Genomic DNA, 288,358 nt, shown 5'->3' with positions numbered 1-288,358 from the left:
CTCTACCCAGCAGGGTATCAAAGCAGATGCTGAGACTTGTAGCCAAAATTCAGGCAAAGTGCAGGGAATCTTATGAAAGAAGGGGGAGACAGAAAGACCTGGGAAGGTCTGGAGCTCCACAAGGAGAGCAACAGAACCAAAAATCTGGGCATAAGGATCTTTTCTGAGATTGATACTCCAACCAAGGACCATGCATGGAGACAACCCAGAACCCCTGCATAGAGGTAGCCCGTAGCAGCTCAGTCTCCAAGTGAGTTTACTAGTAAGGGGAACAGGGACTGTCTCTGACATGAACTCAGTGGCTGGCTCTTTGATCACCTCCCCCTGAGGGGGAGCAGCCTTACTAGCCCCCCTCAAAAGACTATAAAATACAGTCCTGATGAGACCTGATAAGCTAGGGTCAGATGGAAGGGGAGAAGGTCCTCCACTATCAGTGGACTGGGGAAGAGGCATGGGAGGAGATGAGGGAGGGAAGGCGGGCAGGATTGGGAGGTGATGAGGGAGGGAACTATAGCTGGGATCCAAAGTGGATAAATTGTAATAAATAAAAAATTGTATTAAAAATAAAGTTTAACAATTAGATTTAAATCAGTTTAGAGCACTTTTAGGTATGCCTTGGAATGAAAACAGGACACACCTGTGGAACTGAACACAGACTGCATTATGAAAGCTCTCTAGAAAGAAGCAACTTTCCTAGTCAGTTTGAGACTGATTTCCTTATGTCTTGCAACAAAAATATTTGTGTATAGTCTTGTTCCAGAGCTTTTGTAGCTGTTATTTTCTTTTCCTGGGAAGTTCCCCCTTCTGTTTTAGGCAGAGTTTTCTAAAGGAACAGAGCTGATAGAATATGTAAATATAGGTCTAGGAAGAGATACAGATATGCAGACATAGATAGATATATAGAATAGATGTGGAAATGTGTCTATATATCCAAACACATGGCATTTATGAGACTGGCTTGCAGGATGCAGCCTGGGTCATCCAGCAATGGCTGTCTCTCACCGTGAGGCTGAGAATCTGGCTGTTGTTGACTCTACAAGGTGGGATGATGACTCAGCAGTCCCAGTCTGGCACTGCAGTCCTAGGGGATTCCTGGAGAGGGCTGGTTGGTCTTCAGTCTACGTTTTACTTGTGAAGAAGTTGGTTCTAATACCAGTGAAGGAATGCCACAGAAGCAGGAGAGATGAACTTGCCTGTGAGAATGAGCACAAGAACAAAGCACTTCCCTTCTTCCATGTCTCTTTATCTCGGCTGCCAGCAAAGAGTGCTCCTTGTCGTTAGCATGAGTCTTCCTCCTTGAAGTAACCTGATCAAGAAAACCCCTCATGGGAATGCCCAGAGCTTGCATTTTATTTGATTCCAGATGTAGTCAAGCTGACAACCAAGATTAGCTGTGCCATGATGGTTTAGTAGTTCTGTAAAGGGTCATGTGTTGAACTGGAATCCTCATTGTAAGAGTCTAGGAGTGGGAACTTTATTGTGTTTCGAGGTGGGATCTATAGAAGGTCATTAAGGTGAAGCTCCCATTGGATCCTGGTAACTTCCTAGGATAGACCAAAAAACGGTCCATGAGCACAGACACATGGTAGGTAGAATAATTTTAGAAAATTAAAAGTAAAGACTATGACAAGGAGGAGAGTGGGAGAGAGATTCACATACAGAGGTTACTGGAGGACACTGTCTCTGGATTTATAATGTGGTCAGAATGTGAAATGTCCTTATAGGCAGCTCATGTGTTTGAGCATTTGGTTTCCAGCTGGTGATGTATTTTGGAACCTTTAAGAGGCGGAGCCTGGTGGAGGAAGTGGGTCATGGGGGACATGGCTTTGAGACTTTAGAACCTGGTGCCACTTCCTGTTCATTTTCTCTGCCTCCTCGCTGCTGATGCACTGTGACCAACTGGCCGGTCTTCTGTGCCACGATGAAATAGCGATCTTCAAACTGTAAGCCAGAATAAGCCTTATTCTCTGTGCGCTGCTTTTGTCAAGGGCTTTTATCCCAGCAACAGAAAAGTAATGACAGGCTGCTCATGGAAATTCACCAAGCAGAGTCTTAGGCTGGCAAGTCCTGGCCAGTTCCTTCTGTAAAGGGAAGGAACAGGAAGCTAGAGTAGGGTAATTGTGTCTATAGATAAGAACAGGACCTTTGTCTCATAATTGCTAATGAGACTGTAAGGTGTGGTGTATCAAGGGACGAGTTCAAAAATAACTAGACAAGACGTTGAGTAGCCTGAGGGTTGATAGAAGTCCAGAAGGACCATTGCTGGGCACTTCGCATGCTAGTGACGAGGAGTTCTTTTTATCTTATCAGGGATAGTCAAACGTGGTTATCTGCTACACTGGGCAAACTTGTCAAAAAAATTGGCCGATGAGAGAGTGTGCTTTAAAAGGTTCAACTTGGCCAGGTATGGTGGCACATGCTTCTAGTCCAACCACTCAGTAGGCTGAGGCAGGATGATGTCAGCCTTGAGGCTAGCATGGGCTGTAGAGCAAAACCCTGTCCCCCAAACAAGTGAAAATCTTCAGTTTGCAGCAGCTTTTGCAAAACTGTAGCTAGGTAGGCAAATTCCAAATTGAATGAGGTAGATAAAACATCGTGTGACAGTGCTACCTCTACCCAAAAATAGATTTGATATTCCTTTGAGAGCACTGAAATGTGTAGATTGGTCATATGCTTGCACAAAGGTGTTCCTCGTTTTGTCCTATTTAAAAACTTTTTGATAGTTTCATATCTGAGAACTGTATTTACATTATTTCTACCCACCCCTGTATGATCCCACCAAATTCCTGACTCCTTCCTGACACACACACATACACACACACACATCCTTACTGAGTCCATTTAGTGTTCCTCATATATATATGTGTTTGGGGCTGACCAGTTGGGACTGGATATCCTATCAGGGGCTTGTCCCTCTCTCAGCAGCTGTTCACTGCCTAGACTTCTTACAGCGGGGAGGCCTTGTGACATTTCCCCCATCCCCACTGGCATGTCAAACTTGTGTCATTCTGCTGGTCTTGTTTAGGTGGCCCTATTGTTGATATTTCACAGGGGCAGCTTCCCTTTCACAGAGGCAAATGAGTCCCTCATTGTAGAGGCTCCTGGCTTTTCTGAGGGGTAAGAGTGCTGATTGCTTTTCTCCCATGGCAACTTGCATAACACTTTCAGATACCGTGAAAGCTAATCGTCAAGGAAGAGGCTTCCAGATCTCTTTGAGCCTGATCCCTCCAAGGACTATGTCCAAAGCGTGTGCCATCTTTAGCAGTAGGGTCTCTTACAAGTTCTAGAAGGAAACCAAGGGCAAAGGCAATAACCTGCTTCTGGGATTCTTGTGGGAGACTCAAAGGGAGGTTAGCCATGTCTGGCACTGGGATTTTTATTAGATAGTCTGTAACTCTTTGGAACAGCATCACCTCATGTTTTGTAACTTAATTTTAATTATATACACATACATACATATATATGCAGTTTTAAAAACATAAAATAATGTTTCCTTAGGGCTTTTTCAAACATCCCTAGAGTTACTTATCCACCATCCCTCCCTTTCCCTCTGCAGTTTCCTCTCTCTCTCTCTCCCCCCCCTCCATTTTCCCCTTTCCCCTCTTCATAGCATCTGTGTCCTATCCCCCTCTCTAGAGTTCACTCTCCCCCTGCCCATGGCCTCTTCCTACCTACCTGGGGAGGTTTTGCACTTACTCCAGGTTATAGATTCACATCTAAGGTTCAGAACTGGGGACCACAAATAAGAGAGAACTTGCAGCATTTATCCTTCTGGGTTTGACTCTGCTCACTCAGTATATTTTCTGCTTTCGCTGTTTATCTGCAGATTTCATGGTTTCATTGCTTTGCGTTTTTAGAGCTGAGTAGAGTTCCACTGCCTGTATGTACCACACTTTCCTTATTCACCCATCAGCCGATGGAGATTTAGGCTGTTTCTGTTCCCTAGCTATCGTAACTAGAGAAGCCATGAACGTGGCTGAACAAGTCTCTGAGGTGGAGTGGCTTGTTGAGTCCTTTGGGCACATATGCTAAGGAGGGGCAAAACTGAGTCATATTGTAGATTGATTTTTAGCCTTTTGAGGATTCTCCATGCTGGTTCCCAGAGTGGCTGCACCAGTTTGAAGTCCTGACTGATGGCTCCCATTCCCCAACATTTTCTCCAGCATTTGATGTTTTTGATCTTTCCCGTTCTGGCAGGGGTAAGATGAAATCCCAAAACAATTTTGAATTACAATTTCCTAACTGTTAAGGGTGCTGAATACTTTTAAAGATATTTTGTGACTATTTTTACTTCTTTATTGATTCATAGCTCATTTCTTGATTGGATTATTTGTTTTCTTGATTCTTCATTTTTTGAAGAATCAATAAATGGACAAGATATGTTGTATTTATATGTTTGTGTGTGTGTGAAATGACAACAGTCAAAGAAAAAGAAGTCATTTGTTTGGGAAGGATTAAAGGTGGAGAGGTTTAGGAGGAACTAGAAGGAGGAAAGGGAGCTGGGGGAGTGATGTAATTTTTTATTAACTAAAGCTTTAAATAGAAAGAAAATTCTCCATAGTGTTGCCTATTGGCTAATATGATAAAAGTGTGTTATTTTTAAGAATTTGTTATTTTTTATTTTTTTAATTTAATTTTATTTGATTAATTACACTTTATTCACTTTGTATCTCCCCATAAGCCCCTCCCTCCTCCCCTCCCTCCCCCTTCTTCACCCATGCTCCTCCCCAAGTCCACTGATAAGGGAGGTCCTCCTCTCCTTCCTTCTGATCTTAGTCTATCAGATCTCATCAGGAGTGGCTGCATTGTCATCTTCTGTGGACTGGTAAGGCTGCTCCCCCCTCAGGGAGAGGTGATCAAAGAGCAGGCCAATCAGATTATGTCAGAGGCAGTCCCTCTTTCCATTACTATGGAACCCACTTGGACACTAAACTGCTATGGGCTACATCTGTGCAGGGGTTCTAGGTTATCTCCATGCCTGGTACTTGGTTGGAGTATGAGTCTCTGGGAAGTTCCCTGTGTTCAAATTTTCTGGTTCTGTTGCTCTCCTTGTGGGGTTCCTGTCCTCTCCAGATCTTACTATTTCCTACTTCTTACATAAGATTCCATGCACTCTGCCCAACAGTTGGCCATAAGTCTCAGCATCTGCTTTGATAGTCTGCAGGGCAAAGCCTTTCAGAGGCCCTCTATGGGAAGCTCCTAACTTGTTTCCTGTTTTCTTCTTCTTCTTCTGTCCATCTTCTTTGCCTTTCAGGATGGGGATTGAGCATTTTAGTCAGGGTCCTCTCTCTTGATTAGTTTCTTTAGATGTACAGATTTTAGTAGGCTTATCCTATGTTATATGAGTGAGTATATACCGTGTGTGTCTTTCTGCTTCTGGGACAGCTCACTCAGGATGATCCTTTCCAGGTCCCACCATTTACCTGCAAATTTCATGATTTCCTTATTTTTCATTGCAGAGTAATACTCCATTGTATAGATGTACCACAGTTTCTGCATCCATTCTTCAGTTGAGGGGCATCTGGGTTGTTTCCAGCTTCTGGCTATTACAAATAAAGCTGCTACAAACATGGTTGAACAAATGTCCTTTTTGTGTACTTGCGCCTCTTTTGGGTATATGCCTAAGAGTGGTATGGCTGGATCTTGAGGAAGCGCTATTCCTAGTTGTCTGAGAAAGCGCCAGATTGATTTCCAGAGTGGTTGTACCAGTTTACATTCTCACCAGCAGTGGAGAAGGGTTCCCCTTTCTCCACAACCTCTCCAGCATGTGTTGTCCCTTGAGGTTTTCATCTTGGCCATTCTGATGGGTGTAAGGTGAAATCTCAGGGTTGTTTTGATTTGCATTTCCCTAATGGCTAATGAGGTTGAGCATTTCTTTAAGTGCTTCTCTGCCATTCGATATTCCTCTACAGAGAGTTCTCTGTTTAGCTCTGTTCCCCATTTTTTAAGTGGATTACTTGGTTTGCTGTTTTTCAGCTTCTTTAGTTCTTTATATATACTGGATATTAACCCTCTGTCAGATAAAGGGTTGGTGAAGATTCTTTCCCAATCTGTAGGCAGTCGCTTTGTTTTGATGACGGTGTCCTTTGCTCTACAGAAGCTTTTCAGTTTCATGAGGTCCCATTTATTGATTGTTGCTCTTAGAGCCTGTGCTGTTGGTGTTCTGTTCAGGAAGTTGTCTCCTGTGCCAATGAGTTCTATGGTTTTCCCTACTTTTTCTTCTAACTGATTTAATGTGTCTGGTTTTATGTGAGGTCTTTGATCCACTTGGACTTTAGTTTTGTGCAGGGTGATAAGTATGGATCTATTTTCATTTTTCTACATGTAGACATCCAGTTGGACCAGCACCATTTGTTGAAGATGCTATCTTTTTTCCATTGTATGGTTTTGGCATCTTTGTCAAAGATCAGGTGTCCATAAGTGTGTGGGTTTATTTCTGGGTCTTCTGTTCAGTTCCATTGATACACCATTGTTGGTATAATGTTTTTTTTTAATGTATGCACCTTACCCTTGTTTATTCAAATACTGATTTCTCCCCAACCCCACCCCCAAATCTCTGGTTTCAATCCGGATATTGCATTGTGATACTCATTCTAAGTATCCTGTCTCAACTCTTGTGTAAACAGGACAAAATAAAGCAACTAGATACAATGTTGTGAATGAGAGCAGGCAGAGGACAGGAAAGAGGGGAAGAGCTAGAGAGCAGGAAAGGTGTAGGAGGAGAAGGAGGAGAAGGGGTGAGAGGAGAGCTAGGAGAGCAGAGCTGGAGGAGAGATCTTGGAGGACGTGCATGAATCAGAACAAAGATTTCACAAAAAGCAAATATAATGTGGGAAATCTAAATGTTAAGAAACTGAGGGCTTGGAGGTTTAGGAGGGAGTAAGTATTGCCCAGCATTGTGTTCTAGGTTAACTAAAAACTCAGTCTCTGTGTGGTGATTTGGTTATACAGCTGCTGAGGATTAACAGCAGCATTACCAGAAGATAAACCAATAGTAAATATTAATAACCACTTAAAAAACACCTTTCTGTTTCTAGGCCAGTACCGTGCAGTTTTTATTACTGTTGCAATATAGTACAGCTTAAGCTCAGGGATGGAGATACCTCCAGAAGATCTTTTATTGTAGAGGATTATTTTAGCAATTCTGGGTTTCTTGTTATTCCATACGAAGTTGAGAATTTTTCTTTCAAGGTCTGTAAAGAACTGTGTTGGTAATTTGATGGGAATTGCATTGAATCTTTAGATTGCTTTTGGTAAGATGGCCAGTTTTACTAGGTTAATCCTGCTAAGCCCTGACCATGGGAGATCTTTCCATCTTCTGATATCTTCTTCTAATTCTTTCTTCAGAGACTGGAAATTTTTTTCATACAAGTCTTTGACTTGCTTGGTTACAGTTACACCAAGGTACTTTAGGTCATTTGTGGCTATTGTGAAGGGTGTTGTTTCCCTAATTTCTTTCTCAGCCCTTTTGTCTTCTGTATACAGGAAGGCTACTGATTTTTTTTTAGTTAATTTTGTATCCGGCCACTTTGCTGAAGGTGTTTATCAGCTGTAGGTGTTCCCTGGTAGAGTTTTTGGAGTCACTCACGTATACTATAATATCATCTGCAAATAGTGATAATTTGACTTCTTCCTTTCCAATTTGTATTCCCTTGATCTCCTTAAACTGTCTTATTGCTCTAGCAAGGACTTCCAGCACTATGTTGAAGAGATATGGAGAGAGTGGGCAGCCTTGCCGTGTTCCTGATTTCAGTGGGATTGCTTTAAGTTTCTCTCTGTTCAGTTTGATGTTGGCTATATTCTTGCTGTATATCGCCTTTACTATGTTTAGATATGTGCCTTGTATCCCTGATCTCTCCAAGACTTTACACATGAATGGATGTTGGATTTTGTCAAATGCTTTTTCAGCATCTAGGAAGATTATCATGTGGTTTTTTTTTTCTTTCAGTTTGTTAATATGGTGGATCACATTGATGGATTTCTGTATATTGAACCACCCCTGCATACCTGGGATGAAGCCTACTTGGTCATAGTGGATGGTATCTTTGATGTGTTCTTGGATTTGGTTTGCAGTATTTTGTTGAGTATTTTTGCATTAATGTTCATAAGGGAGATTGGCCTGAAATTCTCTTTCTTTGTTGGGTCTTTGTGAGGGTTAGGTACCAAGATGATTGTGGCTTCATAGAATGAGTTTGGTAATGTTCCTTCTGTTTCTATTTTGTGGAATAGTTTGAAGAGAATTGGAGTTAGCTCTTCTTTGAAGGTCTGGTAGAATTCTGCACTGAAGCCATCTGGTCCTGGGCTTTTTTTTGGATGGGACCTCTTCTATTTTCTTGGGGGATATAGGACTATTTAATTAATTTACCTGGTCCTTATTCAGCTTTGATAAGTCTAATTGATCAAGAAAATTGTCCATTTCCTTTAGATTTTCAAATTTTGTGGCATATAGACTTTTGAGGTAAGTCCTATTGATTGTTTGGATTTCCTCAGTGTCTGTAGTTATGTCCCCCTTTTTATTTCTGATTTTGTTGATTTGGATGGTGTCTTGAAGAGTTTAAGTTAGCGAGAATATAACTGCATTTTCAAGTAAAGATTTTGACTGGGAACTGAATTCAGGTACCAGGAAATATCACAGAATGTACACCTGGCAGAAAACAAAGTTAACTCTCCTAGCAACAGCCTCCAGGAAATATAACAGAATAAATGCTTCATAGAAAATAGAGACAAACTCCCTGGCAATAATCAATGGGAATCGATTGAGAATCGGGTGGGAAAATTCTCCCCAATGTTTCAATGTGGTTTAGAAAAATAGCCATTGTGATTATATGCCTTAGCCATTGTGATTGTGTGCCTCAGAAAAGGTGTCCCTGCCCTGCTAAACTTCACCCAATTCTGTAACGCCAAGGCTTGTGCCCCCCTGCTTCCTGCCATGGAAACCCCCTGCTCACAGACTTTCCCTTTAAAAATCCTGTTCACTCAGAGCTCAAGGTCCCACTTCCCTACTGCTGTGTCACTGAGACTTGGGTCCTAAGTTTGATCACTCTCATAATAAAGCTCTCTTGCAATTGCATCAAGTCATCTCCTTAAGGTGACTTGGTGGTCTCTGAGGGTCCCGTGAACCTGGCATAACAGTCTCTCTGCCTTTTAGTTAGTTTGGCTAAGGGTTTGTCTATCTTGTTGATTTTCTCAAAGAACTAGCTCTTGGTTTCATTGATTCTTTGAATTGTTTTATTTGTTTCTAATTGATTGATTTCAGCCCTGAGTTTGATTATTTCCAGCCATCTACTCCTTTTTGGTGTGTCTGCTTCTTCTTTTTCTCGGGTTTTTAAGTGGGCCATTAAGTTGCTTGAATGAGCTGTCTCGAATTTCTTCTTGAAGGCACTTAGTGCTATGAACTTTCCTCTTAGCACTGCTTTCATTGTGTCCCACAAGTTTGGGTATGTTGTGTCTTCATTTTCATTGAGTTCTAGGAAGACTTTAATTTCATTCTTTATTCCCTGACCCAGCTGTCATTTAGTAGCAAGTTGTTCAGTGTCCATGTGTGTGTAGGCTTTTTGCTATTTCTGTGTTATTGAGGTCCAGCTTTATTCCATGGTAACCAGACAGGATACAAGGGATTATTTCAATCTTCTTGTATCTGTTGAGGCTCACTTTGTGACCAACTATATGGTCTATTTTGGAGAAGGTTCCATGAGGTGCTAAGAAGAAGGTAAATTCTTTTGTGTTTGGGTGTAAGGTTCTGTAAATGTTTGTTAGGTCCATTTGATTCATGACCTCTGTCAAAGATGTTGTTTCTTTGTTTAATTTCTGGTTTGTTGACCTGTCCTTTGTTGAGAGTGGGGTGTTGAAGTCTCCCACTATTAATGTGTGGGGATCTTTGTGTGGTTTAAGTTTTATCAATGTTTCTTTTACAAGTGTGGGTGCCCTTGTACTGGGGCATAGATGTTCAGGATTGTGATGTCTTCCTGGTGGAATTTTCCCTTGATGAGTATGAAGTGTCCTTTCCCATCTCTTTTTATTAATTTTGGTTGAAAGTCTATTTTATCAGATATTAGAATGGCTATTCCTGCTTGTTTCTTGGGTCCATTTGCTTGGAAAGTCGTCCAACCCTCTACCCTCAGGTAATGTCTTTGTCCAACCCTTTACCCTCAGGTAATGTCTATCTTTGTGACTTAGGTGTATTTCTTGTATGCAACAGATTGCTGGGTTTTGTTTACGCATCCATTCTGTTAATCTGTGTATTTTTATTGGATAATTGAGTCCATTGATGTTGAGAGAGATTAATGACCAGTGGCTGTTAGATCCTTTGAGATTGATGTTGGCTTGGTCATAAGGTTGTATGCTTGGTTGCTTTTTGTTTTACTGTAGTGAGGTTAATTATTTTCTGTGTTTTCTTGAAAGTAGCTAGTTTTCTTAGGTTGTATTTTCCCTTCCAGTGTCTTCTGTAACACTGGATTTGTGTGTAGGTATCGTTGAAATTTGTTTTTGTCATTGAATATCTTCTTTTCTCTGTCTATGAGGACTGAGAGTTTTGCAGGGTATAGTAGCCTGGGCTGAATTTGTGTTCTCTTAGGGTCTGCATGATATCCGTCCAGGCCCTTCTGGCTTTCATAGTCTCTGTTGAAAAGTCAGGTGTGATTCTAATGGGTTTGCCATTATATGTTACTTGGCCTTTTTTCCTTGCAGCTTTTAGTATTTTTTCTTTGTTCTGTATATTTACTGTTTTGATTGTTATGTGGCAGGAGGATTTTCTTTTCTGGTCTAATTTATTGGGTATTCTGTAGATCTCTTGTATTCTTATTGGCCTCTCCTTTAATTTGGGGAAATTATCTTCAATGATTTTGTTGAAAATATTTTCTGGGCCTTGGAGCAGGGAATCTTCTTTTTCCTCTATTCCTATTATTCTTAGGTTTTGTCTTTTTATGTTGTCTTGAATTTCTTGGATGGTCTGTGTCAGGAATTTTTTAGATTTAAGATTTTCTTTGACAGATACATCTATTTCTTCCATTGTATCTTACACACCTGAGATTCTTTCTTCCATCTCTTGTAGTCTATTGGTTATGTTAACCTCTGTAGTTCCTGTTTTCTCCCCAAGTTCTTTCTCTCCACAATTTCCTCCATTGGTGTTTTCTTTAATTTTTCCAATTTCATCTTCAGATCTTGAGCGGTTTTGTTGATTTCCTTCATCTGTCTGACTGTATTTTCCTGTTTTTCCTTCAATTCCTTCAGCTGTTTGTTTGAACAATCCTCTGTTTCTTTTATTTCTTTCAGTGATTTAAGGATTTCCTCTCTAAAGGCCACAAACTGTTTGGCTGCAACTTCTTGTATTTCTTCACAGATGGCCATAATCTGTTTGTTTTTATCTTCCTCTATTTCTTTACGGATAGCCATAATCTGTTTGAGTTTATCTTCCTCTCGGTCTTTATGCATTTTATTTGTTTCCTCTGTTATCCTCTTCATGAGCATAGATGTTAGGTCATCTTCTTGAATTTCAATTATGCTGGGGTGTCCAGGGCTACTTGCCCCTGGAAAACTGGGTTCTGGAGATGCCATATTGCTCTGTCTTTTGTTGGTTGAGCTTTTATGCTGGCCTCTACCCATTGGGCTATCTTAGGTGTTTGGAGTTAGTTTCTGGTGTTTCCTGGGATCCTGTGGTGGAGAGAATTCACTTGGCAGGAAGATGGTTTTTCCTGAAGGAAGCCTTCTCAGCTTTTTGGTATAGTCACTTGATGGTCGGAGTTTTTCAGGAGTTGCTGCTGCTCACCTCAGGGATAGAGACCTGAGTGGTAACTGTGGTCCTTGTTAGTCGAGAGGGCTCTCTTCTCACCCAGAGAAGTCCTGGAGACAGCTGCCCTGCTTCTGGGTTTCTTGCTATAAATTTAGTGATCTGCTGCTGTAACCTGTGTGTCCCACGGTTTGGTCAGTTTTGTTAGGGATAACTGGTTGCCGCTTGGAGCAGTATCTGGGGGTTGATCTCAGGGATTCTGGGCTTCTGTAGGTCTGAGGTTGGGGCTCTGTGCTCCAGTACCCAAGCGGTAATCTGTGGCAGGTGGGTACCACTCTCCTGGTAGCAGCAGGCTATTTGGTGCATAGCAGGTCCCTGGGTTGGGCTGGTCAGCAAGACCTTTTCCAGGGATATGCTGGGTGGCCTAAGTCCATCCCCTTTTCTTCGTTGCCTGTGAGGATTTCTCCCGACAGTGACTCCCAGTCTCTGTTGCCCTGCGGCACACAGCTCTGTCTGTGCTGGAGAGCTGGGCAAGCAGCAACTGTCTGTACTCCCGGCTGGAGCCCAGTTCAGTGATGGCTGCTCGTACCTGCCGGTCTGTGAGACTTTTTCCAGGGAAAGACCCAAGTCAGTCCCGTTTCCTTCCTTCCCTGTGGGGTTTTCTTGCCACTGGGACTCCCAGTCTCTGGTGGTTTTTGTGCCCACCGATCAGCCTGGGAAGGTGATCAGGACACGCAGGCATGTGGCTCTGGTCTGGAGACCTAGTGCCTGCATGACCCGGGATCTCTTCTGGGTTCTGGCTGGGTGACCTGAGCATGGACCCGACTGATTCCCACGGCCTTGGGGGTTTCCTCTCACCTGAAAAATACGATCGCTGTTGTTTTAGGGCCCAGAGTTCAGTCTCTTGGTTGCTGTACAAAAAATGTTGTCCTGCTCCTCAGTGTTTTTCTGGCGCTGCCATCTTGTCCTCTGTTTTTTATTTTTTTAAATTAAAATTACACACACACACACACCCTCTTCTCCTAACCATACACTTACTTCTTTTGGCTCCCTCTTGAAACCATGTTTTTTTTTTATCTTAATGGTTATTGTTGTATTATCAGATGTGTGTGTGTACATGTACGTACCTAAACATAAAAATGCAACCGTTCTAGTCCATTTGGTGTTACTTATTTGCACAGGATTTGAGGGTCTACTACTTGGTATTGGATAACCAATTGGGGGCTCATCTCAGGGAATACTATTTCTCGTGTTCTCAGTGTTCCTTAGTTATCCAAGGTTTTTTATCTAGCAGTAAGACCCTGTGAGAGTCCCTCCTTTCAGGCCAGCATATATACTGGTGTTGTCATTGGCCGGGCCTTGTTTAGGTAGCCAGATCGTTGAGGTATCATGAGTGAAGCTTCCCTCTCATTTTTAGGAGACAGTCTTACAGCAGACTTTCTGGTCCTTTGTATCTTAAAATCTCTTGACCTCGTCTTCCAAGATATTCCCTGAGCTTTAAGGGCATGAGTTATGTTTTAGATGTATCAGTTGTGCCTGGGCACCCAAGATCGGTTTGCTTGGCTGTTGTTCTCTGTAATGGTCTCTGGTGAAGGAATTTTATCAATTGAGGCTCATTCTGCCCACATGACTCTAGCTTGTATTAAGTTGACAAAAACTAACCAGTGAGTTAGGACCATTAATATTAAAGTTGTTATTGAAAGTGTATTTTCATTGCTGTCATTTTGCTGTTTACGGTGCTAATCCTATTTTTTTATTTCAGTTATTATAAAAGTTTACTTTCTTCAGTTGCTTGGCTATGCTTATTTTCAGTTCAAAGAATTGCTCCTCTGTTGGTCTGGTTTACTGGAAAAGAATTCTTTTATCGTGTTTATACTTTGAAAAGTTTTTCTTTGTCCTTCAGCTATGAGAGACAGTTATGCTGGATACAGTAGTTTAAAATGGTGTCTTACTTAGGCTCTCTATTATTGCGATGAAGCATCATGACTAAAAAGCACGTTGGGAAGAAAAGGGTTTATTTGGTTTACACTTTCCCATTGTATTCCACCAATGAAGGAAGTCAGGACAGGAACCCAAACAAGACAGGAACTAGGAGGCAGAAGTTGATGCAAAAGCCATGCATGGGTGCTGCTCACCAGCTTGCTCCACATAGCTTGCTTGGCATGCTTTTTTACAGAACTACCATCCCAGGGATGGCACGACCCAAAATAGGCTCGTCCTGTCCATCACTAATTAAGAAAATGTCTTACAGCCTGATTTTATGCAGGCAATTTATCAGTTGAGGTTCTCTCTTCCCAGATGCCGATAGATTGTGTCAGGTTGACATAAAACTAGTTGGCACAGCTGTTGGCCTTCGATTCTTCTTCTTCTGTGCCTATAATTAGAAGATTTTGGTCTTTTCATGAATTTCCAAAGTTCCTGCATGTTCCTTTCATGTAGTTTTAGAGAGTTTACACATTCTTTCCTTGAGTGGTCTAGTTTCTCTACTTTATCTAATATTCTAATATCCAATATAAGAATAGTCCTAATATTCTCTCTTCTCTTTGATACATTCTATTGGTAAGGCTCTGATTTAATTTAGCTGAGCAGCCATGTTTCATTGTACATATGATTCCAACAATCTGAAGTTGAACTGATAGTGCCAGTTAACCAGCCTAGCTGGTTAAACTGAGAAAAACAAGATCTAACATAAATTCCTAGAATTTACTTGCATTTCTCTTAAAAATCCCAACCTACTAAGTTAATTTTCTAGATACAAGATAAAGAAGGGGGGGCACAAATATTGGCTGAGCTCCTTGAGAAATCACATATGTTTGAGAATTTTGTAACTTCCTGCTTGAATGGAGTGGATGCTAGGGAGGAGTTAGATGTGTGGTTTGAACGATAGCAGATTCTTTGGGAACTTCAAATAGTCACTGTCCAAAAGGTTGTGGTGGAGTCTCAGAACTCATGTTTAAAGAAGTATCAGATACTTATTTGTGCCTAGGACAGCCTCTTGATGGTCACCCACATGGCCACTAGGATGCTGGGTTAGGAATCCATGAAGACTCCTGACCACTCTTTTCTCTTGGGAAATCAGTTCTCAGTTCATAAGCAGATTTTAATTCCTCTTACAGAGAGACATGGAATTCTGATATGTGAAATCCCATTGCAAGAAACCACCTGAGAAGAAGCCGGACCCTGAACATATTGAAGGTAAAAGGAGCCCAGATGACCATTAGCAAAGCCAGTGCCTGACAGACACCCAAACCCTTAAGAGGATGCATGTGGTTGACCCAGCAATTCTTATTTCCGGAATTTACTCTGGGGAAATTTTTTAAATGTTGGAAATATTTATTAAAATCATTACAAGAATATTGAACATTGAATTCATCTTTATGTATGAAGAAGAATGACAATGGCTTAAATGTTATACATTTGGGGAGTAATTAAACAATTATGTATGAACAGATTTTTAAAAATGGAAGAGCTGGGGAGCAAGATGGATGGCTCAGTGAGTAAAAGTACATATCTTACGAGCCTAATGGCTTGTGTTGATCCCTGCATTCCACTAGAGAGGGAAGATGAAGGAATTGAAACGACCTCTAAAAGTCCTCTGACCTCCAAAGAGCTCTGTGGCGTGTGTGCACTTGCCCCACACACACATGTACACTCACACTTCCCATACACTCACACACATTCACATTCACACACACATACTCATACATGAAGTGTTGCCAAGGAAAGGAGAATTCGTTTTAAGGATTCTGAGTCTTGTAACAACAACAACAAATTAAAAGGACTCAGAAGAAAACTTGAGGACTATTTATTAGTGTCTGATCAAAAACAACAAGACAGACAAACTGTAAATCTTGGTAACTGCCCCGGAGGGAAGAGATGGGGGGAAAAGGCCACACCTTCGGAGATGGATCCAAGAAAACAGGCAGGTTTGACAATCAAGGTCAGTAGCCATCTGGACAGAGAGTGTGTAGGGAGTCTGCAGAGTAAGGGAGTTCAGAGTGTCAAGAAAAGCATGCTTAGAGTTTGGACCAGTATGTGAAAAAGAGATAGAAAGCAGAGGAAAAGTTAATACTTTTAATTTAAAATTCAGAAAAGTGGAGAGGCTTAGCTGTGGAAGCCACTACATAGGGGTGAGGGCTTCTGAGAAGTGTATCTTCTTTCTGAGGAGAAAAGTATTCCTCCCATTTCTTACTTTGTCTTCTGGTGACTCTAGTGTGGACTCCCAGCCAGGTGATTCATAGGCCTAGCCAGATTTACTCTTAAAGGAAAAAACAGTAATAAGCGACATTGCAATCTTTGAAACAGTGAAGAATGTCACGTCTCTAACTGGGGCCAGAAGTAGAACTCAGATTTCATTCCTTTATCCAAGAGGAAACAGCTTTGTGATGGGAAGTGGTGTCCAAATCCAGCCATAAGGGAGGGCTCCATTAGTTCCATCAAAGGCTGCTAGTCTCTATTTGGCTACCTAGCATTGGCATCTCAAGTGTTAAGACCATGGAATCGCTTCACATTTGGTGTTAAGTCAGTCTGGCTCCTTCTGGCTTTCAGTCTAGGAAACTACTTATTTTCCAGTTACCTGACCTCAGACTGCCTGAGTAGCTTGTATCCTCTAGTCTCACGAGAAGTATGGTGGAAAAACAGACATGGTGATGCAAGCCTGTTAGCTCAGCACTCCAGATGGAGAAAGAGGAAGATAGCCATACATTTGATGCTAACCTGGTCTTTATATTGTGTTCCAGATTAGTCTGGGATATACAGTGAGCCCCTGTCTCAAAACAAATGGAAACAAAACCAGCAGGGTAGTGGTGGCACATGCCTATAATCTTAGCACTCAAGAAGCAGAGGCAGGCAGATCTCTGTAAGTTTAAGGCCAGCCTGGTCTACAGAGTGAGTTGCAGGATGGTGAAGACTATACTGTGAAACTCTGTCTCAAACAAAACAACAACAAAAAGTAAACAAAAAACAGTGCTGGCTGAGACTGCTGCTCAGTGGTGGGTACCTGATTAGCATACCCAAGGCCTTGAGCTCATTCCTTCAACCACACATAGCCAAAATTCAGTACATTGCAAATATTTGTAAATTTTACAGTGTAAAATAATTCATCTATTCTATTGCAGTCATTCAATAATTATGAGTCAGAAGAATAGGGAACTGGGTGAAGAAAGAGGTTCCAGAAATTAACAGGAAAGGTTTAAGGCTGGAAGCCCTTCCCCACCTGGGCTTCATTAGCAAAGGGAGCATGTTCACGAAGAGCTAGCTTTGTAAGATCATCAGTGCAGTAAGGTTCTATGCAAATTTCATATCAGATGTCATGCTGAGCCACTTTCATCCTCTCTTGGCGCCAGGTCATAATCCAGGTCTGGTTTGATTCTGAGCTCATCAGTATCTCTCCTTTAATAAGTTCTCTCTGCCCTGTCACTATCCATGTGCTCTCTACAACCCACTGTAAAGAGTTCTAATAACCTATAAACCCCAGCAGCTGCCTCCCAGACTCAAATCCATGCCTGAAACAGGGAGCATCTGGAGATCACATGAAGCACTAAGCCTGGAGAGTGAACATGATAAAAACAATGTGTTTGGAGGCTAGAGAGATGGCCTTGCAGTTGAATGGATTTACCCTTGCAATGGAGCCAATTTTGGCTCACGACCCCGAAGCCAAGCCACTCACAACTACCAGTAACTGCAGTTTATGGGGGCCCAACATCTTTTCTGAAATATATACACACATACTTATAAATACAATCTTCAAGAATATTTAACTGAATGATATTATCAGATTGTCACTCTCAAGCTACATAATTGTGCATATTTTTTCTTTAACATACGTGGTAAACATATGTCATTGTCTTTATACTTCATACTTGGAGCTGGGCATGGTGACACATATCTCAGCATCCAAGAGGCTGAGCATTCCAAGTTCTTGGCCTCCTATACAAGGATTCAGAGATAAAGGGTCCCATGGATTTGCACAAGAACAAAATAACCTTAGCTGGAAGGAAACAGTGGCACAGACTTTTACCTTCAAGATCGATAGTTGACCACGTGAGTGAGTGTTTAGGGAGTCTCATCATTGCTTGGGGATTTCTTTTACGGGGCTCAGGAGATGGAAAGGCTGGTTGCTAAGTAAGGGCCCTCTGTTTTGACTGGCGGGTTTGAATTATCCAAGTCCTTGGTCATTGCGTATGTCACATGTATGTCATAGAATGTTTGTGATTTTAAGTATATATGTGCTTAAGATAGAAAATAGAGGATTCTCCTTAAACATTCACTTAAAGACACAGTTTTGCCTGCCTGCATCTGCACCCAAATCCAGGTCAGTTTGATCAGCCTTTCCAGTCCTCCTATCCCAATACATTGGGAATGTACTTGACTAGAGACTGACTAAAGTTGATTATTGCTAGGGACAAAGAAATATATACTGTTGTCCAGAGATGAGGCTACAGGCCTCATCTCTGAAGGAGGGGTGTGCAAAGAGTGTGTACAGGTGAAGGACTTAGAACACCAAGCACATTATTACAAAACCAAATAGGGTCCCAGACCAAATGCTCTACTATGCTTGTCGGCTTCACCCTTAAGTGCAAGATTCTGTCTAAGAAAAACAAGCAAACAGTCAAGCTAAAGGACACTTTCAAGGCTCCATGAGTGGAGCCAGATCTCTGTGTCTGGTTCACTGCCAGTCCTCAAAGCCCAGCCCATTGCTTGACACACAGTCAGGTGCTTAGCAAATATTTGTTGATTGAGTGAATGAATATTGATGTTTCATAGTTTCTCAAGCAACTTCTGTCTTTCACAAGTGGAGGTCAGATGGCAACATACAAAAGTTGCTGGTCTTCTACCTACCATGTGGGTCCTGGGGAACAAACTGAAATCATTGGGCTTGTGGCAAGCCTCTTTACCCACTGAGCCATCTTCCTGGCTCAGAGACACAACCCTTTATAATAAAGATATTGCAGACACCAAAATCATCCACATTCCTGTCTCATTTAGAAAATGGCATCCCAGGGAGAAGCCTGTGAGGAGAGAATTTACGAGTTTGATGATGATTTGGCCTCTGAGTTCTCTGCTCTTCTCGGTGTGGACGCACTTCGGATGTTAAAGAGACAGCATGAAGAAGACCACAAAGAACGAATGAAGATGAAGAAAGGTTTTAACTCGCAGATGCGCAGTGAGGCCAGAAGATTAAAGACTTTTGTGACCTATGAGTCATTCAAATCATGGACACCTCAGGACATGGCAGCTGCTGGGTTTTACCATACAGGGGTTAAACTTGGGGTGCAGTGCTTTTGCTGTAGCTTAATCCTCTTTAGCACTAGACTCAAGAACCTTCCTATAGAAATCCACAAGAAATTACGCCCAGAATGTGAGTTCCTGTTGGGCAAAGATGTCGGTAACATTGGCAAGTATGACATAAAGGTGAAGAGTCCAGAGAAGACGCTGAGAGGCCGCAAAGCACAGTACCAAGAAGAGGAGGCCAGGCTGGAGTCCTTTGAGAAGTGGCCGTTTTATGCCCATGGGACCTCGCCACGTGTACTCTCTGCAGCCGGCTTTGTCTTTACAGGTAACTAACTGGGTCCCATTTTGTGAAGTGTTTCTGTAAAAGTTTAGTTTCCAAACTAATCAATAGGGAGGACTCTGGCTAAAATGTTCAATCCTTATCCCGAAAGGCAAAGAGGATGGAACATCAGAAGAAGAAGAAAACAGGAAACAACCCAGGAACCTGCCACAGAGGCTCTGCCCTGTAGACTATCAAAGCAGACGCTGAGACTTATGGCCAACTATTGGGCAGAGTGTGTGGAATCTTATAAAAGAAGTGGGAAATAGATCTGGAGAGGACAGGAACTCCACAAGGAGAGCAACAGAACCAAAAAATTTGAACACAGGGGTCTTTCCTGAGACTCATACTCCAACCAAGTACCAGGCATGGAGATAACTTAGAACCCCTGCAGAGATGTAGCCCATGGCAGTTCAGTGACCAAGTGGGTTCCATAGTAATGGGAAGAGGGACTGCCTCTGACATAATCTGATTGGCCTGTCTTTTGATCTCATCCCCCTGAGGGGGGAGCAGCCTTACCAGGCCAGAGAAGATGACAATGCAGCCACTCCTGATGAGATCTGATAGACTAAGATCAGAAGGAAGGAGAGGAGGGCCTCCCCTATGAGTGGACTTGGGGAGGGGCATGCTTAGAGAAGGGGGAGGGAAGGTGAGATTGGGAGGGGAAGAGGGAGGGATTTATGGGGAGATACAAAGTGAATAAAGTATAATGAATAAAAATTTAAAGAAATGATGTATTTGTGGGGTAGGTGGGATGTGAGTGCCCCGGCCCAGTGGTTACATGTGGTTGAGAACTGCCTGAGGTGGGTGCTGGGAACCAAACTCCAGTCTCCTGCATGAGCCCTCTTAACCACTGAACCATCTCTCCAACCTTTCTTTTCTTTTCCTCCTTCTCTTCCTCCTTTTCACTCTTTCTCATCTATTCTTGTTCTTGTTCTTCTTGGACTTGGTCTTCTTGTTGTTCTCCTTTTTCTTCTTGCTCTTATGCCTGTTGTTCTTCTTGTTTTCTTTATCTTCTTGTTCTTTTTGTTATTCTTATTTTTCTCTTCTTCCTCCTTTTTTTCTCCTTGTTCTCCTCCTTCTTAGTCTCCTCCTCCTTTTTCTCCTTCTGTTTCCTTTTCTTCTCTTCATCTGCATTCCTCTTGTTCTTCTTGTTGTTCTTCTTCCTCTTCCTTTATCCTCCTTCTCTTCTTCCTCCTCCTTCTCTTACTACTTCTTGTTAATCATTCCTTATTTGTTAATTGTTATATTAAAGATCTAGTTCATTAAACTTTAATAATTTTACTTCCGCTATAATTTACTATAGTGTAGCTGTTATTAACTTGCCAAATATGTATAAAATAAAAGGTTTTCTGTAAATGTGGACACATTTCTGTAAATGTGGGCCTAGAAATATATTAACTGAAGGTTGAGGTGTAGCTCATTACTTGAGGCCTAACTTAGGATGTGAAAGGCCATTGGTTTAGTCCCAGCACTGGAAAACAGAATAAGAAGACTCCAGAAACACTAGCTCCATTCATTAAGGACCTGAAAATGGATTATGAGATAGCTTAAATCCACTTTCTTCTCATTTCACAAATATTACTATTTATATGTTTTCTTGATTAATTTAATTTCTATAGTTTTGGAAGGGTTTTGTTTTTACTTATTTAACTCCCATCCATGAGGCAAACTATCCTCAAGAAGACTACACTTCGAAATGCCTCGGTCACACACCTGGCAGGTGCTAGGACAGATGTGAATGACAATTACAACAGGATCTGTATGTGCTGAGTACCTGCTTATGCTATACATGGATTGAGCACTAATTCTAATTCACTCAGTTTGCCCTTTCCCCCTGTTTGAAAGTTGAGGTCACTAAGGCTCAAAGAATTAGAGAACTGTGCCTCTATTTCCATAGACATGACATGGCAAAGCTAACTCTTAGACCTTCCGACAGCATTATTCCAGGGAGTTCTAGCTTTTGCCTACTTCTCCATCACTTTGGTCCTGAAAGCTAAAGAGCAGCCTCTATGTGTAAGAAACTAGCATGTTGAGGGCTGTGTCTATGGAGGACGGCCATGGCTGGGAAATGTAGGTCCAGACTCAGAAGGGAGTCATTTAGGGGAGTGGGATGTGGCCAGGGATTCAGCCAGAGGACATGGAAGAGCAAGCATGCTGGGGTCTGTGTTGCTCTGGTTCAGTACGATCAGCTCCAAGACACACCTGGTGCCATGGCTTCCCTGCATCTGTAGGTGAAAGGGACACTGTGCAGTGCTTCTCCTGCGGTGGATGCCTGGGAAACTGGGAAGAAGGAGACGATCCCTGGAAGGAGCATGCGAAGTGGTTCCCCAAGTAAGTTTCAAATGCTTCTTTCTTAAAGATTTCAGCTTTTATTTCTGTTTCTGTTGCTTGATATTTAGCAAAATAAAACTGGAGATAAAAGAGCAACCTTGTTGGGGTACCACATGAGTTCTGATCTTTCTCCTGTCCAATATGGGGTCACCCTAGAAATTTTCAAGCAAGGAAATCTGGTCACATAGCGAAAAGCTTGAATCACATCAACTTAAATGGCCCTTTTCTCTTTTGTGTTATTTTTTCTTTTTATCTTTTTGTTTTCATATTTCCTGTGTAGTATGTTGGTGCATGTAGACTGTGTTAATATGTGTGGTGTGTTGGTGTGTAGTGTACATATGTGCCCTTGTGCATTTCTGTAGAGGTCACATGTTAACCTAGCCCACCTTCTCATCATTCTCCACCTTATCTTTTGAGACAAACCACATGGGATCCATCTGTCCCCATTCCTCTGGGGTTAAGATTAGTGACATGGTGGCCTGGTCCCTGCTTTTATATGGGCAACACAGATTCTAATTCAGGGCCTCATGTGTAAGCTAAGGTTACTTCACCTGCTGAGACAACTCCCCAAACCCAATTGTTTACTTTAGTTTTAATATTTGGGACATTGGGGATGTGCATTAGTGCAGGCACCCTCGAGGACAGATGTGCCAGACTTCCTTAGAGCTGCAGTTACAGGTGGCTGCCCAAAATGGGTGCCGGGTGCTGAACCCAGGTCTTCTGCAAGTACATTGAGCGCATGCTCTCCAGCCCTCTCAATGTTGTTTTATTGTCCCAACACTACAATATGTCATGTCGAGCAGTTTCATGATTTACCTTAACTACCAAATGAGTCAATCTGCACAGGAATGGAAACGACGTATTGATGGAAAAGACGAGAACAGTCTTTAAAATATTACAAGTGGTTTCCCATTCAGAGAAATATGCACCAAATGAAAATTCTCGATGGATATGGTGGCACACACCTGTAATCTCATAACTGTGGTTCTCCTCCTGCCTGGGGGGGGCTGCCTCCCAGCAGCTGACAAAGTCAGGAGGAGCAGGAGACAAGAAGCCTGTCTGGAATGGCCAGCAAGAACCATATAGGGATCACATACCCTGGGAACAGCTGATGGGTAGTTCAATTTCCAGAGAACAAAGAATATGCCCCTGGGAAGTGGATGGGGCTTAGGAAAGAAGTGTACTTTAATTATTTGTGATGTGTTTAGTGGTATAATTTTGGTATCTGATGTTTTGTTTCCACTACATACAGATTTATTCCTCTAACTAGTTTTCAAATTTTCATTATGAAAATCTCAAAGAAATCAGAGAAGTGTATAAACAGAGCACCTGTCAGCAGCTGGCCTGATCGTATTTCATCTACCTCTTTCCTGCCATCCCCATGGAATGGTAATGATCGGGTTATGTCAAAGCAAAATCCAGCTAACACATGGTTTCATTTCTTATTCCTTTAGCATATAACTTTAAACAGTGATTTAAAAAAAGAGCCACAGAATTGTTATGTCTCCTACAAAGATGTACAATAAAGTGGAATAACATTAAATATCTTAGCTAGTATTCAAACGCCCCGCTCCCTTCATCGTTAGTGAATTTTTACATTGATTTAGAGTATGTCTGTGTGTGTCCCACTCTCTGCTTACTATGACTCGACCTCTTTGATTTACCGCATATGTGTTTCAAGAAAAGAGAAGCGGGGTGTAGCAGTGCGTGCCTATAGCGCAGGCTACTGTTGAGGCTGAGGTGGGAGCATGGCCTGAGGTCAGAGTTTGGTGGGCATCACCGCCGCAACACAGGGAGACCCTGCCTTGAAATAAAAGTTAAAATAATACGAAGGTTTGTCCCGCTCTGCTTTCTGTTGCTTTGATAAACACGGGTTTACTTGGCTTACATGTCCAGATTACAACCCACACTGAGGGGTGTCAGAGCAGGAACATAAGCAGGAACAGACAGAAACTATGAAGGGACACCGCCTGTGGCCTTGCCCCCAGGCTCATATCCAGCTTCCTTTCTTAGGCCTCCCAGGACCACTTGCCTGGAGTGGCTCCACCCACAGCAGACTGGACCCTCCAACATCAATCATTAATCAAGAAAAGGCCCCACAGACTTGTAGACAAGCCAGTGTGATGGAGGTGTTTTCTCAACTGAGGGTCCCTCTTCCCAGGTGACTCTAGCTTATATGTCAGGTTGATGAAAGCAGCACAAGGTTTGAAGTCTAAACAATGGCATTTTGTCATTAATGCGATTTACATGTTTCTAACACAATGTTAATTCTCATGAGTAAGACTTCAGGAAAAAACGGACAGTTTTATTGAAGCATCAAATTCAACAACTTGATGGGTTTTTAGCAAATACTTCTTGTGATATAGATGGTCTTCATCACAATATTGGGAGTATTTTAAACCATATTTTTAATTGTAGATGTGAATTTATTCAAAGCGAGAAATCGTCAGAAGAAATTGCCCAGTATATTCAAAGCTATGAGGGATTTGTTCATGTAACGGTAATTTACAATGTCAATTCTTTCCAAGATGTGATACGTCAGGGTGATGTTTTGTTGTTGTTGTTGTTGTTTGTCTTGTTTTGTTCTCCCAAATATTCTGTGTTTTTCTTCTTTTCTCTTGTCATTGTCCTGCCTCTTCTCTGCAGAGAGGAAACAAAACTCTTGTCTTGTGAAGCTGGAACCAATTAGACAGTTTCCAGGCTGGCTTTGGGTTGCTTCCGCTGCCTCCTTCATCTTCCCTCTGAGTGAGGCCACTCACTACTCTAGCTACCTTCTGCCGCCTCCATCTGGATGTCTGACTCAATCTTCTGACCTAGTACATGGCAGAGGCTGGGCACTCAAAGCTGGCTCCTGAACCTGGTTATTTACACCCTTAAACTAGTAAGGACATCCTAGTGGCCAGCGGTGGGAACCCACCTCAAACTGAAGCCAAAGGAGACTGTATTGTCTGACTGACTGAGAGGCAGCATCTGCAGAGGGCATGGGCTGACAGTTGGGGTGCAGTTTTCTCAGAGGAAGCGCTGCATGATTGGAGAGCGTGGCTCCCTTCCGGTGTCTCAGTTCCTCATGAGTCAAAAGACACCTCTGTGTGTAACTGCAGTTCTGTGGGTGAGCAGGGTGTGTGGTAAGAGTGACCCTGAGAAGCTTCCATTTCACTGATGCTTGGCACTGCATCAAAGTTTACAAGATCAATAGAACTCAAACCAAAATTAAAGGGCTGCTTTGCTCAAATTCTGCTGCTCGAATGAAAATTCACTTCAGTTTGGGAAGACCTTAAGTTGCAGGCCACAGAGAGATGTATATCTTGTAAGTCAGCCAATCAGGCAGTAACCTGAATTTCTTTCCCCAGGGAGAACATTTTGTGAATTCCTGGGTCAGAAGAGAATTACCTATGGTATCAGGTAAAACCTCAGGCACATTCCAATGGCTTTGCTTGTTTCTTTTTTTATGTTCTCATTATCTCTCTCTCATACTCACGCTCGAATGTGTGTGTGTGTGTGTGTGTGTGTGTGTGTGTTGTGTGTGCCATGTGTATACAAGTGCTTTTGGAAGATAAACAAGGGCATCAGATCCCTTGGAGACAGAGTAACAGGCATTTGTGAGCTGCCTGATTGTGGGTCTTAGGAGTTGAACTCAGAACTCTTGGAACAGCAGTAAGGGCTCTTAACCACTGAGCCATCTCTCCAGCCCTCATCACCTTTCTTTAAAAATTATTTTCATAAGTGGTTTCTGTAATAGAGAATGACTTTGGTTGTTTTGCTTTCTTAAATGGCCCTGTGTGCTGTTAGAAGTTAAGGAGTACCCACATTAGAATGGGGTGAGAGGCCTGAGTGTATCGCTCACGTGCCTAGCATGAACAAGTCCTTAGGTTCCATCCCAACACCCACAGGAAAACAAAACCTGAGTGTTAGGAATCTCGCTGAGTTGGGGAGCATCTATATAGCAACTAGGATAGGCCCTGAGTTCAGCCCCAGCAGAGGTCAGGTACGTGGGGACAAGGGATAGTGGACAGGATGAAAACAATCATAATACAGTAAGAATTCGATGGTCACTTGAGGCTGCTCATCCTTGGAATCCTGCTCTTGGAAGGTGGAAGGAGACACTTCTGCCCAGGTAGGACTATGATAACAGGTTAGAGGCCAGTATGGGCTGCACGAGGTTAGCGCCAAGTGTAGAGCTCCGTGCCTGTGATCCCAGCACTAGGAAAGCTGAGGCAGAAATATGATGAGTTTAAGGATAGCTTAGCTTAGCCTATATGGCAAAGCATTGTGTCTCACCCCCCAAATAAGCAGGAGGTGAAGGAATGTCTCAGATGTTAAGAGTGTTTGTTGTTCTTGCCGAGGACTCAGGTTCAGTTCAAAGTGGTAGCAGTTTACAACAATCTGCAACCCCCTCTCACAGGAATCTGACTTCCTCTCTGGCTACCAGAAAGGTCTCCAGGCACACATGTGGTAGACATACAAACATGTAGGCAAAACACCCACACATACATGTAGTGAGGATTTTGGTTTCTTTAAAAACACAGACAGTTATGGGAATATGTTTTTGTTTTAATCGCAGATGTGAGATCTGGGGCTGCTTTAGATTGTCCCCAGAAGCTGACTCTGATTTGCCTCCTACTCTGGCTTGGGTGTGATTTGGCCAACTGCAGGTGGTTTCTGCAAGTGTAAGACTTTTGGAGTTCTGGGGATTCTTGAGTGGGTATAGAAATGCTAAAGCTGCCCGCGGGGCTGTGGCTGCTGCTCCTCCTGCTGTGGTAGAGGCGCTGGCTGCTGCAGCTGCTGCTGGTAGTCGCTGGCTGGTGCTGTTGGGGTTGGTTGCTCTTTGTCATGCGGTTGTGTGCAGAGATGAGTGGAAGAAATTGAATATTACTCCTAGGAAATCGACGCCCCTAACCAACAGGAAGTAGTCAGACAGTATTGAAGCCCCCTTTCCCTTCTAAACTTCTTTCTCTTTTACCTAGTGTTGGGGGTTTGGAAAGGTGGAAGAAGGGGGCAGAACGGTGGTAGATAAAAGAACCCAATAAAGTACTCAAATGTCTGACTACACATACATACATACTTACACGCACGCACACGGCATCCTTCTGACTGAAAACACCATTTTCCAATAAGTTGTTAAAATAGCAAACACTATGGGGAAAAGGAGAAGCAGTGTTCTCTAGGTCTTGGGAACGCAGAGCTGTGTCTTTGGCCACATAAGCAAGAGTCTACAAAAAGGGTGATATTGTGGACATAGGAAATGGGTTGCTCAGAAGAAGAATGCTACCTTAGCAAAATGAAGAGTCTACAGCACTGCCCAGCGCACTCTTGTGATTGTTAAATGATCAGGTTAAAAGAGAAACAGGGAAGGTTGTCCTCAGACTTCCACAGATGTGAGTCCGTATATGCAAACGGACTTGCACACACATGAAACACCCCGAATTGTAAGTCTTGAGACAGCTTCCTGATGTAGTGAAAGAAAATGATGAGATAAAGAAGGAAACTAAGGAAAGTCTGAAGTGCCAACCTGCTCTTCAGAGTACACAAGCAGAAAGCACACTGGTGAGCACTGAGGAAAACAGTATAACCTATTCTCTATGATCTCAGGGCTTAACCAAGTCAAAAGTAAAATAAAAAATGTTTCTAGACTCTAAAATTTTTTCTTAATTAAATTAAAGCATAGTATTCTCTGTGCCAATGAAATACTTAAAGCAAAAGGAAAAAAAAAAATCCTAATCCTAGGATGAAATGTGAACACGGGCAGGCTTTCATCTTGAGAAACTTGTCAGACCAAGGTAATGGGAATTTAATTTTCACGTGCTCACAGCATGGAGAAGACATGTACCAGTGTCCAGAGACCAGGGGGAGGTAAAAAGTGTAATGGAGACCCCCCCCCACATGTGGTCATCTCAAAGAGCAAGCTGTCATAATGAATGTTTTTAAGGGAGCCACAGGAGAAATGACCTTTCTCAAATCTTCACACTGACTCTGGAAATAGGAATCTCCTCTCAATATTCTTCTATCCTGATGCTAGATGACCAGGGGACAGTCTTAAGTTACACTTTAACACAGTGACCATGCACAGAAAGAATAGAATGAATGGAATACCCCAGCCTTTGCCACTCGGCTCCAGCAGTTCTAACATGGTCTTTCTTGTACCTCTTATTTCTTCCTGCTCTTCTAACCACCCTCACTTATTCTGACATAAGGACAGATCATAAGATCATTCCACTTATACACACAACTCACTTGGACTTTGTTATCAAAGCCTGCTCTTCTCACCCACATCTTTTCCCAAGCTTACTGCAATGACAGCGTCTTTGCTAATGAAGACATGAGGAAGGAGACTTTTAAGGACTGGCCCCATGAGTCACCTGTGGCTGTTGAAGCTCTCGTCAAAGCAGGCCTTTTCTACACAGGTCAGTCGGGGTTTTCCCCTTTATTTTTACGTTTCTGTGTGTGAGTGTTGCCTGCAAGTAAGCACGGGTGCCACATGTCTGCCTGGTGCCCTCAGAGGCTAGCCAGGGTGTTGGATCCTGGAACTGGAGGTATAGTTGCCATGAGCCAGCATCTGGTGCTGGAAACAAACCTGACTCCTTTGCAAGAACAGCCAGTGCTCTTTATGCTGAGCATCTCTTTCGCACCTGAAATAGTCAGTATTTTGTGTCTGACAAGTAGTCTAATCCCGGACTTGCACTTTTCTTTATTTTCATTTGTCATAGATCTCTTGGGGCCTCATAAGACCTTCAGCTTTCCATAGTTCCCTCGGTGCTCAGCCTCTGAGCTTGGGGATCCTGAGGTCACTTGATCTGACAGGCTATTCCACTGGCACAAAACTCTACCCGGTCTTAACGCATCGTCTTCTCTTGCCAGCCTTGCCTGAGTGTCATGGATGAAGTGCTCCTATTTCTAGGGGAGGAGAGCTGGCAATAATGTGAGCAGAGACAGGGATTCTTCATAACCTGCCTTGCATAGAGGCTCCTAAGTTTGCTCTTCCATCCTGCCCCAGCTACAAGTATATTCTTCCGATTTACTCCGTAAGCAATTGCTTGTTGGTTGCCTATGTCTGTGAATGTTCCGTAAGTCATCATTGTCCAGGACAGACAGAAATCTCTGCTCTCACGGAGCTCCTACTCCAGATCCTGATGGCAAATCTTTCAGGATGATGGCTTGGGAGAGGTTTCATCAAAGCACACGGTGCACAGGAACCTTCAGCGCCTGTTGCTGACTGTTGCTGACCACCCCACGGAAGGACCAAGAGTCCTGTGTGAACTCTTGCCTCCTGTGCGTGGTATTCCCACATAATCCAACTGGAGGAGCAAGTAGGATTTCACTAGTGAAATCTGGAGTGGAATTCTTGTGAGTTGACAGGTGTACGTGCTGTTGCGCTGACCCCATCTCCTTTTCCTAGGCAAAAAGGACCTTGTCCGGTGTTTTTCCTGTGGAGGATGTATGGAGAAGTGGGAGGAAGGTGACGACCCATTAGCAGACCACACCAAATTTTTCCCAAAGTGAGCAGTGAATTCTCTTGACTTTGAACTCACTTCATCTGTTATTCCCTCACTGTCCAGGTTTGTTATCTGTGGGTAGTGTCTGCTCACTCTCTGGTTCCCACTGTGGAGGATGCATCCATGTATCTTCATTTCTTTCCTCACATGAGAGTCTCTCTGTCTAGCTAGACATCATAGTTAAATCTTAATTTAGGTTGGGTCAATATGCACACAGATTTCTCTATGTAGCTCATGCTACCTTAGAAATGCTATGCAGTCTGTGTTTAGCTCCTCAGGTGTGTTTGGTGTGCAGCCAATGCATACCTTAAAGTGTTCTAGATTTATTTAAGTATAATTATTAAACTTTAAAATGTAAAGTTTTAAATAACCATCTGGTCTTGAAATAGAATGGAAATAACATCCCAAGTCCTTAAAATATTCTTTAAAAATGTGTTGTTAGTGTATATTAATTATATAAAATAATGTCATTTTAATATATGTACATTTATGACCTTTACACACAAAAATATATATATTACAGTGTACGACAATCATGTCACCACCATCCTTCCATTTACCTTATCTTATCTCCCTCTGTCTCCACTTAATCCTCTTCCTTCTAAAATCATGTTTTAGAGCAGCCCAGGGCTACATAGCAAAACTTTTATTCAACTTAAATAAATAAATAAATACATACATAGAATATTTCCATTTAATTTTGAAGTTAGAAGACTAGTGACAGCAGTGGTTACTTTTTTTTCTTTTTCTCTTACTTTTTAAAGTATTTGACTTTATTTTTTTATTGTTATTTTTATTTTATTTTATTTTTTTAGTATTTGACTTTATGTCCATGGGTGTTTTGTCTGCATGTATATCTGTGTACTACTTGCATGCCTGATACCCACAGAGGTCAGAGAGAGGGCATCAAATATCCTAGAACTGAGTTACAGGAGGCTGTGAACTGCCTGATGTGGGTGTTGGGAAGCAAACCTGAGTCCTCTGCAGGAGTAGTGACTCTTCTCCCACGGAGACATTTTCAGGTTATGCAGAAAATTGTGGAGAATGCGGGGGCTGTCTTCTCAGTCCCTGGGGTGGTAAGTAGTGAGGCAATCTAGTTATATTTAAAACTTGTTTTATAATGTGTCGATGAAGTTTTGTTTTGTTATAATTACAAACTAGCATATGTAATGCGTATCTAATGTAATTACTTATCTGGTTGAAAGGACAACAACAATAAAGCCTAGTTGCTGAGCGCTAAAGTCAAGAAGTCAAGGTCTCCCAATGCCTTAGAGGCCACTGCGCCACTCCCTTGTCCTGGTTGATGCTGTCCTCCTCATGCAGGGGCAAACACAGTCCTGATTTTCAGTTCACTGTCCTTTTACCAAACACACGCACACACACATCTACATGAACCTTCAGCTTTGCCTGCTCTTCTTTGGTTGTCTTTTGTTTCTTTTTGTCTTAGCTCTATATTTGCTGCATGTGTGTCTGTATGTCTGTTGGAGAGAGAGAGACAGACAGACAGACATAAAAGGAGAGGAATAGAAGGAGAGTGAGAGAGAAAGATTGAATCCAGAGTGTCATGATTGCTAACTACACACTAAACCAGTGACAAACTCCAGAAACTCTTCATTTACCCATATTTCCCCCTTAGATGAACCAAAAAGCGAGAAGCACATTGCTACTGAGCTATAGCTCCAACCCTTATATTGTTTGACACAATATTCTATTATGTCTACAGAGAGAGTCCTAGCACAGTCATGGCTACACAGAGAACCTCTGTTTTGTTTTGTTTTTGTTTTTGTTTTTGTTTTTTTTTTTTTAAAAAAAAAAGGAAATTTAAGAAAAGATTTAACTGTGTAGCAGATCTCGATTTTCAGTATAGCTCAGATTTCCCCTGAACTCCCATGTTCTTGCCTCCATCTCATGAATACCAGAAGAGCAGGCATGTGCTATCATAACACCTCGCTTAGCGACTCTTTGTGTTGGGGAAGGGCAGCTGGAGAGAGGTCTTTGTGGCACAGTGTCAGATAACCCGGGATGGCCTCCAACTCAGTGTTTAGGAAGGATGGCCTTAAACTCATCCACCTGCCTCCACATCCCAAGTGCTGGATGACAGGCATGCTCCACCACACCCCAGATCTTGTTTAGATAGACAATGACAAGATATAAAATGATCACTGGTAATCACAACCATATCCTTTCATCCAAGTGTCTCTCTAGGACACCCCAGGGCTCTTAGTTGCTAATGGGAGTCTGGAATAAACATAAATTCAGACCTTAACAAGAACAGAATTCCGGAGACTTACAACAAGGTCAAAGTGTAGACAGTGAGTGAGGGTGTGCTCATTCCTGAGGGAACACTTCCTCCTCCCAAACTCAGGGGCCTTTGCAGAAGAGGGGCCCAAGAGGTCGGAAAAGCCAGAGGCTGTAGAGGACTTTGTCTTGGGTTTGTCTTGTTTTGTGCACAGCAGGGTCCTTCCCTCAGGAACTCACAGTTGCTGTGGTTGCCTGTCCATACAAGCCTGTGCCAAATCCAGCCAAGCCAAGCCCCACCTGTGGGAGGGGAGCTGTTGACACTTGTTTCTGCTGGAGTCAATCTTCTTCAGCCCGTGGGCCTTGAGGTTTCCTGACCTCTGCTAGATGGCCCTGTGTCCACTCACCCATGAGCAGCACTAATTGAATTCAGTTAAAAGAGGATACGAAGCTGGGAGGGGACCTGACTTGAGGAGGAGTCTGGGGAAACTGAAGAAAGGCAGTGGGGTTGATATAATCCACATACATTGTACACACATCTGTGATTTCCAAAGAATAAAATACTTTTTAAAAAAGAACAGGCTTCCAAACCGTGGCTCAGAAAGCTCTGCACTTTGATCAGCGATTATGGATGAACGAGAGCAACACAGGGAAAACCTCAGCTGAGTAAACAAATGACCAAACTGAGTAAGAGGGAAAAAATGGCCGAGGTGGTGCCAGGTGCCAGTCAGGCTCCTGGTTCTGAGATGAAGTTGGCTTGGTCTTGTGTGGTCTTATTCAGGTAACCACAGATGAGGTTTCATGAATGTGATGGTCAATAATGCTCAGCAGGCAGCATTTCACAGCACTTCAAACCCTCTTTCCCAGATGTCCCCAGACCCTCTGTGTGAGGTTGATATAGACGCCTCATTCAGAGCTGAGAACTCGATCATCAATTATTCTCTGCACTGCAGTGAGAAGCTTATCTAGCCAAGGTTCAAAGCAGCATCATTCTTTGCATAAGAACATAAATATTTAGAAGGCAATTTGACAGATGTCCATTAAGCCAGATAGCATTACTAGACCCTGCCCTGCTAAGACCTTTATAGACTTTCTGGGCCATGGGCTTCTGACCAGGTTTAGTTTAGGTTTTTGTTTTCTTTAGTTTAGGTTTACTTTCTTTAGTTTAGTTTCTTTAGTTTAGGTTTTGTTTTCTTTCATTTTGTCCCACTGTGTTGCCCTTTCTGTTCTGACCTTGCTATTGTAGATAAGCGCCCTTGACCCAGAGATCCACCTGTCTTTGATACCCAAGTGCTGAGATTTACAGGCCTGCACCACCTCACCCAGCTTGACCAGGTTTAGAGAATCTGTGAAGCAGCCTCGGGTCCAGTTCAAAAGCAGTCGGTTATCCCCAAAGATTCAGGCCAGTCTTCACCATTGGCCTCATCTTCGTTGGCATGATGGTGATGTTGTAGACTGCAAAGCCTCTTCCAGTACTGTGACAGGGAGACAGCAGGGAGGAAATTCTGAGTCAGTTCCAGCTTGATTCCTCTCTATCCTGAAAGCAACATGCTCTGTGTATTCAGAAATAGGTCTGTAGTTCTGTCCAACTTATTTTGTGAGACAGGTCTCTCACTAAACCTGGAGCTCGCCAGTGAGACTTACTGGCTGGTTAGTGAGCCCCAACGGGCTTCCTGTCTCTCCTTCTCTGGCACTAAGATTACACTGTCCCTATTGCCTCGCTGTTACACAGATGCTGCAGATCTGAGCCCAGTCTCCATGTTTGCCCAGCAAGCATTTGCCAACTGTTCCATCTCCAAGCCCTGGATATTGTACCTTAAAATTTTATTTGTGTGATATCTATGTTTTTATACTTAATGTGAATTTCATGTAGTTGGCACACTTGGATCTTGTGGGTTTGTTTCTGACAGTTTGACAAGAGTTGATATGGTTAAAAATTATTGTTAACCAAATTCTTAATTGTACAATTTGTTTAGTATTTTTTAATGTCCTTTGTTGTTCTTTTTCCATGACTCTATAGAGTTTTCTCATATTTTAATCTGTGAATTTTTATTTATTTTTACCTTGTTCACTTAGGTAATGTGTGTTTGTGTGTGCACTGTGTTCTACATAGGGCCAAAGGGAGACAGGGAGTCTCCTCTCCTTTATGTCACCCTCTTGTTCCCTTGAAGCAGGGTCTCTCTCTGAACCTGTTAGCATCCAGCGAGCCCTAGTTATCCTCTTGCCTCTGCACCCACAGTGCTGTGTCACTATTTTCTATTCTTTAAGATTATTTCAGCTGGTTTCACGGACAGGCACTAACTCTGTTCTCACCCCAACACATTCCCCGAATATCCTCACCATTACTTTACAGACCACATGCATTTTTACTAGAACCCATAGACTGAAGGTTATTCAGGATGCAAGACTGACAGAGTCACTGAAAATCTTCACTTTCTGCTTCATGCTTAATGTTAGACTAGGTTGCCTAGCAACCTCTGATGTCATCACCTGCCTCTGCCAGGTGCAAGCCAGGCATGCTCCAGATATAAAGGACCTGCCCACCACTGTGCGCTCTCTCTCTCTCTCTCTGACTTTCTTTTTTATTTATATTTTTATAAATTACAGTTTATTCACTTTGTATCCCCGCTGTAGCCCCCTCCCTCTTCCTCTCCCTTTCCTACCTCCCTCATCTCCTCCCATGCCCCTCCCCAAGTCCACTGACTTTCTTGCTTTTTCTCCCTCCCTCTGTTTCTTTCTGGGGCACCCCTCATCCCTTCTTTCTTAACCCTCCCCCTTCCACGACCGACTTCCTTCCTTATACCAAACATGCTGGGGCGGATTTGTTATTATAACATTATTGCTGTGAAACTCGATGGGCTCTTCGGGTAGTGTCTGGGCACATGGGAACGCCTCCCACCTGTCGCGCCACCCGCAACAGATCTGCGCTCCAGATATAAAGGACTAGGGAGCGCCAGTGGGTCTTGAACTAGACACTCACTCGTTACATAAGTGGCTGGTGTGGGTTGACAGAACCATCTCTGCGAAAGAAACCTCTAAGCTAAAGTCCTCACACCTGGTCCTGATCTTCATGTTTTTTAAAAAGCAAATACAAGTCCTTATCTCATGGAACTATTTTATGACTTTTACTTTCTCTGCATAGTTGCGTATTTCTTCAAAACCTGAAGTCCTCTGCAGAAGTGATTCCAGCCCCTGACAGCCACCATGCACTTCCGGAATCCAGGGTAATGAGCCCCGCCCCTTCTCTGACTCAGCAACACGTGATCATGGGATTGAAGGACAACTGTCAATTGTAAATGTATCATAACTAGATAGAGTCCACGAGAATCTAAGAAGCACTATCAAGTGCCACGTTAGACAGGAACTTCACAGTGAACGAGGGAGACACAATATCTAGCTTCATGAAATGTACAGCCAGCCCTTCTCCTATAAGAAGTCTATTGATGAAATTTCAGACTTATTCCTGATAACATCCAGACTAAGCGGTCTATGGCCTACTGAGGACAGTAGGCATGACTTGTTACTTCTGAGATGTGCAAGGCAAGTTTCATTTCGTTTCATTGGAGTTTTGTTTGGAACAGAGTCTCACTGTGTAGCTTAGGCTGACTTTGAACTTGCCGCGTTCAAATCCCAGACTGGCTGGGAATTTATGATCCTCCTGCTTCACTTTTCCAAACGCAGAGATTACAAGTCTGTGTTTTGTGATTTGATGTGTGTTCTTTACTGCAATTGAGGAGATAAAAACAAAGCTCCTCTCATGCTAGGCAAGGAATCTATAACCCAGGTACATCCCTGGCTAGCAGGCAAAAGGCCAGTAAAATCATGAAGTCAGAAGTCATGAAGTCTGTTTCTCTGAGATACAATCTAATATCAGTTCACTTGTGAAACAAGCAGCCTAGATTGTCATTTTGTTGCAATGGTAAGTATGCTGGTTCACACCCCACAGAAGAAAGAACAAAGCTGGGTGCCGCGGCTCACACCTGGAAAAGAGTACTCTGGAAGCTGAGGCAGGAGAATTGTCAGGAGTTCAACATTAGCCTGGACAATAGTATAAGACACCGCCTCAAAATCAAAACCAAAACCAAACGAAAAACACCAACAAAACAATGGCGAATGTTAGGGTTCAGGAGTAGCCCACACTGACCAGACTCAGATGAAAGAAGCATACTGAATGCCAGACAAAAACTGACCGGCCAGCGCCACCTCTGGCCTCAGGAGCCAGGCAGTGATGCTGAGCCATTTTCAAAGTGAGTGTTCAAAGGGAAAAACCACAACCAAGCAGGAAAAATCATTTTTTCAGGTATAGTGTGTTGATTCAACTGAGAAAAAGTAATTTTTGTTTCATGTTCATTGTATCTAGGTCGCTAGAAAAAGTACTTTAAGCTGATTGGCTGGAATTTAGGGTGGGGGAGTTCTTGGGGGCTTTCCAGCTTTCTGGGAGTAAGGAACATAGCAGGATGTTTCGATCTTACCTCTAACAGAACTTACATTTATCTTTAACTCAAGCAGAACATGCATTTATCATCTATTGTTTTATTCTAAACAGCAATTATTGAACTATTGGAGTGGACCCTGGTCTCAGGCACGTAGGCCTGAGAACTTGAACTCAATTTTACCTTATGATCAAAACGGATACTTGGAAGTAAAATGGCTTCTGATATGCTAAAGGAGACAGCAATTGTTAACAGAAGAGCTACAGTTATGCTAAGAACTACAGTAGGTCTCAACGGAGGAGCTATAGCTATGTAAAAAGTTTAAGCCGATTACAATAGAGAAAAATAAAGGAAAACAAAACAGCAGAGCAATTTTGGGTTCCCTTGATAAATCTCTTGTATTTGGAATTTTTATTTCAAATAATTAATTAGATCCTGACTGCAGTTTTTCATTCCTCCTCTTCTCCCAGCCCTTCCCCCACACCCCTATCCACTCCTCCTCTTTTCTTCTTCAGAAAATGGGAGGCCTCCTGTGGATATCAACCGCCTTGGCATATCAAGTTGTAGTAGGCACATTTTCTTCTGTTGAGGCTAGACAAGGCAGCCCAAATAGGGGAAAGGGGTCCAAAGGCAGGCAACATAGTGAGAGACATCCCTTACTCCTGCTGTTAGGGATCCGACATGAAGACTAAGCTACACAACTGTTACGTACATGCAGTGGACCTAGATCAGCCCCATGCATGCTGCCTGGTTGGCGGTTCAGTCTCTGTGAGCCCCCGTGGTACTAGTTTAGTTGATTCTGTAGGTTTCCTTGGGGTGTCTTTGACCCCTCTGGCTCCTACAATCCTCCCTCCCCTTCTTCTGCAAGGTTCCCCAGGCTTCACCCAGTGTTTAGCTGTGGGTCTTACATCTGTTTCCATCAGTTGCTAGGTGAAGCCTCTTTGATGACAGTTATACTAGGCTCCTGTCTGCAAGTATAACAGAATATTATTAATCATGACAGTGGTAGGCTCCCTCTCATGGAATGGGTCTTAAGCTGGACCAGTCATTGTTGAGCACTCCCTCAATTTCTACTCCATTTTTACCCCTTGTAAGTTGGACAAATTGTAGGTCGAAGATTTTGTGGCTGGGTTGGTGTCCCAATCTCTCCATTGGATGTCTTGCCTGGTTACAGGAGATGGCTCGTTCAGGCTCCATGTTCCCCATTGCTAGGAGTCTTAGCTAGGTCACCCTCATAGATTCTTGGGAGGTTCTATTGCCTTAGGTTTCTAGCTTGTCCCAGAGAAACCCCCTATTTCAGTTGACTCTCCCAGTACTCCCTCCAACCTCCCCACACCTGATCCCTCCTGTCCCCATCCCTACCTCTGCCCTGACCCAGTCTCCTCCCACCATCCACCCACAATGCCTATTCTATTTCTCCTTCTCGGTGAGATTAACACAACCTCACTTGAGCCCTCCTTGTTACTTGGCTCCTTTGGGTCTGTGGATTGTATCAGGATTATCCTTTACATTGCAGCTAATATCCATTTATAACTGAGAACATACCATGTTTATCATTCTGGGTTATCTTACCAGGGTGGTCTTTTCTAGTTCCATCCATTTGCCTGCAAATGTCATTCTGTCATTGTTTTTAATAATACTCCATCAGGCAAATATCCCACATTTTCTTTAGCCATTCTTCCATTAAAGGGCGTCTAGGTTGTTTCCAGTTGGCTATTATGAATAAAGAGGCAATGAACATGCTTGAGAAAGTGTCCTTGTGGTAGGATGAATCATCCTTTGGGTATATGTTCAGGTGTGGTATAGCTGAGTCTTGAGGTAGATCTATTCCCAGTTTTCTGAGAAACTGCTAAATTGATTTTCAAAGTGATTGTGTAAGTTTGCATTCCCACCAGCAGTGGAGAAATGTTTCCCTTGCTCCACGTCCTCACCAGCATGAACTGTGGCTTGAGTTTTTGATCTTACCCATTCTCAAGGGTGTAAGATGAAATCTCAGAGTCGTTCTTATTTATATTTCCCTGACGGCTAAGGATGTTGAACATTTAAGTGCTTCCCAGCCGTTAGAGATTCCTCTATCAAGATTTCTCTGTTTAGATCCATACTCCATATTTTAATTGTGTTATTTGGTTTGTTGATGTTTAGTTTCTTGACTTGTTTATAAATTTTGGATGTCAGCCCCTTTGTCAGATGTGGGGCTGACATTGGAAGTGCACAGGATGTAACTCGGATATCATATGGTTCCCTAATAGACACAAAAACGTCTTCAGCTCTGAATAAAACTAGGTATAGTAAGATGATTGGAGTTCAAGAAAAGGAAAAAAAAATGGTATCAGAGCCAAGGGTGTGTGTAGGCTCATGCCTATAATACCAGCAGTTGGGAAATGGAGAAAGGCAGACAAATACTTCAACGTTACCCTTGGCTACATAGGGAATTCCAGACCAGCTACACTACCTGACACTGTCTCAAATAAAAAAAAAAAAAAGTGTGTGTTTAATAATCTGTCTGCATCCGTCCCTGTGTATGGTATTAAACATGTAGTTACTAATGACTAAGCAGGAAGGAATGCTAGATGAACTTTGCAGGACTCTTCTTGTCCTAGACATTACAGTTCTGATAACTCACAAAGTCCTCACCCATACAGAAGATGTGTGTAAAATGCATGAACCATCTAGGAACACGACTACTGCACACATGTGCAATTTATTCTTTCATACCTGGACTATGCCTTCCTTTTATCAGAATTGAGCAGGCTGGGTTTAGAAGATGTTTAGAAGATCCTCAGTAATAATACAATGCCCACTCTTAAATCAAGACCCAGTTATGATTTAATAAAGGATTTCTCTTTCAAAGGAAATCACAAGTAAAAGCAATCACGAGGACCCAGTTCATCCCACCGAGGCCGGTAAGAACTTGAAAGCACATGGGATTCTGTGTATTTGTACATTGCACAGGAAAGCATATTTCTAATTGTCTGAGGAGCTCCTAGAGGAGAGCACTGAGGTGAAGGGAGCTGTGGGTGAGAGAGCGCTCCTGGGGCATCTTGAGAGTGAATGCAGGACTACCGACAGCAGTCCTCATGCCAGATCCAAAGCAGCCAGTGTTAAAGGCATCCTGCAGCAGGCTGCTCTCCTGAGGTCCTAAAGGGAAATTAGGGTGCCAGGATATCCAAGTCCCTTTCAAATGAGAGGATTAGACATAGTACCCTACACTGATGCTATGGAAAGATCTGAGAGGGTCTTAGGGTTTGGAGGGGGTCATGGGAAGTGGAGGAGAGTCCTAATCCACTCTTAGCAGACAAGCAAAGCAATCAGAGAGATGTGAAGGTACACCTTCCTCTGCCTCCCTTCTCTCCACAGGCTTGGCTCCGAGGGAAGCCCAGTGGTTTCAGGAGGCAAAGAGTCTGAGTAAGCAGCTGCGAGACGCCTACACCAAAGCCACTTTCCGCCACATGAATTTACCAGAGGTGTGCTCCAGCCAAGGCACTGACCACTTGCTTGGCTGTGATGTGTCCATCGTTTCAAAGCACATCAGCAGGCCAGTGCAAGAGGCCCTGACAATCCCTGAGGTCTTCGCCAATCTCAGCTCGGTCATGTGTGTGGAGGGGGAAGCTGGCAGTGGGAAGACAACCTTTCTGAAGAAAATAGCTTTTCTCTGGGCATCAGGGTGCTGTCCCCTGTTGAACAGGTTCCAGCTGGTCTTCTACCTCTCCCTTAGTTCCACCAGACCAGACCAGGGTCTGGCCAGCATCATCTGTGCCCAACTCCTAGAGGCAGGAGGCTGCATTAGTGAAGCGTGCCTGAGCAGCAGCATCCAGCAGTTAAAACACCAGGCGCTGTTCCTGTTGGATGACTATAATGGGGTGGACTCGCTCCCCCAAGCCCTAGAGACACTGATTACAAAAAACTACTTGTCACGAACCTGCTTATTGATCGCTGTCCATACAAACAGGGCCAGGTCCATCCGTCCATACCTGGATACAATTCTAGAGATCAAAGAGTTTCCTTTCTATAATACCGTCTCTGTATTACGGAAGTTCTTTTCACATAATATAATCCGTGTACAAAGGTTTTTCAATTACTTTGGAAAGAATGAACATCTGAGAGGAATTAACAAAACTCCTCTCTTCGTAGCAGCAGTCTGTACTGACTGGTTTCAAAATCCCTCTGACCAGCCCTTTCATGATGTGGCCATTTTCAAGTCCTATATGAAATACCTGTCCTTAAAGTACAAAGCTGCAGCTGAGGCCCTCAAGGCCACTGTGTCCTCATGTGGACAGCTGGCCTTGAGGGGGCGTTTTTCTTCATGCTTTGAGTTCAACAATGATGACCTCACAGAGGCCGGAGTAGATGAAGATGAAGACCTGACCACCTGCTTGATGAGCAAATTCACCGCCCAGAGACTGAGACCAGTCTACCGGTTTTTAAGTCCTCTCTTCCAAGAATTTCTTGCTGCCATGAGGCTGACTGAACTCCTGGGTTCAGACAGACAGGAAGACCAAGACCTGGGAATTCATTATTTGAGACAAATTAACTCGCCCTTGAAGGCTCTGACCACCTACAACAACTTTTTGAAGTATGTCTCCAGCCACCCTTCATCAAAGGCAGGGCCAGAAGTTGTGTCTCATTTGCTTCAGTTGGTGGATGAGAAAGAGTCGCTGGAGAACATGTCTGACGATGAGGATTACATGAAGCTACACCCGGAAGCTTCACTGTGGTTGGACTCTGTTAGGGGATTGTGGCAGTTATCTCCTAAACTTTTCTCTTCATTAATTTCAGAGTATTTAGTGAGCATTGCTTTAAACTTTGCTTATGAAAGCAACACAGTTTCTGCATGTTCTCCATTTATTTTACGATTTCTTCAGGGGAGAACACTGACTTTAAAAGTATTGAATTTACAGTACTTTGGGGAACACCCAGAAAGCCTGTTATTACTGAAGAGTATTGAGGTCTCAATAAATGGAAAAAAGTGGGTACAGCAAATATATTTGTCATTAATAGAAAAAAGTTTGGAAACATTACAGCCACCAACTGTAGATCAGGACTATGCATCTGCCTTTCAACCCGTGAATGAATGCAAGAAAGATTTGGCTGAAAAAGAAGAGATCGTGAGGAACTATGCGGATATCCGACACCAGGCCCCACCAAATATCAGTACTGGCTATTGGAAACTGTCACCCAAGCCACACAAGATCCCTAGGTTGGAAGTTGCGGTGGCCAACATGGGCCCAGCAGACCAAGCACTGCTCCGGGTCTTAATGGAAGTCTTCTCAGCTTCACAGAATATTGAGCTCTGCTTGTCCAACAGCAGTGGCTTTCTTGAAAGCATCCACCCGGCTCTGGAGCTGCATAAGACCTCTGTCACCAAGTGCTCCGTGTGCAGGCTGGAGCTCAGCACAGCAGAACAGGAGCTGCTTCTCACCCTGCCTGCCCTGCAGTCTCTTGAGGTCTCAGGGACAGACCAGTTACCAGGTATCCCTGAGTGTGCTTTCACAGGCAGACTGGTAAACTCTGTTTTCTTGTAGGCGTAAGGTTATTGTGTAATTCAAGTTCTGATTTCTGTACTCCCCGCATCTGGTTGCAGCCTTTGTTCTGAGCATCTCCCGCCTCAGTATTGTGTAAACATGCTCCCCAGTTGTTGCGATGGGCTAATAAAGTAGCTTACAGCACAGAGCTGACAAGTTATCACTCTACTATTACTCCTCTCCGCTTGTCTGGCTTCCTCCCCATCTAAATCCCCAAGATACTTGCACTTGTGGCATTCTCTGCTCCAGCTGCTCTCTCCTCGTGCCTCAGGATGAAGAATTCAGATGGAAATCTATAGAGGCTCAAGATTTTAAAAGGCTTAAGGAGGAAAAACAAGTTGTGGCTTACACTCACCATACGTTGAACAAATACTTAATAACTGGGCCACATGGAATTGCGTAACTCCAAAAGATTGGAGAGATTTGATGATAGCCATTCTAGAGCCTAGCTCTTAATTGCAATGGCTGGCATGGTGGAAAGATGAGGCTTCACTTATGCATTAATGAAATAGGACTAGAGGAATTGATATTGTCAAAGATCAGTTACTACATGAAGGCCCATATTCTGAATTAAGAGTACATATTAATTACCCTTAATGACGCTGTCCTAAAACAATGCTGTGCAATAGCCTTATATTCTTGGACAAGGTTGAACAACAGGGACAAACTGAATCAATTACAAGGGTAACCTAACATTCAAATAAATTTTTTACTAATTTTTCCAGTGAGTAACTAAAGCTCTGAATAGAACAATATCAGGTCTAAATGCTAGAAAAATTCTACATGGATCTCTAGCTTTTGAGAATGTTATTGCTGAATTCAAAGGGGCTATTAGACCGTTGAGGGCAAGATCTGAATCTCTTCGTGAATGGATCAAAGCTACTGGAGACATAGAAACAAATGTTCATGATTCAGTTATAGTTGGATAAATAGATACAGGAGATATCAAAGTACAAAATGCTCATTGCTGTGGCTGTGAAAAATCAAATAATTCTCTAATGGACTGTGAGAAAACAGTTCCTAAGGATAAATTCTGTTATAATAGCAACAATTCAGGTAAAAGTTTTCCTATGAAATGTAGAAGATGTGTAAGGAATGGTTATATGGCTCATGAATGCAGATTATCCAAGGCAATTCCTTAATTTCAGAAAACTGACTAAGGGACTTCACTCAAGGTCTGACAGAAAAAACAACATGAACCACTTGTTTCCTGCCCACCAAAAAAGAATTATTCTAAAAAAAAAAAATAGAAAATTCAAGGCCTGATAGGACAAACAGGGCTACTAAAAACTTAGATAAACCATTTAAAGGAGATAAAGATGTTCCTAAGGGATAAAAAACAAGAGGCACTAAAGGCGAAAATACAGATATTTTGGCAAACACTATAAATGATAAAAGGCCAAAATTAGAATTACAGTTAGATATCATTGAGGTGGAAGGATTAGTGTCTCCTGGAGCATATGTAACAATAATTTTCCAAGACTCCTGGTATCCAATTTGGCCACTTAAAAATGTATCCACACAGCTCCTGGGAATTGTGTCACTGTCTCAGGTAAAACAAAGCCTAAAATGTCTTAAATGTGTAGGGCCAGAAATCCCAACAGGAAAATTAAGGCCATGTATGACTGATGCAGCCATGAATTTACGGGGGAGGGATTTGTTGCAACAATAAGAAGCATGGAATGCCATTCCTCCAGCTGCAGGGACAAGCCATAAAATCAGGGATGTTCCTGACAAAGGTAGTAAAACTGTCGAAGTTGTCCATAAACAGAACACAGCACAAGCTGATTCTCCACGGTCATGGAGGAGTCCCTGCTGACACAACAGCAATGGCCTTCCTGCTAAGGCTGACTAACCAACCTATTCGAATTGAACAGTGGCCTATGAAAAAAGAGAAATTACAAGCAGCTTATAGACAAGAGCTGAGTGGAGGAGAGAATACGGCTGGACTTCCTGCCCCCGGGGGGGGGGGAGAGTTAGAGGAGGAAGTAGGGAATTTCCAGCCATGGGTAGAGGTCCAAGAGACATGAAGAGAGAGCAGCTGGAGCAGAGAATACCATAAAGTGCAAGTATGTCAAGGATTTACGCAGGGAAGAAGCCAGACTAGCCTAGAGGGTTAAGAATAGAGTAATAACTGCTCAGTATTGTTGTGTAATTTGCGTTATTGACATACTAGGGGACAACTGGGGAGCAGTGTTTACCCAACATGGAAACAGGAGATTCTCAGAACAAGGGTTGCAACCAGATATGGGAGGGTGTACAGAAATCAGCATTCAAATTACATAACTTTATGCCTACATTTTCTCATCCTTAGTTTTAGATGAATGAAACTTCTCAGTTTCATTTCTTCATAAATGTTCCTTTATAGGAGAAATTTAAACGCTTTCACAGTTTGGGGCAGTGCATAGATCAATGGAAGGTCCTGAATGACAGAATGGGTTTCACATAATTCAAGAATAGCTTCAGTGTTTCATTGCTTGAGAGGTTTGTAAGGGCACTTGAACTGCTTGTTATTAGTCAATGTTGGACTGTATGTGCAATGTTGCTGAAGAGATATCTGCATTCTGGGTGCGAGAAGGAGGAGGGGGGTTAGCTTCTCCAGAAAAGGAATTAAAAAGTAGGAACAATACAGTCCTACTTCTGTTTCTGTTGCTGTAATAAAAGATTCTGACCAGAAGTGACTTGGGGGAGGAAAGGGTTCATCACATCTTATACCTCCTGGCTAGCACAGTTCACCCCTAAAGGATGTCGCAGAGGGAACACAAGCAGGAACCTGGAGGCAGGAACAGGAGAGACCAGGGAGGACTCTGGTTTCCTTTCCATGGCTGCTTACATATCTGCCTTCTTCTTCAACTCCTGACCACTTACCCAGAGCAGCACCACCATCCCCCCTGAGTTGGCCTCTTGCTCATCAATCATTAATTTAGGGAATTTTTTCCAAATTTAGGATCCTCTTCCCTAATAACTTTAGCTTGTTTCAAGTTGACAGAAACCAACTAAGAAAAATATCTCCTATTAGTTGTGTTTAACGTTAGGTAATATTTGGTTATTTTCAGTACAGGCTTCATCTGACTTTCATTAAATTTGTTTATAGTTACTTAGAAGTTTTGATAGTCCTGTAAATGTTCGGTTTTTTTAAAAATTTCATAATTATAACTAGTCTAGTTCTTGTCTTTAGCTGTGTGTTACATGCTTAGGAATGCTTTTCTTGTCTATATCTGAATGTTTGTTTGTTTGTTTGTTTGTTTGTTTGTTTTTTAGTGTGTGTGTGTGTGTGTGTGTGTGTGTGTGTGTGTGTGTTTGCAGATGTGTGCATGGGCACAGAACTGTGTCAGAGCATGCGTATAGGGGGGCAGGGACAACCTCAGGAATGCCATTTTTCCCTTCCATCCACCGTGTGGCTCTTAGGGATCAAAATGAGGTTGGCAGGCTTGGTACAAGTCCTTTTTCTCACTGAGCCATATCCCTGTGCCATACACCCCTCTTGTTTAGGAATTTCCTGTTCATATGGCATTTGAGACAGAGGCTCAGTGTTTTGAGACAGGTTCCTTCTATTGCCTAGGCTTCCCTGGGACTTACCATACAACACAGGCTAGCCTTAGAGCTATGGTAACCCCCTTTTTTCAGTCTCCCAGCCACTGAGGTCACATCTGTGAGCCACCACACTTTCTTCGTGTTTAACCTGCTGAGGAAATTCCCCACTGTGTTTCATGGTGGCTTCTTCATTATACTTTTCCACCTACAAGTTGCAAATCTCATTTAGTCTCATTTTCCCTTTGATTTGCTTCATCGTAAATATATTCTAGTAAGTCAGCAGTCTGTCCTATGGCTAGGATTCACATTCTCCCAGTGACTGAATGAGACTGAGCATATTCTCAACTGCTCATAATATTTTTGAGAAACATATATTCAAATTCTATGTAATTTCAAAGATTTGATGAGGCATGGTGGATTGTACTTTTAATCTTGACACTTGTGGGAGGATTGCCATGGATCTAAGGCCAGCCTGACTGACCTGGGCAATAGAGTGAGATCCTTTCTCAAATGAAACAAAATTGGTCTGCTGTAGGAGTTCTTTGTGCATTGTAGATATTAAACCCTTATGTTACAGGGAAGGCATCTCACTGGCAGAGCATTTGCCTACAAGGCCCTGGGTTCCATCCACAGCATGACAAAAATAAATCTATCAAAACCTTCATCAGACAACACTGTTTGAAAAACTTTTTCTCCCATTTTGTAGATTGTCACTTCACCTCTTTATTCTGATGCATGAATAATTGCTAATTTTGATAAGGTTTGATTTATACTTTTTATTTTTTGCTACTGCCTTTTATAGCATATTTAAGGATCCATGGTGAAGCCCACGGCTGTGAAAATTACCTGTTTTCTTCTAAGAGTTCTAGTGTTAGTTGTTATAGTTGTCATTAATTCACTTTGAGTTAGCTTTCATGAATTGGAAGTTAGAGTCCAACTACACCCTTTTCGCATGTGCAAAGTCAGACGTTCCCATGCTGTTGGTTGGAGAGAAGCTTTATTTATTTCATAAGTTTAGAGATCAGTACGGGGCTTTCCCTGTAGTTTATGATCAGCAGATACTGTAGCTGACAATATCTTCATGGCTGTGCTTCCTACACAGATGTTAGGAAGTCTGAGAAATTTCATCCTGAAAGCATGAAAATGGCTAAAGATGACAGCACAGCTTACAACCTCCACTGGGGACCTTGAGTGATGGGAACTATGTGCTGCTTTCCAGATCGACTCTTTGCAAACTTGGACAAGTTCCCGGGCCTGAAAGAACTGTCTGTGAGACTCCATGGCAAAGCAGATGTGCTTTCAGTCCTTCCTGGAGAGTTCCCAAACCCCCACCACATGGAGAAGTTATCCATCCAAACGTCCACAGAGTCTGACCTCTCCAGACTAGGTAAGGATGGTGCTTGGATCTCCAGCTCGTGTCTCAGCTGGAAAAGCTACTTGGCTAGTAATTGTTAGAACCATCATTAGTTAAACCTTCCCTGGGCTTGACAGCGTGAACTGTTCCCACATGGGAAGGTGTGGGAACAGCATCTTCCTCCTTTAGAGGGCAGAGATTTATTTGTTCCCGACTCTTTAACATGTGGGGACTGTTCTCAGCCCTTCACAACCGCTGACCCAGTCTTCACAGCCCCTGTGTGAGAGAAGGTATGATGATTATTGCTGATTGTCAGCTGGGAAATGAGGTCAGTGATGGCTCAGGGCTAAGGAAATGTGTCTCCAAACAGAAGGTTTGACTGCATAGCCTGAGCTTTACACTCCTAACACTTACTCTCCTGTTGGTAGGACCCTGCTGTTTGAGGTTGCAGTCTTCCTAGTCCAGATAGCCATTCTGAGTTTGGCACTAGATGAAGGACTTCCTCTTCCCAGCAGGGCCTCCTAGTCTCTGCCTGACCTCATCTGGAAAGTATCTTTAGGCATAGATGCCTCTAACCATATCTGATATATGGCTGTTGGCATAGTTGCCTGCTAGCTCTCCCCTCCCTGTGCCTATATGATAATTAGGTACTGTGTTCTCGTTCTTATGATAGGAGCATCCTGTTTAATGCAAATCAAGAATCCTTGAAGTGCCAATTATTTACACGTATCCTGAGAGCCCTCACCCACTCCCCAAGGAGTATAAAATTGTTCTCTTGAATTAAAATTGAACTGTCTCCCTGAAGTAGTTCCCAGAGGGCATTTTCCATCATACTAGCGGGCTTCAAAGGCCGGCATCTCACCTTTTCCTCCTCCTGCTTTCATTGGCTTGTGGCCAACAGTTCCCCAGGGAGGAGAACCACTGCTGGCGCCTAACATGGGGCGTAACCCCAGCAACAGAGTTCATATGTCGCTGGAAAACTTTCATTCAGTTCCTTATAAAAAGCTATTCTTTCATATGACTGTGTCAATTAGACACAACATGAGCCCAACAAATGTAGTCTGAGCTCTAGATACTTGCCACTGAGTCACTACATTATGAATGTTGTGTCACTGCCTGTTTAATCACTGTGGCTAGAACTGATAGATTGAGGGTCCAATTCTGATAGAAACATTCAGCCTCTAATTTCTGAGAATCTTTCATATTTTACAGTTAAATTGATTCAGAACTCTCCAAATCTTCATGTCTTCCATCTGAAATGTAATTTCCTGTTGAATTGTGAGTCTCTCATGGCTGCGCTTGCTTCCTGCAAGAAACTCAGAGAGATTGAGTTTTCTGGACGATGCTTTGAAACCACGTCATTTGGTAAGACCTGGACAACGTTGACTTCAGATGCTCCTGAGCACAGTCTTTCAATACTCCAGGATTAAAATGCAATGGTGTCGTGGGAACTGTGACCACGCCTGATCTTCAGTGAGGCTTTCACAGCAGTGAAGTGCATCTGTCTACAATTTAAACCTTTCATTTTCAGAGCAGTGTCTTCCACTTAGTCATAGTAATTCTGAATAGCATATCACCTTTCATCACTTTTTAAATACTCCTTATCTCAACAGTACTGCTCTGAGTCATAGGTAATGTGTTTGACCCAACTAAATTTTATTTTTCCTTTCATAGTCAACATATTGCCAAATTTTGTTTCTCTGAAGACATTAGATCTTAATTGCCAAAAATTTCCAGATAAGAAAACATCAGAAAAGTTTGGTAAGTTTATAGAAGCATTTCTTGATTTATTATTTTCCCCCCCTCTTCCTCCTCCTGCAGGGAGCTCACAACAAAGCAAGGTGTGTACAATTGTCCCTTTACTTCCATGACAGTTAGGTCCAGGAGCTCCTGCTGCTGTAAACACTAGAACGTCCTCTACTCTATGATATAAAATGGTGCAGTGTTTTCCCATGACCCCACACACACTCATATCCTTTAAATAACCTCTCCATTGCTTACAGTGCCTAATGCCATGTAAAAAAAAAAAAAATGTTACATTCTGTTGTTCTTTTTTTAATTTTTATTTTATTTTTAATTACACTTTATTTACTTTGTATCCCGCCTCTAGTTCCCTCCCTCCTCCCCTCCCAATTCCTCCCTTCCTTCCCCTTCTCCAAGCATGCCCCTCCCCAAGTTCACTGGTAGGGGAGGGTTTCTTTTTCTTCCTTCTGATCCTAGTCTGTTAGGTCTCATCAGGACTGGTTGCATTGTCTTCCTCTGTGGCCTGGTAAGGCTGCTTCCCACTCAGGGGGAGGTGATCAAAGATCAGGCCAATCAGTTCATGTCAGAAGCAGTCCCTGTTCCCATTACTATGGAACCCACTTGGACACTGAACTGCCATGGGCTACGTCTGTGCAGGGGTTCTAGGTTATGTCCATGCATGGTACTTGAAAATCTGTGTTCAAATTTTATGGTTCTGATGCTCTCCTTGTGGAGTTCCTGTCCTCTCCAGATTTTACTCTTTTCCACTTCTTTCATAAGATTCCATGCACTCTGCCCGAAGTTTGGCCATAAGTTTCAGCAGTCTGCTTTGATAGTCTGCAGGGCAGAGCCTTTCAGAGTGTGTTGTTCTTAAAGTAAGGAAGAGGGGGAAATGTCTGGATATGTTTAGCACACACTTTTAAAAAAAAAATTTGAACCTGTGGTTTGTGGAATGTGCTGATACAGAGGGTCATGCACCAGCCATGTTGGTCCTTTGGAGGACACCATGGTGATACTCAGTCTCACCGCCAGGTACTATTGCTCTCATGCATCCTCATGCTTAAACTCATTAAATGCAATACTCTCAGACTCACTGACACCTTAGGATAGAAGCTGGTCATGGTGGCACTGTGCACCTCTATTGTTGGACACCCATTCTAGATGTGCTCTACCTGTTCTGTTTCAAAGGTTTCAGAATCTACACAAAAACTTCTATTTATGTTAAGAAAACTAATCTGTGATAAACCATATTGAACACAATGATAAGTATAGAGAGTTTATATACTTTTTTTTTTTTTTACTTAAAAAAATGTTAGAAGGCCAGGTGGTGGTGATGCATCCCTTTAATTCCACCACTTGGGAGGCAGAGGCACATGGATTTCTGAGTTAGAGGCCAACTATTCTACAGAGTGAGTTCCAGGATAGCCAGAGCTACATAGGAAAACCCTGTCTTGAAAAACAAACAAACAAAAGAAAGTTTAGAAAAATAATATGGTTTCACGGGCAACACTAATGGGGAAAATGGAGACAATGGTGATACGGGGTGCAGAGCTCTGTCTTCACAGTGCTTCCCAGACTTTTGTAGGAGAGGTGACCCCCCCCTTCCTTTTCCCTTCTGCAGAGGCAGCTGCTGCATGTGTTTGCTTTGGCCTTGAAGGTGCTGGTAAAGCAGCAGGGACAACATCAGGCACTCTGAAGGCTACTGTCATGTGCCTCAGGTTGACTATGTAAAACTCACACTGTGAGCATCAAGTTTCCCCACTGCTGGAAAAGAAAATTACAAAAAAAGCAGAATGCTGGTCAGTCTAAGGAAGCAACGCTTTGAATTCCTGTTCCTAGCTTGTTAATGAAGCCTTAAGGAAGTGGATTATATTTCCTTTTGTAAAGATGAGTGCGCACACAAACAGTCACAAAGTGAATTTCAGGATTTCCCTCACAGAGGTCAGCCAAAATTATAGCTTTTTCAGGAAAAAGGCCGGAGATGGCTCAGCAAATTAAAGGCCTGGCACCAGGGCTGATGACCTGAGTTGGATCTCTGGGGCCCATATGATGGAAAGGAAAAGAGCCTACTTCCAAAAGCTGTCCTCTAATCTCTAAACCCCTAAACCCGTACTATGCTACATGTATGCCAAAGTACATGCACATATGCACTCTCAAGTATGTACACACACACACACACACACACACACACACACACACACACACACGCACACTAAATACACATAGGTCCATGCTGGAGTGCAGTGCCAGCGGGTTCAGAACCTGAAGGAGGAAGTGTGGAGTCAGTGAATGAAGACTTGAATCAAGGGATGCAGTTCACACACTGAGACACTGAGACAGCTCAGGCCACCCTTACTTATACACCCATTTTTTAACAGCTGAAAGGTTTTACATTCATTTTCTCGTGCACAGTCTGTTTTAAGACCTTCCTATATGCAGCAATAACATGCACACTGTACTTTTCCCTTCCTTCTCCTCCGCAATCTCCACGGTTTCCTGCCAACCCATGAACTGTGTCAAGAAAGAGGAAACAGCTTCAGCAAGCAGTTATTATTTAACCCAACACACTGGTACTTAACCAAGTGACCATGGTTGGCAGCAATTGTGGTTGCAGTAGAAAGAGATGATAGATTACATACACAGGAAATTCTGATTTAATTATTGGCAACTGGCGTCTTCTCATACCCTAATCAGGATATTTAATTCCTTTAATACCCAGGGCTCTCTGCAAATTAGCAACCTGAATCAATTCCTCACCCTTGCTTGGCTTGCCTCTGAGTGTTCCTATTAAGTCTTGGAACTAGAGATCCATCAAGACCTTCCTAACTTTTTGGTAACCATGTAGCTATTGTTTGGAACAGGTCGGTGGGCAAATTGTTGTCAGAACCAAGTTTCTATGTGGAGAGAACATCCAGACAATAGCTGATGTACCTAGACCAGGCCCTCACATTGGCTCAACCACATCATCATTAACAAACTCCCACAATCCTCAGAGACAAACCAGAATTAATCACAGCCTGATCTGAGCCTTGCAAATGCAAGGCAAAAGTGAACCAAGCATTCCCTCGGGAAAGGCCAGGAGATTCTTCACTAATATCCCCACAGGTCCTTGTCATGTGGAGACCCAAGTCCTCAGGCCTTGTAATAAGGGGAGCCGCCAGCATCACACGCATCATTCCCAGAAGAGGCTTGGGCGCTGCCAAACGTAATTTAAGCTGCTTTTCAAATGTCAAAAAGAAAGAACCACAAATTGGAAATATGTGTGCAAACTCATGGTTTGTTATTCCATAAACACACAAGATCTATATACATATATAGACATCTGGGTCTCTACATACAGGTATCTCTCAGGACAGTCACAGAGACCAGAAAGCACTTTTCCAGTGTTCAGCTGCTCATTTCTTTTCTTTTTCTTTTTTTAATTTTGTATTAGTTTATTTACTTTACATCCCGAGGGTCGCCCTCCCTCCCCTCCTCCCAGTCCTCTCTTTCCCCTCCTTTCCCCTTCACCTTTTTTCCCCCCAGAAAAGGGGAGCCCCCTTCCCTCCTGTATTAACCTTCCCCAGCACATCAAGTCGCATCAGGTCTGCTCTTATCTTCATCCCCGGAGGCCAGGCAAGGCAGCCCTACCAGGGGGAAGTGATCCAAAAGCAGGCAATAGAGTCCATATTAAAAAGAGCACCCCCTCTATTCACCAGGTGACCCACGTGAAGACCAAGCTGCCCACTGGCTGCATGTGTGCAGGGCCCTAGGTCCACACCATGCTCCTTAGTTGATGTCTCAGTCTCTGAAAGCCCCCATGTGACTGGGTTAGTCGTCTCCGTTGGTCTCCCTATGAGGTTCCTGTTCCCTCCAGGTCCTTCCCTCTTTCCCCCAATATTTCCTCAATATTCCCAATATTCCCCAATATTTCCTAGAGTTCCGCCCCATGCTTGGCTGCAAGTCCCAGCATCTGTCTTGATCTGCTGTTGGCTGAATCCTTCCAGAGGACCGTCAAGTTAGGCTCCTAACTGAAAGCATAGCAGAGTATCATTATTAGTGTTCGGGCTAGCTTTCTACTGTGGGGTGTGCTCATTTCTTTTCTATTTTAAACAGTTTTGTTTTCTGGTCACAGAGCTAGGATAGTTTCTTGGGTAGATCTTAAGTAACCCATTTGAGAAAGAACACTTAGAACGTGGGAGTGGTTCTATGTGCACCTGATCACAGCTCCTGGGAGGATGAGACAGGAGATTATAAGTTCCAGGTCAGCCTGAGCTATAGGCTGAGACTTTGTCTTTTAAAAGCCAAAATAAATCATTTAACCCAACTAAATGAAGCTTACACCCTGTGCATACTAATGTAACTACCATAAGGGCATATTTTTTATACCCAGCTTTGCTGGTTTAAGCAGATATGACAAGAAACTTCCTGAGGTTTCATAGGTGGCCCAGTAGAGCTGCGGGCTACCCATCTTGCTGTGATTTTACAGAAACGATGGAGTGAAAAGAAGGCTCAGTTATTTGGCATGTTTGTGCCTGTGTACATGTATGCATGTTGGGGACACAGGTATGGAACCCAGGGTCTCAAGCATGCTAAGCAAGCACTGTGTCTTTGTGTCGACTGCCCAAATCTCTGGAGTTGCTTTCTAAGTACTCTTTCCTGAAAGAATCAGAGTCTGTGGATACATCGTTCATTCAAGAACCGGAACAGGAAAAGCCAAAGATGAATCTGGAATATTGGTTCATGCCAGGAAGTTTTCAAAATAGCTTCTATGGGTCCTCAGGAGTAGACTTAGTGATCATGTGATCTACAGAATATCCTGCTAAGTAAGAGTGAACTTGGGAAGGAAGGCTTTCACAGTAGTGTACCATGCTTTTAGTGTCTAGTGTGGGTCTCCTCGGTGTGAGATCACTGGGGTGATAGCAGGAGGAGGGCTGATAAAAAGGGGGTCGAATCAGAAGAGTGACCTGACGCCAGAGGAAGCTTGGCTGTGGGAGAGAAAGTGGAAATGAGGAGACAGCCAGGACTTGGGTGAAGAGACAGGTTGGGGAAGATGCAGAGAGCAGCAGGGGACAGCTGTGTGCTGACCCCTTCTCTTGCTCTTGGAGAAGACCATGATGTGTAGGACCTGTTAGCGGTGGGGCCTGAGTAGGGAACACCTGGGTCACAGCTGCTCATGGTGGAACAGCAACAGAGGATGGCTTTGTTGTGTCTTCCACAGCACTGGCTCTGGGTTCTCTCAGGAACCTGGAGGAACTGCTTCTTCCCACTGGGGACGGGATTCACCAAGTGGCCAGACTGATTGTCCAACAGTGTCTGCAGCTTCAGTGTCTCCGAGTTCTTGCCTTTCACCACACCTTGGATGACGACAGTGTGCTGGAAATTGGTGAGTGTAAAAGCCACTAACATCACTGGAGCTGCCTGCTGCAAGTGTGTACAAAAAGTGTGTGCAAACTGTCCAACCTACTTCCTCATTTCATCTGTCATGCTTCTGCTTCTCATGCCCTTTTGCAGATTTAGGTTCATCCTGGTCAGACTGGGAAGGTCATCAGCATCCTTTGGGAGCTATAGAAGCTATTCAGTCTGTGTTGGGGACTGAACCCAGTTCGTCACTCATGCGTGCTGGGCCACTGCACCACAGCCTAGTCGAGTCTTCTTTATGACACTTGGTGTTTCACAAACCTGGCAGTATACTCTATTTATTGCTTGAGTGATTACAATATGTATGGGAAGTCTGCACTATAGAGCCAGACAAGCTTCTCCAGTTTACAGTCTTGGGGATTTTGTTTTCTGAGTTCAGTTATACCAGAATTAGAACACAGACCAATGCCAGAAGCCCAGGCTCAATCCCCAAATAAAAAAAACGATTAATTGACCTCTGGCACCCTGTCTAACTTCTTTATAGCTCCAGTTTGTTTTTATATCTTCAAGCTAGGTGCACAGCACATATCAAGTTGTAAGATCTTTCTGGTAGACCAATGCTCTTTACCTGTGGTGGCACTTCATGTCTCCTGCTCACTTCTTGTGTACTAAACATAGGCATCCAGAATCATTTTTATGTCTTTTTCCTGCCCTTTAATCTATGTAACAAAATTTAAGGTGAGTCTCTTCCACAGTTAATTAATAGATGAACCTTTTAACCTATAGTTATAGATTAATAGACTTAAAAGTTAACCCCAGGAAAGAGATTACTTGGTAAAAGTGCTTGCCTGACATGTATGAAGCCCTGGCTTGGTCCCTAGCAAAAACATACAAACAGGCATAGTGGTTATAAGGGCACACATCTATGATCCCAGAACTCAAAAGGTGGAGACAAGAGGATCATCGTCATCCAGGTCATCATCCTTGGCCACATAGCAAACTAGAGGTCAGTATATGCTACAGAAAACCCTGTCTCAAGACAAACAAAAAAACTCACAATCACCAGAATAATACCTGATACAGGCCGGAGTTTGCAGAGAGGGCTCCGTCCGTAAAATGCATTCAGTCGATGCACGAAGCTCCTTTAGTGTGATACGCAGCAAGCAACCCAAAGAGGGGTGTGATGGAGCTGAGGACAGGAGAATCCGTGACACTTACTAGCCACACAATCCAGTGGAGTCTTCAGTCTCCAGGTTCAGTGAAAACTGGTCTCAGAAAGTAAGGTGTAGAGCAACTGAAAAGACATCCACCATTAACCTCTGGTCTCCACACACACCCCATATGTGCATAATACGACCCCCCCCCCACAGAGACATAGAAAATTTAAAAACCCAATCCATTAATCTTTTTATTTGCATTTAATATACTATGTTATATTATGTTACTATAGTTGAATTGTCATCTTTTTTTTTTTTAACAATGTCTGCTGATTAATAGTTCAATCTGGACTTTCTCTTTTTAGTCCTCAATGGACCTGAACTTGTGATCCTCCTGTCTCTGCCTCCTCAGAACTAAAATGACAGAGATGGTGTGTCAACCCTCTGTGTATTTTTATTTGATATTGGTTTCTTTATTTCTTTTATAGGATATGGGTGGTTTTTTCTCTGCTTTTTTGCTTCCTACATTTATTAGCTTATTAATTGCACGTATTTTCTTCAGGGTGGTTTGATAGTGTAAATGTAATTCTTATTTGTCCGATGTTATCATCTTGGAGGCTTACTGATGAATAAGCTTACCCTTTCTTGCTTTTTCTGAACTCTGGCTGGCTGGTTCAACTCAGCTGTTCTGGCTTAAACTCCTCTCCTAGATGACTGCTTTAGTCTATCTTCTCTCAGCTTCCCACTGAATTGCTGTACTTGGCCTCAAACTAACTCTGGCAATCTGTTCTAATCTTCTGGCTCCTTCTCATTCTCTGGCTTCAACTGCCTCTGTTGACCTGTACTGAACTGCATGAACTCAGGAACAAACTCAACTATACTACACTACTTCCCTTTACCAGGACCCTTTTCCTTCTGTCTGAAGGATTCTGTTGGTGTTTCTTCTACTCTGGGTTAGCTAGTCATGACTTTTCTCCCATTTTAATGATGAGGAAATGCCTTTTGCCTTCATATTTGAAAAATTTTTCTAGTGCATTCTATTTTGGAATTACTTTCACTTAGGTTTCTGGCCTCTGTACCGTTTCTTTTGTTTAGTGTCAGTTCTCATGTTATGATGTCCTTTAGGGTGAAGTGTCTTTTCCCCTACTCAGAAGCTTTTAAGATCTTTATTTTTCAGACAGAGTCTCACTATGTAGCCCAGGCTGGCCTGATCCTGCTTTGGCATCCAGTGCATCAGGAACTAGAGGCTTTGCTTTGTGGAAGTCAACATAAACTCCATTTTGTCTTCCCATCTGTTGAAGCTCTAACCCCAAAGTGACTGCATTTGGAAACAGGGGATTTGTTGTGGCCACCACACCAACTAACACAGCAGCTGTGGAGCACATGACTAGAACTGGTTACTCTCCTTGGGGTTTGTAGAACTGATGGGGAATGTAGCTTGGTAGCTTTTTGTCAGTTTTAGGGCATTTTGGTCAATACACTCTGCCCAGTTCTCCTTCACCAGTTGCTTCTGCATACAGCTGAAGAACTCGGCCTGATTTGGGGGTCAGAGAAGGTTTCTGGAAGTGAGATTACTGATAAGACTTTATAAAGATGGTGGACACACAGCTGGGAAATGAGACATTAGGGCATTTTGAATAATAAAATTACTTGTGTCCTAGAGCCGGGTCCATTTGAACAACTTTCAACAATAAGCACAAAAGTGGAGCAAGAGGCAGGAGTTAGCTCCTGAAAAAGAGAGCAGAGAGGACAGGAAAGGTACTCCTGGAGTGGGCATCATGGGTGCGTTGCAAACACTGGGTTTCATCTTGTCACTGCTCAGTACTGTTACTCTACAAACGATATTTAAAGTGGTGATTAAACCAGGTGTATTGGCATGTGCCTGAAATCCCAGCTCTCCGAAGGCATAAGGAAGGCAGATCACTCTCTGCAAATTGAAGACCAGCCTGGTCTGCTCTGTGAGTTCCAGGCCAGCCAGAGCCTCATAGTAAGAGCCTGTCTAAAAAATGAATAAATAGAATAGAATAAAATAAAGGTAATTTAGCCAGGCATGGTGGTAGTACAGCCTTAGAATTGCAGCACTCACAGGCTGAGGAGGAGAAATAAGACATCAGGTTGGGGCTGGAGAGATGACTCCGAGATTAAGAGTGATTGCTCTGTAACCATGAGAACCAGATTTAGGACTCTGGAGATTGCTGGCTTCTAGCCTAGTTGAGTAAATGCAAGGCTCAGGTATCGGGACAGGCCTCTGCCTCAAGGGAAATGATGTAATATGATAAAGACAACTGATGCCTTCTTCTGGCTTTCCCAGGCATCATACCCACCTATACAGTGTGTATATTACATGTACATACACATAAGACTTTGTCTTAAAAACAAAGAGGGAGGGTAGTAATTTATGATTGTCTCAAGAGTTTCATTTCTCTCCCCTTCAGAGGAAATCTGGGCAGCATTCACTTGGATGGCTTCTTTCTTTCTCTTTTGTTTTGTTTTGTTTTGTTTGTGTTTTCCAAGACAAGGTTTCTCTGTGTAGCCTTGGCTCTCCTGGATTCGCTTTGTAGACCAGGCTGGTCTCGAACTCACAGTGATCTGCCTGCCCCTGCCTTCCAGAGCATGGGGAATACAGGCATGTGCTGCTGGGCCCAGCTTTGTATAGCCTCGTTCATCTCTGTTTATTATAAATCAATATTTTGCCTTACTCCTTTCTCTTACGTTAGGTCTCAGACCCAGAATCTTACATTTTGAAGCAATAACCTCTGACCTTCTCCCTCTTGAGAAAAGTCCATCATTCAAAGCAATGACTGACACATTAGGGCTTCTGTCTTTAAAGTCAAGCTATAGCAAGATTCTTGGTGAAATCAAACCTAACACTTGCCCAAATTAGGGGACACAGTTGTGACAATTAAAACTGAAGCAAAAAACACTGCTAGCAAAAACCCCACTTCCAGTCATAGACTTGGGTTGAGAACTTACTTTGGCCTGCCCCAATTTCCTCCAGAGCTCTAAGGAACCAGGAAGTCATTTGGGCACACTGGAGCACAGACACAGGGAAAAGACAAGCTTTTTGGAATAGCACCTACCCTTCTCTGCAAAATGGGAGACACTGTTGTCACAATTTCTCAGTCCCTTGTACTATAACCTGTTCCTTGTGCCCCGCCTTGGCGTATGTCCTCCTTTGAGACCAGAACAGAAGTCCTCATTGCCCAGACAGCTAAAATGTTCTGTTCTCGACTTCTGGTTTCTTCTTCTGCCTTGCAGTTTGGCCAGGTGGTTCCCTATCAACTACGCAGCTGTTCAGGGCTTTCAAAGAAATATCTTTAAAACACATTTAAAGCCAAGCATTGTGGTATTTCCTTTAATCCCAGCTGCTGTCAAAAGGCAGAAGAAGGCAGATGTGAGTTCTAGACCGGTCTCAGCTAAATAAGTGAGTTCTAGGACACCCAGGGCTGTGTAGTGGGACCTGGTCTTGGAAAAAAATATGATTAGCAATTTTCATTGGTGGTGGGTGTGAGGTTACTTACAAATAACTTTGTAAGTTTACGCAAGTCTTCATAGCACTGTGTCTTCATGAATATTTTTGTCTGCTTTCTTTCCAGCCAAGGCAGCAGCCAGCAGAGGCTTCCAAAACCTTGAGAACTTAGACCTTTCAATGAATCACAAAATTACAGAGGAAGGATATAGACGCTTCTTTCAAGCCCTCAACAACCTGCCAAACTTGCAAGAGCTGAACATTTCCAGGCATATCCCAGAACGAATCCAAGTGCAGGCCACCACTGTCAAGGCTCTGAGCCAGTGTGTGATGAGACTGCCCAGACTCACCAGGCTCAGGATGCTCAGCTGGCTCCTGGATGAAGAGGACATGAAAGTGATGAACGCTATGAAGGAAAGACACCCTCAGTGCAAATGCTTGATTATTCACTGGAAATGGGTAGTGCCATTCTCTCCTGTCATTCAGAAGTGAAGGATGCAGCTGAAGGCTACTGACAGTTCTACAAACCCAATATTCGAATACATTTTACTTTAACTGACTATGGGATAATCCCAGCATTTAGGAGACTGAGACAGGGAGATCAAGAGGTTGAGTTCACCCTGGGTTACATAACTAGTCCTTACTTTAGACCTAAATCAAAATCAAACTGTTTAATAACTATTGCATATACAAGAATTGCTAGGCTGGTAACTGTTTGAAAGCCTGCATGCCTGCATTGAGCTATGATGAACAGTGCCTTGGCAGTCCTTACATAGTCATGTTTAAAGATTAGAGCTTCAGTCAAGTTCATACAGAAAACCCTCCATTTCCAAGGTCAACCAGAAGGGAGGGGCTGGGGAAAGAACACTGATCTATGTAAAAGGCACAACATGGAAGGAGTATTTGATGGAGGTTAGAAACAGTTTTAGTATTGAATCAGTCTCACACATGACGAAGCACAAGGCGACTTCACCACAGGATGCAGCTGACTTTCCAGGACATACTTAGTCTTTGCAGGGCTTTTGTGTGTACGCCAGCCTTGGTGTGGCCATGCTAGCTTGCTGTCATCTCTCATTTGACAACACGAGGGAAAATACAGGCTTAGAGATGATTTTGTTCTAGAGGCTCTGGGGAGACATTACATGTTATGATAGCTTTATAACTTTTCTGGAAATTCACTCTGTTCAGGGTATAATCTGTTCAGGTTTCAATCTTATACCCTGAATTTCTGGGTATTTTGAACTTGATTGTGATAATTATTTGTCATTTCATAACTTTCGCCTCTCTAGAGGCAGTGGACCTGGAAGAATATAACCAATAAATAAGGTAGACTAAAGTCTCATGCACTGGCCAATTTTACTCAGAGCATCAGACAATTTATACTCTGATAGACAAGAAAAAAAAAAGTACTGAGTAAAGCTCTCATGAGTTTAAGCTGTATATAACCATAAGGACAAGCTGCATTGTAGCAAAAACATTTTTCTGTGAACAGCAATTCTCAGCCTCTGGGTACTGACCCCTTGGAGGTCAAACAACCCCTTCACAGAAGTTACTCAAGACCATCAGAAAACATAAATATTTATGATTCATAACAGTAACAAAATTACAGTTATGAAGTAGCAATAAAAATGATTTTATGGTTGGGGGTCACCACAACAGGAGGAACTGTACTGAAGGGTCACAGCACTGGGAAGGTTGAGAACTGCTGGTAGAGAGGCATAGAAAGGATAGTTAAAACATGTAATAGAATAGCAGCAAACAATGCGTAATCTGATGGAAACCCACTCCTCTTCACTACATCTGGGAGGGGCACAAAAACACATTCCAAGAACAATTCCATCTTTTGAAGACACTGACGTCACAGACACTTGTTTTCTTGGAGTGTTCTCATAAGCACTCAAGAGTTCTCACACGACTCCCATCCTTAGACCATATTCCAACACATAGTGTATAGAAAAACACCTATACACCTTAAATATATACGCTTTCTATTTTTGCATTATGAAATAAGCTTGGAAAGGTTAAACATAAAAAATAATTAGCATTGGTTATCTCTGAAGACTGAGGAAGGTGGCATTCTTGATTATTATTTTTCTCCTTTTTGTATTTTTTTTTTGTTTTATAATTGCTTGTTACTTTAATACTTAAAGTAAAACTTTAGGGTTGGAGTGTAGTTCAAAAGTGCCTACAGAGTATTCTTGAGACCCTAAGCACAATCTCCAGAACTGCCAAAGAATACATAAGAACTATAAAACTTAAGTAAGCTAGGGCTGGAGGCTCAGCAGTTAGGAGCACTGGCTGATCTTCCAGAAAACTCAGGTTCAATTCTCAGCAGTCTCATGGAGGCTCCACACTGATGTACATACAGACAAAACACCCATTCACATACATAATTTTTATAATTAAATAAAGTATGTCGTCATCAAAACGACAGCACATCCTCCCTCTGGGGGATCTGATCTCTCTGCTTATCTGATATGTCAAGACTTTTGTAATCAGAAAGGTTTTACATGTTATATCAGAGTCCACTGAAGACCGAAATCATGACGCTATTACCACAGGGAAGTCTGAGGAAAGTGCGATGCAGTCGTGAGCTCTGAGGACTGGGATGAACAGAAACTGGCTTGAAAGGAGTAACTCTGACCACACTCAAGCTCTTCCCCCTCGCCGAGAAACCCTGGTGTTTAGAGCAATGCCTTGCAGGACAAAGCCATGACACCAGAGCTTGCTGGGGCCCTGGAGCTGCAGCCTGGGATCTGCTGGGCTGTATTTGGTGCAAGAGGCCTCAGAATGCGCAGCCAGCCATGTGTGCTGCCCCGGATGTCTGCGGATGGAGCCGGCACAGGAAAGACGTAGCAGGTGTTTCCTGAGGCCAGTGAGGAACCCCGTTAGTAGCTCAGCTGCTGGTAACAGGACGCTTAAGATGCGGGCTGCAAAGCAGTCACTGAATGTGCTAGTGTGAGAAAGTCCTCCCTACCGCTCCAGAACCAGCAGAAGCCCTGGCTCCCTCGGTGTCTCAGCAGCACCCTCTACTGACAACACTGCATGCAGCTTTGAGGGACCAGAGTTCAGATCAGGAAGCCTGTACTGCATGAACGCTGAATTGGGAAATAGGCAATGCCGTGGTAGCTGCTTGAACTCATTATATGTAGTAGCACAGATGGGACAACCTAGGTAAGCTGTGTACAGCAGCACACGAGTGTAGCGCAGCCACTCTGTAGGCTGAGGCAGAAGTTCCAGGCCAGCCTGGGCCATCTAGAGAGACACTGTCTCAAAACAACACTGAGGAAGTGCTAGGGATGCTGCTCTGTGGTCTGGCGTTCCTAAGGCCCATAGTACTGCAAAGTCAAAAGAAACAGGGGCTAGAAAGATGGTTCTTGCAGAGGACCCAGGCTCAATTTCCAGCACCCGCATGGCAGCTCACAGTCATCTGTAACTCCAGTTCCAGGGCATCCAATGTTCTTTTCTGGCCTCTCTGAATACCAAGCAAACACATGCACATGGTACACACACACACACACACACACACACACACACACACACAGAAAAAACACCCATACCCATAAAACAAAAACAAAAGCCTTTAAAGAAAGAGTTCTAATAAGAATTCAATGGTTCTGGTTTATTCCTCAGCACTTACAAGGAAAGAACAAAGCTACTGAAACGTGTGTTTCTGATCACATACTCCATATACCAACTCCCTGAACCCATCCAATGGGCTGCCTTTCTGAACACTGTATCTTCTTGGAACATCTGCTTTATTTTTAAGTTAATAAAAAAAAACCAGGAAATCAATTTTACATCAAAGCATAGTATACATCGAGCACAAGTGAAACAAGTAACAAGAAATAACTGTGAACTCATGAAAATAGATATTAAATATTTTATTAAGCACCAAAGAAAACAAGTCTAGAAAACAGCTTTCTCTGGAAGGGTACTTCACAAGCAGTGGTTGTTTTTATTTTCATGCTATCTACTTTATTTGGGTTCTTATACCTCTACCTTCCTTCAAACTCCCCAGCCCTAGGTAAGAGAGAAATGTTAGAGGGGAAAGAGGAGGTAGATCTCTTTAGACTTAGCTTGTTGGGGCAAGTCCAATCTCCATAGTCAGAATATCCAGCAGTCCAGCAAATGTAGCAGCAGGACAAACCAGGAGCAGCAGTGGGCAGCAGCTGCCTCCTTCTTTCTCAAAGCCCCATCCCTCTCTGGGCTTTGGCATTTATACCCTCTCAGATCCTCAGAATTAAACTATCTGCAGCTGGCAAAGATAATGCCCTTCTTAGAGCATGAGACAATCATAGTTAACAGCTGTAGACAAACTAAAGCAGCCTGGTATCCCACACCTGGGGTTAAAACAAAATCATGTTTATATAACTGAGTTTTGAAAGAAACCAAAACTTCCACTACAGTTATGTCCTCTCCCCCAAGCTTTTACCTCCCAGTCCACCACGACAGAGACCTCCACACTGATACATTCAGTGACTGCGTTGCAGTCCACATCTTACTTGTCCTGTTACTAGCAGCTGAGCTACTATTGGGGTTCCTCACTGGCCTCAGGAAGCACCTGCTCCACCTTCCCTGAGGCATCACTCCTGCTTTCCTCCTTAGAGAGCTGCAGCTCAGCCCTCTGCTGTTTCCCCTCTCTGACCACATGTGTGGCAGGGGAAGTGGGGGTCTGAGTTCTCCTGACTTTGTCTCTGTTAAGTGCACGTCCTGGACCACCTCATCCAGCTCAATGGCTTTGAGTTCCAGGTCTACACCATCTCCTCCATCTCCAGCTCTAGCCCGAGACTATAGATATACCTCCAAAAGGCATTGAAATATCACATCTCCAAAGCTAACTCCCCTTCACCAAAGTACTCTTATTGCACATTTTCATCTCTTAAAACTCCTGCTTTATTTCTCCACTTGCTTTGTGAAACCCATGAAGTTATCCTTAGCTCTCCTCTTACGCCACATATAATCTGACAAATCCTGACAATTCACTTACAAAATACTGTGGGTTCCACATGAGTAGCCCACTTCCGTGAAGTCTGTGGTGCATCTTCATCATGCAGCCAGAGGTTCCTCGTGGAGGTCAGATCATGCACTGCCTCTGACTCACTCTTCTCCACGGGGCTCACAGTTCAAGGAAAATGCTGTGGAACTGTCTACACATGACCCTTGGCCCCTGCTTATTCCCATCTCCTTAATCTCATCTTCCTTCCACTCCTTACTGGTCCTTGAATATTCCACATACATTCTTATTTTTTTTGAGACAGGGTTTCTCTGTGTAGCCCTGGCTGGCCTGGAACCTGCCCCATAGCCCAGGCTGGCCTCGAACTCACAGAGATCTGCCTGCCTCTGCCTCCCCAGTGCTGGGACTCAAGGCGTGTGCATTTTTTATACAAGGGCCTTTGCTCTTTGTTGTCTTTTCCTTTTCCTGAGATGTTCTCTCATGCCATGGGTTAGAAATGTTTTGAGTATTCCTCAAATGTTCATGTGTTAAAATGCAACCTCCCACTGTGAACTACTCGGAGTGGGGACTTGACCTACTGTGTTTGCAGCTGGAGGTATTTAGGTATTGAAGGTATTTAGGATAAAGTCATCAAGATGACACTCCAGCGGTTGGGAGCACTAGCTGCTCCTTCGGAGGACTGGGGTTCATTCCCAGTTGGTGGCTCGCAACTGTCTGTAACTCCTGTTCCAGGGAACCTGACACCCTCACACAGAAAGACATGCAGGTAAAACACTGATGCACATGAAATATAAACAAATGAAAAAATATGAAGCTCCCGCTGAATCCTGGTGGTTTTCTGAGAATCCAAATATGAACACATACACACAATATATGCACTAATCATGCCCGTTGCCTCTTGCAATATTATGCCTGATTCAAGCTCAGCACACTAGACAAAATCATCACCCCTGAAGCTCCAGAACTGTGAGCCAAAACAAATCTTTCTAACTACTCCTCAATAGGCTACTTTCCACTTTGTGAGAGGCGAGACTGCACATGTACACATGGGCATACATATGGCCATTTCCACGTGCCCTTTGTCTTTGTCACTGCCTGCATTCCTCCCTCGAGAGCTTGGGTGTGGAGTTAGGCTGACGGCCAGTACACTGGTGATCCTCCTGCCCTTACCTAACCGTTACCCGTGCTTTTACTCACCCGAGCATCTCCACTGCCTTGCTCTCTCTGCTTTACTGTATGAGATGTAATCTCACTATGTTGGCCAGGCTGGTCCCAAATGATAAATTCTACCTCAGCTTTCCAAGTAGCTGGAACTACATTACACCAACATTCAATGCATCCTTCACCAAGAGCAACTCCCAGCATTTAAACAATGTTGAGTATTTGCTGGAATGAATGACCTCAGTTCAAATAAATGTATTAGGTGCTAAAGGGAGTTAAAATTAGTGTTAATATCTAATGTCTGGTTAGGTTTAATGGAAATGTTAATAATTAAATTTAGCCTCCCAATTAACTAAGTTATGCTGAATCTATAATAGCTAGTAGTTAAGAAAGGTAATGTTCTCTTCTAAAACCTCAAGTCACAGAACATATTTTGCAAAGCTACTTACTAGGTATTGACAATTCATTAATTTAATCATGCTGACTTGACAGCTAACATGCTAGGCACAGAGGGAACTTAGTTAATTTAGTTTACCTAGCCAAGACTTAGCAAAGGATAGCATTTGCCATATTCTGTTTTTAAAGTAGTGGAGATCACATACAGTGCCTTGCACGTGTGCTCCACCAATGGGCTCCATCTTCAGCATAAAATGTTGATCATATTTAACCTCCAAAAGTAAGTAAACCAGGGAGAAGCCTTTGGGTGCTTGAACATTAATCCTTACCATAAGAATATAATGGAGGTGGTACCTGGAACGGCAAGGCCATGATGGGAAGAGAATGGCATGGGCAACTGGGTCAGGAAGTAGACATGATTAAGGAACATCATGGAGAGAGTGGGACACTAGGACAGAGAAAGGGAGGTGCAGAGAGAACAGCATGGCTTCTACAAGACAGAACTCAGTTAGGGTGTGGTAACACCTGCCTGGGAAGCCATCTTTTGGGAGGCTTGTGAATCACAAGCAAGCCAGGCTGAAAACAAGACTGTTACAATGAAGAACAGAGCTGGCAAGGTGGCTCAGCAGGTGAGGGCGCCTGTGTGGTAGTAACTAAAATGGGCTTTGGGCCACATGATGTTTATTAGCCCTATAATTATCGAGGCAGTATCATTTAACCCACTATCACAATAAGACACAGGCACCTGTCAAATTTTATAATTTCCTCACATTGGGCCAGGCAGATATTTCACCTACGCTGTCTCAATAGCCTCACCTTCCACTTCCCAGCCCCCATCAAATGCCATCTGCTTAACCATTCCTATCTGAGCTACCTTCCACCCATAATCTTATAAATACTTGGCTTATATTTTTGATCTTGGTGTTTTCTCCATCTGACCATCCTTGGAGTCCTTCCTCCTGGCCAACGTGGTTCCTTCTCCACCCTAACCCATACTGGTATCCTCCTTCCTCCTCTCTTCCTGTCTGTGTTCTTCCCATGATTTTCCTCTTCCCCAAGCCTGGGAACCTTAGCCACACCTACCCCATTCTGCCCTGTCCAGGTTTTAGGCCTTTAATCAACCAATCAGGTATAATGTCTTAGGCAGCTTTACACAAGGATAGGTTTATCCAGATCTTGAAGGCCAGTAATTAGCATCAAAACACAAGCATCAGACCAACCTCCAACACACCAGGCACCAGATGACCTCAGTTTAATCCCTAGCACCTACATAGAAAAAGAGAAGACTTCACAAGTAGTTCTCTGACCTTATATTTGAGCCACAGAAAACACACACACACACACAACCAGAACATACCCTGGTTCCTGCCTGGTCAGGATAGCCCCTGCGACTTGAGTTAGCTTTTGTCCCCCTATCTTGGATTACCAATTTGTTCTACTTTCTGCAATTACCTTTTACCCAAGTAATAAGTCTGGATAGTTTTCTTTCTGTATCTTTAAATAGACTCAATTTCACTGTATATATCCCAAAGGAAAATATTTATAAAGTCAAGACTTTTTAAAAAAGGACTTTTATTTGTTTTTAAAGGCATTAATAAAAATCTTGACACACTAGGAAAGTTACAGTCTACAGCTGTGCTCAGACAGTTTCGACAGACTGGCTTCCATGCATTACATCTCCCCGTTCGCTCCTCAATCCACTTATGCTCTAAACACGCTCCACTGATGATTCAGGCGTGGACCCCAGAATGGGAAAATGCTGATGATGTCACTCAAACAAGAGAGTCCACAAAGATGACGGTGACACTTCTGTTCTTATGGACCAAGGACACCAACGTACCATCTCCTAGGGAGAGAGCTGAACCTGAATTTGAAAGAAAAGTCTAGTTAGTTATAAAGTACAGAAAAAGAAACTGCATGGGCACTTATGTATACAAGTGTGGAAGTCAGAGACAACTAATAAGAGCTGTTTTTTTTCTTCCACCCTGGGGACTGAATTCAGACCATCAGGCCTTTGGCCTCCAAAACAATCTTGTCAGTCCCAGGTCATATTTTTAAAAAGAAGGCAAAGAATAAAATATGCTAATATAAACATAATATTGGTTTAAAAATTAAGAAGTACTATATTTGATCTTTTCTATTAGAATTTAAATATACTACAAATTATCAAATCTTTTTTTATTTTTCCTCATTAAAAAGTAGTGACTGAGCCAGGCATGATGGCACAGGCCTTTAATCCCAGCACTTGGGAGACAGAGGCAGGCAGATCTCTGTGTGTTTGAGGCCAGCCTGGCCAATAAAGTGAGTTCCAGGACAGCCAAGGCTACAAGGGAAACCCTGTGTCATAAAACCAGGAAAAAAACAAAAACAAAAAACAAGCAAACAAACTAAAAACAGTGACTGCAACAGCATAATGAGTATTGTTTTTCTTTTAATATCAGTTTCAACTGACACATTTTGTGGTTAATCTCGGCAGGTTTCTTGAAGTGTGAGATCAATGAATAACAATTCCCAGTGATGTTAAAAATAACATAAAAGCTTTAGGTAATACTTGTAGAACTGTTTTTGTTTTTTTTTTTTAATTTTCCAAACCATGTTTCTGTCAGAGTAAATGAAAGTGAATGAAAATGATGAATTTTGTAATTTAAGTTACTTCTGATTTTATATATATATTATATATATATTAAATTCTTTATTAATTATACTTTATTTACTTTGTATCCCTCTTGTGTTCCCTCCTCCCGTTCCAATCCCTCCTTTCTTCCCCCCACTGCACGCATGCCCTTTCCCAAGTCCACTGATAGGGGAGGTCTTCCTCTCCTTCCTTCTGATCCTAGTCAATTAGGAGTGCCCGAATTGTCTTCTTCTGTGGCCTGGTAAGGCTGCTCCCCCCTCAGGGAGAGGTAATTAAAGAGCAGGCCAATCAGATTATGTCAGAGACAGTCCCTGTTCCTATTACTATGGAACCCACTTGGACACTGAACTGCCAGGGGGTACATCTGTGCAGGAGTCTTAGGTTATCTCCATGCATGGTCCTTGGTTGGAGTATGAGTCTAAGGAAAGACCCCTGTGCTCAGATTTTTTGGTGAATATTTTTTTATGAATATTTATTTCAATGTAGTAAAACTAGAAATTAGTTACTTGGATTACAATGGATTACAATGTTAAGTGTCTCTAAAGTTAAAAATGAATTAAAATGTTTAGGGCCTCCAGAAAGTTACAAATATATATATATATATTTATATATTTATATTTATATAAACAGCTACCATTCCAGGGCCATGCCTGTTTGTTGCAGGATAATTGATTACACTGTGAACCCCGAAATTCTGTTATTTATTAGAAAAACCTGTTTCTAGTGGTGTGGTGTGGCTTTGCCTTGCCACACACCTTTAATCCAAGAGCTTTCTGCTTGAACACTGTGAACAGAATTAAATAAGGTCAACCACAGTAAAGAGGCAGAGCAAGCAACCAGTTGATAGGAAGTGATCATAGGATTATTAAGAAAAAAACCCAGAGAGTAAGAGGTAGTCAGGTGGATGGATAGAGACGCACAGGAAGTAGAAGGGAAGGACATTTAGTTTAAAGGAGGTTGTTTGAGACCCTTGAGAGATGTCTGCTGAGAAGGAAAATCAGCTGGGTGTTTTCTCTTTCTGATCTAGCAAGGCTTTCACCATAACATCTGGCTCCCAAGCCTTCCTTGGTAAAACCAAACGATGGAGATTTTGTTAAAAACACCTGTTGGGAGGTAGAGGCAGGCGAATCTCTGGGAGTTCAAGGTCTACAAATCGAGTTCCAGGACAACCAGAGCTACACACAGAGAAACACTGTCTCAAAGAACAAAAAACAGAAACAAAGAAAGACAAACAAACCGAAACAAAAAACAAAACAAAACCTACCTGTCTTCTTTCTGCCATGATGATCATGGACTAACCCTCTGAAATGGTACACAAGCCCCCGATTAAATGGTCTTTTATGAGTTGCCTTGGCCATGGTGTGCCTTCCCAGCAATAGAGCAGTGACTAAGACAACAGATAATACAGTGCACTGCACACTGCATTACTTATCAGAAGAGCAGGTGGGTCTGCAGAGATGGCTCAGTGGTTAACAGCACTTACTCTTATTCTTGGAAGACCCAGGCAAGTTATAACCACCCATTTAGAACAAGTTTCCTGGGATCCAACGCCCTCTTCTAGCCTCAAGGGCGCCAGCCATGCACATGGAACATAAACATACATGTACACAAAACCTCCACACACAAAAAAAGTTTAATCTAAAAAGTACATGTGGATCTGGTGGCAGAATATTTGCTTACTACTTTTGTGTGAGGACCTCGGTTTAATCCCTATCACACCCCTCACCCAACACGCACACACAAGCACCCGAGCCTGACTGGGCAATGATACTGCAATTATCTTCACACTCTACACCAGATGGTAAGCCAAGTACAGTGGTGCAAAGTATAATCCTTGCACTATGGATACTGAGGCAGGCAGCTTGGAGTCCAAGGCCAGCCTAAGAGTCTTTGTTTTGTCAACATAACCAAACCATCCAGCAAGTATTTGGAAGATGACACTTTGACACCATGAGAATTTGATTATGTGGGGATAATTCAATATTTAATCTAATTTTTGACAGACTTTAGTGGGGCTGGAGAGGACACAGCAGTTAAGAGCACTCACTGTTTCTCTAGACTATGAGTTCCATTCCCAGCACCATGACAAGCAGCTGACAACCACATGTAACTCAAGTTCCAGGGGATTCAACACCCACTTCTGTCGGCATGAACCAACCCGCCCCCAACACACAGGGACACACGCACATGTGCAAATCCAAAAAACCCCAAAAAACAAAAACCAAAAACTTTTCCTATAGTTTACATAAACATTAATTTGTAAATGTTCAAAACACTCATTTCCCACAAACTTTAAGAGTTATACAAGAAAATAACAGACTTACTGCTTAATTTGTGGGTGAGCTCTTTCCTTCCTTTTTATTTTGTCTGAAACCCTGTAAAGAATGCAAATAAAAAGTTAAAAGAACAGAGAACACACTAGATAAATGTGTGCATAAACATTTCAGGCCAAGTTTGATGCCCAGCCTGGTGATGCAGGTTTGTGAGCCAGCATCAGGAGGCTGAGGAAGTAGGACTGGGAGTTCAAAGTCCCAGTAGTCCCACTGTGTAGTCTTCAGCTACACAGTGAGTCCAAAGCCAGCCTGGGCTACAGTAAACCCTGCCTTATGTAGGGAGTGGTAGCCCATGCCTTTAATTCCAGCACCAGGAGATAGAAGCAGGCAGATCTCTGTGAGTCCAAGGCTAGCCTGGTCTCTCTTTTAAAAAACAAAACAGAACAAAATGAAGCAAAAAAAATAACCCATAAGCTCAACTTAGTGATGTATGCCTAATGAGCCAGTGCTTAGTAGACAAAGCAAGAGGACTGTGATTTGAAAGCCAGTCTGGGCTAGTACAAGGCTTTCTATACAGAAAGACGCTATGCAAAAACAAACAACAACAAAAACCCACGAGACTGGGAACAGTTTGGTGCTAGAAAAATAGCATATTCATAGCAACATATTTTTTAAATTTAAAACATTTTTATTTTATATGTATGGGTATTTTGCTTGCATACACAGAGTACCTGTACAGGCTAGAAGAGGACATGAGATCTAGCAAAACTTGAGTTATACACATTGGGAGCAGCCATGTGGGTACCAGGAATCGGTCTTCTAGAAAAGCAGCCAATGCTCTTGACTGCAATGACATCTCTCTATCACAGAAACATTTTTACAGCCCCAAATTGACAAGATAAATAGTCATTAATAGTAGACTGGAGTAGCCAGGTGTGGTGGCACATGCCTTTACTCAGGGAGGCAGAGGCTGGTGGATCACTGTGAGTTTCAGGTCTTCAAAGACCAGGACAGCCAAGGAAGGCTAGAAAGAGAAACTGTCTTGAAAACAAAACAAAAACCAAGACAAAACAACAACAACAAATAGTAGAATGGATAACAGATCACTTATGTATTTATATACAATGGAAGGTAAGAGCTACACCTACACACAAGATTTAAACACTGAACTTCAAAAAATGGCCAGGCTGGGATACAGCTCAGTGGTAGAACTTGGGAAGCATGGGCAAGGCCAAGGATGTGATCCCAATACCCACAGATAAACCACGTCTTGAAAAAACACAAACAAACAAACAAAACCAGACATTTGAAACGAACTACAATCATATTCAGGAGGGCTGATGAAACATGTCAATTTTTAAACTTTAAGGTAGTCTTAAAAGCTGCCTTAAATTTTTAGGCTCCATAGAACAAGCCACATTTGTAGTCATTCAAGAGCTGGTTTAGGTGCAAAGCTCAGCAGTGTCTACCTTCACAGAACATGTCAGGAGATTCCCAGGGAACCCTTACCATATAGTAGCCAGTGTGATAGCCGCTCATGTACCAAGAGATCAGCATACTGCCCAGAGCATCAGTGTCGTCCAGACCATCTGGAGATATGGGAGGGGGTGGAGGAATTATCTGGAAATGGAAAAATCCACTTAGAAAACAATGAAATCCAGGGATTCACTCTACACAGAAAATAGTGGATATTAATTGAATCTTTCCCACACCCCAGGGGATGCCTTCTACTTAATTTTTTTTAAATCTAGCACTGGAAGAAAGCAAACCATAATAAAAGACCAACAGATTTAACAAGGATCAAAAAAAGTTACTAAGAGTGTCTTTGTTCCATTATGAAGCTATGCATGAGACAAAACAGAGATTCAGTTTTCCCACAACACACACACACACACCATTTTCAAGGCCACTGAAAGGAAAAATTTGAGGTAGGACTTCTGCCTGACTTCTACCCAAATACAGTCTGCCCAAAAATATCCTTTTAACTACTGTTAATATCTTAAAAACAACAACAACAAAATGTTAAAATCCCATTAGTGCCACAGGCCTTTAATCCCAGCACTAGGGAGGTAGAGGCAGGTGGATCTCTGAATTCACAGCTAGTTCCAGGACAGCCAGAGCTTTTACACAAAGAAAGCCCATCTCAAAACCAAACCAAAGCAAAGCAAACAAACGAAAAACCTTAGGACAAAAAACAAAAACCCCAGAGTAAAACAATAACAAAGAGATGTCCATGAGAAATGACACGCCAAGAAACTTGCACCCATGCTGCAGGAGACGCAGCACCTCTCTCCTCCATGTGCTGAGGACAGTCCTTTCTAACAGAGAGCAGCACCAGTAAACTGGATCCCAACCACTGAGGGAGGAAATATGCAAACCAGAGCTTGGAGACGAGGCTGGGAGAGCACTGTGTCTGCGTAACAGAGGGCTTTCAACACAAAAACAGATCTACAGTTTTACTCATTAGAATCCAATCTTGGGGTGGCTTAAGGTAACACACTGCAATTCCCTATATTCTCAAAAACTCCTGTGTGTAAGCAATCAATCTAAATTCTTTTGTACTTACTGGTGGGCCTGAAGGGAACGGAGGCATCCATGGCAAGAAGGGGGGAGGTGGAGGAGGTGGCGGTGGAGGCCCATTGAATCTTAGACCTGGCTATAAAGAATAGTTCAAAGTAGTTAATATTTTAAAGGAAAATTCCTTTCTTCACTAAAAGAGTATTCAAAACCAAAGTAATAAAATAGGAACTGGGGAGATGGTTCAGAAGCTAAAAGCACCTATATTCACATGCACACAGATATACACAGATACACATAATTAAAAATAAAGCAAATCTTAAATGGTAGCATATAGATTTTTTTTAAATTTCTTTTCTATATAAACATTTAGAAAGTAAATCACAGTAAAGAATTGTAACTGCCTAACAAATTGGAGACAATGTACTTACAAAGATAATTTAATCACAAGATTATATTCTTCCCCTACTATCACATAATATTTTTGTAGATACCCTGTTACTGGGTCCACAAGACACTTCAGCAGGTAAAAGGTGCTTGTCACCAAGTCCACAAGCCTGAGCCCAATTCCTGGGTCCACATGGAGGAAGAGAACCAACTCCCACGAGCTGTTTTTAACTTCCATACGTACACAGTACCCACTCAAATAAAGAAATGTGAAAAAAGAAAACAGAGCTTAAGAGGTCCTGTTACTTATAAGTACATCATAAAAACTACCAAAAAGACAAGAGATACATTAAAAGATTTGGTCATTTCAGATTCAAGAAACTCTATACAATATAACCTTCGATTAGAAAATCATTATGGAAAATCTTCTGCTGTTTTTTAAACTTTCTAAAACATTAACTTACATAGTAGTGTGAGCATGCATGAGTGGCACACGTGCCCTGGTGTTCATGTGGAACCCTGAGACACTGTTGGGAACTCTTTCCTTCTACCCAGAGGACTCCAGGAAACCAAACTCAGGTTAGCAGGCTTGGGGCAGATGCCTTACCCACTAAACCACCTTGTCTCTTCAGAGTTGACAAGCTAGTCACTATGCTCATTTCTCAGAGAAAATTGTAAAGTTTTATGTCATACTTGATTTTTAAAAATCACTATCTGGTGGTTCAGCTGGTAAAGCACTTGCCACACAAGCATTAAAACTTGCCTGCCAGTCCAGCTGCATCAGTAAGCTCCAAGTTCACTGACATAAATAGCATACTCTCTGAGGAAAAATGCTGCTTAGTACAAGGTTAGTTAAGGTTCTAGCCACAACCTAGGCCTATAATACAATTCTTTTTAAAGCTGACTTTTAATACTTACAACCAAAAAAGCCATGAAAAGCGGTTACTTTTTGTCTTGTTTTTTGTTTTTTCCAGAAAGGGTTTCTCTGTATTATAGCCCTCACTGTCCTGGACTCACTTTGTAGACTAGGCTGGCCTTAAACTCACAGAGATCCTCCTGCCTCTGCCTCCTAAGTGCTGGGATTACAGTGCGCTCCACTCTGCCCTGCCAAAAAGTATTTGCATTTTAACACTGTAATACACTCTGGAACAAAGCAGGCGTGGTGGAGGCACAGGATCTATAGAAGCCAGAAGTCAACCTGCAGGAATAGGCTTTTTCCTTCCACCATGGCAGCCTCATCCTCAAACAATACATAATGTAATACAAAATTTTAAAACTGAGAGTTCACTAGTTACTAGCCTACTACCCCACGGCAGTGTGAAGAGCCTTTTACTCCCAACACCCTCACTATTGCACTTCCTTTTAAAAGATTCTGGTCTGGAAAAACTAGTTTCATAGGAAAGCTATAAATTAATGGAAGAGTTAGGGTCCTAATATTAATCATTTCCTACACATAATTTTCTGAGCAGAACATTTACCTTTCCTGGTCCCAATCCTGACCCTGGCACTGGGGGTGGTGGAGGGAAAAATGAGTTCCACGGAGCAGCTTTGGACTTGCTGTGTGGTTTGCTTCTGAGAGATCTAGAGGAGTTTTCACTGTCATCTGTTGATGCTTGACTTTCATTCTTTAAAAAGAAAAACAAACATTTTGTTATACAAAGGTAGAGTACTTGCCTAGCATTTGCATGGCCCTGGCCTTCTTTCCTAGCAAAAAGAGAAATGAGAGAACAAGAGAGAATGAGAATGTTATTTAACGTCTTGGTAGATCGCAGTGCCAACTGATTATACTGCTTTTCTCGTATTTAACACGCACGTCAGGGACAGACGATTTCATGACCTCACCTCTTGAGCGCTCTGCTCCACATTATTAACTCCCTCACAGATTGGGGAGAGTAGATCAGACAGATTCTGCTCCTCTCTGTTTCCATAGCCAGTATAAACCACAACACAGGTTTCTCTCTTAAGATCAACTGATGCAATGGTAGCTGGGTAAATGCAGCCATCTTCTGACCAAACGGCAGAACATTTGTCCCCAACTTTCCACTATAAAAGAAACAAAAGACACAGACATGCACATGTTACTTCCTTTGAAAAGAACCCTAACCCAGCTCTCCAACTCAGATTCCAATCCCCCCATCTACTCAATCACAGACACTGTTCTTAGTCATCTCTGTCCTCTTTTCCCAGTCTGATGAATGGCTGTAATGTTTTCTATCCAACAGTATCCAGCACTCTAGCTAAATAAGAGCAAATGCTCACCAAATACAAATATCCTTCCCTTCTGGTAATGAGTTAACTAATGAGGCATCAAACTATTCAGTCCCTGCACACACACAACAAATAAATAAATGAGAAAAAAATATCACTTGGTCTACAGGGTTTCGCTCTGCTTCAGTGAGCTTAATGTGCGGGTGCACAGGGCTGGGCCTGTACCAGGCAGCTGCTCTGCCAGTGCACTGTTCTCCTACCTCAGGTCCCCTGCTTTTGAATTAGCAGACCTAGTTATCCAGTTACCTGGTTTCCCATAATACTTTTTCAATGTTGAAAGGGGGAGGGGCGACCCTTCCAGATCAGCCACACAGCACATACTCAGAATGCAAGGAGCTCTGGGTGTAATACCCAGCACGTGTGTATATATGTACACTACCCACATGTGTGAATAGACACTGCTAATTCAGTTCACAGCTCTCAGGTACTCTAAATAGCATCAGCAACCCTTCCCCTCAGGCTGGGAAAGACCCTATTTAAATAAATAAACAACCTGTTTCAAGGGAGTTGTGGCATTCTTCTTTTGGTTTTTATTCTTCTTAGCAGGTTTCCTCCTAGCTGTGCCTTTTGGCTTATCTGAAGTTTCACACATGTCACCATTCTTTAGAGCATTCTATGAAGACAGTAATAGAAATGTGTTATGTAGGGACACATTTTAAGAAAAGTCAACACTAACATAACAGGTCCCATCACCTCAGTTTCTTTATTTATTTATTTTTCCAAAATGTATGATATAAAAAAAATAGAAAAAGAATGATTAAAAATGTCATGGCTAGTGGAAGTTTTGATTTCTTGAAAAACTCAGTTGTGTAAAAATGTTTTTGTTTTAATCCCAAGTATTGGATATGGAGCTGCTTTTAATTTATCAAGCATAATAATTGCCTCATGTGACTCAGAGAGAGGCGTGATCTTTCCCAGCTGCAGTTTGTGGAATTCTGAGGACTTGGAGAGAGTATAAATACCAGAGCCCAAGAGAGCAAGTATGATTCAAGAAGGAAGAAGGTTGCTGCTGTGTCTGCTATTCGCTGGTTTGCTGGATATCCTGATGACTGAGATTGGTATTGCCCCAAAGAACCCAACGACTAATCAGTAGGAACTAAATCTAAAGATGTCTACCTCCCCTTTCTCCTTTAGTCTTTCTCTCCTACCTAGCATTGGAGTGTTAGAATTTATTAGAAGGGATAAAAAGTGGAGAAGGGAGGTAGAGGCATAAGAAACCCCAGGAAAGTAGATTAAAAACAAAACAAAACAAAAAAACAAAACAAACAAACAAACAAAAAAAAACATGTGCTACACATACCTTAAAGGAAGCCACAGCTTTATCATAAGCTTTTATTAATGCTGTGTCATCCCAAATGTCAGAATCATCACTCTGAAGAGGGAAAAGAATACAAACAATTTATGATGTGTCTAATTAAAAATATACAATAGAAATCACTGGGGATGTAGTCCAAAGCCCCAGTTCAACTCCTAGCACATATCTATAATCCAAACACACAAAATATATGTTATAGAGGGAAACATTTTTAGAAAGTCACCACTTTCTAATATTACAGGTCCCATCACCTAAGAAAGCCTTAAGTTTACTCAGCAGTGGCAGGAAGATTGCCAAGGCAAGACTGGCCTGGGCTATACAGTGGGATCCAGGACAGCTTAGATTACAGCATAAGACCTTGTCTCAAAACAAACAAAAAACCCCATGAACTACAAATTATAATGTCTCATATCTGTAATCTATAATCCCAACACAGAGCCAATAGGGTTGCCAAGAGTTGTAGGCCAGTCTAGTCTACATATTGAATTCCAGGCCAATTTAGGCAATCCTGATTCCGAAGAAAAAAAGAGCCACACAAACTTCAAAACCAGGTGTGGTGGTAGACCCCTTTAACCCTAGCAAATGGTAGGCTGATGCAGGTCAATCTCTGTGATTTTGAGGCCAGCTTAGCCTACAGGGTGAGTTCCAGGTCTGCTAGAGCTACATGATGAGACCTGTCTCAAACAGAAACAACAGAACAACAACAAACTTCAATAAATAAGATTACCCCTGGGATTACACACATGCACCGCCACCCTGGGCCTGAAGAAGATATCTAGATAACAAATAAGCACAGGAAACCCTGTGGCTTAAGGAGAGAACCACCAGGGCTATGCTGAGGCCAAACGGCAAAGCTTTACTCAGGACAGGAGCTGCTGGGCTGTCCCCAAGAGAAAGGAATGCAGCATTATCAAATGTTGAATTCCCTTCTCCCACCCTACACTCCAAGCAGAAATCACTTACCATGCCATACTAAGACTCAGTTCCTAATGCTTTAAACTTTGTGGGTTTCTTTTTTTTTTTTTTTTTGGATGGAGTGTGCTGTTGCTTAGGCTAGCCTCAACCTCACAATCCTGCCTCTGTAGCTGGGATTGGTCACAGGCGCGGTCCAACAACTTGTCGGTGATTTCCCCTCACATTTAAAAGCGTTTGTTTTAGAGTCTCACTGTAGTTTAGGCCGGTCTCGAGATCACACTGAGGGTAACCTTGAACTCCTGACCCTCTTGCCTCCATCTCCCAAGTGCACCACCAAGCCTGGCTCTGATGTTCCCTCTCACCCACTTGATATCCTAGAAGTCTTCCTCGTCTTCCCCACGTACGAGTGCACTGCACTCAGCAGCAACTTTTCAACTACTCAGGGCAACATTAGTTATCCTTCTCCCTTAAACTTTATCAACTGTTATCTGCGAAACTTGGTCCTTCTGGTTACAAAACTTTATCCGGAATCCAACATTTTACTCTACACTCGCTGATCTTGACCTAAATTTGGAGCATTTCAATGACTCCTAACAGGTTTCATTGCTTCAGCCAGCCCGTCCCCGCACACTCCCTCACGGTCACACAACACCAGAGCGTGGCTCACAGCTTTCCAGGAGCCCAGGCTGCACGGGCAGCCGCCTGCGGACGGGGGGGCCAGCCTGTGGCTCGAGCGAGTACGCACAGGTTCGGTCACGGGCAGCGCTCCGAGCGCTGGCGCCGGGCTGCGACCTCACCTGGCCTGTGCCGCGACGGAACAGCACCGCGTCTTCCTGTTCCGAGACTGCGCCGCCGCTGCCCATCGCCATGGCGAGCTACCACGGACGCTGCCGGGCTCCCCAGTGACGACTTCCGCCGCGCGGGGCTTCTGGGACCGGAAGAGAACGGTGGCCCGGAGGCTGCTCGGGACGTTCCGCATCTCTAGGCAATGGTACGGTCCCAGCTCAGGCCTCTCACAGCTCTTCTCTCCTTCTCTTACCCCCGCTTCCCCTTCTTCTAGCGCTTTCTCGTCTCCCTCTCATTTCCTTCCAACGTACTTTCCTCCCTCCACAGACCCCCTCCCGTCTTTGTTCGTTCTTCAAGTCAGAGTCTCACGCCACAGCTTAGCCTCGCTAGGTAGCTCATGCTGACCTTTCACTACGTTTGCTTTCTTTTTTAAAAACAATTATTTTAGCATAAAGTAGGGTAGTTATTTTAGCATAAAATAATGGTGATTAACTTATAAAATAGAGGTACTACGCCAAGATGAAGCTATACAACAAGGGCATCCTGTGTTTGTTGGTTCTCGACGCACATGCCAATAATTAAATGATGGGTTCGTACAGTGCCTTCCATTGCAGCGTTAGGTGTTCATTTCCCAGGTGAGGGAGGTCGACCATTTCCTTGGTCTGGCATGTCTGGTAAGTTCTTGGTCTGGTTTTCCTGATGGGATTTTGATACACCCATGTGCCGCCATAGTTTGGATTCATCCCAATAAACTTACAGATTGACTCCCTTTCCTCTCTCAGGAAAAATGTTACGTATCGTCTGTACTAGATAGTTCTTGACAAATGGTGCTATTTCTGGTGTACCCAGAGGCCACAGTCATCTTTTCTCAAAATGGAGTCAGTGGGGTTTCCAGACATAGGATATTGTAGGCCAATCAAAGGTTCTGCATGACATCCTGTCTCAAAATAAAATGGATTCTCTCAGGGCAGGGCACAGCCTAGCAAAAAGCTACTGTTTTATACAATATGGAGCAACTTAGAACAGGGCATTTCCAATAGGGCACCCCAACAGTACCCAGTGAAATTTCTGAGTTCTTGTGTCCCATAGTAAAAAAAAAAAATGGGACAGGGCCACACCCAAAGTGATGGCAATGGAGGTCATTTGTAAAGAACGAATGTTCCTAGCTATGGCTGTGAGCAAAATATCTGGGACTGATAACCTAGTGTCCTGCCATAATCCTCTGGATTGTGGTTCCAGACATCTTTTTAAGGAGCTGAAAGTGATCGTTCTTCTATAAATTCTTTGTTAATGAGGGAGTGGTCTGCCTAAGAAGGACCATAAACCTCCCTCATTTACCAGTTGGCTAGAGAGGAGGCTTTGGTTTTGTGTAGTAGGAGTTGGGATCCTTATCTCATAAGGCCTTTAGTTTAAAACTGTCATAACCAAAAGGTAGAAATTTTACAAGACTGAAAATACGATGCTTAAAGCCAGGCATGGTGGCACGCACCTGTAATGCCTGCACTCAGGGAGACAGAGGCAGTCGGATCTCTGTGAGTTTGAGGCCAGCCTGGTTTACAAAGTGAGTCCAGAACTGCCAAGGCTACACAGAGAAACCCTGTCTCTAAATAAACAGACAAATAAATTAAAATGTTTAAGCAAGAGTAACATGATAATACTACCAGTGGCTTCAGAAAGAACCAGAGCTAGAAAGTTCGCCTCCATACTTGTCCCAGGAGAGCCATCTTTGTCTAGCTGTTCTCTGGGATATCACCCCCCCCCCCCCAGAAGGAACTGGTGGTGTAGAGCAGTGGAACCTTCCCACATTCATAGTGGAATTGAAAAATGGCTTGGCTATTAAAAATCAACTATTTTTGTGGTCCAGTAACGTGTGACTCAACACCTAACAGCAGGGATTTCTGTTCTGAGAAATGAGAAACATGACAGGCTATTTTCTCTTCGTGTAAACTTCTAGCATACTTATATGAACCAACATGCCTACATGCTTTGCTGTTGCTGCTGCTGAGGATTTAACTGGGGACTTCATGCATGTGAAGCATATGTTCTATCACATGTACTATCTATCTCAGCAAAGGGCTGTACCGCTGGGCCTTTATAGTCCAGGTTTGTCTCAAGTTCATCTTCCTCAGCCTCCTCAGTACTGGGATTACAGGAATACAGTAGCACTGTGCCCAGCATTAAGCAATAAGGATTTTATGAGACAATTGCTAAATATGTGATCTGTAATTGACTTCAAAGTCATTCCATGGCAAATAACTGTACCTTCAGAAAGTGTGCACATCTCACGCCTAAGACATCCTATTGCTAGGTATTACTCAATAATTATGATTGCTTATGATCACCATATTTCTAATACATAAATGTTTATATGGGTCTGTGTATTAGCAGTAAAATGTTAGTTTCGAATGCATAGTTTTATTTGCATAGCATTATGCAAATGTTAGTTTCAATTCTCAGTGTTGCATGGAGAAAAAAAAAAAAAAAAAAAAACCTATGCTAGTATTATTCATAATATGCTGGGAACAATGCAAGAGTCTGTGAAAAGCAGAATGCCCTAGCTAAGTTAGGGAATATTCACACAAAGGAACACTGTGCAACAATGTCTCAAAAAAACAAAACCCATGACTTAAACCAAAAAAAGTGTGTAAGCTGAAACCTGTATGAAGTTATTTAGAATGTCGATCTCTGCTTGTTGTTCTTCTTCTCAGTGGTTTTGTTTATTTGAGACAGGACCTTGATAGGTTGCCCTGCCCCATCAGCCTCCCAAGTCCCGACCCTGAGCATACACCACCATGTCCGGCTTAAGTGGGGTTTTTATAGACGGGCCATCTCTAAAATGTGTCCCAACCCAACTTGTAATTACTAATAGGGATTCTAACATTCAACAAAACGAGCCCATTCAAGCCAAGTTAGACTATATAAATGACGGTTTAATGCTTTGGTTAAATGTGCACCTCAGATCTGCTTGTCCCAGATCTGAATCCTAACAATTACTACGTAACAAATTTGTTAGCACATAAAACTGTATGAGGCACTTTAATAAATGTTCTGAGTGTTTTTAATTGTGACATTCAAGATATTTTACTTGAACTTTAGTGACGTATTTTATTTTTTACTGAAGAATATAAGCTTTTCAGTTTTATTTTTGATTGTGTGTGTGTGTGTGTGTGTGTGTGTGTGTGTGCATATGTGCATATGAGTGCAAGTGCCCAGAGAGGCCAGAAGTGTCCGATCACCCTGGAGTTGGAGTTACAGGTGGTTTGAGCTGCCTGACATGGGTTCTGGGAACTGAACTCAGGTCCTCCGTAAGAGCAGTACATTCTTTTAACTGCTGAGCCATCTATCCTGCCTGTTTGTTTGACACAGTGTCTCACTTTGTGGTCCCAAACTTATGCCAATGATCCTGCCGAAGCCTCCTGAGTCTGAGATTACAGATATGACACTATACCTGGCTTGTTTTTGTTTGTTTTGTTTTTTTAAAAAAAAAGGTCATTATCATCTAAGGAAATCATCTTCCCTGTTTAAGATGCTCCTCCAAAAAATCCTGACAAAGATGGTAGCATGTACAAATCTCATAATCTGCCAAGTCTATATTAGGGGTTTATTGTTTGGGGGATGTTTGTTTTCATTTTATTTGTATTTGTATGTATGCAAGTGTGCTTTTCTATGTGTGCACACTCCCCTTAGCCCATGGGAGAGTGCCCAAGGGTGTTAGATCTCCTGAAGCTGGAGTTACAGTTAGGTTTGAGCTACTTGATGTAGGTGCTAGGACATGAGGAACCTGGAAGAGCACCAAGCACTCCTAATTGTCTGGATGTAAACGTGTTTTTGTTTATTCCCAGGTGTGGGATGTGGACTGGTTCAGATGGTCCACAGCAGCAGACTATTTGCCTTATGTAGGCTCTTGAGAGGGGCTCCTTGCCAGCTGCAGATAGTTTAAATCTGAGGACTCTGGAGAGAGAATAAAGGCCAGAGCCCAGAGAGTGGAACAGAGAGAAAGAACAATGCTTTTGCTTCCCCCTTGTTTCTGTTGTGAGACAAGAAGTTGAAGATCTCCTGAAACGAGGATTGACGTAGCTTCAAGAATCCCAATGACCCTAACCAGCAGGAAGCAGCTAAGAGAACTGTGCCCCCTCTCCCACTAACCCTTTTTCTCTCCTGCCTGGTTTGGGGGTGTTGAAAGGGATTAGGGTGGAAAAAGGTGAAAAAGATACAAGAAATGTAAATAAAAGTTTTTTTTTATAAGTATGCCAATACCTAATCACTGAACCATCCACAACCTCTCATGTCTCAACCCTTTAATTGCTTGACATTTGTGTACTTTCTAATTTATAACAACTATCAAATCCTATTAAACTTTTATTTAAATCCTCTTAAACTTCTATTATATTTATATAAATTCTTGTAGTAAAGCCGCTGGATACAGAGCAAAAATTATATAACTGGAACTTAGTTTGTGTGTGGTGCTGGACATTGAACTAGGACAAGCACTCTGTTGCTAACCCCAGCCCTGTCACAGAAAACCTAATGATTGGGGCTCAGTAAGGTAGAAGCACAGGTGTGACAATCTGAGTTCAGCTGCCGGAGCCCATGTCAAAAAGCTGGACGTGGCGCTGTGCATCTGTGCTCTCAGCACTCATGCTGCAAATGGGAGGCGGGCATACAACTGCCAGGACAACGGTGCAGAGCAGAAATGAGACCCTGCTACAAGCAGGAGGTAAGAACTAACTCCTCCAATGTGTCCTTTGATCTCCTTCAGGTGCCATCACACACACAGAGTTGGGGGTGGGCAGTGAGATGGCCTAGTTGATAAAGGCACTTTCCACCTGGCTGAGCTCAGTTCCCGGAGCCATAAGGTGGAAGGTGAGAGATGATCCCCCTAAGTTGTCCTCTGATCCCTATTTGCCTTTGTAGCACACATACGCAATCCATAAATCTTTAAAATTTTAAGAAAATTTATAACAAGCAAAAACTTAAAAGATCTACTTTAGGCTAGCGTTCACGATCCTAGAACTCAGAAGGCCAAGGCAGGAGGATTGCTATGTAGCCTAGGCTACAGAATGAGACTGTTTCAGAAAACAAAAAACAGAAACAAAAACATCAGCCAGGTGCAGTGATGCAGGGCTTTAATCCCAGCACTTTGGAAGGCAGAGGCAGGCCCATCTCTGGGAGTTTGAGGCCATCCTGGTCTACAAAGGGAGTCCACGACAGCCAAGGCTACACAGAGAAACCCTGACTTGAAAGACAACCAAAAGCCAAATCAAACTACTTAACAAAGTGTGAAAATTCTAGGTTTATACGCGATCCTGCTCCTGCATCACATTGTGCATTGTCGTTTGCATCTCAAGTAAGTCGCAGAGGTCACAGTTTGCGTGCTTGCTCCCCAGCTGGTGAACTACTTTGGGAGGCTATGGAACCTTTATAGGATGGAGCCCACTGGAAGGGTCAGGTGGTTAGAAATGGCACTTTGGAAGTTAGTCAGGTTCCTGTCCAGATGTGGACTGCTGCTGTGATGTGAACAACCTCTGCTATGTGCCCCTACTACCATCAACCGAGCTGCTCTGCTCTGCTTTCTGGGAAAGAGTGAAATCCTCTGAAGCATAAGCCAGTTTGTTCCTCCTTCAACTTCTTTGTCAGGTACTGTGGTCCTGACGATGAGAATGTAACACACTGCCGATTTAACAAATTGCATACATGTTTTTTTAGATAAAAATAATATTCACCAATATGTTACATGCATGGTCAGTACTTTATTCTTTTGAAGATGGTCTTAAAACATAACATTAGTAAGGCTGAAAAGTACAGTTTAAAATGGACAGTTTTATAAGGGTAAGTTATAACTCAGGTAATAGTCACCGAGACATTTTGATCTTAGAGCTTATGATGCATCCCACTGGCGACAGCACCAGGTTTTTCAAAAAGCTAGTCATCATTTTTCTCTTATCTGCATAGATTTCTTCTCATTGGCTACCTTCTGCTTTTGTTGCATGATCTCTGAGTCCCTGCAATAGAGAAAAAGGTATGAAGTTTTCACAGGAAAACTAATATTATGCTCTCATTGTTTCCTATATATAACCCCTTTGGTACATTAGAAGAAGACATGAAGTCATGTTTTTCCATTTCTACAGATGGAGACAAATAGAAAAGCAAAGACTGGGAAGGCATTCAAGTCAGACCTTACTTTGAATGCCCTGCTACTCTGGCCTTGGGAAAATAACCTCAAAGCTCTTTTATTTTGGTGGAAGGAGGGAAAGGAAGGAGACAGAATCTCACTGTGTATCCATGGCTGCCCTTGAGTTCACTATGTAAACCAGACTGGCCTCAAACTCCTGGAAATCCACCTGTTATGGCCTCTGCATTTAGGAAGTCTCCCATATGCCCTAACAGACACCTAGAACTACAATATAAATGTCACAATTCTGTGGGGTTTTTTTTTTGTTTGTTTGTTTGTTTGTTTTTGAGACAAGGTCTCATGTAGCTAGGGATTGCCTTCAAGCCAAGAAGACTTTGAGCTCTTGATCCCCTTGCCTCCAATTCCTTAGTTTTGGAATTACAACAATCCAGCTTTTTACAAATCCAAAAATAACCAGCACTTAAAATTGGATTAAAGAAATACATGGTATCTGAAAAATGTTCTTAACTCTTGTCTCCCTGGTTGAATTTCGACATGTCATGTAACTAAGACCAAACTACCTGAGCTAGGAGATCCATGAGTTAGTGGGACCCATACATATATACATATATATATGTATATATGTATGTGTATATATATTATATATGTATATATTATATGTACATATTATAAAAAATAAATTATATACATGTGCAGAGATCCTAGGTCAGACAGACAGGCTCCCTGATTGTCAGTTCAGTCTCTGCGAGTCCCTAAGAACCCCTTTTCTTATGATGTCCTTGACCCCTCTGGCTGTGACAATTCTTCCTCACCCTCTTCTTCAATATTCCCTGAGCTCTGCCTAGTGTTTGTCTGTGGGTCTCTGCATCTGTTCCTGTCAGCTGCTAAAGAAATCCATTCTGATGACATTGTGCTAAACTCTGGTCTTCACAAGGACCAAATATATCTGGGCACAGGGTCTTTTATTTGACTGTTTCTCCAAACAAGGACCATATATGGATGCAACCTAGAAACTCTGCTCAGATGTAGCCCTTGGTAGCTCAGTATCCAAGTGGGTACCCTAATAAGGGGAAGAGGGACTGTTTTTGACATGAATTCAATGGCGGGCTCTTTGACACCCCGCCCCCCGAGGGAGGAGCAGCCCTGCTAGGCCACAGAGGAGGACTTTGCAGCCTGATAAACCAGTATCAGATGAAAGGGGAGGAGGTTCTCCTCTATCAGTGGACTTGGAAAGGGGCAGGGATGAGATGAGGGTGGGAGGGTGGGATTGGGAGGGAAAGAGGGAGCAGGATACAGCAGGGATACAAAGTTAACAAACTGTAACTAATATTAAAAAAAAGAGCCCCCCCCCCCCAAACACAAACACACACAGAGGCAAAGAAATGATTTAGACCAGAGTTCAACCTGTAATTCTTAACACATCAAAAAACAGAAAGGGGGAAGATGGCTTAGCAGTTAACTGCACTTGCTGCTCTTGCAGAGGACTCAAGTTCAGTCCCCGGAACCAACATGGTGGCTTACAACTGTCTGTAACTTCAGTTCTAGGGGATCCAATGACTTTCCTGACTCCATGGGCATCAGGCATGCAGGTGGCACACACACATACATACAGGCAAAATACTCGTATACATAAATAAATTTTTACAATCTCTATAAAAAAGCAGCACAAATACCAAGGTCTGGCCATTTCAAAATCAGGGCTCTTTCCTATGTTAACACCTAAATTAAGAAGGAGACTTTAGTTCAGTATTGGCTACTTCTGTGATAAGAAGACATTTCTATAAACACACTGGAAAAAGAAAGGAGAATCTACAGAGGAATGAATTAAGTGGGAAAGAACAGTGAAAGTTACTTTTCTGTTTCAAATCAAGCTCTGCAGTATTTGCTGTATGACCTTAGTAATTACCCAGGTTCAGAGTCACAAACCAGATATGGCAGCTATTTCCTGGCACAAGAATTGCAAAGCTGATGCAGAAGAATCACAAGTTCAACTGTATACTAGAGTGAAACTCTGGGTCTCAAACCAAACCAGAGCTTCACTCTCCTCTTCACACTGGTGTGAAGACACTTTAGGGTCATAATTGATAGAGATAATATGTCACATCTAGCACATTTTAAGGGAGTGGACATTTGCTAAACAAACAATGGCTGTTTCTAAACAGGTTAGAAATACTCATTTCTAACCTGGCGACAGTAAAAAGAACATTTCAGGGTCATTGATCTATACTCTCTACTCCAAGGTGAGCTAACAGAAACTTAAAGCAAGTTTATTGCTTTTTTAGTACCTGTCACTGGGGCTGGGGGGGGGGGATGTCTCAGTAATTAAAATTCCTGCTGTTCAAGCACTAGGACGCAGGTTTAGAGCTTTTTACCATGTAAAAAGCAGGGCATGGTAGTGTGTATCTAAAACCTCAGTGCTAGAGGGGCAGGGCTTAGACTGGCAGATCAGACTGTCAAGCCTAGCCAAATCAAGGAGAGACCCTGTCAAAAATTTAAGGTGGATGACTGAGGAGGTAGCTCAGAGGTTAAGAGCTCTGTCTGCAATTCCAGAGGTCCTGAGTTCAATTCCCAGCAAAAACATGGTGGCTCACAACTATCTAATAAGATCTAGTGCCCTCTTCTGGCCCGCAGGCACACATTCTGGCAAAACATAATAAATAAATCTTAAAAATAATTGTTTAAAAAAAGTTTCAGGTTGAGTGTGATGGAGGAAAGATATTTGACACCAACCTCTGGCCTCCACACTCACTCATCCACTCATCCACTTATAAGTACTTGAAGAAGCACATACACACACATAAACACACAGTAACTATCATAAAGGAAAAGGAAGAGATACTTAAGGTGTGAGGTCTCTGTGACCACAAAGGCCAGCAAAATAACAGCTGCATGGGGTAAGAAAGCACTTTAGCCAATGCTGGTTCAAAGTTTGAGAGTCTATGACTCGGTAGTTTATTTTAGGCATATTGTAGCACAGCACAATCTGGAAAAAAGATTAATTAACTTAATCTGTGTACACAATAAAGCTTAAGACATGACTACATTAAAATTCTTAGTAAAGTACAAGTGACATTTTCCATAAAGATAGGTTCTACAGATTAACCAAGGAAATGGGCTCATGATTAACAAGCTCATGATAAGGGTGTAGAGGAGGATAGACCTACAGACTGACTGAGACAAACAGGCTCAAGATAAGGGTCTGGGGGAGCCTCTGTGTCCTAGCCACACAGACAGCACAAAGGTCACCAGGCTATTGTCCATTCACAGCCTTCGGGGCAGAAAGTTTATACATCTTTCCCTCGGTAGAGATAAGCCTGTGTGTTTAACGTTCCCGCTTCCCCCAGTGTTTATCTGTGTACATTCCTCCTACATTAAGAGATTTGATCTCATTGTAGTTTAACATAAAAAAATTGATTTAGTGTGTTTGTAGGGTAGGAGAGAAAAAGTGGGGATCAAACTCAGAGCTTTATATATGCTGGGCAAAGGCTCTACTGGATGATGAGTTTCATCTTCAACCCTATCACGCTCCCTTAACCACAGAGGGTCTCCCTAGCCTGGCCCTAAACTTGAATTTGATATAAACTGAGAATGACCTTTAACTTCTGACTTTTCTGCTTCCACCCCACAAGTGCTGGGATTACAAGCTCCTGTCACTCTGGGTTTTTTGTAGGACCGAGATTGAATTCAGGGCACTGTGTTATTTTCAATGCCCAGTCTCATCTCAAAACAAATTAAAACAGGGCTGAGAGTACTGGCTTTAGTAGCCATCCGAGTTTCCAAGGTTATCTCCATGTAAAAGGATTGAGACCAGTAAGAAGGCACACTGAAGCAAACCTAACTTCTCAAGTTCTGCTTGAACAATGAAATCTCACTTTCGAGTTTGGAGTATATGTAGCTCAGCGATAGAGCTAAATGAAAAGATCCTCAGTTAAATCCCCAGCACATGAAGAACATTTTAAATTTTAGAATGAAGTTAACTTTTTTTTTCAGTGCAGGGGAGTGAACCCACGACCTCAGGCACCTGAGGCATGTGACACTGAGACGTGTCCATCACCAGCCTAGGTTCTTGTCCTCATGAAGCTTGTGAGGGGGATGACATTCATGTGCTCTGGTTACCACTGTTTGTTATAATGATACAAGTTATGACTTGAAATTAAATTTTTATTGTGTATGTGTGGCCCTGGGGATTGAACCTGCAGCTCAAGTGTGCATGTGACCTAACACTGGACTGTGTTTCCAGGTCCTCTCCTCCACTCTGAAAGATAGGAATCCGCAACCTCATTAACAATTTTCTTTGGAGGATGGCCGGCAAGACACAAATGCATGCATGCGCGCGCACAGTAAGTGTAAACAAAAATGAAAGCGTTTCTCTTTTCTTGAGACAGTACCTTGTCTGTCATGTGGTGGCCTCCGCCTCCTGGTTCTCCTACACCATCCTCTGAGTCTTAGGACTACAACTGATCAGTACTATGCCCGGACAGTAAAGCGCTTCTGCAGCAGTTACGTACTACTTCCACACAGTCATCTCAAGCGCTGGCATCGGAACCCAGGGCCTTACACATGGTGGGCAAGCTCCTCAGCACATACCTGCCACTTTTTTGAGACAAGGTCTGTAGGTTGGCCTCTGAGTAGCATAAGGTCTTATATCAATCCATGTTTAAACATTCTCTCCAGCCCTAATGGACCCCCAGAAGCCCATACTTTGGCTTTGATATTTTCAGAACACTGATCTCTATATCAGAGTCCCTCCTGAATCTAACTCCTTGATGCAAGCTGCCTGCTTTGGAAACACTGTACCTCATGCATCTAACAGTGCTTATAGATGGAGGATATTTGTTATTTTCTACCTTGTTTTTGTTTCTCAGTGTAACTGAGTCCCAGCTGTCCTGGACTTGTTTTGTAGACCAGGCTGGCCTTGAACTCAACAGAGATCCACCTGCCTCTGCCTCTCGATTAAAGGGGAATAAAATTCTTACAGTTTGTAGGAGCTGTAAGCTATGCTCTACAAACAGACGACACCTTCAGGGCTTGAAATTCTTCCTCCACAGGTTGGGATAATGACTGCGCATGGTTTCAGTGTACTCGGGGCTACACAGATACACAGTGTTAACCCGTACTGTAGGCGAGGCTCAGTTCTAGCAAGGGTTTCAACATGTTCTCCATTCATTCTGAAAATACAGCAGTCAAACCACAACTGATGTGAAAATTGTATTAGCACTACTCACCTCTGCTTTCTCTGAGAGGTAGTCAAGCTATCCTCTTTCCTTTTTCCTTTGCTAATTTCCTGGGTCTTTTTCATGTTTTTCTGGCGGGCAAGTTCTCTTTGATTTCCACCTGCAATGATAAACAGTCATGCTCTTTTCCCATCCTCAAAATTATTATTAATATTAAAGTCACCTTTACATGAGTCTTAAAGTCTTGTTTATATTTATTAGTAAGAAAGCAGGGAATCCAATAGTTATTACCAGGTTGACAAAGAGGAAGCTTAAGTGAAAACACTCAAGAACTTAAGTACATTATCACCTCAGCAAAGCGCCAAGTAGGGAGGCAGAGGCAGGCAGACCTCTATCGGAGGCCGACCCGGTCTACAGAGCAAGGTCCAGGGCGGCCAGAGGCACACAGGGAAACCCTGTCTAGAAAAACCAGACCAAAATAAAAAGAATAAATAAAATATTTTTTAAAATAGCCGTTCCAGGGTTTATGTACACGGGCGACGGTGGAAATAAATTCTGGCTTTTGATGGGTGTGTGAAGAGAGACGGAGAGAAGACCCCCCTCCCCGGCCCCGCCTCCATCCCCCGGATCGGTTTGCCGGTTACTAGCCAGCAGAGGCCCAAACAAAAGAGCTGGAGGGGACCCTGGGCTCTTCAGCAGGCTCCTGCTTTCAGACCTCGGGCCCCGCCACAACTCGGCAGGGCCGTCCGCTGGGCGGTCGCGCGCGCTCTCCGTGGGCGCGGACCCCACGAACACCCACACCCGGGAGACGGGCGCCTGTCCCGCCCTCCTCCTACCGCAGCGGCGGGGCGCCGTCCCTCCCTCAAGCCCCGCGTCCCTCGGGCGGCCCGCACACTCACGGGCCATGCCGACCACCGGCCGGAGCCCAGGGGACAGCGACCTGGGGAAGCAACGGCTGGCGCCCGCTGGGCAGCCGCGGCCGCCGGGCGCCGAGGAAGGGTGAGCCCCGCAGGAGACCTCGGGGCCGCCCCGCCCACCGACCCACAACAACCGCGGCGTGGCCGGCGAGCCACTGCGCGTGCGCGCTCGGGACCTCTAGCCCGAGAGCGGCTGCACCGCCCCGCGGGTTCGCGTCCCGTGTTGCCGGCATCCCCATGCTAGCAGCGCGGCATTTAATGAGCAGGAAGCGCGGTGCGCCTAACTTTCCGACAAAGAGCTCCAGCGTTTCTTCACCCCCGCCACACCCCCGGAGGCAGAAAGGGCGAGAAGGTGACTGAGCCCTCTCTTTCTGCAGCTACCCGGAGGTAGGCGGGAAAACGACCCAACGAGGACGGAAGAGGCGGATTTCACGCAAGCTCCAGAGCCTGTTCGTTGCACATTTATCCCGATGCCCTCCACCGGAGAAGCAGAAATGTAGGGATTTGAAGCTCTGGCGTTGGGTGGGAAATAGCTCAGAATAACTTCACAACCTACATAAGAGCCAAAATGAGTGAAAACGCTTGCATAGGGCGGTGGTGGGGTGACTTATGGGAGGGCGCTTGCCCAGCCTGAGAGACAGCCGGAGATCCATCCTCTGGATTCCATTCCTTTAGCTGAGACTTAATTTTCTTACCTGTCCATTACTACAAACTGAGATGGTCAAGACACCCGAATTTGCCTGTTTTGTTTTTTAAGTTTTATTGTGGAATATTTTAAATACATAGAAAGTATAGATGATGCGGTGGTGCACCCTAACGTACTTATTACCTAAGTTTTACAGTTATTAACATATAGCATCAACTAGTTTAGAGGAAGTGTCGAGAGGTGGAATGACTGGATTGAAAGAGCAGCCCTAAAAGAGGAGAAAGAAAAGAAAGAAGGAAGGAAAAGAAAAAAGGCTAGTTTTAACAAGTAGTATTGTTAACTAGGGTACATTATTTCATTGTAGAAATTCCCTTTAGCTGTAAAACGAGGAGGCGATTTTTGTTTCTTCGCTAATGGATTACTATGAGTCTGGTAAAGTGACAATGACGGGCGTTCTTCCCAGAACCCGTGTTAAGAGGACTGTGGTAGCTGCCTGACAGTGACCCCAGAGCTGTGGAGGCAGTCAGGTGGATCCCTGGGGCCCAGAGGCTGGCCATCCCAGTCTGCTGGGCGAGAGAGCCTGCCTAATCAAATGTGGACAGCTCCTGAAGAATGACACCTAAGGCTGTCCTCTGACTGCCAAGTGCGCTTGTGCACACACGAAAACACACATGTGCATATAAGAAAAGAAATGCCTGATCAAGTGCAGTATACAGTATACTACCTATTATTTATTGTTCTTTTAACCTCGGAGAGCCTCACACACTTGTTAGCCTCCAAATTATACCCTAGCCTGCTCAAAACTTCTGCTCGGCAAACTCTTTCTTGAGTACCAAAGGCAGAAGGAGGAGTCTCTGACCTCATTGTACCTAGAGATAAAAGATCATCTATGGATCAGGAATATAGCCCAATGGTCGATACTTGTTTAGAGTATGCAAAACCCTGGTTTTGAATCCCAACACCTAAAAAAAAAAATCACATTAAGAAGAAAAAGGAACCCAGTATGGTGGTAGTGTGACTGTAATCTTGGAAGACTGAGGTGGTCGGACTGCACAGTGAGACTCTCATGCTCAAAAAAAGCTATATATAACTATAACTATATATATATATATATATATATTAGTTATAAAATAAATAAAGTTTATTTTTACATGTATGGGTGTTTTAACTGTCTATCTGAAATTATATATTTTTTGAGTTGTGGTGGTTCAGGGATGTTCACTGTACATACAGAATACGTTGGAAGTTTATGCTGTGAAGTCTGGGGATCGATGAAGGAAGACCGCAGGCTCGGGTGGTATGCAAAAGCAAAGAGCACTTACTCTGCAGGAAATTTCCAGAATGCAGGGGCCACTATTAGGATGTCGACCCCAAAATGAGCATGCAGGCTCAATTTAAAGCAATTAGGGAGATTTCCAGAAGGAGTGAGGTAACCTTTTACTTGATTGGTTAGTAGTGACTCAAGAGGTGGGGGTGGATTTGGGATTGGATAAATGTTTAGGAACTTCCTAGAATTGCTAAGGCCTTTTCCTCAGGTTTGCTGAATCATTATACTTAGCTCAAGCCCAAGTGTTAGCCTTTAAGCTGACTGGCTGCCTATGAGCTGTGGTTTTTCCAGAAACTGTTTTTCTATGTTCTGAGAAACAGAAACTCAGGCCTAGTTATGCAAAGTTGAAAATGAAGTCTGTCATGGAGTCCGAATAGCCAAACAGATTGGGGCCTTCTGGGCATGTCTCGGGGGCTTTGGGGTTATTAGACCTCTCAATGCCAGAGGGCCAGGAGTGTGCCTATAATTCCAGAGGGAGAGGCAGGCAGGTCTTGGTGAGTTTGAGTTTGAGGGCAGCCTGGTCTACATACAATGCACAGTTTCAGGACAGCCAAGGCTATGCTGTGAGACCCTGACCCTGAAGAAGATGGAGAAAACTAGACTGTAATGGAAGTTGTGGTTTCTTTAAAAACTCAGTTATGTAAACAGGTTTTTGTTTTAATCCCAAGTGTTGGATATGGAGCTCTTTTAGTTTGTCCACAGCTGATAACTGCCTTGTGCAGCTCAGAGAGGGGTGTAGTCTTTGCCAGCTGCATTTAGGGAATTCTGAGGACTTGGAGAAGGTATGTACCAGATCTCAGGAAAGAATGCTTCAAGAGGCTTCGAGGAGACAGAGAAGGAAGAAGGCTGCTGCATTTGCTGTTTGCTGGACTGCTAGATATCCTGATGACTGAGATTGGTATTGCCCCAAAGAACCCAACGACCCTAAGAAGCCAGAAGCAGCCTAAGAAAACTAGCCTCCTCTCCTTTCTAACCTTCTTTCTCTCCTACCTAGTATTGGGGGTGGGGTGGGAGGGAGGAAAAGATAGAAGAAACCAAAATAAAACAGTTAAAAAGTATCGCCAGCATTAGACTGTTTATTTGTTTGGTGTGTGTGTGTTGGCTCCCTTGGAGCTGGACTTGAGGTATTTGTGAACCACCTGATATGGGTGCTAGGATGCAAACTTTGGTCCTCACAATGAGCAGCAAGTGCTTAACTGCTGAACCCTATCTCCAGCCTCCAAATTGTAGAATTTTTAAGTGACACTAACAACCCACTTCACAAACTTGTGTAACAACTGTCTTGTGATATATGTAATAATAAAAATTGATTTGGGTCGGGCAGCCGTAGAGGTGGCTGAGTGGTAAAGAGCAACCCACAGTGTCTTGCAACAATCCATCACTTCAGAACCAGGGGATCTGATCCTGTCTTCTCACCATCCCAGGGCACAAGCGTGGTGCACATGCATACTTGCAAGCAAACTTACTCATACATATAAAATAAAATAAAATAAAATAAAATAAATCCAATTATAAAAACCAAAAAGAAAAAGAACAACATCTTTATAAAGTTTTTCTTGCTTTATATCTTTACTAGTAGGAAATCAAATCTAAATCATTTTTCTTTTTTTGAGACGGTTTCTCTGTGTAGCCTTGGTAGTTCTGAACTCACTTTGTAGATCAGGCTGGCCTCAAACTCACAGAGATCCACCTGCCTCTGCCTCTCTGAATGCTGGGATTAAAGGAATGTGCCACCAAGCCCAACTTTGTTTTGACTTTCTTGTCTACACAAAGTTGTGATGATGTCTTGGGTTTTTAGGTAGAACACAGGATTTATCAAAGGCCTTGCATAAAAACTTGATGTGGAAAGCTGTGTGTCCCAGCAGTGACTACAAGATTCCTGAGATAGCTCTGGATATCTCTTTCACAAGTACTTATTTATTAATGAAGCCTCAATGTGTAACTTTAGCTGCTGGAACTGGCTATTCAGAAGAGGCTATTTTCAAATTCATGCAATTCCGGTGTCTCAGCCTCTGGAGTGATGGCATTTGAAGATTTCTTGAACATCTTCATATATTTCAATACTGCTGACTGAACCTAAGACCTTGCATATACTCAGTATTGAACTGCACTCCCAGCCTTCAGCTCTCCTGTCCTTGTGCACTCTCTCTCCCCGTCTCTCTCGACTTCTCTCACCCCACCCTGTGTGTGTGTCTCTGTGTGTGTGTATTTGAGTCCTGCCTAATCTACATAGCTACAGATCAGCAGGGCTACATAGTCCCCTTCCTTTCTCAAAAATGTATCCCCTGTCAGCCTCTGGATGATCTATTTCTCCACCCAATACAGTGAGATTTTATTTCCTTCCCCCTTTATACCTTTTATTAATCTCTCTGTCTCAGTCTCTCTTTCTCTCTGTCTCCTTTGTATGGCTCTTTAAGAGGGTTTCATGTTAGCTCAGGCTGGCTTGGATCTTGATACAAAGCTGAGGATGTCCCTAAACTTTTGATTCTCCTGCCTCTATCTCTATCTCGCAAGTACTGGGGTCAAGACACTTTCTACCATGCCCAATTAGGATGTTCTTACAGAATCTTCCTTTCAAGAGAGAGCTTTATGTTTTTCTGTGTCATGGATTTGTATTACAGGTTCACTACTGCTTCATTGCTACAGGGTAAACCTTTGGGTTGCCTATCTTTTCTCTCATCAGAAGGGCCTTGTCAAAATGCCCCACTGCCAGTACCCTGGGACTCCTTATTATATCACCATTGAAATCTCTTTCATTAAATTTAATACATTCTTTTAAAAAAGATTTATTATTTATTATGTATACAATGTCCTATCTGCAAGCACGCCTGCACCAGATCTCATTATAGGTGGTTGTGAGCCACCATGTGGTTGCTGGGAATTGAACTCAGGACCTCTGGAAGAGCAGTCATTGCTCTTAAGCTCTGAGCCATCTCTCCAGCCGCCAATTTAATACATTCTTAATTTTCTTGTTTGTATTTTCTCCCCTGTAACATAGAATGTCTTATTTATTGCTCTGTTGCTATGTCTAGAAGCAGATTAAGAGTTCTCACATTGCCAGGCGAGGTGGCGCATGCCTTTGATCCCAGTACTCTGGAAGGCGGCAGGTGGATCTCTGTAAATTCATGGTCACTGGTTTACAGAATGAGTGCAGGACAGCCAAGGCTACACAGAGAAAGAATAAAACAAAATAAACGAACAAAAAAAAAAAAGAATACATTAGTGTGCAAAATTTAGAGTATAATAATTTTTGACAGGCAATATGTTCTTTATTTTAAAATGTACAAAAGCACACAAATCTTTTTCCTATGAAGTGTTCGATAGCTTCTCTTTCAATTAGGTGGCCTTTGCAATTTCTTTATACAGAATTTCAAATTGTTTTACTCAGTTTAAAATTTCTCAACGGAGGTGAGGGGTTGGAGAGATGGCTCAATAGTTAAGATCATTTCCCGCTCTTCCACAGTTTGGTTCCCAGCATCAACATCAGGAGTCCAATAGCTACCTGTAACTCTTTGGATTCCCTGTCACCCACACGTACTCACCCCTCCACACCCATAGTTAACCCTTTTTTCCCCCTTGTAGAGTATGGTAGCACATCCATGCCTGTAATCTCAGCACTTAGCTCGTGGAGGCAGGAGGATCAAGAACTCCTGACCAACAGCTGGCCATAAGACACCCTGTCTCAAAAACCTAAAACAAACAAGTCCTACGCTCTGGAGATGCACTGGCGGTAAGGCACTGCTCTCATACTCTTTCATACTCTTTCATACTCTTTCATACTCATATTGTCTTTCTGAGATTAGGTATTGCTAGTTAGTCCTGGACGGCCTGGAATTTGTCTTGATCTCTCTTCTTCAGTCTCCCCAGTGCTGGGATTAAAGGCATGCACCTCCAGGCTCTGCAATCTTGCACACTTTGATTCTTCTCGGGAACTTCTTAATAGTCCTATAAAAGATTCAGTGAGATTCCGTGGTAGAGTGCATGCTAATATGCTTCAAATCCTACCACCATGGGAACAAAAAAGCTTGAGCTGGAGGATTCAGCTGCTTCCGCTCTCTGTTTTCAACAGCTCCCGAGGTCTTACAGAAGAAAGAGTATCTCCCTTCGAGTCAAAAAAAGACATCCCTGGTTCACAGGTAGCCGCAGCTAGAGAGCGTTGCAGTTGCTCTGGCTCTCGGCGCCCGGGGTCTGACGTCATCAGCGGCGCGGAGTGATTACGCAATGGTTTCCGGCTCCTTTTGCAGCCGGGACCCGGGGAGGAGAAACTTAGCTATTAGCGTGGCAGGGTCATGAAGAGGAGGCGGTGGCGGGAGAGTGGAGGCGGCGGAGGGGGCACGAAACTGCGGTAGCCAGCGCTGGGCTGTGGTTGTGGCCGTGTCGGGGGACGAGTGTCCCAGCCCTCGGGCAGCGGCCGGGGCTCTGGGCTGAGCGCGGCCGTGCAGCCGCCGCTCCCGGGCCCCTGGCTCCGCCATGTTCCGCAGGGCACGCCTTAGCGTGAAGCCGAACGTCAGGCCTGGTGTAGGCACCAGGGGCTTCGCCGCGCCCAATCCCCAGCGTGGACCGGAGGCTCCCAGGCCTCCGGAGCCTGCCACCGAGCCCGCTCCGAAGCCCGCGGATCCCACGGATGTGCCTGCGGTGGGTTCCGGGGGAGCGGAGCCCCAGAAAAAGGCTCCCGGGAGAAGGTAAGGTCCTGTAGAACGAGTCTGAAGCCAAGCTGTTGGATTTTCTCCACGGCATACCGCTCCCGCAACAAGCTTTTTCTTGGAACTGTATGAAACCACTCGTGGGTGCGACTGCTACGATTCTGTCACGATCTCAAGCTTTCTCGAGGGTTTTACAGGGTTGGGAATCTAGGTTTTAACAATTCTGAATTCAAGAATAGACACACCATCAATTGGCAATTTAATTATTTCTGGAGTACTTTACAACTAAAGCAGTTTGGGATTTTCGTTTTGTGAATATTTGTTTTTAAAAGGAGAGCGCCAGGGTTGCTTGAATTTTTCTCTGCCACCACGCGGTGATGCGGTTGAACCCAGCGCCTCTCGCGTGTTAGGCAAACGACCCGACACCGAGCCACACCTGCAGCATTTGTCAAAGGGAAGAAGCTCGATTGCTTATTTTGGTTTTGAGTGTGTACTCCTTTATAGTTAGTATGTTTCCCGAATTAAGACCCCTGGCGTTAACGTCAGATACCACATTTGGATTTAGGGCTCTGCTACCTAAGCATCTTCAAGTAGGTTGTCCTCAGGGAAAATTTCTTCCTCTGTTAGATGGAGTAATAGTACCACCTTTGGCCAATATTGTGAGATCAGATATGATTACATAAGCTGCTTTGCACATGAGATGGCAGAGTAGTTCCCCGAAGTTAACTAGTTTAAAAAAGGTGACGTGAACTCGGTGCTGTGTCACGCCTTTAGTCCTAGCAATCGGGAGACAGAGGCCAGCCTGGTTTACATAGTGAATTCTAGGACAACCGGAGCTACAAAGTGAGACCCTATCTGAAAAATAAAACAAACAAGAAAAGGTGATGGTACAAGTTAAAGATGTGACAGGGAGCTGGTGCAAACTGCGTTTGCATAGTCACAACATTTCTTGTGTTCATCTGAGTTGGTGCTGTGGGTTATTTTTGATATTTCAGTGGTGCACCATAATTTCAAAGTTTCAAACCTGAATCTGTTTGAAAATTTCTACTTCGAATGAAAATACCAATATTGGTCACTGCTCAAAAGAGTTTGAGATTTTTTGATAGCTATGTAGGAATGCCTGATGATTGCTGTTTTATAGTTACCCATAGGGCATAGTCCTGAAACATGCTCTAGAATATTTTTGTTGACAGTATGTCGTATACATGAATATGTATATACGCATACATACATATACATTTGTTTGACTTTTTTTTGAGACAGGGTTTCGCTGCGTAGCCTTGATTTACCTGGAACTCAAAGAGATCCAATTGCCTCTGTTTCCTGAGTTCTAGGATTAAGTATGTGCCACCATGCCCAACATTTTGTTGTTGTTATTGTTTTGTTTTTTTTTGTAAAGGCAGTTTCAGCTAGATCAGGTTGGCCTAGAACTCACTGTGCTTGAAAAGACACCTTTAAATTTCTGAGGCTCCCGTTTTACCTGCTGAAAGCTGAGGTTACAGATGTGTGCCAGCCATTATGCCTGGTTTATGCCCTGCTGGATATGAAAGCCAGGGCTCTGTGCTGTCCAAGCTTAACATTCCTAGTCCTTGTCTCTTATTTGATGAGATCATTTGTTTTGCTGGTTATAGAAACCAACAGAGTATGCATTTAACACCAAATGGGAGGATTTGTGTATTAATTGTTCTTAGCAACCAACAGGGTATGCATTTAACATCAAATGCCAGTGGTTCGTGTGTTACATTGTTCTCTAAGAGCTACAGCTTTTGGATAGACAGTGGGTGCTAGGGACTGAATCCCTGGGTCTTGTGTGTGTTAGAGAAGTAATCTACCATTGAGCTTTATCTTCTTTTGTTTAAGAAAGACTTTAAAAAACTTTGAGAGATTATTTCATAGGTTAAGGCAGCGTCAATTTTTATGTAGAACTAAAGATAAAATATGATATAAGTAGACTTAAATTCTTGATTTATGCTACCTTTTTAATAATTATTAGTACTGTTACCATTATTTATATGCATTGGTGTGTTGCTTGTACGAATGGCTGTGAGGGTATTGTTCTCTGGGGTTACAGACATGAAGCCATGTGGATGCTGGAAATTGAACCTGGGCCCTCTGAAGAGCAGCCAGGGCTCTTAACCACTGAGTGTCTCTCCAGTCAAAATTTTAACATTAAAATTTCAGTGGATACAAAGTAATTGTCCATAGTTATAGGGTTCAATGTGTTATTTCAGTATTATTCACAATGTGTCACAGTAATAGTCTATCACTTTAAAAGTTTTTTATTTCTTTGTTTTTTATTTCTTTATTGTTTTATTTCCAGGTCTTTTTCTATAATTCTTATGATAAAGAAATGTTGCCAGCCATAGTTATCCTGCCATGCTGTAGTGCATCATTAGAAACAGATGTTGATTCTATTTAGTTCCCTTTTTTTTTTCTTGTTTCTTTTCTTTTTTGAGACATGTTTCTTTTTTTTTTCTTTTTTTTGTTTTTTGTCTTTAGTTTTTTCAAGACAGGTTTTCCCTGTGTGTAGCCCTGGGTTACCTGGAATCACTGTGTAGACTAGGCTGGTTTCCACCTGCCTAGAGAGCACCACCTCACCACCTCAGAGAGCTCCACCTGCCTCTGTCTCCTAAGTGCTGGGATCAAAGGCGTGTGCCACCGCCACCTGTCTTAGTCAAGGTTTTTCTGTGTAACTTTGGCTGTTCAGGAACTGTTGTAGACTAGGCTGGGCTCAAACTCAGATCCACCAGCCTCCCTAGTGCTGTGACCAAAGGCGTGTGCTACCGCCAGGCTATTGCTTCTCCTTTTTAAAACTTTTATGTATGTGGGTGCTTTGCCATCCTGTATGTCTGTGTACCGTGTGCATGCCTGGTGTCCATGGTAACTAGAAGAGGGCTTCAGATCCTCTGGAACCAGAGGTATAGACAGTTGTGAGCTGTTATCTGGGTGCTGGGAATTGAACCCAGGTTACCTGGAAGAGTAGCCAGTGCTCTTAACGTTTAGTCATGGCTCCAACCCCATTTAGGAGTGATTTATATCTAATCGTATCATAGCCAATATTTGATTTAAAGTGACTAGATACTTATTTTATCTTTTTGAGCTAGGGTCTCATGTAGTCTAAGCTAGCTTCTAATTCTGTGATGCTGAGGAAGATCTTGAACTTCTTTCTGATCCTCCTGCCTCCACCTCCTGAGTATTGGGATTACAGACAAATAGCAGAACAACAACAAAAAATACCCAAAACCTCTCAGCTATCTAGTTATTACAAATTGGCTAATTAAACTGTGTTCTGTGACTTAGTTTAGTTTTTTATTTATTTTTATTTTTTTGGTACTTATGTGCTCAGCATATTATTAATGTTTTTGATTGTGCTTAGGAACTGAAATTTGAAAAAGATTAAACAGCCTTTATTAGAATTTACATATACTAAGAATTGATGTTTGCTTAGTTTTTATTTTGTTTTTTAAAGGCTGTGTATGTTTTTGTGTTTGTGTATGGGTGAATGACATATGTGTTCAGGTGGCTGTATAAGTTGGAAAGATCTAGGATTTTTTGAGCTAGAGTTCCGAGTGTTTGTGAGCCTTCTAATGTCAGTGCTGAGCACTTTCTTCGGTCCTCTGGAAGAATAGAAGGTCTTAACCACTAAGCCATCTCACTAGTAGTCCCTTTTCATTTGTTTTGAGACAGTCTTACCTGGTAGGCAGCTTACCATGGTTGGAATTCACTACATAACCCAGACTGGCTCAGACTCATCTACTCAGTCTTATCTACTCAGCACCCCTAGTGCTAGGAATAGAAGAATGAGCTACCACTTCCAGCCAGGAAAATTTGAAACAATTGTTTTACTGCAAGTCTGTTGTAATCGACATAAATTTGAAAAAGTCATTGGTTTTATGTTTGTATTTCTTTTTGTTTTAACAAGAACTTACTGTTTTAAAACTACTGAATAAAAAAGAAGTCATGATGTCTCTCTTTTCTTTTCAATAGTGATGAAAAGACTGGTGATGAAGATACTGTTGAAGAGTCCAGCAAATCGCCCTCTACTGTTTCACAGAGAAGAAAGCGAGTATCAAGTACTCCGAGTCTGGCTAAGCCAACTGTCAGTGCTTCTTCACAGAGTCACCCCTTATCTACAGTTAATCACGATGCTCCACAGCCAAGTCCTACTCCAGCGAAAGAGAAACAGCCATGTTCAGACAGATACCGCATATATAAAGCCCGGAAACTGAGACAAATGTTGAAGGAAGAATTGAGAAAAGAAAAGGTGAGTGAGTAAACTGTGTGGTCCAGGCAATCCTCCTGACCCAGCCTTCCATATCTTGTAACACCACATTTGTCCAGATAGTCATTTTAAAATCTTTTACTCATACTTTTCACTAGTTTAGTTTTGTTTTTCCAGGCGGGTTGTCTCTGTGTAGCCCTGGCTGTCCTGGAATGTGCTCTGTAGACAAAGCCGGAGGGTCCTCAAACTCACAGAGATCCACCTGCCTCTGCCTAAAACAGCTAATTATAGAAAGTCTTATTTTGGTACTATTGGGGTTGAACTGCAGACCTCATAGATATGAGGTGTGTCCTCTAACCTTGAGCTACATTCCTAGCTCCAATAAACAAGAGTATACACTGAGGCTTTATCTAGTGTCAGTTTCTTGGGTTTTAAAAATCTATTAAGAGGTGACTTCTTTTTGAGAAACCCGTAGCCATGCTCTCTTAGGAATGTTTTACCATCTTCAAAGAGCCTTTCTCTTGTATCTTCTTGTGAAGCCCACATTAAAATATCTTTAATTAAAATAAGGGACTGGAGAGGTGGTTTGGTGGTTAAAAGTGCTTGCTTTATCATCTTTGGTACTGGAGTGTGGATTCCAGCACCTATGTGTTGTAATCTCAGCTCTGAAAGATGCTTCCACTCTAGCCAAGATGCAGGCCCCTGCCTCAAAGGAGCAAGTAGAAAGTGTTAGAGTACAACACTCAGTGCCCTTTTCTGGCCTCCATGGGCCAGTGCACAGGCACACATACCCATGCCCACATGTATGTGCATATACACAAATAAAAAGACATCCTAATAACACATCTTTAATAAAATCTCTGATTCACCTTCATTTAAAAAAAGGTATAGGCTGGGACATGGGATCCTAGCACTCAGGAGACAGAGACAGGTGGATCTCTGTGAAATCCAGGCCAGATTGGTCTACAGAGCGAGTCTACGACAGCCAGCACTCTGTTAACACAGAGAAACTCTGCTTCAAAAAACAACAAACAGATGAACAAAAAGCTACTTTTTGTATTCAAAATTATTTGACTATAATATTCAAGTTATAAATGGTTTCTTAAAATTAGGCATAATTATTATGTTAAAGCCCTTCAGGACAGTGGTTTGTATGTTTGAGTTTAGTGTGTCTGAAATTATTCTGTTTATGAAATCTCTGTATATAGAAACAATGGAAAAACAAATTCGTCACAAATGAAAGCCAGAGGCCACCAGATCGTTCAAAAATGACTATGAGAGACTTCATATATTACCTGCCAGATAACAATCCAATGACGTAAGTAAAATTTATTCATGTTTTGTTTCATTGGGTATGTAGTAATATGACACTTTTAGAGTAGAGTTCTAGGTTGTTCAGAAGTTTGTTGGCAAAATTCATAGCATTTGTGCTGTCTTTAAAAGATAAAATTTCTAATAAGATGAATGTAGATACATTTTTCTCCTTTAGTTCTGGGGGTCTAAGCTTATGCTTCTGATGTGTAGAACTCGTAGCCATGTTATATCAAATAACTACTTTCTGTGATGATAATATCCTTCCTTTATCTCCAAGATTAAAAAGGGCTCCTTTATTGTTTTAATTATTGGGGAATTGTGTATTTCTAGTTCTTATTTACTATAATGTCATCAAAGGAATGTGTAGTTTTTTTACTTTATTTCATTAGTAAATAGCAGTTTGAATAATAAGTCTTTCATGAACAAAGCTTTAATTCTTTAATTAAAGTTAGCCTGAGGTAGAAGGCAGATGTCTTATAAATCTGCTAGTTGTGGTTTTAGTGGTGTAGCAGGTAGAATTAGCATATTCTTTAGGATAGGCCTATTTTTTTGGAACTAATTCAATTTACATCTTGGTCATAGGTCCCTCCCTCCTCTCCTTCCCTCTCCCTTATTCCTTAGCTTTAATCCCTGGTGATCTGATAAAGAACAGTGGGTTAATTCAATTTTCATGTGTTGGTTGAGGTTTGCTTTGTGACCGACTATATGGTCAGTTTTGCAGAAGGTTCTGTGAGGTGCTGAGAAAAAGGTATATTCTTTTGTGTTTGGGTAAAAAGTTCGGTAGACATCTAGTTCACGTGATTCATAACCGTTTTCTCTATTTAGTTTCTGTCTTGATGATCTGTCCATTGGTGAGAGTGGGGTGTTGAAATCTCCCACTATTAATGTGTTGGAATCAATGTGTAATTTAAATTTTAATAATGTTTCTTTTACAAATGCAGGTACCCTTGTATTGGGGCATAGATGGTCAGGATTGTGATGTCCTCTTGGTGGATTTTTTCTTTGATGAGAATGAAGTGTTCTTCCCCATCTCTTTTGATGGGGAATTAATTTTGGTTGAAAGTCTATTTTATTAGATATTTGGGTGGCTACTTCAGCTTGCTTCTTGGGTCTGTTTGCTTGGAAAACCTTTTTCCAGCCCTTTACTCTGAGGTAGTGTCTATCTTTGTTGCCGAGGTATGTTTCTTGAATGCAGTAAAATGTTGAATCCTGTTTCCGTAACCATTCTGTTAGCCTGTGTCTTTTTATTGGAGAGTTGAGTCCATTGATGTTAATAGATACTAGTGACCAATGATTGTTAGTTCCTTTTATTGTAGAGTTGATGGTGATAGTGTGTTTGGTTTTGCTGTTGTGAAGTTATCTATATCCTGTGTTTTCTTGGGTGTAATTGACCTTATTGGGTTGGAGTTTTTCTTTTAGTATCTTCTGTAGGGCTGGGTTGGTGCATAGATACTGTTTAAATTTAGTTTTGCCACGGAATGTCTTGTTTTCTCCATCTATGGTGATTGAAAGTTTTGCTGGGTATAGTAGTCTAGGTTGGCATCTGTGTTCTCTTAGTGTCTGCATGACATCTGCCCAGCTCTTCTGGCTTTCATAGTCTCTACTGAGAAATCAGGTTTGATTCTGATAGGTCTGCCATTATATTTTACTTGGCTTTTTTCCCTTGCCACTCTTAATATTTTTTCTTTGTTCTGTAGATTTAGTGTTTTGATTATTATGTGGTGGGAGGAATTTCTCTTCTAGTCTAGTCTATTTGGTGTTCTGTAAGCCTGTGGTATGTTTAAGGGCATCTCTTGAGGTTGGGGAAATTTTCTTCTATGATTTCCTTGAAAATATTTTCTGGACCTTGGAGTCTGGAATCTTCTTTTCCGTCTCTTCTTATTCTTAGGTTTCATCTTTTTATGGTGTTCTTGATTTCTTGGATGTTTTGTGTCAGGAATTTTTCCATCTTACTATTTTCTTTGAGAGACGTACCAATTTCTTCAATTGTATCTCCAATGCCTGAGATTCTCTCCTCCACCTCTTGTATTTTGTTGGTGATACTTACCCCTGTGGTTCCTGATCGCTTTTCTAAGTTTTCCATCTCCAGGGTTTTCTCAGTTTGTGTTTTCTTTATTGATTCTAATTCCATTTTCAGGTCTTGAACTGTTTTATTCATTTTCTTCACCTGTTTGATTGTGGTTTTCTGTTTGTCCTTGATGGCTTCTATTTGTTTGATTGTATTTTCCTGTATTTCTTTGAGAGATTAGTTTGTTTCCTCTTTATATGTCTCTAATAACTGCATAACTGTAGACTTAAGGTCATTTTCTTGTGTTTTGGGTGCATTAGAATATCTTTTGCTTTTGGGGGGTTTTCTGGTGGAGCTATGATGTCCTGGGTTTTGTTGATTGTGTTCTTATGCTGGCCTTTAACCATCTGGTTGTCCATATACTTGGCTGTTTGTTCCTTGAACCTGTGCCTAAGACTGGATCTGTCTATCTCTGATGTCTGAAGTAGTCTTCAGGATGATGAGAGGGGTTCAGGGGAACACTGAATGAGTGTTGGTGTTTTGTATGCAGCCATGCTGTGGGGTGTTTCAGAAGGCAGGGCATGGGCACAGGTGCCTTGAATGGCAGGGACGCGGGCTTCTCAGTCAGTAGCTGAGGGGTCCCAGGTGTTTTAGGTGGAAAGGGGGTGGCGTCAACCTCAGGTGGTAATTGCAGAGGATCCAGTGCCTCAGAAGGCTGCTGAGCTGCCACTCACAGGCCTATCAGACAATGCACTCCTGGGACTCAGACTTACCTGCACTTTGCCCTCTTGGATCCTGGATCAGAGCCACGTGGTCCACAGGGGGACCAGTAGAACTGTGGTTTGGAGGTTGGGATGCTGTCCCAGGAATCCAGACACTGTGGTTGTGGGAGTGATAGGGATCCAGTGTCTGGGTGCTGGAGCGGAGGGTCCCTGGACCTCGAGTATGTGGAGAGGACAGGGCTCACAGTTCGTGACTCCTGGACCTGGGAGACAGCCCCAGGGGGCCTGGATCCAATCATCCTCAACTTCCTAGATATCCCTTCCACTTCAGGAAGCACCAAAGTCGGAGTTTTGGATTCAGCTGCTTGTTTACTCACTGCCCCTTAGATTCAGTACACACTGGTTGCTGCCATCTTGGAATTCCCTAGGATAGGCCTCTTTTAAGTTCACCAGGTCTTTGGCCTTCTTGAAGGAAGGTCTGGAGATGAACCACCTAGCTTGCTTTATTTCCCAGGCCTGAGAGTCTCCCTTCACTAATGAATTAGAGGGTAAAACATTTCTGATTGGGCCCAGCAGATTACTGGTACTTGATGAGTTTTTCAGTGAAAAATTCTTACTATTATTTGTTTTTGGCTGGTCTTATGCTGGGAATCAAGCTCGTCCTCAGCGTTCACTGTTCTAGTTTTCTGGACACAAGTGAAAAGATGATTGCTGAACACTATTAATGAAATACTGCAATGTATTAAAAATGGAAGCTACGGTAATTTTTTCCTTTTTATAGACTTGATAAAATATCAACTTATTAAAAAAGTATTCTTTTATTTCTACTTAACAGTTCTTCGGTGGAACAAGAAAAGAAAACTGAGAAATCCTTGGCGCCTACCCCAGCAAGAGAGTAAGCATCCTTCCTGCCTTACTCTTTTTCAGTGTGGTCCTTTTACTCTTTTCAGTATGGTCCTTTTCTTTTCTCTTTCTTTCTTTCTTTCTTTCTTTTTCTTCCTTTTTCATTACATTTGTGTGCATTTGGTGTTCGTGTGTGTGTGTGTGTGTGTGTGTGTGTGTGTGTGTGTGTCTGGCATAGGCACCTTGTCTGTCTTCAGTTTCCTCTTTATTTAATGAGGTAAGGGCTCTTCATGATTTTGGCTTGTCAGTCTAGTCAGCTGGCCTCTGAAATCCCTTGTCTATGCTTTTTGAGTGCTAGCTGCAAGGCCTGCCCATCTTTTGGGGTTTGAGGATCCAGACTCCATTCCTCACACTTGTGGGCAAGCAGTTTACCCACTGAAGACCTCCTACCCCTGCCCCTCAAATGGAGCTCTCTGAACTTTTGACTGGTTCTTGAAAATACTCATTTAAAATTAGAAACCCTTAGGACAGCTGGGGTTATATAGAATGACTCTGTCTAAAGAGGAGGAGGAGGAAGCCCAGCTGGGCATGGTGACTCGTGGGTCTACTGTCAGCACTTGAAGCTGAGGCAGGGAGTTTAAGGCCGGCCTGGACTACTGAGATGTGACATTAATTCTGGAGAGATGAGAATAAGTGTCTACTCATCCCAGATAGGGGACTGATGACAGACCAGTAAGACCAATACTACAAAAGCCCAACTTGGTAAAACAATAAGGTTTTTTTTTTTTTTTTTTTTTGGTTTTGTTTTTTGCTTTGTTTTAAATTTATTTTTTGAGACAGAGTTGCTCTATGTAGTCCTGGTTGTCTTGAAACTTGCTCTGTAGACCAGACTGACCTTGAACTCATAGAGATCCACCTGCCCCTGTCTCCCAAGTGCTGGCATTAAAGATGTGCACTACCACTGTTCCGTGAACCATGCATTTTATCGGTGTTAATCATCAGGAATATGAGTGAGAAGTTGCTTACAGGAACACAAGTTATTTTAAAGACAGCTGACTCACCAAATCCCATCCCAGCATGGGGGATGGGTCGTGAAAGATGGGAACCTGGCATTGCACAGCAAGGAGGCAGTTCAGCAGGTTGGAGAGTGTCTTTAGATAGCACACCTCGGTTGTCTGAGACTCATCTAGGTAGCTTGGCTTGTCTGAGTGTCTCTTAGTCTTTCCTGCTTATATGCACTCAGGGTAGGAAAATCTAGTGTATCTGGTCAGTTTCAGGGACTTTCTGAAGTCTTTGAGTTGTTAGTTCCTGACCTTAACAAGCTTCTCTGTAGGAACATCCAGTGTCTTAAGCTTCTCACTCAGATAGAAGGTTATATTTTAGAGGAAATTACCATACAACAGCTATTTAGGGAGAAACTGTTTCTGAACTACACACACACAGTTTCATCCTTTCAGAATGAAAGGTCAATAGTATGTGTGATATATATGTAATTGATTTACTTAAGTATTATTTACATATGTAAATCATGATTCATATGTAAATGATTTATGATTTACATATGTGTTTATGTGCCTGTGAGTACATTGGAGTACCATAGTTTGTAGAGAGCATAGGACAGATAGTGTTAGTTCTTTTCCAACATGTGGGTTCCATGTACTGAAAACAGGTTGTCAGGCTTGACAAGTGGCTTTCTTTGCCGTTGAACCATCTCACTGGCCTCCTGAGTTTTAAATAAAAGATGTTCAAATTGAGAAGGTTTTATTTTGAGACAAGGTCTTACTATTTAGCATTGACTGTTCTAGAACTTTGTATGTAGATCAGACTGGGCCTTGAATTTACAGAGCTCAGCCTCCCCTGGCTCTAAGTGCTAGGATTACAAGAATGTACCACTATGCCCAGGAAATTAAGAGTTGTTTGTGGTTTAAAAAAAAAAATAGTAGCTTTAGTGGTAAAAAATTCAAAAGGAATGAATATTGAAAAACTCCACTTTTGCTTCTTTGTGGTTTAAAAGTCTGTATGGTTCCCCCCACCCAGCAACAAATGTTACCATTGAAAATAACACCCTTTTTTTCATTACAATAGATTTATTGATTATGCAGTGTGTATTTGTATGTACGTGTGTGGGCATATGCATACCATGGTGAGTGTGTGGAGGTGAGTTTGTTTTTGTAAGCGATGATTAGTATTTACTATTGATATATCTTCTGGTAGAGCTGCTGTTAGTCCTAAACAGAGACTGGGTTTATTTAGTTAACCTAGAACACAATGCTAGGCAATAATCACTCCCTCTTAAACCTCCAAGCCCTCATAGTTTCCTAACATTTAGATTTTACCCATTATACTTGCTTTTTGTGAAATCTTAGGTCTGGTTCATTCTCCAAGTCGTTCCAAGATCTCTCTCCTACCTCTGTTCCTCCCAGCTCTGTCTGCCCCTCTCCTCCCACTCTTTTCCTATCCTCTGGCTTCTCCCTCTCTTCCTGCTTCCTTTCTATTGCTAGTTGCTTTATTCCTTTCTGTGGCTAGTTGCTTTATTTTGGTATGTTTACACAAAGTTGAGACAGGTGATGCTTATAATAAGTATCACAATGCAGTGTCTGGATTGAAACCAGAGAGTGGGGAGAGAAATCATCATTTGAATGAACAGGGGTAAAGTGTATACATTCCAAAAGAACATTATACCAACAATGGTAGTCAGTGTGCACCCTGGAGATTGGGCACAGGTCATAAGGCTTTGTGACAAGTATCTTAATCCACTGAGCCATCTTTCCTGCTCACCAGTATTTAAATATATCGTTTCAGATTTATAATTTATGTATACTTCAATAAATATTAAGCAGACTGTGTAGTAGAAGTAAGATTTGGATTCATTTTTGTTCTTTTCTTGAAAAACATAACTGGCTGGAAGGAAGAAGTTCTGATGGGCTTTTGCTCATTCGACTACCGGGTATCTGAGCGTTGGACGTGGTAGTGTACCTCTGTAATCCCAGCAGCTGAGAGGTTGAGTTTGAGGTTAGCAGGGCTCCATGAAGAATACCAGGCTAGTTAGGGCTTCATAGCACGAGCCTGCCTCATAGATTCTTTATTTTGCTAAGAAAATAAAGCAAAACTAAAAAAAGATATGCTAGTATGTATATTTCAGAAAGCTAGAAAAATAGATTTTGCATGTTTTTATCATAAAATGAGAAACATTTGACAAGATAAAAATGTTTACCCTGATTTAAACATCATACTATGTTTTTTGTTTATTTCTTGTTTTACTGAGACAGGGTTCTCTGTGTAGCCTTGGCTCCTGGACTCTGTAGACCAGGCTGGCCTGGAATTCACTGAGATCCAACTCCCTCTGCCTCCCTAGTGCTGGGAGTAAAGGCTGGGATTAGAGGTGTGTGCCACCATTGCCCAGCCCATACTGTTTTCATCAGTTGAAATGTCATATAGTTTCAGTAGTCTGTACAGTTTCCTGTGTTTCTGTATAAGTTAAGATATGGAGCTGAAGTGGTGGCTCTGCAGTTAAGAGAGCTGGCTGCTCTTCCAGAGGACCCGGGTTCCATTGTTAACACCCAGGTGTGGTGTCTTAGAACCATCTGTAGCTCCACCGGGCATGCACAGAGTGCACAGGCATCATGCAGACAAAACACTCATGCACAGGAAAGAACAAAATAAAACTAGCTTTCAAAAAGATGCACAGAGAAAAATTTAGCTTGCCTTCCAGTTCTGTTTTTTTCTGTTCTGCACTTCAGAGGGATGATTCTCAGGTGAGCATACCACTACTAACTTTGTAGGGCTGTTCAGAAACAAAGTTATCTGGAAAGTAAGCATAAAGGTTTTTGTTCATTCTGTTGTGACTGGTTTATTTGGTACTCTATTAAGGTAGAATGATAATTTCCTTTCTTTTATTGGCCTCAAACTTAAGGTATACTATGTATAACCAAGTTATGTCTGGTACCACTGGTTTATTTTAAAAGAGAGTAAAGATTCCATATTGTTATTTTTTAAGATTCCTTATTAAATGCTAACAAATATCCAGCTGGTGATGGCATATACCTTTAATCCTAGCACTCAAGATGGCAGAGGCAGGAGGAGCTCTGTGAGTTCGAGGCCAACCTGTTTTAGAGAAGGAGTTCCAGGACAGCCAGGGCTACACAGTGAATCTCTGTCTCGAAAACCGAACCGACCAAACAAACAGCGACTAAATAAAATTTGAAATAAAACCTTATACCTCTCTCATGTGTCCATCTGTCCGTCCATCTGTCCATCTACCCATCCATCCATTTATTTTGAGTCAGGGTCTTAATGTCAAGTTCATATTGACCTAGAACTCTTGGTCCTTTGCATTAATCTCCGTAGTGCCAAGAGTACATTGTGCACTACCATACCTAGCATGTTAACTGTGTCCTGTTGTATTTTCAGTTAAGTTATAGGGAAAGTTTTAAATAGTTGGGATGTTGGTTTTTTAATAATTTGCTTTGAATTCATACCACTTAGGAAATATTATGTATTGTTGCTAAGTTACTTAACTGTTTTTATATTTAGTAGGCAAGAAAATCAGAGTACTCATGATGCTGATGATAATGAAGAAGTGGAAGAGGAGGCGGATGATGGGCCCCTGCTGGTTCCTCGAGTAAAAGTGGCAGAAGATGGTTCTATTATTTTAGATGAAGAAAGGTGAGTTAAGGAAATGGAGGGAAGGTAGGATGTTGTCCTGTGCTCTGCACTTTGGCTTGTGGGTCTGTGTTAATCATCAGTTACTACAAATAGATGTTTCTCAGATGAGGGTTTCATTGATCTGTAAGTCATTATAATGATCTGTAGGTCAGATAATGGTTGACGTAACACTAAGTAATTAGGAACATCAAGCAATTCTTAACTGCTGACTGACTAATCTCTTCATCTTTAAATTTGACTATAATAAATATAAATGCAATGCTGATAAGTTTTTCTTTTTGATGCTGATTTGACATGTCATTGATAAAGAGATATTAGCCCAGGAGATATTTAGAAATGAAAAAACAAAACCAGGTGGGATGCACATGGCTACAGTCTCAGCACTCGGGAAGTAGACATAGGTAGTTCAAGGCTATCTTCAGCTTTGAAGAGGAAACTTAAGGCTAGCCTGGACAACAGAAAGCCTGGTCTACAAAAAGACAGACAGACAAAAAAGGCAATACAACAGTTGTTTTTTAGGTAGGCCAAAGATATTTTAAAGATGCTGTAATATTAAAAACAGGTTGGCATTCATTTCTGCCCCTTAGGAGTCATATTGGGAAAATATACATTTCAAATTTATGTATCTTTTTTCAAATATATGTTATATTTCTGATATTACTTTTCTGGTAAATTTTGGACTATAGACAGTTAAATCTCATCTACTATTGTTTTTCATACTTGTTTTCAGCGTGATTATATTTGAAAATGTCTTTTTTTCAGTTTAACTGTAGAAGTTTTGAGAACAAAAGGTCCCTGTGTTGTTGAGGAAAATGATCCTATATTTGAGCGTGGCTCGACAACTACTTACTCCAGCTTTAGGAAGAATTACTACTCGAAACCATGGTCAAACAAAGGTAACTAGTGCTCGTTAAAGGCTCTTCGCTGTTCTGGTGAAGTGAACTGTTTGAGGTTTCTGACTTATGTCAGACTTCTTGTAAATAAAATGTAAACTGTCATGTTGTTTTCCAGCCAGTTAGTTTTCTTGGTTCCTCTCCTCCCCCTACTATATCTTTGACTTTACCCTAGATATTATTTTAAGAGTTAGCGTTTTCACCATGTATACTGGTGTATACCTGTAATCCCAGCCCTCAGGAGGCAGAGGCAGGTGGATCTCTGTGAGTTCAAGGCCAACCTGGTCTACAAAGCTAGTCCAGGACAGCCAGGGCTACATAGAGAAACCCTGTCTTGAGAAACAAACAAACAAACAAAAACCTCAAAACAAACAAACAAACAAAAAGAATTAGCATTTTAATCATATTGCCTGGAATCATCATCTTTCTCAAACTGTACAAAGAAACATCATTAAAGTGAATAATTGACATTGTTTCTGTGTAAGCACTAACCGTTTATGCCAGTAGATCATTCTGTTTCTAGTGTCTCTAATCATTGCAGTGTTCTCCTTAAAAAATTGTGTAATAAACTTTGTGCAGGCATTCCCCAGCAGTAAAGGAACATGCCTATAATGCAAGCATTGAAGAGGCTTAGGCAGGAGCAACGTGAGTTTGAGGCCAGTCTGTGCTATGAAAAGAATCTTAACCTAAAACAAACAAATAAATAAGCAGATGACAATAGCAAAGCTTACACAGTACATATTTTATGATGATACTTACTCTTTTTAGTATAAAAAACTTTTTAGGATAAAATATTTTTAGTGTATAAAAATTGAGTTTTTAAGCATGCCATGACAAAGGGCAAAGTGAACGAACATATCTGTGCTTCTCTAACTTTTACCAGTTCTGTTTTTTGAGGTAAATTTTGTTAGCCTTGTCACATTTCCCTCCCTTCCTCCTTCTCTTTCCCAATAGATTAGAAAACAGCACAGCCCCCTTGGGCTACTGAGCAGTGTTTCAAGTGCTTGTTTCTTTGTCTCTTTCTTTCTGCTACTCACTAAGTATTTTATTTCTGATAGGTGGCCAAACATAAAAAAGCACCATCAGTTTATATTTTTACCAGTTGTCTATGAAAATGTTATTTTCTCACAGCTTTGCCAAAAATTTTGTAAGTTTTATTAGCTTACAGAAATCTAGTATCCAGAATACTTCTTTATAGTAATATACATTTGTTTAATAGCAATAAGTCCAGCATCTATTTTCAAGTTTTTTAAAAAAATTATTTATTTATTTTTTATTTTTGTTTGTCTTTTTCTGAGGCAGAGTTTCTCTGTGTAGCCTTGGCTATCCTGGACTTGCTTTGTAGACTAGGCTGGCCTTGAACCCACAGAGATTCACCTATCTTTGTCTCCCGGAGTGCTAGGATTACAGGCGTTACAGGATTACAGGTGCCATTGTGCCTGGTTTTGTTTTATTATTTAAATTTAAATATATTTTGATCATATTCTTCCCTTTCTCCAAATTTGTCCAGATCTTCTCCTCCTTCCTCCCCTTCAACTCTGAAAAAAAAAAAAAAAAATAAACAAAAATCCAATATAACAAAACTCCCAAAAGTAAAATACATCATTCAAAATGGAGAACAAAACAAAACAGCCAACCAAATTGTAACCAAATAAAAGCACACGCAAACCTGCAGCATCCATTACTTGTTGGTCAACTATTCCTGAATATGAGATCTGCCCTGGAAGGGTTGATATACCCAGTGGCGAAAACTGATTGTTCCTGTCCCAGCAGTATAAATGACAGTTCTGTTGTTAACTTCTACCCTAGTAGCTATGTTTGCATTCATTAATTTTTAAATATATAACAAAATATAGTAAGGTAAACAAAAACTGTCACATCACAGTTGGACAAGACAGACCAACAGAAGGAAAAGAGCTCAAGAGAGGGCACCAGAGTCAGAGACCTACTTGTTTTCATGCTCAGGCATCCCATAAAAACACAAACTGTGAAGCCATACTATAAGCACAGAGGATCTAGTGCAGACCTGTGCATGCTGTTTCAGTGTCTCTGAGTTCACGTTTTGCTCAGTTTGATTTAGAGGGCCTTATTTTCTCAGTGCCCTCCATCTACTTTGGCTCTTACACTCTTCTATTTATGGTTATAAGCCTAGCCATTAAGGGATGAGTCATCTCTCCAGCCCTAGGCTCTTAAAATCTTTCTGCCTAGTCTTTTGAGGGGTTCCCTGATCCCTGAGGTGAGGGATTTTAGGGCTGAGTGTTCCAAGATCTTTCACTCTCTGATCAATGTGTGGCTGTGGGTCTCTGTATTTGTTCCTGCCTGCTGATGATGGCTGAGCAAGGAAATGATTTATGAGCATACCAGACTAAGGAGTCATTTTATCACTATTATAATTTTTTTTTTCCTTTTAGACCAGTATTTGTTTTTGCCCTAGGTCCCTGGGCTGTCTAGTCTCAGGTTCATGGTCATTGAAGCAGTGTTGGATAGGGATTCCATCTCACAGAGTGGGCCTTAAGTCAGACCAGCTATTGGTTGGTTATTCCCTTCAAGTGCTTTTCATTGTGTTGCTGTTAGCTGTGGGAATCTGTCCCAGGACTGTTCCTTCATTTCTGGCTAACATCTACATAGTTCCATAAACTTGTTATTTTCAGAGACCCTTTTGTCTTGTTTTATTTAATACCTGGTTTGGGTGGCTCTGTGTCCGAGCAGATGCCTATGATGAAGCTTGTAGGGCCATTTGGAATGGAGGTATGAACTTTTTAGTTGTCTCTCCTTCACCTTTTAGGTGTTCCTGTGAGGTGTAGAACAAGAGTCAGGGGTGATGAGTCCAGACCAAATCAAAGGTCTTACCTGGGGCAAGGTACTACCAGGAAGTCTGTCCTTTCAGGTGCAGTTCACAAGCTATGGCTCATATCCCATGACTGATGCAGAACTCAGGCTTAGAATCTTGCACCACTCACATCAGAAGTCCTGGAGCTCATAGCAGTTCTTGTTACCATAGCCTCCTAGTTCTGGGGTTATAGAATGTACCACCACACTTACCAGTGGGGGAGGGGTGGTTTGTTTATTTTAATCTTTTACCGTTTGAATTTCTTTTCAATAAAATTAAGTACTGTATAACTTATTTTAACTAATCTAAATTTTTATATATAGTTTTATATAACTAACTTAGGTTATTTTATCTGAACAGAAAATTAATTTTTGTTAATCTTCTCTTGTTACAGAAACAGATATGTTTTTTTTAGCCATCAGCATGGTAGGAACTGACTTTTCTATGATTGGACAACTTTTTCCTCATAGAGCAAGGATAGAAATTAAGGTAAAGTATACCTACCTGTAACATTTATTGGTTAGAAAAAGTAAAAAAAAATTATTTTAGTTTTTTCTTTTAACTTAATTCACAGTCACTTGTTCTCTTACTATTTTTGTGTGTATGTATGTGTGTGACATTAACTTTCATAAGATTTCTCAATTTTTGTATAGTTATTGTTCCTGAACTTTTAAAATATATTTGAGAACTACTTATAAAGATACTGAAATTAAGAATTAGTGAAAAGAGAAGGTAAATGTGTCAGAATACTTAGAGTAAATGTAGCTTTATTAAGTATTTTTTAGATTTTCTAGAATGATATGAAAAGTACTGAGTTATATATCACTGAACTGACTGTTGTTATCTTTGTCCTCATGTGCTTTGTGTGTGACCTTGTAAACAGCTCAAGTGATGTCAGAGATGTACTGTGTCTGAGGGAATGAGCTTTGCATTGTTGCTTAGAAAGTGTATAGGTTTCCTGGTTGGAAAGTACTTAGGCTCCATCATACTGTGTTACCATAGTGCAATCCCAGTTAATAAAGAGAGATTTGTCCAACCCTATGTCTTTCCCTTTATTTCCCATCTCACCATGTTTGCTACATAACTGAAAGTAACCAATCAGAAAGAATAAAGTTAGGGTATCCTTAAGATAGATAGACTTGATTGCCTGTGAAGATTATGTAGTGGGCATCCTGTAGTGTAGATGTGGTCTTGCTGCATTGCTGCAAGAGGCTAGGAGCCTGCTTGGATTCATTCATTCATTCATCATTCATTTATTCTAGATAGAATTTCTCTGTGGAGCTCTGGCTGTCCATGAACTCATTCTTTAGACCAGGCCGCCTTCAAACTCAAGAGATTGACCTGCCTCTGAGTGCTGGGATTAAAAGCATACTCCACCTGGCCCAGTTCCTGCTTGTCTTCTTTCTGTTCTAAACAATATTAAAGTTCTGTGAAGGCTAAAACTTGGTTAGAGGAAAAACTAATTATCTGATTGATTAATAATGTTTCTCACTGAAGTTTTTCTCTCAGAAAACATTTGAATTCTTCCCTTGAAAGGCTAGTGTAATTCCAGCAGGTCTTTGGGTAAAGTGTAGAAAAGTGAAAATGTGCTGTTTCTAAGACTAGTGAAGTACATCTTGTTGATTTCTGCATGTTGAACTAACCTTATGTTCATGGGATCAATTCCATGGGATTATACTATATTCCAGAGTATTGCAGAGCTTTGCTACCTTTTCTCTTTTTAATTTTTGAAATTATTTTTATTTATTTTATGTGTATGGGTGTTTTGCTCGTGTGTATGCCTCTGAACCACATGTGTGCCTAGTGTTCGTGGAAACCAGAGAGGGCATTGGCTCACCTAGGACTGGAGTTAGACAGTTAAGAGCCACCATGTGAGTTGTGGAAGTTGAACCCGGGTCTTCTAGAAGGATAACCCTTGGGCCATCTCTCCAGCTTTCTTACTGTAGTTTCTTGAGGACTTTATAAAACTTCGTTCATGAGGGATATTGTTTTACACTTTTCTGTTTTCTTTTTTCTGCATGCTGGTATTGAGTGTTTTATTGCTGAGCCGTAACCGTGGTCCCTGTAATTGTCTTTCAAAGTCCTTGTGCTGTCTGGTGATGTTGACTGAAATGATCAGTGGCTGTAGCAATTTAAGATTAGCACTGTTTCTCCTTTAATGTTTGGGACTTACCAGTGAAGCCAGAGTCTTACAATTTTGTGTGTGTGTGTGAAAGTGTTTAGATTATAAATTAAGTTTTTTTTTTTCATATGTGCAGAGACATTCAGGTTTTTCGTTTTATTGATCCTGCAGTCTCAGACAAGGTTGAGGATCACTGGAGCCTAGGAATTTAAGCTAGGCTGGACAAACAGACTCTTTTTTTCTCCACAAATACAAATTCTTGTGTTGCTGCATGGTGGCAGCGTATACCTTTAACCCCTGCACTTGGGAGACAGAGGCAGGTGAATCTCTCTGAGTTTGAGGCTAGCCTGGTCAATGGAATGTGGAGAGAATGCCAGGACAGGTACGGCTGTTACACAGAGAAATCATGTCTTGGTGGGGGGAGGGGAAGGGAAGAGATTCTTGTATCAGTTTTGATGCTAAGCTGTGGAGTTCATGTCTGTAACAATTTCTAACTGTTATTTTAACATTTTTAGGATGTGTAGTGATAACCCTCTGATTTGCTTTCTTTTTTCTCCACCACTCATCTACTTTAAATTTGTTTCCGTTCATGATGTTTTGAGACAGGCTTTCATTTTGTAAACCAGAGTGGCTTCCAATTTGTGATCCTCCTCACTTCGCTGATTAATCTTTCTCTAGGGGCTTATTAACTCTAAAAAATAATCTTACTTAAAAATATTAAAATGTTTATAAAATTTATAAAAGTAAAAATAAAAAACTGTGAAAATCTCGACATGGTGGTGTGTGCCTATAATTTTAGCACTCGAGATATCAGGACAATCACGAGATTCTCGAAGACCAGCCTTGGCTGCGTGAGATCCTGCCCTACAAGCCCACAAACAAATAAGCAAAACTCACAAAACATGTCTGGGGTGATGGCTTAGCTGCTAAGCCCCATGCCTTGCAGGCGTAAATATCTGGGTGTGAATCCCAAGGACCCACACAGAATGTGGGCCATGGTGGTGTGTGTCTGGAGAGGCAGGAAGATGAGGAATTCAGGTTATCTTTGAGTTGCAAAGTGAGTTTGAGGCCACACTGGAGTACATTAGTCCTTGCTGCAAAAAATAAATGAATGAATGAATGAATGAATGAATGAATGAATGAATGAATGAATGAAGATCTTATATAACATATATATTATTGAGTATAGTGTTAGGAATTTTTTAGGTTGATAAAGTTAGTGTAAGCTTAATTGACTAGGTTTTCACTGTGTAGTGGTCAGTTGTTTCTAAGTTATAACCTATTTAGCATGTGTGTGTTTATGAGTGTGTGTGTAGTCCCACTTTATATCTAGTGAGTCTGTGCAAGTAGTAGGATCACTCAAGGGAGTTGGAGCTCTCCTTTTACCTTACGTCAGTTCTGCATGTTGAAATGAAGCTATCGGGCTTGGCCTTTGTACCTACATACACACTGCTTTGTGTGTGCTGTATACCCAGGTTTGTTGTTTTGTTTCTGCTGTTTTTGATAATAAAAATAATATCAGGTAAATTTGTATGAAATTTTCATCTTCATTGAAGAATGTATGTGTGTGCATATGTGTGCATTTGTGTCCACACAAGCTCATTTGAAGGCCAGAAGACAGCTGCTGGGTGTGTCAGTTCTTCCTTCCACCAAGCGTGTTCTGAGGATCAGATGTAGCTTGTCCTTTACCTGCTGAGCCAGTCTTGCCACCTCTTCAGTCCTCATTAAATTTTTTAATTATTTTGTATGTATGGGTGTTTGCCTGTGTCTATGTATGTATTTGTGTCACGTGTGTATGGTACCTGAGGAGGCCATAATTCTCTGTAATGGAGTTATAGATGGTCATGAGCCACCATGTGGCTGCTAGGTATTGAACCCAGATCTCTGGAAGCACAGCCAGCATCCTTACTAGCCATCTCTCTAGCCTGCAATCCTCATTTTTAAGAAACTAAAGCTTTAAGTAACTTAGCCTATTGGCAAAGATACACCATTTAATAGGGAATAGTATGTTTTGTAGCATTTCACATTAATACTTAATAATTAGAAATAATACTTGTTTAATGGCAGAACATTACTATAGATCTTTTTGTTGTTAACAGAATAAATTTAAACGTGAAGAAAAAGCAAATGGATGGAGAATAGACAAAGCATTCCGTAAGTATTAAAGCATTCCTTCACAAAGTATTATTTGTAGAGTTTGAAAAATGATCAGTACTTTGTCTTTGGCTCTAGTGTGTTTAGATTTGTCTTCATATTGCCATAAAAATATGAGTGAACACTTTTGCTCTTTTGGCTTCTTAAGATAAGTTCTCTATATTCCAGGTCAGTCTTTAACTTTTGATCCTTTTGCCTCAGCCTCCAACTGCTGAGATTACAGGTGTGCACCACCATGTCTAAGGTGTGTGTTTGTTTGTTTTGTTTTGTTTGAGACATTGTCTCACTATATAGCTCTGCTGTTCTGAAACTCACTGTGTAGATCTGGCAGGCCTTGAACTCACAGAGATCCATCTGCCTCCCAAGTGCTGCCTGCTTGTGTGTGAGTTCTGTATTTAACAGTATGAGTTTGATAGTTGCTACAAATCTGTAAGCAGAGAACTAAGCACAATATCCAGAAGCAGGTAAGAGAGTTTTAAATCCATGAATTTATGCAGTAGTTGATGACAAAAGTGGCTTTTTCAAAATTGTATTTCGTGTCTATGCATGTATGGATGTGCACAAGTGTGTGGATTAGAGGACAACTTGTAGAAGTTAGTCTTTTCCTGCCATCATGTGTTCTGGGTTAGATTTAGGATGCCGGCCTTCCTAGTAAGTGCCTGTGTAAACTGGGCCATCTCACTGGCCCACGAGTGTTTTTTGTTGTTTTGTTTTTTTCGAGACAGGGTTTCTCTGTGTAGCCCTGGCCGTCCTGGACTCTCCTTTGTTGACCAGGCTGGCCTCAAACTCGCAGAGATCTGCCTGCCTCTGCCTCCCTGCGTGCTGGGATTACGGGAGTGTGCCCCCACACCTGGCTCCCTGAGTGTTTTTTTTTATTGGGAAAGAACTGTGTTCAAGAGGTGGTTTGTGGAAAGTTGCTTGTGGTAGTTCAGTCTTTGAGTCAACGGCACTGATGCCTGCTGTGTTCTGCTTGCTCTTGACCATGTGTTGGCAAATAAGGAGGTGAGAATCTGCATGGAGAGCCCTGAGTTCAAGTGGTGAGGGATATTGATAAGCAAGTTTCAGGTGGTGATTAAGTTCTTAGGAGAGGAAAAAGCAAGTGGGTCTCAATGCTTATATAAGTCCTCTGTGAAGTTCTTTATGAACAGGCAACATTTGAATTTAGATCTGATTTAAAAGAGCAGTAGGAACCTTCTAGCTTCTAGTTAATGCCTTCATTAAAATTATTTTTTTCTTTTTGCAAGTCTACAGAAAGACTTCAAATTTACTGTTTAAAATTTTTTTGTGTGTTTTAGAAGGTACATTCTTTTTATGAACAAATAATTATCAGCATTTTATCATTATGTATCAGTGTTTATTAAGCCATGAAATTAGTGTTAGTGCTAAATTTAATTATTTCTAAATAAAATAAAAAAATTCCTTTTGAAACAGGGACCCACTGTCTAGCCCTGGCTGTCCTAGATCTCTCTACGTATACCAGGCTTGACTCAAACTCAGAGTTCCACCTGCCCCTCAAGTGCTGGGGTTAAAGATGTACACCACCATGCCTGTCTAAAAATATGTTTTATAAGATTTATTTTTGTGTGCATGTATATGTTGAGTGCTTGCATATATGTATGTGTGCCGTGTGTGTGGCTGGTGTCCACAGAAGACAGAAGAGGCTGTTCCATCCCTGGAACTGAATTTAACCGTGTTTGTGAGCCGCTCTGTCTGGTCTGGGAACTCAGTCCATCCCTCTCCAAGTGCACTGTGTTTCAAGACAGGGGTTTCTCTGCGTAATCCTGGCTGTTGTGGCAGCACTTTGCAGACCAGGCTGGCCTTGAGTTCACAGACATCTGCCTGCCGCTGCCTCCCCAGTGCTGTGATTGTAGATGTGTACCACCACGCCCAGCTTGCAGCAAGTACTCTTAACTGCCAGAGTAAAATTTTCTCTCCCCTCCTATCCTAGCCCTGTCTTGCTTGGAACTCAGTCTGTAGACTAGGAGGCCTCAAGTTCGCAGAGATCCATCTGCCTCTGTTCCTGAGTTCTGGGATTAAAGTTGTACACTGCTATGCAGAGCTCAGAATAGAATGTCTTCGGTAAAGTTAGCCATAGGGCTTATTTTAGGGGAAATTAGTCATGTGTAGTTTAGGGACTGTGTAGTGTGTGAGTTTACTTCCTGAGTAGACACTGGTAAATGTATTGGGCTGATGCTCAGGGTTGTGCTGTGTTTCAGGGAAAGTATTTTTAGGAATAGCTTCTGAAAGAGCTGAAATGTTGTGACTAGAGGAACTTTTCCATTAAAAAAAAAAACAAAAAAAAAACAACAAAAAACAAAAAACAGAAACTTTCTACTGGGCTTAATATGTCATCAGAAAATTTCATTTTTGTTTTTCTTTCTAAACTTTATCCTTTGAAGTAGAAAATTAAAGAAAAACTTTGTTTCTTTTCAAGATATATTTTATGTGTATGAATGTAAGAATACATGTATGTTCACCACATGTGTGTGTGGTGTCTGGAAGTCAGAAGAGGGCATGACATCCTTTAGAACTGGGGTTATGGATGGTTGTGAGCTACCATGTTGGTGCTGGAAACTGAACCTCTGTCTTCTGTAAGAGCTGTAAGTACTCTTAAGTTCTCTAAGCTCTGAGCCATTTCTCCAGCTTCCTTTATGGATTTTTGTTTGTTTGTTTGTTTGTTTGTTTTTGAGACGGTCCTAGACGTTTAAGTCCTCTAGAACCACCTAACGATTCTTTGTGGGCTCCCTTGAGTACTAGTTTATTGTTGTGTAGAATCAGAACAGATTAGTATTTAGTATGTACCTCTTCCTGAGGCATTTGTATCTTTGTATGCATTTATCAGAGTTTAGATGTAAAGTTTAAGGAAGGATTTCTCTATAGATTCATTCCTGGTTTCTTTACCAGTTGTTGTAATGTTAAACAGTTGACAGTGGCAATAGTTCTGATTTCACTGCACTGTTTTGCATTTTGTATTTACCTCCTATTTTATTGATGCTTAGAAGAATACTTAGTGAAGTGGTTGTGATAAAGAGGGTGTGTTGTAATTACAAGGCATTGGAGGATGTCTTATTTATCTTCAGTTATGTTTAGGGGCTGGAAATTGCACCTGGGTTCTTGTGCCAGCTAATGTGTGCGCTCTCCCACTGAATTACCTCCTGGCCCATCCCTTGCCACTTAAATAATTGACACACAGAGTTCAAAGTATTCTTTTAATTTTAACACAGAATGTCTCCTTGCAACCAGCACCCTGAGTTGTGCGCACAATATTTTCATCAATTTACAGGCCCCTCTGTTCCTTTGCTTTGGTAGCCCAAGGACACAGTTATGTCCATGTGAATCATCATGGACTAGCTTAGCTTTTTTCAAATCATCTGATTCATTGAATCATACAATATGTAATGCTTGCTGTCTGGTTTCTTTTACTTTCATTTTTTAAATTCACTCATTTTATTGTTTGTATCATTAGTTTGATCCATTTATTAGATTGGTACAAAGTTTTTCACATTGTCAAATTTTCATATTATATTGAATACATTCTTAATTATAGTTATGCGTCATTTTTAATGGACATTTTTCCCTTTATGATCTTGTACTAATGACTTATTGCTTATTGTTTATCCTATGGAAACCATATTAGACAAAAAGTGAATTCAAGATATTCTTTTAAAATTTTTTAAGATTTTATTTTTATGTGCATGTTGGTGCAGCCCATGCATGTAATTCCTATAGAGAACAGAAGTGGCTGTCAGATCCCCTGAAACTGGAGTTACACATGGTTGAGAACTCCTGAGGATGCTGGGAATTTAATCTTTGAAGAGCAGGTTCTTGGTCAGGACTCCTGTTGCTGTGATGAAACACTCTGACCAGCACTACTTCGGGGTTTGTTTGACTTATGCTTTCACATTACTGTCCATCCTTGACCGAAGTCAGGACAGGCACTCACCACAGGGACAGGAGGCAGGGGCTGATGCACAGGTCTTGGAGCAGGGCTGCTTAGTGGCTGGCTCTTCATGGCTTGTTCAGCCTGCTTTCCTATAGAACCCAAACCACCAGCCCAGGGGTGTCCCCGCCTGCAGTGGGCTGGGTCCTTTCCTTTTATTCACTAATTAGGAATGCAGGCTTGCCTACAGCCTGATCCTTACGGAGGCAAATTCTTAGTTGAGTCTCTCTCCTTGTCGATGACCCCAGCTTGTGTCAAGTTGATAAAAACTAGCAAGCACAGGAAGTCAGTGCTCTAACTGTTGAGCCAGCTCTCCTGCCTCTCAAGTGTTTTCTTACCTGAGTTCAAAGTGGATCATGTATATGGAGAAAATTTGCAAACATAACAGTGCATTTGGTCCAGGAACTGTTAAGGAATATGCTATTGCAATAATGGTTCAAGAAGGTTTATGTAGAAGAGGAGAGCCTTGAAGCAGAGGAATGTAGCAAACTCTGAGCAGTTGGTGAATCTGATCGTTTTACAGTTCAGATGTTGCTGTAGAACCGAGTGTAGACCATTCCGTGGTCATTTGGTATTTAAAGTAAGTTGCAAACATGAAAAAGCTCGTCATCATTTTGAACTATTGTTCTGATTCTATACACAATGTACCTTTGTTGTTGTTTTCTGTTTTTTTGAAGCAGGGTTTCTCTGTGTAGCCTTGGCTGTGCTGGAATACACCCTGTAGACTCAGCTGGCCTTGAACTCAACCTGCCTCTGCCTTCCCGGGTGCTGGGATTAAAGACATGTGTTGCCACCTCCCAGCTAATGTATCATTTAATTGGGTTGTGTTGTGTTGTGTTGTGCCATGAAAAAGGGTGGTGTTGCAATATGTAATAAAAAGTGGATAGTATAAGTCAACTAAGCAGCGTGCTGGTCCGACTGAGAAGAAGCTTCAGAGCACTTCCCGAAGTCAAATTTGAGCTCCACTCCCAAAGGGAGACTGTAAATGTTATCTTTTATTCACCTGAGGTAATTGTTATCTTGGATGTTTGCTGCCTCTGTCTGATAACTTTGGCCTAGTCCTGGAAGCTTGTAGCCTCTGTACAAATGTTTTCAGCTTCTGAGGCTTACTACTGAATAAACTCAACCTTTTCTAGTTCTTTTTGAACTCTGGCTGGGTGGTTCAACTCAGCTGTTCTGCCTCAAACTCCTCTCCTAGCTGACTGATTCAGCTTGGCTTTTCTCAGTTTTCTGACTTTTTGCTCTGCTTAGCCTCAAAATAACCCTAGTAATCTGTTCTAATCTTCTGGCTCCTTCTCATTCTCTGTCACGTTCTGTCTTCACCTGTATCTAGCTTGTTTTCTCTTTATCCTTTCTCTGTAAAACTCTCCTGATAAAACTGCCTCCTCTCCCTGGACTCTCTCAAGTAGCCTCTCTTATGTTCTCATGAGAGTTGGGCATATCTTACTCTTTCTCTGATTAGTCACTTTGTCTGCCTCTCAATTAGATGTCACTTTCAAACATGGGTACGTACTTCTATCTACAAACCAATTTTACCTACATTGTTTGGGATTAAAGGTTTATACTAAGGAGGTGTCTGTATTCCAGCCAGACTAGCTGTGTTGCTGGATTAAAATCCCCCTATAGATGGTCTCTCACTAGACGCATAGCTTTCTGAAATTTGATGCAACTATTACATCTTAGAAATATGCCCATCAAATCTGTGAGCTGTGGAACTAGTACTGGTCAACAGGAAGGGCCTGATTCTCCACAGAGCCAAACCTTATATCACACAACCCATACTTCAGAAGTTGAAACTTAAACAAAGTGTGCTCACAGATTTGTTGTTTTGAATCAGGTTCTCATCTGGAGCTTGCTATGCAGGCCAAGGTTGCCTTAAACACATAGAGATCTGCTGCCTTTGGGATCAGAAGTGTGTGTCACCACACCCAGTTCAGGCTACAAAGATTTGCTTTACAATGTTCAACTGACCCTTGCCATTTGACTGTTACTTCAAGTATCTCAACAAGTTTTTTTGTTTTGTTTTTGTTTTTGTTTTGTTTTGTTTTGTTTTGTTTTTAAATAAGGAAAATGTTTCCCAAGAGTTCATTGAATCCTGAGCATGGATTTTACACTACAGTAATAAAAACATAATAAAACAAAACATCTTAGTTTTAATTGGCAAAAAATGTGTTCTTTGGAATGGCTTCTATCTTGATTCAGAAAGATGTATTTGAACCTGTTTATAATGAGACATAAAACCATCTAAAACAGCAGTTCCTTTCTCACCAACCTAGTATTTTAATTTGATTTTTTTTTTTTTTATGCTGGGCCTTGAACCCAGGCCATGCTATGTAAGTGCTGTGTCTGAGCTTTTATACACTTAGCCCTTATTTGTTAAATTACCTTTTTCTTTAATTACTTGAAAGCTTATATATTTATTTATGCTCTGTCTAATAAATAAGTATTTGCTTTGGATGTTGTAATACTTTAAAAACTAGAAAACTTTGTTTTTTAGAAAGCTTTTTTAAAAAAATAAAAAAACTTAAAATTTTTCCTTTTTCTTTAAACAGAGGAAAAACGCCCTTTTGACTTCGATTTTTTTGCTCATTTGCTTCAGAAAGTTCTTGCTGAAGAAGAAAAAAGAAAACAAAAATCTACTAAATGTCAGAGTTTAAAGGAAAAGGCCTCCAAACCACGGAAAAACATAAAAGGTATTGATTATGCAATTTCATTTAATGGTGAATTTGCAGTATTGCCTTCTTAGGAATTAACAGTTTAGGTGTTACTCAGGTAGTTGAGATTATCAGAATGTACAGTTGGAGGGAATCAATAACAATTTATTATTGTTATTATTGCTTTGCTAGTTATCTAGACCAAAACAACAGCTCCCTTTTAGTTATTTTGTTTGTTTTTTTGTGTGTTACATGTATGAGTGTGTGTGTGCATGAATTTGTGCTTTGCAGAGAGGCTTGAAATGGGCTAGAGAGATGGCTCAGAGGTTAAAAGTACTTTGTTGCTCTTATATCTGACTGGAATTTTGTTTCCAACAACTGTGTTGATGTAGCTTTTAACTTCCTATAGCTCCAGCTCTATGGCATTTGATGCTGCTTTCCTAGATACTCATATATTGTTTATGCATACACACACACACACACACACACACGTTTAAAAGAAAAAAGATGTTTCAGTCTGGGGATATAATTTAGTACTTGTGAAAAATGCATAAGATTTCCTGGATTTGATCCCTTGTTCTACAAAATGATAAAGATCCTTGTTTCAGGCAGGAGGATCAGAAATTCATACCTAGTTACATAGTTTGAAGCAACCTGGGATGCATCAGACTTTCTCTGAAGAACAGCCAAACAAACCCAGAGTATACAAAAATATTCTAGAACTCTTTGTTCTGACTATCAAAGTAAATTCTTCAGGCATCCCAGGAATCACTGACACCAAACCCTTTCCTGTGCACATACTGGTGTGTGTATGTATTTTTTTTTTAAATGAAAATGTAAGCTTATAAATATGGCTATATTTCTGCCATTTGAAGTTTTTATATAATATACTTTGAATCCTAATACATTACTATGTAAAAGCTTGCTTTATTATTGCTAATTGCATGTATGAATTTTTTTTTTTTTTTTTTTTTTTTTTTTTTTTGGTTGGGGGAGGCAATGCTGGGAGTTGAACCCATGACTGTGTGTGTGTGGTAATAAGGATGCACTTTTTCCCCTGAGCCATACTCTGGTCCATGCACTGATGTCTTCTGTTTTAGTTTGTCTTTAATTTTTTACACAAAAGTAACATGACTGAATATACTTCTAAACATTTGTCATCTCTTTCAATAAATTTTCTGTAAGTTAAAACAATTTCTCTTGTTTTTAGCAAAAAAAGTAACTAGTGAAGAAGTGACTGATGATCCAGATGAGTCTGTAAGCACTAACATTTCAGACCCAGAAAGATCTCAAAAGGATGCCCAAACAGCCGACGAAGAGCAATCACCAAGTTCATCAGGACAGCATTTAGGACAAGTTATGTTAGAGCAAAAACAAAGTCAAGAGAAGAGGAGGAACCAAGACGAAGCTAATAAGCAGGAAACAACAAATCTTTTAGGAAGTGTTCTTGTTCATTCAAGCCCTCCTGAATCAGAAATACACAAGAGTAAGTTTCAAACACATTCTTGGAACCTCTGTTTTACTTGAAAAGACGTGGCTGGTAATGTGTATGACAGATGCTGTGTTTATGGATAATAATAGTTGCTAATGCCTAAGTGGTTGTATGCTCAGTACTATTATATCTTGTCACCTTACTTTTAGTTAAGGGGGAAAAAAATCACTGTAGGAAACTGAAAAAGTAAAATAGGGAGAATGTTTTACAGATTGTTCCAAAGATGTATTATTTCCCGTGTATTCCCATTAACAATCATTGATAATCATGCGTCTGTTAATGAAGCTCGGTTTTTTTATGGCCTACCTTTATAGGATGCTTCTGAGCCTGCAGTAGGTTAATTTTGAGAAGAGCTAGTAGAATTTGTTTTTAGAGTTATTTTTATAAAATTGTGTTTGTTTCTCAGTTTCTTTCTTAACATGGCTATCACCCAAATGATTGAGACTCTATTATGTCATTTGTTTAACAAGCTTCACAGGACAATAACTGAACAGTTTTTCTATTCTGAAGCTTTTATTCTATTCTTAAGCTAATCTGGCTCCCTGCCAGCATAAATCCCAGAGATACCTGCACTTCATGGCTTTCCTTGCTCCTGATGTCTCTTGGACCTCAGTCTGTGGCTCAGTCCCATACTTCCTCCTCTAACTCCTCCTCCTCTGCCTGGCAAGAAGTCCAGTCCTATTTTTTCCCCTGCTCATTGATTGGCTGTAAGCTGCTTAATTGGCATGTAGTGGGACAATTGGGGAACAGTGTTTACACAACATTGAGACAGGAGATTCTCAGAACAAGGATTGCAAGCTGATATGAAAGGCACCAAAATCAGTATTTGAATAACCTTATACCTACAATTTGCGTTTCTTTTTTTTCCTTCTTGTACTTTTAGAATGTAAAATACATTGAAGGTGTTGCTTAGAGACAAGACAGAACTCTGGAGGAGTCTGGGGTCATAAGAGTTTGATTTAAGAATACTTAACGCAAACAATAAGGTTGGAGATACTCCTCAGTGCAGAGCATGTGCTTAGCACGTGCAAGTCCCTGGGTTACGCCTGGATTTTCTCTGCCTGCCTTCCCCCACAAAAAACAAAACAAAGCAACAAAACTGGAACAACCTTCAGTTAGTTTATCTAGTTTTTACCAATACTATCATTTTCTTTTAAAAATAATGCTATTTTTATTCCTTGAGAATTTCATAGATGTATAGAATATAGTTTGGTCATTTCTAACCCTCAACTCCCCCTCAGCTCCTCCCAGACCCTCCCCAGTGTATCTTCCTCCCAACTTCATGTCCTTTAAAAAAAACAAGCAAAACAAAACAAAACACCAAAATAAAATAAAGTAAAAATAAACAAAACAAGCTTCTGAGTCAGTGTTGCTCATAGGAGTGTCCTTATGGGCGTGGGCTAATTCATTGTAGCATAGGCAACCTACAGAGCCTACAACTCTGAAAAAACTAACTCTTCCTTCCCTAGTAGCCATCACATGCTAGTAGCTCTTCAGGTGAGGCTGGGGGATCTTGTGACTCCCCTCCCCATGCTGGACTGTTGGCTGGCTTGATCTTGTGTTTGTAAATATAGTTTGTAAGTGAAATACTCCTGACATGTCCAGAACACTGATATTCATCAGTCTTCCTCAACCTTTGGTTCTTAGAAACTTTCTATGACCTCTATGATGTTTCCCAAGTTTGGGGGTGATGGGGTTGGTGATTTAGTTGTTCATTTAAGACTGAATACTCAGCAGTCACGTAACTTTCTGCATTTCGACCACTTCTGAGTCTTAGTATTGATTGTGCTAAAACTTCTCTGATGAGGACTGAGAGTTACACTAATTTTTAGCTGTGAAAATAAATACTTAGAAGGCAGTTGATACTATATCCAGTTATCAAAGTGATAGTATAGGTTATCTCTTATGACATCCCTAGACACAGGCTCCTAGACAGTTTTTTTTTTTTTTTCTACCCAAACATCAGGTCCTTCCTGTGTTGTAGTAAATAAAACTGGTATTGGACTATATATTGTTTATTATTTTTGCCTGATTATCATGGCAGCATTATTTAACCTTCTCTAACAATTAATGAGACACAGACACATGTTAGATTTTCTAATTGCCATATTTACCTTGGGCCAGGCAGATATTTCACCTATGCTGTCTCAATAACCTCACCATCTACCTCCCAACCCCCATCCAATGCCATCCCTCTTAACTATCCTCATCTAGGCTACCTTCCATCTATAATCTTATAAATACTTGCTTGTATTCTTTATTTGGGCCATTCCAAGCAATTATTAGAGTCCTAGAGCTCATGTAGTTTCTTCTCCATGAAGAAACCCATCATGGCTTCCTCCTTCCTCTTCTCTTCTCATCTATCTGTTTTCCATGACTCTCTTGAACCCAAAGCCCGGGAACCTTAGGCACGCCTACCCCTTTTTGTTCTGCTTAGGTTTTACACCATTTAATCAGCCAATCAGGTGTGTCCAGGCAGTAACCAGATCTCGAGGGCTAGTAATTAGCATCAGTATACAAGCATCAGACCAACCCCTAGTACTCCTGTGAATCTGGCTATAAACCTAACCAAGAAGCAGCTGTTACCTCTGTAGCATTGGTGCTACTGTTGTACCAGTGGGCCTACCTTGTCAGTTCATTTGCTGTTGCTTGCAGGGTTCATAGCTAGGAAAGACTTGTTAATGACTTTCTTCCTTGGTAGCCTATATAGCACTTTCCAGCACTATGAGAATTAGCCAGCAGAGAGGGGAGTCAGTAATAGTTGAATAGATCAGTCCTGATAGTTGAAGTAACATATATAGAATTTTTTTTTTCTTTTAGATAGGGTCTGATGTAGCCCAAGATGGACTATGATCTTGAAGTCCCCCATCCCCCGAGACAGGGTTTCTCTGTGTAGCCTTGGCTGTTCTGGACTCGATTTGTAGACAAGCTGGCCTCGAACTCACAGCAATCTGCCTGTCTCTGCCTCCCAGAGTGCTGGGATTACACTGATTGTCCTGCTTCTACAGTCTAAGATCTGGGATTACTTGCATTTGCTTTTGTTTGCTGCTTATGGCTGTCTGCTATTATCTATTCTGCCCATTTACCCATTCATTCATTCATTCATTCATTCATTCATTCATTCATGTTTTTTCAAGGTAGTGTTTCTCTGTGTAGCTGTGGCTGTCCTAGAACTAGCTCTATAGACCAGGCTGGCCTTGAGTTTAGAGATCCACCTGCCTCTGCCTCCTGAGTGCAAGGGGTTAAAAGACGGGCACCACCATACTCAGCTTATGATTGTGTGATTTATAAGCATTAGAATACTATTCTCTTGTTGTTTACCATTACAAGAAATATTACATGTGGAGGCCTGTGAGATGGCTCAGAGGGTAAAGGTGCTTAAAGTTGATGCCAAAGAGAAAAACAACTATTGTTAGTTGCTTTCTGATCTCCACATGTGCACTATAGTAAAACACACACACACACAAAGTATTTGAATAAGTAAATAAGTGAAAATTATTTTTTTCAAAGAGATTATATATTAAGGAAAACTTGGTAAAGTGGCAAATACCTGTAATGCCACCACTTAGGCGGTAGATATAGGTCGATAGATTCAGAAGTTCAAGATTGCCCTTGTCTACCTAGTAAGTGTGAGGCCAGCCTGTTACATTAGGCCGTCTCCGCCAAAAGAAAAAGATATCACGCAGAAAGCAGAATAGCTTAGCTCTAAGTTGTAACTCTTTTTCCATCGTAACTGTCAGTGAGTCATCTAAGATGTTGGAAGCCAGGTGTTCTTCTTTATCAGGGTTAATCGTAATACTTTTTATTACATGTATTGATTTTGTGTCTTGTTTGCATGTGGGAGATAGCTTTTCAGGGAAAAGAAACCTGCCATGCACTTCTGACAAGTTGTGTGTTAAATCCCCCAACCCTGAAAGGTTAAGGGAGAGAACCAGCTGCACAGAGCTGTCTTCTGACCTCCACTTGCATGTGATAGGACATGTGGACACTCATGCACACTCACATGCATGCACACAAATGATAATAAATAATTAAAATTTAAAAGTAAAAGAGGGCTGGAGACGCACTCAGCCATTAGACACTAAGGCTTAGAATAACAACAGAATGTCCAAGAAAAAGAAAAAAAAACTGAATCTTAATTGTTAAGTGGATTAATATTTTGTAGGAAAAGACAGATGTTACATGTAAATGCCTTATGTGTTAAAATATAGATATCTTTGCTAAGTTTTGGAGTATTGTCTGTTTTATGTTCCTAGATACATGTCCTTCTGAGGAAAATGAAAGTGAATACAACATGGAATCGATACCCTCTTTTTCACCGAATACAGATGACAGTACAGGGTTAACATCCAGTGAAAAGGCAGAGACGAGAACAGAGCCCATCTCTTCCCCATGGTATTTTCCATCTCTTAACTGGCTTTATCTGCATCTTCTATTGATTCCTGAGAGAGGAGTGTTAAGTCTCCAACTGTCATTGTAGATTTATGCTTCTTTTTCTGTTGTTTTCCTTCACTTTTTTTTTTTATTTTCAAACCTTTTTGTTGGGCTCTTAAATAACCAGGATTGTTGTGTGTTGATCAATATTTGGAAAGATTTGTTTTATTACTTACTTGTGCATGTGTGTGTCTGGATATGTGCACATGATTGGGCAGGTGTGTACAGAGCTCTTGAGTCCCCGGAACTGGAATTATGGCTGATGGTGACTGCCTGATAGAGATGCTGGGAGCTGAGCCTGAGACCTGCAAGAGCAGGATGTACTCCTAACTGCCAAGGTGCTTCTCCAGCCTCTTGGCTAATTTTCTTATTGTAATCATGGTATGTTATGTTCAGGCTCGGGGTGCTTGTGCACACCTAAAATCCCAGCCCCAAGGATGCCAAGGCAGGAAGATTATAAATTGAGGGTTAGCTTGGGCTAACCCAGCAGGGTCTAGGTTTCCTTGGTGTGCTCAACGCAGATACGCACACAAACAGCTCTTCCTTTTGTAGCCTCCCCGGTGCTGGGATTACAGGCATGGACCACCATATAAAAAGCCAGGTGGAGTGGCACATACTGATAACCCCAGTGTAGAGAGGCAGAGATGAGATAGTTTCCTTGGACTTGCTCACCAGCCTTCCTAGACTACTTGGTGAGCCTCAGGTCAATGAAGACCCTCTAAAAAAAAACACAAGGTGGCTATTTTCTGAACAGTGAGAAGAGGTTTCACATCATATACATGTGCACACACAAACATACATACACACAGTATCTTTTAGTGTTATGAAAATTTATTTCTAGGAATTCTTTTCCTCCTGATACATTTTTCCCTTTCTTAGCAAACAACAAGACATCATGTCACTAGCAAGTGAGTACTCAGAGTCGAGTGTTGCAGATTTGCCTGTGTCGGGAGCTGGAAAGGCTGCCTCTTGTGAAGGAGAAAGTGCTGAAAGCACCTGTACAGAAGGGAGACGTCCAGACCTGAAGAACAAGTCACCGTAAGTACTCCATACAGTAAGACGTCTTGTAAACAGTTGATAAGATTATGAAACTTTTTTTTTTTTTCTGGTTCTGAGATTAAACCCAGGACCTCACACATGCTGTCAAGTATTCTAGGATTAAAGGCTGAGCTGTGTCTTCAGCCTTTGATAACTTTTTCTTAAAAGATACATATTATTTTAAATTGTGTGTGTGTAGGTCTGTGTGTGTATGTTTATGTGCATGTGTATGCCAGACCCTCTTGGAGTTAAGTTAGAGACGGTTATGAGCTGTCCTCTGTGGTGCTGGGAACCAAATCCAGGAACTCTTAACTGCTGAGAGGCATTTCTCCATCTCCTTGAGAAAGCTCTCAAATAACATTTAGGGAGTAGAAGGGACTCTTAATGTGTAGCTCACTTAGTAATTTTACTTTGGTCTCTTAATCACTTGTCATTAAAAAAAAAATTGACTTTTTTTTTTTTTTTCTTTTTTTCCCTCTTGGGGGGAAAATAAAACTTTTTGTTTTATTAGGGTAAGGAAAATGTAGCTGTCCATGGTAGCACATGCCTTTAATTCCAGCACTTGGGAGGCAGAAGCAAGGAGGATCTTTGACTTCCAGGCCCACAGCCTGGTCTTCATAGTGAGACCCTGTCTCCAAAAAAAAGGGGGGGGGGATGCTGGGTGGGCCTGACAGCCTACCCATAATTAGCAAGCACTAGGTTTGATTGAGAGACCCTGCCTCAAAGAATAAGGGAGAAGAGTGATTGAGGGAGAGTCCTGACACCAGATTTGGGTCTCTTCTTAGTTATGGCTCTCCACAGGAACAGAGCTTACGGGGTGAACGAACATACATATATACATGCCTGCATGAATGTATGCGTAATGCATACATGGACATATATAGATATACACAAAAAGGAATTTATTAAAAAGGCTTACAGGCTGTGATCTAGCTAGTCTCCAGCAATGCTGTCTGTCTGTGGAAGGTTCAAAAATTCAGTAATAGTTCAGTCCACAAGGCCACATGTCTCAGCTGATGTTTAGTATATTCTGGAATCCTCAAGAAGTAGACTCTAATGTCAGTGAAGGAATGGACTTGCCAGTGAGCACAAGCTCTTCATCACAGAAAAGGTGTGGCCCTGATTTAAGGTGCCTCCCCCATCTCTAAAGATCTGGATTAAAGGTATAGCTTCCTACCTCAAAGGTCCAAATTAAAAGTGGGCCTTCCTACTTCAAATTGTTTAAGAAAAGACTCTGTCGAGGGTATATGTAGCCATTTGGATTTTAGTTAATTCCAGATGTAGTCAAGTTGACAACCAAGAATAGACGCCAGGCCTGTGCAACCACCCACACACAAACATGAATACACATGTACACCACATGTGTATGAAAGGAAAACACCTGTTCAGCTCATGCTTATTTTCAGAGAAAGCATGCCATATTTAGAATAAAAAAATCTAAAATTAATTTTTGAAATAAAATGTATTTGGTTAAACATCAAAAAGTATAAGAAGACACAGAGGAAAGTCTCCTCCATCTTGTCTTCTCTATCTTAACAAGTGACTGTGTTACTTCTTTTAGACACTTCTTAAATGTATATTGAAACAAATACAAGTTTCTTAAAAATATTTACAACCTAATTGTAGCATACTCATATTTGCAGGGTTCCCCCTACCCCCATACATTTCTGTAAAAATTACTTTTTGTTTTCTTTTTTCCTTTTGGTTTTTTAAGACAGGGTTTTTCTGTGTAGCCTTGGCTGTCCTGGAACTCTCTCTGTAGACCAGCCTGGCCTCGAATTCAGAGAGATCCACCTGCCTCTCCCTCCTGAGCACTGGGATTAAAGGAGTGTGCCACTACTGCCTGGCTGTAAGAGTATTATTTTTATAACTTCATAGTGTTTCATTGTATGACTGTATTCTAGTTTGTGTTGTTTGTTCTCTACTCATGACCACGTACGTTGTTTATACAAACAGCACTTAAGATCTTATGCCAGATTGCAAGTATGTTTTTAAGTGAAGGTTTCAAAAATGAAAGTGATTCTGTAAAGGATGTGCATCTGTGTGTGCCTGTGTGGTCGCGAGTGTGTTCCATAGGGCACATGTAAAGGTCTGAGGACAAGTTTGTGGGAGCTGGTGCTGTCTTGTCATGAGTTTAAGGGATTAGCCTCTTGATGGGAAATGGCTTAATCCATAAGCCATCTCTGTATGGCCCTGAGGTTTTGATTTTTATGTTACCAGATTTTTAATTTTTTTTTTTTTTTTACTTTTTATGAAATCTTAGATTTATTTCATCTTAAGTTCATAAAGTAACTTTCCTTGTTTGCATTGTCTTCATTTAAATATTTGATCCACTAGAACTATATTATCAGCATAGTACAAGGGACGGAGCAAGCTCTATTTTATTCCTTACACAATTTTCCCATCAGAATTCAGTTTTTTTTTGTTATGGTTATTTTAGTGTTTTGAGACAGGGTCTCGGTATGTAATCCTGGCTGTCCTGGAACTTGCTGTGTGTTTCAGGCTGGCCTCAGACTTGGAGAGATACACCTGCCTCTTCCTTCTGAGATCTGAGTTTAAAGGTGTACCCCGAGAAACGAATTCTGTGTTGTGTGTTTCAACTTTTCTATTTTGAGACATGATCTGTTCTGTGTTCTAAAATCTTATCTGTTTTGGAATCATTTTCTATTTTGTTTCATTTACCTGTTCATACATTCTTTGGTACCACTGTGTATATAAATTACTAATGTTGATGCTATATTTTTAACATTAGATAGGATAAATCTATTTTTTCAGGGTTTCTTTTTGTTCTTGTTATTCTAATCCTCAGTAAGCTTTAAGGAGCTCTTTTAAATTCCAACTGTCTTTTTTTCCAGCTTTTTGGAGTTTCATTTAATCATGATTACATGTTGCAATGCAAATAAAATCCTCTTTTTTTTTTTTTTTTTCTTTAAAGAGAGACTGAACAGGCAGAAAATGTTAAACCAAAATCAAGAAGTCGGCTCCAGAGACCTAAACCTAACCTGTCCAGAGCAGTTGGGAAGAAATCAGTTGTTTCACAAGATAAACAAGATGAAAGAAGCAAGAATTCACCTTCAGAAACTTCAACTGAAAAGGTGTGGCTCTTATTTTCACATAATCTTTTATGTGAAATATTTTCTAAGTAATCACAAAATATTTTCTCAGTAATCACAAGTAAAATATTTAGCTTGTAATTTCAAACTATTGTTAGCAATTGAAAATCATAAAAACCAAAAATTATATTTGTTTTTATTAGTCTTTGTATCATGTGTTTACTTTAGAAGGTGGGCTATAACATTTGAAAAAAATATGACAAATTTGATGTTTGTTTGCTATTGGGGAATATGCCTAGCTCATGCTAGGCAAACATCCTACCACTGACCTTCATCCCCCAGCTCACTTTTTTTAATTGCATAAAATGGTTATTCACAATATTTCCTGTGTGTGTGAGATTTCATGTTTGTGTTGCATGCATGTGTGGGTACATACGTGTGCACATGTGTGTAGAGATCAAAGGTCAGCTTCAGTGTTGTTTCTCCATCTGGCTTGCTTCTTCAGGTGGGTTTTCTTTTTTGACTGAGGCTTTCCAGTTAAGCTAGCATGGCTGATGAGTGGTATCCTCCTTTCCAGCACTGTCTCACTGGCCACAGGTTTTTTTTTTTGTTTGTTTGTTTTGGGTTTTTTTTGTTTGTTTTTTTTTAATTGTTGTTAAATTAGTAAGTAAATAATTTTGTAAATGTGGTTTTATTATTTTTGAGTCAGGGTCTCACTGTATAGCCCTGGTTGGCCTGTAAATCAAATCATTGTGAAGACCAGGCTGTCCTGGAACAGAGCTCCAACTGCGTCTGCCCTCTGCCTCCTGAGTGTTGGAATTAAAGGGATGTGCCACCATTCATGGCAAGTAGGACTTTCTTGTGGAAAAAAAAATTGTTACTGTTGTGATTATTGTTCAAAGTATTGTTCAGAGTATTTGTATGACTGTTACTATGTACTGCTAAAAGAGTCTATGCTATGATCTGCATTAAATAAATGTTCCTAGGCTGGGGAGATGGCTCAGCAGTTGAGAGCAAGTGCTGTTCTTTAGTAAGACCTGGATTCTGTTCCTAGCCCTCACATCAGGTAGTTCACAACCTTTTGTTCCAGGACAGTCTCACTTCTGGCCTTCTCAGGCACACGCACACACAGGCATACAAGTAGACATAGATAAATAGTAAAATAAATCTTTTTTAAAAGTAGGTCCTATTTTCCATCACAGGCAACAGATTAAAGAAAAGTGGCTGTTTACCCCCCTGAGGGGGTGGGAAGAAAGAAAAAAATAGGTCCTATTTATTTATATTTCTGTGAGTTACAGTCTTAAAATTGTTTTAAGTATTTTCTCAATCACTTAAAATGCTGTTTAGGTTTTTTTCTTTTTTTTCCTCATATCTGAACTATTATGTATGAGACTCAGTGTCTCACAAGTGCTGCTGAGTGCCACACCACTGACCTTCGTCTTGACTTGTCTGGGGAAATACACTCTTTATTTGTGTGCTTCTTTGGCAGTTCTGCACATGGTAGGCAAGTGCCTTTTCGTGAGCTGTGTCCTGTAACCCTTTCATTGTTAAACCACTCTAATCTAGTACAGTTGGAACTTTGTAAACAGTTACCTGCCACAGCACACGCACACGTAGGTTAGAGGACAGCTTGTAGACTTGACTCTCTCTGAGGCTTGTGGGGATTAACCTCAGGTCATTAGGTTTGCTGGCATGTTCTCTGACTCACTGAGCCATTGTGCTGGCCCAGATTTTATGTAGAAAATTTGGAAGTACAGATTTAAGATTCAGAACAAAAATGACTTATACTTTTATTATTTACGTGCAGCCAGCCTTTTCACATCTGTCTTTCCAAGTTCCTGTTTTCTTCCCTGAGCATCAAGCCTTGACAGAGGGTGAGGCAGCCTCCCTTCCCCATTGAGCTATATATTCAGTGCCTTTAGGTACTTGAAATTTATAAATTTCTTTTCAGTGTTATCTAAACATCTTTAGAAAACATCTTTTAGTAGTACTTTAGCAATGTAATATAACTGCATTTGTTTAACCATTCTTCCGTTGTTGGAAATCTTATGGTAACAATGTAGGCCATTTTATATAATACTGTGGTGAACATTCTAGTACTTGCATATTTTTAAGTTTAGTTACATTTTCAAAAAGTGCGTGGTGTGTGCAGGGATGGGATCAGAGGATAGATAGCTTGCCAGAAAGTTGCTTTCGCTTTCCGTTAGGTGTATTTTAGAGGTTAAGGTCAGGCTGTGATCTATTCCTTTTTTTTTTTTTTTTTTGAGACAAGGTGTATAACTCTAGATTGCCTGAAACTCTCTGTGTAGCCCAGACTAGCCTCAAACCCAGAGAGATCTGCCTGCCTCTGCCTCCCAAGTGTTGATATTAAAGATAAATGCTACCATACCTGATATTTTCAGTTACTATTACATTCTAAAATGATTTTAGTGGTCAAAGAATATGTATGATTTAAAGGTTCTTCATATTGGCAGGGCCTTCTAACAATGTTTTATAATATTTATAATATTTATAATATTTATAATATAATATTTTCATCAGTAATTTAGAATATTTAGAAAAATGCTTTATAAACATAAAACATTCAAGATTAGTTTAATTCCCATTCAGTGGAATGTTTTATTGTAATTAGCTCAAATGTGAAAAAATTACATTTACAGAATCACATGGAAAAGGAGAGAGTGAATATATCTGAAAATTTTGGAGCAGAGATTACAGAAAGAGAAAACCCTAGTGCTGAAGCTGTGTCTGAGTGAGTACTTGGCAAGAAATGGCTCTCAGGAGTGGTTGTAATTAGTAGTTTTCAATTTAAGAAAGTCTGAATTTTCAAGTAGGGTCCTTTTTCTATTTTCATTGTAAATAGTAGCAAGAACTTTTACCAGCACTCTGTGTGCTTGATATTATAGATAGACATGATGGTGTGGGTAGGGCTAGGGCCGAGTCTGATTGGCTAGGATGTGCAGAACTCTGGGTTCAGTCAGGAATCCCACATAAGCTAGGTGTGGTAGCATATGCTTGCAATGCCAGCACTGGAGGTGCAGAGGTGAGGATCAGACATTGAAGTTTACCCTCATCTACAGAAGGATTTTGAGGCCGTCCTGTGACACAGGAGACCAGTCTCAAAAATGAGTAAATAAGATTTCTAAATGTTCATATAAATCCATTGACTTGCCAGTTTTGTACTTTGTTCAACATACTAATCTTTGCTAATAAGTCTTGTTAAATAAATGAATGATTAAGATATGTCTATGGATGATTATATGTGTATCAAGTGATTTCTAAAGGAAACCTCCAAATGTGGTTGTAATCAGTAGATTTTGGGCTGATAGGGGTATGCTATTCTATAAGTTAGCACTAATTCCCTGGTATACACATTGATGTCCTAAAAGAAATACTAGTATCACATGTTAACAGTTAACAGTTTTTTTTATGTGCGATTTTGATGCTTTTTAAATATTTAAGTTTTTCCATGCAACATTTATGACTATATTGAATTACACTTTCTCACAGTTTTTTCTATGCAACATTAATGAATACATTGAATTACATTTTCTCAAATGGGAAAGGGAGCATAGGGTAACATTTTTCTTTGGTTCACCTAAGAATCTCATTATTAGAGAATTCACTCTTACTATGTCTGGTACTTATATCTGTAAAGTCGACAACACTGCTTACTGAAGAAAATTTCTCTAAGCTGTTCCTCAGGGTCTTAGCTCAAGGTACTCACCTAATTCTCCTCACGTGGTTTTTAGCACTTGCCCCTGTGTTTCTTCATTATTATGCATATACAGGGGGATATGTTTTATGTAGTTATAGAGTATGTCTGAAAATGGTGCTAATAGTGTATGGTTTTCTTAACATCACCTGTCAGAGTCAGTTCTGCTTTGCAGTTATATTTTCAGTTACATCATTGTTGTTGATGGGGAAGGCATATTGGCAGAGGCAGATTTGTCTGTTGACAGGGTTATGATGTGGATTTTATAGCTAGGCTTACGTGATTGTCCCTTTGAAAGATTAGCCTGTAGAAGTGTAGTGAGTATCTTTCAAGATGTTCTCAAGATACTTGGAAAATACTTTCTATTTAATATGATTTACTTATGTTAATAGCAAGCAACTTTGTGACTTTGCTGTAATCATTGCTTTCATTTCTTTGTAATTATAGCTTGAGTGAAAAATCTTGTGTACAGGAAGATAGTCAACCAAAGATCTTAAGACCTGCACGACTAATGAGGAGCCGAATGCAAAGACCAAGGCCAAATGTAGAGAGATCTGCAGAAAGAAAAGAAATTCTCACTCTGCAGGAAAAAATTGAGGCCCATGTAGAGAAGAGTAAAGATGAGTCCTGTGTTGACAGAGAAAAAAATGAATCTTGTGTTGCGGTTAGTATGTTGATTCTGATAACATTTATTAAGCAAGTATATATGCCTTAATGTAAGCTTTCTGCTCTTTTAAAATGTGTGTGTGTTTATGACGTTTGTGGCCAAAATCTTTAGTGAGGAGTTTTGTTTACGTTACGCCATTTTAGGTGTTTAGCATTGTGCGCTGCTCTTTGCTCTCATCTTACTTCATATCTAGACTTGGTTTTTCTTATGCGTGAGATTGAGCCCAGGCCCTCAGGCACGCTAGACATACACTCTACTCTTGAGCCATAATCTTAGCCTCCTAAAAAAAATAGTCGTGTATGTGAATGTTAGCATTGGCTTAAATAAAATATTGAAAATGTTTCTTTCTGCTCTTGGGAGGTCCTGAGTTCAATTCCTAGCAACCGCATGGCGGCTCACAACCATTTGTAATGTGATTTGATGCCCTCTTCTGGTGTGCAGGTCTGGTATGCAGGTGTACATGAAGATACATACACTCATATACATAAAATAAATACATATTTAAAAAAATAAAAATAAAATGTTCCTTTCAAGCATAATTCCATAAAAAGAAATAATGAACTGTGTGTATGTGTGCCTGTGATATTAAGACCAAACCCAAGGTTTCTTTCCCTAAGTAAACACTCTTGCTACAGAACTATATCTCTGGCTCATAGAGTTTTCAATTATTTATATAGTCCTTGGAAGAAAAGAAGTTATCAGGACTTAAGATTTGCTTTTCTTCTGTTATAGTTTTCTTTCTTATATCTTATTTTATTATTTATTATATTATATTTTATTTTAAATTATATGTGCATTGATGTTTTGCCTACATGTCTGTGTATGAGGGTGTCAGATCCCCTGGAATGGGAGTTACAGATAGTTGTGCCATGTGGATGCTGCGAATTGAACCTAGGTCCTCTGAAGGAACAACCAGTGCTCTTAAACTCAGAGCCATCTCTCCAGCCCTTATTTTTTATATATTAGACAGAATCTTATGTAGCTCTGGCTGGCTTCTACCTCACTGCATAATTGAGTATAACCTTGAACTCTGATCCTCCTGCCTCCACCCAAGTGCTAAGATTGTTGGCACCTGCCACCATACCCATTTTTTATGTGGTGCTGTGGATTGAATCAAGGACTTTGTACATTCCAGGCGAGCGCTCTTTCCAACTGAGCTACATCCCTAGCACTGTCTTCGGTTGTTTCTTATAGTCTCTAATATACTCATAACAATAAGAATGTAGAAATACAAACACTGGAGGATTCTGACAAATGAGGTGGAAACAGACTGAAATAGATTAGTCTCAAACATTGCTTTCTGATCGGACAGAAGAGATTAGGACTTTGAGACGTAAAGGTGTGGCTTATAGAATTTTCTTAGCTAAAGGAAAAACATTAAAACGTGGTTTTGACTTACTTTATAATTTTGACCTTTTCTTTTTTTAACCATTTTATTTATACTCAAATGAGATGGGATCTTTTGTAATTTTGTAATTAGGTTGTTCTCAAATTCTCTGTGTAGCCTAGGCTAGTTTAGGAATGTGATCTTCCTGCATTTACTTTCCAAGTGTTGGAATCATGCATCTTCATACTGGCTAAGGTGGATTTTTCAGTAAAAATTTTTAAAGTTTTGTGTTTTGTTGTGAAATCTAAAATATGACAAACTTTGTTATTAAGATTGCTCAACAAATGGGAAAAGAGTCACATAATAACCTCCAGTGTGAAGATACAGTGTCACAGCCTGAACAAAAGAATACTTTGGAAGATGTGCAGTCTGATGAGCCCAGAGCTGTTAATGAGTGTCCAAGGTAAGAATTGTTTGCTTGGTTACATAATTGTGACATTTTCACGAAGGCCTTAGAGCTCAATAACTTGTTTTAAACAAATCAAATTAGTTATACTTACTTATTCTGTGATTTTAGACAGGTGGAGTGTGTGCATGCCACAGCCTGCTTGTGGGGTCACTGAACAGCTTTGGGTAGTCGGCTCTCCCCTCCCACCCTGCTTTACCTGGGAATGGGATTGAGGTCATTAGGCTTGGAAGCACTTTAGCTCCTGCTGTCTCACTGGCCCTGCAAAAACATGGCCTCTCTATTTTATGTTTAAAAATAGTAAAGGTGCTAGAGAGAAGGCTCACCTGGTAAGATTGCTCACTGCTCTTTCGAGGGGCCAGGTTCTACCCCACCACTATGCCACCCAGCTCACACACACAGCTGACTGCAATTGCAGTTGTAAGGGGCACCAGAATCTATGTGGTAAATATAAACCCACATACATATAGAAATATTTATTTTTAAAAAAACACCTGAAGGGTTGGCAGGATGGCTCACTGAGTAAAGAGGCACTGATGGCCTGAGTCCATCTCTGCATCCTTACGGTGGAACAAGAGAACCAGTTGTCCTCTGACCTCGATGTGCATGTGCCCCACTCTACCGTTAAAGAGGTGCAAGTAAGAGTGCGTTACCACTATATATAGCTTTATATTAAAATAAGAATAACTTCTCAAGAATAACTTCTCAAAGTCCTAGCTTTCATGTTAGTTCCTATGTTATAGGTGATCTGAAGAAAGCTATTTAATATAAACTAGGATTTGAGTTAATAGGAATAACTTTTTCATATAATATGCATATATTATCTAGGTGTCTGTATCCAAATAGAAATGCAACTTTTTGGTAATATTTGATTTTCTAAAATTAGGTTAGTTAGATGTAGATCCCATCTTCTCATAGCCAGAGTTCCTGTTTACCACACCAGATTGATGGAATTGTTAGGATGTTTATAGTGTGATTGTCTTAGTTAGGGTTTCTATTGCTGCAACAAAACACCAGGACCTGAAAGCAAGTTGGGGAGCAAAGGGTTTATTTAGCTTATACTTCCACATTGCTGTTCATAAACTAAGGAACTCAGGACAGGAACTCAAACAGGGAAGGAATCTGGAGGCAGGAGCTGATGCAGAATCCATGGAGGGGTGCTGTTCCCTGGGTTTCTTTCCATGGGTAGTTCAGCTTGCCTTTTTAAAGAGCCCAGGACCAGCAGCCCAAAGATGGCACCACCCACCATGGGTTGGGACGCCCTCCATTGACCACTAATTGAGAAAATACCTTACAGCTGGATCTCATGGAAGTATTTTCTCAACTGAGGCTCCTTCTTCTCTGATGACTCTAATTAGTGTCAAGTTGACACACAAAACCAGACATTACAGTGGTATTGTTGAAGTACATAGATGCTTGGATTTCCATGGATCTGTTCTCTGATTTTACATTTACAGTCTGGCCTATGATATACTAGTTTGAAGTATAGGCTAGGTTTCCTTCACTTCAAGAATTTCTGGGGCTGGAGAGATGGCTTAGTGGTTAAGAGTCCTGGCTGCTCTTTCTGAGGTTCTGAGTTCAATTCCCAGCAACCACATGATGGCTCACAGCCATCTATACTGGGGTCTAATGCCCTCTTCTGGCATGCAGGTGCAGATGCAGTCAGAGATCTCCTATATATTAAATAAGTAAATCATAAATAAATAAATCTAGCCAGCCATAGTGGCACATGCCCGTAATCCCAGCACAAAGGCAGGCAGATCACTGTCACTGTGAGTTCGATGCCAGTCTGGTCTACAAAGTGAATCCAGGACAGCCAAGGCTGCATAGAGAACCCTGTCTCAACAACAAAACCAAACAAAGTTTTTTGTTGTTGCTTTTTGTACCATCTATTTCTTGTTAGTGCTTCTTTAGCTTTTTCACTACTACTATGCCTGTAGAACTGCATTCCTTTCATATCTCTGATGATAGATTTGGAAATACCTGACAGACTGGTTTTGTATTTATATTATGTAGGTTTAAGTGAGACTCCTTTAAGTATGGTGTTTTAGACAAAAATTAAGTTGGGAGTGTCTATTATGTTTTAGAACCTTGGTTAATTTTAAAAATTTGTTTATTTTTTTGAGAGGGGGGTCTCATGTAGCACAGGGTGGCTTTGTACTCACGATATAGATGAGAATGATCTTGATCTTCTTTCTGATCCTCCTGCCACCACTTCCCATGCAGTTGGATTGTAGGTGCATACTGCCTTGACCAGTTTTCTGGATATTTGTAACTAATAACCACCGTGGTTTTAACAACTTCCCTCTGTAAGTCTGGCTGGCCTTGAACTCAGATTTGCCTGTCTCTACCTCCTGAGTGCTGGGATTAAAGGTGTGCACCACAACCATCCCTAAACTTTCCTCTCTAAAGGCAGTGTCTTTACTGCTTTACCATGTGATATTTCTGACCTTTAACATCTGGGAGCCTTGGAAACAATTCTAAGGTTCTGTTTTTTACCTACCTGATTTTGTTCCTGAGTATAGAAAACACACAGTTTTCCCCTTTCCCTACTCTGAACACTGTTCAAGATTCTGTCAGAGAAGGGAAGAAATCTCAATGAGGAATGTTTTAAAGATTCTCAGATAAAGTACTATTGTTTCTCTGAAACTTACTCTAGGATATTTAAAATCTTACATATGTCAGGTAAATATAGATGCTTATATTTGGAGGTGATTTGAGCCAGTTTGATTGTTAGCAGCAAACTCATGGAACTGAGGATGACCATAAACTTCCATTCTTCCACTCTCTTCCTTCTTGGTACTGGAATTATGGATATGTGGGCAAGCACTTGACTTATTTCTGTCAGCTAGTTCATGATAAATAAATGTTCAGGGGCTCAGGTCATCAGGCTTGGTGGCAAGTACCTTTAGTTGCTGTGCCATCTTGGGGCCTAACATTCTTTGATGGTTTCATACATGTATGCAGTATAAGTTGATCTCATCCACTCCTGCCTTTTTCTATTGCTCCTGCACTCTCCTCCCCAACTATTTATACTCCCCCTTCTATTTCTCTCTTCATGTCTATTCCTGTTTTGTTTGTTTGCTTTTGGTAACCCCATGAGTCCAGTTAGGGCTGCCTGCTGGAATGTTAACTGGTCTTGTTAGCTTAATCTTGTGCAGGTAGCCAAAGCTACAGTGAGTTGTAAGGCATTATCTCAATTAGATCAACAGGGGTGGGCCCAGCCCATTGTGGGTCTTGCCATCCCTAGGCTGTAGTCCTGGGTTCTGTATGAAGGGCTGAGCAGGCAGGCATGGTGGCACACGCCTTTAATCTTAGCACTTGGGGAAGCAGAAGCTTGTGGATCTCTATGAGTTTGAGGACAGCCAAGGATATACAGAGAAACTTTGTCTTGAAAAACTAAAACTAAAAATTAAAAAAAAGAAGAAGAAAGAAACAGAAACAAAGCAAGCAAGCAGTCTGAGCAAGCCATGAGGAGCAAGCAAGCAAAGCAGCTCCCTCCGTGGCCTCTGCATCAGCTTCCGCCTCCAGGTCCTTGTCCTGCTCGATTTCCTGTCCCGGCTTTCTCCAGACACGAACTATGAACATCTGGAAATTAAGCCAAATAAACCCTTTCCTCCCCAACTTGCCTTTTGGTTTTTGTTGCAGCAACAGAATCCCTAACTAAGTTATCAGGACTCACGTTATGAAAGTTAAGTTGTTTCACACAGGAAAGATTGGTAACTAATGAAATGTGCACAGGCTATAGCATAGTCCTCCTCTCTCTCTCCTTTTCTCTCTCTATCTCTCTGTGTGTGAGAGACATTTTTACTTTGCCTTTTGTTTTTCAGCTTTGATATAGTGGTCCTAGACAGACATTTCTTGTCCTGCTTAGTGGTCCCCGCTTATTTGTTGGTGGGAGGTGGTTTGCCACTCTAGTGGCCCGCTGAATTTCCCTTTACCTTCCATGGGCTATCATCTTCCAGAGCAGACAACATGAGGCTTCTTAGTTACTCCAGAGAGGCTTTAGCATTTCTGTTGTTGATAAGTGCCATGGGAGGTTGATCTGATTACTTAACTTTTACTCAGGCATCTTTTCCAAAGGAAAGTAAATGTTGAAGTTCTTTCTCGTAAAAAGTGATGGTTGTTTTTTTCATTAATACCTCTTTTCAAAAGTATATTACTCTCTCGTTTTTTTTTTTTTGTTTTGTTTTGTTTTTTTTTCCATTTTGGTTTTTCCGAGACAGTGCTTCTTTGTATAGCCCTGGCTGTTTTGGAACTCAAATTGTAGATAGGCTGGCCTCAGAGATTTGCTTGCCTCTGCCTCCCAAGGCATGTGCCACCACTGTACAAAAATATATTATTTTTAATGGGCGTAGTCATTATAATTACAGAGTACGGTGTTGACATTTTAATTCATATATACAAACATACAGTTGTCAGATTAGGGTAAGTAATACATCTGTTACCATAGACATTTTTTGTTTGTTAAGAATGTCTCAGTTCCTCTCTATTAGCTATTTTGAATTAGTGAGTATTCCTGAGCCATAGTTATTCTCCTGTGGTTTGTTGTGTGACAGATTTTTGCTGGGGAGATGTAGCACAATCAACATCTAATCACCCCAGATAGGGAGCCAACAACAGACCAGAGTAAATGTTGCACCAGGGACAGTTGGGTGAACTGATGGGTTTATTGTGGTTGCTGATGGGTGAGGGGTTACTTACAGGAAAAGAAATGGCTCAAAGACAGCTGCATCACTGAAGTCCATCCCAGCGTAGCCAGAGACACAGTGCACAGCCTACAGGCCACTCAGCAGGTCGCACAGAGCACATCAGCTGCTCTGGGCTCTCCTTTTCCAGGGGTGGGAAGGCTGGGCTGGATCTCTCTGTGTCTCTCTCTCTCTCTCTGTGTGTGTGTGTGTGTGTGTGTGTGTGTGTGTGTGTGTGTATTCATGTGCTTTGGCATGTATGGTAGTAGAGAACAGCTTTCACAAGTCTCCTTGGATTCTGGGAATCACATTTATGTTATCAAGTTTGCAGAGCAAGCAATTTTTACCTCTGAGCCCAAACTTTCTGTCCCAAAACTTTCTAAAGCTTAGTATATGGCTATGCAGTTGTTCAGCCTGACCTGCTGAATAAATGTGCTGTTTGACTTGGTGTACCCAAGAGTAGTGACTTTTTTCCTCCCCTGCTTTCCCATCTTCTTTCGCTTCTTTCCTTCTTCTACCACTGTCTTTCCAGAGTCTGGGTAAGTAGCCCAGGCAGTCCTCAGGTTTGTAATCCTCCTGCCTCCACATCGTAATGCTGGGATTTCAGCTTACACAGTTCAATGATCTTTCTTCTTTATTTCTTCCTCTTTCTCCCACCTACCCATCCCCCATTCTTCTAGATGCCATGTAGTATTGTCTGCCCTGGAGCTGGCTGTGGAGACCAGGCGGGGGCTGAAGTCACAGAGGTCCACTTGCCTCTTCTAAAGCTGCGTTCTGTTTCACCCACTGATGACCCTGCTTAATAACTCCCTTATATATTTACTGGTTTTGCAATCTATTGTGATGACTAAAATGCAAAACAAAGAATGCAGCTGTTTGTTCTTCTGGAGAGCAAGTGCTTTGTATAAATGGTTGTATGCTCAGCATAATTCACAAAATACTGTTTTCTGTGTTTTTCTATGCTTTCTTGATAGCATGTGCTCTTAAAGAATTGTAGTAACACACCTTAACTTGTCTTGTAAAAGGAGAAAGAGAAGACTTGTTCTTAATCATAAGGCATTTTCTTATTTGAGTCATACTCCTTCTAGGTGTTGAGATCATCAGCTCTGTTATGACTGAATATGTCTAGGTAAATGATAATAAGAGTAAACAGGTAAAAGTAGCAGACACACATTGAGCTAGTACCACTGCAAATTTCTGCAGAGTTTTTCCTAGCCATTGTTTGCCTAAGATGAAGTAAGAATTGCAAATGGTCATTGTAGGTACTATTCAAGGACAATTAGCTAATGTTCTCATTGACCTCGTTAAGAGTTCTATACATAAATAGATATAGTTAATTACTAAAAAGTTCTGTTGTCATTTCAACAAATTTGATTGTTCTTTTTAAATTTTTACTTCTACCTAGTTAGACATTCTTGGGACTTGGTTAATTTTCTTCTTTTTTTGATGTTGTGGGTAAACTTTGGGCCTATATCAATATGTGTTCTACCACTGAGCTACAGCTTTAGTTCCTCCATGTGCTTCTTTTTTAGAAGGAAAGAAAGTCAGTCAGAGTCAGTCCAGGGTCTCTTTGTGTAGACCAGGCCGTCCTAGAACTCTCTTTGTAAACTCACAGAGATCCATCTGCCTCTACCTCCTGAGTGCTGGTATTAAAGGTGTGTGCTACCACCCTGAGTCTTAATTGCCATTAGAGCTTTATTTGATTTTTATTTTGATTTTGATTTTGATTTAGCTATTTGTTTTGAGACAGGATTCCTTTGCGGAACCCTGGCTGTCCTGGAAATCACTCTGTAGACCAGCTGGTCACAATGTCACAGAAGATCCTCCTGCTTCTTCCTCCTGAGCTCTGGGATTGAAGGCATATGCCACTTTGTTTAGCCATTTTGTCTTTTTAAAAATTTTTGAGGTTTTAGTTTTCTTAACTGTTACCTGTTTATCTGGATTAAAATTTGTTTGTTTGTTTGTTTCCTTTTTTTAGTATTCAAGAGGGTAATAAAGTAAATAAAGCGAAAAAAACCCCAGTTTTAAGGATTAGATTTCAGAAACCAAAACCAAATACAGGAAGAAGAAGAGGGTCTTCCAGGGAAGGGATTGCAGAGGAGATTCCGGTTTCTGGAGAAGTAATACCAACTTTGGAAGAAATTGCAAGACTAGACACATCACCAAGGGAGAAGGCACCAAATGTAGCTATTGCTACTCTTATTGCTACTCCTTCCACTAAGGAATTGGAATCAGATTTAAAAGACACTGGAAGAAATGACTCATCTTCTAATATGAAGATGTCAGAAATGACGGATGTCACTATGGAAATGGAGATAGGTTTGGAAACAATTGGAAGAGATACTTCCCCCGAGGAAATGGGAGCAGAAATGATTGACACCCCTATGGAAACAGAGACAGGTGTGAAAGCATCTTTAAATGAGATTTCTCCTATGGAGAAGAAGGTGCCAGAGCTAATTGATACCACTCGGGAAATTTGCGTAAATTTGAGAGAAACTGGAAGAAAAGAAATATTTTTACAGGAAAATGACCCCAAGGAGGTCAGTCCAATTAGTGAAACGGAGACAGGTTTGGAAGAAACTGCTAAAGAGTTGCCCACAAAAGAGAAGATATCAGATATTACTAATGGCAGTGAAGAAAGGGAGGAATATTCAGAAGAAACTGAAAGACAAACATCCCCACTGATAAAGGATGCAGAGGAGGCCAAAGCCATGGATGAAATGGAGACACACTTGAAAGAGGTGGGAGCAGAGACTTCCCAAAGAGAAAAGACAGGGGTTGCTGCAGCAGAGCAGTGGGAGAGTGAGGTGCACACATGCGACCGTGTGAGCAGAGGGGAGGTAGAAGTGGGGGAGAGCCCTGTAGAAGAAAAGAACCTGACCCTGCAGGACACTGGAGAACTAGACATTTCCTTGATTGTCGCGGCTTCAAGGGAAACGGCTGCCATTGAGGAAGCTAACAAAGATTTGAAAGAAACAGAAAAAGAGATTTCTGTCTCTTGGGAGAGAGGAGCTAGAGAAATCTGTATTGGTGAAGAAATGGTGGCAGACATGGAAAAAACAGAAAATATAGAGGTTTCTCCAAGAGAACATGAAGGAGAGAAACATACCTCAAGGCAGCCTAAGACAGATGTAATTCAGAGCAGGAACGACGGCAGCAGCACCGGGCCTTCACTGGATGGAAAAGTATGTATTTCTCTGTTATTTAAAGACACATAGCTCAGCAAGCATACCAAAGTAATTTTAGTATTATTACCCTCATGTCCAAAAATACTTAAAGTCTCTTAATAAAAATCTAAAATTTTTTCCAACCCTGTTCTTTTTTGTTTGTTTGTTTTTAGTTCTTGAAGCACCTATTCACTTTAAAATTTAAAAAGATTATATTTTTCTATTCGTGGAAAAGTTACTAATTCTAATGGCAGTTTGAAGTTACTCATTTAGATAAAAAATATATATATATAGGGAATTGAACCAAAATTGTGCCAGCCTTTTTATAAATATAGGCTGAAATTATTTCCTTTGGTCATAAACACCTGTGTATGTTTTCATTGTCCCTGCCACATTACTGCCTCCACTTTTAAACATTTTGGTAAAAATTTCCTGTTGTTTATAATTCATACTCTTAACAGCATTTTTTGAGGACTTCTTAACATGTATGTATAGATAATAGCATTAATGGTTTGGAATAGTCATAATATACAATTTGAAAGGAAGCCATTCCTGAATTCTAAGTTTTAATATTTGTGGTTTTTACATTTAACACTTAAAAATGTGTCAAGTGCTTATAGAATTTCTGTTGATGATATATTGTGATTCCTTTCACTAGAATATTAGCAGTAAACTGTCAGTGATGCCTCCATTTGTGGAAGAACGAGAAAATGCTGAGAAGGAAGTATCAAGTCACTTATGTCATGTGGAGTCTTCCTCACAGAATTCCACTCTCCAGGAAGCAGACCAAGGGATACAACTTTCAGATGTTCAAGAGCAGTTTCCAGATACTAACTTAAGGTACAATTATGTAGGTCCGTGTGCCTTTAAAGAAAAGACTGTAAAGTTCTCTTTACATATTATATTAAAGTAAGTGAGCTTTCAAGCCATAATGAGTATAGGATAGTGTTACAAGTTTTAAGATAATTTATGGAACATTGGGAGAGAGTATTGAGTCCATTCTGATAGCCAGTGGTGAGATTTATTAACAAATTACATGTAACACTCATAAGACAACATAGGTTTGACTAGTATTTTCCTTATGCAAAAAAATGATAAGCTTGTACCTGGATTGTACAACTCAATATATTTCAGAATTTAATGAATAGTTCTGTTTTTTTCCCCTTAAAAATTAGAATTGAGCAGATATGATTACATGTCCATAGTCCTCATACTTGTGAGGCAGGAGAATGAAGAAGAATTGAAGGCAAGCCTGGCCTAATAAAGCATGTTCCATGCCAGCCTAGCTTACATAGAAAGACCTTGTGTCAAAACAAAAACAGTTAAGACGCTTACTGCCAGTCTCTAAGGTTGTCCTAGGTTCCACTCACTTTCCTGCCTCAGTTCATTTTAATCAAGTTTGACAATGCTTGTTCCAAAAGCAAACCTCTTCCTCAAGAACAGAAGCCACTTGAAGTTAAACCAGCTACTTTTCTAAGAAGTCGATTCAAAAAACCAAAACCAAACTTGTTAAGAGCAGCTTTAAAGAGAGCAACCACAGAAGCAGAACACTGTGTACTTGGGAAGAAATCAGAAGCAGATAGAATGGAGACCTCATTGGAACAGCAGGACAGCGAACAAGCTGATTCTCTCTCTTCTCAGCATGTGAGTGATGATTAAGGCCGAGGTTATGTTTTGGGGCTTTTTTGTTTTTACTGTGTTATTAAATCATTGCAAGTTCATATAATAAGTTCATATAATTTTTACTATGTATGGTGTTGTTCTATGCTTACTATCATTATTCCATTTATGTTAAAATATTGTGTGCCTATAGGCAAGTATGGGCAAATGTGTGTGTTAGAAGGCATCTAAGACATTTTAGACTCTACTTGATGTTCTGGTTTTGTCACCATAGGAAAATGATATAACAAGTTTCTTGTTAGGAAAAACAGGAATAATAGTACTTTATTTCATTCTATTATTAAAGTTAACATGAAAAATGAAATGGTAGGTCTGAGTTCAAGTAGATATTTCCATTAACTTAGTCCATAACAAGTTAATATTGTCAGAAATTCTAAAATGAAATGTTAATATTCAAAACATTAGTTCTTTGCTTGTGTTTTGTCCTTGTAGTCCTGGGACCCCACAAATGTTAGGGAAGCTTTTTATCATTGAGCTAAGTCCTCAGCCTTCTTAACTTGTATTTTGAGACAAGTTCTCATAAAGTTCCCTCAGGCTGGCCTTGAACTCAAACTATAACATAGGCAAATCTTGAACTTGTGATCTTCCTGTCTCTCAAGTAACTTAAAGTACCTTTTACAATTAAAATTCTTATTTTTCATTTTATAATAATTTTCTATATTTGTACTTTCTCTCACTTTATAAAAGTTAAACTATATTTCCAGTTTATTTTATGAATGGGTGTTTAGCCATGTATGCAGTGCCTACAGAAGCTAGAAGAGGGTCTCAGATCCTCTGGGATTAAAGTTATAGATGGCTGTGAGCCACCATGTAGGTGCTGGGAATAGATCCTGGCTGGGTCTTCTGGAAGAGCAGCCAGTGCATTTAATGGCAGAACCATCTCTGCTGTTTCATAGTAAAACTATTTTTTTTTTTATTTAATACTTTTTCATTATGAAATCTTGAATTTGGAAAATTATGTCTGTATTCTAAAACATGAGAGCCCTGTATCTCATTCCTTTCTCCCTATATTTTCTGAATATATACATGTATTCAATATATTCAATATATACATGTGGTATTACATACCACAAATGCCATCATTCCTTAGAATCTGATATTTCCACTTAACATAATATTTTAAACATCTTTTGATCTCAAGATGAAGAAAAGAGTTTTTAATGTGGTTTTATACTGGAATATGTAAGGTTGAGCTTGAATGTGGTGCATTCTGTACTTTATAGACCTAGTTATTTAATAGGCTAAAGCAGGAAAGCTGCAGTTTAAGGCCAGTTTAGGAAATAGCAGAGTGATACACTGTTTCTTCTTTGTAAAGAGGCTCATGAGCCAGGTGTATTGGCACTACCTTTAATCTTAACACTGTAAGGCAGAGGGAGGTGGATCTCTTGAGTTTCAGACCAGCTAGAGCTCTAGGGTGAAAGGGGGTGGGCAAGAAAGAGAGAAGGAGAAATTTAGATTTAATTCAGTGGTAGAGTATTTGCCAATGCATGCATGAGGACCTGATTCCCGTGCCCAACAATGTCCTTCCAGAAAACAAAATTAGAATCTACTTTCCTATTGATAAACTGTTTATCTCTAATGTTTTGTTTATCTTTCATATTGGAGGATGGCCCTGAACGCATGTCCTTGGTTACGTAAAGTTTTGTTCATCTTTCATATTGGAGGACGTCCCTGAACTCACATCCTTGGTTATGCACATTTACGGGTTTGGTTACATAGTTTTCACGGTGGATCTCTAGAGATAAAACATGCTGGGAAGTAGCCACTGCCCCCTTGTTATCAACAAAGAATGGGTTAGTTTATTCTTACACTAATAGTCTGTGGGTTGCTTATTTGTTTGTGTATTTTGTCACTTTGAACTTGTAGAATGTGCCTTCCCTAGTGGCACCAAGAGAAGAAGATAAGCTGGGTCATGAGGCGGAGGAGGCTGTGACACCACTGTGGGTACAGACTGAGAAGGATCCTTTGCCAACCAATTCATGCGAACCTAAAGAGGATTCTCAGTTAGCACAAAACCAGGAGGATGTTCTTATTGGGTAAACAGTGATAGTTTTTATTTCCTTGAAAGTCTAAAATAACAGCTTTTCTTTGAAATATCTCTTTATTATCACACACACACACACATACAAGGTGGATAGAGAATAATTGGTCTAATTGATAGGGCAGGCCACCTAAAATTGAAAATTAGATGGTATTGAACTTTTTTGTTCTGCTTTGTTTTGCTTTGAGACAGGGCTTCTGTGTGTAGCCTTGGCTGGCCTGGACTTGCTTTGTAGCGAGGTGGCCTCCATCTGCCTGCTCTGCCTAGGATTCAGGTGTGGGTCACTGCATACAACTGGTATTGAACATTTTTGAATGCTCGCCTGCTTTATCTATTTATATATCTATACATCTGTCTCTCTGTGTATCACTAACTGTTTAAACTATACGGAAAGTAGTACACTAAAAATATGTGTATATATGTGCTGTTAATCATTGACTTTTTAAAAGTTGGGAAAATAATACATAAAATAAAATTTACCATTTTAAACTATTTTTCGTTGTACTGACCTAGTGAATTAAATCATAGAGCATCATCTCATTGTTTTGCACACAACACCACCATCCATCTATCCCCAGAACAATTTTTCCAATTTTTCCTTTTTCATAAACCTTAAACATCAGCTTCTGCTTTCCTCTTTCTATCTTTCTCCCTTTCTTTTGTTCTCAGCACCAACAACTCTATTGCCTGACTTTTACATGTTTGGTTATTTTAGGCACATCATGTAAGTTTGTTAGCATTTGCAAATTGTAAGGAGCTTATTCCTGCTCCACTCCCCCCCTCATTTATCTATCTATCTATCTATCTATCTATCTATCTATCTATCTATCTATCTATCTATCTATCTATCTGTTTTCTTCTTTGCTGTGCTCTGTTTAAACCTAGGGTTTTACACTTGCCATATTCTCTTTCCATTTGGCTACATTCCTAAACCTGACCTAATTTCTTTTTTTTCCCCTGTGGCTCTCCCAACTTTTATAAAATTTCATGAGAATTTACTGGAAGAAATTCAAGTTACATATTCTTGCACTTGTTAGCTTTTTGTCGTTAAGCTCCCTGTCTTCCTCCTTGTTGTTTTTTAGGACTCAGAAGATGAATGTGCTCACACAGGAAACAAAACAAAGTGTTGCCCAAACAACTCTACCAATGAGGGGTCGACTTCAGAGACCAAGACCAAATGTGCAGAAGGCCAGACAGAGGCAAATAGTAGAAAAAGATGAAGCTGGAGGTGTAACTAAAAATGAAGGAACAGAACTGCAAAAAGATGAGTCTAAAACATCCCTGATGATGGTGAGAGAATTGATGCGATACTAAATTGATCCCTAGTGCATACTAAAATACGTTCAGCTTTGGCCTGTCCTCTCACGCTTGGCTCAGTTAATACGAGGTGAACACAACTTCAGCTTTATATTTACTGGTCAGCATGTTCTGAAGAGTTTTGTGACTTTCTCATAGTACTGTAGTATCTAATTTCTCTAAGAAGCAGCTACAACATTTTTACTGTACTGTTTGGAGTGACAGTTCAAACCTTTTCAGAATCTTTTTGCCCTTTGAGATAGTGTCTCATTATTTATCTAAGACTAGCTTTTATCCTCCGGCCTCACCCTCCTGAGTGCTTCAGTTACAGAAATATACCATCATTCCATTCGGTTTAACTAATTTCTTGCTTTTTCTTTTACATTCAGTGTAAAAATTGTAAAAATTACATTCAGAAATTGAATTTCTGATCCACGTGCTTTTGCCTCCGAAATGCTGTGATTGTAGGGATATGCTACTGTCTAGCTTTACCTAGTATTTAAAACAAACAAACAAACAAACAAACAGACACTTCCTTGTATGTGTGTTGAGGGAGTGCGTGCATGTGTGTACGTTTGTATGTACACATTGCCATAGCACACCTGTAAGATCCATTGTGGGCGTCCATTCTTTCAGAATCGTGAATTCTGAGGGTTAGGGTCAGGTTGTCATATCTGGTGCTTTTATCCTCTGAGCCATTTACTGGTCCTTAATTTTTTCTTTCTTTCTGTTTTTTTGAAATGATCCCTTAGTTTTATTTTATTTCAAGACAGGTGTTTTTTTTTTTTGTTTTTGTTTTTTTTTTTTTAAGATTTGTTTATTTATTTTGTGTATATGAGTGCTCTTTGCAGGCCAGAAGAGGACATAAGAACACACTATAGATGGTTGTGAGCCACCATGTTGTTGCTGGGACTTAAACTCAGGACCCCTGGAAGAGCAGCCAGTGCTCTTAACCTCTCCAGCCCCTTAATCAATTTCTTAATAAGTGTTTTGGTACTAGAAAAGAAAATCTAAGTCCCCCAAAGTTAATTTCAAGTCTTTGTGTGTTCTTTTTTCTGAGCATTAAGATAAAATTTAGATCAAAAGTGATTGTGATTCCCATTTGAACAACAACAAAATGCTCCTAAGCAGAGCTGTTAAACCCTGGTGCTGATTATCAGACTGGAGCTTTGTGTATGCAGTGTGAAATAGGGCTGCATCTCCAGTCCTAATTAGTCCAAATGAATGGAGCTACGCCTCCAGTTGTAATCTGTACAAAATCAGTTCTTTATTTTATAACAGAAGACTCTTGAAGCTGCTGTGTGCAGATATGATGAAGGAACATATTTACTTGAGTATGTGTGCATGTAGGCATAGGCCAAACAGTATGTATAGAGTCTTCCTTTATATTTTGCGACAGGGTGTTTCACTGAACCTGGAGCTTATTGCTGCCAAGCTGGCTAGCCAGTGAGTGCCAGGTTTACAGATGTGCTCTGCCACATCAGTCTCTCATGTAGGTGCTGGGGATCCAGGCTCACATCCTCCTATTTGCTGATCAGGTATTACCTACTGAAGCCTGCTTCCAGCCCCTTCTTAGAGCTTTTATAGTAGTATATAAGCATGGGACTGTAATAAGTCATTGTACTTCTTGCCAGACTCTGAACTAGATGACCTTATTTTAGCTGTAGAACATGTGGCTTAGGCATATAGCCCAATGACAGAGTGCATGCAGATCTTTCAGGTTGAATTTCCAGCATCCCAAAGAAGAGAAATAGAAATGGAATACTTATATTGATTAAAATATATTTAAATGTTGTACTTTAAAAAAAAAATCACATGCCGGGGTGGTGGCTCACACCTTTAATCCCAGCACTCAAGAGGCAGAGGCAAGTGGATCTCTGTGAGTTCAAGGCCAGCCTGGTCTACAGAGCCAGGACTACAAAGAGAAACCCTGTGTCAAAACAACAAAAATTATCCTAACCCAGTTTTGTCTTTTCAGGCAAATTCTAACATTGAAAGTGAAGTTGAAATGTCCTCCAGAATTTCAGAGTCCAGAGTGAATAAAAGTCAAGGCCATGTGGTTCCTGTAGAAAACTCAAGTTTTAATAAAACCAGTGTTTCAGATGAGCAGATAAGGTGAGTCTAGTTTTTCATGAGAAAAGCGTGAACTTTGTCAAAGACAAATTTCTGACTATTACATACTTGGTTTTATGTAAAGGAATCCTGAAGTTTGCGTATGTGCTTTGTGGTGCTGATTGAACCCAGGGCTTTCACGTGCTAAGTTGCCCAGCCTGAATTTAAGCTTGCTTATAGGCCAGACAAAGCATGAATTTGTGATTCTTCTGTGATTCTGGGACGAAGCTTGTGCCAGGCCTGGTTTAACGTGACCTCAAGTCTGTTCTGTATGTGGTGTCGCACGCCTCTAATCTCAGCATTTGGGAGGCAGAGGCAGGAGGTTCTCTGAGTTCAGGGTCATCCAGGACAGCCAGGAAACTGTCGAGAAACCCTGTCTCAAAACTAACAAAACAAAAATCCCCAACTTACTCCTTATTTTTATGCCATAATTTTGTTGCCTCCTGAAATTAGTAATATTTTATTTTTAAATATTCTTAAATATCTTTTGAACTTTATTTCACTATTTTTTGGTAGGGGCACATGTGCTACTGTTGGTGGGTAATCAGGTGATAGTTTTCAGGAGCTGGTTCTCTCCCTTCACCATGTAGGTCCTGGGAATTGAACTTAGCTTTTCAGCCTTAATGGCAAGTGCCTTTATTCACTGAGCCACCATGGCAGTCCCTATACTTAAACATGTTTTCAGAGTCGCATGTGATGATTTTTCCTTGTAGCCTGACCCTGACGACTCTCCTAGTGAGCTATATCCTCAGCACCTGTGAAAGCTTTTAATTAACTTACTCTACAGCTCCCTTTTCTGATGCTGACCTGTATTATCCAGCATCGAATTAGAACGTGCTGATATCCTCGTTTCCCAAATGCTTAGTAGGATTGCTGCCGCCTCTTTTATTTCGTGGGATTAGGTTCTAATGGATGAGAACGCATATGTATTCGTTTGTGTTTGTTTGTTTGCTTTGTATATGTGTTGGGGATTGGACCCAGTGTCTTGCCAGTTATCTGTCTCTGAGTGGCATCCCTATCCCTCTATTATTTTTCAGCACCCTAATTCAGGTCCTAGCCAGTTACTGAGATATTTCCACAAGTCTTCAGGTATCTCAGCCACCTTGGTAGCTTTGGCTCTTCTTTGAATGTTTAGACCTTGTTTTTTCTGAAATGGGTTATGTTAAGAACCTTAAGGCACCACCTGTCAATAAGACCTTTCCTTGAGATTTCAGGAATGTGCTATGCTAGACTCTTGCTGTCAGGCAAAACCATTGTGTATTTGTTCATGTGTTGGAGCCCAGTTAAGGCTTTTGTTTAAAGTGCTGTTGTGAAACTTGTGTTCAGCTACTGTGGCAAGTTTGGAGTGCCTAATTTTTTCTCTGTTAATTATTTAAGTTATATGAAACCAGACTAGAATTAGTGAATGAAAGTAAAGAAAGATTAATAATGTAAACTGTTTCCTAGGCAGTACAGAAACCGGAAGTTATAAAAGCTTTATACATTCTGTTTCATATATAAAATGTGATGTTTCATTTTACGTGTTTGGTTTTATTTCCAATTTACATATAATCCTTTAAACTTAGAGTAAGTTTGAATCCAGAATTGTTGAATATTGTTATGTTGATGGAGAGTTTTTGTCTTCAGTATAACTTGTACTTCATTCTAGGCATGAAAATCTTCCTAATCCAGCACCACTGATAAGAAGGCGATTCCAAAAGGCTAAACCAAATTTAGAAGGAACACACCGTAAAAAAGAGCAACTAGGTGTAGAAAAAGGAAGGACAGATCAGAGCACAGCAACAAAACCAGAAGATACTATGCCTCAGGAAGGAGAGTTTGGCATCCAGCTTTCTCTCAAAGTAAGATTGGAAAAACTGTTTTTGTCAGTAAGTCTGCTGTGTCAGGGTCCTGAAGGAGAGCAATAGTGTCAGACTTCACTTTTGTGCTACATACATTTCCCTGAAAAGCGAGTGACATCACAAGCTTACAGAGATTTGAAAACTGGTCACCTGTGGCTTCTGAAGTTTAGAGGACTAAGCCAGACTGCTAAGCCATATTAATATAGATTGTGTCCATAGTAACATTATTTATGTGTGTGTTTCTTTCTTTAAGGAAAAGACAGAGATTCTGATGCCTCTGGAGGCTTCAGTGAGAGAAGATTGTGTAGATCCTGAAGAGTTGGGTTCTGCCAGAAAGGATGCTCAGCAGAAAGCTGGGCCTTCGGGAGGTGCTGGGGATGAGAGTGTGGAGGACCATCCTGTATCATCTTTGGGCCTTGAAGAACAGGGTCCCAGGAAACAAACTAGGTAATGTTTTTAGAGACTCAATAGGAAATAAAAAGCACTTACATCTTAAAGAAGTTCTACCTTAATGCACTGTTCTTTATTTACAAGTGTTTTTTTTTTAATTATAACAATGTACACATTTAGAAAATGCATTTGTAACAATATTTTTTATTTATGACAATGAAAGATAGTGTGCATTACCTTAGTAATTAGAATGCTAATTCTAGTTTGGCTGTAAACAATAACAAGGAGTACTTAAATAATTTTTAAGAAAGTGGGAAGGAGCTGGGCACGGTGGTGCACGCCTGTAATCCCAACACTCAGGGCAGCAGAGACAGGTAGATGTTTGAGAGTTTGAGGACAGCCTGGTCTACAAAGTGAGTCCAGGACAGCCAAGGCTACACAGAGAAACCTTGTCTCAAAAAACCAAAAAAAAAAAAAAAAGTATGAAGGAACCCAAGTTCTTGAAAAACATTATTGTCCTATTCCCTATTCTACTTACTCAGTAAGGTCTCCTATTCATTATTGATTGGTTCCATGTATTTTATTTATAGTTATTTCCAATTTTGTGTTTATTTTACCTCAGTTGCTATATCATGGGTAGAAGGCCAGGATTAAAAACTTACTTTGCAACATTTATAGATAGATAGCTAAGAACTCACTCTGAATATGATACTAAGTAGTAATCAGTTACTTTCTTATTTTTATCGCATATGTTTTTAAAAGAATGGGTGGGGCTGGCCATGCAGTTCAGGAGCACAACACTAGGACTTTTGAGGCCCTAGGTTCAAGTCTGTCATCATAAAAGGAGATGGTGTATCCTCCTCCTCTTCTTCCTCCTCATCATCATTCTCATTGCTGGGAATTGAACTTAGGGCTTCACATGCTGGACAAGCTATATTCTTAGCCCAGGGTCTTTATTTTAGTGGTTGGCACTGAGATTTTACTCATAACAGTCTGGATTTCATTGAGATTTTCCTGGTGTATACACAATGATAACTGTTATTTTGGTTAAATATCCAGCAGTCCACAACTATTGAAAGAATCAAATTATTCCAAAACTTCTCCACACCGAAGAACAACTGTCTCTTCTGCCTCTGAGTGTGAGACAGATCATATTGGGAAAAGAACACATAGGAAGATGAAACCAAATGTGACCAGAGGGCGTGGATCAAAACGAATTCGAGGTAAGACTGCTAAGAAGGAACCTAGAACTTCCAAGTCCATGTTGGTGACTCTTCGGGCTTCTCAGAAAGAGGATGAAGATGATGCTGAGGACTTTGATTCTGACTATGAGGAAGAAACCTGTCATCTTGCCCCAGAAGAATTAAACAAAGCACCAGTGTTTGTACCTGTTGGTCTCAGATCCCCTGAACCAGTTTCTGCTCAGATCGAGGAAACAATGGAAGAGGTAGTTTATGTTTTGTTTTGTTCGGTGTTTGGCACTTTCACCTTCTTTAATGTATGATTATTTCTTCTCTTAGTGATTATTAGTGTCTGAAGATACTTCCTCTCAATATCCACTGTCAAAGTAATTTACTTGGATCTTAGTGAATTGCTTAAGGAAATCAGCAGAAGTGGCCTGTATGGCTGACACTCAATTGTCATAGTCCTTGTTCCACAAGGGACTCAGTTTACTATGATAAAAACTTGCTTATTCTTGTGTCTATCTGTAAGCTGCTTAATCTAGCTTTTGATTAATTTGAAAAAGGTCTTAGCAGGTATTTTTTATTAATTCTGTAATAGGCTTTCTATGTTGTGGTTGGTGGAAAAAATAGAATCAATTTCTTTCCTCTTTTTTTTTTGTTTTTTGTTTTTTGTTTTGTTTTGAGGCAGGGTCTCATGTATCTCACTTTGCACATTGGCCTTCAAACTTTCTATGTAGTCAAGGATGACCTTGAACTTCTGGTCCTCCCGTGTCTACCTCTTCAGTGCTGGGATTACAGTCATGTGCTACTACAACTGGTTTAAGAAATGTTGAAGATAGAACCCACAGCTTCATGTATGTGAAGCAAGCACTTACAAAAGAGCCGTACTTCAGTCCTCCTCTCTCCTCCCTCCTCTCTCACTCTCTCTTTTTTCTTTATTACTCATTTTTTATCATTACCCTCCATCCAAGAGATTCCTCATCTTTCAAAACTGGAACTCTTGCTTCTCATACAGCCTGGGCTGACCGTGAGTTTCTAACTCTCCTGCCTCCTGGAATGATAGGTGTGTGGTGCTGGAGATGGAGCCCAGGGCTGTACGTAACTTGGCATGATCCCTACCAACTGAGCCCCAGCCCCTGCTTCTTTGCTCTTAGTTCTTTTGGAGAATGTACTAGACTGCATGGTGATTCTGTATTTAAATTTTGTTTGGAAAAGAAAAAAAAAAAAAGATTCAATAGTGCTCAATGCTTTATCTTTACCACCATCCATTCCCTTTCTCTCTGTATCAATTCCTTCTGCGTGTTTTCTCCTTCCCGCTCCCTGGCCTCTCACGATAAGTGGTCATTCTGCAGCTGAGTGTGCCCCGCTCCTCTGATCTTCTTTGGTGGCACTCACCTTTAATCCCAGTACCTGGGAGGCAGAAGCAGTCAGATCTCTTGGGTTCGAGGCCAGTCTGGTCTACAGAGCAAGTTTCAGGACAGCCAAGGCTACATGGAAAAATGCTTTTTTAAAAAAAATTAAAAGCAAAACAAAACAAATAAACAAAAAAGCTGTAGGCATTCTAATGATTTGAGTATAAAGTAGAGGGACACGCTTTGCTTCCTGTCTTATCTGTGGTCTCACATGCCACCTCTGTAGCTTTAAGGTTTTCTGTACTCTTTCAATTCTTAGTTGCCTAACTGGCTTATTGAGCAGATTATCTGAATCAGTTTTGTATAGGATTTAGAATACTTTCTGAGTCATTTGAAACAGAATCAGTAGTTCGCTGAGATAGGAATAATGTAAGAAACAGTTCTAGTAGTATTATGATACATAGTTAAGAAATGGTGCAATTTTTGAATCTGTAAATTACATTTGTGAATGGAAAGGAAAATTACTTATAATTAGGATTAATAATACCATGTTATAAAGGTAAATGAGTTAGAATTTTTGAAATTAATACTGAAAGTTCAAAGTAAGTACATTGAATGTAAGTTTTGTATACTCTAAGAAAATGCCAAAGAAAAGTTAGTTTTCTGGAAGGACAACTGGTTAATAGTTGATAGAGTTCACCTATAGGCCCCTCCCACTATCACTTTGGGTAAAGGCAAGTGAAATTAACTTCCAGTAATCAGGCTTCTCGATCTGTCTCTACAGCACATCTTCTTCAGTAGCACTGTTTCCTCTGTTCTCGCAGTCAAAGTTAGGGCCTGTCAACATGCACTCTGGGCTATACTCCGTTGCTGCTCAACTGTGAGGACCATAGTTCAGATCCCAGCAAACACTGTAACTGCAGCTCAGAGGGATCCAACAACCCTACTGTCCTCTGCAGATGGTGTTGTCTGCGCCGGCCTCTACACATGCTTAAATAAAATAAATCTTTAAAAAATTATGTTTCTTTTATTTTTCAGCTCTCAAGTGAAGAATGTGTGTGAACTCATTACCTTGGGGTGGTAGAGAGGGTTATTGCACAGGAGTGATAAGCTGATCAGTGTTTTTAAGCACATTAAGTCGTTTCTAAGTATACAGGTAGTTTTGTGTGTAGTTAGCGTGTGGTTTTCTTAAATGATGAGTCTATTGAGGCAGGGACCATGTGTATCTAGTTTGACTTTGTATCCCTATGCTTATACAATTGTATTTTTGAAAACATTACATAAATGTTAGGCAAGTGGAAGGAACTGGACAAGAGGAATGGAAAGTGAAACGCCAGCTACTCAGAAGAGTAGTGTAGAAATTTTGATTACTGGTTGTAATAGACTCAGAACCCTCAGAAATGTAGTATTTTACTTTTGCTAAGTTATTAGTCATTAAGAATTACTGTAATTAGCTAAGTTGTGTAACTGGCATATTTCTGCATTTTAATTTTGCTTATTAATGTGGAAAATGATGTATTTTAATGTTTGTAATTTGTCAAATTGAACTGATAAGACTTCTTATGACAGCTTGAGATAACCATGGATGTTGCAGACATAGGATGTGTAACTGTTGAGCATCAGCTTTCAAACATGGATGCAACAACTCAGGATGTGCACCCAGAAAAAGACTTGCATCCGTCATCATTTGTAAGTGTCTGTATTCAGGTGTTGCCTTTCCTTTGTTTACCTCCTAAAGAGTACAGGATTATTTTCATAACATGCTTTAGTTTTTTTCTCTCATCTGGAGAACTATTTTTATGAGAATTATCAACGGCTTTACATTTTAGTTTTTTTGAGACAGGGATTCTCTGTGTAGCCTTGGCTGTTCTGGACTCACTTTAAAAGCCAGGCTGGCCTCAAACTCACAGAGATCTGCCTGCCTCTGCCTCTGCCTGTTTTGAGTGCTGGGATTACAGGCATGTGCCACTGTGCCTGGCATGGGTTTTACTTTTGATTGTAAAACTTATTTTTGTGTTTGTTTGGTAAAGCTTTCAAGGTCATCATAGACTTTCACCTCAAAATTCTAAGGCATAAGTCTATATTTAAAAAAAACAAACAAACCAGTATCTATACAACATTAACTACACTATCGTAAATATTGTAGTAGAGTTGGATTTTAAGAAACAACAAAAATTATATTTGTTTTTATTTTGTGTATATGAGTGTATACATATATGTATGTGTACAGCCACTTCTGCTAGGTTTTTCTAATGGATCTGAGGAAGAAAGTATTCCCTCCCTTTCTTCCCAGTTTTCAGAAATGTGCTAGCACTTTGTCATTTCATGGCATTCCAACCCTGGCTTTCATTGCCTTATGACATTCTTTCTTTGTTTTTGTTTGTGTTTTTTATTGACCCATTGAATCCAACGCTATGGTTTTTTTTCAAACTGAGCACATTTATAAAGACCTTTTCCAGGGAACATACATTTACAGTATTAGGAATTTGAAATTCAATTTCTAGTACTTGCCAATTTGAGTATGTTTTATTTCTTTTTCTTATGTGATTGTCCTGGCTAGAGCCTTGGTTGTAAAAATCAATTTGTAGACATAGTAAAGAGAGCATTCTTTTTGTTTTTTCAAGACAAGGTTTCTGTGTAGCCCTGGCTGTCCTAAAACTCACTCTGTGGATCAGGCTGGCCTCAAACTCACAGAGATCCACCTGCCTCTGCCTCCCAAGTGCTGGGATTAAAGGCGTGTATCAACTCTTGCATCCCTCTACCCCTCACCCCACAGCTAACAAATGGGTATTCATGATTTGGTCATAGTCTTAGGGGAAAGCAGCTGATCTTACATTACTAATGTATAATGGTAGCTGTGTGGTTTCTAGGATGGTCTTTATCAGGCTGTCCTAATTTATTGTGTGTTTTGTCATGATAGGGTTTTAGACTTTGTCATATGTAAATTTTGAGAGTTTTAATCTTTCATTTTTTTGCATTGATATACATACATAATTTTTTTTGTTACTGTATTGACAAGTTGTATTAACAAGGGTTTTTGGGTGTTGAAAACTTACTTTCCTGAGGAACTTCCTCCTTGATTATCATGTGTAATTTTTATATGCTTCCACATTGTTTATTAGTATTTCAAACGTATTTATGTCCATATATTCATAATAGCTATTATCTGTGAGTGTTTAGTTGTTGATGATGGTGTTAGGTGCTGAAGTCTTGCTTCTTTGGTACCTGTGGCAGGAAGAGAGCTGGCAGCAGCTTAGGCACTAACAGCTGAAGGAAGGCAGCATCAAACAGTTGGGCTTCACAAGTGCTGTTTTAGTGACCAGTTTATATAGATCTTGCTGAGTAGCTGTTTTTCATTTGGTTTTGCTGTTACAACCAATTCTAGAGGCTATAAATGTTTGCTTTTTAAGCCATGCTTGACAATTCTGCTGGGCTGGACAGGTGTCTGCTGTGTACTCATCATTTATTAACATTTGTTTTATTTTAAGCCACTCAGTGAAGAAAGTTTGTGTCCTCTCCAGACTTTAGTTTTTATTGGGTAAAAACTGGTAGCACATTTGACTCAATTTGAAGGATTATGACTGTGAAGACCTAAAAATGGTTAGATGTTGAAGAGACAGGTAAAGCAGGAGTAAGATACAAAAGAATTTGGCCTTTAAGTTATTATTTTTGTTCTTACTTGTGACCTTTATGAATAAACATAAATTAGAAAAGTTTTACTATCATAACTAAAACACAGGAAAGACTTGTAAAATATGCTTAAAACAACAACAAAACCAGGACATTTGTTTGGGGGAAACACTTAAGATGTTACTTATCTTTTTCTTTTTTTAGGAAATGGTCATAGGTGAACAGACCCAAGAAGAACCAGGTAACTGTTAACAAAGAACTGATTAAAACTACTTGCTTAAACCTGATGGTGGTGATGGTGGTATTGGTGGCAGCAGCGCACACCTTTAATCCCAGTACTTAGGAGGCAGAGACAGGTGAATCTCTGTGAGTTCGAGGCTAGCCTGGTCAGAACGAGTTCCAGGACAGCCAGGGTTGTTACACAGCAACCCTGTCTCAAAAAATAAAACAAACAAACAAACAAATAAACCTACTTGGTTAACTGTAGCATAGTGATTAGCAGTGGTGTTAAGTAAATGGGACAGTTTGCTAAAAATGTAGAACGAAGACATTAACCTGTTGTCTTGCTAGGAACCTGGGCTTTTCAGAACCTAACTTTAAAAGGTGAGCCTAGAGTCAATGTTCAGTAACAAAGTAGTGATGTTTCCTCTGGAGATGCTCAGAATTAACGTGCAGGAAGTGTTTTCAGTGACTAAGAGTGATAAGTCAACATTAGTGATCTCTGAGTATGTAGTGTGTGACCTGAAGAGACTGACACTAGCACTGGGATAGTGGTGTGAAGGCTATTGAAACTGTTTGCTGGAAAGTAGTCTCTGAGGAGAATGCCTTTGTTAAGGAAAGGGGCTTACTAGGTTAATTTTTCTGTTTTAATAGGTCCCAGTGATGGAAGTACTGAAGCCGCCATAACTTTACTTACAATGGGAGATATAGTATTACAGTCAGAGGTTGTTACTGAGCAGGGTGACGGTAAGGATGGAAGATAAATCCCACCCAAAGAACATTCTTTAAAATCTGTTAAAAATTACTCCTACATGCTGAGTGACCACCTTTAGTGAGAAGGCTTTGACAGTAGAAATTGTCGGCAGCATTGTTTTTCATAAGGAATTGTATTATTATTCATTATGTTACTTAGTCTCTTTAGGTGTAGTGACAACAATTTTGAGATAAGCAGTTGGCTATTAGGAATAATTTGGGACTGGAGAGATGGTTCACCTGTTAAAAAGCAAAGCTAATAATCAAAAATAAAAGAATAATCTGGCTGTGCTTGATGCCCTTTAGGCCCCAGCCATTGGGAGCAGAAACAGGCAGAACTCTTTGAGTTTGCTGCCAGCCTGCTGGTCTGCATACTGAGTTCCAGGTCAGCCAAAGCTTGTCTGATGTTTGAAAAAGAAAAGGGGCTTGGGACTGGGACCTGGAGAGAGGACTCAGTGGTTAATAGCACTAGCTGCTCTTCAAAGGTCCTGGGTTCAATTCCCAGCAACTACATGGTGGCTCACAACCATCTGTAATGGAATCTGATGCCCTCTTTTGGTGTGCATGAAAACAGAGCACTCATACAGAAAAAGTAAATAAATAAATCTAAAAAAGGAGGGGGAAAGAGAGAGAGAGAGAGAGAGTAATTTGTATTCACAGAATTGTTATCTAGTAAATCCTCAACCTGTAGTAGCATCACAAACTTTAGATAATGGAGGTCATTGGCCACTGATCACTTTATAGATATTTCTTTAGGAAAGGGATTCCTGCTTGAGATGATGATCATAGCAGATATAAATCTATGAAGGGGCAAATAGTTGTTACTGAGGTGATTTATTCAACTAGTAGTGGAAGAAGCCAACGGAAATGCTAACCTGAATCTTTAATACATTAAGCCAACATAGAAACTATGTAGTTGTTGATTTTAATTTTTGTGGTATAGGGTTTTGAACCCAGGGCCGTGCTTGCTATCCAAGTGCTTCATAACTGAGCTAGATCTCCTACCCCAGAAACTGAGGTCTTTTCTTTGTTATCTTTAGCTATAGCTAATTGTATTACTGGCAATTGTGTTGACTGTTAATGGTGATCTGCTGTTTTTCACTGTTAGAGTCATAAGTTCATAACTGCATTATTATTATTATTATTTTTTTTTTTAAGAGAAGTCTCTAATTTGTGTTTCAGGTAGGGCTTCCTTCTCAGGCAGAATATATATTGGAGCCTGGCACAGATTTCTAGTACATAACGTACAGTTTTCAAAAACTAGTAAATAAAAGTAAATGCCCTGTCTTGAAATTCAATTATATAGTTACTGAAAGTAACAGCTTTTATTTAGAGTACCCCAAAATTTTAGTGATAAGAATTAAGCTTATTTGAGTCAAATTCTTGAATGAAATGTGAGATAATTAAATTAAATTTGGATCCTAATTGAACCCACTTTTAATAATGAAATTAACTTAGACAATTCTTGAATGTTGAGAAATTAATTTTATTCAGGTAGCTATTTAATATTGGGCCAATTTTAATTTCCTATTTTCTTCTGCAGTAGGAGTATGTGTATTTCCTGATGTTCATTCAAAGGATAAAAGTCATGTTCCTTTTAGCCCAGATAATGTAAATCACAAAATTGTTCATGAATATCAGGAGGTTTCTTCACCTGTTACTAGTATGTCGCCTACATCATTTGAGGAAAACAAGAAATTATCGGAGGAACAAAGTAACAGAGAAGAAACTGCTGTGATGGAAGAAGTGGAGGGTACTCTGTCAGCCAGGTGATTATAATATTTGAGTCACAAAGACAGCCAAACCACACCGTCAACTCAGTTAGGAGCTTCTAGAAATGCTTGTCTGTAAATTTAAAGTACACAATGCTAATTTTTTTACACAGTAAGATTAGCTGATACTGATAATGGTTTATGGGTTTGCATATAAAGTCACAGCAATATGTTTTCTGTGTCTTTGAAACTTAAATAAAATAGGTTTTTATAAATGTAGTTTGTTTTACGAGTGTGTTCTCTTTTTTCTTAAGTCTCTTAGTAAATTTAACCACTTTTTAATTTTAGCATTCAGAATGAACATTTACCAGGTGTGATGGTACATAACTGTAACTTGAGCCTTCTGGGTGCTGAAGCAGTAGGTAGTTGCCATTTTAATACTCTTGTCTATCAAAACAGACAAGCAAACAATTACTTTATATGATGTCGTACCTGAATGGTAGTTTATTAACTGTATCAGTGCTAGAACAGACCACAGCAAAGGGACTCTTGCATAACTGGTAACTTTTACCTCTTTTCTCCTAGGAGTTCAACTTCTACAGTGAGCACATATTTGAGAATGGAGAGTAAGTTTGTCACACCTGTTACACCTAAACCAAATTCTGAGGCGATTTTAGACATCAGTGAGCTTGATGGTCATCAGGAAGAAATTGCCAGTTTTTGCATAGCCAAAGGGGCAAAAGTGGAAATTCAAAGAGGTGAGTTTACTCTTACAAAATTACATTGATAAAAAGTACTTCGTGGTCATGCGAGGTGGCTCAGAGGGTAAAGTAAAGGCACTTGCAACACAAGCTTGTAGACTTGAGTTTGATTTCTCTCTCTCATGTACACACAAACATAATACACTCACACATGAGACAGGATTTCACTATGCATTCACTAAGAGCTATACAGTGAGTTACTGGTCACTGTGTAGCTCAGGCTGGCCTTGAACTTAGATAAATCTTCCTTTTTGTAGTCTCCCAACTGCAAGGAATTTTACTTTCTGTCTCTTGCCAGACCCCTAATTTTTTAGTGGTTCAGGGGTTTGAACTCAGGGATTCAAGCCTGGCAAACAAACACTAGACGTGAGTTATTACATCTATATCCCTCCCAGACACTACTACTTTCGTTTTATATCTTGATGTGAAGCAGGGTTTCATTGTAATTTTGGCTAATGATATGTGTCTTCTTTCTTTTTTGTTTTTTAAACTTACTGTGTGTGTGTGTGTGTGTGTGTGTGTGTGTGTGTGTGTGTGTGTGTGTGTAAGCACAAGTGCCTCAGTATACATGTGGAGATGGAGAGCAGGCTTTGGTTTTCTCCTTCTACCATGAATCCCAGGACTTAAACTCCGGTCATCAGGTTTGCCCGCCAGCTGCTTTATTGTATTTTATTATTTCATGTGCATGAGTGTTTTGCCTGCATATATGTCTGCGCACTCTGTGTGCCTGGTGCCTGCAGATGCCAGAGGGTATGTCAGATCCTCTGGAACTAGAGTGACGAATAGTTGGGAGCTACTATGTGGGAGCGGGGAATCAAACTTGGGTCCTTTGCAGGAGTAACAAGTGTTCTTAACTACTTAGCCATCTCTCAAGCTCCCTCACTTTAAAAACAGCCTTATTGTAGTGTATATGTTAACTCCCAGTTTCATTTCCTTTTCCACTTCCTCTTCTTGCAAAAGGCCTGATTCCTTAAGAAAAGCAGTGGAGACTATGGCCTTCCCAGATGATTGAATTCATGCTTACAAAATCTAGATAATTATCATCACTCCCCCTAATTTTGGGTTCCTAATATCTGAGGTTTCCTCTCAGCCATCAGTGTCTGGCATAGTGTCTATGTGCAGGTAGGTAACTCATTGAACTGGCTTAAGCAGTATCCAGAAGTGTTTATATGGCTCTCTGTCGGCTTGCCCCACCTCCACCACTCTGCCCTAGTTTACATCACTCATTTGATTTGCAAGTGTTTCTCTTTCCCTTTGTGATATCATTTAAATTTTATATTACATTTAGTGTGAGTCTGTGTCATGCACCTGAACACATGCCACGGTGCAAGTATGTGGCTGAAGGATAACTTGCTGGAATAATTTCTTTCACAATGTGAGACCCAGAGGTTGAACTGTGTTTATCAGGCTTGATGGCAAATGCCGTTATCCACTGAGCCACCTCACCTGCCACACACATTACACCTTTCCAGGACAACCGGGATAGTAGAATTAGACTCTTTTATACTCACTTCTAATCCTCTTTTGGGTGTGAGTTTGTAATCACTTTATTGTTATTCCATGTGCATGTAGGTGTGCGTGCGTGTGTGTGTCATACAGGATGTGAGGATATCAGATGACAACTCTTGGGATTCAGTTTTCCCCTGTGTTGGTCCTGAGGATTGAACTCAGTCTTGTTGGCAGGCACTGTAAGTGGCAGAGGCGTCACGCCAGTCCTTAACTATAGTATTGCTTTCAGTTCTGACACCATAGAACTGTTAGCATAAGTGAGAATGCCATTACTTTGGCAGCCAGGAGTGAAGCATGTGCAGTGCAGGTTTCATTAATCACGCTTTACTTTTCAAAGCCTTCACAGATTCCATTCTTCTGCCATGTGAATAAGCTGAATTTGGGAGTATGAGAAACTTGGAGCAGGTCACCAAATCCATCTTTGAAGACAGAATGTCTCTAGTATTGAGATTTAGATGTACTCTTTTGAACTACATCTTAAAAGTATTTTTTTTCTTTCTTTCCCTTCCTCCCTCCCTCCCTCCCTTTCTTCCTTCCTTCCTTCCTTCCTTCTTTCCTTTTAAAGAAACTGAAGCAAATGATTCCAAAGTGGTGGAATTAGATGAAAGCTTGGAGCCAGTTTCAGCAGCAGAGGCTAAGGAGCAGAACCAGTCACTGTGTGTGCATGATGTTGAAGGGAACAGTGGTTCTCAAGAAGCAATCCTTAGTGAGAGGTAAAGGAGGGAGGAGACACCGGTGTTGATTTTATATTTTGCCTTTGCTTTTGCCACAGGTCATAGCTGTAAGAACTGTATTGAAAAAAAAATCCATTGTAGCTAACATTTTTAAAGCTTGAAAACATTACATTAAATGATAATACTTAGTCCTAAAAAATAATTCCATGCTTGGTCGACTGATTTAAAGTAATGTACTGAAACTATTCCAGAAATGGAGGTCACGAGGAAAACTTGCAAGAGGTTCAGCTATCGGATGCTGCTGTTGCTTCCTCTGAGACAGGCTTCCCCACACTTGATTCAGGCAAGAGTCTTGGTGAGAGTCCTGCTGAAGAACCCCTCAAAGAAGACTCCAAAGGCAGCAGCATGTTCATGCTGCCTGTGCCAGAGGTAAAATGGAATATAGATGCTGTAATGAGTAATGTGGTTCTCTTTCTCTACATTTAGAAAAACATAGGTTCCATATAATAAATTTAACCTTTTCAGTTCAGTAAGCCGTTTATAAATATGTAAGTTCACCCTGGCATGGGGGCACACAGTTGTAATCTCATCTCTCAGCTGGAGACAGGAGTACTCAAATTTGAAGACAACCTGGGCTATATAACAAGAACTAGGTTAGCCTGAGGTACATAGCAAGAACCTGTGTCAAAAAAAACAAAATCAAGCTTGGTGTGGTGATGCACATATTTGATCCCAGGGCTTGGATGGGAGAGGTAAGAAGGTCTCTGAGTTCCCGGCCATGCTGCTCCACATAGTGAGACCCTATGTTTAAAACAAACAACCCCAAACGTGTAGGTTCATTTAACCAGTTTAACTTCTGAAAATGTTCTTTGGTTAGCCCCGTTGTGCTTCCTGCCAGCTATTCCTCTCTGTGATCTCAGTTTTACCATGGCAAGAGTGGACTGTGGACAGGGAATGGTGACCCTGCCTGTGCTGAGGGGAGAAGGTCTCTGGAGCCCAGTTGCTTCAGGCTAGCCTCAGTTCTAGAAAAACGTGTCTCAAAACCAAATACAACACAGAAGCAGGATAAAACTTTTGGTGTGTTTTTGGTCGCTTGACCCCTCCAAGACCATAGATTAGGGGTTTTCAGCCTTCCTAATTCTGTGACCCTTTAATACTGTTCCTCATGTTGTAGTGACCTTATTAACCATACAATTATTTTGTTGCAACTTTATATCTGTAATTTTGCTACTTTTCTGCATCATAATGTAAATACCTGGTTTGCAGGATATGTGATAGGTGACCCTTGTGAAAAGGTCATTTGAAACCCCCCCCCCCCCCCAATGGTTGTGACCTACAGGCTGAGAAACACTGCCATAGAGATATACAAATGTTATCCAGCTTTGTTGTAAAAGCTGGAGAATTCTTACATCTTACCTCTGGATCTTAACAGTTCATTGACAGAACAAATGTTTACTGAGATACTCCTACCTGCTTGACCTGAGGCACTGACGTAGGAGCTTTGGGAAACACGAGGAAAGGAATGGTTGGGCTGGCTGATAGAGGCTGTGACAGAGACTGAAACAAGACCGGGTGGTGTCTGCGCTCCCACCTTCATCTCTGGAGATGAGGCATCAGTGTTCTCTTCAATAGTTCCTTGGATGGGAAAGCGCTTGAGTTTTGAAGGACAGAATAAGTTAGCTTGTTTAAAGAAAAGGAACATAAAAATAGATGTAGGACACTATGATTTGTTAAAGGAAACAGAAAATAAGAAGTATGTCTATTTCCAAGAGGTTTCTAGTCCATCTCCACCTTTTTTTTTTTTTTTCCTTTGAAATAATTTCAGACTTAGAGAAAAGTTATAAAAATCTGTAAGGATTTACATACTTTGTTTTCTTGGAATCATTGTTAATTTCTTTCTCTGTCTTTTTTTCCTTTGGTATGGCTCTCCATTGTACATACTTTACGTGTGTGTGTGTGTGTGTGTGTGTGTGAGAGAGAGAGAGAGAGAGAGAGAGGCAGAGAGACACACAGAGAGAAACAGAGAGAGTTTACACACATAGGCAAGCACATACCGTATTGCTTGTAGAGGTGTGTGGACAGTTTTTGGGAGGCCTTTACTTTCACTCTGTAGGTTCTAGGTCTGAACTTGGGTTACCTGCTGAGCCATATCACCAATCCTAACTGCAAACTTAAAAACTTGATTGGTGGCTGGCAATATGACTTAGCGGGTAGAGTGATTCCTACCAACCCTGGCAACCTACGTTTAACCAGGACTTGAAAATGGACTCCCTCAAGTCTTTCTCTGACTTTTACAAATGTTTGCAACACACATCATAAATAAGGTAATAGGGGATTAGAGAGATGGCTCAGCAGGTAAAAGTATGTGTTCCTAAGGACCAAGTTTGGTTCCGAGCACTCTTATCAGTTGGCTCTGGCCTCTGAGGGCACCCACATACATGGCATATATGCACATAGACACAGAAGTAAAAATAAGATCTTTTTAAAAGCAGAGTAATGGAGGGTAGGATTGGGGAGGAAATGGGGGAGTGGGATATAGCTGGTATACAGAGTTAACAGAATGTAACTAATAAAAATAAAATTAAGAAAAAAAATAGTCCAATAAAGTAAGAAAAAAAAAGCAGAGTAATGACTACTGATTCTCAGTTAGCTTTCTTCTTAAAAATTAATAAATATAGTATAACAATCTTTTTGAAAGTTACAAACATGAGTTGTTTCCATAAATAATCTTTAATAAGAAAAAGAGATGTCTTAGAAAGTGGTAACATGAGTGCTACATTCAGAGTCAGTATTCTCATCCCATACAGTTTGAGGACTGCATTGCTACAGAGGCAGTGGTGTGGAGATACTGCCTAATCACTTGGCTAGGATGTTGTCTGTGAGATCTTGGCTATAAGGATATTTTTTTTCTCCTTTGTGTTAGACATTTGTTCAGTGAGACCCAGCTCTTCTTAACAATAGTAGCTAGGGTGCCCATTGCAAGCCTTACTTGAGCCAGTTGTTAGCATGTTTGTTGCAAAATGAAAGCCTGAAGCTTCTAAGCATCAGAAAGTTACAATCTTTATGTTGGTGGTTTGTGGAGAACAGAAGGGAGGAGGCAAGCTTATCCCTACCTGGGTGTTACCTCCTCAAGTACCTGCTGCACCTGACAACATGGACTAAAGGGAGGAGTTTGGATCTCCACCCTGACACTTCAAAAACTGTAGAATAATCGTATCTGACAATTGAATCGGGGTATTTTAAGCTTATTTAAGATAGGCCTTTAAATTTGGAGATGCTGTCTTTTTACCATATGTCAAACTATCAGAAACTTTTTCAAGCTTGTTTCTTTTCAATTTTTTTTTTAAATGGCAGAGTGTACCATCTCATATTCCAGAAGTCCAACAAGAAAATATGACCAATCCTCCAAACGTAGCAGGTATGAAAAGCTACTTCCAGCAAAGTGTCATAGATAATGTGTAGTATAATTTTTAAGTGTAACTTTTTTTTTTTGAGACAGGGTCTTTCTGTGTAGTTCTGGATATTCTGGAGCTTGGTAGGTAGTCCAGGCTGGCCTCGAACTCAAGAGATCCTCCTGCCCTCTGCCTCCCTGATGCTGGTATTGCAGGTATGTTCCACCACACCTGGCTTTCATGTAACTATGGGGGGAAAACACAAAACAGACTTAAAAATAAGCCAATGGCAGTCATAAAATACAAATGTGAAGCTTATCAATTTATTCAAGATTATAAATGTGTCCACAAAATATCCTATCTAGACTTTTGGGGTTTGGAGTTTGAGGATGTACTTTAATTTTTTTATTTAGTCTTGGCATTGTAAGTTATGAGATTTTTTTAGAGATGAAGTAATGATTTTGTACTATTTCTTGGTTTAGCTTTTCATTGCTAACTTTTAACTTTGACAGTGAATCTATTTGCTGATCCACAGCAAGATGGAGAAGATGAACAAGAGTTCATTTTAACTTTGGTGGAAATCCCAACAAATGCCTCAGAAGGATTTATTGATGGCTCCATGCAGCTAATGCCAAGTTCTATGTTGCCAGCACCTATACTGGTCAGATCTGGGAATGCAGTAGAAAGAAGTGACCTGAGGTAAAAAAGGCAAAAAAGAGTTAAACTGTTCTACAAGGAGGAAAGGCACTTCATGAAAGAAGTATTAAACAAGTCAACTATACACTGACTTTTTTTTTTTAACATTCATTTATTTAAAAGTACATGAGTGCTTTATCTGGATGTGTACCTGCAGGTCAGAAGGGGGCACTAGATCACATTATAGATGGTTGTGAGCCACCATGTGGTTGCTGGGAATTGAACTCAGGACCTCTGAAGAACAGCCAGTGCTCTTAACCACTGAGCCATCTCTCCAGCCTCTCACTGACATTTTTTTTTTAACTATAACTATTAATTTATGTTAATAGTACAAATTAGTGCTGCTCATTTTGACATTTCCATATATGAATATGGTGGTTTGCTTTTGTCTGCTCTGTTCTACCCCTTTTAGACGTTGTTTTACTCCCCTGTCATCTGCCCTAAAATCCTTCTGCTTTTGCAGGATTTTTTGTTTCTGGTTTGTCTTTTTTTTTTTTTCTTTCTTTTTTTAATGTCTACATATGAGAAAAAAAATGTTTTGTTTTGTTGGTGTGTGTGGGGGGGGGTGTTATTTGACATAACACACTATTCCAGGTCTGTTCATTTTCTTGCTAGTTGTAAATTTCATTTTTCCTTTTGGTTGAGTAGCAAATGCTTTGTGTGTGTGTATGTGTTTGTATGCATGTATACATACTTCTAACATTTTCTCTATCTACTCATCTTGATGGGTTGATGAGTACTTAATCTGATGCCATAGCTTCTATAATTTGACTTGTTACTGATAGTATCACAATAAACATGGGTGTTTGGGTGTTTTGTTTTGTTTTCATGCTAACTTCATTTCCTTCAGATCTACATATATGTGGACCATAAGCTAGGTCTATCTTCAGATTTTTGAGGAACCTCCACTGTGTTTTCTATAATGGCTGCCTGATTTTTATTCCCACTAGCAGTGTGTTCCTTTTTTTTTTTTCACATCATTGCCAGCATTTGTTTTTTGCTTTTTGCTTTTTTTTTTTTTTTTTTCATAATAGCTATTCAGACTGGATAAGATAGTTTTGATACTGCATTTTTTCATAAGTTTGTTGAACTGTTGTGCTTTTGAGCAATTGCAACCTATTGCAATCAGTTGTCCATTTTTAATTTAGTTTCTAAGTCAGTGTATATTGGTTGTATAAAGGATGGTGTTTGTTTATGACACTTTGATAGATGCATGTATCTGGGTCTGGCTTTGTGACCTGGCTTGAGTTTTTGCTCTAAGTCTTCGTGCCTTAGCCTCCTGAGCATTGGGATTATAGATATGGAATACATACCTACCTTTTAAAAAATTCTGTAACATAGGCTGGCAAAGATAGCACAGCAGGTAAAGCCACTTGTTTGCAAGCCTGATGACCTGAGTTTGATGCCCAGACCCCACATGATGGAGGAAGAGAACTCCTGTGTGTTGTCCTCTGAACTTGCAACACATGCTTTGCATATATACTTTCTTCCCTTCAGCACACAAATGAATTAAAAAAAAAAAAAGGTTCCAGTTTTTCTTTTATTTCAGAAGCCTATAGTTTGGTTTAATTTCATTTGTTCATTGGTACTTTTGTTTCCTGAGCTATTGGAGCTACATGTTTCTCTTGTGTTTCCTTCTTGTATTTTCAAAGTTCCATCTCTTACATTAAGATTTTTGATCTGTTTGGAGTTGGTTTTGGGTAGGATAAGACAAAGGGTTCTAGGTTTTTTTGTTTGTTTGGTTTGGTTTTTGAGGCTTTTTATTTTGTTGTGTTTTTAGATTTGTTATAGATGTATGTGTGAGTGTTTTGCTTACTGTATGTATATGTACCATGAATATGCACCTGATTCCCTTGGAGGCCAAAAGAGGGCATCAGATTCCTCTGGAACTGGAGTTAACCAGGTGGTTGCTTGTGAATTACCATGTGCTGGGAACTGAACCCGGTTCCTCTGCATCAAGTGCTTTTAACTGCCGAGTTACCTTTCCAGCCCGAGATTCTAGTTTTAAATCTCTATGGATGTAAGTTTTCCCAGCACCGCAGGTGGACGAAGCTCTGTATTGTACACTGTATTGTTTTGACACCTGTGCTAAGAAGCAGCTGCAGATAATTTGCATTTCTTTCTTTCTTTATTCTGTTTGGCCTGTATTTTTTTTTTTTTATGGCATTGTCCTGCTGTTTTTGTTACTAGTGTTCATTACATATTTTGAAAATGGATATTTCAGTACTTGGAGCATTGATTCTTTTTCTTAGGATTGCTTTGACTATTGAGGCTCTTGTGCTTCTATATGAATTTTTATATGTTTTTTTCTTAGTTGTGTGGAGAATGAATGGCGCTCTGAAGGGAATTGCATTGGCTTGCAGATTGCTGTCCTGACTAAACACTGTGACTAAACACTGAACACATCTTCTGCTGCCTTCAGCTTCTTCTAAAGTCTTTTACCTGCTGCAGCGGGTTTTCTTTCTTTCTTTCTTTCTTTCTTTCTTTCTTTCTTTCTTTCTTTCTTTCTTTCTTTCTTTCTTTCCTTTCTTTCTTTTAAGGCTGTTGTGAATGGAATTCTTTTCCTGGTTTCATTGTTTAATTCTCAGTGAATTTTTTATTGGTATAATGGAAACATTATTGAAACTCTAACTCCAGCACTTGGGAGGTAGAGGCAGGTGGATCATTGTGAGTTAGATGCCAGCCTTATCTACAGAGTGAGTTCCAGGATAGCCACAGCTACACAGAGAAACCCTGTCTTGAACCTCCTCCCCACAGAAAAAGAAATGTTACTGAATTTCATATATTTATTTTTATATCCTGCTTTGCTGCATTTCTTTACCTGTTCTGAGAATCTTTGGGTGGAATATTTAGGATTTTCTATCTTTAGAATCATACCATCTTCACACAGGGATAATTTGACATCCTTTCCCTTTTCTGTCTCTTTCCTTTCTTTTAATTGTTACAGCTAGAATTTTGAGTATTATGTTAATCAGAGAGTATAAATCTCTGTTTTGTTCTTGCTCTTACATTAAATGCTTTCATTTTTGTTCCATTTGATAGGATTTTATCTGAATTCATCATATATGGCCTTTGTGTTGCAGTATCGTCTTTGTATACATAATTATTAAAGGGTTTTTACCATGAAGGTATATTGAATTTTATCAGAGACTTAATTCTTCATCTATTGATATTATGTAATATTTATTCTTGAGTATATTTACATGCTTTGTTATTGATTTGTATGTATTAAACTATCCTTTTTGAGATGAAATCAACTAGATCATGGTATATGGTCTTTTTAAGATTTTTTTTTTTCAGCTGAGTAAATAGGTTAAGGGTTCCAAGGAGGAATTACAAGGGAGGAATGTTTATTTAATTACATCTGCAAATATTTTATTGAAGATTTCTGCATTGTATTTAGCAAGGATGTTGATCTTTACTTGTGTCCTCAGGTTTTGCAAGGTACTACTGGCTTCGTAGAGTGAATTTGAAAGAACGCTGTTTTGTTTAGTAGATTGATGTTCTGTAAGTTTGGTAAAATATAGTAGTAAATTCCTCTGGTTCTGAGATCTTTCATGAGTGACTTTTTGATACTACTTCAATCTCAGTGTTGATTATTAATCTAATTAGGGCTTTTTTTTCCTCTTCAGTTTTGGCAGGTCATGTGCATCAGACATTTGTGTATTTCTTCTATAGTTTTTAATTTATTGGCATATAGTTTTCAGAATATTCTGTAATGCTTTTAATTTCACTAGTATTATACTATCGCCCTTTTATTATTTGGGGGCAGGTTTTTCTTTTCAGGACAGGCATAGCAAACTGTCAAGGAGTCACCTGCTTTACTTCATTGATCCTACCTTTCACTTTCCATTTGTCATTTTCAGATTCACTTATTGCCTTCTAAAGCCTTGATGGTACACTCTATTTCTTTTGAATGGAAGCTATGTGCATAGAGGCCAGAATACAGCTTTGGATAACAGTCCTTAGACAGCATCTTTGTTTTGAAGAGTCTAGCTAGTCAATAAGCCCCAGAGATTAGCCTTTGCCCATGCCACCAGCCCTGGGAATACATTCATGCCACCGTGCTGGCTTTCTTATGGGAATTCTGAACATTGACCTTATGCTTTTGATACAACTACTTTGCCAGTTGTGCTATTACTCCAGCTTTATTTTTCTATATATAGATATAGAGTCTCTCTATGTAGCCCTGACTGTCCCAGAACTTGCTATGAAGTTCAGGCTGGCCTCAAACTCAACAGAGATCCATCTGCCTCTGCCTCCAGAGTGTTGCTATTAAAGGAATGCATGATTATATCCAGCCAAGAATCAAGTACTCTTAACTGCTGAGCCATCTCTTCACCCCCTTACTCTGTACTGTTTTTCTAGTCAGGTGACTGGCCAATGTCTCGCTGTACCTTCCCTTCCTTATCCCACAGCTCTGCTGGTCATAGGCTAGACCTAGTTACTTATGTGGGTTCTGAAGAGTTGCACTCAGGAGCTATCTCCAAAATTTCTTGTTTCTAGGAATTTTTTATTTTCTGTCAGATTTCTTTAATCAAGTCTTTCTGCGGGTTTATTATTAAATCTCCATATGTAAATCCATTTGATCTAGGATGACTTAATGTATTTCTTTGTAGGGGTTTTGTCTTTTTGGTGGATCTATATTGAGAGTTGGGTATGGAAAGACAGTATTACTGTATTGAGGCCTATCTTGTTTACGTCAGTGTTATTTATATTATAAAAGTGAGTACTATGACATTCACTGACATTGTTGGTGATGGTTGTGGAGATCTTATTTAGTAATTATGTCATAACTTAAGACAATATGTTTTTATATTTGATGAAGATGCCATTTAAATGCATATACTTGAGACAGTTATGGTGGCATATGCCTTTAATCCCAGCACACAGGAAGCAGAGGCCAGGCTGGTCTATATAGAGTTCCAGGACATCCAGAGGTAACATGAAAAATCCTATCTCAAAAACATGAACAAAATAAAAAAATAAAAAATAACAACTAAAAAGTGTATATGATGCACAACTCTGTTTTATTGTTTTTGAACCATGATCTGTTGTACTACATTTCATCATGTGAAACTTGTTTGGTATGTTATTTGAGAATTAAAGCTCTTTGTGTTTCTTAGATTTAATTCAGTGTTGTTGAACTTAAATTGTGAGCCTTTAAGTATGAATGTATCCCAAACTATTATTTTTATTGCTGTGGCCATTATTTGCCAGGTTGTACTTCTGATACTCATTAGGACTTTCATTGGAATAGTTATTAAGTAGCTTCTAACTCACTGGTTTTGCATGCATTTGTTTTCTCTGCAGTGGGAGTTTACAAGCAACTTCAGTTGTTGAAGAGGCCACATGCTTCTCTCCTTCTGGAAATGGTGCTTCTCAAAAGCTTCCTGCTAACTTAGATCTTAAATCTAGGAAGAGATTTCGTTGCAGTCCTGATGAAAGCATTCACTTTCCTCCTGCCAAAAAGTCCTCAATTACTCCCGTAGTTGATCATCAAGAATGTGCTTCTGAGGTAACATTAGATTATTAAGTAACTGCCTTCCCATCTATCTCTTAACCTTTATACATGCATGCACATACGTACATATGGATGGACAGACATATGAAAACCTCTTTCTCACAGTTCTCATCATACATAATCCAGGTCAAGGTACTTTGGCATGGTCATTTTTAACCAGTTCAAAGAGCTAATTGATGAACAGTAATCCGGAAACCTCCAGTGACTGAACATAAAGCTACTAGCTTCATATCTATAAAAATAACTTTATTCACCTGTTTCAGTTGTTGTCTCGGAGGCTTACTGCTTCTGTCTGCTAACCCAGACCTAGTCCTGGAAGCTTCTGGCCTCCATACGATCTAACCTAGGCCTAGAATGTTTTCAGCCTCTGAGACTTACTGTTTAATAAGCTCACCCTTTCTTGTTCTGAGCTAGCTGGTTCAACTCAGCTGTTCTGGCTTAACCTCCTCTTCCAGCTGACTTACTCAATCTGGCTTCTCTCTTGTCCTTTGAATTGCTCTGCTTGGGCTCAAACTATCTCCAGAAATCTGTTTTAATCTTCTGGCTCCTTCTCCTTCTCTGGCTCATTCAGCCTTCATGTGAGCTCTCTCTGCAATCTGTCGGGGTAAAATTGCCTCCCCTTTCTCTCATTTTCTGTGTTGCTCACTTAAGTAGCTTTCCTTTCCTTAGAGAGAGGCAATAAGCCTCTGACACAACAATTGAAACAGGCGAATAAAAGTCACTTTTGCACATATCCATCTGGATCTTCACTCTGCCCCCTATGTAGCAACTATGGTATGCAGATTAACAACTTCAGGGCTCTGAGTGAACTTTCTGGTGTGTTCAGACAAACAAACAAACAAACAGTAATAATTTCTTCATCATGTGTTGGCTTTTCCTTTGTACTATGGAATAAAGCCAGGTCCTCCAAGGCTCAGTATAGTCTGTTCTGCCTCATACATTTGTGCTAGTCTCCATCTCGCTTTCTAGCCATGTTGGCCCTCTTGATTCCTTGAATGCTGTGTAAATTCATTGTGTCCTCAGGCATTTCATTTGCTCCCCTCTGCGTAGAGCATTTCCTTATAAAGCATTACAGACTTCGCTCAGTCGTCACTACCGCGGGGAGTCCAGGCAGACTATAAAGTCCCTGTTCACTGTGTTACAAATTTCATAGTAGCCTCTTGGTTTTGTTATGTTTCTGCTACTGGTCATAATCTGTAACTTCACTGTGAAAGTCAATTTAAAATTGTGTTCATAAAGGAAAAATTGAAGGCCAACAGTTCTTGGTAGCAGACAAAGTATCATTTATCTGATAGGAAAAAAATGGTATTCCAAATTTTTAATGTTTTGTGTTAGTTGATAAAATTACGCATAAGTTAAAGAGCTTATTTCTGTCTCTTTCTCTGTGAAATGCCTTCTATAGTCTTTACTTGTTTTTAAAATGTATTATTGATCTTTTTTATTTTGTGTTTTACTTCTCAAGACAGTTTCCCTGGGTATCCCTGACTGTCCTGGAACATGCTCTTTAGACCAGGCTGGCCTTAAACTACCACACCTGACCCAAATGACATTTTTTTTTAATGGATCTAAAAGACTGAGAAACAAATATTTAGGTTCTTGTGTTTTTTTATTACTGTTATTATTTTTAAGATGGGGTTTCTCTTTGTATCCTTGGCTGTCCTGGACTCTATTTGTAGACAAGGCTGGCCTTGAACTCATAGTGATCAGCCTGACTCTGCCTCCCTGAGTGCTGGCATTATAGGCGGGTGCCACTGTACCCACCTATATTTAGTTTGTTTGTTTTTTTTAACTCTTATCTTTTTTACATAGATTTTTTTTTTTTTAACTTTTCAGCTTTGCTTTTTTAAAATTAAGTTATTGGGCATACGCTAGGCTTCCAATTAGAAGGTAGAAAGCATAACTTAGAACAGAAAAAAAAATCTTTTATTTGTAATTGCTTATATTTTCATTGCTGGGAACTAAACCTAGTGCCTGGTTTGTGCTAGGCAGGTGCTCTACCACTGAGCTGTGTGTGCGTGTGTGCGTGTGTGTGTGTGTGTGTGTGTGTGTGTGTGTGTGCGCGCGCGCGCGTGTGTGTGCATGTGCTTTTTGCTGTGATTATTTGTTTGAGATAGGGTCTCACAGTATATTCCAAACTTGGCTGAAACTTAATGAATCCCCTGCTTTTGTGTCTAGAGCAAGTTCTCGACCTTCCTGATGCTGCAACCCTTTAATACAGTTCCTCATGTTGCGGTGAACTTTAACCATACAATTATTTTAGTTGCTACTTCATAACTATAATTTTGCTGTCATGAATCATGATATAAATATGTGATAGGCAGGCTATCTGAGATGTGACCCCCAAAGTGGTCATAACCAGTGGGTTGAGAACCGCTAGTCTAGAGTATTTAGATTACGGATATGTGTCGCCATTTGTGATCCAGTGGTTAAACTTTGCTTTGCTGTAAACAAGGTTTTAATTGGTACACCATGAGGTGACTTGGGAAGTTAATAGTAACTTTGATATTGCTTGTGGTAACTTTATTTTTTAAGTGGTAACTATGGGGACAGGTAGACCACATTCTTGAGTTAAAACATGAGAAACTGTGTTCAATTTCCAGCCCGCAAGTAAAAATTCTAGGTATGGTGGCATATGCTTAGAACCCTAGTGCTGTGGAGACAGAATCAGAAAGATCCATGGGTCAAGCAGCCTAGGCTTCCTGGTGAGCACCAGCTCAGTGAGTGACCCATCTTCAAACAGGTGATCAGTATTCTGAGATACCAGAGGTAGTCCTTTGACTTCGCCCACACTCACTTATTACAAAATGTAAATACAAATGAAAAGTGTACATTGTTATCAGTATATTAAGAAAATAAGTGTAGGGCTGAAGAGTTGGCTCATAAGTTAAAAGCAAGTGTCGCTCTTGCAGAGGACCTGGGTTCAATTTCTAGTGTTTACATGGTGGTTCACAACTTAGATAAACTGTGTCCCAGTGCATCTGATGCCCTCTTTTGAGCTCCAAGGACATCTGATACTCATGTCATGTGCAGACATACATGCAGACAGGACAATAAGCTCTAAGAAGAGGAAAGGAACATCTGCTGGGTTTATTTGTGATTTTATTTTATAGGCTTTGTTTTAACTTTAACAACAAAATATTATATATGCGAAGTCCGTACATTGTCCTGTTTTATCCTCCCTCCCCCCGTCTATTTTTTCTTCCTTTTGAAACAAGAAGGATCTGGTGCTTATGTAGCCTAGGTTGGGCTCAAAACTCAGGATTATGCTGCCTCTGTCTTCCAGGATGGGATTATAGATAAATGCTACCACAGCCAGTTTTCTCCTATATTGTTTTCAACCCAAAGTAGCATACTATATATATTCTGTTTGCTTGATTGCAAAACCTGTAGTCATTAATTTTTTTCTTAATTATTTTTCAAAGGAATAAATAGTTCTATAAATAAATGTGATTTTTCTCCTCTTAAATTATATTAGACTTTGTAAAGTAATGAGGTAGACTTTTTCTCATGTTGGATATCTTTGCATTTTTGAAGCCATGATGCATTTGTTAATTGGTTCTTTGTAAAGGTGTTTGAGTTGAGGGATCAGGGATCTATTTCAGTGGTAGGTAGCTTCTCTCAGACCATGACTTGGATACTCAGTACCATAAATATAAATTTTTCATTTCACATCTTGAGATTTGGTAGTTGGTAAAGACATTTGGCAGCTTTCACCTTTCCTCTCTGCTCTAGAACAGACTAAATATCAGCAATGTCTTTTTTCACAAATGTTTTCACTTGTGGTATAATTCTGCCCCTGGCTCTAGAGCTTTCTTGGAAATGCACTTTTTCTCTAAGGCATTGGGGAGGGATGGAATTTTACTTTTACTTAATAAATGAATTTCTAAAACTTGTAATTTTTCTTGACACAGGTATGTTCAAAGGAATTAAATGTTTTTGAGAAAACAGGTGAGTGAGGTAAATTTAAATAAGACTATATTTTGCTAAGTATCCTTGGGTATTTCTGATAAATTTTGACCATGAGGTAAAGCCTTCCACATTTTTATCTAATATCTCAGACCACTGAACCCTCTCTTTTGTAACTTACTCTTTAATATGACACCAGCAATAATTTTAAAAGCGTTCTTAAGACCCATTATTATGGGTAAAACAGATATCTGATAAACCTTAGATTTTCAAAAGAATAATATCATTTTAAAAGTCCTTATCTATGCTTGTATTTTGAAGTATTTTTCTTACGTTTCACTGTGAATATTTCAGACTTGCAGTAAGGCTTTTGATACATTTTAAATTGAGTTTTATATAGGATAAGAGATAGCTAACAAGCTTCATTCATTCTGCATGACAATAACTAGTTTTCTCAGCACTGTTTGAAAAGATAGGCTATCTTTGCTCCAGTATTCTAGTGCCTTGTTGAAAAATCAGATGGCTGCAACTGTACATTTATTTCTATTCCTTTATTCTACTGCACTGCATGGCTGTTTTTGTACTAATACATGCTATTTCTATTACTGCAGTTCAATGTTAGAATTTTATCAGTATCTTTCGGAGACGAATGATCTGGACTATTGTTAGTGCTTTCCACTGTGGTTTTACTTTGATTCACTTTTTGATTTTCAACATTTTTATTTGTTATGTCTCCTCTGTTTGTCCTTGCACTCCCCAAACCTCTGCTCTCATCCCCCCAAATCTCAGTTTCCATGCTTACTTTCACATCAGTGTTGCTGAGTCTTCTCTGGGTCCTGAATTGAATTCTTCATTTATTTGCTTGCTTGTGTTTTTGGAACCGTTGATCATTTTTACTACTAGCCTTGAGCTCTTCATCATGCATTTTCCCAGTTCAGGAGAAATCATGTTGACTTGCCTTGTAATGTTTCTTGTGTTTCTGCGTTGCAGTTTTGTAGTTTGTATGTTGCTGGGGCAGATCTTATCTTGTCTTTTCTGTTCTGTTCTGTTCTCTTTTTAGTAGACCAGGCTTTGTAGACCAGACTGGCCTCAAATTCACAGAAATCAACCTGCCTCTGCCTTCTCCAAGTGGTGGGATTACAGGTATCAGCCACTGCGCCCGGCTCAGATAATTGTTTTTTTAAGACAGGGTTTCATTGTTTATTCCCGGCTGTTCCTGAACTTGTGGCAAACTTTCTGCCTTTGTCTCCTACCTGCTGGGATTCTGGGCATGTATCACCACACCCATGGGCTACAGTAGGTAGCCCCTGCTGGTCTGGAACTCACTGTGTATACCAGGCTAGCTGGCTGGCCTCAAAAGATCTTCCTGCCCTCTGCCTTCTAAGTGCTGGGATTAAAGGTGTGCTCCTTGGTTTCTTGTTTTTGCTTCTTAGCCTTTCTTTTACTGCATGCTTTTCAGCTGTTTCTGGTTTCTTCTGCTTGCTGATGCCCTTGGTCTTTTTCTCTCTTATGTAGAGTCTGTAGTTTGTTTCCTGACTTGTCAATCCTGGTGTCACATGGAGGCTCTGTTGATCCACTATCTTTGTAACCTCCCTTTCCAAGTCATTTTCTTGATATGTCATCTGAGATAGTGTCTACTATATATGGCAGGTTGGCCTAGAACTCTTTGTAGCCTCAGGTTGACCTCGAACTCGTGCAGCAGCTTTTTTGTTTTAGCCTTTTGAATGCTGGCATTACAGGTTCATCTCACTGTTTTTTCTTTAACTGATAATTCCTAGTAGTCTACTCCATTGATCATAACATAGATTGACCTTGGTGAGCTGTTTTTGTTATAGAATACCATGGGTTTTTCCTTCAGATACTCCAGTTTAATTGACTCTTTTTTTAATATTTTCATGTGTGCACTCTCTCCTGTTTTTTTTTTTTTTTCTCTCTCTCTCTCTTAGAAGAGGAGTCTTGCATAGGACAAGGCATTTTCCCTACCTCAGAGAACACACATACAACCTCAAAACCTCAGAAGGAACACAAAGAATCAACTTCGCAGAATACAGGATCATCTGGATCTCTTGATGAAATAAAAGATGCATGTATAGAAAAGACCATGACTCAGTTGCCTCAGGATGAGATGGTGTCTGATAAAGAAGAGAAAACTGATCCTGCTTCCAGTTCTGAAAAAAGAGATAGCATGACATCATCTTCAAAACCCCCTCTGACCAGGTATTGTGAGAAACTTTTTAGTTAGCTGGGCACTTTGGCACACTCCTGTAATCCCAGCATTTGGGAAGACAGGCAGGCAGATCTCTCTGAGTTTGAGGCCAACCTGGTCTACAAAGCAAGTCCAGGACAGTCAAGGTTGTTACATAGAGAAACCCTGTCTCGACAAACAAAACAAAAGCATCCCTCTGACCCCGGGTAAGTAGAAACTATATGCATTAGGCATAATAGAACACGAAACCCAGGGCCCAATCATTTTATAGATGTGGCTCCATCAGTTATGCAAAGAAAGGCAGACACTTTAGCACAGACCTACAGAAGTAGTCCAGATACCTATTGTCTGTCACTGGAGCTTAGCCTCACTGAAACTAACAGTCAGACAGCAAGTCCTTGAAACATAGTGCACTTCTCTTCCTGCCTGTTTATGGTCATGGTTTTGATGAATACATACTGTTTTGCATGAAACCAAAGTGTAGATGAGATGTGACAACATAGAGTTGGGGCCCAGTGACTCTGGAAGTTTGTTTTATTCAATTTCCAAATAGTTTCCTTGTGGCTTTTAGTATGGGATTCTCTGTAGGTCCATACCCACTGCTGCCACATTGTTTTCATACATACACTAGAAAAACAGTCTTTAGGGTAATTACTATTCTCAGCTGCATCAGATAACTTTAACCTGGTTAGTTGATGATAACAGACACTAGGTTTCACTAAAGGGAAAAGATATGTACGTCTTTAAAAGGCTTATTTCAAGCCGGTCATGGTGGCACTTTAATCTCAGCACTAAACAGTTGGATCTCTCTAAGGTTGAGGCCAGTCTGGTCTACGAAGCAAGTTCCAGGACAGCCAGAGCGACACAGAGAAACCCTGTCTCAAAAAACCAAGGAGAGAAAAAAAAAAGAGGCTTACCTTACGTATTATTATTACTATTATTATTATTTTTTTTTAAATACTTTTGAAAGTAAAATTCATTAAATCTTTTCTGATCTTTAGGGTTTGTTGAAATTAGAAAAGGATAAGAGAGCATTATCAGGTTTGGTTTGAAACAAGTTGAGAAGCAGAGGGAGGCAGGGTAGTAAAACGTCCATCAGAGAAGCTCATAGGGAATGCCCTTAAGCTTCCCGGCCACGTGGCTTCTGTTGCAGCACAGAAGTCCTGGCACAGCAACTTTCTAAAACTATCAGTGCATTTGACTCAGGCCTCACCCGTTTTAAATTTTTTTTTTTTTTATTAAAAAGTTTTTATTTATTACAATTTATCCACTTTGGATCCCACCTGTACCCCCTTCTCATCCCCTCCCAATCCTGCCCTCCCTCATCTCCTCCCATGCTCCTTCCCCAGTCCACTGATAGGGGAGGTCCTCCTCCCCTTCCATCTGACCCTAGCCTATCAGGTCTCATCAGGACTGTCTTTCATGGTCTTCCTCTGTGGCCTTGTAAGGCTGTTCCCCCACTCAGGAGGAGGTGAGCGAAGAGCCAGCCACTGACATGTCAGAGACAGTCCCTGTTCCCATTACTAGGGAGTCCACTTGGAGATTGAGCTGCTATGGGTTACATCTGTGCATGGGTTCTAAGTTATCTCCATGCATGGTCCTTGGTTGGAGTATCAGTCTCAGAAAAGACCCCTGTTCTGTTGCACTCCTTGTGGAGCTCCAGTTCCCTCTAGGTCTTTTCTATCTCCCCTTTCTTTTGTAAGATTCCCTGTACTGTGTCCAAAGTTTGGCTATGAATCTCAGCATCTGCTTTAATACCCTGCTGGGTAGAGTCTTTCAGAGGTCCTCTGTGGTTAGTCTCCTGTCTTGTTCCTTGTTTTCACCCTCTTCTGATGTCTATCTCATTTGCCTTTCTGAATGAGGATTGAGCATCTTACCCAGGGTCCTCCTTCTTGCTTAGCTTCTTTAGGTGTACAAATTTTAGTATGATTATCCTAAATTATATGTCTAAAATCCACTTATAAGTGAGTGTATACCATGTGTGTCTTTCTACTTCTGGGATACCTCACTCAGGATGATCTTTTCTAGTTCCCACCATTTGCCTGCTAGTTTCATGATTTCCTTGTTTTTAATTGCTGAGTTGTATTCCATTGTGTAGATGTACCACATTTTTTATATCCATTCCTCAGTTGAGGGATATCTGGGTTGTTTCCAGATTTAGAATTCCATTTTAATAATATCCCCCACCAGCCTTGCCTCTGTCACAGATACACATTCTAGTGTAGTGTCATCGGTACTTAGTAAAATGTACCACTTTAGCATTTAATAGAAATAAAGTTATATTAAAGAAATGTCTTTGTTTTGTTTTGTTTTAGTTTTTTGAGGCACCATCTTCACTATGTATTCCTGCCTGGCCTGGGACTCAGATCCACCTGCCTCTGCCTCCTGAGTGCTGGAATTAAAGGCGTGTTGCCACCATGCCTGATAAAAGAATGTGCCTTGCTGAGTATAATAACACATGCCTCTTACCATAGCATAACAGTACTTATGAGTCAGGGAGATCTTAAATACATATAAACCTGTCTCCTATCAAATCAACAACAAAAACCAGTGGGTCTGTGTCTGTCTGTGATTCTGTCTGTGTGTACCTGTTGATATTTGAATGTTTGAATATCTTTGCATTTTCATTTCTAGACCCGGAAGAAGACCTTTGGGATTTTTGTCTTTAATATGTCCAAAAAATAGTTTGGAATCTGATGAAGTGACTCAAACCCATAGCAAGAAGCGCCTAAAGCCTCAAATACCCGTATCACGACGGAATTTGAAAAAATCTAATCCACTTAATGCAAGCCAGAAAAAAATTCCGGAACCTTCTGATCCACTCCCATCTCCAAGTGTTACTGATACTCAGCCCGATAATACTGGAAACTCACCAGCTCAGGTGTGTAAGAACTTTATTCTAAGCATTTTATTGTGAATGAGATAGTAGCCATCCTCTGAACTAGGGAAGATAGTGCTTCTTTTCAATTGGATGTCAGAAATTATTTTAGTACAACTTCCTTTTACCACAAAAAGTGCAGCTAATTTGAAGCTATTGAACTAGCCAAAAATAGGGCATTTAACTTGCCATTCCTTCAATCCAAAGGCACTCTGACCCATAGAAGCTAAATGAAGTATTGTGTGTAGTTTATTTGTCTTAGGAAAACAGGTCCTGATATGGAAAAATTCAAAAAACATAAAAGTACAATTTGTTTGAATGTCATTTCTATGCATCCCTAGGCTCTCTAATAGTAAGTACCAGGATGAAGAAAGAAAGAAAAAATCTGACATTGATGAATTATTATTATTTGTTGTGCAGTGCTGGGGATTTAACTTGGGGCTTCTTGGAGTGTCCATATATTTAGTAAAATGCCTCATCAGGGAGCTACTTTATCATATCAGCATTAGCATCATGATCAGTTATCTTACAAAGTACTCGTAGCTGTTAGCAGTGTGACAATACCAGGGTAAACACAGCATTGCCAGTGTTAAATATAATGCCTCAAAAATAACTCTGTCATTGTTAAATATGATTGAGGGGTGAAATCGCTATTTCATTGTTTGAATTTGTATTTCCTTAATTACTAGTAACTTGGGTTTTAAAAATATATTTACTAGAATTTTCTAGTTGTATTATGAGTTTATTTATTGCTGTCTTAGACATTTTGATTAGGAATTTTTCTCCAACTTGTTGGGCATGGTAGCTTATACCTATATATAACAAGCACAAGGGAGGCCAACGTAGGAGGATTGCAAGTTCAAGGCCAGCCTTGGCTACGTAGGGACACTCAAAATGAACGTTTTATTAAAACTTTTTATATAAAAATTTTAATAATTAGCTTTGAAGGCTTTATTTTGGTCATGGTTATTGACTTTGTTATATGATGTGAGGCAGAATTCAAGGTTGCTGGGTTTTCCGTCAAAATAAAAATATCAATTTTGAAATTTTTCTTTCAAAATTTACACATTGAAAAGAGTTTATTGTTGAAGTATTCTCTTTTCACAGATTTATGGTTTTGCCAGTTTGGACCATCATATCCAGATCTCTCTCCCTTATATAAATAACATCCTGTTTTCTATCTCCTCTTTGTCAAAACAAACAGAAGGCCAGTGTGTCTTACAGAACTTTGTGAGACAGCAAAGTGCTTTTTCTCTCTCACTTTCCTATTTCTCAACATTTTCATTTTGAGATAATTGTAAATTTCTCATGCAGTTCTAAGATATAATCATCTCCCCCCCCACCCCCAAAGAAATGAAGTTTCATCCAGCTTTCCCCAGTCCTAATATTTTAGAAACTGGTATTCCAATTTCAACATTGCTTCAGTCAGGATACAAAACAGCTCCCAAGATAGTTTGGAGTATCCATATATTTAGACCAATCTGCTTCCTTCTATTTCCACTCCCTTCTTAGCAGTCTGTTCATTAAGTGTGTTGTTTTTCAGAAATGTTACATAAGTTGAATTACACATTTAAGATTAGCATCTCCCTACTGACATAGTTTCCTGAATATTTATTCAGATAGTTTTGCATATTCATAATTTGTTGATATTTTTTCTGGTAGTTTGTTTTATTATTTTTACTTTTATTATTTTGAGGTGACATTTCATTATATAGCTTGAGCTATCTTGTAGAACTCACTGTATAGCCCAGGTTGGCCAGGAAAAGGTGATCTGTTTCTGACTCTAGTAGCTTGTTACTTTTTGTTGCAAAATAGTATTTTGTGGCATGTTTTTTGTTTATAAACATATTTTTATTTTTTAGTGATAAAAGTGCCACAGGCCATTCTGTCTAATGACTATATGGCATTCCCTTATTGGGTTGTAGCACTCAGTAATGGTAATGCCAAGTTTATAGTATAAGCATGTAGGTTGTTCCTACTTATGTGCCATTTCACACATCACAGTAATAGCTGTCTTCTAAATAGGTCATTTTTACCTGTTCATCTGTAGACTTAATAGATGTCAATAGAACAGTATAGCATACTGGGCTAAATAGGGAGTTCTACAAGTGTCTGTTCTGTTAATATATACAATTAGAAATACTTGGTCAAAGGAATGATGAATGATTGTTCTATTGATAGGTGCTGCCTGCTCTGCCTTCATAGGGACCATGCCATTGACCATGTTATCAATAATTGCACTGCCTCTGCAGCCTCTGTCCCTACCCCGGCACACACACACTTTTGATCTTGTTTTGTGAATATCAGCAGGCCTTTAGTTGGAATCCAAGGGTTTATGATTATAGAAGTGTTTTGCCCAGGAACGTCTCTGAAGGTTAGCAAGCAGGGTGACCTGAGGTCAGGCCTGCTTGTTCCCTGGTCAGGGGGTCCCCTCTCAACTGGGAGACCCAGACATTGGTGTTTTGGGGCCCAGGAAAAAGACAAACAGGCTGAGAAAGAAATTAGGGAAATAACACCCTTCAACCCTTCATAATAGCCACTAAAAAAAAAAGAAAGAAAGAAAGAAAGAAAGTATCTTGGTGTTACCCAAGCAAGCGAAAGACTTGTATGAAAAAAAACTTGAAGTCTCTGAAGAAAGAAATTGATGATAATAGGAGAAGGAAAGATGCTCCTGGATCGGTAGGATCAACATAGTGAAAATGGCCATCTTACCAAAAGTAATTATAGACTCGATGCAGTCCCCATCAAAATACCAACACAATTCTTTACAGACCTTGAAAGAACAATTCTCAACTTCATGGGGCGGGGGGAGGTGGACAAAAACAGAATTGCTAGAACAATCCTCTACAATAAAAGATCTTCTGGAGTTATCTCCAACCCTGATCTCAAGCTGTACTATAGAGCAACAGTAATAAAAACTGAATGGTACTGGCATAGAAACAGACTGGTGGATCAATGGAATTGAATTAAGACATGAACTCCGTTGCCTGCTCTTCAATCACCTCCCCTGGGTCAGGCAGCCTTGCTAGGCCACAGAGGAAGAGGATGCAGGCAGGCCTGAAGAGACTTGATAGTCTGGAGTCAGTTGGCAAGGGCTCCCCCTATCTGAGGACTAGGGGACTGATGGATGAACAGGATAGGGGGAAGAGGGAGGGTGCTACAGTTGGGATGTAAAATGAATAAATTAAAAAAAAAAAAATAGAAAAAAAAAAGAAGTGTCCTCTTTTGCCCATTCATTCTCTATAGCCTTTATGAGCAGATAAACTTATTATTATGAGGTTTAACTTTTATGTGAGTCATTCATACCTTTTTTTTTTTTTTTTTTTTTTTTTTTAAAAAAACTTATTTTCAGAGTGATTTATAGAAAATCTTAAGAAAATTAAGGGAAAAGTACATTTTGTGATGGGTTTTTTTTTTCTATATGCCATATATATTTTTGTTTTTGTCATGCAGACACTTTTTAGTTTTGTGTAGGTAAAATTGTCAAAACCTTTTTTCCTTTTGATGTCTAAGTCATTTAAAGATAATCAGTTTCCTTAATCCAGGAGATGAAAGTATCATTTTATAGCTTGTTATAGTAGGTTTTAGTTGTTTCAATGCTTCACCTGTTTGTTTGTTTGTTTGTTTGACAGGATTTCTTTGTGAAACAGCCCTGGCTCTCCTGGAACTGGCTCAGTGTGTAGACCAGGCTGGCCTTAAACTCACATAGATCCACCTGCCTCTGCCTCTGCCTCCCAAGTGCTGGGATTACCACTGCCTGGCCATATTTTTACATTTAAGCCTTTGAGTCATTAGAATATTTTTGTGTAAGGTATAGGTCTAACTTTCCTACTTGTGGGTGTATAGTCAGTAACCAAATACCCCAGCTTTCCTCATTTTTATAAAACTTTTATAGTTTGGGACAGGGTCTTGCTATGTAGCCTGTCCTGGAACTTACTGTGGAGAGCAGGCTGGCCTCAAACTCAAGAGACCCACCTGCCATTGCCTTCCAAGTGCTGTGATTAAGGTGTGCGCCATATTTTTAAATTATCTTAGTTCTCACACCTTCCCTCCCAGAGCCCCCAACACTCTCGTTCTGTATCCTTATTTTACTTCATAACTCACTGTTTGGCCCATATGTGCATGGGTGTGAGCCAAACAAAAAACTGACTTTTGGAGGCTAGAAAGAGTGCTGCAGAGGGCCCAGTTTGATCCCCAGCATCCACAAGATGGCTCACAACTGCCTAACCCAGTTCTAACTATGGTGCACCTAAAGTCATGCAGGCGTGCATATGTATGCATGAATTATTTTTTAAAAATGAAATCTCTGTATGCACACATAACACACACGTTAAAGTTTTATCTCTTCTATTGGTGTGCATATGGGTTCATGTACTAATATTATGCTGGTTTTTATTTTGTATTTTAAGATTTATAAATATGCTAATCTTTGATTTTTTTTTTTTTGAGCTTCTGCTCTTACTCCAGCAGTTGAAAGGTTTTAGTTGCAGATTTAACAGTGATTTAGTTTTCCATGTTTAAATTTCTTTTTCTGAGAATCAGAATGAGGTAATCACTCTGTAATGTACTTAATAATGGATATTAAAATTTTAGCTTGCCTCTTTTTTTTTTTCTCATGTGTATATATGTTTTCACCTGTATGTGGGTACGTATGTAGAGGCCTAAGGTTGGCCTCTGGCCGTCATGCCTACCTAGCATGTGTATGGGTTATGTACTTATGCAGCAGGTGCTCTAAGCACTTGTCTCCCAGCCTTTCGCTCTTCCATTATGCTGCCAGTTACCTTCCTATTAAATGGTAGAGCTCTTCCTTGCCTAGCATTGCTTTACCTTTTGTTGTTGTTGTTGTTGTTGTTGTTGTTACTGTTCTTTTTTAACCTTTGATAGGGATTGAGCCCCGGTCCTCATGCCAGTTAGTAAAGCAATGTACCAGGAACAAGTCCTCACTAGCAATATATAAACATTGTATTACATTTTAGCTTTATTATCTTCCTAGGTTTCTTCTGATCAACCATTGCAAACAGAAAACTGTGAAGATGGGCCAAAACGAGCACCTGAAGAGGAGGCGACCACAGTCTCAGAGCTTGTTTTCAGTGACATCTTCATTGAGGTGGACGAAGCAGAATGAAGCACTCTTCGGGGTTTCCTTCCTTCCTTCCTTTTCTTTCTAGTTTTGAAATAAGTTTGAAATGTCAAGAGTCCCTGATGTTAACAAAGCAGTGTTTAGAAAAGCACCACTGCCCATTTTTATTTAAGTCAATTTTGAATATATATTGAGCTCAATTTGAAGCTTTTATAATCAACGGCAAACATTTCATTCTGATTTACTCTGCATTTTGGAAATCCGAGCAATTACGACTGTTCTCTGTGCTGACAGACGTTACAGCATGTTTACACTTGACCAGCCCCGTGCTGGACACACCTGGACTGGGGGACTAGTGGACACACATTTGCATAAATCATAGTGCTAACATATTCAAGCCTGATTGTATTTAAGGTTTAGTGACCTTCTTTTGTAAAGGTGGCTTTGTTTTGTTTTTAGGGTGTTTTGTTTTTTGTTTTTTTTTTTTTTTCTTTTTTGAGGGTGATAAAGGTCTGTTCAGTTGCCTGTAATACGAAAGCAAATTGTGAAACTCCACTTTGGTATGGTAAAGTTAAAACTTTTCTATTATCAACTATTTGACTGGAAAAAAAATGTGTATTTTTCTAATTCTTGGTGGTGTAACATTAGTCCTAATTGAAGATCTAGTATTTAAACTTGCTATTTATAGAGCTGGCACATCAAAGAGATTATTTATTTTTAATTTTTTTTATTTAAAAGTATATTCCAATTTACTTGTTTCACGTATCAGATTTGGGTAAAGAAAGCATTAACAAATAATTTGTCTACTTTTCCTCTTTTGCTTTTAAAGCTATTTTAAAATGTCATAACTAAAAGTGTTAAGGTAGTGTCTGTATTTTTAATACTTTTCTCATACTTTAGTATATTGAATTTGTACTGTGAATTTTGCTTTTCTTATTTCTTCTATTATCTCAGGATTTTCATTGGAAGAAAAAAATTAACATAAGAGACAAAATGTCCTGTGAAACACACACACACGTGAGTCCTTTAAAAAGACAAAAGTTTAGTGAAAGATATTTTTCCTCCTAAATTCTGTTCACAGGATGTGATGGGGGCCTTTGGCCATAAAACATGATTCTGATGTTAAAGCAAAAAGTAAGACAGGAAGACTTAGCAAGGCCAGTGATGTCATTTATGAACTTAGGTATTCTTGATTTTGAGGCTTATGATTTATGTAAGAGTCTTATTTCTCTTAACAGTTTTTTGCTGGTTTAAATTAAACTCTTCAGAGAACAAATTTATTCAATTTTATTACCAAACCTCATAGACTGATACATTAGCTCAGTAGTTAGAAGTTTTTCCACAAAATATGTTTTGACCTGTAAACCGAGTAGTCCTCGTTACAGCTGCTCAGCGGATGCTGCATGGAGGAGGGAGGCTGGCTGGCTTTACCGGGACCCCGAGTGGCCATTGTTTTCTTTTCCCTGTTCCAGCCTGACCTGACGTCAGTGTGGGTGAGGGTGTTCTTCAGCCTGTGGCCCTGCAGCCTGGGATTGCAGGAGTTGCCGCCATGCCTGTTTCTGGGCTGTACTGGGGTAGAAGCCACAGTTTCCCACATGCTAGGCAAGCACCCGACCAAGTGAGCTTTCCTAGCCCTGGGCTTTGGGGGGTGATGTAGGGGCCTTTGAGACAGGGTTTCTCTGTGTACCCTGCTGTCCTGGACCCACTTTGTAGACGAGGCTGGACTCAACCTCACAGAGACCTGCCTGCCTCTGCCTCCCCAGTGCTGGGATCACAGGCTTGCACCACCACCCCATCTTACAGTGGTTCTTATCTGAAGGTGCTGATGTCTGCATGTGGGAGTTATTTGTAAAATGTGCCTAAGATTTAAAAGCTGTATTGAGTGTATTATGAAATGATCAGTACTTCAATTGGAAAAATATTTTTACATCTAGGAAATTTTTGTCTTTTTATATTGATAAAATGGTGACCACTTTTTATGTTTCTAAGCAAAAGAGGATAGAACTCAGTAGGTCTAGAGTGAGGCTAATTCATTGAATTTACTGTGCCCTTGCTTTTCATTCTGTGGCTTAGAGTAAAATTTATGGCTTAATGTCTTTGTTATAAATGAAGGTCTGTAAATTAGGTGGAAATTCTCAAAAGTATGAATTTATTTTGAGTGATTAATGTCATGAAATCATGGGGGCAATTTACATTGCTATTTCAATGCCATTTTGTAAACTTTTTAAATTTCATGTTATGTAAAGGTTTTTTTCTTATTGTCACTTGGGTTAGATCACCGAGACTAAACTATTATTTATCCCTGTATATTTATTTTTTTAACCTGTCTCTTGTTCGTCTGTAATAGATTTTATGGAAAAGATGTAATTTATTGTATAAAGACTACCAAGGCATTTGTTGTATAAAGAATCAAGTCAGTCAACACATTGTCCTGCTGTCACAGTCTCAGAACTGGTGTTGGAAAGAGAAACACAATCAGTGTGCTTAGCTTTAAGATGGGAAGAATTGTGATGGTGAAAGATGTTGCAAGCAGTGTTTGTAAGTCTTCAAGGAGGTACACTTAAAGGTCTTCGCATCCTGGCAGGGCCCAGTCGTGGTTGAAGTCTAATTGTTAATGGATGATTAAGGCAAGGCAAAGATAAAAATATTAATATCCACTGTTTACCACCATATTATTCGAAATGCAAGTGACCATGTAATACCACCTTGCTTGAAGTTTTTGACAAAAGAAGCAATATCTTGTCATTTGTAAATTTTCTTGTTCTAAAGAAAGCAGTTATGTTCTGTAGATAATAATTATGTAAATAAAAGTTATTTTATACCATTTTGTTTTGTCTTTTTCAAACAACAAAAGATAGTTATGTTTTGTTAACTGGTTTGTTTTCAATTGTCGTCTGTACTGCTTTATGAATATATGGTATTGCCAGGTGCAGTGGGTCAAGCCTGCAATCCCAGAACACACATGCAGAGGCAGGAGGTGTGTGAGTTCGGGGCAGGCGTGGGCCTCACAGTGAGCCACTTGCCTCCAAAAAAAAGTGAGAGAGTGAAAAAGAAAATGTGCATACTATAGGTGGATGAATTATTGATGCTTCTTATGTAGGTTTTTTTTTGTAAGAATAAATCACAGATTTTCCTGAATAAGTTTTTTTACTGCTTTAATTTAATTTTATATGTAATAACTCAAGATATTTTGCTCCTTCCTCCCCAATACACACACTTTATTTTCTCTATAAGAAAAAAATTTGGAAGCCTTACTCCCAGAGATAATAAAAAGCAGGATTTTTTGATCTATTTATTGACAATGATAAAAAGGTGTTTTTGCTGAGAGAATTAGCTGTGGAAGCTTTGCTGGTGTGGCCATTTCTTCAGATGCATAAGAGTTTCACCATGGATTTTGTTCTACTATCAAGGAGATATGTATATAGCTATGCCGTTTTGTCTGTTCACTTCACAGACATAGTAAATTCTTAGGATGCCATAGTCATTAACTATTATTCAATACCCCACTTATGAAAATTTAACTAGGTAATGCTACTTATGTGAGGGTCATGAGTTTGAGGTCAGCCTGGATCATAGCAACATCCTTTCTGTGCTGATTAGTAGTTTTGTTTTTGCTTTGTGTTTTCTGTTACTTATTTTTTTCAACTTGACACAAGCTGTAGTTGTTTTGGAATAGAGAACCTTAGCTGAGAAAATTCTTCCCAAAGATTGGCCAGTAGCAAGTCTATGGGGGCATCTTCTCTTCTTGATTAATTATTGCTGTAGGAGGACCCAGACTATTGAGTGTGTTGGCTCCCCTGGGTAGGTGGTCCTGAGTTACGTAAAAATGCAACCTGGTATGCAGTGTTTGTCCATGGCCTCTGCTTTAGTTCCTGCCTTGAGTTTCAGCTAACTTCCCTCAGTGATAGACTGTGATCAGGGAAGTTAACTAAAACACTGTCTGAAACCAAAATGAGGACGGGATTGCTCAGTGCTTAGAACTGCTCATGCAGAGAACTCTCTCTGGTGAACTCACAGCCACCGATAACTTCGGCGTTAGGGGACCTATGGCCTCTCTGGCCTCTGGGCCACTGCACTCATGTGCATACATTTGTACAGTCATTCGTGCATACACATAATTTAAAAGTAAATGTTAAAACCCTAATAGTTAATCCCAAGTATTCAGCCCTACCTACAAACATATATGTAACATTAAACAGCAATTTGCATTGTATGTTCTCACACATGTATACATTTAAATAATAAGCCATGAATTTGAGTGGAACAGTTCCTGCAAATCATACCAGCCTTTCTGGGATCCACTTGGCTCCTTCTGTGTCCTGCAGAAAAACACAAACATGCCCTCTTTCCCATATTAATACAGGGTCAGGGCCCTGCCATAGTCCAGTAATTGGATCTTTCCATTTTACTTGGGCATAATTATCTTTGGTATTAGGGTGCCACATTCGATCAGCCGCAAAACGGCCTTGTAAATCCACATTCAAAAAAATTTAAAGACAGCATGATTCAGATTTGGGGGTGTGACTCCCCTTTATTTTTTTGCATGCGCATGCTCCACAGTTCCTTGGACTCGAGGAATATATGGAACACATGTTTTATGACTTACTTTCATCTGTGCACAAAAAAAATGCTGAAAAGCCTGACTAATACATGCAGTACCATTATCAGTCTTTATAATGGAAGGAATACCAATTGTAGCAAAACATTTTAAGCAATGACTTATGACATGTTTGGTGGGTTCTCCTACTAAGGGAGTTGCCATGATAAATCCTGAAAAGGCATCGTTATGTGAACATTTTAGTTTTCCAAATTCTGGGATATGAGTAATGTCCATTTGTTTAGAATGGTTCCAACCCTAGGTTTTAAGTAAGTTAACTGTATGTTACAGATTTTAAACATACCCAATGACCAGTAATCTATAACCAAGACATATTGAACATGGTAAACTTACACATTCAAGACAGAACACATTGCTATTTGTTGAATCCAATTTCTTATGACCATGGAAGCTTTGTAGCTGAATTAACCATTAGCTTTCTTACTGGAAAAACTGAGAAGCTGTATACATTTAAATAATAAGCCATGAATTTGAGTGGGAGCTGGCTAGGGGTGGGAACTCATAAGAGGGGTAGGAGGGTCAAATGGTATATTTTTTTAATTAAATGAAGTAGTACCATTTTTCCCCCGTCAATTTTGTATAGTCCAGACCGGCTTCAAACTCACTATGTAGCCAGGGATAACCTTGAACCGGTAGTTTACCTCTTGAGTCCTGTAGTTGCTGGGAAATCATTTTCTGTGGCCCCAATGCCAGGGATAAATGTTTCAGTCAATTCAACTGCTTCAGTTTGGCTTCTTTCTTTTACATGGCTTATATGCTGTGTGAATGTTGTAAGATGTTTTCTTCTACATTGCAAGACCCTATTTGGGCTCAACTTGTAGCAAGGCAGACTAAATTTCATACTTTATATAGTAAACTCTGACTTGACTCCTATGCCCTCATTTCCTTTAGATTTTTAAAAAGCTTGTCATTTCTGGGGCTAGAGGGCTCAGTGGGTAGGAGCACTTGCTGCAGGCATATGAATACCTAAGTTTGGACCCAGCACCCACATAAAAGCTGGGATTACTGCCATGCCCCTGTTAAGTCCAGCGCTGTACAGGGCGGAAGGATCCCAGGCTGTCTAGCTGCAAACGTGAATCTAAGTTCAGTGAAAGACTTGGGCTCAAAGGAGTAAGGCAGAATGACATGACACCTGACATTTCTAGCCTCTGTGCACACATACATACACACGTATTTACATGTGTACACACAGGAAATGTCACGCCTTCAAAATATTTAATATAGTAGGCATATTTCATCTTTTTTCCTGTGTGTGTGTTACTTTTGATGGAGAGTAGCGTCTTTTGCATTCTAGACAAGCATTCTACAGCTTAACTATACCCCCAACCCAAGACTATTTTGTGGTGACGGTGTCTTTTTCAAAATTCATATTGAAACTTTTTTTCGTTCATCCAGTGTCTCCTTCTGGTGCCCAGACTGGCCTCTAACTTCATAGACTCAGAAGCCCCAGTGTCAACTCCCAGAAGGCGCCACCGACCAGGTGAACTTCCAGGGCGGGATTATTTAGAAGCACGATCTCTCAGAGGGAGGCTGAATCATGGGGACTCTGCTCTCACGAGGGGGACTTAGATGTCCGTATAGAGGAATAAGGACGGGTGTTTTCCCCCTTTCCACCCCTTCCGTTGTGTGGGAAGGCAGCATCTTGCAGGTGGAGACTTGGCCCTCAGGGGAGACCATACTTGCCAGCATGTTTGTCCTGGACATCACATTCTCCAGACAAGTTTCTGTTTGTATAAATTACTTAGTTTCAGACGACTTGTTGTTGATGATGTTTTTGAGACGGTGTTGTGAGGTCCTCCGCCTGCCTGTGCCTCTGGAATGCTGGGATCAGAGGTGTGGCTAGATGACAAGCGGCTAGTTTCAGACAGCAGCACGGATGGACTGAGTCGGAAGGATGCTAAGTTGCACGGCCTTCACATAAACCACCTTACACAGCCTTCTGTTAGATTCGGGGCGAAGGAGTCCGGTGCAGGAATGCTGACGTTCCTGCTGTTCGCTGTGAGGTTATAAATTGTGGAGTTTTTGCAGCTTGCTCCTATTCTGAGAGCGAGCTCTTCCTCGAGTGCTGATCTGCTGGTTCTGGAACCCTTTCCTCTTCCCTCTAACCGCTCCAGTACTTTGGCTAGATGGACTCTTCACGTTGTAAGCTACCGAAACGTTGACCCGTCTCCTATCAGCTGGCTAACCATGGTTTCCTACGGGCCAGGCTTCTTCCATGAAGCTGCCAATTAGTGAAGTCCACGGTCCCCAAGAGAGAAAGAGCGGCCCACCACGCCTGGTTTCTGTCTCAGTGGTGTTGTCTTCCTACCCGAGCTGGCTTTTCCTCGGCAGTCATCGGTGCTGTTCTCTCACAAACGTCTTTAAGTCTGGAACCAAGTTTCCTCCTAGGGCACAGCCAACGCTCTCTCGAGCTTGTCCTTCCTGATGTCCCTGACGCTTTTACTTTGCTCCTCTAAGCAAGCATGCTGTCGTGGCATGTAGTAAGTGTTCACTAAGTATGTGAGTGGGGAAAAAACAAACTAGCTAAGGCACTTCGTCCAGTGTTTTCAGTTTTTAGGGGTGTGTTGAAGGGCTGTTCCTGAAGACCCCAGGAACTGACGCCTATAATCCATCACATTCTTAATAAAGCTCAGATGTGCTGAAGCTTTTCAGTGAACGGGCCGGAGGCGTCCGCTCGCGCGCGACCGACAACATCTCAGCATAGGACACAGCGGCCGCGGGCCAGCAGCGGCTCCTGGGCTCGCGAGGGGACCGGGCCTCGCGGAGCTGCTCTTCTCTTCTCATTGGCCGTGTCGGGGGGCGTGGCGCGCGGTGCCGGCCAATGGGAGGCGGCCCGCGGTGGCACGTGCGCGGGGCTGGCCCGGGAGCCGGCGGACCAGGGCCGGGGCTGCAGGGCTCCGGGCTGCAAACCTGCCGGGAGAGGAAGCGCTGCACGGATCCCCCTCGCGCTATGTGGGGCGTGCTGAGGTCAGCCCTGCGGCCCCGCACTCGGGCCGCCGTCTCCCGGCAGCGCTCCTACCACGGGGACTCCGTGGCCCGCCTGGGCACCCAGCCCGACGCGGGCTCCTCCACCTACCAGGTAGGTTGAGCGAGCGTCCTGGCGGCCTGCTCGCCCTGCCGCCGCCTCCGAGTCGCCAGCGGCTGCAGGGTTGGCATGCTTGGGTCTCTGCTGGTCTTTCCTCTGCAGCCCCAGGCATCATTCTGGATCCTGTGAAGGTTTCAGAGAATCGTTCCAGTAAGATTGTATTTCACTTTTAGGACTGGCACCGGCCTTTTGTGTCATTGACATCAGTGGTTCTCAAGGCCCCACAAAGCATTGTCGCTTGGGCAGCTTGTATATTCCTGAGCCTGGTTTGCAGCCTCGGAGTTATTGAAGTTGGGGACCTCGTGTTTGCATGGCTAGTACATTTCTTAGGGGTCTGTGGCAGCCACCTTTTGGAACTACCTTAGCACTGTAGCGCTGGGTTGTGTTTTCACGCTTCCGTTAAATAGTTAACATTAAACACACATCGCATGATGTCTTTAAATAGCTTTTCTTGGAATTGGGGGTCTTCCCTAGGCCAAAGATGCAACTCCTAACTTGTGAAATGTTAGAGCTGGAAAGTTTCAATCTGTTCCATGGCTTCTGTCTATACAGATAACATTTGAATTGTTCGTAGAACCAGCAGTTATCTTTTCTAGAAAGAAGTTAACTAAGAAACGCTAAGGCGTTTGTGCAGTATTTTAAGTGTCTGGCATGGATGTATAGGAGTGGAATTCATTTTGGGCGCGCGGGGCTGGGGGGCGGGGGAGAGAGATGTTAATTAGGAGTCTCCTCTCCACTCTTCCGCTTGGTCCTCTTCCAAACTTCCTTCTACTTTCATGTCCTTATTTTATATACATACATATAATATATATATATATAATATATATATGTTTTTATGTAATCTAGATTCTGCATATGAGAGAAAAAAAATGTGTTTGTTTCCCTGACTCGAGTTGTTTTACCTCAAATGATCTTTAGTTTGAACCATTTTCTTGAACATAGCCATATCACCATTTTTAGGACTACCTCATTTTTTGACAGTTTCATACACAAAAACAGTGTATCTTCTTGTTTGTTTGTTTTGAGAGAAGGTTTTTCTGGGTAGCCCTGGCTGTCCCGGAACTGGCTTTGTAGATCAGCTCTGTAGACCAGGCTGGAACTGGTGCTACCACAACTGTGCTACCACACCCAGTTGCTGTATATTAATTTTATCCATTCCCGATGACTTGCTACAGTGTTGACTGATCTTGTGCAGGTCTTGTTCGGGTAGCCACAGCCAGTGAGTCCATGAGCGCAATGGCTGTGTTCGATCTGGCAGACAGCCTCCTCCCCACCCTCTGGCTCTTCCAGGCTTTCCACCCCCCTCTTACATGATGTTGCCTAAGCCTGTGTGTGGGGGTGTGATGTCGATGTCTCATTTAAGGCTGAGCACTTCACAGTCACTCACCCTCAGCACCTTGACAGTTGTGAGTCTTCGCATTACTGCTGTCCATAAAGAAGCTTCTCTAAGGTCGAGAGCAGTACTGGTAGTTGTGTGTAGACATAAATATGCCGAAGATAGTCTACAGTGTGTCCACTCAGCAGAACAATAGGCACCTGCCCTGGCCACGCCAAGGGTTTTTGACCAGGTTTACAGGACTGGGTCTGAACTCCATTTTGTGAAATAGACCTCAAACTCGAACCAGAATGTGGTTGTAACTGTTGGTTAGCACCTAACAGTCATGCCACTGTTGCAGATTGGTCTGGCAACGTGCAGGGCCCAGCACTGGGCAAGACTATTGATTGCTTTATCCCCCAGTGACCTGCACAATACTTCTGGTACTATGAAAACTAACCAATGGGTCAGTTCTAGCTGGATTTTTCTATGTCATGCAATCAAAAATATTGAACGTGGGTACATTAAACTTAGATATTAAACTGCAAATTGGGATTAGTGTTGTATAGTTTTAGCAGTCAAGAGGCTGGGAGCACCTCTCGAGGGTAGGAATTTGAGGTCAGCCAGGGCACCGTAATGCGACCCTGTTTCAGAATTAAGTGCCAAAGCTAGGAAGATGGCTCAGTGGCTAAAGGCACCTGCCACTGAGCCTGTTGATCTGAGTTTGATACCTGGGACTCAGATGGAAGGAGAAGACGCTCCCCTGAAAGCTGTCCTCCGACTTCCATGTGTGTGCCCTGACAAGCATGAGCCCCCTTGCCCCCTTAAGCCACATTTAGATTTCATTTTGTAATCCAACCTTAAAATAAATTAAGTGGAGAAGTGGCATCATTCTGCGGACATGGAGAGAAGAGGCCAGATTGAAGTACTGGGTGTTTTCTTAACAACTGCAAATCCCAGCCATTGGATTTTACCAGTGAAGACTTGGGAACCAGATATTTGTGTGAAAACCTACTGGCCCTGAGAAGCAGAAAAAGTATGAAGCTATCCTCCCTTCTCAGCCGCCATCCCAGAAGGAAAAAGCCAAAAGCCCCTTCTCTGTCTCCACACCGTCTTAAATACCCTTCCCTCAAAGCCCTTTCTTTCTGTTTACTCCCTGTCCACTGATTACTTGCTTCACCTCTTGACCTAGGGTTAATTTTATTTAATCCAGTTTACAGAAATCTCTTGGGTTAAAAGTGTGTGTTGGGGCTGAGCTATACCAAACAAGGAACAAGTTTTTACAGTTCGCAATCTTGAGGTTCACAATGAGATCGAATATCCTGAAACACTGGTGGGAAGAATTGAGTTTTCAGGTAATGAAGGGTCAAAGTTATGTAGGACTTGGGGACTGATGTTGGAACGGAAGGACAGGAAAAGAGCCATGGAGGTCGTTGGAGCTTCTTACTCGAGGAAGGATACTGAGGTGAATGATAGAGCTCTTGAAACAAGTCTAAGACTGAGTTTGGTGGGTGAGAGAGACGGTATTTGATAATGTGTTTGTTTGAATCATCTGTTAGGATGTGCTTTGTGACAAATAGTGGTCATTCACAACAGCAAATGCTTTTTTTTCCCATCATCTGTTGATGACTTTGGGTCAGCTGGTATGACTTATCAAAGGGCAAAACTATGGCAGTATATATATATATATATATATATATATATAATTTTTTTTTTCTTCAAGACAGGGTTTCTCTGTGTAGCACTGGCTGTCTTGGACTCACTTTGTAGACCGGGCTGGCCTTGAACTCACATGCCTCTGTCTCCCTGAGTCCTGGGATTATAGGCGTATGCCACCATGCCAGGCATAGTTTAAATATCTTAGTTGACTTGATTTACTTGTGATTCTTGAATCAGAGCATTTCAATTTTTTTTGCCTACTTTTGCACAGACTATTTTTCCTTCCTTTTCAGTTCTAACTTCTGTGTCCTTAGGTATAAAATGAGTCATGGAAAGAGTGAATTGAGATACTTTAGCGTTTCATTTTTTATTTTATGTGCACACGCGTTTGCCTGCATGCAGTTATATGCACTGTGTGTGTGCTTGCTGTCTGTGGAAGCCAGAAGAGGGCATTAGGTCCCCTGGAACTGGAATTATAGTTGTGAGCCTCTGTTGCTTGGTTTTTGAGAATGCAACCAATGTTCCCTCGAGAGCAGCAAGTGTTCTTGACTACTGAGCCATCTCTCTAGCTCCCCCCTCCCCTTTTTTTTTAACATAGCATCTCATAATATGTCTATACTTGAGCTCCAGCTTTCGTTTCTCTGGCTTCAGCCTCCCGAGTTCTGAGGTTATAGGCATGTGTCATCACATATTTTAAATGTTATCTGTTTTGTCCTGTAACTAACTTTTGTGATTCTGAACTCCGAGGCTTATGCAGTCCCCCTGCCTCAGTTAGCCCCCTGAGCTGGACAGGCCTAGCCGGTCACACCCGGCATAACAATGCATTTTGAATTGACACAAATTTGACTGATGTGCATACAGCAACTCTAATGCTTTTCTTCTTATTTTTAAAATTTTTTGTTTTATTTTTAAATTGTGTCGGGGGGGGGGGGGCGTGTCCAGAAAAGGGCACTGGATGCCCTGGAACTGGAGTGTGATGTACCATGTGGGTGCTGGGACTTGAACTTCTGCCCTCTGCAAGAGCAGCCAATGCTCTTAAATGCTGAGCTAGCGCTGCAGCCTCTCGTCTTCAGTTTTGAAGAACAGTGTTCCTGGGTATAGGATTCTCTGACAGATTTATTAAACCTCCTTCTTCCCCCTCCATCTCTTCCCATGCCCTTACCTCCAACTCCCTCTCAATTTCATGACTTCCTTTAAATTTACACATACACACACACACACACACACACACACACACACACACACACACATAGCCTCTTGAGTCTGTTTTAGGATTGTGTTGCTTGTAGGATTGAAGAACCTCTCAGGGGTTCATCTCTAGAGAAGATCGACTCTCCCTCTCATGCGTCAGTAATTGCCTGAGTAAACCCTTGTGTGGTGTCCCCCATTCATGTTTGTGTCCGCTGGTGTTATCATTGTGTAGATCTTGTTTAGGGGACTCTCTTGTTGAGTTTTTGTGGGCACAGCTTCTAAGTCATGTATAGAAGACAGTGTCTTTGCTGCAGACATGGTCCTCTGACGCTCTCTGCCCATCCTGCTAGCCTATCCTTTTGTAGGTTTTTTTTTTTTTTTTTGAGACAGCGTTTTTCTGTGTAGCCTCGACTGTGCTGTAGACCAGGCTCTGGCCTCGAACTCAAAGAGATGCGCCTGCCTCTGCCTCCTGAGTGCGGGGACTAAAGGTGTGCGCCACCACTGCCTGGCTCCTTTGTAATTTTGATGTCTGTAGTGTCCATATGTCCCCGATTCTCTTTAAGTCTCTCTCTCTGTTTTTCTTTGTCTCCTGAGGCATTTTACAAATAGTTCTTTTAAACTGTTTGTCTGAGTGATCACGATGTAAAATGAGTGCATTTATTTTTTTTTAAAAAGCCAAGAAAAAAAAAAGCGTTTGTTTGATGGTTGCATTTCCTCGGGGCACTTCTGCCACATTATTTCCCTTGTGGGCTGTGCTCTGGCCTCTTTGGACACTTTGTTGCTTTTATTGTTGACAGCTGAACATTTGAAAGCATAGCCGTCTCTGTCTTTTCAGACTTTCCTGACTCCCTAAGTCTTTGGTCTTTGGTCATTCTTTGGAATGAACTTAAGTCTTTTCTTAGGATGCATCTTACCTGGGCTTGAATGCAACTTTTCAGCTCCCCTGGATTCTAAGACATTCCTTAAATGTCTTCATATCCCCAAGAATTGTCCCATCCAGATGGGCTCTGGGTCTTTGTCTCCTCTTCTCTCCTCTCCTCATTAAACCCAGGGTTTCAGGTATGTTAGTAGGGTTCCCTACCTTTGATTTATGGCCTAGTCTCTCCCTGTTGCATTTTTGGGAAGAGCTGGTTTCTTTGTATCTGTTTAGGTTAGGCAAAACAAAGGCCAGCCATTCATGCAGTCTCTAGCCAGACTATGACTTATAAAGAAAGTCTGCTTTGAAATAAATTATATATATAGGTTAGGGTTAGGGTTAGGGTCATAAATTATAATTTATAATTATATATTATATAATATATTATATCATATACTGTATATAATATATATAAATATATATAATATATATAATTTTTGTTTTATTTGTATTAGTGCTAGAGAAGGCCAGGAGGGGAGTTGGTCTGGAGTTACAGACCATTGTGATCTGCCATGTGGGTGCTAGGAACTGAACTCAGGTCTTCTGGAAGTACAGCCATTGCTCTTAACTCCTGAACCATTTCTCTAGCTTAGAAGGTCTGTTTTTCCTCCAGGGTGGGAACGGGAACTGAGAATCCAAAGGACACTGTCTCCTTCAACCCCACACTGTGCTGTATTTGGGCAGGGGCGAAAGTGAGCAGAGGCTTCCTGAGGCTTCCTACTCTTGAGTGGCCTTATTTTATTTTATTATTTTATTTTGAATCACTGTCTTTTCAGACCCGCCACCGTCCTTTTTCAGCCCTGTGTGCCCTATGCCATGGTTTAGCTAGTTTTCTTTCTTTCTCTCTTTAAGCTATTTTTTCCTCTCCTCTGGTGTATGTGTTATAAGTAGAAGAATGAGAGCTTGGGGCTCCTAGACCACTGTCTTGCTGACATCAGGTGCAAACTGCTGATTGATTTATTTGTTCTTCTGTGTGTGTGTGTGTGTGTGTGTGTGTGTGTGTGTGTGTGTGTGATGTGTGTGCGGGTCAGAGGACAGTTTGTGGCATTAGTTGTCTCCATTCACCTTTAGGTGGATCCCAGGGTCAGCCCTCAGGTAGCCCCACCCCTTTAGCTGCTGGGCCCACTCATCAGCCCTCAACTGCTGTTTCTGAAGGGAGAGCGAGCCTTGGGGCTACTTCTTTCTCTAAGGTTTGCTTGTCTGGTCTAGCGTGTGCTGGTAATTAACAGGGCAGGGAAGCCCCTGAGATGTGGAGACAACAGTGGAGCCTAGTATGTCATCTGTGCTCAAACTGACAGAGCATATTTCCATGGGGAACACTGGAGGGAAGTTTGCAAAAATGGTAGCAGCTGCCCTGACAGTGCTGGGAAGAGGCGGTGTCAGAACAGCGTCTGGAATATCTATGCCCTCGGGAACTGTTAACTCTGCTTCCGCAGGAGGCCTGTGCACCACTGCCAGGGCCACAGCTATATGGTGATCCCCAAGAACTTCTGGCACCTTCAGGCACACAGGATCAAGAACAGGCCGGAAGCTACTCCTGTTGGACATGCGTCCTAGCAGTGGGAAGGACAGCACACGTCGACCTCACCAAAGCGGCTGTGAACTCGGCAAGAATGAGATGGACTGTGTGATCATTGCTTTGCAGCATCCACTCCAGTATAAGGCTCCACACTGGTTCTTAGAGGACACAAAGGATGGAATGTGTGCCCAAGCTCTGACCAGTGGTCTGGACGCCTGCAGCAGCTGAGGGAGGGTCAGGCCTGTACAGAGCTGAGCCCAGAGATGAAGGCTGCCTAGAAAATTCCTCATGCTTGGGCTCCTTTTCTAGGTCAGCTGTAGCTACTGCCGATGTGAACCAACCCAACAGGGAGGCCCAGATAACGCACAGTGGAACCTGGATTCCTCCAGGATTCAACATGGCTGCTCAAACACTGTGTTGTCTTGAGTTCCAAAGTAGAAGAAGGATAAACAGACAAGGCAGCAGCCTCACATGGAACTCTAACTACGTGTGTGTGTGTGTGTGTGTGTGTGTGTGTGTGTGTGTATGCCCACACACTCCAGATACACTTGGACGCCAGAGGTCAACTTTGGGTATCCTTCTTCAATATTCCTTAGTGTCTGTGGACTCCCGCATCTAAATGACCTAAAAGTCCCGAAGCTTGCTAGTTAAGCTTGGCTAGCTGGTCCGCGAGCCCACAGTTTCTATATTCATATATGTTCATTAATATGGGGATAAGTGTGTGTAGAACCCAGGAAACAAAACTAGAAAGGGACCCATGAGAGGGGAGGGAAAAGAGTTTCTTCAAGGTGTATGGGGGGGGGTAGTTTAGCACATATGACAAGAGAGAGGGAGGGAAAGGTTTACAGAGGAGGAAGGCAAGAAGAGGTTGGAGAGAAGGTCAGCCCAAATGAGGTATGAAAAAGCCTTAGGGAGAGTGTTTCTTCAGTGGCATAGCCTGGTAAAGGGCCCATGCTCTGTCAATGAACCCTTAATTTGTGTGGCAAGCAGCAAACCCCCAAACTATGAAAGGACAAGAGGGCTAGCAGGGGAGAAGAAGGGCATCCAGTAGAGGGGGTAGTGGAGAGACCAGCAGCTGGATGAGGTAGGCGTGAGCGTGATCAAAATACATGGATGTGTATGAGGAAAGCAATTATTATGTGTAATTAACGTCTGGGGACCGGCAAGATGGCTCGGTGAAGAAAGGCACTGACTGCACAAGCCTGAGGCCTGCATTTGATCCCACATAAAGACAGGAGAGAACTGACCCTGACTCTGAATGTATGCCATGCCATGCCCTCTGCCCCCAGTAATAAGAGGTTAAAAGAATATATATTTGTTACACAAAAATAAATAAATAGGAATCTTAGGCTGTGCGTGGAGGTGAATGCTTCTGATCCCATCACTTCGGGAAGTGGAGTCAAGAGATCAGGAGTTCCAGATCATCACTAACTTTCATTGACTATTTGATGAGTTTGGGGATAGTCTGGAATCTCTAAAAGGGAGACAGTAGAGGCCTGCCAAGGGAGGTTGCATAATATCCCTGTGCCATGGCCTCGGGTGTCTGCTCCCTGCCCCATTTTGTCACACAGAGCTGCCCTGAGTTCTCACTGCATTCACGTCTTCTACTACCGGCTCTTCAGAAGACCTTGGCAGAGAACAGTTTTCCTTATTTTTTTTCAAACTTAGCTTTTGTTTTGTTTTGTTTTTTTCCAGGCAAGTTTTTATGATGTAGCCCAGGCTGGCCTTGAATTCCCTATCTTGGCTCAGCATTCCCTACTGGCCACATGCACTATGCTTGGCCCCTTTCCCTGTTTCCTAACAAGAGGCTGGCTTAGCTAGGGTAAAAATCTAGAGCCTTGGTTCTCAACCTTCCTAATGCTATGACCCTTCAATACAGTTCCTCATGTGGTAGTGACCCCCAACCATAAAAGTATTTCCATTGCTACTTCCTAGCTGTAATTTTGCTACTGTTATGAATTGTAAGGCAAACAATCTGTGTTTTCCAGTGGTCTTAAGTGAACCCTGTGCAAGGATCAGTCTGCCTCCACAGGGGTGGCGACCCACAGGTTGAGACCGCTAGTCTGGAGGCCAGCTAGCTTGGGTTTGGGTTGACTCTGCTGTAGATTGGGCAGCATGTTGGTGCAGAGATTGTACCTTGGGTCTGGGGCACTGTGACAGAGGGCACTTGGCTTTCCTGTATGTGTGTAAGCTCTTCTTATCACCTCTGCACTTTGCTGTCTGTGGTTTGCCAAAGGAGTAAGAGACCAGGAGTTATAACACAGGGGTGTGTTGGGGGGATAGGCATGGATATATGGGGAGCAGGGTGGTCAGCTAAATCTCTATTTGATGGGTCAAACACTTAAAAACAACAAAAAACCACCAACCCCAAAGGTACATGAGAATCCATTTCACTGACCTCCCGATCTCTGCAGGAAGAAAAGCAAGTTTAAGGACACCATGAGGTCATGTTAGTGGAAACATCTCCAAGCAGAGCATTTGAGATGATGGGAGGAAGAGATTAAGGAAAGCATTGAGTGATTGGGGCCACAGAGATCTTACTGTGTGAGATCCTGTTTAAATCAATGTCATTGTAAAACCAAATCTGGCAGAGGGGAAATGCCATCACTAACTGGATATTTGATTAAATTCACAGATGAGTGGTGTGTCATTATAGTTCTTATTTTTGGGAGTGTGGAAATTTCAGGTGAAACATCAGGTCTAGGATTTTCTGCATAATAACTGAGAGCACAGCTGTAATCCCAGCACCCTGGAAGCCGAGGCAGGAGAATCATGTGGCTAGCCTGGGCTAAAGGGCGAGAACTTGCCTCAAATTTTTCTTTAAAAAAGGGGATAGATTCAGTAAATACTTCGTAATGATGTCTGCTGACTTCTTTTGGAATGTAGTAGCAATGTGAAAAATGAGCTGTTTGATCTTCCAGAAGCCAGCACAGAATTTGTTACTTGTAGTAGGTTTTTCAAGATAATTAAAATGCAGAATTTGAAAACAAAAATACAAATTAAAAAAGAAAGAAGCAACTCTGTCCGTTTGGGGGCTACTCTGGTCTTTTCTGTTGTCAGAAGACCTCCATCAAAGTTAAGTTAGCGACAGTGCAGATAAACTGCAGGGGCCGGGAAACTACCCTCGGGACTCTGACTGTGCGATCTGCGCAGACACACCCCTTCTTTTGCTCCTCTGGTACTGTTGGCTGAGCAGACTGGACGGGAATGTGTCCTCGTCCTCCACCGTCCACTGATGCTTCCTCTGCAGTTTGTACCACCTGCTCTTTCCTGTTGCCCGAAACCATTGAGTGAAAAATTACAGGAAGAAACATCTCCTAAGTTTAAAAGTAACCGTATGTCCAGCCGTATGTCCAAACGCAGTCAAGTTGACGACCAAGAATTGCCTTCATGGCCCCACATCCGCCAACAAATCGGCAGCACTAATCAGAATCAGTGAATTATATAAAATAAAATTAAAAAGGGACCGTAAATGCAGGTGGCATGACTGCTCAAAATAAGTTGTATAATATATGATATTCTCAAAGAGTAAATGAAATGCTAAATTTAAAAAGTAAAAAAAAAAAAAAAAACCTTGTATGTCACATGGTTATAATTGTTCCACTTTATTGCTCTTATTGTCTTACTGTAGTACTAACTTAAAAGATCAAATTTCTTCGCAGGCACGAGTGTGTAGGGGAATATTCAGCACTGTCTGGGTCTCTGTGGAAGGTCTCGGGACACAGCCCCTGAGGGGGAGGGCCCACTGCTATGGATGTGCTTCCTGCAGAAACAATGTTGCATATGGCGGTGGCTGGGAAAACCTGTTTTTCTTTATCTCTGTCAACTTTAATATATATATTTATTTTTCTTTCTTACTGTCCCGTTTTTGGTGTGTGTGTTGTGGGGGGAGAAGAGGCCATAGCGCCGTTGGCAGTCAGAGGACACCCTGTGGAATCTGCTCTTTTCTCCTCTAGGTACGTCCTGGGGATTGAACTTGGTTGTCAGCACGTGCTTTACTCACGGAGCCATCTCGCCCGTCAGCCCTCAGTTTCAGAGGGATAGAGGACTGTTGTGCGTGTGCCCCACAGTGTGCGGGTTTTAGTCAGCAGTGGGGTTCCTTCTGTCGAACGTGGGGATATGGTCAACCCTTGCCTTGGAAGCACAGTGCCTGTCTTTTCCAGCAGTGTATCTTTTCAGGCGTCTTTCAACCTTGGCTGTTTGAAGGTGAAAAGGCACAAGGGTCAGCAGTGCAGGTGCAGGCCTCTCTACAACTTCTTCAAATTCAGAGTGAGTGCTCGGATCGCAGAAATCGCTCTTGATAGTGGCAGAGAGGGAAAGCGGGATTTCAGACACTGGGTTATTGAAGAGGCCTTACCACCTCAGTGACGCCCTTTTCCAACTTTCCTTCTCTTCAGTTACCGCTTGAAATTGACACAGAAATCACTGTTGATAGGGTGCTATGTGGCGTTTCAATCCTTGTGTATACTGCAAGGTGTTCTATCAGAGTAGCTATCTATCTCACTAACATTTATGTTGTTTTGGTTTGCCTGTTTGTAACAACGTGTTGGTATGTAGCCCAGGCTGGCCTTGATCTGGCTATCCTGCTTTTGCTTCTGGAATGCTGGGATTATATGTGTGTACCATCATACATCAGCCAAATATTTATAAATTTTGTGTGATAAAAGATACTAAATTACATCTTCTAGCTTTTTTGAAATATGCATCACAGTATTTTTTTTATCTGTCATCACCTTGCTGTGCAGCAGAACTCGGAACTATTTCTGTCATCTAATTATAAATGACTATTGACATACCTTTCCCTATTCCGCTCTCTTCTCTTAAGAAAGAAACCTTAAAATTAAGGTGCAGGGTTGTTTTGTTTTGTTTTGTTTTGTTTTTTAATATTTAAGCATTAATTAGGTGGTTTTAACCCTGGAGTAAGCATAGAAATGAACGATACTGGTCCATGTGGGCCAACAAGTCGGTTCAGCGTATAAAGGTGCCCCGCCAATCTTCACCACCTGATGATGGAGAGACACTAGCAGCATGTTGAGTAGTGAACAGGAGCCGTGCCGGGTCACGTGGGAGCAGAGGTCGGGCTGTTGCATCCGTCCCTGAGCTACACTGTGAAGGATGCAGCCTGAGGTCATGAGGAGGGCTTTTGGGGACTAAGACTCAGTAATGGGTATGGGGTGTAGAGACTGCCTTTGGCTGCGTCTCCTGGAGTCCCTGTCTAGTCTATGCACATGAGGCTCGTTCTGTTCCTATGCCAGGGCTCTCTCAGATGACAGAGCAGTCCAGAACAGTTCCGGGCAGTTCCACACACAGCCTTTGTTTTTAGATGGTTCCACGGAGCTTCTGAAAGGCAGCTGTGTGTACCTTCATGCATTTTAGGTGACACTGTTCTAATGCCACCTCTTGGCGACTGGCAGGACAGACATGCTCTGGGGATTCGCTTCCTTTCGGGGCAGCAACTTCCACCTTGTGTCCTGGGCTTCATAATAGCTGGGCTTCTGCCTAGGTTTCCCTGCCTCATGTTACTACCCGCTGGTACTAGACAGTCTAGAAGAGTCTTGTGAGAAAGAGGGGTTTGCCATGTACTAACTGTTGGATTGCAAACCCGGGAACACTAACCCTGTTAATATACTGGCAATTCCACTGGCCTGCTCTCAGGGACCTAGCAACTGCTTATGTCATCACCTGTCTCCTGCGGGTGTGTCAGCTGTGTGCTGTGGATAAAATGACCTTAAAAAGACCCACCAGCCACCCTACACATCTGTGTGTGTGTGTGTGTGTGTGTGTGTGTGCATTTCTTCTTTCTGTGCCTGCATGTTCTCTCTTTTTCTCTGCTCCCCATCTCTGTCTTTCTATCTGTATGATTTCCCTGACTTCATTCTCTGAGACCAGCGAACCCTCCCGAGATCTCCCAATAAGCCCAATTTTATAGTTTTAATTCGGCTTGAATCATCAGTGGAGAAGACCTATGACTAATCTCCTTTCTCTTGGTTGCCTTCATGAGTCAAACCTCAGAATTCTGATTATTGTCAGTGTTTCTCCCATTTGAGTTGCAGGTTAGGGTCACCCAAGCAACTTCAAAGCTCTGAACACTCAGGCTAAGCCTGCAACCCTTGACAGACCAGGCGTCAGTGTTCAGTCTCCGTATCTGCCTCTGCCTCGCTCTGTTTCTCTCTCTCTCTCTCTGTCTCTTTCTCTCTCTCCCTCCCATCCATTCATCAATTTTCTAGAAGCTTTCTAATAAGCCCATGGTAGGAATCAGGTGGGGAGACAGTGTTCCAGACAGCTTCTTCAGGCAAGTTCCCAGCAGGCCCGTAGGGGGAGCAGGGCATGGGATGAAAAGGGAGGTGGTGAGCAGGGCGGTTGGAGAGAAGGCCAGGCTTGCGTCCTGCCTGCTGTAAAGCTGGGAAGCCAGCTAGCATTCTAGCAGTTATAGAGGGCTAACTAGAGAGGGTGATTACATCACAGGAAGCAAGATGCCTTAGGGGGACGAACTGAAGCTGTGAAAATAATTAGCTTCATAAATATTGTCCTAAAGTAATATGTTTAGTGAACACAATTTTAAAATGCAAGAGGGTGAAAAATGTTATCCCCTTACCCTGGTCTGAGCCACCCAGAAGATAACTAAGCTGCACAAGCATATAGTTATGTTCTATATAGTTAGTTAGTTGGTTAGTTAGTTAGTTAGTTAGTTAGTTAGTTAGTTAGTTAGAGACAGGGTTTCTCTGTGTAGCCTTGGCTGTTCTGGACTCACTTTGAAAACCAGGTTGGATTTGAACTTACAGAGATCCCCTGCCTCATGCCTCCCTCACAGGTGTGTACCACTAAGAATGGCTTACTTATATTCTTATCATTTTTTTTTCTGAGACAGGATCTCATATATCTTAGACTGCTTTCAAACTGACTGTGTAGTTGAGGATGACCTTAAACTCTAGATTCTCCTCCCAAATATTTTTTTTAATGTAAGACATAGCACACCCTTCCCTCATGCTTCACCTGCCTCCTCCCAGTTTCTTCTTCCGTCCACCCTCCTCCTCATTGGATTTTAAGTATCCTTATCAACAACTGAATATTTTGCATTGGTTAGAATCTCAGGATAGTGACTGATGACGATATGGGACAAAATAGATGGTCAACAAAACAGACAGACAGCTTCTGATCCTTAAACAGAGAGGTTATGGTGATACCTAACTTGCATTTGGGTGGTAAATGCTGGAGGGTCAAGTTCAAGGTCATTCTCAGCTACATAATGAGTTTAGGCCAGCCTGCCCTAAGTGAGATCCTGTCCAAAACAAAAACAAACAAAACCAACCAACAAAACAAACAAACAGAGAACACCTTCCCACCCGTGGGGGTGGGAGTGAGGGTGAGTCAGGCATTGGGTGCTGTGTGCCTTTAATCATCGCACTTTGGAGACAGAGGCAGGCTCACGGAGATGGCAGGGCTGGTAGTTTTCTTTTCTTTTTTGCAGTATGAGGTTGCCCCCAGGGCTTCACCTGTGGTAGGCTAGTTCTCCACCTCTGGCCACATTCTCAGCCTTTTATTTTCTTTGAGATAGGGTTTTTCTGTGTAGCCTGGGCTATCCTGGAACTTGATCTGTAGACCAGGCTGGCCTTGAATTTAGAGATCCACCTGACTCTGCCTTCTAAGTGCTGGGATTAAAGGTGTTCATCCCCCAGGATATTTATTCTTTTTATGTGTATGCATATATGCCTGAATAAATTTATGTGCCCTGTGCTCGTAGGAGCCCACTGAGGCCAGAAGAAGGTGTCAGGTCTCCTGGAGTTACAGGTTGTTGTGAGCTGCTCCATGGATGCTGGGGACCAACCCTGAGTCCTCTACAAGAGCTTTGTGTTCTAAACAGGGGCGCCATCTCCCCAGTCCCTAGATGTGTTTGTTGACTGTAACTTTGGTTAAAGGATGACTCTGTAACAGTCTCCATCCCTCTGTGCTTCTGTTTCAGGAGAACTATGAGCAGATGAAAGCTCTAGTGCGTCAACTTCATGAACGGGCCCAGCATGTAAGACTAGGTAAGCACCATGTCTGCCTGTCTATCTGTTTTACAGCTTGATATGTACTCCAGGCTGGTCTTGGACTCATGGTCCTCTTACTTCAATCTCCCAAACCCTGTGATTACAGTCATGGACTACTACTCCGAGCTATAAAGTAAGAGTCTTAGTATATTACAGGTATCTACTTTAGAAAGCAATCTGCATTTTATGGCAGTCATTAGATAAACATATTTTCCCCAGTATCCTCACAGGTGGAATCTGGTTTACCCATAAGCTGTGCTCTGAGAGTCTTGTTGCAATCTTAGGCATTACTATGTCTGGAAGACAGCAAACTATTAAAAACATCATGTGTATTTGTTTCCTTAAGGGGTTATTTAGGTAACTGACCAGTGGCGGGTGAACAGGGAGGTCACCGGAAGTCGCCTATTCCTTATTAGGGAAGAAAGAGATACAACATTGGTCCCAGAAAATGTTTTGAGGGATGTGCCAGAGGTTAGTTTTACTACTAATCACTTTAGTTAAATTGTTTCTTTATTTTCGAGACCATGTATCTTTTGGTTTTTCCGGACAGGATTTGTCTGTATAGCCCTGGCTGTCCTGGAATTCACTCTGTAGACCAGGCTGGCCTTGTACTCAGACATCAACCTGCCTCCGCCTCCCAAGTACTGGGATAAAGTTGTGCACCACTACTGCCTGGTGGGACTAGGTGTCGTATAGACCAGACTGAACTTGAATTCTCTACATAGTCAAGTCTATATAAAAAGTTATATTTTAGACTCTTGTTGCTGAGAATAAATGATATCAGACTAATAATGTTTACTATTAGCCCTATAATTGTCGAGGTGGTATTATCTAACCCGTTATCATAATCAGTAAGACACAGATACCTGTTAGATTTTATAATTGCCTTATAACACCTTGTGCTGGACAGATAATTCTACCTATACTATTTCATATCTCCCAGCCTGCATCCCATTCCATCTGCTTTAATCATTCCTAATGGGCCACCTCCCATCCATAATTCCATTAATACTTGCTTATCCTTCATCTGGAGTGCTCCTTTCCATGTCCATGTGGTTCCTTTTTCAGGCTAACCCATCGTGGCTACCTCCTTCCTCCTCTCTGTCTTTCTCCTTCCCAAGATCCTCTCTGTCCTCTAATCCCTTAGGCTTGGTTTACTTAAGGAAAGGTATTTGTGAGAATGTCCTCATCTAGGCAGGGACCAGACTTTGGGGAGCAGTAATTAGCATTAAAATACATTGCCCTAGCCAACCCCAACAGATCCTGCTGCATCCACCTCTCAAGTGCTGAGATTACAGACAGTCATCATCATGCCCAGTTTACAAATTGCTGGGGATGGAGCCAGCTGCATCCTGCCCCACGTAAATCATTTAGTTTTCCTCATAAACTTTCAGTTTCTACTTTATATCTAAGTTTTATACTTAAACTTAGACGTGAGCCTGTGAATTATAAGTATTTTAGAGACACATTTCCATCTTCTTTTAAATCAACAGAGTCAGTAAAAGGGAACCAAAAATAGAAGTAAATAAAATAAGATATATTTATAAAATATTGGTTTCTGACTTTGTACTATAGCATATACTCAAATGAATGAAATCTTAGAAAGACAGCTGTAATTCACACTCTTCAAGTGCTATGGGAAGGAGCAGGCTGCAACCCTCTGTGGCCAGCGACAGCCACAAATGTGGTTCATCACAGAATCTTAAGCTTATTTTAAAAATGAGGGTTTTTTTTTTAATAACACAATTTTTGTATTCTTGAATACCTTTGTAGATAATAGTATCATGTCACAGTGTCAGGAGGTTGGACAGCCCTTTAAAAGGCATTGTCTCTAGAGGGGCTGGGTTTGTGGCTCAGTGGTGCTGTGCATGCTTTAGCATATCTACCTCCCTACTCCAGAAAAGAATAAACAAAGACGTAGATTAATACATCATCTCTAGAAAAAGAGCCCACATACTTGCCAGATTAAAAACCTGATCTGTTGGAAGAGGTAAGTCCGCGGTTTCACCCATCATCAGCTTGGTTTGATCGGCTGAGGGCTTCCTGGGCCGTTAGGACAGATGGCTGAGTGGAGATGGATCCAAAGTGCTTCAGCATGTTCCTGCTGAGAGTGGTGGGCCCTTATGAGCTGCAGGGAAAGGTGGGTGTCCATCAAGGGCAGGACTGAGCAGGCCTGCAGGAGAGAGGAGGTAGGACTGGGGCCTGGGAGCGAGGCTGACCTTGGGCTTCACAGTTTTGCCTAGAACTGCTCTGCCATGAAAATGATAGTGGACATTATGTTGGCACATACTAATTTATGTTAATCATCCAACCATATTAAACTATTCTGCTAGAAAAAATGGAAAATAAAGAAGTATCAAGAAAAAAAAATCCCCCATAAATAATCCCTCTAAACGTACATTTTTAGGGCAGCTTTGGATGGTCCCACAATCACGTTAGCAACCAGATGTGTTAAGCTTTCGTGCTGTTTAGGGGTTTTGTGCTCCTTGGCCTGGATGTTTCTCCTGTAGTTTGGCTCTGAGTGCTGTAGACATAGCAGGTAGCTGTTGAGAAAGACGTAGGAAACATTCCTTATTCCTTCTTTTTTTTGTTCTTTGTTTTCCCTCTCATTATAGAATTGAGACTTCTGACTATTTTTTAATGCCATATTTATTTTTATTTGATGTGCACTGGTGTCTGTGTGAGGGTGTCAGATCCCCTAAAACTGGAATACAGGCAGTTGTGAGCTGCCATGTGGGTGCCAACTCCTTTGGAAGAACAGCCAGTCATCTCTCCAGCCTGACTTCTGACTTTCAAAGTAATGCAATTTCTGATACAGTTTTCAGACAGGAGGAGGGGCAGGTGTTCGGAGATGCTTCTTTGCTACTCCTTGAAGGTTTTCATTAACGAGACCCTGACAAATGCCAGATTGGGCATTAGGTGACCCTTGGCCTCTTTCCCCTTCTCTCACCCCTGTCCACATCCTCTAAGGTTTCGTCTTTGGCTTTACTGTGTTTGATCCCCCTTATTATTATTATTATTAACCTTTTGAACACAGAGGATTGCAGTGACTCAGTCATTCTGTAGGCAGAGACCGGATTACCCCTGTGGTGCTCTCATAATAGCCAGAACCAAGTATTTTGATAAACCCACATTACCTGAAGGGCTGTAAGTGTTTTGATAAATTTAGAAGTGCTTTGTTTTTATCCCGTTTTATCTGTATGTTCTTAATCCTAGGGAATATCTTTATGGAGGTAAACATCTATGAATGGTTTTGGTGGTTGAGGCAGGGGGCTCTTGTACTTTTTTAAGGCATCTAAAAAGGGACGACAAACTCCACTCCTGTTGTTCAGCAGTGAGCGTCCCATGGGAAGTGACCCAGTGAGACACCAGTCAGTGCATGCAGGGACAGACAGCGGGTCCTGACCGGCCCCTGGCAGACAGTCCTTGAAAGAAGCTGGAATCCCGATGAAATCCCGCTCTAAAATGTTTCCTGGTTTCAAGGATCCCAACATGTGAACATAATGCAAATATGAGAATTGGTGTGATTTGATGAATTCCACACAACAAGAGTGTAATAAAAGTGGCCTTGAAGGGAATGTGGTTTTTCCTGCACAATGTCTGGGACAATGGCCTTTGTTTGTTAGTTTATATTAAAATGGGATCTTACTCTGTAGCCTAGGCTGGTCTGGAATAGTCCTGCTGCTTCAGCTTTTGGAGTACTGGGCTTACAGGTATAAACCTCATCATCTCGCCAACACAACAGTCAGTTGTGGTCAGTTTTCTGTAAAGGAGCTAGGCATGGAGGGATATGTCTATGATGCTAATGTGGGAGGTGGAAGCAGGAGTTCATGGGTAGTTAGCAAATCGGAGGCCTGCCAAACTACATGAGACCCCCGTCTAGACAGGTAAAGCAAAGAAACACATACACACAAACCCAGAGGAGCTTCATATTGTGCCTATCGAGTCTGCATCAAGGATAACTCACCTCTGGCTCTTTAAAAGGCCAGAATATTACCAGCTGCTATAACAGAGTCAAACTGGAGAGAAAACTAAGAAGTAAAGCTGTCTCAAGTATTCTTTTCATTGCCCCTCTTTGTTGCGCTTCCCACTTTTGACTCCTCGGCTGTTGACCCCTTAATGAGTACTTATGTTTACCCGACTCTCCAAAGGCCTTTGCCTAAGCCTTGCTTTCTTTACTTTATTTAAAAATCACATTGGCAGCCTGGGCGTGGTGGCACAGGCCTTTAATCCCAGCACTCAGGCAGGCAGAAGTGGTTGGATCGATCTGAGTTTGAGGCCAGCCTGGTCTACAAAGCAAGTTCAGGACAGCCAAGGCTACACAGAGAAACCCTGTCTTGGAAAAAAAAAATCACATTGGCAGTCCTTTCATTTGTTTTTAAATATTGAGGTAAACTAGTGTACAATAAGCTGCATTAAGGTATGAGGTTGGAATTATTTGACCATGTACCAACCCCAGGTCAAAACAGCTTCCCCTAAAACTTCTCCTTCATTCCTCTCCCGATGCCCCTAAGCATTAGGGACTTGGCCAGTAGTTGGGAGAAGAGAAAAAGCAATTTTAATCATACCATCTTCTAACTAATTTATTTTGAAAGAAGAAATAATTTGTGATATAATTTTTTTTGGTAACCTAAAAATAGATTTACTCTTAAGAATTTTCTGTGTACCTCATCAGAAGAAAGAGATTACTCTTGCAGCCAAGATCCCTGACTTGAAAAATGAGGCCATCTAAGGGAACTTGTTTGAAATAGGTTTGAACATAATTTTATATCTAAATCAAAAAAGAAATTGCTGCTCTTAAACTGTTGACTACCTTATTAGACAAAGGCTGTGTTAGATAAATTTAGGAGCTGTGCATGGTGGCTCACACTTTTAATTCGAGTACTCGGAAGGCAGAGGGAGGTGGATCTCTGTGTGTTGGAGGCCAGCCTGGTCTACAGAGCAAGTCCAGGACAGCCAAGGCTACACAGAGAAACCCTGTGTCAAAAGACAAACAAACAGCCCCCACAACAAAGATAAATTTTCGGCAACAGCAAAAGTAAGCATTTTCAGGCAGCTTGATCCTCCCCCGACTCTGTAGCTGTGTCTTGCTCAGAGTGGCGGGTGTACACCAAGTCACAGATTTCTTGGCCTGCAGGCTGGCTGGTAAGGCTTGGTGCTCCTTCTGTGTCAAGATGCCTGACTGGAGTAGCTGCACTGCTCTTTGGTTAGTGTGATTTTGTCAAGATTTGGGCATTGTTGGGAACAACAGAAAACCATCACTGAATCAAGGTGTTGCCGAAGAGGACCTGCCAGTCACTATGGAAAGGCTTCAGCTTTCCCATGCGCAGACCTAATGGGCCCTTTAGGCAAGTTTTCCTGCATGGAGGAACTCTCCAAAGCTAGGCTTTTGCCTGGTCCAAATGAAAAATAGGGTGTATACATGTATGTGTGGTGCACATGCATGTGGTAGTATTTGGTACATGTGGGCCATGAAGTGCTGCAGCATGTGAGTTCTAATGAAAATAGCATGCCATCCCTGTAGACAGGGGATGAGGAACATGTATGTATATACTCTAGGATCAGGGTGTGTGTGTGCACATGTAGTGTGTGTATGTGTGTGGGGGGGTACGTGCATATTCGTGTGTGGAGGCCGGAGGCTGACACTGTGTCTTTCTCTGTCACTGTCCACCTTAGTCTTTGAGATGGGGTCTCTCATGAACCTGGCGGTCATCAGTTGGGGTAGGCTATCTTGCCAGTGAGTTCCCGGTGTGTCAGCCCGCTGGCGCCAGGATTGGAAGCCATGCTGCTGTGTCTCACTTTGACACGGATCTGGGGCTCAGGCCCTCGCGTCTGCATGGAGGCGCCTGATTGACTGAACCGCCTCCCCCGGCCTGTGTATATATTTCATGCGTATGCTGCTTACAAAAGAAGACAGTTCATTTACTGCAGAAGATTGGCATCTGCTGTATTCAGTGATTACAAATAATTAGCGCTGGCAGGTACACTGAGCCTTTTTTTAACCATTAATTAATTAATTAATTAATTAATTAATTAATTAATTAGAGGCTGGATTTATCTGTGCAGCCCTGGCTGTCTGGAACTGACTTTGTAGATCAGAGTGGCCTTGAACTCAGAGATCCACCTGCCTCTGCCTCCCACCAGGTCCACTGAACCGTTTCTAAAGTGTGTTTGGAGCGGAACATTGTGTGTGTTCCTATTGTTAAGTGAGTCAAAGGCCTATGTCACATCCCTCTGCTCTAATCTAATCATGCTTTTATTGTAGGAGGCAGTGAGAAAGCCCGGACACGGCACACGTCAAGAGGAAAACTGTTACCCAGAGACAGAATCGACAATCTCATAGACCCAGGGTTGGTACTAGAGCCTGCTACCTCAGCGAGTCCTCTCGTCCACTGGACAGCCCCACCAACAAATGGTTTAATATTTGGGTTCTTACGGGATTCAAAGAGCACCACACGTTTATTGAGAGCCTACTGTGTGTCAGGCACTTACAGGCAATGAAATTGGGACAAAAGAAACAGGGAGTGAAATAGACATCTCTGGTCTACTGGAATAAGCAGTATTTGTGGAATATACTACAGTGAGACAAGTTTTGTGGGGAAAGAAACATCCATGTGAAAGCTTTTGGTGGGAGAGTGCTGGGTCCATTTGAACCGTGGAGAGTGGGGGGTGGGCTCTGATTCTGGAGGGCCTGTACGCTATTGGTTCTGACTTTTTCAGAAAAGGAGGGGCCTCTACAGCGTGGATTAAGCAGGACTGGTTGAGTTTCTGAGTCACATGTTGCATGATGACGATTATGGTATTGGCCCATAAGACTATATGTATCGCCTGGTCGCCCTCTCAGTCTGCGTTCATGTAGTTTGTTAGTTTTGGGAGTGACAGAGTTGCCCACAGCCTCTACTCTCTGAATTATATCATGATGCGTGACACATGGCTGGTTTTAAAGACGCTGTTCTTCTGGCTGCTGTGCTGGGAGTGCACTGTGAATGGCCGGGGTGGCTCAGGTAGAAGGGTGGAGGGGTGAGGGTGTTACAGAGAGCAGGGAGTTGGCCTGTTAGATCTCCTGAAGGATGGGTCATGGAGTACAAGCGGAAAGGGTGGTTGTATGAACAGGGCTTTTTCTTTCCATTTGGCCTGTGTGTTTGGAGACAAGGTCTCATGTAGCTGACTGCGTAATCATTGCACAGCTGAGAATGAACTTGAACTCCCACCAACCCCCCATTTTGGAAGTATTGGGGGTTAAACCTAGGTCTTCATCCAGACTAAGCAGGTCACTGGGCTCTAGCCCCAGCCTAACCCTGAACTTCTGACCCGTCCTCCTCTGTCTCGGTGGGGATGGGATTGCAGGTGTGTACCACCATACTTGGTTTCCGAGGTGCTGGCCATTGACCCCAGGGCTCTGTGCATACAAAGGAGGAACTCTCTGCCAACCGGGCTATATCTCTGTCCCAGCAAAGATTTTTTGTTTGACATCTACATTTGGATGGGAGCCCATGTGTGAGCCCAGGTGCAGGGTGTCATGGCACATGTGTGGCAGAGGACAGGCCTCAGGAGTCATTTCTTCTCTACTCACTTATACGATCCAGGGATCAAACTCAGGTTGTGGGGCCTGTGTGAAAATGCTTCTATCGTCAGTATTTTAGTGTAGCCTGTTACATGGCTATACCATGAAATTCATGTCCTGTGAAATTCTTGTGAGGTCTTTATTTTTCTTTATTTTTACAATTTATTCACTATATATCCTGATTGAAGCCCCTTCCCTCAACTCCTCCCAGTCCCAGCCTCCCTCCCTCTTTCCCTCTATCCCCTTCCCCTAGTCCACTGAAAGGGGGAGTTCTCCTCTGCAATCTGCCCATAGCTTATCAAATCTCATCAGGACTGCCTGGATCCCCTTCCTCTGTGGCCTCTTGTCAATTCTTATTTTAGAAATCTTTTTTTTTTTTTTTGTAGATTTTTATTTGAAGTGCATATTTGAAATACTGCCCTGTTTAAAAAAAAAAATCTTTCCATTCTTACGTGTAACTTTTAAAATACAGATATTTAATTTAGACAACATTCTGTCTTCCATTTAGGTCTCCCTTCCTGGAATTCTCCCAGTTTGCCGGTTACCAGTTATATGGCGATGAGGAAGTGCCTGCAGGGGGCATCATTACGGGCATTGGGCGAGTGTCTGGGTGAGTATCCACCTGTGCTCATTGTGAGGGGCAGAATGCAGCGCCTGGCCCTCTGCATGGTGGCATGTAAGCCTTGTACACCTTGGTCTTGAGTGTCCCAGATGTGTGGTAGGTTCATCTGTGGAGCTGTAGAGACGATAAAGGGAGAAAAGTAAAATTCAGCCAGAGTTTCTGGATCCAATTAGACTTCCCCACTTCTTCCAGATATTAAAAAGTTATTTTTTCCAATATATACATATATATATATATATATATATATATATATATATATATATATATATAATACTATAAAAATATTTGCATTTTATTTGGTACTGTTGGATGTGCCAGAACAAGAAAACCATTAAATTTTCTAATTTTTATAAAATCCTTCAATTATATCACTGGTATTTTTTTTATTAATTTATTCTCTCATATATTATATCCCAACTGAAGTTTCCCTTCCCTCCTCTCCTCCTAGTCCCCTCTTCCTTCCCCCTCCCCATCTGTTCTTCCTCTTTTCCTTCAGAAAAGGGCAGGACTCCCTGGAATATCAACCAAACACGGCATATTAAGTTGCAATAAGACTAGGCACCTCCCTCATATTAAGGCAAGACAAGGCAACAGAAACTAGAGGCCATGCGGCCCTAGAAGGTTCAAGGACACCACCAGAAAACCCAGGATCAACAAACCTGGATGAATAGGAGTCTACAATGTATCTTGATCTGTTTTGAAACTATTTGCAATATTCTTTCCCCTCCCCTAGTACCTCCCAGGTCTTCCTCACTTCCCTACCCACACAACTCCATGGCTTTTTTTCTCAGAGAAAGAGAGAGAGAGAAGGAAGGAAGGAAAAAGGAAGGCTGACAAAGTAAAAAAAAAAAAAAAAAAAAAAAAAAAATTATTAAAGCCAGATGGCTCACACCTTTAATCCCAGCACACAGAAGACAGAGGCAGGTAGTTCTCTTGGGTTCAAGTCCAGCAAGGTCTACATAGTGAGCTCCAGGATGGCCAGGGCTATGTAGAGAAACTCTTGTCTCGAAAATGTTTAAAAAGGAAAGAAAAAAAAAAACAGTAAGACAAAATCTTTGTGAAAGAGGAAGCAGAAAGACTGTAAGAGCCGGAGGTAGTGGATAACTTCGAGGAAACAGTGTCTTCTACACTCAACAGGACCTATACACATCTAAGCCCACAGACCGGGACAGGGCACACAAGTCCTGCGCGTGTCTAAGCCAAACAAGATCTCATCACCAAAGGGGAAGTGGGCCCAAATTCTTACCCCTCACAAAGAGACTATTGAATTGAAACCTGTTGGGAAAGGGCAAATACACCTTCTCTGTTGGCACGCTGAGGTTTTAGAAGCTCCCCATGTAATCTCGTGTGCAGCTCGTGTTTCAGAGGAGCAGGTGAGCATTGTGGGCCCCAGGCCTCACTGCCATGACCTAGGACTTTCAGAACACCGGGTTCTTGGGCCTTCTTCAGAAGCATGGAACTGTCGCTGTAATCTGTGTTTTACCAAGCCGTGTAGGTTTTCCAATGCTGATATTAGAACCAGTTAGACTTCGTGAATCTAGTCTGCCCAGTGTTACGCTTATTTCTGTGCCCATGTGTGACGTGGAAGTTACCATTGTCAGCGCCTCTTGTTCCTCACTACAGCTGAGTGGGGCAGGGGCTATGATTGTCATCACATCATGCAGAGAGGAACACAGGTGTAGAGAGAGGCAAATACCTTGCCTAAAATCAAGGGGCCTGGGAAGCCTGGCTTTGATCTTTCCGGCCTCTCCTGGTGCAGTTGTCATCATCTCAAATGCTGGCTTATGGCACGTGTTCCTCAACCCCATGACCTATGCCTTCAGAAGAACACAGAGTAGGAAGGCCCGGTTCGTGTGCTCTCTTAAGCTCTGGGGTGTGCTGCTTGAACCATGACTCAAAAATAGAAGCAGTTTCAAAGAGGAAGTTTAGTTCTAGTATCAAGAAATGGACGATGGAAGGGAAAAGCCACGGCAGATGTGCATTACAGCATTTTTGCGAGCTGACTTTATTTCTCCTGTGACATGTCTATGTGGGGGTCGATTAGAAACGTGAGCTGCCATACCAGCTGTTTGTGGAACTGGGATTCGAACCTAAGCCTTCAAGTGTATCATGCAATACTCTACCAGCTAATCCATATACCAGAACCTTTGTGTTACACTGTTTAAAATTTGTGTCTTTCATAGTAATAGTAAATAATAGTAAAGAATATTGTTTTTCTTGCCGTGCTAGACTCAGTGTTGTTTACATTGAGGGCAAACGGGCACCGAGTTATATCCTCAGACTTGTTTTTTAAAGACAGGCTCTTACTTTTTAGCCCAGGCTGGACTTGAACTCACTGCAATTGATCTCAAACTTTGGATCCTTCTGCCCCTACTTCTCAGGTGCTAGGATAACAAATACCACTGCATACAGCTGTTAGGTCACTTTTGAAAATATAAAAATACGTATCTTAGAACTCCTAACAGCCTATTTTCATTTTTCTGCTTTCTTTTTTTAATTAAGGGCTGTGTATGAGTGCTTCGCGTGAATGTATGCCTGTGCACTATGTGTTTGGTGCCTAGGGAGGCCAGACAAGGACGTTGAAGCCTATGCAACTGGAGTTACAGATGTGTGTGAGGTACCATGTGGGTGCTGGGAATCAAAGCTGGGTCCTCTTGAAAAGCAGGCAGTGTTCTTAGCGGCTGAGCCATCTTTCTCGCCCCATTTAGTTTCTTTTTGAAAAGGACACTTTAAAGATCGGTTGTAAGAAAGTTCCTTGCCCTAGAAAATTAGATTTTTAAAAACACTTCATCATCATCATCATCATTTTGTTAGCATCTTTTCATTTCAGGAACCATACTGTACGGGGCTGAAGACATGGCTCAGCGGATAAGAACATTGACTGCTCTTCCAGAGGACCAGGGTTCAAATCCCAGCACCCATCATGGCAGTTGCAAACTGTCTGTAATTCCAACATCTGATACCCTCAAAGAGATATACAAAAAACACAAATGCACATAAAAGTGAAAATAAATAAATTTTTAAAAAAGAACCATGCTGTAGGTGGGAGAGATGGCTCAGTGGTTAGGAATACTGCCCGCTCTTACAGAAGACTGGGATTCAATTTCCAGCACCTATATGCAGCTAACAACTGTTTGTAACTCCAGTTTCAGAGTTCAACATTCTCTCTGGCCTCCATAGGCACTGTACGTATGTGGTGCACGTGGAAGCAAAACAGCCTGGTTCATAAAATACAAATAAATAAAACTTAAAGAAAAGAAGGCCAAAAAAGAACCGTACTGAACAGTGGCTGGGTTAATGCCTTGGTGCTGATGGAGGACTAATTGCTCTTTAGAAATCAAAGTGAATGTGTAATCGTGTTACAGGGAGTCATTTTCTACTTGGTTTTACAGCATGAGGCTGCCATCTAGGGAGATGTGCACTAGAAGGTGAAAGCTGCATGGCATGCCTTATAAAAAGCCTAATTGCCTTTGATTCTGCAGGAATCGTAGGCTCTTTCAATGGCATTTTTGCCTTTCAGAGTAGAGTGCATGATCGTGGCCAACGATGCCACCGTCAAAGGAGGCACCTACTACCCAGTGACTGTGAAAAAACACGTACGGGCACAAGAGATCGCGCTGCAGAACAGGCTCCCCTGCATCTATCTGGGCAAGTCACGAGTGCACTGTCAGCTGTTAATAGCTGGTAAAATGGAAGGCTGTGTAGGAGGCTGGGTGGATGACGTCATTATAGCCGGTAAAGCGGAGGGCTGCGGGAGGCTGGGTGGATGACGTCATTATAGCCGGTAAAGCGGAGGGCTGCGGGAGGCTGGGTGGATGACGTCATTACTGGGTGCTTTAAATCCTGCTGGCTCCTCCTGCAGGTAGAAAGGAATATAGTGTTTGCTGAGATCCACGGTGGAAGGTAACTGAGGACTGTTCTGCCACAGAGTGCGTTAACAGATCAGTGTGTGCTAGCTTTGGATATTTTATTTTTCTGTTAACTATAATTAACTCAAATTGCTAAATACTTGAGTATTACATCATTTGAGTAGATTGTAATTTAAGGTCCAGTTAGTTTCCACAGAGAGTAAGACACATTTGCATTAAAGGCTATTATGAACAGAATCTAAAAGCAAAGCAATTTAGAATTGGCAGCCTCTGGATACTGGTTTAGTGTGCTAAAGCCCTAGCACATATTATTCATTTGTGTAAACATTTGGACAGGTCATAATGTAGATTTTTTTTCTTTTTCTGGGAAAGTGAATTTCCTGGTTGACTCATCATGTGAATTTCTTTGCGCACATAGGAAATAGCAGATGAAGCTGAGCTGTTTGCAGGCCCTGCCAGTCAGTCCCTACAGGGGCAGCTACACTGAAGAGCATTGACACTGTCTCTGTCTTCATGGAGACAGGATGCAAAGTACTAAATAATAAAAGACAACTATTGTAGGCAACAGTAATAGGTATAGGACTAGTTAATTTCTAATTCTTCTGTTTCTTTTTTTGCGACATGGTCTATGTAGCCTTGGCTAGCTTAGAACTGACAGAGATCCTCCGGCCTCTGAGCACTCTGAAAGGTCTGCACTACCACATCCAGCTCTTGCTTTGCTTTTTAACATTGATTCTGTACAGTTACAGTGGATGTGGACTAAAGGCTTTTTCCATACATGAGTCCACCTCCTCTTGAAAGCCGTATGAAATGGTTACTATTGTTTATTTCATGGCTAAGGAAGTTAGAGGCGTTTAGAATGGCCAGGAAACATGCCTTTGATCTCATAATCACACGGTTATGAAATAATGAGTTCTGTTTTGAGGTACAACTTGGATAGCCCAAGTTGGCTTCACGTGCCTGAACACACCGAATGATGCCAGGAGTGTTGTCCTTCACTTCGGTTAGTAGTAAAAACAACCTCAATACCTAGGAAGCTGAGGCAGGAGGATTGCCATTTGAGATCAGCATGAGACATACAGCTAAACCACTAAAAAAAAAAAACAAACAAAAAAACCAAACAAACAAACAAACAAAAAAACAAAGCTCAAACAAACAAATATAACAGAAAAAGTACAAGAGAGCAGCATGCAAATTATCCATGAATCCTTTAGTGGTTTTTGTATTGATCTAGGAAGATTCATTTTCAGTTCCACTGGCAAGGTCATGATGTTGGTAGGTCTTTTGCTGTTCTGTAAGGGACAGAGTGTCCCGAACAGTTGATGTGGAGTTTTGAACAAAGGTTGGAAAGCCTTGTGGGCTGAGAGGAAACCTTTTGTTTCAGTTGGGGGATCTGAGACAGTAGAGCACTGTGGAGAGGGGCAGGCTTTTGTGACTGTGATTAAGATGGACTCGGTACTATTGCGAGAGCTGTGCTCATTTCTCTCTCTTCCCTCATTCAGTTGACTCAGGAGGAGCCAACTTACCTCGGCAAGCAGACACCTTTCCAGACCGGGACCACTTTGGCCGAATATTCTATAATCAGGCAATTATGTCTTCTAAAAATATCACACAGGTAAGTTCTCATTAGTGAAATATAATTTCATTTGTTTATTTGTGTGTGTGTGTGTGTGTGTAATATTCCTAGTGTCATTGCTATCACCCAGTCCAGATGAATTAAAGGACAAAGAGAATTCGGTCAGGTGAAACGGCTCAGAGAAGTCAACCTCTGCCAAGCCTGATGACTTGAGTTCAAGCTCATCTTCCACAGGTGGAAGGAAGAGCAGGCTGTCCTTGAGGGGTTTGCCTCTGACCTGCGCATGCATAGCCTGGCACTGTATTCCCTGCCACACAGAATCAATAAATAACTGTAATCAGAATTAAAAAAAAAAAAGAAAGAAAGAAACAGAATTTAACATGTAATGTAAAAAAGTTTTGTAAGGTTGTCTTCAGTGTGAACTCTTACTAACTGCAGGCATGTTCCTGAATTATAATGAATATTTATTACCCAAGGAAAAGAGTTTGAAAAGAAAGTCATTTTTTCTTTTTAGGCTGTGATCTGTTAGTACAGGAAAAACTTTAATGTGTGGATAAAGAGATACATAGATATAAGTTCATACTAACATTGCTTATTAGAGCAAAAGATAATTTATGGGCATCATCAATAGAAGATTCATAGTGGTGTTTAGCTGTTAAAACAAATGAACTAAAATGCATATACATAAATAAACCTCAAAGCTGCGTTGAGAGAAAGCAGTAAGCTAAATGGAGAGCCAGTACCCGTGGGTGTGACAAAAGCGTGCGTGAAACCTCACTGTCATGCTTGTGTGTAAGCGTGCATTGGGGACTGGCGTACACAGCAATGAACAATGTGGCTGATGAGGCGGGGAGGAGAAAAGAAGTCTTTCACGAGGAATGTGGGGACTTAAGTTATATCTGAAATATTTTATTTAACTGAAATTCCCAGAGGATGTGAATACAAATTCATTATAAAGGGTCTTGCTGTATGTAATTACATTAAGGACCGTGAGTTGAACTGAGATGCTTCTAGATTCCCTAGAATCTAATGTGTGTAGCACTGGTTGTCCTGGACTCTATTTGTAGACCAGGCTGGCCTCGAACTCACAGCCATAGTCCTGCCTCTGCCTCCCTGAGTGCTGGGATTAGAAGCGTGCACCACCTTGCCTTGCTTGATTACAGCCTTCTTAAGTGGCCAGAGTCGGGTGTTTTCATCCCAGACCCTCACTCCCTTCACCTTCCAGCCCCAGATGCCTCTCACTCTGCAGCTTGTTTGTATTGTCCTTCCTTTCTTTCCCACAATTCTTCAGCTTCACACTGAATCCCCTTATTCTCCCACTTTTTTAATCTTATCCCCCCAGTCCTACCAAGAACTTGTCCTCAGCAACTGAATACAATGTTGAGATGCTGCTTGTCACCTTGAGCAGACCCTTGGTCCTTCACAGCTCTGGCTCTAAATGTCAGGAGTTCTGCCATCTCTGGAGGCTTTCTGCTAATGCCTCAGTGTAAACAGAAACATGCATGTTTCTGCCCCTGGCTCCTGATTAGGAAAAAAAAAAATATGGAAACTTGGGTTTCCATATTTGGTCTCTGTCCTGTTCCTCAGACAGAACTCCGTTGGAGATAAGACGGCCAGGAACATCTTTTGTTTTAGTGTTTGGTCTTTGGTTCCTGGTGCAAAGCTCCTAAGTTCCTTGGGCTTGCCTGGGCAGCTGGAACATGCTTTCTTCTAATGAGGCAAGTCCTGGAGGAGGGAGGCAATGAGAAAGACCAAGCCATGATCAGAAGCTTGGAGCCTTCAGGTCCCTCTCCCCCAGCATTCTGGAGGAGCTTGTCCTTTATGCGTGCAAGGTGAAGCCACCGCACAAGCTCTCCTGCAAACCCCTGTGGGGCTTTGGTAGACACATCTGAGTGCGGGGAGGCTGTCAAACCTCAGCATGGAGACAGGCGCTTCTGTGCTCTGCTTCCGGGCTCTGCCTTGCACCACCATCCAGCTGTTTTCTGTGGCTTTATTAATTTATTACAGCATTTGCTTGACTTCTGTGGGCCGTTCTAGCACAGCAAATGCAAGGAGAAAAGGAGAAGGAGTAGTGGGGGCTCTAGTCTGAGGCCTCAATCTGATTGGCGTTTAAAGCGGGGTCAGTCTGGTGGGACCTAGTGCTGTCTCCAGATAGTGTCAAACTGAGCTGGATAGGGGATCCCCAGCTAGTGTCAACTGATTACTTGGTGTGGGAAGAACTCCTGCCCTCATTTAATGGCAGAAGTGTTCAGCTGAAACACAATTTTCTCAGTTCTTTTAGCACAATCAGACCTGAGCACATCGCCATCCCTTGCTTCTCTGCTTGGTGCTGTCTTCTTATGAGAGATAGAGAGAGAGAGAGCCTGCACGTATGTGTATACCACCTGCACGCCTGGTACCAGTGCAGGCTAGCGAAGGGTGTCAGATCCCTAGGAACTAGAATTACAGGTGGTTATGAGCTTCCAGAGAGTATCAGGAAATGAACACAGGTTCTCAGAGCAGTGCGTGCCCTTAACCGTGGAGTCATCTTCCAAGTTTCCTGTCAGTCTGTTGTGAGATTAGTGGTTTGATGTCAAGAATCAAAAAACCTTGATTCTTTGCTTTTCCTTTTTTTCTCTCCCCGGCTCCCGAGTCAGGGTTTCTCTGTGTAGCTTGGCTGTCCTGGGCTCTCATTGTAGACCAGGCTGGCCTTGAACTCACAGAGATCATCTGCCTCTGTCTCCCAGAGTGCTGGGATTAAAGCGTGCACCACCTCGCCCAGCTTCCATTTACTTTGTTAGTTATCTTTTTTGTCCTTTGACTCTCCAGCAGCTATTCTTAACTCTTCTCTCTAGATAGGTCCTGGCTGGTTTTGCATACTTTATTGTTGGTTCTGTGTGATTAGAGCAATATCAGATGAACTTTTATATCTTCACAAATTTTATATTTTGTATTTTGTACTGGTAAAGTGTGAGCGTGGTCCCTCTCTGGTCACTCATGTCCTTTCTTGTCATATGACCTTTCTTCCTGTCACATGTTTCTGCCATGATGCCATCTGCCATACTGTGATGTAGGTAGAAAGTCCTCACAAGAGACGGTGGAGTTGCCTGACCTTTCACCCTCCAAAACCTTGAACCAAATAAGCCATTTTTCTTTCTGTACAAAATATCCAGCCTCAGGCATTGCATTACGACAACACAGAACACATGAGACATAACTCTGATTATCTTATTTATGCATTTTGACAATGATGAATGGTTACCTCACTCCAGTTCTATTTTCTATCCCAAGATTGTTTTTTATTTAACGTTGTTAACCTCGACCACTATAGATCTATTTATCCATTTACCTCTAAGAATATATCTCTTACATTCTTATCTACGTCATTTCCTGTATATTCTCAGATATAAAAATAATGTTGACAGATATCTAGACCTTTCAGGATAACATTGGAATTTTGCTTTGAAAGAGGAAAGACTTTTTTTTTTTTTTTTGGTCAGAATATTTTTGTCTTTCATTCTTTGAGTTTTTAGTAGCTATTCTTAACTCTTCTCTCTAGATAGGTCCTGGTTAATTTCTCATATTTTATTGTTGGTTCTTTGTGATTAGCGCAATATCAGGGCTATTTTTATCTCCCCACATTTCCCTGAGATGAGACATGTTGATATTATTAAGAGATGATCGGTATGTTAAAGCAGATGCTGACACACTGACAGGCTGTGGTATGTACTTGCCTTTGTAGTCAATTGTTTCCTGACTGCACTGTGGCTGTGTGACCCCCAAGTCTACTAACGACCTCAGAGGTTGTGGGGTCTAAGCTTTCTGAGCGTCTACCCTAAAGCCACTCTGCAGCCTGTGTACACTGAGGCTGAGCCCTGCTGGTCCTTGCAGTCTGCTGTTTCCACGTCACTGGCTTCTTATGTTTGGGCTTATAATCAATTAGCAGAAGTCTCACTTTGCTGTTACTTTTTATTGCCAGCCATAGTCCACTTGCTGTAGCTTGATCTTTGGCATAGAAAGTCTTTTTCTTTTGCCTGTGCCTGGATATATCAGGAGCAAGGTGTTCTAACTTTGATTAGAAGTCCTTTTCTGTTATCTAGCAGTATGAAATTGCAGTTTCTCTCTTTTTTTCCCTTTGTGCTTTTTCCTATTTGCTGTAAATTTTGGAGATTTTAGACGGTTGTCAGGGGTCCCTCCCTGTGTGTCCCCACTCCCCATCCTTCTTGGTGTAACTCATTGTTTGTGAAGGTGACCTCAATGACAGCTTTTGCTTCAAGCATCTGTGATCACCCTGAAGGGCTTACACATGGTTATTTTTTAAAATGCATTCTATAAAGATGAGTAGAGGCTGGGAGAGAGAAATGAAATCCTTGTCTCTGGTTACATCAAGGCTCTCTGATAAAAAGATTGAGGAAGAGGCATTGTGGATAAGATGGACTTCCTGCATTCTGTGTGCATTTAATACCTATTGGCATGGGTGAGCGTGAGTACCTCAGAGTGAGCAGAGTGTTAATCTATCAGTGTGGGTGACAATGACCTGAACTTCTGGCCATCTATTCAGCTCGGATGCACACCTTGTGACTTTTATTTTTAATGGTGGCTCTCCAGGTGAAAATGGGAACAACATGATACAGACAGTGTCTGCTCTTCACAATTACTTTGAAGGAAAGAGGCAGCAAGATGGGTGGCTTAATTGGCTTTTCCACCCAGAACCAGTACTCTTCCCTTCTCTGTTGCCTTTATCTCAGTATGTGTGGAAGTGAAAAATGCTCTCCAGCTCTACAGTGGGACACTGGGGGTCTAAAGTTCACATGGCTTTTTAGAATGAGGCATAAGACCTCCCTGGCAAGCCTTCCTGTTGATTCCCTGGCAAGCTCCTTTTCTGAGCAGCCTGCTGGGCTACATTGTGTAGCTTATTTTGTTATAAATGAGAACCAGTCTCTGTTGCCCTGAAAAGACCTGGAGAGTAATGGATTTGTCTAAAGAGGTCTCATGAGATTGCCTGTGATTTGCAGCAACTTGCTTCTGTTACTCAGAAACCATACTTGTGGAAATGACGACAAGGCCCGTTTCTGTGGGTTATGAGTCATCCATGGCTGCCGTCTACTTTCTTGCTCACGGTTTAAGTCCCATATTTCTGCTGTGCCTTCTCCTTTCCTTGAACTCTGTTTCATGGCATGCTCCCTCTCTGGTGACGGGAGAATTGTTGCCCCTCAAGAGTTCTTGGTGTTCATCTTTGTCCATGATGACGGTCCCCTTGATGCCCCTGTTGGTGCACTACTGATGATGTGCGTGCAAGGCTGGCTGCACACCCATAGTGTAGCCACGGGCTTTGTGACACTTTAGTTCGTAGTGGAGAGTGGGGCAGAATCTTCTCTACAGTTCCAGATACTTTGCTGCCTTGCACAGGACAGGCACAAGGACACACTCGGGGCTGGGAGCAGCACTGCTGGACTTTTGGATCCCTGGATCCTAAGAGCAGAAGATGGAGTGACAGGATATCCTGTACCTGTCCTCCCTGTCCCCTGTGGTGGGCGATGAGCAGCTTAAACAACGAGGTGAGACTGTGATGCCGACTGGTGGAGCTAGCGACTTATCTGTGTGTGTTCTTCTCATCTTTATTGCTATCATCAGCATCTGCCTGCATAGTAATAGTATTTACTTATTTAAATACTTGGAATCATGGGGCTGGATAGATGGGTAAGCCATCAGTAACTGCCGGTAACTCCTGTTCCAGGAGATCTAATCCTCTTCCCTGGTCTCCGTAGGCTCTTGCATGCAAAAGCACACACATACACATACATAAAAATAAATGAGTATGCTGGGCATGGTGGCTCACACCTTTAATCACAGCCTTTAATTCAGAGGTAGAGGCAGGTGGATCTTCGTGAGTTTGAGGCTAGCCTAGTCTATATAGTAAATTCTAGCCCAGCCAGGACTACATAGTAAGATCTCATCTCAGTCAGTCAGTCAGTCAGTCAGTCAGTCAGTCAGTCAACCAACCAGTCCATCAGTCAGTCAATCAACCAACCAATTAATCAAGCAATCAGTATCTTTTAAAAATAAATGCTTAGGACTAGAAAGGCTTTCTTTGTTCTTGATGAAACATTTGAGAGTTTTGGCTCCTGTGGGCATAGTAAGTATAGCTCCTGCAGGTATTTCTTATGCTTTTTAAGAATGTTTTTGTGATTTTGAAGATTTTACTTATTTACTTACTTTATGTGCTGAATATTTTGCCTGCATATTTGTCCGTGTACCGTGTGTATGTGTTGCTCCTGGAGGCCAGAAGCTGGTGTCTGGAATCCCTCCCATGCCCATGTTTCTAAAATCATGTAACAGCATTGTGAAAACACCACACAACTCATTTATTAACTGTGACATTTTAGTTGTATTTTTGTCGTAGCCACAGATCTCCTCTGCCTCTGTGGGTGTGTCTGTTGTGAACACTTCGTGTAACTTTGTATCTGGTCTCCTTCATTCAATAGGAAGGCTGCACCACTCCCTGGGAGAGCGCAGAATTCTAGTTGTTCATCATCTCCCACATCTATGGAAGAATAGTTTACAGGTGGAGTCTTTGAAAGAGTGCAGATAGAAAGCTCTGGTCTTTCACTCCTGATGTTTTAGTCTGTGGTGGCTTCTCAGATGGAGGTGGTTCTGAGGTTGTATCACCTACAGACTTAGTCGTCTCTTTGCAGAATTCCACTTCTTGACATTTACCCGATGATGAAGTTGCTTAGCTTTGAATTTCTCAGAATTTACCCATGCTGTTAATCAACACTCAGCTACACTGGAGTCAGATCTGCATCTGTTATATTCACTTGAGACAGAGTTTTTTTATTCAGTGCTCGGGATTGAAACTAGGGCCGCTTTCATAGTAAACAAGGCACTCTGTCACAGAACCGTGTGCCTAGACCAAGGTAAATGTTTATCTATTGATCTAGAACATATGATGTAGAACAGTGCACATTTATTATCCCGTTCCTGTGGGTTGGACTCTAGGCCTAGCTCGGGGTCTCACAAGATACAGTCCCCTGAGAATTTGATGCCAGCCCCACTTCCTGGTTTCCTCATGTGGTTGTTGACTAAATTGGTTCTCTCCAGGCCTCCCCCAGTTCATCTTGGCTATTGGCTGAAGGGCTGTTCTTGGTCTCTTGGCATGTGGCCTTCCCAGAGTATTTCACAGTTTGCTAATTGGCATCATCAGAGCAAGAAAGGGAGAAGATAAGAGAGTCTGCAGGTGAAAGGGCAACAAGGGGTGGCTTCAGTCTGTTGCACTCACAAGGATCACACCAGATGGGAACATCAAGAGCAGGAGTTTGCCACACTCACCTGCCCTTTGCTGAGCATGCGGCACTGGTGTCAGAAGACCACCTTGGTTGCCGAGGGTCTGTGGAGAGCATGCATCTGACGTGCCCCAGGCAGTATGATAGGAGTCCCTGACGTTAGGTGCTCATACTTGGTCTCACTTAACTCGTTTAACTGAGAACTTCTGCTGCCTTGGCAGCTTTCCACTCTCACCTACCGTTCCACCAAGCAGTGTAGACTAGGTAGTGTAAACATTTCTTCCTCATGACCCTGGAGGCTGGAAGGCCCTGCTGATGTGGTTCATTCTGGTTCAGGACTTGGTAACAGCCTCCTCCTGGTTTTGTCGTCACCTGACAGGCAGAGAGCTTTTTCTGTCTCTATTTGAAAGGACCTTGATGATAACATCACAACCTCTACCATCTTGATCATCTAACCTCAGTTGCCTCCCTGAGGCTTCACCTCCAAATCACCCTGGGGCGGGGGGCTTTAATGTGAATTTGGGAGGGGACACAAACACTCAGTGCATAGCAGATGACATCCCAACAGAATCATCCCTCCTGTCTCCTCCCTGTCCCCCCGTCCCCCCCATACCCCTCTCCTCCCCGTCCAGCTCATGCTGATAGTTGCTGTCCTTACCTCTCCTTTGCTCTCTACTCGTCATGGAACTACACTCTGCCTGTTGATGGTTTTTTAGTTTTTTGAAAACTGTTCTCTTTTAGACTCTTATGTCACTGCAGTTCTGCTCTAAGTTCCTTGAGCCTTTTCCTTCGGAAGCACTGAGTTAGTTTGAGGTGAACCAGTTTACCTGAAGTAAAACTGTCCCTTGTCTCCTTAGAGCAGTGGCTCTCACCCTTCCTAACGCTGCGACCCTTTAATACAGTTGCTCATGACTCTCAACCATAAAGCTATTTTCATTGCTATTTCATAACTATAATTTTGCTATTGTTATGACTCATAATCTAAATACATATGTTTTGGATGGCCTTAGGTGACCCTTGAAAAAGGGTTGTTTCCCTTCCCCAAAGGATTGTGAACCACAGATTGAGAACCACTGCCTTAGATCCTTACAAAAGGTTCAGAATGGTTCAGATATAAAGTACAGAGATAGTTAAAACACTCAGGCACACCACACAGATTTATTGTTTGGGCATTTCATTTATTATTTTGCTACATTTTAAAGAACGTATTTAGATATTAACAGTTAATTCATCCATAATTCATTTATTCCTCAGGCATGGTGGGCTTTTGATGTGTGTTATTGTAAACTTGGCTACAATGAGTGTTGCTGCCTTGTGCACGCAGGGAGAGATTTTGTAGTTGTAAATGTCTTGAAAGCACACTTCTGAGTCTTTGATAACCCAAACAATAAGAGAAAACCACTGCTATGTTGTAGTGAAAATAAAAATAGCTGTATAACGTTACACAGTGTTTATTATTGTTAGCCCTAAGATTATCATGGTGGTATTATTTAACCCGCTATCATAACTAATAAGACACAGACACCTGCTAGATTTTATAATTGCCTTATTTTCCTCGGGCCAGGCAGATGGTCCTACCTATGCTATCTGAATATCCTCCATTTATCTCCCAGCCCCCATCCAATGCCATCCACCTTAATCCTTTCTATCTGGACCACCTTTTATTCATAATCCCATGGTACTTGCTTGTATTCTTCATCTGGGCCTTTCCACACTATTATTGGAGTCCTTCCTCCAGGCCTACTTGGTTTCTTCTCCATGCTAACCTATCATGGCATTCCTTCCTCCTCTCTTCCTGTCTGTCTGTCTCCTGTCCTCTCCAAGCCTGGGAACCTTAGCCACGCCTACCCCATTCTGCCCTGCCCAGGTATAGGCCATTTAATGAACCGATCAGGTATAAAATGTTTTGGACAGGTTTACACAAGCAAGGATGGGCGTATCCAGCGGGCAACAACCAGATCTTGACTGAGCATTAGACCAACCTCCAACACTGGTATATTGTGTTAACAATCAAATGTTATAGATAATTTAGTAACAAACACAAACTCTTTAGTTAAGGAGAAAAGGCTTTTTATGATGGCTATGTAGTTGGAAAATTGTTACCTTAGAGTACCCTCCTTTGAACTTAATATTAGTGTGGCATGCTGTTATCAAAGCAGATTCTTGCATGAATATAAGACAAGTTGATGGAATATTGGGATTAGAAACATAAATGGTTTTCATGTGCTACTTTAAAAAAAATCCCTTATATACTTAGTTTTATTTGGTGATATTTTTATTCCTGTCAAGAGGTATTTAGCCAAACTCTTATGCATTATTCTTTGTGCCAATACACATCTTTGAGTAAGGATTTTCTTAAGCTTTGTCTAAAATGGAAAGCTTTTGAACACCTGAGAGTAAACATTACTGACTCCTTATATGTATCACCCTGCTTCACAGAATTCAGTTTCTTTCATTTTTTTAAATTGTATTTAATATTAGCGTGTGTTATTAGTTTGTTGTGTGTATGCATGCGTGTGCATGCCACTGTGTGCCTGTGGAAGTCAGAAGAGAACATTTTAATATAATATATATGTTTTTAAGTTTTCTGTGTATGAGTGTTTTGCCAGCATGTATGTATGTGTTCCATGTGTATGCCTAGTATCTGTGGAGGTCAGAAGAGAGTGTTGGGCCCCCTGGAACTGGACCTGCAGACAATCGTGAGCTGCCTTGTGGGTTCTGGGAAGCAAATATGGGTCCCCTGCAAGAAGAGCAAGTGCTCTTAGCCACTGGTCACCTTTCCAGCCCCAGCAGACAACTCTTGGGAGTTGGCTCTCTCCTTCCCACATGGGCTCTAGGGATTGAACTTGGGTTGTCAGACTTGGTAGCAAGTGCCTTGACCCACTGAGCCATCTTTCCTGCCTAACGTAGGTGATCGTCTTCTGACCAACAGTACGTTTGTGCGTGTGTGCCAATGCTGTTGTCTTATATGTGGGTGTGTGCCCACTCATGTACACGTGAGCCTGTATGTGTGGAGGCCTGGGATCAATACGGGGCAGTTGTCTACCTTATTTATTTATCTGTGTCTGTCTGTCTGTCTGAGCTCATGCCCACTGTTGTACCCTTTACTTACTACCTTGAGACAGAATCTCTCACTAAGTGGGAAGCTCACAAACTCCCCATTTCAGCTAGGCTACCTGGCCAGCAAGTTCATGGGCATCCGTAGCGATGCCTGGCTTTGTTCCTGGGTGCGAGGAACTCAGCTTGAGCAGGAAGCACTTTCACCCAGTGGACCATCTCCCTAACCCTTCCACCTTACTTTCCAAAGCAAGGTCTTTTACTTTCACTGAATTCACCAATTTGACTAGGCTAGCTAAGCAGTGAAGGCCAGAGGTCCAACTGCACCTGTGTCCGCTGCACTGGGATTCCGGGTACACACCCTATACCAAAATTCTTCACTTGAGCGTTGGCATTGCTTTGCCAGGTAGGCAGCCTCGTCAGCTTCAAATGGAGCCAATTTTTAAGATGCAGATGCTACCATTAGTTTTATATTTAGAAGATGTCGTATTTGTAGCATAAAATATTAACAACGTTCGTTGAAAACACTATCTCAGTGTCCCCGTGAGCTCAGGAATTATTTGGGTACACTGTTAGTATTAGTTCCCCTCTGAGTTTTGTTGACACAGGTGTGTGGCAGGTGTTTTTCTTCTTTAGCTGCTCAGCTACTAGTTTCTTAGGCCAACTTTCTCCTGATAGGCTCTTCATGTACACATTTTGTGAGAGTGACATAAGCCCTTCAGAATGGTTTATATAAGAACTCAAAACATTATTCTAAGATGCTGGAGAGATGGTTCAATGATTAAGAGTACTTGCTGCTCTTCCCCAGGATCTGAGTTCAGTCCCTAGCTCCCACACCAGGGTGCTCACAAACTTGTCACTCCAGCTCTGAGGGAACACATCAGATGGCCTCTTCTGCATCTTTGGGCACCTGCTCACACACTTTGGATACACACAGACAGACACATATGCATACACATAAATTAAAACAAGAACAAAAAAGATACTATCCTAGTCAGGGTGGCATGTGCCTGGAGTCTCTGTTCAGGAGACAGGAGGATTGTGAGTTCTAGGCTAGCCTAGGCAACTTAATAAGAACCATCTCAGGTCTCCATTTCTAAAGTGAAGTCCTTGGATCAGCTGTTCGTAGCACCGAGGCACTGCAGTGTTTGTAGGGGCGCCCCACCAGTGTCACGCTTCTTCTTATTGGGGGTCACCTCATGGTTTGTCTCCCCTGCAGATAGCTGTGGTCATGGGCTCCTGTACGGCAGGAGGAGCATATGTGCCTGCAATGGCTGATGAAAACATCATTGTACGAAAGCAGGGTACCATCTTCTTGGCTGGACCACCCTTGGTAAGAATATTATCTCGATCAATTGATTATTGATTTATGGAACTTAAATATATGACACATAAACTATTCAATGCTTTTAAAATGTGATAGGTATAATACATTGCATAATTTTACTGGGTAATGAATTTTAATTGTTTGCTTCATTTTGCTTCATATTTGCATTATCATGCAGTCATGTAGTTGTTACCATATTCAGCTCATGAACTTTGTTATTTTCTACAATGTAAAACCATTAAATGCTGCTTTGGGAACCACCATTTTTTTTTTCTTTTTCAAAAATTACTTTATTTTATTTTATGTTTGAAACAGGGACACACTGTATAGCCCTGGCTGGCCTAGACTATATAGACCAGGCAAGCCTTGAACTCAGAGATTTACCTGTCTCTGCTGGGATTAAAGGTATGTGCTATGTCTGGCCCCACCATTCTCTTCTTTGATTCTTAAGAATTTGACTGCCAGGCATGGTGGCGCACACCTTTAATCCCAGCACTAGGAGGCAGAGGCAGGCAGATCTCTGAGTTCCAGGCCAGCTTGGTCTACAGAGTGAGTCCAGGACAGCCAGAGCTGCACAGAGAAACCCTGTCTTAAAAAAAAAAAAAATAACTACTTTGTATATGGTATGTTAATTTTGGGTAATTTGTGTGTGTGTATATATATATATGTTAACTTGGGGTAAAATGTTGGGAAATAAGCATCTGCATGCCTCCAGTACGTAATGAAATTCTGGAAAAGTTAACGTTGAGTGAAAGAAACATGGTGGGAGGAATATCTTTATCTTTTTGAGACTTTTGACTGCCTGGTTTATTCTAGAAGGTGTTTTGATCTGGATATTGCGGCACACAACTGTATTCCTGGCAGTTAGGAAGTAAAGGCAGGAGTATCAGAAAGTCAAGGTCGTCCTCAGCTATATAGCAAGGATAGCCTGGGCTACATGAGACCTTTCAATCTCTCCCCTATAAAGGTGTTTTTTTTTTTTTTTAAATGTATATGTAAAAACAAAACAAACAAGCCAGATGTGGTGGCCCCACAGCAAATGGAATTCATACAAGTGTGTGGCTTCTGTGCCAGGGCATCCTTGGCACCCAGATCTGGAGTGAATAGAGGCTACTTTCCAGCCCCTACTTCCCTGCCTCCTCAGCTGGAGCACATGCCTCACAGTGCCACCCCAAGCAGTGCCAGCCTTGCTTCGCTCCTCCCTGCCTGGAGATCCTCCCCGGGCTAGCTCTGACCCTACTGGGGTCATATCTGACAACAGTTGTTAGGCAGGGCTGGGGAGGCGGTCCTAGGCAAAGGCCACACACACATTGGTGGAAGACTGGGCGGTTGTAGGAGACAGAACAGGAAATGGCTGAGGTGCCACAGCCCTAAGAATGTACTCTCTGGTTTCCTTAGATATCATTTTAAAAGCTCATATTCAAAGTTAGAGCACTTCAGAGATTAGGAGTTTAGCCAGGTATGGTGGTGGGCTCCAGCAGTTCTAGCACTTGGGAGACAGAGGCAGGAAATTGTTGAGTTAGAGGCCTATGTGGGCTACATAAACCCTGGCTGAGATCTAGCTGTACTGCTGCTGGGAATTCAGTTGAAGGAGTCTAAGCAAGCAGGCTGGAGGGACACCTGTAGAGACACCGTGTTCATCATCGCACTACTCACAGGGCTGAGTCATGGAATCGGCCTAGAGGTCCATCTGCAGAAGAACAGATGAAGAAGATGTGGTTCGGGATGTGTGTGTGATAGTTTATTCAGCAGGGTGGGGAGATGGCGGGCTGTGCGAGCATGAGAACCTGAGTTCAGTCCCCCAGCACCCACAGCCAATCCAGATATATGTGATATGAAAGTAGAAGTTGTGGTGTGGTTATTTGAGAAGAGGAAGAAAATTAAGGGAAAGGAAAGAGGGTCAGGAATGGGTAATGAGTTGTAGATAGGATCAAAGTACATGGCACACTTGAGTGAAAATAGTATCACTGTGCAGAGTATATGCCAAAATACTGACAAAAACACCTAAGAATTCAGATTAAGCTGGACTGTAGCTTGGTGATAGAACATTTGCTTAGCATGTATAAGTATTCAGCGTACACACACATTGCGGTGGGGAAGAGAGAGGGAAGAAGGAAAGAAGAAAATATGAATGAATATGAATTCAGAGTAATTTGAAGTCCTACTAGACTGGTCCCAAATTCTGCACTTGAGTGGTCCCTCTGCCTCCATCCTCCCCATGCTAGGATTACAGCAGGTGGCACCAGCCCTGGTTCAAAGGTTAGAAAGTCTATGGGGCTGGGAGATAATGCAGTTGGTAAAGTGCTTGCTGCACAAGCATGAGGCCCTGAGTTTTTTCATCCCTAACACACATGTAGAAAGCATGGTGTGGTGGCATGCGTGCCATGTGCTTGTAATCCTAGTGCTGGCAAGGTGGAGACCCCAGGATCCCACAACCCTGTTTGCCAATCAGACTAGCCTGATTGGTGAGCTCCAGGCCCCACCAAAAGACCATATCTCAAAAAACCCAAATGGATGTCTCCTAAGGAATTATAGTTGAGTTTGACCTCTGACCTCAACTACATGTACAAACACATATATGCACACCTGCATACTCATGAACATGCACACACAGACTTTACAAGGGTAGCCACGGAGAATTAAACTCCAAGCCTGAAGTCCCTCTGAGAACAAGGCTCACTGGTCTTTACTTCCCTTTGGTTGACTCCATGGTGGAGATTTTCAGTAAAGCATTTGTTGTGTTCGCATACTTATGACATACCATCATCCTAGCGCTCCAGGCAGAAATAAAATAGGCAATCATATGCCTTACATATAAATATACCACGTAGAAGAAAACCCCAAAAATATTTAATATGTTAGAAGAAAGTGAAAGGAATTATACAATATAATATTCATGCAATAAAACATTCAGACACAGACAGGAATGAGTTCTTCACAACATGGATGGGAAACCAGTAAGACACAGGCAAAAATATGATTCCACTTTTGTGACTATTTAAAGGAGCCAGATTCGCTGAGATAGAAAGTAGACTAGCGGCTGTCAGGGTCTAGGAGGAGGGAGGAAGGGGGAATGACTACTGCTGGATGGAGCTTCTTCTAAGAGTGATGGAATGTTCTGGAATTAGGAAGTGGTAATGGTTGCACAACCTTGTGATTGCAAGAACAGCCTCTGAAATGTTTTGCTTCAAACAGTGAACCTCAAGGAATCTAAGTAACTAGTAAAAACTCATTTTCATGCAAACTAAGTATTTCCCAAGTTACCTCTAATAACAGTTATGGAAGATGGGGTAGACCAGAAGGAGCCGCCACTTTAACTGTGAAAACTTCATTGTTGTTTGTACCTGTTAACATTTCCCATACTGTTTGTGAGAGCTCTCATTGGCTCATGAGAGGAAGGTGTACTCAGCATTTACCCTTGTGCTGTGAGGGGTACAAACATTTAACAAGGAAAGGTAGGAGTGACATGTGAAAACTTCTGTTGGGAGGAGTCATGGCATGCAGTGCTGGGACCTGTGTTCATCCAGGTCTACCCATGGGTTCAGATTTAACTTGACTCAGTGGCATGGAAGCCTGAGATTCTCCAGATAGGAACCCCTTTCAGATTTCCATGAAAAGCTGTGTTTGGGGCACCAGGGGAATCTGAAGCCCCGTACACTGAGATTTCAGTACCCTGACCCTTATTTGTAGTCAGATGAAAAGGGCTTGAAGGGTAGAGTTCAGGTGGTATCAGTTGAACCAAATGCCTAATAAGAAGAGGGTTCGGGAGAACTTTTTGTTCTCGTAGCCTCTTTAACTCTCTACCTTGCTGTTTACTAGAATGAACCCCTTTTCTATTGTTTCTCACTTTTGTCATCTTTGTACCTTTCACAGTATCAAACATATTGTGGGTGTTCAATAAATATTAACTGATGACAACTCTATTTTTTCCCACTGGAAATTAGTCAGATTCCTGAGAATAAATATAGTGTAGCTGTTGTTTTTTCATGACTTTAAATACTCAGACACCTCTTATAATTAGTTATTGTCTGGACTGAACGCTGTTTAGCACTGACTTTTTTGAAAAGTCAACCAACAATTGACTTCTGAGGGCGGAATAATTGGAGGTGAAAATTTTAATTGCCTCTATCAAAAGCTCTGTTTCAAATAAAATAACTGTCTTTGTGCTTATCTTAGATTAATTCTCATTACTTTAATAAATTTTTTTATTTTTATCTCAAGAAACAGATTAGTCAGCCCAATAAGTAGGAATTAACAAACAGTTCCCACCAGATGAGGTTAGCGTTTAATTCTAAATGATTTTTCTTTCATTTTCTTGTTGTAGTCAGACATAGTTAAGTCAATTTTTAATTTATTGTTTGATTTTCTTTTTTGGGGGGGCCTCCATTCTGTTGGGTAGCTTAGTTAGGTTTTTTTTTTTTTTTTTTTCACCTTAAAGATAAAATAACTGGATTGAATAGCCCTGGCTATTGAGTGTTTGAAGATGAAAGAGTCTCCTGAGGACCTCACACTGTAGAGCTGGTAACAGAAGTATGTACAGAAAGTAGAATGTAGGCGTGTGAGTGGGGCTCTCTTCTTGGACCGTGGATAGACAGGCCAGCATTACTCGGTTAATATTAGAGGGCGCCATTACCATGAGGACTGCTGCAGGCCAAGTGGAAGCTCACCAGGCACATGGAAGAAGAAGGGATCCAGGCAGTAAGGGAGTAAACGCACACAACTCAAAGGCCCTAAGGTGTGTTGGGTAGCATCCCGAAGCCTGGAGAGCTCCCGGGCACCACCATTTTCACAGGAGCTCTGCGCAGCCCTTGTGAGGTCTGGGCTTAGGTTCCCCGTCTGTAGACGGGGGAAGGTGGGTGGGGAGCACTTCAGCTCTGGGAGAGGAAGAATGTAGGTGCAGTCAGGCTGGGCGATGTTCGTATGGAGAGTAATGTCAGGGGATAGCACGGCATTTTGTATCCTCAGTGAGCCAGTCTCACCGTGGCTTTTATCCTTGTAGGTGAAGGCAGCTACTGGCGAGGAGGTGTCTGCTGAGGATCTCGGAGGTGCCGACCTTCATTGCAGGTAAGGCAGGAACAGGTATTTCCTTCTAGGATCCGTGGTCCTTTTTGGCTTTAAGGAAGTTTTACATTATTTTTCCCTCGGTGCCTGTCTTACCAGATCAGACCATAGTTTGTTCCCAGTGGGCTGTTCTGGGTTCAGTTCTCTGGACTGTAGAATTGTGTTTCAAGTGAGAGGGTCAGCTGCTTAAAAGCAAACAAATTTTAAAAAAAAATCCTCATCACGTGTTTGTGTACATGCAGATGTGGGTACGCTCATGTATGTGGGTGTGCCCTTGCCATGTGGAGATCAGAGGACAATGCGTGAGAATCAAGTCTCCCCCTGTACCGTGTGGGTTCCGGGAATTGGTTCAGCTTGTCAGGCTCAGGAAGCATTGCTATCCTCTGAGCCATTTCACCAGCCCCAGGCCCAGCACAGGGGCCGTGCTAACCTTCTCTGTTTCATTCCATGTGCATGCTGCTGGTGCAAGCACACTACCTTAGCTCTTCACTGAAGCCTGAGAGGCAGCTTCTCAGTGACTCAGCAAACCTTCTTTGAATGCTTGCTATATATCAGCCATGATTTCAGTTTTCCAGGTGGCATTGAGGGACTTTATAGATCACCTACAAAGGATTCAGGAGAAGATGATGAAGACAATGGACAGGAAATTATTTCATCCCCTGACATTTAAGACATTGGGGTAGGGGTGGGGAGCAGATTTTAAGCTGGAGCAGGGGTTCAAACATTCTTGTAATCTTGAGAAGTTCGGGTGTTTGAGAGCCCGCGTAGCAGGTGTTTGTTCTGAGAAATCAAGATCTTGTGAGGAAATACCTACATAGAGGGGCACTTCATTCAGACTGTGCTTGCAGAGAAGGGGCCCAGTACTGTGTCCTAAAGGACAGGTAGATCTGACCATCAAGGTACAGGAAGGCCTGTTTTCTATGTTGTCAAAACCCCAAGGAGCCCAGTGACGATGGGAGGAATCCAGGGTGAGAATGGCCAGATTCTTTGCTATCAAAATGCCATGCTTTTTGACTAGCCTAAGGGCCTTTGTTTCAGTCTTTGCCTCATTCCTTACTCATTTAGCTGTTAAAGTTATTTTTATAAAACTGTATTTGTTTCTCAGTTTCTCTCTTAACCTGGCTATCATACAAATAATTGAGACTTATATTTGTTTAATAATAAGCTTCACAGCACAAAAACTGAGCATTTATTACTTTATTCTTAACCCTCTAAGCTAATCTGCTTTCCTCCCAGCGTACATCCCAGAGATACTTGCACTTTGTAGCTTGCTTGCTGAGCTCTCTCTCCTGGTGTCTCGTGGGCCTCTGCCCTGGCTGAATCCCCTGCTTCTTCTTCTAACTCCTCCTCCCCTGGCTGGCAGGAAGTTCAGGCCGATTTACTTCCCAGCTCAGTGATATAAGCTGCTTTATTGGCATATCAGGGGACAGTTGGGGACCAGTGTTTACACAGCATTGACTTCACATATTTAACTCTTCTTTCTCTCCCCTGAATGTACATTTTCCCACATTGATGTGTGTGAATGTGGCCATGTGTGCAGGACAACTTTGGGTGTTGATCCTTGCCTTCTGACTTGTGTAAGGCAGACCCCTGCTTTTGCGTGAGTTCTGGGATTTATTTTTGTGCGTTCTGGATGTGGGAGCTCAGGTCCTCATGGTCACACAAGTGCTTTCACTTGTTGAGCCGTCCCTTTAGCCTGAAACTGTCTTTTGGGAAAGCCCACACCCACACTGGGGGAGTGTCCTGTCCCTTCATGTCTGTATTATAAATCTTTAGCTAAAACCCTTTCTTTCATTTAAAAAACGATTTTATGTATATGAATGTTTTGCCTGCATGTGTGTCTGTGTACTGTATGCATACTTGCTGTTCATGGAGGGCAGAAGATGACATCGGGTTCCCCTTGAAACTGGAGTTAGACTGTTGTGAACTGCCCTGTGGGTGCTGGGAACTAAACCTGGGTCCTCTGGAAGGTCCTCATCCAGTGCTTCTTACTGCTGAGCCATCTCTCTAATCCTCAACTGTATGAGATAGGAGAGAGAGACAGAGAGCAAGCCCTATTGCATTTGTATCTTAAATAGCAAGCCACTGCTTGGGACAGAACTGATCCCCAGAGCCAAGCTCTTGCCTCATGTGTTACCCTCGAAACTGACTAAGAACTCCCAAGGCTTTCGCACAGAGCTACTTTATAAATTCTCACTTTAACCTGTTATCCAAGGGTCAATGTATTCAAGCCTTTTTGTTTACCACAAGTGAGAGCCGACCCTCACGTTTGACTTTGAAGGAAGGCAGCCCACAGTCCGAGAGAGGAGAGACGGCTGCACCAAAGCCTTAGCTGGCTACTGCTGTGTCATGTGATGGCCATGCTTGAACGCATGCCAGCTGTGGTTGAGCATCACGCATGATTCTGTTCAAGTTACATAGAATGAGCCTGAGTAGATATCCCATGAACAAGCCTGCAGAAGGTCAGGGTGAGAAATCCAAGGTATGCACTCCGATGCAGCTGCTGCCGGTCCTAGAAGAGGACACTTAGTGTCTGTCCCTCTGGCTTTCCTCCTTGTAAGATGGAGGTGACGCTCTTTTGCCAGGGTCATTACAAAAATAAGATGGTATTTATTAGGTGTTTAGGAAGCAAAGGTGCCACCATCCTTAGGTTAGAGAGGGTATTTGTGACTTAAGATATTTAATTACTTTGCTTTTCCAGGTTCTGATTGTCAGAGTGTGCTTTACTCTGCAGAAAGTCTGGGGTCACTGACCACTATGCTTTGGATGACCACCATGCCCTTCACTTAGCAAGGAAGGTTGTGAGGAGTCTCAATTATCAGAAGAAACTGGATGTGAGTAGGAAATCTTGTGTCTCTCCTTTTCATGTGGAGCACTTTCGCCCGTGCCACCTGAACCCTGTCCTCGAACACAGTGCATTTGTTTTAAATTTCTGTAGGTTACAGTCGAACCTTCTGAAGATCCTTTGTTCCCCGCAGATGAATTATATGGGATAGTTGGAGCAAACCTTAAGAGGAGCTTTGATGTCCGAGAGGTATGTGGGAGGCGGGACCTAAGCCTCGAATCAAGCTGCCATCTCTAAAGTTTGTGTCCGTGCAGAGGGAGGAGTGTGGGTCTCAGCAAGGAGCAGTGACACCCAGGAGCGCTGTCTTGGCATGGTCACTGGTGTTGCTGGTGTGCAGTCAGCAGCAAGTGAGGAAAGGCTCTTGCAATGGGGGAGTCTGCACTGTTCCACAAGGAAGCTTGCTTTGTTCACAGCTGGGGCTTGATGGTACTGTGGGCAGTGAGAATGATCAAGGGCAGTCACACCATTTTCAACTGTTTTTCCTCAGTGTTCTTATTTTGCCAAATAGACATAATGTCAGTAAGTTGTTGGAAGAGAAAAACATACCTTTTTAGATCAGTATGACATTAGCAAAGAGTAGACAATTATAGTTGGAGAGGTTGCCATGGTTACAGATTGTGACACAGCCTTCTGTAATCTAGAGTGACAGTTTTCAGTGTTTGCTTAGAGTGTGTAGGCCTTGACTTTCTTCAGTTCTCCATAGCTGGCAGAATACATTTTAAATTAGGAAATCATCTTAATGAGATTCTATGCTAGAGGCTTTAATATCTTAAGGTATTTTCCCCTTTGACTATAAGACTATTTTGGTTTGGTTATGGGAGGGGGGGGCAGAAAACACAGAAAATAAAATAAAATTGTCTCTTTAATCATTCAAAAAGAACAACATATTCTGACATTTTTGACTTAATTTGTATATGCAGTTAGCTCACCATATCTGGGGAATTCTGTGTAAATGGGTTCTACCAACCACGCCTCAGAAATTCTTGAAAAGGGTATTTTTCTGTACTGATAATGTTCAGATTTTTTTTTGTCATTGTTTCCTAAACAGAGTAGTACAGCAGCTGTTCATGGGGTGCAGTTATCTTCTGTTACTTGTTATAGGTAACCGAAAGATGATTCAAGGTTTATAGGCACATGTACATTAAAATATATGCAAACATTAAGGTGTTCTGTACAAGGGACTTGAGCATCTGGATTTGGATATGGGACATAGAACAAGTCCTCGTAGATGAGAACTACATACATTTCTACATAGTCTAAATGATTTATGTTTTATATATGTCTGTATACATGTATGTGTGATTTCCTCCCTGTGTATACAAATTTTTTAAAATTCTACTTTTTCTGGTGCAAATTACATATATTATTACTCCTTATCATTAAAAAAAAAAAATCTCTAACTGATTCTTTGTGGCAAGCTCTCAGTTCCCATAGGGGTGTCTGGCAACATGGTAAGCAGACTTTTCTCTTCTCTTCTCTTCTCTTCTCTTCTCTTCTCTTCTCTTCTCTTCTCTTCTCTTCTCTCTTCTCCTCTTCTTCTCTTCTCTTTTCTCTTCTCCTTCTTCCCTCTCTCTCCTTTCTTTCTTTCTTTCTTTCTTTCTTTCTTTCTTTCTTTCTTTCCTTCCTTCCTTCCTTCCTTCCTTCCTTCCTTCCTTCCTTCCTTCCTTCTTTCTTTCTTTCTTTCTTTCTTTCTTTCTTCTTTCTTTCTTTTTTCTTTCTTTTTTTTCCCCCATGAATTGGTGAGGGTGTTGTTCCACTGCAGAGATCTCTACAACTGTTTAAGAAGTACTTTGTTACTACTGTTAAATCTTGGATGTTATGGAAATTCCACTGGTACTTCACTTGAGCAACGTGACTCAGTACAAAGTTTAGAATTAGTTTTTATGGAGCTTACAATCTGCTGAGATGGCTGAGAACTGTCTTTTTGATTAGCCACTTCTTCACTTAACCCATAGCATACATATTCTGCGGTCCAGAAGTGAACAACAGCACCAATCCCTGCCCTCCTGTGCTTTTTATTGTGTTTTAATGGAAATCTTCTAGCTTTTGCTGCTTGTTGCTGGTCATTTATTATGCTTCCATTTTTTCTGTAATAAATAAGCCTCTCCTAGAGGCCTCGATAGCACAAAGAGCTGGAATCTGAGTTGGAAAAGCTGGCCTCGGGCTTATTCTCTTAGTCAGGTGCAGTGGGACCCAGCTTTTCCAAGTATTGGTCTCTGCTGCTAGAATTGAGAATATTATCCTCTTACTTGTCTGTTCCTAAAGTTTGAGTTCTTCTGAAGGTAATTAATATACTTTATGTATAAGAGTGGTATTAAAGCCAGTCCAAGATTGCTTCATACCAAGTGGCCCTGGATTTCTGGGTCTCTGGGAAGCTTCATCTTCATGTAGAAGAATGAAGCTGTGATGTGTTGGGTGCTCATCTAAAGGTTCACTTTACGAAGCCTGCAGCACCAAAATGGCTTTGCTTCCATGTTTAGAAAAATAACTAAAAAGTAACTTAAGGTAAGCTTTCCTTACTTTTCAGCTAAGGGAGCATGAGCTCCATAGAGTAATACAACCCTCTCAAAGGGGCTCTGGAGAGGCTCAGAACAGGCTTTGTATGTGGGAGTCTTCTCTTCTGGTGCTAGGATTGAGTTCAGGGCCTCAAGCATGCCGAGCTCAAGTCTACTGAAAGACCTGTGTGACAGAGTCTCAAGGATTGACTCTAGATTCAACTGGCTCATATTGAGAATCAATGAACATTCATTGAGGCTTAGTAGTAAAAATAGCTACTTTTTAATCAGAGATGGTGTGCTTTAATTAGTGCTTTTTAAATGTTCTCTTCTTTTGAGGGTGGGGTCACAAACAGGCTTAGAGGACCTTATGGGCTGTCTGGGAGAGGGAGGCCATGCTGTCGATGGGACCCAGGGCTTTGCACATGCTCACCAGGTAACTCTGCCATTAAGCGGCACCCCAGGACTTGAAGGATTTTGAGATTAGTAGAGCTGAGGTCAGAGCCAGCTGTTTGTCTCAGCATCATTTTCACAGGCTTCTTTACTACCAGCTCATCTATTTTCCCAGCTGTCAGAACCCCTTCTTTATCTACACAGTGACATTGGGTTCACGAAGTGTTTTCTAATAAAGTGACCTAACCTGAAACATCAGGTCACATGTGGAGCCAACCAGCATTCTTCACTCCAGGCCCTTAGCTGAGCTCTGGCTTTCTGTCAGCTCTTTGAGCCCCTGCCAAGGCACCAAACCAACCCCTGGAGCTCTAGGCCTAGCTACCAGCCCCCCGATTCTCTGCTCCTTCTCTTGTGTGCAGTATCACCATGGAGCTTACTCTCCATCACAGCTTGGGGTGACTTGGACCACTAACCATGCATGTCAAGGGACATTCTGAGGAGAATTTTTATATAGCATGTGACTGAAAGTGACATCACTGTGAATTGCCTTCCTTATAAATAACCTCAATCAATGTAGAAATGCTTCTGTGATGTAATTTCTCAGGAGCATTGTTCCTTTTTCCTCTTAGGTCATTGCTAGAATTGTGGATGGAAGCAGATTCAATGAGTTCAAGGCCTTATATGGAGACACACTAGTTACAGGTACAAAAAGCGAAGAGTTGAAAAAAACGAACATTTTCTGTTGCTTTGGAAATAAGTCATCCCTTGTCTGAAGGCTCCATGCGCCTGCCATGGGCTTTGTTATTCAGAGGGGCACAAGTGTGCATGAGTCAGCTCTCAGGAGCGGCTGCTTCCTGAAGATGGCTCATACCCAACCGGTTTCCCGGATCCGAAGAGCTTAAAATGATGACAACCTGATGCTGGGGTGTGGGCTCTTATCTGAGACTTTGTGGCCTGTATTCTTTATGCCTTTTGTTCTCTGGATAGCAATTATTTTCAAGACTTCAGCCTTGTCTCCTCGCTGTTTAGCTCCAGTTCACCTGAAGTCTTGTGGAACAGGTGGTCTCACAGAAGGCTGTTGTGAGTTCAGTCTTCCCACAGCCTCGCTGTAGATGTTTTCGTTTTTAAACTTTGTTTATTGTTTATGTACATGGCGTTTGCCCATATGTGTTTATGTGTAGTATGTAATGCCTAGTGACCATGGAAGCTCCACTAGGGCATTTGATGCCCTGTGAGCCAGCCACCGGATGTGGGTGCTTGCAGTTGAACCCATGTCCTCTGCAAGGGCAGCAAGGGTTCTTAACCTTGGAGGCATCTCTCCATTCAAACACCACATTGAGAATGCAGGGCAGGACAGCATGTAGGGAAACAGAGCATATATACAAGTTCATTCTTTGGTCTAAGGTGTTGTCATTGTCAGCCTCTGAAGGAAACCGTTTCAAACAGATGCCAGACTCATAGTAACTACCAGGGTTACTATGGCAGAACAAATTTTGTGAATTTTATTAGACTGTAAAAAGCCCCAAAATACAGTATTTATGCAGAATAAAACTTAATAGAACAGGGAAAGAGAAGTCTACAAAAAATCCAAATTGCAGCCGTACATGGAGGCTTAGGACTGAATCTTGGCAATTTCTCCTGGCTCAATTTATGAGCGAGAAAATGGTTCATGCTGGAAGGGAATTTACTGCTTTCTCTTTAGGTGTTTAAGTGATTAAGAGCTTTTTGTTTGATATGTAGACAGGATTTGTCTGCCAGTGGTGCAGGGTGGAGTCCTTGTGGGGCAGTTGAAAACCAGCAAGCATGGCTCTGCTTCCTCTAAGATGGATGGGCTGTGCCTGTCATCTCCTTCTATGTGTTTGCCTGGTCCCTGCTAAAAGACTGTGCCACTCTTGCATCCCTGCCTCAGAGACACAGCCAGTTCCCCCATCTCTTCTCCATCGTACTGGGTTTCATGTAAGGCTGGGGTCAGGGGAGGGAGAGATGAGGCCTGAAGGGGGAGAATGCAGACCAGATGTCAGCGGCTTGGATGTTTCTGCAAGCTCTTTAAGCTCTTTAAGGTTTCCTCTAGGCTCTGTGATCACATGTAGGCCTAGGAGGTTTCTGTGACCTGCTGCTATCCTGTTTGGGTCAGATATTTAGTCAAGACCCTTCCTTGAGAGGCTGACACAAGTTGGAGCATGTTCCTACTCAGCCCATCTGTCTGTGCCTCAACCCCCACTCCCACCCCCGAAGGACATAGGGAGCGCTGAGCACGTAAGCAGTTAAGATACTCCCCTTAGGGGGAGTATCATGTGCTAGGATGGGGCAGAACTGAGGGTGGATCACCACACAGACCTCCCGAAAGCCCTTCTGCTGCTTCTCAAGAGTCAGCACGCGTAGGATGTTCATCATACATTGGCCTCTGGCTGGGACCTTAGGCCTGAAAAAAACACAGAGACTCCTATGTGGCCATCAAAGCGTGTTCTATCACAATTAAAAAACAAAACAAAACAAAAACAAAAACAAGGCAACAAAGCAAAAAAATCCAGACAAGGCTAAAGAACAAAAGCATGTCCTTTAAAACTCAGCGTTCTGGCTCAGTCGTTATGTTGACACACCCTTTATTTGTTTTCTTTGTGTGATGCTTGGAGGGCCTGCTTTGTGGTGGGCAGCCTAGCTGTGCCCTGGAGCCTAGAGGCTGAGTCCAGGTGTGGGGACCTGGGGGTGGTGGAAGGGCTATGGCGGAAGGTGCCTTTGACTCCCTGTCCAAGCATAGCCAGTAAGTTCTTGGGTTCTGAGCACTTGACACCAGTTTCTAGTTGGACCCAGGCTTGTTGAAGGGGAAAGAATTTTTCTCTAATCAGGTATTTCTGGTTTGCAAAATAATTGGCCTCCTGAAAATCACGTGAAACACCTGCCTCTCAAAATGACAGGCAGTGTTTTCCCCCTTCTTGTATGTGTGTGTGTGAGAGATGGGTGCTTGGAGGGTTATGTGTGTAGGGGGTGGGTGTTTGGAGGGATGGGGGGGTAAGTGGGTGTTTGGAGCCCTAATAGAAATGTTGTTGATAGAGATAAAGCACCTAGGGACAAAGGTAGAAGAAAAAAAATCAGAATATTCTTTTTAAAGAATCTCTTTTAAGTTTGACATATTTTAAACTTTAAAAAGAAATATTTCAGGACACCCTGGCCTGTCCATGTCCATGTACATGTGTGCTGAGTGCATATTGTGAACCAGTACTCAAACTATGTAGACATGGATAATCTTCTAGAGAGCATAGGCTTTCGAGAAACAAACAGAACAAAAAACCTAGTACCTTTAAGAATAAAAACCACAAGCTGTAGTATGCCACAGATAACCTCTATTCACATTTCAACTGTTGGCCTCAAATTAAAGAATGTGTACTATGACTCGGTTGTGAACAAACAGATCCCTGAAAGAAACAAACAAACAAACAAGCTCTTTTTTGCATTTTCTCCTGAGGATTTGCTCGAATATTTGGATACCCTGTAGGCATCATTGGAAACAACGGAGTTTTGTTTTCTGAATCTGCAAAAAAGGCAAGTATTGTTAAATGCATTAAGATTTTCTGCTTTAGCAGAATTAATTCTAAAGGTCATGGAAAAGATTAAAATGTATTGCATGACAGATTTCTTCCCGGATCTCTTAGCAAGCAGAACACCGCCCCTGAGAGTGTCTCATTCTACCGGCCCGCATGCTGGAAAGGTTCTGAGATGTGACCTCTTCGTCATCCTTCAGATTTTATTTTTACTTTGGGGAACGCAGATGGTGGGTCGTTGTCACTGCTGTTGCAGCATGGAATGGGGATCCCCGGTACAGGGGGCTTAGGCCATCATGTTGCATTGGCTGTCTCAGGTCTGCCTCCCTTCTGGAGATGTAACTCGTGTTCTTTGAAAATGAAAGTTAGCCAGGCATGTAGTGTACTCCTGTAGGCGCAGCACTTGGGAGGCTGAGATGGGAGGGTAGTTCAAGAGCAGCCTGAGCTGTATAGAGAGATCATGTCTCAAAACAAATCACCCATAATCGTGTTCAGAAAGGTCTTTAATATTCTTAAAACAATATACTGTTTTCTTTATATACACTGTTTTTTTCCTTTTAAAAAATTCATTTTTCCCATATGTAGGAGTTTTGCCAATTTTTATTTAATAGTTTATGGTGTTTTAAAACATATTAAAATACTCTTGAAATAACGGTTTAAAGAATACATTTACATAAGAATATATATATTTGAAGCTGGGTGTGGTGGCGCACACTTTTAATCCCACTACTTGGGAGGCAGAAGCAAGAGGAGGCCTGTGAGTTCAAGGCCTTGAGAGTTCCAGGACAGCCAGAACTACATAGAAATACTCTGTCTTAAGATAAGAAAAAATACACACACACACACACACACACACACACACACACACGCACTGAATATATGGGGCAGTCATCCCTGTAGAGTAAATATCAGGTCAGGCCAGAGCTAGACAGCCAGTCTGGATTTGTCTGCCGGCTTGGCACAGGTAAGCCCTAGAGAAGTTATATTTGGCCCTAGTCTGACATTTCATTTATTGAAATAAGCCCCAAAGGTCCCTGTGATTTCCTCACTTCTATAAACAGTCACACCGAGGATGAGCAATTACCTTGCAATTTTGTACCTGCCAAAGCTTTTTTAGAAGACGTAAAGGGATTTATAAAAACAAAAGAAAACGCAAGGGAATGGTTAATAAGATGGGGAAAGAATACATTTTGTTTCTTAACCTCAAGGCCAGAAGTCTCTTAACACTGACATAATCTAAAAATTCTGTTTGAATCATGTTGGTCAGAACGATGTCTGTTTTAACATAGTCTTGAGGTCTGAAGGAATTTCAGATGGTCCCCAACGTAAATGGCAGACACATACCACAGAGGGCTTGCATTCCTCCTTTTCAAGTGGAGAGAGAACTAGAGAACAAAGGCAGGTCCTGTCGTTTGTATTGGCAGCATCTTTCTGTCACCTGAGCCTCACTTGCTGTTTGGGTGTGGCATTAACTTCATCCCTGCCACAGCAGCTGCCTCACAGCAGCATGCCTGGGACCCCACAGGCAGTTAGGTAAAGCGAGGGAAGGGCAGACCCACAGTGCCTTGTGTCCTGTTGGTGACAGGGCGGCGCCGAGCTGTAATGGAGGTCAGACTAGCCAGACTAGGGCTACGCTCTTTCCCGCCTCTGACTGGAGGATCGGGCGTGTCAGGAGTTCATTTGATTTTAAAGAAGAGGTGTTCTTATGTTGTTACAGGGTGCTCACTTCGTCCAGCTGTGCTGCCAAAGAAATGTCCCCCTGCTGTTCCTCCAGAATATCACCGGTGAGGCAGTCAGTCTTGCCTGCGTTGGTCCAGGGCTGCGCTGTCCCCTGTGGCCCAAGTGTTCATGCAGAGAGTTTTCTTCACGAATGCTGAGTGGTCTGAGATCTTATGTGTTCTAGGTGAAGCAGTGTCTGGAGTTTGTGTATCACGGATTATCAGAAAGCTTTTCCTTACTGCTGCTTTTGTCTGCCGCTCACCCGGGGAGCAGGAGGGTGTCCCTGACTTACAGCTGCCAGAGTGGGAGGGTATCAGACTCACTGTGTCAGCATCCCAGTGATTCTAAGCACATGCTGTGGGCATCCCTTTAACTTTGCCATCAGCTCATTCTATCTGAAATAGTATCAATTATCAATCTATCCTTTGGTCTCTCACTGTTTTTCTCTCTCTGGCTCTCTCTTTCTCTCTTGGCTGGCTACCTTGTTTTTTGAGATAGGGTCTCTTACTGGGGTGGAGCTCATCTCTTAGTCTAGACTGGCTAGCCAGTCATCCCGAAGGATCTTTCTGTCTCTGTCTTCCCAGCATGGGGATTTCAGCTGTACAGCATACCTCCCGGCATTGTGGGAGGGTGCAAGGGGTGAAAATCAGGCAGGCTAAGCCATCTCCCCAGTCCTGAAGTAATGGTTTTTAAAATGTATGTTTGCACTGAAGCCTGGGGCTCTGCATTTTTAACCCCAGAGAATGACATGGCCTGTGACCAGCATGAACTTCATGCCTCTGAATGTCATGATCCATAAACAACCCTAAGCTGGAGCAGGTTGATTTTGAAGATCTTGCTGTAGTGTGTAGAGGTGCTCTGCTCTATCATTGTCATGTTGTATTGTGTTGATGTAGATACATAGCTCAGATACACTGGCTGCCAAGACACTTCTTTTCCTTGGGAGAGACCTTTTTTTTCAGACTGGGTTCCACTGTGTTGTAGCCTTGGCTAGCCTTGAACTAGAGCAAGCTAACCTTGAACTCAAAAATATTGCCTTCTTCCTCTCCCTTCTATATTCTAGGATTAAGAATATATTCTAGGTATGTACCACCACACATACCAAGAGAGAGCTGAATGTTAGGGGTCAGCTGTGGTAGAGTGTTCTGGAGAGTCAGATGCACTGGCTGAAGAAGTTCTGAGCTGCTCTGAAGGCTGCTTAGAATGGTGGCTGGGGTGACAGACCTCACCAGCAAAGGCAAGAGGCCCTGCTGTGGTCCCTCAGTGTCCCGTCTCATCCAGCTCCTCCCTCAGGATTGCTGCATGCAATTGGATGGCATGATACTGGAGATTTTCCAACCAAGAGCAGAGAGTCAGTCAGACAAACAAGTCTACATACGCCTCCCCGAGAGCCTCAGGTTGGGAGGGAGACACTGAAGCCAGGCTTTGTGGTTATAGCTGCAGAGTGCTTCCCTCAGAGTCGGGGCTTGAAAAAGCAGAGGAATCCTGTAATTACAGAAAACCTCCCCCCTTTTAAATCTTGCTGTTGAGCCCCTGGCAGGGACTCAGCATCCCCAACCATGAAACATTAATCTTTATTCCATCAAAGTTTTAAGCAGTGCTGCGAAAGTAACTATCTCTATTTTAAACCAGGTCAGTGGATATGGAAACCTTCCAGGCTGGCTTGCCTGGCGGTACCTTCCCTATGGTAATATCAGTCTCTCCCCATCAAGCCTCTGCTTGAGATGCTCTCTAAAGACAGACTGCTTCCTTCTGTTGCTCAAAGATCTGTGTGTGTTGAAACAAAGTGTTTTAAGGACATCTAAAAAGCGAAAAGAGAGCCGGGCAGTGGTGGCGTACACTTTTAATCCCAGGACTTGGGAAGCAGAGGCAGGCAGATCTCTGTGAGTTTGAGGCCAGCCTGGTCTATAGAGTGAGTTCCAGGACAGCCAGGACTACACAGAGAAACCCTGTCTCACTCAGAAAACCAAAAACCAAAACAAGACAAAAAAAAAACAAAAAACAAAAAACTGAGGAGAGATTTTTATTTTATGCTTTAAAGCATACTTTGGGGTGTGCATTCCCTGTGGGACTGTTTTGTTGTGACAGAGAAGCTTTATAGTCAAGTTAGTGTGAGCCAGGACTTGACAGTCCCTTGGCAGATTTTACCTCTGTATGTGCTCAAGGCTGTGTTTCTGTTCTCTCTCCTAGGATTCATGGTTGGTAGAGACTATGAAGCCGAGGGGATTGCCAAGGATGGTGCCAAGATGGTAGCTGCTGTAGCCTGCGCCAAAGTGCCTAAGATAACTGTCATTATTGGGGGATCGTACGGGGCTGGAAACTACGGGATGTGTGGCAGAGCATATAGGTGGGTGCTCACCGTCGCTTTCTTTGGGAGAGAAATGTGTTTCAAGTGTAATACAAATGGGCATGTTAAAGCCTGGCAGTGGTGGCACATGCCTGTAATCCTAGCTCTTAGCGGGTGGGGGAGGAGAATCGGGAGTTCAAGGCCAACCTTGCTACACAACAATTTTGAGGCCAATTTGGGTGAAAGAGGACTCTGTCTTACAACAAAGCACAAATTATCCCTTTATTCCAGGATTGGCATAGAAAATGACCCTGGGCATACTTTGTCATGTACGCTTTAATCTGGAGAGTTCGGCTCACAGGCCTTTCCCACAGCGCCTAATTGTAGTGCACGAGCTTGATGATTCTTTTCTTTTCTCCCAGCCCAAGGTTTCTCTACATGTGGCCCAATGCCCGCATCTCAGTCATGGGAGGAGAGCAGGCGGCCACCGTGTTAGCCACAGTGGCAAGAGACCAGAAGGCACGGGAGGGGAAACAGGTAAGTGACATTTTTCTCTTCCTGTGGGTTTGACCGTCATCAGCAACCCACTGCAGCATAGGAGCAGAAAACCAAGCTACCTGTGTGTCTATGGGAGGGCGGTGAGGCTCCAGTCCTAGGCCTTCAGCATGCCAGGCAAGCGCTGTACACTGACCTGCACCTTCGGTCCCAGAAATTCCTGAGTGCCAGACAGACACCCTCGATTCTTACTCTTTTGCAGTTAGTGGATCTAAGGAAATCCAATTTATTTCTTTCTGGCCCAAAGTGGCAGACCTTTGTTTTCTGTTTTTGTTTTATATTGTTGTTAAGAGTCCCTTGAGAAAGAGGCAGTCACCTACTGAGAACTGAGTAGCATTAGTATTCTGTGAAAGTACAACTATGGGAAAATGGAAGGAAAAGAATGCAAATGTGATGGAGGCCAAACCAGGATGGCTGCTCTTGATGGATGCTCTGTTTATGTCTCTGTTAAAGATTCCTTAGAAATTTTATGTGAATGTTTATAGTTATGAGTTTTTTAGTTTTTCATTTGTTTGTTTTTCAAGACAGGGTTTCTCTGTGTAATAGCCTTAGCTGTCCTGAACTCACTTTGTAGACCAGCTGGCTTTGAACTTAGAGAGATCTGCCTGCTTCTGCCTCCTGAGTTCTGGGATCAAAGGTGTGCACCACCACACCCAGCCCCAGTTATGACTTTTAAGAGCTTTGTTTAAGCACCAGGTCCTGAAATGTCAGCTGGGTGTTCCCCTGTAGCTTATGTGCACCACTGTCTCATCATAGGAAAGATAAGTGGACACCTCCTTGCTGTGATGTGGGCTTTGCCCTGCCAGCAGGGATCACGTGGTCAACCATGGGGTCTGTAAAGCAGGGATGATGTCTCTGTGTGAGAATGCCAGCGTGTGGGTGCCCTGTGGAGGTCAGAGGACAGACCTGGTATTTATCTGGTATTGTGCCTTATTTTTCACAGTGTTTGAGGCAAGGTCTCTGTTTTTCTTCTGTGTACACGAGGCTAGCTCTCTTGTGACGATTCTTCCGGGGTTCTTCTATTTCCATCTCCCATCTACCCATACAGTGCTGGGATTACAGCTTTTGCCATCTGGCATCAGTGTGTTGTCTTCAGTGACAACCAAACCTGTGTTTCAGGCAAGGCCATGTATGTGAAAACATCATTTGCAATCAGTTTATCACTGTGCAAATGTTAGTTGCACTGTAATTGCTCCCAGGGTATGTCTTTCTGAGGCTAGCTAAAGGAATCAGTCCTGGCAAAGCTGTCTCTGTTTTTTTTTTTTTTTTCAGTTTTCCAGTGCTGAGGAGGCAGCTTTGAAAGAGCCCATCATTAAGAGGTTCGAAGAGGAAGGAAATCCTTACTACTCTAGTGCAAGGTGGGTATGGGGCTTCTCTCTCCCTCAGTCACAGCTTCACAGAGACCTGAGCTCTTGGGGTGGGTAACCTCCATGGGAGACAAATGTTGTGTCTGGCTGAGCATGATGGTGCAAGCCTGATGTCCTGCCATTTGCACATCTGTGGCGGGAGAGTTGAGGTTTGAAGCCAGCCTGGGCTGCATAGAAAGACCTTGTTTAAAACGCAAAACAAGGACAAATGCCACGTTGGACAAATGACTACTTTTTTATCTTGTCTTTTGTTTATATTGAGCTTCCATCCTCCTCAAAGGCTTCCACCTCCATTGCTCCCACTTCCCACCCCAGGTAGTGTATCCGTAGCCAGAGATGGGCCATGTCAGCAGCTGAGATCGGGAGTTCTAATCCTGGTGGTGCACATTTAGGAGTTGATCCTACTCTTTGCGAAACACAAGGATTTCTGTGATCCTCCTTCTAACTGTTTGGTTGCTACCCTATTTTAAGCATGAGATTGGTTGATCATGTATTGGCACTGGTTAACAAGTGTGCTTGCATACTCCAGAGGTGATTAGTCACAGCCAGGGTCCACAGTCAGTGCCAAGTAATTACCTCAGACACCATTGCCGCTGTTGGCTGTTTGTTTTCTGCAAAGCATAATCATCACGAGGCAATAAATTCTCCCTGCCTGTCCCGGCTGGAGACCGCTGGTACGTGTTTTCAAATGGTTTTTCCAATAGCTGAAATGTTCAGTATTATGAAGACAAATCTAAGCCATGCCTTCTTTCTTCCCTTGGGCAGATGGAGAGAAGAATAAATACTACTGTCTTCCAAAATTACATTATGCCTTGAATCATGTTCTTTACCGGTGAAGGCAAATGGGAGAGAAAGGAGGAAGAAAATAAGAAAGTTAGAATTCACTTCAGTCATAGGAGTTTATCACCCCATGGCCAGCTTTGCTCTTGGCAGTAGGGTACAAAGATGAAAGCGTATTGATACTCAGATTGAGTTCAAATATTAACATTTGAGATTTTTGCTGTTTAGCAGCAGTGTTTCATTATAGCCCAAACTAGCTAAGCACCGGCTAAGTCTAAGGATGATCTTGACCTCTTGATCCCCCCAGAGTGCTGGGATTCAGGTCCATGTATCACCACAGTTTATGCTCTGCTGGTGGGGTTGAACCCAGCCTGGTAGATTAGCACCACGACCATCCCCGCCCCATCTGAGCTACATCCTGAACACATTTGTGACTTTTTAAAACTCCTGCTTGTCTTCAAGCTAACTGTGGCCCCCTTGACAGATTTACAGTTATATTGTGGTAGGTCATTGGTTCATTTAATTAGCAACAAGTACTTTATAATCTTTGGTTTGAGCAACAAAGTTGTACCTCACTTTGCCATAATGCAAATAGACAGTTAATAGTAGCTGTCAGTAGAGGCAGAGGAAAGCCATGGAAAAGATTTGGAGTAAATACAAAGCGAATATGTAAGCTCACTGACAGTTCTTCACACGAATTACATTTTAGCTGAAATGCTCAGGGACAGTTGAGATACTCAACTTTGAAAAACAGAGAATTTTAAATGAGTCATGATTTTTTTTTTTTTTTTTTTGTGAATAAGATGAGTCATCTCTTGGAAAGATCAAATCCTTTATTGTTGTCATGCTAACATTAATACTTGTTAATGGATTGCATTCAAGGCCTCAGTGAGCTCAGCTGGATAGATACATCTTTGCAAATAAATGTTGAAAGACAGGAGGGTTTCTCTGTTATTCTGTACATGCTTCATTCTACTGTTGAAACAGTTGTCAGCCTGGAGACGGCAACCTTCTCATAAAGATGTGAAGATTCTCAAGCTGGCTTGGGGTGCTGGTCTTGGGTTTGGTAAATCTCAGCTTAGCAGTGGCTCTCTGGCTTGCTGGGGCTAGAACATGATAGAAGCCAGCTTTCTGGAGTATCTCCTGTTCCTGGAATCTCTGTTTCGCTGCCTGTTCTGGGGCTCAAACCTCACACCTGCTAGGCCAGTGCTTTTACTTCTTAGGCCCAGCTCATGCTCCCTAAATCCTTTATGGCATACATGTACATCTGCTCGAGTGTTGGGCTCCAACTTTCTCAGGCATTTGATTGACCCTCTTCGTTGGACAGCCTTTAATGGCTGTCACTAGCAAGCTCTTCCATTCTTGCTTGGGGGTTCTCTTGCTCATGGTTTCCCAGAGGATAATCAGTCCACCTGCTCACAGTTCCAAGAACAATCTACTGATTGGCCATTGGTGCTTTTGGGTCCCAGTGAGGAATGTTTTATGAGCAAAGATGTAATTCCTGTCCATCAGTGTGAAAACCATTTAATAATTGATGTGATGTCCAGATGCCAGAAGCAGTTTGTGTAGAGAAGGCAAAACTGCCATTTAGTAATAACCCCAAAAGAATGGCATTCCTTATTTGGCAAGGTGGTTGACAACAGCAGAAGGCTGAGGCAGGAGGATTACCACAAGTTCCAGGTAAACCAGACATATAGAATGAGACCTATATTTAAAAAAAAAAAAAAAAAATCAAACAAGCAACCAAAAAAAGTATTATTTCTTATTCACTTTAAAGCAGTTTAAGGTTATTTTTTCTATTGTAACAAAAAATAAAGAGTGACATTTTAAGTTAATTATTTTATTCATAAAATGTAGCAAGGCTTTTACTGAGATTGCTGATTTTGCTAAGAGTTTTGGGGAGCAGGCCTTTACCAGTGAATCGCCGGTTGAGACTATTGCCTGGGTCTGTGGGACTCCATGTTAGCGACAGAAGCAGATCAATGTGATTGCTCCAGCTCCGTGAGTAGCAGAAGGGCATGAAGTTATTCCTAAAGACTGAAGCTCCGTGTGTTAGCCCCAGGCGGGGGCTCCTCTTTGTTACACTGTCAACCATGCCTTCTGATGGTGACTTGGTACACAGTCAGGCTCTGTACTCTGAGGGACTCCTGGGTGATTCTGAGCTTGGTGTGGAGGGATGGCGGCTTGATGGCACATTCATAGTGACCGTGTTCGTCTTTCCACAGGCTATGGGATGATGGGATTATTGATCCCGTGGACACCAGACTGGTCCTGGGCCTCAGCATCAGTGCAGCCCTCAACGCGCCCATTCCCAAGACTGACTTTGGCATCTTCAGGATGTAACCCAGATACGAAGCATGTTGCCACACCCGTACAAAAATCAACACGTGCAACTAGCCTTAAAATGTGAGGTTTACTGGACATGTAGTTGTCACAGGAATTCTTTTCTTAACAGTATGATGTACTTTTTTACTGTAAAAATCACTGAGAATATCTGCCTGATGAGCTTTGATTTAAAAAAATTTTTCTTGGAGACATTTTTCATGGTTCATTTTTACCACCCCTGAAATGAAGAGAGTAATTTGTAATTATCCTTCAAGTACCACTAACAGTATGAAAAATAAAATTCTTTACACATTGTAGGATTGTTGAGATGATTAATATAAAATTGTATTATCCCTAAAGTGATTTTTTTACTACATTTAATATTTCAGTGTCTCTCTCTCTCTCTCTCTCTCTCTCTGTGTGTGTGTGTGTGTGTGTGTGTCTGTGTGTGTCTGTGTGTCTGTGATGGAAGTGGACAACAGCATAGGCTGTCCTGGAGCTGCACTTATAGGCAGTTGTGAACCACCATGTGTGTGCTGAGAACTAAGCCCAGGTCCTTTGAAAGAGCAGCAAGTGCTCTTAACCACCAAGCTATCTCTCCAGACCCAGATGACTTGTTTTTTTGAGGCAGAGTTTTTCACTGAGCTTGGAGAGCACTGATTCCACCAGGCTGGCTTGCCAGAGAGCCCATGGAATCCTTCTGTCTCTGCCCCCAGAACTACAGGTGCACCATCACACCTGGCATTTGGGATTCTAGAAATCAAAATTGAGTCCTCATTCTTGTATGGCAAACACACTACTGGTTGAGCCATTTCCTCAGCCTTCAACACACTTATTTTTAAGAAGCATCTATTGACTTCCTCCGCCCACCATTTTAGCTCCCGCTGTAGCAGTCAGACATGCCACCATTTGCACTCTGGGCTGTATTCCATCCCATTCTCCCCTCACTCTGTCATTGTCAGGCTTCACTGTTGCTGATGCCAGTGGGTTCTTTCTCTGACCTCACCAGATGATGTAGCATCGTCATTGGCTGAACACTGCCCACTGAAATGCTGTCCTTCGCTTTCATGGCGTAACACTGGATTTTCTAACATCCTTAGTTCCCTTTGTAAGCTCTTTCCCCTTGACATCCATTCTCCTTTGCTTTCATTATTTATCTGGATTTTTATTAGTAAATACAACGTTCTTCTGCTAAACTCTATAAGTAACAACTATTCTTTTTTTATGGTGATGAGACAAAGTGTATCACTCTAGCTGTTTTTGATGAATAGTTCAGTGGCATTAAATCCCTCCACTTGACTGTGCATAAGCGCCATCCATCTCTAGGGCCTTGTCATCTCTGGCTGACTCTATAGGGAGTAAAGAGTAGCTCTGCATTTCCCTTTCTCCTCATCCTCCCGCTGTTGTTACTGTTGTTGTTGTTTTATGGTTTTTGGAGACAGAGTTTCTCTGGGTAGCCCTGGCTGTCCTGGAACTAGTTCTATAGACCAGACTGGCCTTGAACCCACAGAGCTCCACCTGTCTCTGCCTCCCGAGTGCTCGACTCATTGTATTTTTAAGTGGATATGTTTCTTGTGTCATTATGATTCTTCTTCGGCTTTTCCTGCCCATCTCTTGGCTTTCAGTTCCTACGTAAGAATCACCTGCAATTCTTAACCCACCTTTCCCCTGAGCTTCAGAGCTGCACATTCCCAACAGTCTACTGGGTATCAAGGGGGAGCCTCACACTCATCATTAAGTCCTGGGATGTTTTTCCTCCTTCGCTGTCTCTTGGATCTCCCTACTCACTTCTGACTTGCACTACCATCAGCCTTAGAAGTGGTCTGCTGCACCTGGTCCTCGCTAGTCCAGCCTGTCTGCTGTAGAGTGAGAATGGCCATCCTGACCTGGCCATGTGGAAGATCCTGCAGTGGCTAAGGAGCAGCCCACACTCCAGTGGTCTCCATGCTCATTAGCCTTCAGCCTCATCTTTCAGACTCTGCTTTCATGGGAGAATGGCTACCCCTATTTCAGACTTCTGGTTCTTTGAATCTTCCCAGTCTTTCCCACCTGCGGTCTACAAGACTGCACCTGACCGTGCCGTTCTACTGTCTTCTCCAGCACATAGCCATTCAACACAAGCTCTTGGTCCTTCCTCAATGTCTGTGACTTCCCCAGGCTAGCCCGACATCCCATTGTATGTGCTTGTGAAATATAATCTAGTTCCTTTCCCACACATTCATCCTTCAGCCATCAGCATTCCTTATTTTGTCTACCTGATAGAATATAAGCATCAGAACAAGGATCCCATTAACTTGTGTCTTCGGTGCCTTGAAAGTGCTTGGTATTTGTTCAATGAATGAAAAAAAAAAATTCCATGTATGTGATGTCATCAGGCCAAATAGTTTTAAATCAAGGGATCAATTATATAACCAACTGCGATTATCAAGTGTTTTCCTGATAAAATTTCAGAAGTGAAATTAGGAAGTCAGATTAATTTGAGGGAGAGAGACATAGCAATCAAAGATCATAATTCTGAGATAGCTTCATTTTCAGAAAAAAATATGGTAAAAATTTTTAAAAGGTGTGTGCATATGTTTGTGTGTGAATATGTGTTTGTGCAGGTGTGTGTATGCATGCTGATAGGTATGTGTGGTCAGAGGACAACCTTTGGAGTTAGTTCTCTCCTTCCACTGTGGTACCCGGGGATCTGACTCAGGTGGTCAGTTGTGTGGTTTGTGCTTTTGCCTGCTGGGCCATCTTACTGGCCTGGGAACACACTTTTTGAAAGTAGGAGCACAAATCCATTTTTATCTACTTTCTCTTAAGTTCTTGAGGGGACAGCATCAAAAAGATTCTGTGTCAGGTCACCTCAGTAGGAAGGCTGCCTTGGAATGAAGCATGAGTTGTTTCTATGGGCACAAGTCATCTCTCCTAGGTGAATCTGTTTTTGCTAACTTTGCTGTTGGGAGTTGCTGGTTATCCTTTGCTTTGTACACATAGGCACGTCTCTCAACAAAGGAGAATCCACTTTCGCTTTGGGTATCGGCAGCTTCAACTGGAGGGAAAGATGTGCTCCGGACAGTGCTGGAGACCCTGCTTCCAGCCGGCAGAAGCCGTCCTACCCTGGAGCCCTCCAAAGCAAGCCTTTCAGAGGCTGGCTCCTGGAGGCCTTCTCAGACTCTTCTCAGACCGTCTCAGAAGATATTAGGCTTTTTCAAATTAATGAAACAAGCAAAAACGGATGTTCTGTTATGACTGTGCAGTGGTCCCACACAGGAGCTGTCAATGACTAGAGGTTTCTGGATGTTTAGGAAGGGGTTTGCCATTGAGGCTCACTAAAACCACAGCTGAATGATCTTCTAACTGGGGAAGACCCGAGTTTGGCTCCCCAGAACCCACATAAAGCCAGACACACTAGTGTGAGTCTGAAATCCTGGCATTCTTCCGGATGGATGGGAGGCAGAGAGAGAACCCTCAGACGAGCTAGACCAGCCGGCCTGGTGTCAGCAGGACCGAACAACAAAGTCCTTGTCTCAAACAAGGCGGAAGACGCGAGACCTGAGGAAACCTGCCCTCCACATATGTGGCGTGGGACACGCTCAAACACAAGTTATAATTTAATGTATCTATAATTTTTGTCAAAATGCATACTTTATTTTTGCATTGTGACTTGCAGATTTTGGCCAGGGTGTGAGTTGTGTGAAACACAAAATGTAGAGCTAGTTAGCCTACAAATTCGCCTCTCATTATTTAGAGAATAGAAGGAGCCAAGATTGCTTTTTCCTCCCCCCCCCCCCCCCCCCGTTCCCAAGAAATATGTTTTCTAATTAGAATACGTCTAAATACAGCACACTAATCATAGCCTAAGGTCGTTTGTGAGAATTCTCTCAAAATGTTACAAACGAAGCCCAAGTAATATATAACGATGACATGTGGGTTTGCACTGTGACAAAAGCCTTTTCCCACAAAACGCAGTTATCTCATTTTCAGTTAATGGATCTGGAATCAAGATAATGAGGATAGAGTTTTCCTCTCTTAGGTAACTGTGCCTCCCACATGCCAGCCGTGTGTCAAAGGTAAAGCTGTAGTGCGTCATCCCCCCCTGCAGACTTTTGAGAGTGACGGCCCTTACAGCACTCTCACTGGGACCCAGACCTGACCGTGGGACTGTGGGAGTGTGGCCACTCTGCGGCTTGTCATCACGCATCAAGCACTCCGGCTTTGTACCAGCTTTTCGTACTTCTCACAAGCCGAGCCAGTGTTCAGGAGACCTGCTTTGTAATCTCAAACGTAGATTTCAGTAGACTAGGAATTAAAATGAGATGCATTCCCATTCTAGAGACAGGCCTATGGAAGCGCTTACCACGGGCCATGGGGGACTGTAACTGTTAGGTTCCCAGACTTAGTGGCCCAGTTTCTGAGGTCTCTCGTTCACAGAGAGGAGCCAGGTCACAGGTTCATAGTGGTTTTAAGGGAGAAGGGTCTCTGTGAGGGAGAACAGGAGGTGGAGGGGGTGATCTCAGAGCGAGGCTGCCTGAGAGAAAGTAATGCCCGTCAACCTGTGAGAAGTCAGCTGGAGATGGAAGTCTCAGAGTGCAGTTAGGATGACCATTCGCGAGAAGGGAGAATGGAAGACAAGCGGCTAGCATTTTTGAGTGCTGAGACCTAACCAGCAAGAGATAATTAGGAATAACCAGTTCGAGGGGCCAGAGACATGGTCGGTTAAGAACACTTGCTCTTCCGGAGGACCCAGTTAGTTAGCAGCCGCCTGTGCTTCTAGCCCCAGGGCATCTGAGGCCCTCTTGTGGCATCTGAGGGCACCTGCATACACGTGGCACACAGCCAAACATACACGAAACAAAAATAAATAAATAACTTCTGAAGTTGCTTGTAATCTAAAATCTACCAAATGTCAAAAACTCAGGAAGACAGAAGTAAATGAAGCAGGGGTATGTGTGTGGGGAGCCTCTATAATCCAACTTCCCAGAAATAATTGCTGCTATTAATATTTCTTGTATTCTATTCTACCTGTAAGAATTTGTTTGGCAAAATATGATGTATTTCATTGTACTCTGTGATCTGTGCCGTTTCTTGACACGTTGTAACTATACTGATATATTTACAAGTAATTAATTTCTGTTACAGCTTTGATGTAACACTAAATTGTATGGATGCCATTGGATGCATTCTCTTCCCCAGTGCTCGACATGAGGTATTTCTGATTTTGCACTACTGTGACGCTACAAGGAGCAGCTTTTTAGTCTCTTCACATACATGTGATTATTTTCTATAATAAACCCGTAGAAGTGGGCATTTGAGTCAAGGTGCTCAGACTCATAAGGCACATTGCTCAGTTTTGCTCTATGTGTGTATTTTCATTGTACAAGATGATGACAACCAGATACTTGCTCCCAATAGAATTAAAATTGTTTGGTGTGAGACTGTGTTTGCTTTTGCTGCTTAAGAGTTGAGTCTAAATGAACATGTCATACCAGCAAGTTAAGACGACTCAGCGTGAGTTCAGGGCAGCCATGGTCAGGGGAAAGCACAGCTGAGTAACCTACTCTGGTCCCATTCTGCTACTGACAAACCTTGGACAGCAGAAGAAGGTTGAAGAGGACCAGATGAGCTAGCCAAGAAATTCTTTCCTTCCCTCCTTTCTAGGTGCTCAAGTCCTCAGCCCCTGTCACCCCTAGTCAGCGGTACTGGGCTGAGTGGGCTGAGTTGGGCACTGGGGGGAAAGGTCAAACAATATGTGCAAAGAGCTTTGGGAAGTACCTCTCTTTTGTTCTGTGCAGTTTTGGTGAATGTGCCCTGGCCTCCTGCTCCCATGTGTTGAGACTCTGTCATGTGGACCATGTCTGCAGCTGGATTCACAGTAAAGACAAAGATGCAAGACTGGTCTGGAGTGGTTCCAGTGGCCCCAAGATTTGCTCTGGGCTTCCTAGCACTGCCCTGGCTACTAAGACGATGCAGGCCTAAGACGCCTTCTATTTTTTCCAATGCTATTCGCATAATTCACCATCATCAGGTTTCATTTCTTGCAGCAACAAGCCATGAATGATAAGGTGTCTTGCAGGTCAAGGATCACAGTGAATCTCTGTTTTTAAAAATGATGAAAAATTTTCTGTCTTCATAACTGCCCCACCCCAAACCTGGCCTCAAACTCTTGATTGACCTGCCCTCCATTCCTAAGCATTGAGATTGTAGGATGTAAGCACATACCATCCTGCCCAGATCCACTGGAACTAAGTTGAAGAAGAAGAAAGAGGAGGAGGAGGAGAAGAAGAAGAAGAAGGAGAAGGAAGGAGAAGAAAAGAAGAAGAAGAAGAAGAAGAAGAAGAAGAAGAAGAAGAAGAAGAAGAAGAAGGAGAAGGAAGAAGAAGAAGAAGAAGGAGAAGGGAGAAGAAAAGAAGAAAGAAGAAAAGAGAAGACGAAGAAGAAGAAGAAAAGAAAAGGAAGAAGAAGGAGGAGGATGCAGACACAGTAGACTGTGGATGTTGGTCCTCAGTGCATGAAGCATTTAAAAAAGGAGGGTTGAACCATCAACAATGAGGGCAGGTAAAGGGCTCAGACTGTCACCAAGGAAATGCAGTTTGCCGTATATCTGTCACTGAAGTACATCACTGGACAAGGATTTCGTTACCTTTAATTGGAAGTGAGGCTTTAAAAATTCTGAATGTCTTTCATTGGGGATCATTTAAAGACAGCTAAGAGACAAAGGGTAGAACCAAGCAAGTTCTTCGGTAGCCTTTAGTGATCTTTGAAGAGTTTGAAGGCCACAGGGAAGGTCCTATATGCAGGGTAAGAAGGTTACCCACAATTCTTTTAGAAATGGTGTTGCTTTCATTGTGTAGATATTGGGAAATAGTGGGGAGACTTATTTTGTAGTACTGATGTTTTAACTTTAATTTTTTTTTCTGTCTTGGTTTTTAATGCAGCCTGCTTTCCATTCCTCTATTTCCACCATAAACAACATGTAGAAAAGGTAACTGCAAAACTGGGAACAGGCCACTGTAAATACAGAAACAATAAAGTCTTCAACAAGAATTAGGTTAAATTTACAGTGGAGCAGATGTGGCATCCCTGAGTAGACTATTAGAAGTGCTTGCTAGAGAGAGCACTTAATGTGGAGTCCACAGATTTGGGTTCTTTGCCAGGGCAGGGTCGGATCATGGGAAACCCCCATCTGCTTTAATTAATTAATTAATTAATTAATTGATTGATTGATTGATTAATTAATGTTACTCTGTGTATTGGGGGAGCATGCCCACCTGCCATGGGTATATGTGGATGTGTGGCTGTTTCTCCTTTCACCTTGGGTAGATATAACGCTCAGGCTCCCACGGCCCTCCTTATCTCTAAATGGAAAGGCGAGGCCTTTTTAGAGCCCTTCCATCTTGGTTTCTAATTAAAGTCAGCTATGCAGGTTTAACACCATGCTTGAATAAGAATCATTGTGGAGTGATGGGATTTTTTTTTTTTTTTAACTCTCAGCTGCTCTAGAATAACGAATCTCAAACTTCAGTGTACATCAGAATCACCTTGGGTTCGTTTTCTCGTTGTTTCCTTTTCCGTCACTGTTGTTGTTATTTGTGTACGTACGTATTTATTTATTGAGTGGCTCACTGCATCGCCCACACTGGCTCAGACCTTCTGTGCTGGTCGGGAACTGGGATAGCAGGCATGCGCAGCCACGCCCAGTGGGGAAGTGTCTTAACGTGCAGGTTGCTAGGCGACACCGGCGGTTCTCAGTCCTAGGTGTGCAGGGGGCCCTCGCGTGTTCCTCGTTCCCGGGCTTCCTGATCACACAGCGGCAGCTGGGCACCGGCATCTGCAGATGACTCTAATTCCCTCTCTAGTCCTTAATTTTAGGACTCCAAGATGATTTTTGCCTTGGTACTCTCACTTATATATACTTCCTGTTACATAATTGTACATTTCCCTCGAGTTCTGGGACAGGGTAATTTTGTCTTAACATCGCAGCAAATGTTAATTAAAATCAGACATTTGGGCCAGTGCTAGGGCTCAGCGAGTGAAGGTGTTTGCTGCACAAAACCTGACAACCCGAGTTTAGTTCCTAGAATGAAGTTGTCCCCTGGCCACAGAATGGGGCCGTGACAACCCACCCCACCCCCGGCAGGGCGCTGTGCCGTCATATTCACACACAGTAATAAACAAACAAACAGACCAAACAGTCATGTCCTGAGCTATATGCAAGAACCACCGAAGAACTTTCATTAAGAAAAACCTGTGGTGCTAGAGAGCTGTCAGGGAGCCCACGCTCCTCCAAAGGACATACGTTCAACGCCCCAGCACAGCTGGAAACTGCTCTAACTCCAGCTTCTTGGCATACATTATAAATTTGACATTTTCTCCTACTGGGGCCCATAATTTTTAAAGGACACTAAACGGCTAATATGCAGTCAACACCGAGAGCCAGTACCCAGAAGGCCAGCCGCATTCGGAGGCTTCAGGCTGTGGCAGATGTTGAAGACGCCGCCGTGAATTTACAATCGTACATTTCGGATCGCGCACAGGTTAGGAGCAGCTCGCAGCCCCCAGTGGGAGTCTGCCTTATCCTGACACCCTTCCCCACTTCCGGCGCTCTACTAAGCGCTGGGAGTAAGGGCGAGGAGTTTTCTGTGAGATTTCTCCACAAGTGATGGACGGAAATGAGACCAGAGCAAAAGCGAGTGTTTTAAAGCAAGGGCTGATGTAATGGGCCCCAACAGCAGCAGTCACTGCTCCAGGATCGTCCTGAGTCATCGTTCTGCCCCCGTGTTCCTGCTTCTCCGCGGGTTTAACAGGGGTTTAGGTCTCCACGGATTCCCGCCAGCTCCTCATTTCCAGCTGACTGAGCAGACTCGTTAATAGGGAAAGATTCATCACCCAGATGGTTGGTAGTTTGCGATTATTGCTCTTGAGAACCTTTATTCTGGAGAAATGTACCTAACACGATGTTCGCCACTGGGATAATCCCCAGCTCCTTGGCTTGCAAGGCCTTCATGTAGGGTGGCCATCTTGGTCATCTATCTCTAGACATTCCCCAGGGAAACTGAGTCAAAGTGTATCTCTAAAGCAGTAGTTTCTCCAGCCTCCAGCAGCCACCACTCTCCTTGGTGGATGCCATTCCAGGCCACCGGAAGTGGGGCCCTAGAGTATCCATCTTCCTGGGCCTTGCTCATTTCTTGAGCTGACAGTCAGCCAGGGATGGTGTTTACCGGGTGTCTGTGGTGATGTGAATTCAGTCCTGCTCTTAGCGGCTGCATCCTCCGAGGTGCTCAGTCCAGAAATGTGGCTGTCTTTGTGACCCTTCCCCTGCCTTTCTCTGATGTGCAATTGACCAACAAATCTTACTGATCCTGCTTTCAAAAAGCTCCCTAAATCCCCCTTCTCTATCTCTGAACCGCCTCCACTTGGCCTTTGTGATTACTTCAGCCTCAGAGCTCCTAGCCTCTCCCTGATTATCTGCCACGACTCATCATTTCACTAACTCATTCACCAAATACTTAGCACGTGCATTTCTTGTCAGGGATTGAGCCGGCTTCTCACATGACAAAGCCATCCATGCAGCCATTTGAGCCATTTATCTAAAAGAAGAAGAAGAAAAAAAAAAAAAAAACAAAAAACAAAAAACTCTGATTTTATCCTACTGTGTCACATTCCAGATCCTGGCTTTTCCCTCTCAATAAAGGGCTGGCATGAAACTCAACAGTCTGGACAAGATAAATGAGGGTTCAAAACAGCATGAAAACAAAGAGTAATGACTACAGGAAAATAAAGAGCCGATGTATAGAATTGGGGACAGGCTGGTTTTTGCAGTCACAGTTAATATGAGAAAACACAAATATCTAGGAAGTTATCACCATGCTTGAGAGTATGTCAAGAGGCCTTCTAAGAGCCGTCTGCATTGGATTTCTGGGATTTTAGATGCCTGAGTGGGGGCCATAAAAATCTCTGTTGTTTGGGATTGCCACTGCCTTCCAGTCTGTACCCTGGATTCTGTGAATGATATTAACTAACTAACAAGGCAGCAATTCTAGGGCAGCTCTCATAACTGGACCCTGACTTGGGAACATGCAAAGAGTACAGATTTCAAATTCGGCCATGGGTGACTTTGTCTCCTAGGAAGCCAGGGTGATACCTGACAAGAAATGCTCGTGCTGGGTTTGGAGAGTTAATTTAGTGAGACAATGCGTTTTCAGGTGAGTCTAATGCCTGTCTGTACATGTTAGGCTGTGGACCACTGATCTGCAAGAGGAAAGATATCTTAGGGCAGCAGTTCCCTCCTGATGCTGGGACCCCCAACCATAAAAATTGCTTTCACTGCCACTTCATAACTGTAATTTTGCTACTGTTGTGAATTGTAATGTAAATACCTGTGTTTTCCAATGGTCTTAGGCTACCTCTGTAAAAGAGTCATTCAACCCCAAGGGGTCGTGACCCACAGGTTGAGCACCATTGTCTTAGAAATTGTCAGAGAAATAGTTCTTAGGATGGAGAGATGGCTCAGCCTTTAGAGCGTTTGTTGCTCTTGCAGAAGATCCAAGTTTGGTTCCCAGCACGTATGTGTGGTGGTTCATAAGCACCCACAAATTCAGTTCCAGAGGTTCTGATGCCTCTTCTGACTTCCACGGACACATGTGGTCAACATACATACATGCAAGCAAAAACTAGAAAATAAAAGAAATCTTTAAAAAAGAGAAATAGTTCTTTAGTTCAGAGAAAGAGGACTAGAACTCCAAGACCTGAGAGGTTGCCATGTACACTTTGAGATGGCAGAAGGAGGGGAGTATTAAGAGGGTTGTGACCATCTCCTGACCCACCAATGTCATCCAGAGAGGCAGTCTCAGTTAACCATTTCTCTATTTTATTCTTTGATGATTGCCATAACCATATATATATACATATATATGTATATGTATATATACATATATATATGTATATGTACATATATATATACATATATATACACATATATATACATATACATATATATACATATACATATATATGTATATATACATATACATATATATACATATATATGTACATATATATACATATATATGTACATATATATGTATATATATACATATATATGTATATACATATATATATGTATATGTGTATATATATATATATATATGCCTTTCAACTTTAGGAATTAGCCATTTAATTATTATTATAATATACAAAATAGAATGTAGCTGTTAGTGCACAGACTCAAACCATCTCCACACAGAGATTAATAGTTTTTCAGCTATACTTAAATTTTTTAATTATCAAATTGGAAAGTGTGTGTGTGTGTGTGTGTGTGTGTGTGTGTATTGTATGTGTTTAGTGCCGAAACCCATTTGGTGTCAAATTCAATCTGCATATGACGTCACACACAGTTGGTTGTTAAACATTATAAAATTAAACAAACCTAAAAATATAAAAGCAAGTGTGCATGGCAAATACGTATTTACTACACTTGACCACTGTGTCAGCAATGATGGCCACAAGGAACGCAATTCTTTTATTTTTTTTTATTTTTTTTATTTTTTTTATTTGAAGTGGTTATATTTATTATGTATTTTAAGCAAGGCCTCTTCTGCTTAGTTGTGCTTCAAGCTTGAGAAAATAATTTTTTTCTTTTTTATCATTTATTTATTTATTCATTCATTCATTCATTCATTTATTTATTTTTGTATTTTATTTTTTTCTTATCAGTTACATTTTATTAACTCTGTATCCCAGCCGTGTCCTGATCCCTCATTCCCTCCCAGTCCCTCCCTCCCTCCCTCATCTCCACCCTGCCCCTTGCCAAGTCCACTGATAAGGGGGACCTCCTCCCCATTCATCTGATCCTGTTTTATCAGGTATCTTCAGGACTGGCTGCAAAGCTCTCCTCTGTGGCCTAACAGGACTGCTCCTCCCTTGGGGGGCGGGGAGGCCAAAGAGCCAGCCATTGAGTTCCTGTTAGAAATAGTCCTTGTTCCCCTCACTATGGGAAACCAATTGGTTACTGAGCTACCACAGGCTACATCTGAGCAGAGGTTCTGGGTTACATTCATACATGGTCCTTGGTTGCATGTCAGTCTCAGAAAAGACCCTGTGCCCAGATATCTTTGGTTCTTGTGGAGCTCCTATCCTTTCCTCATCAGTCTAACTCCCCTTCTTTCTTATGAAGAACGCAATTCTAAACGAATCTTTCTGCATAACCTTGGAGCACTTACAGAAGAAAATGACAAGCTTAGATATTTAAGTTCTCAGCTCTGGGTTCAGAGAATCAGGGAGCTTTTAACCTAGAGAGTGTTGAAAATAGGTTCTTCTCATAGCCGTAGTGTCAGTCCTACCAAAGAAGTAACACAAAATTTAGCTGGCTTCGCAGCCCTCCACTCCCTCTCATGGGAAATAAGACGTTGATTTGGGAGGAATGTGGTGTTAAGATGGAAATGGGGTGGGGAGCTGAGTCACTGGTGCATAGCACTCACTGCTCCTGCAGAGAACCCAGGTTTGGTTCTCAGCATCCATGTGTTGGATCACAACTATCCGTAACTCTGGGTCCGGGGGATCTGACTTCCTCTGCTGACGCTCATGGGCACTAGGCACTCACAGGGTGCACATCCATCCACGTAGGCAGAACACTCATACACATAAAATTAAACAAGTCTAAAAATATTTAAAAATAAAAAAAATATGTTGGAACTCAATCTGGTTTTCTCAGACAATTAGGAATAGTGCTACCTCAAGATCCAGCTATACCACTCCTAGGTATATATCCAAAAGATGCTCGAGTATACAACAAGGACATTTGCTCAACCATGTTCATAGCAGCCTTATTCGTAATAGCCAGAACCTGGAAACAACCCAGATCTCCATCAACAGAGGAATGGATGCAGAAATTGTGGTACATTTACACAATGGAATACTACTCAGCAATTAAAAACAAGAAAATCATGAAATTTGCAGGCAAATGGTGGGAACTAGAAAAGACATCCTGAGTCACGTAACCCAGAAGCAGAAAGACACCATGGTATATACTCACATATAAGTGTATATTAGACATAGAAGATAGGATAATCATACTAAAAATCTGTACACCTAAAGAAACAAAGCAAGAAGGAGGACCCTGGGTAAGATGCTCAGTCCTCATTCAGAAAGGCAAATGGGACAGACATTGGGAGAAGGTGAAAAGAAGGAACAAGACAGGAGCCTATCACAGAGGGCCTCTGAAAGACTCTACCCAGCAGGAAATTAAAGCAGATATTGAGCCTGATAGCCAAACTTTGGGCAGAGTGCAGGGAATCTTATGAAAGAAGGGGAGACAGAAAGACCTGGAAGGGTCTGGAGCTCTACAAGGAGAGCAACAGAACCAAAAAAATCTGGGCCCAGGGGTCTTTTCTGAGACTGATACTCCCACCAAGGACCATTCATGGATATAACCTAGAAGCCCTACGCAGATATAGCCTCTGGCAGCCCAGTGTCCAAGTGGGCTCCCTAGTAAGGGGAACAGGGGCTGTCTCTGACATGAACTCAGTGGCTGGCTCTTTGATCACCTCCCCCTGAGTGGGGGCAGCCTTACCAGGCCACAGAGGAAGACTATGAAAGACAGTCCTGATGAGACCTGATAGGCTAGGGTCAGATGGAAGGGGAGGAGGACCTCCTCTATCAATGGACTGGGGGAGGGGCATGGGAGGAGATGAGGGAGGAAGGGAGGGTGGGATTGGGAGGGGATGAGGAAGGGGGCTACAGCTGGGATACAAAGTTAATACATTGTAATAAATAAAAAATTATATTTAAGAAAAGATGTGGACCAGGGCCACCTGACTCAGATGGAAGTTCAGAGTCATGGACCACTCAGTCCATATGAGCTTCCCCTGGTGGAAGCAGCCTGCTCCTCTGTGTTCTAGCCTTTCTCAAATTGAAAGACTGTGGGCAGTTGCTTGATAAGAGGATGTAGAGCATCAAGACACATTCCAGCCTCTGCTTGTCCCCAGATCCACATAAATAAAGAGACCAATCAGAAGCCTGACGTGGAAGGAAGAGCTGGTTCTGTGGAATGCTCGAGTACCGCAGCTGAAGACGCAAGATGCTGGTGCTTACCACATCTTCATCCAACTCCCCTTCTACGAATCTGGGGAAATGAGCACGGGCAGCTGTCAACTGCTGATTCTACTCTTCCAGGTGGGGATGTGTGCTGGAACAAATCGATATTGTGCTGACAGCTGGTTTACCTAGCGACGTGAGAGATTTTTTTTCACCTTTCCAGTCTGAGAACACCACTAGAAGCAACTTTCTTTTACCAGTCAGAACCAACAGGGTATTTTCAGTCTTGCTGCAGACCTGTGCTAGCTGTCCTGCCTTGTCCTGACTCTGTCAGAAAAGCCTTTGGCATTTAGACAGTCCATTCATCATTACAGTAGAACACTGGCTTCCGTGTGCTGCCTTAGACCTGATGAGCAGAAAGTGGCAGGTTTTTGACCAAGGTTTTGACTTATTTTTATCTTATGTACATAAGTGTTTTGCCTGCTTGTATTCACACCACATGCATGCCTATGGAGGTCAGATGAGGACATCGGGTCTCCCGAGTGTAGAGTTACAGACAGTTTTAAGCCCCATGTGCATGCTGGGAATTGAACCTAGGTTCTCTGCAAGAACAGTAAGTGCGCTTAACTTCTGAGCTGTCCCTCGTGTCCAAGTTATTGACCAAAATCTCAATAGTTGTCTCTGAGCTGAAGCGCAGGTGACGAATCCCATGACAGTTCAGGAGTCTGTCTCCTCAGTGAACCTTCTTTTTCAGTATTTTTACTGCCTTTTATTTGATTGTGACGTGTGTATGCATGCAAACACATGCACGTGCGCATGCAGTCAGGCATGAAGGTGTGTTTCATCCTTTCACAACCAGCCTGTAGATGTCAGAGGACGATTTCTAGGAATGGGTTGCCTCCTTCTGCTATTGTCCCAGGGAGTGAATTTACCTCCTCAGACTTAGCAACACTTCCCCCGAAACATCTCACCAGCCCCCTCAGTGAGGTTTCTAGACTTAAGTCCTGACAGCTCCTAAAAAGGTAACCAAATGTTGCCTCTTTGGCTCTTGCTGGCAACGCCTTTGAATGTGTTACTCTGTTATTTTACTTTGCAACTTTTCAATTTGGGACAGCCTGGAAAGAGCAAGAGGAGGGTCAGGTTTTGCACCTACGTCGGGCTGTGGGATGGCACTGGACTGTGCACTAAATGTCTGTGTGTTCTCATCCTGTGTCTGCTTGCTGCTTCTCTCTCATTCTAGTCACTGAGAGTGAAGCCTACTGGCAGAAGCCGCCATACTGGCTACCATATCTCTGCAGCCTGCGGAAGGGCTGCCTCCTTCCTCAGATCACTAGGTCTTTGCTTCTTTGCTCGGAGGCCTTCTCCTGGCATGGAGAAACCTTGTTCAGCACAAGGCCTTGGGAATTTCATGGCTCCAAGGAAGCCTTAGCCAGTGAGGATAGAGGTCTTTGGTTTTCCTGTGAGGCAGTTCAGAGATGGGTTCTGCATTCCCTAGTGACTTGCTGCCCACAGAAACAGTAATCATCATAGTAATACTCTTTAGCATTTTTTTGCTTGCTTTCTTCCATCTCTCTTTGTCCACATCTTGAGAATCCTCTTTTGGGATAACCTTCCAAATAAGCAGCCTGAGCAACTCCAAGCTTAGAGGCTGGTCCAGAGCTCTCCTGTGGATATTGGTTCCTGTGGTAGTTTGAATGAGAATAGCCCCTATTCATTTGTTCTGAGTTAACCTTTGATCTAGAATAGCCCCTATGTTTGAATACTTGGTCCCTGGTTGGTGGAACTGTTTGGGAAGGATTAGGAGGTGTGGCCTTGTTGGAGGAGGAGTGTCAGTGGATGCAGGCGTTGAGTTTTTAAAAGGCTTGTACCATTTCTAGTGGGCCTCTTTGCTTCCTGTTTGTGGATCAAGATGTGAGCTCTCAGCTGCTACTTCAGTACCATGCCTGCCTGCCTCCTGCCTCCTGCCATGCTCGCTGACACGATGGTGATGGCCTCCTATCCTTCTGGAACTGTAAGCCCCAAATGAACTCTTCCTTCTATAAGTTGTCTTGGTCATGGTGTTTTGTTTTGTTTCACAGCAATAAAAAAGTAATGAATGCAGCTTCCTTCCTGTTCCATGTCCCAGAGCTTTCTACCTGTATGAATTTTTTGGTGCATCAGGAACAACCTCTCTCCTTATACTCCTTGTTTTATTGGTTTAATCCTTTTGTGCTTCTTTCTGTAATTTCATTGCTATGTAGAGGGTAGGATTCAAAATTTGCCTCAAATGTTAGCTCTTCTGTTGAATCTCCCCTAATTTTCCTCCTCTCTTTTCAAGCTGTTAATAATTATGTGTTCAGTATGTACTTCCTCTTCATCCTTACATGTCTTACAAAGACAAGGTCTCCTATTGGATAGGGGACAGAGAAGGACACTTTATATTCTGTATAATAAGAGCACAGTTTTTCTTCATTTGTAGAAGTAGCCTATACACACTGCTAATGATTCATTTGTTCTGAGTTAATCTTTGATCTAGAGGTAACTCAGATGAATTTGGGAAGGATACAAACCTCAGTGACACTGGTGTCAGTGGAAAGCCCTACATAAAGAGAGAGGGGGCCATAAGGAGAGAAGCGCTGTTGTCCATGATCTGGGTCTGGACCAGGTGTTTCCAGATTCCTGGCACCTTGCTGGAAAGACTTGAAGAAGCACATGCAAATAGCAAAGCATCGAGGGGTGTTATCCAGAGGTGGAGTAGAAACACAGAGCAGATCCACTGCATGAGGTGGCAGGCGCTGAGCAAGTGTGCCGGGCGGGTTTTCTTTTATGGGTGTAGGAGGAGGAGTTGGCTAGTAGGGTGGTGTGTGTGTGTGTGTGTGTGTGTGTGTGTGTGTGTGTGTGTGGTTTTGATGGATAGGCTTGGGTCATGTGAGCCTCTATCCATTGTGCCTGTCTTTTTCCATAATGCACAAGATGATAAATAGGGATTGCCCTTATTTACCCAGAGGACAATCTGCCTCACTGCACATGCACCTAAGATTAGTTCACACTGGACTGGTGGGCCACCCCTGGCTCTAGGCTATGCTTTAGGGTGTGTTTTGTCACAAAAGGAGAGTTACTGAGGGTTGATTGCTCGGAAGCTCTAGGTCAGACAATTGATCGCTTTGTTTGGAGAGAGTAGGATTCAAAATTTGCACGCAGTTCAGTGCAGGTGGGAGTTCCAGGTTGCAAGAAACGTTGTCAGGAAAGGACCTGTGTGTGTGACTCAGGCCAAGTGAAGTTCCAGATTCTGTCCCTTTGCCTGCCTGCCTCAATATCAGCACAAAATCTCAAAGAGGAGACAGGCTGCTGACCAGATGGATAAGACCTAACTTTGGAGTGACTGACCTCCTTTGCTTCTCCTCCCCGTATACTCTGCAAGCTAAAGATGAGATGTAAAACATGTTTGAAAGATGTTAACTCACTGTCTTCTCACATTGAGACCCTCTGAAGAAACAGTTTTAAGATGTACTTGTTGTGTCTGCTCATTGGCTTCTAAAACCAATTCAGTAGAGACTGAATTCTGTCTTCACTTCTATCTGTTAATCACTGAGTTTCCATACATTGGTCCATAATACACACTCAACAAACACTTGTTAATTTAACAAATTAGGTACACTCCTTGGGGCTGAGAAATTTGATTTAGGTTGGCATGTCAGCACCTGGAACAGATCTGGCACACAGGCTGGCCTCGGGAGTGATGGCGAGGGAGCCACCCATCTCCAACCACACTGTGGGAACGGGGCTTTTCCTGGAGGGCATCTGGCATAGTCCATGACAGGCTGTGGTGACAGATGTGCTCACAGAAACATGGCGAAGGTGGGTTTTGTTTCTTTGTTTTGTATTTTGCTATAGTTTTTGACTGTTTGCATTATTATGATTTGGATGTGAAATATTTCCTAACGTCTCATGGGTTGAGGGCTTGGTCCTCGAGGCAGAGAGGTTCAGAGGACCTTATTATGTCATGAAGGTCCTGAACAAATCAGTGGGTTAATCCATTGATAGATTCTTGATTTGCTGGGCTATCGGACAGATAGCGACTTAGAGGGTGGAACTCAGTTAGGTTCTTGCAGGCTTTAACTGTTCACTATGGCATGAGTAACAGCTTTGCTCCATCCCAGCAGGCACAATGGAGCCTAGACAACATGACCTGAAACCTGTGAAAACATGGTTCCCCAAATACATCTTGTTTCTCCTTTGCCCAAGGCTGTATGGCATGAAAGTTAAGAGCTGGAGTCTCGGGTGTTAACTCTGAGCTCTGTCTCTTGCCAGTTTTGTCATTTTTAAGTTTGTTAAAGTCCCTTTACAGCCTATTATAAAGACCAAGTGAATACATGTTATACATTGTTATGTATTTTAGATATGAATTATGTATAATCACTTTGAATCTGTGCAGGCCACATCTAAGTCCTATGTGTCATTTATGGTCAGTATAACCAGCAAAAGCAGACCGATGTAAGACTTTTAGATGGTTAGGTAGCTCACTCAAGGCCAATGAGACAATGTGCAGTAGGCCAGGAGTAATGAGCTACACTTTTTGAGATTCAAATCTGTTTTTAAAAGCCTCCCAGAGATGCAGCTGCTGGCTACACCTCACTAAGCATGGCAGGAGGTGGGGGATTCCTAATAGGCTCAGCTCAGTGTCTAGATCAACGCAACAGGATGGATGATTCAGAAAGCCTGTTCGGTTTCCATCACTGAGACTCTGATGTAGGCCATCAACAACTGTGGGTCCAAGTCACAGTTGCTTCTTTCTTCCTTCCTTTCATTTTTATTAATTACACTTTATTCACTTTGTATCCCCCATGGCCTCCTCCCTCCTCCCCTGCCAACCCCTCCCTTCCTTCCCCTTCTCCATGAATGCCCCCCCCCAAGTCTACTGATAGAGAAGATCTTCCTTTCCTTCCTTCTGATCCTAGTCTATCAGATCTCATCAGGAATGGCTGCATTGTCTTCTTCTATGGCCTGGTAAGGCTGCTCCCCCCTCAGAGGCAGGTGACCAAAGAGCAGGCCAATCAGTTCATGTCAGAGACAGTCCCTGTTCCCATTACAGGGAACCTGCTTGGATACTGAGCTGCCATGGGCTACATCTGTGCAGGGGTTTTAGGTTATCTCCATGCATGGTCCTTGGTTGGAGTATGAGTCTCAGAAAAGAACCGTGGGCCCAGATTTTTTGATTCTGTTACTCTCCTGTCCTCTCCAGGTCTTACTATTTCCCATTTCTTTCATAAGGTTACCTGCACTCTGCCCAAAGGTTGGCTGTAAGTCTTGGCATCTGCTTTGATACCCTGCAGGGTAGAGTCTTTCAGAGGCCCTCTGTGGTAGGCTCCTGTCCTGTTCCCTGTTTACTCCTTCTTCTGATGTCCATCCTCTTTGCCTTTCTGAATGGAGATTGAGCATTTTAGCCAGACTCCTCCTTCCTGATTAGCTTCCTTAGGTGTACAGATTTTAGTAGGTTTATCCTATATTATATGTCTAATATCCACTTATGAGTGAGTATATACCATGTGTGTCTTTCTGCTTCTGGGACACCTCACTCAGGATGATCTTTACCAGTTCCCACCATTTACCTGCAAATTTCAGAATTTCCTTGTTTTTCTTTTTGTCTGTCTGCCCCAATCTTCCTTCCTTTCTTACTCATTCATTCATTAGTTTATTTTATATATCTAAATATCTATCTATCTATCTATCTATCTATCTATCTATCTATCTATCTATCATTTTTCTATCTATCTATTCTGTAGATATATAGAAGCAAAAAGGAACTGAACCTCTGAAAAAAAAGGCCAGCATGCATCCTTTGGTTTTTAACACATCACACTGCAATTAAAAACTGATCTAAAAATGCCATCTAGATCAAGAGGGAGGCAGTCAGCATCAGAGCTCAGGATCTGTGGTGTTCTAGCCAGGTCACACTGTAAGGAAGCTTGGAGCTAATACACTCCAGGTCGCTCTAGCCCACTCAGGATTACTTATGTCCAGTTCCTTTTAAGTGGGCTTGCAGCATCCACATCTTCATAATGATGGGTGAGACCAAGGGCCTGGAGCAGAATCAAAGTGTCTGAAGATGTTTTTACATTCTGGAACAGCGACAGGTGGGATGCTGGAGAAGTCTGCTGCTCTTCAGTCCTTTGTGAAGACCTGAAGTCTGGAATAGCTCTCCTTTGGCCAGAAGAATTTACATATATACATATGCATGCAAATATATGTATATATGTTTATATGTGCATATATATGTATATATGTGTGTATATATACATATTTGTTCTGGTTCCATTGCTGAGCTGGTTTAAGTCCTTGTCTAGTATTACTTATGTATTTTGTTTCATGCTCATGGATGTGTGCATTCCCTTGGAGGCCAGAAGATCCCCTGGAGCTAGAGTTACAGGTAGTTGTGAACTGCCTGATGTGGGTGCTGGGAACTGAACTCAGGTCCTCTATGACAGAAGCAAGTACTTATTAACCCCTAAGCCACCTCTCCAGCTCAAGAACTTGCTTTAATTTTTTTTTTTTTTTGCTGTAAAGTAATTTCTTAATTTTATTTCAGTTTATTTTCTTTACATCCCAAGGGTGCCCCCTCTTCCTATCCTTCCAGTCTCCCTCCCCCTTCTACTTCTTCCTTTCCCTCTTCCTTTCCCCCAGAAAAGGGGAGTCCCCTCCCCCCATCAACCCTCTCCAACACATCAAGTCACATCAGGACTGAGTGTATCCTCATCACTGAGGCCAGGCAAGCCAGCCCTGCCCGAAGGAAGTGATGCAAAAGCAGGCAATAGAGTCCACGTTAGAAACAGCACCAAACCCCTCCCAGGCCATGATAACCAAGCTGCCCATTGGCCACATATGTGCAGGGGGCCTAGGCCCAGACCATGCATGCTCCTTAGTTAATGTCTCAGTCTCTGTAAGCCCCCATGGGACTGGGTTAGTTGCCTCTGTTGGTCTTCTTGTGAGGCTCTTGTCCTCTCTAGGTCCTCCCATCTTTCCCCCAACACTTCCACAGGACCCAGAGCTCCACCCCATGCTTGGCTGCAAGTCCCAACATCTGTCTCGATCTGCTGCTGGATGGGACCTCCCAGCCTAGAGTCATGAGTCATGCTAGGCTCCTGTCTACAAGCATAGCAGAGCATCATTAATAGTGTCAGGGGCTGGCTCTCTACAGTAGGCTGAGTTTAATTTTTTTTGAACGTTCATTTGTGTTTGTGTGCGCACGCACACAAGCGTGAGGTCACAGTGCATTGCAGAGGTGAGAGGACAGCTTTTGGAAACTGGCTCTCTTCTACAGTGTGGTCTCAGGTTATCGGGCTTGCTGGCAGGTGTCCTTCCCTGCTGAGCCATCTTTAGCCTCAGGAGAACTTTCTGCCACACTTCTTGGCAACATGTTGTGTCTCGTTCCCTTTTCTCCGAACACGTCTTTGTCCCGTGTTATCATCCTCGAAAGGGCGGGGGCAGATATAAGTGTGTGTGTCTATGGATAGAGTCGATGGCAAGAGTTTAAGATAACACAGGAGGAAATGTAAAGACGTTGTTGGATACTGAGCGGCAAACTGTGGCTGATACTCCTCTAGAGAACTATGTGCATGGAACCGCAGCTTCTAGAACAGCGTGACTGGGGACCTAAGCCGTAGCAGGCCAAGGAAACATGTCTGTTTTACTTATCGGAATTTTCTGAAGCTCCTAAAATAAACCTGTCTAAATTTTTGTAAGAAAGTATAATTTGTTTTTCTTCTCCTTCTGATCTTTTCACACTATTGAACTATGGATAACTTCGTTTGAAGAAAATAAGTGTCATCTCAGCCTGGAGTGGTGACACATGCCTCTCAGGAGGAAGAGGCAGGCAGATCTCTGTGACCTTGAGGCCAGCCTAGTCTAATGTAGTGAATTTCATCCTATCTAGAGCTATGGAGTGAGACCCTATCTCAAGATAAATAAATTGGGGGCTCGAGAGATGGCTCTCAGTGGTTCAAAACACTTGCTTTTGCAGAAGAACGGAGTTCAGTTCCCAGCACCCACATGGTGGCTCACAACCATCTAGAACTCCAGTTCCGGAGAAACCACACCCTCTTCTGATCCCCGTGGGAACCAGACACATACATGGTACAAAGTCACACATGCAGGAAAAATACTCATCCACATAAAATAAAGCAATCTAAAAGATTTTTAAAAAGTCACATAAATTTTCTCCTAATGATACAACTGTTAGTTTATGGGATTAAAATGACAGCACTTTCATGGATTCTGGGACTCTGGAAACAGGGATCAGAGGGAAAGTGGGCAAACTGTTTAAGAATCTTGGGAAACTGACATCATATACTGTATACTGACTTCATATACTCACTGCCATGGCAGCAAGCACCTCCCAGCCGGCACTGTAAGGGCTTCAGTCTGTATACAGCCTAAGACAGGAGCCTCAGGGATGCCCAGCACAGTGTCCCCTCCAACAAGTGTGCCCATTGCTGCCCAAGAGCTATCTGGTGTCGTAGTCAGTACACACTGGACTCTTTACACATCTAAGAGCTGTAAGACACTCTCCTGTCCTTCCAGGAAACCTGCAACTGGAGAAAGGGTGCATTTTCTATTTTACACAATACATTTTCCAGCTCCCGTTCATTCATGGTACTAGGTTAATAGTTATTATTTTTAACAGGGTCTCTGGTATCCCAGGCTGGCCTTGAGCTTGCTATGTAGATGAGAATGACTTTAAACTTCTTTTTTCTTTTAAGTTCTGTTTTTATTTTTATTTATGAGTATGTTTGTGAATGTGTGTGTGTGTGTGTGTGTGTGTGTGTGTGTGTGTGTGCCACTAAGGCCAGAAGAGGGCCTCAGACATGTGAGCCACCAAACATGGTGTTAGGAATTGACTTGGGGTCCTCTGGAGCATCCATGGGAAGACTTTGTGACCTCTGAGCCATTCTCCAGCCCTAATCTCGAACTTTAGTGATCTCCTGCCTCTAGGTCCATAGTGTTGGAATTACTCTGGTGTGTGTGGATGTGTGTATGTGCCTGTGACCCAAGGCAGCCCCGCATGAATGTGTCTTCTACCACACACAGCTTATTTACTGCTGAGGGTGGAGCCTGGAATTTTGTTCATGCTGGGGAAGCTGTGTATCAACAGCTACATCCAGAGCCCTGTTACCGGATTTATTCCCCCTAACCCTTGAGGGTGTCTTCACACACAAGAGACAACCCTCCCCTGAGGCACACCACTGCCATTTCCCTTGGGTTGTTTTCTGTGGTGCTGGTAGTCCTACTCTGCTGTAGGTATACACAGTTTCCTGGGCTATTTGTGGATTTTTCTTTTATTATTGTAGCTTTTTGCTTATAATGCATGGAGCTTGTTGAACTCTCTTAGAGCATTGATTGCTATTGTTCAATAAAACTCAGAAACCTTTTGACTACTATTGGGTTTACTTTCCTATGGTATTGGGTCTTAAGCTTGGGATCTCATAGATTCTACACAAGAGTTATACTACAGAGATGTATCTCCCTTTTAAATATTTTAAAAATCATTTTAATGTGTTGTTAGTTATGTGTATGTGTGTGTGAGGGAGGGAGAGAGACAGAGAGCTGAGGGAGGGTACATGCCATGATGAAGGGTTGAGACTTAAAACAAGAACCCTCAGACAAGCTGAGAAGGCCCTAATTTGGCATACTGCTAAGAACATCTACTAAACTCACCAGGCCCTGAGACTATAAAGAACGCATCCATTGATAAAACTTCCTTCCCCCAAATCCCGTTCTCTGCCCTGGAAAGCCCAAA

At 41.9% G+C, this 288,358-nt stretch overlaps 5 protein-coding genes across 13 annotated transcripts; 3 read left to right on the top strand and 2 right to left on the bottom strand.

The window, feature by feature from the left end:
- Positions 1-1,868: 1,868 nt before the first annotated feature.
- Positions 1,869-59,233, top strand: Naip (NLR family apoptosis inhibitory protein). 5 transcript variants are annotated; one of them, XM_055598380.1, is made up of 16 exons: positions 1,869-1,943; positions 14,842-14,920; positions 18,713-19,283; positions 21,512-21,611; positions 24,030-24,111; positions 24,962-25,013; positions 27,893-28,012; positions 29,005-29,104; positions 34,482-34,563; positions 38,624-38,675; positions 39,130-41,241; positions 46,048-46,215; positions 47,395-47,547; positions 47,857-47,943; positions 53,126-53,290; positions 58,019-59,233. In XM_055598380.1, the coding sequence occupies exons 3-16, from the start codon at positions 18,716-18,718 to the stop codon at positions 58,381-58,383; spliced, it is 4,206 nt and encodes a 1,401-aa protein (XP_055454355.1). In that variant the 5' UTR covers positions 1,869-1,943; positions 14,842-14,920; positions 18,713-18,715; the 3' UTR covers positions 58,384-59,233. The 5 variants fall into 5 exon arrangements, with proteins under 5 accessions (XP_055454355.1, XP_055454356.1, XP_055454358.1 ...); XM_055598381.1 differs by lacking the exon at positions 27,893-28,012; XM_055598383.1 differs by lacking the exons at positions 1,869-1,943; positions 14,842-14,920; positions 24,030-24,111 and having other exon boundaries at positions 19,225-19,283.
- A 6,727-nt stretch (positions 59,234-65,960) lies between these two features.
- Smn1 (survival of motor neuron 1, telomeric) lies at positions 65,961-77,604 on the bottom strand. 2 transcript variants are annotated; one of them, XM_055598459.1, is made up of 9 exons: positions 77,513-77,604; positions 75,786-75,857; positions 74,979-75,098; positions 74,060-74,260; positions 73,696-73,842; positions 71,880-71,969; positions 70,823-70,933; positions 69,365-69,415; positions 65,961-66,269 (listed from the first exon to the last, which is right to left on the bottom strand). In XM_055598459.1, exons 1-8 carry the CDS (start codon positions 77,582-77,584, stop codon positions 69,368-69,370), a joined length of 861 nt encoding a protein of 286 aa, XP_055454434.1. In that variant the 5' UTR covers positions 77,585-77,604; the 3' UTR covers positions 65,961-66,269; positions 69,365-69,367. The 2 variants fall into 2 exon arrangements, with proteins under 2 accessions (XP_055454434.1, XP_055454435.1); XM_055598460.1 differs by lacking the exon at positions 77,513-77,604 and adding an exon at positions 76,764-76,784.
- Positions 77,605-83,231: 5,627 nt separating this feature from the next.
- On the bottom strand, positions 83,232-90,063 carry Serf1a (small EDRK-rich factor 1A). Its single transcript, XM_055598429.1, has 3 exons — positions 89,708-90,063; positions 88,860-88,968; positions 83,232-83,503 (listed from the first exon to the last, which is right to left on the bottom strand). Exons 1-3 carry the CDS (start codon positions 89,712-89,714, stop codon positions 83,431-83,433), a joined length of 189 nt encoding a protein of 62 aa, XP_055454404.1. The 5' UTR covers positions 89,715-90,063; the 3' UTR covers positions 83,232-83,430.
- A 5,895-nt stretch (positions 90,064-95,958) lies between these two features.
- On the top strand, positions 95,959-196,415 carry Bdp1 (B double prime 1, subunit of RNA polymerase III transcription initiation factor IIIB). Of its 4 annotated transcripts, none has more exons than XM_055598368.1 (39): positions 95,959-96,380; positions 100,329-100,605; positions 101,772-101,881; positions 105,443-105,502; positions 109,987-110,115; positions 110,878-111,011; positions 114,233-114,327; positions 118,060-118,114; positions 124,607-124,747; positions 125,919-126,194; positions 130,457-130,595; positions 131,514-131,672; positions 134,608-134,767; positions 137,386-137,477; positions 138,888-139,104; positions 140,767-140,897; positions 147,567-148,773; positions 149,414-149,595; positions 150,177-150,399; positions 152,302-152,471; positions 153,559-153,766; positions 155,751-155,887; positions 157,533-157,725; positions 157,979-158,172; positions 159,175-159,562; positions 162,221-162,340; positions 164,486-164,522; positions 165,155-165,247; positions 166,797-167,022; positions 167,551-167,723; positions 169,801-169,948; positions 170,161-170,338; positions 173,264-173,327; positions 173,814-174,000; positions 179,311-179,515; positions 183,433-183,469; positions 185,374-185,644; positions 188,268-188,514; positions 193,505-196,415. In XM_055598368.1, the coding sequence occupies exons 1-39, from the start codon at positions 96,169-96,171 to the stop codon at positions 193,634-193,636; spliced, it is 7,407 nt and encodes a 2,468-aa protein (XP_055454343.1). In that variant the 5' UTR covers positions 95,959-96,168; the 3' UTR covers positions 193,637-196,415. The 4 variants fall into 4 exon arrangements, with proteins under 4 accessions (XP_055454343.1, XP_055454344.1, XP_055454342.1 ...); XM_055598369.1 differs by having other exon boundaries at positions 109,984-110,115; positions 159,178-159,562; XM_055598367.1 differs by having other exon boundaries at positions 109,984-110,115.
- Positions 196,416-201,050: 4,635 nt separating this feature from the next.
- On the top strand, positions 201,051-264,884 carry Mccc2 (methylcrotonyl-CoA carboxylase subunit 2). The gene is made up of 17 exons (XM_055598396.1): positions 201,051-201,288; positions 215,855-215,921; positions 222,190-222,274; positions 223,997-224,098; positions 227,631-227,758; positions 229,482-229,594; positions 241,094-241,207; positions 246,201-246,265; positions 248,997-249,096; positions 249,201-249,296; positions 252,625-252,697; positions 255,459-255,535; positions 257,252-257,318; positions 259,444-259,600; positions 259,963-260,077; positions 261,368-261,453; positions 264,468-264,884. The coding sequence occupies exons 1-17, from the start codon at positions 201,160-201,162 to the stop codon at positions 264,583-264,585; spliced, it is 1,692 nt and encodes a 563-aa protein (XP_055454371.1). The 5' UTR covers positions 201,051-201,159; the 3' UTR covers positions 264,586-264,884.
- Positions 264,885-288,358: the final 23,474 nt, after the last annotated feature.

The sequence above is a fragment of the Psammomys obesus genome, unplaced genomic scaffold, assembly GCF_907164565.1.
Source record: "Psammomys obesus unplaced genomic scaffold, mPsaObe1.curated_primary_1811, whole genome shotgun sequence".
NCBI classification, from domain to species: Eukaryota; Metazoa; Chordata; class Mammalia; order Rodentia; family Muridae; genus Psammomys; species Psammomys obesus.
The sequence above is the reverse complement of the archived record's forward strand: the minus strand, read 5'-3'. Positions and strand labels throughout refer to the sequence as shown.

Coding starts and splice junctions, on each gene's coding strand:
- Smn1 (XM_055598459.1), bottom strand. CDS start 77,584: ATGGCGATGGGCAGCGGCGGCGCAGTCTCGGAACAGGAAGACGCGGTG. Junction 71,970..73,695: donor CAGGATTGGGACCAGGAAAG/GTAAATGTTCTG, acceptor TATTCTTTATAG/CCAGGTCTAAGATTCAATGG. Junction 70,934..71,879: donor CGTTCCCTTCAGGCCCACCA/GTAAGTACAAAA, acceptor TTCCATTTCCAG/ATAATTCCTCCACCCCCTCC.
- Mccc2 (XM_055598396.1), top strand. CDS start 201,160: ATGTGGGGCGTGCTGAGGTCAGCCCTGCGGCCCCGCACTCGGGCCGCC. Junction 260,078..261,367: donor AGGCACGGGAGGGGAAACAG/GTAAGTGACATT, acceptor TTTTTTTTTCAG/TTTTCCAGTGCTGAGGAGGC. Junction 261,454..264,467: donor CCTTACTACTCTAGTGCAAG/GTGGGTATGGGG, acceptor GTCTTTCCACAG/GCTATGGGATGATGGGATTA.
- Bdp1 (XM_055598367.1), top strand. CDS start 96,169: ATGTTCCGCAGGGCACGCCTTAGCGTGAAGCCGAACGTCAGGCCTGGT. Junction 149,596..150,176: donor TTTCCAGATACTAACTTAAG/GTACAATTATGT, acceptor TTGTTCCAAAAG/CAAACCTCTTCCTCAAGAAC. Junction 155,888..157,532: donor GTTTCAGATGAGCAGATAAG/GTGAGTCTAGTT, acceptor ACTTCATTCTAG/GCATGAAAATCTTCCTAATC.
- Serf1a (XM_055598429.1), bottom strand. Junction 83,504..88,859: donor ACCTCTCAGAGAAAGCAGAG/GTGAGTAGTGCT, acceptor TCTCTATTGCAG/GGACTCAGAGATCATGCAAC.
- Naip (XM_055598380.1), top strand. CDS start 18,716: ATGGCATCCCAGGGAGAAGCCTGTGAGGAGAGAATTTACGAGTTTGAT. Junction 28,013..29,004: donor AGCAGGCCTTTTCTACACAG/GTCAGTCGGGGT, acceptor TCCTTTTCCTAG/GCAAAAAGGACCTTGTCCGG. Junction 41,242..46,047: donor AGGGACAGACCAGTTACCAG/GTATCCCTGAGT, acceptor GCTGCTTTCCAG/ATCGACTCTTTGCAAACTTG.